This window comes from Xenopus laevis, chromosome 6S (genome assembly GCF_017654675.1).
Source record: "Xenopus laevis strain J_2021 chromosome 6S, Xenopus_laevis_v10.1, whole genome shotgun sequence".
NCBI lineage: Eukaryota > Metazoa > Chordata > Amphibia > Anura > Pipidae > Xenopus > Xenopus laevis.
The window spans coordinates 25965190-26253547 of NC_054382.1; the positions used below are offsets into that span (position 1 = coordinate 25965190).

The following is a 288358-nucleotide window of genomic DNA, read 5'->3' on the forward strand; positions in this document are numbered from 1 at the left end:
CTGGTCTTGGCTCGGCTTCACCAGTAGTGTGACCACCTTTGGGCTTCGGGAGGAGCCCTCTGCTTACTTGGGTGCCACCTGGACTTAACGAGGGGTGCAAGGCGAGATGTTCTGGCTGGCAAAGGGGCACGGCTGTTAGCAGAGTCTTTTGGGCCGAAGGTCACGGTACAAAAGGATTAGGCAGGCGGATGGTCAGACAGGCTGGGTCGAGGCAGCCGGATATCAGAATCGTAGTCAGGCAGGCAAGGGTCAAAACCAGGTTAATCAATTTAGAAGGGTTCAAGCAGGAGAGTGATCGAGATTCAGGCACAGGTCAGCATACAGAATGGAGAGTCGTCAGGAAACAGGCAGGGGTCAAACCGGATAATCAGAATACAGAATACAGGCAAACAGATAGCACAAGGCTTCAGGAACCACAAGGAGCAAGATCCTATCACGGGCACTGGCTGGGGGTCAGAATGGGCCTTAAATACTGTCCAAGTTCGCGCCAAAACGTGCGCATATTCACGCCAATGCACCTTTAAGAGGCGCGCGTCCTAAGAATCAATATGGCGCATAGGAAACACGCGCCAGGTGTCCCCGCCGGGTGTCCCCGCTGGTGGAGCGGCGGGTAACCCCGCTGCGCAGGTAATTTTATTACAAGAAGTTTACCTGTGTTACCAATATTTATTGAAATTGCTTATGAATTAGGGCCTCATGGGGCCCCTATACTTCCTGGGCCCCCCTGCAGCCGGAGGGTCTGCTTCCTCTGTAGTTACTCCCCTGGGCTGAAGGCTGACTGCTCATATAAATGTTGTGGAACACTAACATGGTTTCTAATAGCCTTTTACATTTTAATAATGAATTAACAGTGTGGGACTGGAGGGGCCTGGGCCCGCCGGGGCTGCCACCTTAGGGGCCCTCATGCCCCTGTTCCAGACCCCCTCCCTGCCAACTTCAGGACCGCCACCTGCAAATCACCCACCGCCCAATCGGCACATACCTGCTTCTTCTTTCGGTTGGGACAGGGAGAGGCAGCCTGGTGGAAGCAGATGGGGGCCGGACCAGGGCCCACCGGGGTTTTTTTCTAGTGTCTCGCTGGCCCAGTCCAACCCTGAGTGAATACATAATTCTTTATCATCTGTGTTAATGTATGGCATAATATTAGCAGGGAGGTACAAAAAATTACAACTTTCTTGCATACATATTTGAATCAGATACCCCCTTCAAAGTTTCGTTATTCCCCAGGAACAGGTCCTCACTCTTGTGCACAAATTCCAAAGCATCACAAAAAAAATAAATTCAAAATACAGCACTCCGTCGGTTATATATATATATATATATATATATTTTTTTAACATAAAAGATCATGTTACAGAAATAACAATTATTTTAGCCACTAGAACCCTATAATAAGACAATTTAGCAGTTTAAATCGTACAGTCCCCTTTTTGACCCAAGAGGACCACAAAAACAAATCAAAAACGTCTGACCAAACTAGAATCCACAATTGGACCTTATTTATTATTAAAAAATCATAACTTTATTGGATCAGGGACAAACATGAAAAAATCAAGCAAATATCCGAATTGTTTGATTTTTTTACTTTTTTTCCAAATCGCTTGATTTTTTTGGTTTTTTTTCCCAAAAAGCCATAATTTTTCAGATTTTTGCCTTATACAGTCCAAAATAGTTGGATTTTCAGGCTAATTCCAGTGCAGACCGCACAAACTAACAAATAGGATAGGGACCTCTCCTATTGACTTACTGTATATACAACCTCAGCAGGTCTGAGATGCTGGGTTTTCAGATTCTGACTTTTTCCTGCTCGGGGTATAATAAATCTTGAGAATTTCTCGATTTTTTTTTTCCACTACAAATTTGGATTTTATAGTTATAAAACTAAAATTTTTTGAGTTTTTGACATTCGGACTTTAAGAAATAACCCCGTTACTGCCCATGTGTGCGTGGAAATGTATGTCTGGTTGTTTGTGTGCGCTACTGTGAACATGCAACAGATTGAAAATATTTTTTGCCTGAGGGGAACCCATTCCCCTTATCCTGTTTGCACCTACCAGGCCCTGACTGGCAATCTGTGAATTCTGGCAAATGCCAGAGGGGCTGCTAAAAATATGCCATAGAAAGTCACTATTCATTGGGATGGAGGGGACTGTTTGGGCCTCTGCTTGCTTACAAATTTTGGAAAAAAGACCAAAAAATGCCAGGACCTATTTTGAATCTAAAACATAAGGCACATCAGTTTGACTCATATATTAAATAGCATTCGTCAACATAAATATTTTATTCAAAATCCATTAAAAATTAAATCACATTTATTAAAACTTCATTAGTCACTTTATTAAAGTATTGAAATTTTCAATATTCAAATCTGCTGCTCTGATTCAACATCCGGGAATATGTTCATGCGTTTGAACTTGGCTTCTCTCGTCAAGTGTGAATTTTCATGTTTAATTAATTTGCCGGTGGTTACTTGTAATTTGAAGTGCTGGGGTGGCATACTAGTACCAGAGGATCTTTCAGAGGGCCCCAATCAAAGCAAAATTCGAATTATCTCAATATTTTCTGAAATATACTCCAACCAAATCCGCATGGGTTATTTCCCCTTATTTATCAATATATTTTCCTGAAAATTTCCTGTACAGGAAAAAACTCGGAAAATTGTGAAAAATTCGGATCATATGAATTTTTCAGATTTTCCGCATGAAACCCAGCGCAGATCAGGATCTCTTCAGGACTTATCCTATTGACTTATATACAACCTCTGCAGGTCTGAGATGCTGGGTTTTCGCATTCTGACTTTTTCCATAAAATAATAATTTCTGAAAATGTTTTTGCATTCAGACTTTAATGAATAAGCCCCTATGTGTTATGTTTTCTGATGTGCCCAAAGAGGCTATGTCCAGCACTGTATGTTTCTGACAATTGTCCATGTTTTCCATGTGGTGACTACAAATGTGAAGTAGAAGACGCCATATGGGACCCTGGTCTACAAGTCTCCATCCTGAAAGGCAATAATAAAGGAAAGCGTATCAGCCTGTACAACTGATTCAGGGAGAGAATTCCACATATTCACAGCTCTCACTGTAAAAAAAAACCCTTCTGAATATTAAGATGGAACCTCCTCTACCTGGTTACCCTGGACTCAATATCTAGAGGAACGTAAACATTGAAATAGGGGTGTTTGACCCTGCCAAGCCATATCAAGCCATATCAGGGAACCTCCCTATAGTTAACTCACTCTAATGCTTAATTGAATGATGATACTTAACCACTTGTTGTCAACTTATTTGATCAAAATGTTACTTTTGTACCGTCTAAGCTCTCACGTTTTATGCCTGGAATCCCTTTCCTTTAACCCCACTTCCTTTTCCTTTCCACCCTAACTCTCTTCCAACCCAGCAGACGCATACTGCCTAGACATCAGACAAAGGACAGGACATTGAAGTTAGCTTTAAGATGGCATTGCAGTCAGAATTTAGATACTGTGTGGTATCAATGTGAATAACAGCAAAACAAAGCACAGATGACATATTTCTGAAAATGTATAGGTATTTGAATGTCCTTATGTGTAAAGAGATTAATAATGTTCTCCTGAATATGATGAATGTATACAGTGCTGGTTGGATTATCCCAGTTACATTTGAATAAAAATAAAAATTTAAAAAAAAAAATAAGATGGAACCTCCTTTCTTCTAATTGAAATGGGTGACCTTGTGTAGAAAGACCTACTGATAATTAAAGCATTAGAAAGATTTTTATATGACCTCCTTATATAGTCATAGATAAGATTTTTCATACCTTTTACCAGCTTAGTTGCCCTTCTCTGTACCCTCTCTAATTCAATAATGTCCTGTTTGAGCGCGGGAGACCAAAACCGGATCTTGCGGCCAGTTTCATATCCATGTGCAAGTGGCTTCATTAAGTCCAACAGACCTTAGTTTAGAAAACAGCTCCCCTGCTGTCCAGCATCTTAACTTACCTTATCATAAAAAGCTATCAAATTTATCTGACATGACCTATCCTTCCTAAAGCCATGCTGCTGCTCATAATGCCATTCACTAGGACAACATTTTGAATGTGATCCCTTAACAAGCCTTCAAATAATTTGCCCACCACAGATTTCAGACTTACTGGCCTATAATTGCCAGGCTGAGAAAAATATTGGAATGATGTCAGCTTTCCTCCAATCCATAGGTACCATACCAAATGAAAGAAAATCAGAAATAGAGGACAGTCTAAAACTGAACTAAGCTCTTTTATAACCCGGGGGTGTATGTCATCTGGCCCTGGCGTCTTGTTCAAATTAATTTTTATTAAAGTTTATGAACCGTATCCTGTGTCAGCCACTTACTAGCTTGAGCTGAACCAGCGCAGCTATGAAGTAAGCCTGGAAAATTTTCATGGGTTTTTTCATGGGTTTTACACTTAATAAATCTATTTTTTTTATTTTTAGGGATATAAAAAACACACATTTTGGAAATAAAATTCAATTTGTGAAAAAAATTGTAAATTAGTAAATAGGCCTGTGCGTGTGTTAAATGGGCTTTTGGTATTTGAATATCATGGTGCAGCAGACCCAGGGAATGCTGGGAGGCCAAGGAGTATAAAAAGCCCTCTGTGTATTAGGGGCTAAAGTCAATTTTGCTGAAGGGCCCAGGAACTTTGACTTGTGAGTGGGTGATCATTTGGCTATTTATAGAATTGGACTATGTATGGCTTTATTTTGTTTTGTCAGTCACTTAATAATAAAATACTCCATATAGTTACATAGTTACATAGTTACATAGTTAAATTGGGTTGAAAAAAGACAAAGTCCATCAAGTTCAACCCCTCCAAATGAAAACCCAGCATCCATACACACACCCCTCCCTACTTTTAATTAAATTCTATATACCCATATCTATACTAACTATAGAGCTTAGTATCACAATAGCCTTTGATATTATGTCTGTCTAAAAAATCATCCAAGCCATTCTTAAAGGCATTAACTGAATCAGCCATCACAACATCACCCGGCAGTGCATTCCACAACCTCACTGTCCTAACTGTGAAGAACCCCCTACGTTGCTTCAAATTAAAGTTCTTTTCTTCTAGTCTAAAGGGGTGACCTCTGGTACGGTGATCCACTTTATGGGTAAAATATAAAGGATTCCCTAGAGTACCATACACAATAAACAGGGGGTCACCAACATTTTTTACCCGTGAGCCACATTCAAATGTAAAAAGAGTCAGAGAGCAACAGAAGCATGAAATTCCAAGATTCCAAATTAGGGCTGTGATTGGCTATTTGTTAGCCCCTATGTGGACTGACAGTCTAAAGGAGACTCTGTTTGGCAGTACACCTGGTTTTATGCAACCTAAACTTGCCACCAAATAAGCACCTGCTTTGAGGCCACTGGGAGCGACATCCAAGGGGTTGGTGACCAACATATTGCTCACGAGCCACTGGTTGGAGAACTTTGCATTAAAGAGTAACTCACTTGTATATACGATGGTCCAGGTGCACTGCCCAGAGCCTAAATCATGATGTGCAGATGATCTGGAAATAATACTTGGCAGGCACCCTAAAGAACAAAATCCAATCCAGGCTTGTAAAACATAAATATTTCATTAACGAAAGACAGACATACGTGTTGCCTTGCATATTTCATACTACAGCTAGCACATATACATAGGCACATATAACAAAACATGATGTTTTTCAAGATTCTCTGGGACTGAATATGGGCAGAGCATGGAGGTGCATTCAGAGCTTATACACCCAGAGGGAGCCCTTGCGTAGATAATTGGAGATGTAAGTTTTCTGATGCAGAATAGGCATAGTGCTAATGTTTTATTAGGCAAGATGTTAGCAAACATCAAAGCAGACCAAATTGGACAAATTCAATTGTTGGCCTAGGGAGACCCGTCAGACAAGGAATGCATCAACTGACATCAAGTGACTGAAAACAGAAATACGGAATTTACTAAAGCTCAACTTTTCTCATTGTTTGGCAAAAAAAATTCAACCAAACTTCCAAACCCGAATCCCCTTTTTTTACTAATACAAGTTCTCGAAAAATTTGCTGCTAAAAAACACTGCAACAAAATCAAGCATCATCGTTATCGAATTGAAACCCCGAATTTATCAGATTATTGAAAGAAAACCAGCTCAAACAGCCTGAAACTCCTGAGAATCCACAAGGTAAAACACATGTTCCAAAGGGACTATCTGCCATTGACTTTAACGTGATTTCGACAGGCTGGAGCATTTTCGGATTAAAATTTTTAGCAGCTTCAGAGCGTAATAAATCTCTAAAAAAAAATTTGAATTTTTTCCTCTTTAAAATTTGACCAGGGATACTCAACTTTTAATAAATAGACCCGTTAAAGTTACCAGGAGAGGCTTTTGCCATCCCTGTTAACTTTCTTGGCGATGCCTTCCAAGGTGAGTTTTTCGACAGGCTTCATTGGTGCAGCACCCCTGATTGCCATTTGAAACAATATCTATCCCTTATTGTTCTCTGCGTTGCTGGTTCTGAACAATGTAGCAGAAGGCAACAGACCAGTGCAAGCATGAAGCCCATTGTTGAAAATGGAGCCTCGGAGCAGAGCTGAGTTTCGAGTATAAGGAGCACGGAAAAGTACAGGCATGCACTGCTTTCCAGAGGAATTGCATTTACAAAGAAAACTGCTTACAATTACATTTTCTTTCATAAGGCAAACATATTATTTTTGGACTGACAGCTCCTTTAAAGGTTTTCAATATTACTGGATTACTATTGGTTGCTTCATGTACCACTGATAAATAAATTTAAAAGTACTGCACCAAGTTCTAGTTCCAGCAGCTGGCCTAAATACATCTCTACATAGCATTTAGATGAGTCATAATTGTGGCTCATTTCACAGCTTAGCTCAGTATTAATTGATAAGAGGCAATTTAGAATTGAAATGAGCAATCCAGCAATTATTCTGTATATGGTCAATGAACAGCTGATATTTAGTGCAAGCGATACAGTATATAAGCCGAATTCTGCACAGGAAACAGAGCTGCATTTGTTTATTCATTTTTCACTAACGATTATTTTGTCAAGATTTAAAGAGGAATTATCATAGTATTTCTTATTTTACAGTTTCCCATAGAAGCAGGTTACTCTTCACTAGCAACTTGCAGGTTATGGGACCTGGTTATAAAGCTGTGTCAAAAAAATAAAATTGTAATCAAATCTAGGCAAGTCACTAACTGTGACTCTGGCACAAAGCCTGCAATATATAGAGACAGTATGCCGAGAGCGAAACAATCTTTTTTTCAGAAACAACTTTTAATAGATTTTATCTAGAATGTAATGTTCTTTATTGATGAAGCTTACTGTAGTTTATAGTTTGTTTTCATAAAAGCTCCCCATGAAGTGACTAGGCTGCCTGTGCTTACTGACACATTCTTTTGCAATACTCATTGTTCTCTGGACCAAGCAACAGATGTAGCTATAAAGTAAGCACCCAATTTTTTTGGGGGGGGGTTGAATTTTTAAAATAATTTTATTGAATTAAAAAAACATAGTAAACAGAGGTTTCCAAGATTGTAACACTGAGTTAATACACATCACATAACAGTGGCGTAACTAGATGTTACAGGGCTCAGTAGCAAATTAATTTCAGGGCACGCAACAGGATCTTGACAAACTGGCAATCTGGGCAGCTAAGTGGCAAATGAGATTCAATGTTGATAAATGTAAAGTCATGCACCTGGGATGTAAAAATATCCAAGCCACTTATACCCTTAATGGGACTGCACTAGGCAAATCCATTATGGAAAAGGACCTTGGAGTTCTTGTAGATGATAAACCTGGCTGTAGCAAGCAATGACAGTCAGCAGCATCATGGGCAAATAAAGTTGTGAGCTGAATTAAAAGGGGCATAGAGTCAAGGGAGAAGGGGGTCATTCTTCCACTGTATAGAGCACTTGTAAGGCCCCATCTAGAATATGCCGTACAGTTTTGGTCTCCATCACTCAAACAGGACACTATTGTATTAGAGAGGGTACAGAGAAGGGCAACTAAGCTGGTAAAAGGTATTGAAAATCTTAGCTATGAGGAAAGACTGGCCAAATTGGGGATGTTCACGCTGGAGAAGAGGCGCTTAAGGGGAGATATGATAACTATGTGTAAATATATAAGGGGATCATATAATAATCTCTCTAATGATTTATTTACCAGTAGGTCTTTCCAGCTGACGCAAGTTCACCCATTCCGATTAGAAGAAAAGAGGTTCCGCCTAAATATTCGGAAGGTGTTTGTTACAATGAGAGCTGTGAAGATGTGGAATTCTCTCCCTGAATCAGTTGTACAGGCTGATACATTAGATAGCTTTAAAGGAGAAGGAAAGCTATGGAGGCATTTTATTGCCAATAGATCAGCTGCAATAGTGCAAGCTAGAATGCTATATTTATTCTGTAGAATGTTTTACCATACCTGAGTAAAAAGCTCTAGAAACTCTCTGTTTGTTTAGAATAGGAGCTGCAGTATTAATGTGGTGTGACATCACTTCCTGCCTGAGTCTCTCCCTGCTCTGGGCTCAGATTACAGTAGAGAAGGGAGGGGGGGGAGAGGAACAAACTGAGCATGCTCTTGCCCAGGGCAATGAGGTTTAAGCTGAAGGCAGGAAGTCTGATACAGAAGCCCATGAGTACACAATAGAAGGAAAGAAATGCAGTATTTCTTTTGACAGGGGACTCAGAGCAACACTACTTTGGGGGTTTACTGGTATATTTAGATGGACCTTTCTGATAAGGCTTACTTAGTTTTAACCTTTCCTTCTTCTTTAAGAAGAGTTTGTATGGCTTTTTAGCAAGTGAGGGAATACAGGGTTATGGGAGATAGCTCATAGTACATAGTACAATCCAGGGACTAGTCCGATTGCCATTTTGGAGTCAGGAAGGAATTTTGAGATAAATTGGAGAGGCTTCAGATTGGTTTTTTGCCTTCCTCTGGATCAACTGGCAGTTAGGCAGGTTAAAAAAAAAACTAAAAGGTTGAACTTGATGGACGTGCGTCTTTTTTCAACCTTACTTACTATGTTACTATGTATATCCAAGGGTTGTCTTGTATTACTAATATGTGTTGAAACTGTTCATTAATTAGGGTTTCATTGGGCCCCCTTGCAGCCGCAGGGTCTGTTCCTCTGTAGTTCCACCCCTGGCACATAACAAGTGCATAGGCAGGGAAAAGACTATAATAATGTGCATTATCCTGAGAATGGTACAAAAAGAGGTATAGGGTGTTGTTACAAACCTGGATCCAGATATGATCAAATTTATCAGTTGGTGCCACTGACTTCTGAAGTAAACTTGTTATTGTTTGTTAAACAGTTTCTGGTATAAAATAGTAGGGATCTGTACCTGTTCTCTAAGTAATGAGTAGGAATAACATCTTCCAGAATGGGGGACTTTACCCCCATTCAGGATGATGCATATCTAAATCATTAACCAGAGTATGCATAATATTTTAACAATTCTGCAAAAGATGGCTATTAGTAGACAGGACCAAATCATGTGGAAAAAGTCTGCACTTTGTAACCCACAGCAAGAGCAGGAGTTGTCTGGTTTTCTTCCTATTATGAAGAGGCTGATGGGGGTGATACATTTCTTTTTTTTTTTAAAGAAGGTTTTTTTGCGTTTTAATTAAATAACAAATTAAATAATAAAGAAAGGGGGAGAAAGAGAAAAAGAAAGGAGATAGAGTTGGAGGGGTGATACATTTCTGGTTCAATATCTTGTTGAAATAGTCTGTCTCTAGCGGAGATCAGAAAGTTTTAACGATTATAACTTACTTGCAGGGATGAAACTGGGGGTAGGCAGAAGAGGCTCACATTTAGGGTGCATTGATGGGGGCGGGGGTGCTAGGCATGTACATTGCCTTTCTCCTGCCACTAATCCTTAACATGTCCCTTCCCCACCACAACTAGTTACCTTGCCTCCTAACCACTGCCATGTTTTCCAAACACACGCACGTGCTTGTTTGCACATGGTTGTGTGGGGTGAGGTGCAGGGTTAGATTGGCCAAACTTTAAATGTTATACAGGTATGGGACCTGTTATCCAGAATGCCTGGGACCTGGAGTATTTTGGATAATGGATCCATAATATGGATCTTTATACCTTAAGTCTACTAGAAAATCATGTAAACATTAAATAAACCCAATAGGCTGGTTTTGCTTCCAATAAGGAATAATTATATCTTAGTTTGGATCAAGTACAAGGTACTGTTTTATTATTACAGAAGAAAAAGTGAATCATTTTTTTTATAAAAATTGGATTATTTGGTTAAAATCGAGTCTATGTGAGACTGCCATCCCATAGTTACATAGTTACATAGTTAAATTGGGTTGAAAAAAGACAAAGTCCATCAAGTTCAACCCCTCCAAATGAAAACCCAGCATCCATACACATACCCCTCCCTACTTTTAATTAAATTCTATATAAATCAGAGCTTTCTGGATAACGGATCCAATACCTGTATAATCAGTCTCTTCTACTTGTAATATTTTTTTAATAGGTGTTGAAAAAGTAAAGGATTTTGAATTTGTGTTGTCCTGCAAACCACACAATCTTGCAGTTGTTGCATGACTCTAACTGAGATCAATTTGTAAGTGCAAGAAAATAACACTGCCCTTAACCTACAAATCTTCTCGTGCATGAATCAACGCTCCTGCTATTACACTGGCACTCGCATAACTGAGTTTTGTTTTCCACAAGGATAAAAGGGATAGCTTTAGAAGGATCACAAATAAAATACAATATTTAATATTCTGAAAGCTATAGAAATAGTAAAGACTGTCTCTGAAATACACCATTCTTATAACCTAATGATAGTTCCCATTAAATGCCCCTATAAAGGTTCTGCTGATACCCGAAAATAATAGAGATCCACACTTCACAGGCCTTATAAACAGTAGTGGGTCCAGTTGAAATGTTGATCTTTACAATAAAGCACCTTGTTTATAAGTCCTGTGAAGTGAGGATCTCTTGTCTTTTTGGGTACTTCTTGGGTATTGGTACTTTTTATGTACTACCGTGCGCAATCCTGGCCTCTTTGCCACCCCTGAGGCGGCTTGCTGCTTCTGCCCCCAGCCCCTTGCACTCACCTTTTTGACACCAGAGGGGGTCCAAGATGCTATGAAGAAAAGACAAATTTTCGGTTTGAAAATGGGAAATGTGGCTTTTAAAGGTACAAGGCTGCCCCTGGTAGCCTGTGGGGCACTGCCACCTAAGGAGAGTTTCTTAACTCACCTCATTGGCGCAGCACCCTGGGTGCACCCTGCGTGCTGCCAATCGTGCTACTGCGAAACAAAGTTGTGAATATCAAATTAAATAATAATACTTCTAGGAGAGATTAGCAAAGTGCATACAGTTCTAATAATACATTAAATAATACATTATAGTAGGGATGCACCGAATCCATTATTTTGGATTCAGCCGAACCCTTCGCAAAAGATTTGCTGAATACTGAACCAAATCCTAATTTGCATATATATATATATATATATATATATATATATATATATATATATATATATATATATATATATATATATATATATATATATATATATATATATATATATATATATATACGATTTAATAATAATAATAATAATAATAACAATAATAATAAAACAGGATCTTGTACTGGTCCTTATTTGAGGCTATTAAGTTTTCATTACTGATTCAATAGATTTAAGGTATATAGATACAAATTATACCTGTATATGATAATTTTAGTATTGGGAAACCAGCAGTGTTTGGCTGTTATTTCAACAGCAAGCAATTCACTGGGGATAATGAATGTTCTGAATGCTACTTGCCCTTTATAGAAAGACAGAGGGTAAGAAATATAGAAAATGAAAGATAAAGGCCACAATATAGAATCCTCCTTCATTCTGGTGTAGGCTTAAGATTTATCTAATCCGATGGCATTTCCCTTTAGGCTTTTACGGTATTGTTGCATCCAAGAAACTTTTGTAATAAGCCTGATGGTGTTTTTGATGATAATAGGTTTGGATGACTTATAATTAGAGAAAATGTCAGCGTTGTTGGCGCTCTGTTGGGTTGACATAATGCTGAAAAGAAAAGCACACCAGCCATGCCATTTTATACTTTCTTAGAGTCCACCGCATGTTTATTTACAAAGCAGGTGCCTGGCAAATATTTAATGTTAACATATGATGTTACATCACTAGTTTATATGAACTGGAAATAGAATAACAGCAATATTCTGCTACCCATATGTGGTAGTCATTAATCATGACAGGCATTACAGAGAAGTTACTATAGGAAGGTCCAATCCCTATTTAGAAGCATGCAATTAAACCATTGAACAAGCCTGACAGGATATAATCTACTGTTGTTGTGACTTAGTATTCATGTGGAAATCCAGTTCTGCTCATGGTAAAAATAACTCACCATCAGCAATATGTTTAAGCCTTATGGTCCAGAGAAGTCTTCTGTGCATTGTGATAAATGTGTCTCTGGGGAGCAGTCAAGAGGTTAATAAGCAAAGCAAATACTGTATATCCCCTCCAGAGGGGCAATAGAAATGCATCATTTTTGGTGGAGCCTGTAGCAAATGATTATAACAATCAGGCCAAAATCTTGGCCAGATAGCGATCCGGGAGATCCATCGGAAGCCTCCATATACTGGCAGGTAAACTGCAGTGCTCTATCAAAAGAACAATAAGAACCAAAATTCATAACTAATGATGAGCAGTGATGGGCGAATTTCTTCCGTTTCGCTTCGCTGAAAAATCCGCTAATTTCCTGGGAAACTACAAAAAAAAAATCCGGGAATTTTGACGCCGGCGACAATTCCCATGTGCGTTAAAGACAATGGGCGCCTATTAATTGTCACCGGCGTCAGAATTTAAAATTCAACCGGCAAATTTTTGCAAATTTATTCACCGGCGGCGAAACGTGGAAATTCCCCCTGAATTTGCACCTGGCGAATAAATTCGCCCATTGCTAGTGATGAGCGAAAAGGTGAAAAATTAGCAAAATGCATTGAAGTCAAAAGGCAATATTTTTACTCTCAATTGACAAGTCACATCATACAAATGGAATTATTTTGTATAGAACATGAATAATGTAAATATTTTTAAGGTATTTAAATTGGAGGTGCTATCTCTGCGAACACAGTGGTCCTAGCCAAACTCTGCTAACTGCAACCTCATCCAATAAGTCAACAGTGGCAAAAGTTTGCATTCCTGGGGTCCCCCTCAAATTGTTTTTCTGGGATCCCTGTGGGTGAGGCATGAAGAATTGTGGGTCACGTGCAAATTCACATGCCGTGGGTAGCATACGAAACTGGGGGTCTACTTCCTCTATACTTGTGCTACTGGAAGTCAGTATGGGATTGAATTTCATTCTCATTAAAACACACAAGGCCTATTTATTAAAGGTCACATTTTAGTTTTTGAAAGTATGATAAAACTGTATTCCTTTAAAATTACGAATGCCATGGAATTTATTAAAATGTATTAAAAGTTCAGATTATAGAAAAAAATGCTGAATGATGCGCTAAACAATGCGAATACCTTGAAAACCTTGAAAAATTTTAGTATTTCGGACAATTGTTACAAAAGCCTGAATTAATTAAAAATGGTCCAATAGGATCAGTGCAGTTCCCATTGACTTCTAAAGGACCTCAACAGATTTTACTTGGCGCAGTTGTGGTTTTTATACTTACTAAATCTAACATTTTTTATAGTTTTAAAGAAATACAGAAAAACACAAATTTTTAGAGATTTGTGGAAAAAAATAAATTTGATTTTTTGTGGCAGTAGGAGTAATGAGTAATGGGTAGTGAAAAATAAATGGCTAACCTGTCATTTTACAACCGTTATTTAAGACAATGGTGGGCTCAGTGAAAGGCTTCCATGGGTGGGCAACCCATAGGACTTTATTTTTGACACAAACACATCTTAATTTTGGCCGCAATATTACAGAAGGGAGATTGTGTGATGCTTCATATATCGCCTGGACCGTCACTTCTACTTACACAGGTTAAAAAAAAAAGGCTTTGAATTACTGAATTTGTCAATCACTTGCTCTCTTGAGTTATTATTTGATCACATTTTAACCCGAAGTAAGGATTATAAGACTCATTTTAGTGGTTTAAGAGGATTTTGAAACCATGACTCACAAACTCTAAAACCAGAATTGTCATTGAATTTATTAAGAGATCCAAATATAAAAAGTGCCAATGAAAAAAAGTGCTGAATGATGTGCTAAAAAAATATGAATACCTTGAAAACCTCGAAAAATTCAAAATTTTTGGACAATTCCTAGCGACCCCCCCCGAAAATCTCTAAAAGTCTGTATTGATTAAAAGCGGTCTGATGACATTAGAGCAGCTCACATTGACTTCTACCTGGTGAAGTTCAAATTTCGATTTAAAAAACGTTGAAATTATAATTCACAAAGACCAACCGAAATTAAGTCGAAGTTTTTTTTTGGTCGAATAGGTCAGTTTTTGATCAAATAGGTCCGTATTTGGCCAAATTCGAATCGTACGAATCGAAGGAATAGCGCATTTGATCTAATTCGATTCAAAGTTGTTCCCCAAAAAAGTCCACCAATTGAGTCCAAATGGGTTCTAGGATGTCCCCCATAGGCTAAAACAGCAATTCGGCAGTCGAATTTTTAAAGAGACAGTACATGATAAATTTCTATATTTGAATTTTTGAGCTCGCAAGTCGAATTTTTTCCATTCGAAAATTAACCTCGACCTTTGATAAATCTGCCCCTTAATAAATCTCAAATGTTTACAGTTTTTAAAAAATATAGGAAACCCACAAATTTTTCAAGTTTTGCAGAAAATGCATCAGCTGGCGGTTAAATGGTTAAATACATGAGTTGGGTATGAACAGTTCATTCTGTTTGTTTCCATCTTCATCCAGAATCCAATAATGATGGCTGCTGTAGCGACAGCTAGAGATGCACAGGCAGCAGAAACCTGAATTATATTAATATATTTATCCTGCTAGCAATAAAATAGTGGCAGTAGCAGACATTCCACTGATTTCTTTCTACCAGACAAAACCTAGCAAAGGTAGGGTTAGTTTCCATGGCGACTTCTGTTTGTATATTGACACAAGGTGGACGTCACAACCTGGTAATGACTGAGCATGGCGTCTGCCTTTCCCAAAATAAATGCGAAATAACTGAAATTTTTTGTGTTTTAGGGCTCTTACTGACGAGCAGTTGTAGCTGTGCTCCCCTGCGTTCCGTTTTTCTGCATTCAGCCGCAGGGGAGCGCAGGAATAGACGCATTTAGCTTTTTTCAATGGGGCTGTACTCAGGCGCGTGTAGGCGCTGAATGCAGGAAAAATGCAGCATGTTGCGTCTCAACCTGCGTTCAGCGCCTACACGCGCCTGTGTGAGTACAGCCCCATTGAAAAAAACTAAACGCGTCTATTCCTGCGCTCCCCTGCGGCTGAACGCAGAAAAACGGAATGCAGGGGAGCGCAGCTTCAACCGCTCATCTGTAAGAGCCCTTAGACAAGAGTTGGAAAGGGGCCAAGTACACTGTGGAGTTATTCAAATTAAGTCTTTTTTTCTGCAGTATTCATTCTATTTGTTTGTGAGAGGCTAAAGTCAACCTAAACAAACCGACTTATTAGAATCTAGGGATATAACAGTGCACCCGAGGGCGCTATTGCCAAACTGAGCGTATATGAGATATGGAACAAATTCTTCAAAATCTTTATCATTTTGAACTTTATGAATAAAGCATCATTTCTTAAGAAAACAGGTGAACAAATAAAAATTACTAAGAAAAAATACATTATTTGTACAGGGATGGAATCTGTTATCCAGAATGCTCGGGACCTGGGGTTTTCCAGATAACGGATCTTTCCGTAATTTATATCTTCATACCTCATGTCTATTAGAAAATAATTTAAACATTAAATAAACCCAATAGGCTGGTTTTGCTTCCAATAAGGATTAATTATATCTTAGTTGGGATAAAGTAAAAGCTACGGTTTAATTATTACAGAGAAAATGGTAATAATTAAAAAAAAAATGTATTATTTGGTTATAATGGAATCTATGGGAGACAGACTTTCCGTAATTCTGAGCTTTCTGGATAATGGGATTCTGGATTGTAGCATGCTTTTTTAACATAGGTTTCTGTTTTCCTTACTATATGCATCTGATTACAGGATTTATTGTATAAATAGTGTTCCTTTCAGCATAAATAATTAGCAGGCAATGACCTAATGCAGATATATAGGAAGAAATCCTTGCATGGCTTATGTATGCAGGGGTATCATGTTGCTGCTCAATACGGCTTCTGTGACCCCCTGCCCTTGAATTATCCTCTGCCCTGGGTGAGTCTCTGCTTTCCTGCTTTCTTAGCATCTTCTGCACAAACTCTCATCTCTGGGCTTTCAGTACCATTATACCATTATACCATGCCATAGGCGCTGGTTACAGCACTAACAATAACTCTTCCTTCAAAAGTACATTACTATGTCACTAGTTTCTCCAGGCTTTCAGCGACACTTTGCTAAGAAATGATGCAAAAAGGAGTATATTCAAATATTTTAAGCAAGTGCAATTATTTTTTAATGAGGAAAAGATAGTTGTCCCCAGGTTCTGATTTAGAAAATGTAGTTGTCATCACTTTCAGCTTTATAAAGGGCAACTATTTTCCTTTTATTTGAAAGTAGGTGTTTCAGATTATGTTGACATTTTAAAGCTGGATAGATAACATGCTGTGCACTGCTATGTTCTTGATTTGTGTGTTTGTCTTTATTAATTACTCCTCGTCGGCTGTGTGGCCTTTCTCCAGGTATTTTCACTATGTTTACTGGGTACTGGGTCAGCCTCATGTGGGTCATAGGCAGCCATATATTCAATCTGTTTAAACTCCATCCATTTCCAATGCATCCAGATGTCTTCCTTTTACTGAATATAACTGAAAATAACTATGAAATCAATATTTGATTTAAAATGCACTTTGGTCTCACCTTCCACCACCAGAGCTGTTTTAATTAATGGCCAAAAGGGGCATTTTCCCAGGGTGCACCAGGACAGACGGCCCACCACTGGATGTTCCATCTGGTACAACTTTTTACAGAAGCAACCCCAGAGATGACCTAATTTTAATCATCTACAAAATTTTCTTTTTTCACTTTAACATTTTGTTGCAGCACATGTTCCTTAGGGATCTTTATAATAAAAACTTGGTACCTTTAATGGAGACACATTTTTTCTTATTGTTTCCCCATTTTATTGTTATAGTTTATCTTCTCATAAGGCTGTTGTACAGGGTGGCAAAGCTGGGTCTCAGGGTACTGTATCAGTAAGTACAGACCTTATTATATTGAAGTTCACCTGCTTTAAGGTATTTCTATAACAGATTTCATTGGAAGGGGCCAAATGGTACATTAAGGGGGGGTTATTTATTGAATGCCAAAAACTCAAAACTCAAAAAAAAATTACTATAAAATCTGAATCTCAATTTTTTTGTGATTTATTATACCCCGAGTATGTAAAAACTCCAAATCCAAAAATCCGGCATCTCAGACCTGCCGAGGTAGTGTATTAGTCAATGGGTGAGGTCCCTATCCTATTTGGAAGTTTCTGTGGTCTGCACTGGAATTAGTCTGAATCAGTGGCGTAACTACCCAGGAGGTGCGATTGGACCAGGGCCCCCGGCAGCTCGCGTACAGAGGGGGCGGGGCCCGGCTGCACTCTAGTTACATTACTGGTCTAAATATCCAACTAATTCAGACTTTTTGCCACAAAAATCCAAAAAATGCGGACTTTTCTAGGAAAACTACAAAAAAAAATTGTACGATTCAGGTTTTCGCTCGATTTTAATCGAGTTTGTCTCCAACCCGATTAAATCGTGATTTTTTTAATAATAAATAATGTCCAATCATGGATTCTAGTTTGGTCGGATTTTTTTTATTTAAATTCTCAGAAAAATCCGTATTTTGATAGATAAGGCCCTAAAACTGCCCTGCGATAAAAAGTCCCCACTACAATAAACATTTTTCACTTTTTTGTCTGAGAGAATGTAGGGGTACTTTAGCCTAAATACAAGTGCAAGATCACTAAGGACACAAAAGCGCACCCCTCATTTAAAAAGCATCTGTGTAAGGGGTCTGGTTACCCCTTGTACCCAGCATATGATTAAAACCCATAGTTAGGTGCAGAGCAAAGCGATGGTCAGTCTTGTCCTTACTGTGATTCAGATGATAAACACGGTGCTCTGTATGGGCGAATTTATCCAGCTTCGCCGAAAAATTGCGAATTTCCTGCGAAATTTGCAAAATGGCAAAAAGTTTGCGAAACACGAAAATTGACAAATGCGTCACTTTTGGACGCACGTCAATGGGCATCAAATGCTAGCATGTCCAAAATTTTCTGATGGGAGTTTCGCAAATGTATTCACCGGCGGCGGAACACGGAAATTTGCACCAGCCAAATTTATTCGCCCATCGCTAGCACCCACTAATTAACTTGCCTGTTTGAATGGTTGAGACTGAGGGGGAAGGTGTACATATGTGAGAGTGTGTGAATAATGAATGTAAGAATGCACAAATAACAGATCTGAGTGCGTATGGCAGACTGAATTCGAGAGTTCGAGTGAGAATGAAAGAATATAAAAGTGTGAGAGTTTGAGTGAGTCTCAATATGAATGTGTTAAGACTTGTAATAAACCAATGTGGGATTACATATTTCATATATTCTTGGCCCAGGCACAGATTGAAGTAAAGAAATATTCCAGAACAAGAAAGAATTCCGTACTTGGGCAGGCACAGACCTATGCAGTTCATGAGGTTATAATTGCTCTGCATTACCGTGTAGTTTTCAATCATCAAATACAAAGATCCACCCACCCTTGAACTAACATGGTAATATTTTCTTTAGGTTTTCTATGCTAATAATTTCCAAAATAACTGCCCTGCCCTGGTATTACTTTTTTGGTAACCTTTGCTTTTTGGGCACTAGTCAGCGTGACGGTAATGCTACACCTGAAATAACGTAATGTTCCTTTGTAACTGAAACAACAGGGATAAGCACTGGATTTTTTTCATAGTCATAGTGAAAAACACCCTACTGGGCCTCTGATCTATTTTTGGGACATTTTTTTATGGTCTGTAAGATTTGTATTTGAGGTTTAATGTATAAAATACATCACCGTCTTGATTTCTACATTTTAAGCTGGCCAAAGACTCAAAGATATAGTCATAAGAAACCTTGTACCATCTATGGGCTCAGAATAATCGTCCCGACTTTCTTCATACCATGGCGAGAGATCATTAAGTCGATCATACATCCTATTAGGATGTATATGAGGAGCAGAAAAACACAATGCCCTGTAAATAGAATATAAATGAGGATCAAATAAGAATAAGGGATTACTTTACAAACTACAAAAAAATTAATGAAAAATGATTTCCAAGTAAAAAGTACTATTATTAAAACAGAGAAAAGGGACACTATAGAAACTGGCCTTCCTTTAGTATAGAGCTTTCTAGATAACCCTGATAAGGGATCCCACTCTTATTGCATACAAAATGATTGCCTTATTGCAAATAAATCCATATTTTACTATAACTGAAGAGAACATCCTCTATCCTCTCCTATACACTAGCTGAAACAAAAAAGAAATACATGCACGGTATCCGTTACACAAAAAGTTCCGAATTACGGAATGAATATGTCCAAAAGATTCTATTATTATTATCAAATAATCCAGATTTTTAAAAATGATTTCCTGTTTCTCTGTAATAATAAAACAGTAGCTTGTACTTGATCCAAACTAAGATATAATTAATCCTTATTGGAAGCAGCCTATTGGGTTTATTTAATGTTTAAATGCTTTTCTAGTAGACTAGATCCAAATTAGGGAAAGATCTGTTATCCAGAAAACCCCAGGTTCCAAACATTCTTGATAACCAGTCCCATCAGTGCAAGAGCTTTAGGATATCAGCAGCTGAATGTCACTGGCACAGGTAAAAAAATCATAATGACTCACTGAACAGCATGAAACCACCAGGGCTTGGAATTTACACTCCAAAGAGCTCATGCACACAGCTGCACTGAATTCTACGGACATGTAAACCCCCCAAGCTCGTCTCTGTATTTCACAGGATATTCTGAAACCCTTCACTGTAGTGGTAACTCATTGACAAAGGATTACATCTGGGAACCTCAGCCCCTTTAATCTTATGGCTAACTACATCCAACATAAATGTTTATTGTGTGTATATAGATAAATAGATTTACTGCACCCTCTTTGGAAGATATAAAGATATTAGAAGCTGATCTGCTTATATGTTATTTGCTATAGGTCACCATTGTGTTAATTCGTCTGTATGTGGTCGACAGCTCTTAACAGTCAAACACATTCATTTATTAAGGAGTCATTAAAATCTCATTCAGGGAGGAAGAATTGAAATTTCTAACACCTGAACAAGGTTTTACCAAGCTGTAACTACTATTACTGCTCAGCATAAATTACTGAGTAATGATAAATTAGCCCTGAAGTGTCAATGACTTCATTAAATAGTGTCATTAAACAGTTACCTTTCACTTGACTTGTTTGCTTCTGCTTACCATTGCTTCACTCTTATATTTTTCCTCAAAAATATAAAATGCCCTAAAAGAGACTGCTTGTTCCTTTCATAAAAAGAACCATTATCAAATCTGATTTATTGGAACATTTTCCTTGATTACAGGCAGAGGTAAGGTACATTTTGCAACCACAAATCTAGTAAATCAAGTCATGCATTGAAACTCAACTTTTTATCACTATATATATATATATATATATATATATATGTGTGTGTGTGTGTGTGTATGCATATATATATATATATATATATATATTATATATATATATATATATATATATATATATATATATATATATATATATATATATATATAAATTCTACCAACTCCCAAACCCGAATGCCCTCAATTTACCTATAAATCCAAATTTAAAAAAAAAGCATGTGCAGGAAAAAGTCATGACAAAATTGTGCGTCAAATCCAATCATGCAACTATTTCAAAACACAACTTTTTAGATTTGACGCCGGGGAAAAACTAGACTTTTTTCCGGATTATTGAATGAAAACCAGCCAGAAACCCCTCAAAGATCATGAAGGCAAAAAACATCTTCAAATTGCTTCAGTGCCATTGCCTTTTACATGATATTGACAGGTTTTAGCTGGAGCATTTTCAGATTTGGATTTTTAGCAGCTTTGGAGCATAATAAATCTCAAAAAATTTAAGTTCTTTTTCCTCTAAAAATTCTGGGGTTTCCACTTTAAAACCATCTGCCATTGCATTTTTTTGCAGGAGTAAGTATGCACTAAACTAGGACAAGAGGTGGACCGACCAACCCAGCTGGGAATGGCCGACCAGGCCAAGGCAAGTGAGCGGTTAACTGGGGGCACAGAGAGCTGATCTGACGGGGATACCGGTGTAGACAAGTCTGTGGGAGTACCATCTCCGTCTCTTGCAGAGAATGCAAGCATGCCCAACCCAGGAACAACGACTACTATAACTTTTTTACTAACTGGCCTCCCTAACTCCCATCTATCCTAACTACAGTCTGTATTAAATACTGCTGCCAGAATTCTCTTCCTCTCATCCAAGAGTGTACAGGCCCCTTCCCTGCTTAAGTCCTTATCATAACTTCCCATAAAACAAAGAATAACTTACAAACTCCTCCTGATAATCTTTAATACCCTTCAATTCTCTTGCACCTGCACACTTGTCTATCCAAATGTTCCTGGCCAACTTCTCCCCTCCTCTCAGAGCATCTGCTTGGCTGTACCACCCACTACTACTGCTGTTTCCAGCCTTAAACCCTTTTTAACCAATGTGTCTGTAACTTACCCTCCCATTTAGATTAGAAATTCTAGGGGCAGAGACCTCCATCATCTTATATTCATGACACTAAGCTCGTAATCTTTATTGTAATTTGTACTTATTTGTTTTTTAATGACCACCTGTTTGTTCTATACATTTATTGTTCTTTTGCACAGTACTGATTAATCAAGTAGCACTATATAATTAAAACTATACAATACAACATACAGCCCATAAGTTATTAGTATGTATTTAATACTAAATCCTGCCACGAGGTGGAGCATGCTGTGAAGCAGGAGAAAGCACTTTCTGCTAAAATCTTAAAGGCCATTGGTGCAGAGGCTCCAGGTATCACTGAGGCCAGCCCTCTCAACTTACTTGTCATACCCCTTGAGTACTGCCTCCATATACATAGTGTAGCCCTCCAGTTGCTGATTGGCCTATCTTTGTTCCATGGTCTGTTCTTCTGTTAGTCATTTTAATCAGCCCTTCTCACAATAGGGTTCTGGACGCATTTCATGCTTTCCTCAGCAAGTCCTAAGAAGTCTGACGATTTTTGTTTTTTAATTAGAATTTGTTTAGAAAAGTATGAAATGCTTCAGCATGAGTTTAAAGCGTAACTCTTAATAAATAACTTCATAATAAATAAATTATTTACTAGAATCCTAGTCCAGAGCAGCTCCTGTAGCTGAAGGCATAGGGTGGTGCATCTAGAGGTCTCCACTTTTCATAAGAGGGGGGGCTATCACAGCTTTCTCTTTCTTTGAATTAGAATTTCAGGGGCATATTTAATAAAGAGTAAACTCAATTTCACCCTTTGATTAATATTACCTTGAAATGTTATTATTGGAGGGGGGAGGGTAAGTATAAGTATAAACAATTGTCTGCCTGTCACTAATGTTGTTGGGACAGTGCAGAGAGGTCAGGGATCAGATGGCAGCTGGGCTGGAAGCAATTGCCTTAAGCTAAGCAAGTGAGGAAGAAACCAAGAACCATGAGTAACTCAATGTGTGCAACACACAAAGAATACAACCCAATGCTCTCACAGCAAACCCAAACATTGAAACTATTGAAAAGGAAAGAGCACCACAGTATGAGCAGCACACAGCCCTCATGTGACAATCACATGCCTTCCTACGTATGGAAGTAAATAGACAGTAGTCCACCAGCATCTGACAAACCCCCAATAATAACTACATATAAACCTGACAATGATCCCCTAAACCATTGGTTCCCCAACTGCGGGGCTGGGCTCCATGGTGGGATGTGGAACAGTGGTTAGGTGGGGCCCAACCTGTCTTTTGTTTTTTTATATGCCTCTGATATAAAGTGGGCTTAGGGCTTGTGTTTCTATATTTTGTTCTAACAATGGGTGGTCAGCTTAAGCAGCAATGGTTTCGTATACAGTAAAACCTCAATTTTAAGTACCCTGATTTTAAGTTTTCCCCCATTTTACATTTTTTTTATTTGTGGTCCCACCATTTTATAATGCATTTCAATGGGTGCATTTCCCTGATTTTAAGTAATGTTTTCCTGGATTTTACATCTAAATTGTGTCCTGATGTTCCCAAAAACTGCTTTTTTTCCTCTACGAATGTTATTATTTGTGAAATAGAGGTTTAAAATACTAACCAGATGTATATTTTGCCATGGTTCTGCCTGTAAATGGTCAATTCCAACGAGTCTCTGCCCCTTATACAGTCCTGCACCAATCACTTATTGCTTTAGGTTGTGTATGTGACTGACATAGGCCTTGCACATGTGTAATATTGCTTAACCCTTGTTATTAACACAGTAAATATCTCAAAGTAAAACCGACTCCTGTGCTTATATCCTTTCAACACATTTCCCTGATTTAAAATTTTTCTGGATTTTACATAATTTTTTCCTGGTAAAATAGGGTGCTACTGTGTACCATTTGGTGTTTGTGCAGCAGATGCTGATGGACCACTCTCTATTATATGTAGGGAAGCATGTGATTGTCACATACTGTGGTGGGCTTTCCTTTTCAATAATGCTGTAGTTGTGTTTGTGGAGATGTATTCATGGTCCTTCATTTCTTCCTCATCAAATGTTGCACCTGAATGGAAACATGTTGAAACCCAGATGAAGATATGTATCACATTAGGCCCCAGAAGGTACCACAAAATCAGGGGGGGAACCCTGGCATATAACATATCAACCTGACTAGGTGGTTGGGTTAACACATTGGCACCTCCTCACCCCATGGTTACAAGACACCACCCTGTCACAGGGTTGCCAGGTTGGCAGTTTTCCAGCCAAATTGGGCAACTAATTTAAAAGCCCAGGCGGATTTTGAAAGTACAAACTAGCCAAGGTACGGATTTGGGCTACTTTTAGGGCCTTTGGCTTGTTTTTTACTTTGGAAACCAGCCAAAGTTTTCTTGCCCTAAGGTGCCAAGCCTGTGTCTACCAATTGGGTAATGTAGTTTTTGTTTAAGAATTTGCCAACTGCTAAGTTTAATGTAAGACTACAATACACAGCATGCGATGGGACTGACATGTCTAGAAGTCAGGAGTTAGCAGATATTGGGCTCTGTACCCCAGTCTCCCGTCACTCTTAAGCATTCTCGCCCTATACCTCCTGGGGCCCCTGCTCTGTAGTTACGCCCCTGGTGAAGGGCGACTCTGTCCCATTTTGCTTCGTGGAAAAATATGTGAAACAGCGAAAATGTTAAAAAGGCATATTTTCACATATATTTGTTTATTTTTTAGACTTTTTTTTTCATATTGTGCTATTTTTGGGCTATTTTGAAGTGCCTCTTGGCTAGTTTTTTGGGCTGGTTTTGTAGCTGGCTGGTTTTGAAAATTAGACCTGACAACCCTGCCCTGTCAGTAGCGGCTGAAGGGAAGAGCCACCTCACAATGTGGAATGTGTAGACCCCAATGAGAGCAACATTGCGACCCTGTTCCAGTGAGCATGACCCACTTTACCTCTTGTTTTGCTCAGTATTATCAAGCTACGTGTATTTACCATCTTCTCATTGCCCTCTGACTGGCACAAGCAAAGCATCTGAGGTGCAGCTGAGCCCATGCCACGTGCCAATACACCTGCCTCAGCTCAGACGGAACAAAATTTCCCCCTGAAAGGTTTTGCTAAATAAATAGAGCACTGGCCTAAGATACTGACGCCTCCATTCCCCCAGCTGTGCCTCCCAAAAAGGAGCTGCAGTGCCTCCCGCCAGTGTGTGAGCCGCCTGCCTGACAGACAGGGAGAGACAGGGAAGTGGAGCTGCAGTAGCAGCAGCAGTGAGTCATGGGTGGGAGGAGGAGGAGGAGGAGTGGAAGAGGAGGGAGACAGATACACACACACATTATACACACACACATTATACACACACACGTCCCAGCTCCCCAGCAAAGCAACGTGCATCTCTGGGCAGAAGGCACAGGGTCGGCGTGTAGCCCGCTCCTCTATGAAGGTAAGTGGGACAATAGCTGAGGCGGCTGTGTGCATTGAGGGGGGCATTGGAGACAATGATTATGCCATCTCCCTGGCTGCGCGTGGGGATTAGTGTTTGCAATGAAAAGCTTTGGATTGCTCGCTTGTCAGGTTGGGATCTGCTGCTGTGTATGAGTGTGGCACGCCGGGGTGTATCTGGCAGATGATCCGGACTGGCATCTCCAACCTGCGGCATTTTACAGTGGATGGAACTAGCACCCCGGGGGCACGTGAGGAATTGCGCCATCGGATTGTCTCTCTTATGCTCGAGCCTCTGTTGCCAGGAAGGTGCAGCAATGCCCGGAGGACATGAGGGTGCGCAGTGCCAGGCGAGAACCGCATGGAGTTCTTAGAGAGCTTTGAAAACAAAAGGCAGCCTGTCATAGAACATAATGTCTGTCAGTGGAGAACACCCTGCTACATACATCTGCTCAGCCAATCGCCACTATTCTGCAGGGCTAAGCATTCCCAGTGACTGGCACAACAAGGCTAGTAGCAGGGCTACAGGCTGCAGGGCAATGAATTCTCTGAGTGCTGGGCAGAAGGAATGCAGGGACAAGGTGATTCGTTGCTGGGGATGGCCATGCTTGAATCCTACTGGCTCCCACTTTACATGTTTATCTTACAGCCACAACAACCGCTGGACCAATGCAGCTTAGCCTTGCAGGGGCCCGAGACTGGTGCTGTGTAATGTAGTGCTAACAAAATACCCTGTGTAGATTGAGCATCTTCCCCTAAAATACCCTGGGTAGATTGAGCATCTTCCTCTAAAATATTGGGGTAGATTGAGCATCTTCCCCTAAAATACCCTGGGTAGATTGAGCATCTTCCCCTAAAATACGCTGTGTAGATTGAGCATCTTCCCCTAAAATACGCTGTGTAGATTGAGCATCTTCCCCTAAAATACCCTGGGTAGATTGAGCATCTTCCCCTAAAATACCCTGGGTAGATTGAGCATCTTCCTCTAAAATATTGGGGTAGATTGAGCATCTTCCCCTAAAATACCCTGAGTAGATTGAGCAGCTTCCCCTAAATTACCCTGGGTAGAATCAGCATCTTCCTTTAAAATACTGGGGTAGATTGAGCATCTTCCCCTAAAATACCCTGGGTAGATTGAGATGCTGCCCTTAAAATAGCCTGGGTGGGTTAAGCAGTTTAATAACGCTTGTGTACAGCATGTAAATTGCTATGTGCTAAGCAGTGCACACTGGGAGTTATTGGGCCTTTAGCTTAGGGGGTATTCCATTTGTTCTGCCCTGATTGATCCCTAGACCCGTTTTTTCCCTTTCAATAAGCCTTGCAGCATGCCAACTTAAAACTGAATTCTACAGAAAATATGGCAATCTGCAGCAAATCAAATCAAATCCCAAAACCCATCACGACTCCTTAATAAATACACTCTCTGATTTTCTTTCTGTGTTGTGTTGCTTTTTTTGCCCTGTTACTGGCTTCTAAGAAACAGGCATATTTGATTTCACCATCCCATAGTCGTTGCACACAAACAATGAGAGCCATTAAGTTCACGTAGCACGCAAAAATAGATTTACAGTTCCCCAGTTTTTTTCCCCTCACCCGCGTTGTATTTCATTACAATGTAAAACCATTTCCGAATACCAGCCTATCTGCTATATTACCTTTTTGGCAATGAATTGCATGTTTGATCCATTCTCCTGCAGTGTGCTCGTGGTTTATGGTTACACCGGCAAACTAGAGGCCTATGGGACATATTACATTACATATCTCCCCATTGTTAAAAGTCCCTTGTCTCTGATTGCTGCTGCTTGAGGAAATGCAGAAAGGCCTGTCCTTTCAGAAATAAATATTTAATCTGCATTGTCCCAATGTTTCCTATGGAATCATTTCACTTGAAAATGCCACCTTGTAAGTAAGTAATTTCTTCTAAAATTGTCAAAAGACTCTTGGGGGCAAATTCCCCAACACTTCGCCAGACGTAAATTTGCTAGGACAACGCTAATTCACGAAAGTGCAAAGTTGCGTCCAGGGCGCTGAACGCTGGCGAATTTTCGCTAGCGTTACTTTGGCAATCAAAGCGAAGTTGCACTAGCGTTGCCTAATTTGCATACGGCTATGATAAAGTTACATGGACGTATATGTTGCAGCAAATACATTACACTACACAAGTCCAGGGAACCTTATTAAATAAAATAAAGTTGTTATAATGCCCTACACATGAGCCCACTGTATAGTTTATGTTCCATATGTTAGAAAATCGAGGGGGAACCCGATTATCCAAAAAAAAAAAAGGTACGGACCTTTGCAGGCTATCACTCAGAAAAAATGAAAAGACGCCAGCGTTTTTTGGGACGTAGAAAAATTTTGCACTAAAAATTGAGGAAGTCCTATGCACTCCATTGCACTTCACCTGGTCTGAGCTGGTGAAGACAAGCCTGGCGAATGAGGTAACGCTCAGTAAAATCCGCATCTTAGTGAATTTGCGGACTTACGTTCGTTTGCCAGAGTGAAAATTAGCCTGGCGTTAGAGTCCAAAGCAACGCTAGCGTCTATCTTCTTCGCTAGCGAAATGACGCCTGCGGCCGTTAGGAAATTGGCAAAGTTCCGAAATGAAGTCACTCTGGAGAATTTTCGCTAGCGTTAGTCACTTCGCCCTTTAGGGAATCTGCCCCTTGGCAATTCAGTTACTGCTAGAGCTTTCCACATGTGAATCGGGCAACCGGTACTTGATGAAGTGTTTCTGTATTGCCACCGTTTTACTATTGTAGCCAGGGAATTGGAACTAATGTGATAGCACCGTTTGTCAGCCCCTAGGGCATCTAAATTTGGATTTCCCAATCGGTGGAATTCAGGGCTGCATGGTTGTTTTAGAACTAAAGAGCATTGCAGCTTGGGCTCAGTCAAAGAATAAGTAAACCTTACAAATAAGTGAATGTGAAATTGATGAGGGGGGCTATTCTAAGCACGTCTGCAATGTACATTCATTATTTCTTTTATTTTAATTCCAAGATATTAAAGGATGTATGTACTGTTTATATGAATGAATTTGGTTACAGTGCCACCTGCTGGTCATTTTCCCACCAGTCTGACCACCAAGTAGTCAAAGGAAATTGTCAGGAGAAAGAAACAGACTGCACTGATGTTCTTCTGCTTAGGAAATATGTGAGAAAAGTTACCTGAGGTTTTTCATTTTTTTCCCAAGCAGAAGAACAGCCTCTTTCTTTCTCTTGACAACTTCCTTTGACTACTTGGTGGTCAGACTGGTATGAAAATGACCAGCAGGTGGCGATGTTGTAACAAAATTCATTCATATTAACAGTACATGCATCCTTTAATATCTTGGAATTAAAAGAAAGTAAATAATGAATGTACACTGCAGAAGTGCTTAGAATAGCCCCCTCATCAATTTTACATTGACTTATTTTAAAGGTTTACTTATCCTTTAACATTTCTGCACCAGTTATTAAAGAACATAAAGACAGTGTATATACACATATATAAACAGGTATTGGTCCTGTTGTGCATAATGTTTGGGATCTGGGAGTTTTCGGGTAAGATGTCTTTCTGTAATTTGGGTCTCCATACTTTAAGTTTACTAAAACATCTTTTAAACATTTAATAAACCCATTAACATTGTTTTGCATCCAATAAGGATTAATTGTATCTTAGTTAGGATTAAGTACAAGGTACTATTCTGTTATTACAGAGAAAATTGGTTTCTGTATAACAGATCCCATACACTAAACTGTGGCCTTGTTTATGTGCACGCCTGCTGCCCTAATAATAATTCTCAACTCTATATGGAAGCCAGTAGGATTTGCCAACTCTCACCCTCTTCCTGTAGAAAAATATATGATTCAAATTGGACAATAAGAACAGAGGATCAAATTATTTTTATTGGCATGATAAGTGGCACTTGTGTGTGTGTATATTGTAAAAGCCCTCAATGACTATTTGGTACTCTGTGTCTGAAACACCAGGGAGAGTGTTTTGTTAACACCAACTAAAGCCTGGATTCCAAACATTCCAGATAAAAGAGTGCATACTCTTTGAGTCTAGTGTGCACCACACAAAGTTTTCTGTGCACACACAGAAGTAATACATGGATACACAATGTTAAAAAAGTAGCACACAGACCACAAAAAAGATGGAACAGGATACATTTATTGCCCACAATGTGAATAGCTGGTAGATAGCTTTGTTTTAAAACTAGTATATCATTATACTTTTTTTCATCCACCTTTCTTCAACAGTGTTGACTGTTATATGGCAGATACAGTAATATCTTCAGCAAAGGATAGAATTCATGTTTAGCCAATGAAGCAATAAGAGGTTTATGGTACAGTATTAATACACACATTGTAATCTAGTATTAATCTAGGATCTGATTCAGTTGCCATAATGGAGTCATGAAAGGATTTTAACCTTCTGGGCTAAAGACGAGATTACTCCAGATTCCTGTGCTTTCACTGAATTATTTAACTGATGGGTTGAACTATACTGTATATCATCCACTATGTTGCCATATAATATCCTACTTTCTTGTCATGTTTGTTTTTGCCACAGCCTGCTTTGAAGACCTGCTTGAAATGTAATTTGGTGAGAAGCATGTAAGAACAACAGCATTTATGTTTAGAAACTCCGAATGATAGAAACACACTGAGATATATATTAGTCACCATGCACATTGTGTTGCAGTGCTGAAATAAACATGATGAAAACGGAAGCTCAAGAGAGATCAAACCTTCGGAGTGCTTCACCACACAGGAATGCTTACCGAACTGAGTTTCAGGCATTGAAAAGCACATTTGACAAACCAAAATCAGATGGAGAGGAAAAAGCAAAGAATGAGGGGGACCCTCCTCAAACCCAACAAACAAGGGGAAGGAGATATGGATCTAATGTCAACAGAATCAAAAACTTATTTATGCAGATGGGAATGGAGCCAAATGACAACAATGGAGTTCCTGCAAAACACAAACCCAAGGCTTCGCCTTCATCGCCTCAACGGAGGGCAAAGTCAAAGGCAATTGTAGAAAAGATAGACAACTCTGATGGAAAACTCAAGAGTACTGTGTCTGAAAGGATTAGCCGCTTTGACGCCATCGACGGCCCTTCTTATTCCAAGTTTACAGAAACCAGAAAGAAGTTTGAGCACAATTTACAGGAGACAGAGCATTCTAACCATTTGTCATCAAGGAAAGAGAGAAGGGGCTCAGAGGATCTTCTGGATGAAGGGCATGGAAGTAAATCTAATAGGGGTAGCAGTGATTCTTTGGACAGTCTCAGTTCAAGAACTGAGGCCTTATCACCAACTGTCAGTCAGCTAAGTGCTGTGTTCGAAAACAGTGATCCACACAGTCCAAATGTGGTGGAGAAAGCTGAAAACAGTGAAGATTACTCATTGACTGGTCATTATCCATTAAATATTACACCTTCCTCCGTTAGAGATTATGAAGGCTATGGCAATGCAAAAGATCCGAATTCATGGTCTCCCACAGGAGACAATGACACAGACTCCTTTGCTGAGATCAGTCATCAAAGAGCTTCTTCAAAAGAAGATTTAACATTTAATGTTTCTCCAGTGAAAAAAGAGGTAAAAAGAGAAAGTGTGGGCTGCAGTACATCTAATGATATGGTGTCTAGGAATGAATCTCAGGACAGAGGTCGTGATGAGAAAAAAGATGGACACAGTGCGGAACAAATTGTTCAAAAAGGGGAACATACAAAACAGCAAAACAATTTGTCCGAAGATTCTCTAAATGATTTTGATAGGACTAAGTTAGAAGAAACAAATTCTGAAAAGGGCCAGAATTTTCCAGCTGAAAGAACTTCTGGTGCCCCAACATCTCAAGATGTTGGTACAAGCATGAGCGATGGAGTTGGAGAAGTCAATAACTTGTCACCTGCACAGACATTTGAAACCTCTGACTATAATGTATATAGAGTCCGGTCAAGGTATAACACAGACTGGGAAGAAAATGAGCAAGACGAGGATGAGGACAGTGATGAAAATAAATCTTATGAGCCAGATATGGAGTTTATAGAAATTCCTGGGTTACCCGAGGAAGAAGAAGTGCCTCATCAAAGAAAGATACGATTTAGCAAATCTCTGATCAAAGTAAGTGTATTTTATCATTTTTTGTTATCCAGTGTTTATTTACGTTGCATTGAAAAATTCAAAATTTTGTGCTGTGTTATCGTTTTAAATTTTGTTCCATCTAAGTCATTCATTGGATGTAGAAAACTGTAGAAAATCAGGAATTGAAAGCAGAACTATAATTATGCCACAAAAATCTTGTATTAACTTCTTCCACCATATATATCACTGACATTTTATGGGCCTTTAAAAGTTTACACAAAATAGACTGCTTTCATGGTCTTGGTAGACAGGGGGTTTAATCTTTGGTTCACAATTCCGTTGTGATAAAAGCTAAATTTAGTTGCAGTAATCTTGTGTTTTCTTTGAATTATGCCTTTAGTGCATCTAGAAAAAATATCGTTTGCTTCCCTGTCTGATTTTTTAAAGTCCTACTTTATACACAACATTTTCATATGCCATTGGTTACTGCTACAGACCAATTGTGAGATGCTGTTGGCTTTGTTTTCTTGTTTTGCTGCGTGTATTAGCTAATGAAAATACTTGCATTCTTTTACATTTAAACATGTTCCTTCAGTACAAACGATACCTTTTGTGTGAATAGACATTTGTCACACTTCTAGCATCTACACATGTTTTCATACAAAGACTTAGGGCTCGGTTGTTTATGTTCTAAACCATTTATTGGAATAGTTTCTCTTAGTGGTGACAACATTGCTGAACATACGGTAAAAAATGTAGGACTGCTACCTTAATCCTGAGACTAGACTCTAGTATGGAATTATATAACACAGGAATATGTGCTGGAAAGGAATGCAGAGCAATGCGAAGAAATGTCAATTATTTAGGGGGTTATTTAAGAAACCGAAGGCAAAAATCCCGAAAAATGTGTTGTTATTTTTTTTTTTTTTTATAAAATCTGACTTTTAAAAAATCATGAATTTTTTGGAATTTATTAAACCCCAAGCACTGAAAAGTCAGTATCAGAAAATCCAGCATCTCATCCCTGTCGAGGTTGCATATAAGTCAATGGGAGAAGTCCCAATCATTTTTTGATGTGCGATGGGTTTTGTGCAATACCCCAAAGTTTTCGGGCAAAAAAGTACAAGACATCAGAGTTTTCGGGTGAAAAATCCGGAAAAATCGTGAAAAACTGTTTTTTTCAGGGAAAATGTAATATTATATAAGTGTAAAAAACCCGAGCGGATTTGATCAGCGTTTGTAACAGAAAATGTTGAGATAAGATCAGACTTTGATAAATAACCCTCTTAGTATGTCGATGATTCTAGTATAGCGAGAATAACACTGATGGTGGCAAACATGGTATACTTGGTATAAATATAATCTTTCCAAATATCTGCAAACAATTCTTCCACTGAAATTGTGAGATTTTTAAGGTATATGTCTTCCATGTATTTTGATTACAAATTTGGTGGCTTATAACACCATCAACCCTTGTGGCTGTTGAAGGGAAAATATTCCTCCGTTTTTGACTTGAGCTTATTCAGTTGGGTTTTCTACTGAATGTCCATATATAAAATATATATTTTATTTTTTAACACAGACATACCTGATTTTGCAGATTGAAATGCAAACTTTTTACTCTGACGAACCAATTCACAACATCCGTAGAGTATAATATAATATAAGTTTTATGTACACCTTACTGGAGAGATTCACATGTATCTTGTAGCTTTTTGAGAAACTAGGAAAAATTTTATATTTTTCTGTGAAACTTGATGCGCACTTGATGCACGGTGGTGCACTGGACACAGGACAAACAGGACAAAAACCACTCCCAACCAGGTTAAAAATGTCATTCATGTTGGTGACTCCTTTCAGCACTGGCTAATAAGGAATTATAGAGTAACCGTCCACAATCTGAATTTACAATTTGTTTGGGCTGTCGTCCCAGATGAACAGCTCAATGAAATGAGGCCAGACACAAGTAAGGACACTTGTATGGTATCATTGTCTGTTTATTGTGCACACAATCACATTGTTTATATGAATGTAGCTTTGCCGTGTTTATGGCCACTTCTGTAACATACCGTATGTATTAATTTCATTTAATTTCTGTTGTGCTGGCTCAGTGGCAACAATAACTTACTGTATAAACATTTAAGAACATATCATTTAGGTATATCCATAAATATAACCAGTATCAGCAGTGTTCTGCTGTGGTTCTTATCATGTTTTTGTCTTCTAGGTGTCCAAACTAACGTAAAAAGGACTCCCCATAAGCACAATCCAAACCTACACTGTCCAGATAAGACTACATTTGTGTCAGGTTACTTTAATTGCTGCTTTTCGTTTAAAATAGACATATATTCACACAGAAATTAAAGAGTGGTTCACCTTTAACTTTTAGTATGTTATAGAATGACCAGTTCTAAGCAACTTTTCAATTGGTCTTCATTATTTATTTTGTATGGTTTTTTAATTTCCCTTCTTCTTCTGATTCTTTCTAGCTTTCAAATGGGGGGTCACTGACCCCATCTAAAAAGTCTCTTATGACTGACCAGTTCTAAGCAACTTTTCAATTGGTCTTCATTATTTATTTTGTATGGTTTTGTAATTTCCCTTCTTCTTCTGATTCTTTCTAGCTTTCAAATGGGGGGTCACTGACCCCATCTAAAAAGTCTCTTATTCAAATCAGCGCATGTTTGCTAGGGGAATTTGGACCCTAGCAACCAGATTGCCAAACTGCAAACTGGAGAGCTGCGGAATAAAAAGCTTAATAACTCAAAAACCACAAATAATAAAAAAATTAAAACTAATTGCAAATTGTCCTAGACTATCCCTCTCTACGTCATAATAAAAGTTAACTTAAAGGTGAACAAACCCTTTAATACATCAACCAGTAGACATCACGTAAAGCAGATGAGGGAGAAAATTGGGTCCAAAAGAGGATTAGACAAATAAAAGTACAGCAAGAGGAGGCATGGGAGCAGGAGAATGCCTGATTAAAGGATTGTAGTTATAGAAATGCACATGTTACAGAGCTTTCCAAGAATTGATTTATGCAATTAATTTGTAAATCAACAAGGAGAGCTCTACAATACGATACCCTTTTAACATTCACATTGTATTAGGTGAGTAAGCCTATCCCATTGTTATCTGTAAGCTGTCGTTTGCATTACTTTCTGTATTTTATACAGTACAGAACAGTATTGCTGGAGCCTACTGTTTCATTATGGAAACTTAAATTGAGGCCTTGGTAGCATGGGCTGTTCATCCACTTCATTGAACCGTTTAATCCTTTTGGAGGCAGCCATTACTGATACAAGAAAGGATAAAGCACCATTGATCATCTTTTTTTTAGTAGTCCAGGTCTTATAATGGAGGAATCATTAGGTCAAAGTTTTCCATCTACATCATGTCCAACTAGCCCCTTATCCAGTCCCTTGTATATGCAACTACAGATGGAGCCACAGTGGCTTGCACTCTACTGTACTGTACATACTTTTCCACATCAGGTACTGAATATTAATTTTCTCAAATGCTGTATTGAGCTGTGTACCTGTGTGTTGTTGAATCCCAGAAACCCATCCCTGTAGCATGCTCATTGGCTCAGCAGTGAATTATTTGGCATTTTGTGGAATGTGATCCCATGGGTTGAATGCTGGGTACATATGGTAGAAACTCACATGTAGCCACTTGTACAGTAGAATTTTTTTTGTTGCAAGCCATTTCAAACCCAAATGGTAGTTGTGGATGCTGAATACAATTCTATACAATTAATTTGTTAAATCTCATACTTTGCATGAAGGGATCTTAATGGGCAAATTGTACAGCAGACTTATTGTAGCCAGTGAAATCTTGTGTATACCATAGAAATGGGCTCAAAACAGACCAAATAGTAATGGTATCCATCTGATATGATGTATCTATAGGTATATTTACAACGTTGTACATATTATATATTGATTTGGAGGGGAGCCCTTTGGGTTGATGTAACTGAATATAGAGTTGCCAAATGTCCAATTTGAGCAGTGTCTATTTCTGATTATGCACCAGGCCTTTTTTTTCTTGAAGTTTCCCTGTTTTTGAAACTTCATCAGATGCACCAAAGGATTTCTATGGTTCTACAGTTAGTAACAACCCAACTTGGAACAAATATTTTGTATGCCATCGATGTTCAATGTTGAGTGTGTGATGTCCTAGTAATACATGCTTTGTGTGGCCTAGTGAAAGTTTGTGCTTGAAAGTAAATTTTAAAATGTTTGCAACAATGTTAGATATGTTATGGAAAGTGAAGTTTAAGGCATGGTGTGCCAGAAAGGGTGATTGTGGTCCTCTTAAGATCTGAACCAAAGCATTATCTACTGTCTATAACTTCATATGTTTATCCAACTAAGTCCATATATCAATTAAGGCCCCCATACACGGGCAGGTTAAAAAATCTTGTCAGATTGCGGCCGCTTCTGTGTGTTTATGCGGTCCCACGATCCGCCCGCCTGTTTCGGATGCATTATGATCCAATTGTTGGGCCCTAGGGCCCATGATCAGACCAGCCCGTTATCGTTCAATTCAATGTCGGCATATCGGGGGGAGATCGGCTTGTTTGGCGACATCGCCAGAAGAGCGGATTTCTACGTCTATGGCCACCTTTAGACAGTTTTGAAAATCCCATAGTGGGCCCAACCTCTGGTCAAGGGCCTTAGGGATAATCATGTCTGCAGATGCAGTGGGCAGTGTGTGATTTTCCTCCCAGTGAGTTGCATCTAAAACTTGCTTCCAAATGCACCCGGTGCATTTTTGCCACTTGCATGCCGAACACCGGAAATGACACAAGACTTTTAAAATAATTGCCCAATTTCCAATGAAACATAAGCAAAATGTGTCTATTTTAAATCAGACACACTGCACCAGGCACATAGCACAAGGATCAAACGCAGTACAGTTGCGTCTGATTTATGTGGGAAAAAATGTTGCATTGTGAAATTGCACTTTGCTCACTGCATCAGGGTAAGTCAATGAGCCCGCTAGAAGTGACTGTTGTCGGAATAGGAATAAGACTAGGAATAGTTCTAGGAATAGATCCAGAGAGAGCAGATATGTAGAAAGAAGTAATTAAATAGGATAAGGAAAGAGTATGCTTGACCAAGAAGTGAGGGTATTGGAGAAGTGGGTCCAACACGTCTGACTATACGTCAAGATGTTGAGCAAGAAAGAGAGACAGAGAGTGGGATAAACAAGGAAAGGAGATGGACAATTTTAGTTATGTTAGATAGGCAGAAGGAAGGAAGGAAGGAAGGAAGGAAGAAGACCAAGGAGATCCTGATTTGAGATGCTGCTGGGTGTAAAATTGGTTCTGGCTTTAAGATGTACAACATTTGCATCTAATTAAAAAAAAATTCAAGTAAAAGTGGAAAATGCAACTCTGTAGAGATGACTTGGTATCTAACTGATGGTCAACATACTTGACTTGGGTCATTGCAGTTTTCCTAACACTCACAAAGTGTGAGCATTCCCATAAATAGATTGAGGGTGATCAGAATCCAAATAGACAGGCAACATGGGTTGCAGTCACCAGAAGCCAAGCATACAAGTAGCAAGTATACAAGACCAAAGCTGTAATTGTGCCATTATCAGGAGTTTTTAAATAATCAACAATTTCAAAAAGACTTTTCTGGCTCAGGACATTTTTACTTTGCAAATGAAAAGCAGCTACTCTGGGAATTCTGCAGAAGCTATTAACTTCTCTCTCTGGTACAAACAGACAGATGGGGCTTTGTTTCCTCTCATTAGATACAGAGTTCAGTACAATGATTGTTATTTTCTCCAGTGGTCATATGAAGGAGCTTAATATTTGCTGAAAAAAATGCTGTGCATCTAAACATTATAATCTGTGTGTAGTGCACAGGTCTCCTGGGTTAGAGTGGAGCAGATGCTGAAATATGGCTATTTTTGTGCAGGAAAATCAATATCCTTTATAAATTTCCCATGAGGTACAGTACTTATAAAGGAACTGGTGCACGGTGTTCAGATACGGATGGCTTGGGTACTCATTAAATTTACTAAAGAGTGCTATACTTGGCATTCCTTATGGATTATAGAAGAAATATCAGCGTTCAGCCTTTTGGTTGTTAAGAACTACAATTCCCAGAAACCTTAGCTCATACCTTTCACTATAACGGGTGGTTCCAAGGGGTGCAATGAAAACTATTTTAATTGTTTCTCCCTACATTGCCAAACTTACAACAGCTGCCATATAAAAATGGTCTAAATAAAATATCGGTAAACGTATACAATTGGGTTGTATGACTTTAAGCAAAATTTAATTTGTTCAGTAAACATTATATACTGGATCATTTTGTCTCAAAAAAGCATAGCTTTCCATATTGATCTGCATTGTTCTTCCATCAATAAATCATTACACGGCAGTAATCATATACCTAACTAATTAACTAATGTTCTAAGACACAAGGGCACATCGACATGAGAAAAATTGGAAACAATCAAATATGCCCAAATATTATAAAGCAGGGAAAGGCGTTCTGGCACATAGAGTATGCAGAAATTGTACATCAGATACAAGACTTTTGTCATTGTCTAAATTTCATAGTTGAATCAGTTGAATTGAAAATAATCATAAAAATGTTTCATATGTCCATAATCATCAGAGTTTAATTGGTCTGTATAAATTTACAGTGGTGCAGTGGTAAGTGATTCCACCTTCTATGTCTGGGGTCTTAGGTTCAATTCCGGCCATCTGCAAGGAGTGTGTATGTTCTTTCTTTGTCTTGCGGGTTTCCTCTTGGTGCTCTGGTTTCCTCCCATAAACATACAGACAGGTTAGTTGTCTCCTGATAAAATTCCATAGTGTGTGTATATCAGTGTAGGACTGGGACACCAGGGGCCCACCCAAAAATCTTGGACATAGCCCACCAATTAATCTTAGACCAGGGGCCCACTCTTTTTCCATCTATTTAGCCTCTTTGTTCTCATAGAAATAGAGAATGGCCATGAAATAAGCCAAATGTTTAGCAGCATGAGAGCCCACTTACACCTTGGCCCATCGGGACTTTTTCTAGTATCCTGGTGGGCCAGTCCGACACTGTGTGTGATAGAAACCTTAGATTCTAAATTCCATTATTACAGGGAATGATGCATAATCTGTGTTATGAGCTGCAGGTCTATGTAAACAATAATAATATTCACATTTGAAAGTCTAAACCTTTGATAATATTTTTGCTTGAAAGCATGTTGCAAGTAAACTACAGTTGCCACATGTCCAGTAGAAATTTGGTATGATGCCAGTACTATTAATCCGGAAGAAAAACATAGGAAGGGCGGTATTTTTTTTGGTAGCAAAGGTGCCAACCCCGATGGAAACTAACAGTGAAAAATGTATCTGTCTCAGTATAGGTTATAAATATAGACTGCAAAATAAAAATGACTCAACCAGTAATTATCAACCTCGTGCAGTAGCGGGTATTGTTCTCTCAGCAGCTATCTTGTGGCAGGTTCCTCGTTAGCTCTTGTCTTGGTATGTCTATATATCATATATACATACAATATTCACAAATATTGTCATTCTTGAGACATAAATTAGGCATAATGGACTTCATACTGTGGAACAGGAGAGTATTAGACATCTCCAAAGATTTCTGTGACCATATTAAAAAAAGCACTAACTTGTGCCTTTATTCATGTTTTCATGATTTTTTTGGACAGACATAATATCAAAGGCTATTGTGATACTAAACTCTATAGTTAGTATAGGTATGGGTATATAGAATTTATGTGAAAGTAGGGAGGGGTGTGTGTATGGATGCTGGGTTTTCGTTTGGAGGGGTTGAACTTGATGGTCTTTTTTCAACCGGATTTAACTATGTAACTATGTATGAACCCAAAGTGACTTTTATCTTTGGCCTTTGATACACCGTTGGCATGTTGGGATGTCTAAACTCCATCATCTCCCAGGAGCCAAACTCTTTTGAGGAAATTTATAAAAAGTTGCAAAGAGGAAAAACTATTTGCACAAATAAGAATAAAAACTCACTTTTTGAAATGTAATATTCTTCCTTAGACTCAAATGCATTGTAAATTCTAATTGCACATTGTACACTCTTTAAGGTCAGAGACACACGGTCAGGTTTGGGGAGATTAGTCGCCCGGCGACAAATCTCCTCTTCTTCGGGCGACTAATCTCCCTGAACTGCCTTCCTGCTAGCTAGAAAGAAAATCACCGGCGGGATGGCAGTCAGAGTGCTTCGTTTTCTGAAGTCGCCCGAAGTTTCCTCGTAAGGCAACTTCAGAAAACAAAGAGCTCTGAGTGCCATCCTACCGGCGATTTTCATTCTAGCTGGCGGGAAGACAGGGGCAGGCAGTGAATAAAGAAGATTTGTCTCCCCAAATCTGCCCGCATGTCTCTGCCTTAAGAAGTGCTTGAAGGTGTCTTAATCCTGTGGAGCAAACATAACTTTTTCAATAAAAAGTTTTATTACATTCACTGCGCACTATAAAATTCACAAACCTTCTTCCACTGTCAGAAGAGGTCTCTAAACAGTTTCCGGGTGTGCAAAAGCTATATTACATATTACATTTGCGTAAAGGAAGATATGTTCGGGTAAAGGCATAACTTTTCGCATTGTTAATATATTTCCATTACCGACCTTTATTACATTACCCCATATGCATGTAATATTGTTTTACCCACTTAATATTAATATATATGGACAAACAATCCCTGTTTTGTTTAAAGGGTAAGGCATTTTTCAGTAGCAGTATGCACAAAATGTCTCTGTCTTAAATATATTGATAATGGGTTGAGTGCAGAGGACTCTTGTATTTGTCTATATGTATTTTGTGGTCACAGCCTCATTGCACCCCCGCCTAATGGTTTTAAAAATTAGTGGTGAGCACAACTTTCCCTTGTTTGTTTTACCCGCTTAGTACATATCGCTGTTTCCGTCTAATATCATTGCGCTGCCAAAAAGCTGATTTATGTTTTGGTTGTTCATTCTACATTCATCTTCTTTGTGTACCAACCAATAAATCAATGTGCAGTTTTTTTTTAGTTCCAGTAACATGAAACATAGAATGACACAAAAATGTATGCAAGCAGATGGTGTATAGACTAAAACAAAGGCAAAAATGTATTAATTAGTGACAGATTGCTAGAGCACAGGAAAACAGAACACTAGACCATACACCACTAGTGCCCCCCTGGTGACTGTAAAGAAACATATATAATCCCAATGCACCTATATTTTAATTAACAAAACCTCATCTTTTGAAGTTACAGACTTCTAGTACATTGTTTCAAGAGTCACACCCAGAGAACAAAATGGGATAAACAAGTAACACTCTCAATTGAATTTACATTTTGCAATAAACTTTAAAACCATTAAAAATGTGGAAGGAATACATACCGGAAAGTTGCTGAAATATTCATATCGATTTAATTCTTCAGCTAGTGGCGTCTCTTATAATTCCAGGAGTGTCACTCTTTAAGCTTTCCCACCATGCAGAGATCTAAAAAGTGCTAATATATTGCTGTGAGTATGATGAGTACTCTATTTGTTCTTTCTTCCTGTTTCCTATCCTCTAAATCATGCTTTAACATTTAAAACATGTTATGGTTACAAATATAAAATGCTACTATTTTTACCCAGTACTATATATCTATATATCTATAAATCTATATATATACTGTATATATATATATATATATGGGATTGTTTTGGCACAGGGAGTCCTTGAACCAACCACAGAGTTTACAGTGATTCATAGCATGAAAAGGTTGTGATAGATAAAAGTGCCTTTCTCAAGGTCACAATAAATCACTTAACAATAGGAATTGAGATATATATATATATATATATATATATATATATATATTTACAGTGAATGTACTTGCATATCTATGCAACCTAAATTTTAGTACTGCTGTTCATATTTTATAGCACAGGGTTTGCCTCTACGTTTTTTTTTGCTATGCCCTATAGTATTTAGCAGTCCAATCTCAGTATTTCAATCACACTTAGTTACATTACATAATACAGTACCAGACAGAATTCTGCTACAGGCTAAAATCCTTGAAAGCAACTACCCTAATATGTTGCTTGCTGCTGTTGCCCTTTATACAAATTAGGCTAAACATTCATTTTAAAATAGTCCTTTCAAATTGTAATTAGAATAAAAAAAAAAGTATAATTATGTACTAGAACACTTTTATGACAGCAAACTCAATACCAGGGCATTTGAATAGATGGGCATTTCTCAAAAATCTGTATCCCATGAGCCAGGTCTGGACTGGGATTCAAATGCCCTGGCATTCCAAGTACATAGAGGCATCTTACAGCAGCCCCTCTGGCATTTGCCAGAACCCACAGATTGCCAGTCCGGGCCTGCTATGAACTAATTTTACTTTTCTTAATTTAGTGGAGCACAACAGATAGCCTGCTCAATTGTGAAGTGCCTACCTGTTTTTCCTCCTGTTAGAAGGCCCTCCAGGTCTGCTTGGCCCCTCTGTGCCCTGATTGGTGAATACTTCTGTCCCTCCCAGCCCTTTTTGCTTTCCTATTGGTAGAGTGGCAGCAGACACTTCCAGCCACCAATGCTTTCACCCCTTTGCTAGACTCATTTTCTCCAGTGACGGCATTCCTTATAAACCCATGGCAACCTGGCACAAGCCTACATTTTTTTGCACAGACTGACATTACTGATTCATAATTGAGAGAGGTCCACTAATTTCATGTATTTGCCTTCCATCTTCTGTTAAATCCTTTTATTAGTGAACTTTAGTCATGTTCTTAAACAGCAGCTCAAGTGTCCTGTCCAGGCAACTCTGAATAATGGACTGCAAAGGTGTTGCAGAGAGAAAGCAGGGGACAAACTCGTGGCATATTATTATGTATTATGTAGCATAGTGTTGGCCATTTTTTAGATCAATTTGGGTGTTAAAATGGTGTGCTATGTACAATACCTTATCATGCCTCCAGAATTGTGTGGTTGTAATAAATATGCACATAAGTCCTGGTGTAGCCTGATATGAATGGTGGCAGTTAAGGGCAGAAAAGTGCACAAAACAAGGTTGGCACTAAACATCATGATATGTCTGCCATGGGTGATCACAAGTCAATGGTGACTGTACACTTGTAATAAAAACTGTATATCTCTGCAATGGGCATTAGTGATATGCGGGGTGTCCCGTGGCTTAACCACCAGTTGGGCGGGTTGAGGTTAAAGATGCCAATGCGAATTAGGGTTGGGTGTAGGTCAGACTGGGGAAGTACAGTCCTATACTGCTCCTGAAGATTCCCTGTTTAGAACCAGAGTCACGCAAAGATGTAGCGTACAGAGCAGGAAGACGTGGTTATGGGTTTGGTGTAGGTCCTACAATGGCAACATTTTGTGGGTTAGTGTCAGGTGCAGGTTAGGGTTGGGTGACCCTCACATCACTAATGGGCACGAGGATGGCATTGAGCCAACATGACTGTTAACCCATCCATCCCATTGGGTACTACATGATGTGGCCCTTTATTAGATGCAGTTTAGAATATGTTGTTCATTATCCCATCACATTTCATTGGGATCTTTATTCTTTTTTATTAATAATAAAATAGCAAGTATTTTGGCCAGTATGTCTACTACCACCAATAAAACGGTGTGGTTTGTTGATGGTCTCAAGAGCTTGAGGGTCTCACATATGGTATTCAGGCCACATGATCTTCTCCAAAAAAAAGGTAACTCTAACCTATGGATATAGCAATCTGTCCAACCTCAGCTAAATGCAGCCAGTGACTCGTGGATTACAGTAGATTTGTTGCCACTACTACTTAACACAGAAATGTTAAACATGGCCCTTGAGTTGAAAATAAGAGTGCATGCTCCAGACAAGTTAGGAACAAAGCCTAGTTACATTTATGTAGAGCCTACTTAAATATTGCTTATCACAGATTCCTATATCAATACAAAACAGCCTACAGAGGTCAAATTGCTAGCAATAACTGGGGAGAAACAAGAGATAAAAGGGTTGTTTTTCTCCAGTTTTTCTTTGAGTACTTCTTGTGGGTTTCCGCTGAAAAACAGATTACCTATTACGCACTGGACTTATTGAGCTAAGTGCAGCAAAATTTGTCACTGTCAGGGTCATTTATATGTGAAAGATTGCAGTTGGGATTGTATAAGCTGACTCACAAATTTACTTTAAATCATTCCTCTGCGGCCGTTGTTTATGCCATTGTATCAGATTATTCACTGTGCCTAGGATTTGGTTATGCCTTTATACATCCATCACCTATATGACATTATTGTATGGAAAGAAAGATAGAATGCATTATAGAAATACCTTTGTACCAACATTTTGAAAGACAATATATCACATTTATTGTTGTGGGAAAATAAAGTTTTATTGGAATTGGTAGCTAATAGTATTGCAAAATGAACTTTTTGCTGAATTATGGATTTTGTTTAGAGCATTAAGTGGAAGTATATGAGCCCTCTTGCTTCTAACCATGTAGCCTATTTCTTCATTCCCTATTTCTTTAAATGAATAAAGATAATAATGGAAGAATATAGTAAGTAGATATAAAAGACTAGGAGATTTTCTGAAGGACCCTGGTATATGAGAGAAAGCATTTCTGTAAAAGAATAACCAAGCAAGTATGAATTATTTAAAAAGATAGAATGGTCTAACTTGCCTCCAAATTTCTTGAGTCAGCAGTATTTGGATCAAATTAATCAAAACTGCACCTGACTTTACTTGTGTCATGTGAACCTTTTACACTGTACATTTTGGGATATTGGCTGTGTTCTTTGTGACAGTTTTCAGTGGGACTTTCCTGGAGGTTTTATTATTATTATTATTATTATTATTATTATTATAGGTAATGGACCTAAAACCAAAGGATTATTATTATAGTTTATTTTAAGTTTTACAATTAGTTTAATCAGATTGTGTAGAGGTTATGGACCTGTTATCCAGAATGCTTGGGACCTGGGTGTTTCCTAATAAGGGACATCTCTATAATTTGGAACTCTATACGTTTAAAGTCTAATTAAAAATAATTTAATTGTTTAATAAAACCAATAGGATTGTTTTACCTCCAATTAGGATGAATTGTATTTTAGTTGGGGTGAAGTACAAAGTACTGTTTTCATATTACAAAGAAAAAGGAAAATTTTAATCAATTATAATTTAATTATAATGGAGTCTATGGGAAATGACCTTGCTGAAATTCGGAACTTTCTGGATAACGGGTTTCCACATAATGGATCCCATGTCTGTAATGTTATTATTATTTTTCTTTTACCTTTTTAAGTTCTGCAGCATTCTTGAATAATATTTTAATTGCTGTATGGTTGCTAAGTTCTCTGAACAGTAACAGCCAGGCAGCTCTGTAATTAAGATTTCTTAATAATTATATATTCTGGGGTTGGAGAAGAAAAAGAATGAGAAAGCAAAGTTGAAAGAACACAAAACAATAAAATAACGACAATGAAGAGTTGATTAGACAACTTCAGTTGACCAGGCAACCATCTACATTATGGTTGAACTTTTCTATTTATTGCAGTAGATGTACAGATTTCCACAACCACATGCTTGGTTATCTAATATTTTGGGGACTTTACTTGAACATAAAAAGTACATGACATTTTAGTTTCTCCTTCATACTGTAACTGCATATAATTTCCTATTACAGTCAATATCTTTGACGTAGTAGTCAGTTTATAATATATGAAGAAATTAGAAACTGTGATGGTTAATAATGTGTTTATGGATAGGAATGGATTATTTTAGATAGTTCATTAGCTTGAAAATGAGTACATAAAATAGAAAGGAAGGGTTTAACAAATGAAAATCTCTTAGCTTCCCCAACCCAAAGAATTTACAATAGGTAACAATAAATTGACTTCTTTTCCTACAAAAAATATTTGTAGATCTGCATTCCTGGCACTGGGAAACAGGGTTTAATAGGGACTTCACACTTAATATGAAAGCTTAAAAATAATATATTTCCTGGAACTTGCCAACCCTCTTGTCTGGGAAGAAGTGGTTTATTATGAAAGTGCTGTGTGTGCTAAAACTGGCAAAATATGATTAGTGTGCTCACAGACATAACCGAAACTAAAAATTACTTTGAAATAGAGAACAGGGCTGGACAGATTTTGTTAAAATTTGCAACTGACTAATAAATGGCTGAAATGTCCTTCACCTTTTTTCTTACTTTTTTTTCTTTTTGCTTTTTTAGTTCAGACATCTGATTGTCTGATCTTTGCTACACTAGGGGGCAGATTTATCAAGGGTCAAATTTTGAAGTGGAAAAAACTTTGAAATTTGAACATCGAATTGCATACTTCGATATTCGAAGTCGAATTCGAAGGATTTTTAACATCCTACCATCGTACAACGATCGTACTTCGAATCGTACGATTATACTTCGACTTCTAAAAACGTAGCCAAGGGGCACATTTACTAAGGGTCGACTATCGAGGGTTAATTAACCCTCCATATTCAACCTTTGAAGTTAAAACCCTTCGACTTCGAATATCGAAGTCGAAGGATTTACCGCAAATACTTCGATCAATGATCAAAAGAAAAATCGTTCGATCGATTGATTAAATCCTTCGACTTCGATATTCAAAGTTTTGATAGTCAAAGTTTTTTTAAAGAGACAGTACTTCAACTATCGAATGGTCGAATAGTCAAACGATTTTTTGTTCGAATCGTTCGGATCGAAGTCGTAGTCGAAGGTCGTAGTAGCCTATTCGATGGACGAAGTACCCAAAAAAAAACTTTGAAATGCTAAGTTTTTTTACTTTGAATCCTTCACTTGAGCTTAGTAAATGTGCCCCCAAATGTTGGCTATATGTTCTAGGAGGTCCCCATAGGCTAACATAGCAATTCGGCAGGTTTAAGGTGGCGAAGTGTCGAAGTCAAAGTTTTTTAAAGAGACAGACTTCGATTATCGAATGATCAAATAGTCGAAGCATTTTCACTTCGAATCATAGTCGAAGTCGAATTTAGGCCTATTCAATGGTCGAAGTACCCAAAAAATAGTTTGAAATTCGTAGTTTTTAACTTCAAAAATTAACTTCTACTCTTAGTAAATCTGCCCCTAAGATTTTAAAGTAGTTGGTGTTTCATTTTAATTCCTACTGTTTAAATATACCTTTATTTTAAGTTTTGGGAAGGAATTGAGGAATGGGAGTCCTAACTAGCAGCATCCTTGAATGATCTAAAATCACAATTATTAGCTGTATTCTATCTCTGTAAACTCATTTCATGCTATAATTTCCCCTGAAAAACGTTGGTAACCCTAAAGATGAAAACCTGACCAAGTCAGACTGGCCTACTCTGCATTTAGAACTCTTTTAGGGTGTATCCAAATTACCTTTGGAAAACAAATTTGTGTGTTTTAGAGTATTTGGTAAAAGCATTATTTTACATTTAGAAAAAAATGACCATTTATGCTCCAATCTTCAAAAGGTTAACAACTACATATGGCTGTTCTTTTCAATGTAAAGTTTTCAGTGTGAGCACTGAGATCCATACAAATATGAATCTAGTCTAATCTGATTCATAGATGGACAGAATGCATTAATTGATTGGCAGTAGCAAAGTTGCCCATACACTAGACTGAATGGTAACAGAATAACCATTTGTCCTTCAGGAAAATTGACCATCTATAAATGCAATTTGACTATGTAATTCCACAAAAGTGAGCTGATAAAAGATATGAATTCATAAAAACAGAACATTGATCAATTCTTTAAAGGAGAAGGAATGTCTGTTTGCACTTGGAGGTGCCAAATGTTAGGCACCCCCAAGTAATTGTAATTGCATTGATCCGGGGTTTTCCTACTGAGCACCCCGGAGAGATCTTCTTCTGGCTTCTTAGAACGAAATAGCGACTTTTTAGTTTAAATTCGGCTTTTCGTTCTACTGCGCATGTGCATGCGCAACCGCGCAAAGAAAGAGAAGGAAGGAAGAGGATCGCTCCGTGGTGCTCACTGGCATAACCCTGGGCCGGTGCAGTTTTCTGCCATTAGGAGCGCCGGCTTCAGTTAAGACAATACAATCACTTGGGGGTGCCTAACATTTGGCACTCCCAAGTGCAAGGGTGCAATGGGAACCCTGAGGTAAAAGCCTGGTTCCGATATGGTGGTAGCTCCAGGGTTTCCCTGCAACAAAAGTTGTAACTACATTTGAACAGGAGACCGAACTGACTATAGGCAAATATGCAGGACTGCAACTGCGCTAGTGGTGACCCCTAGTATATTCAGCACAGTGTGCTTGGACAACTGTTAATGGCTGAGTTGTCTCCCTGCATGATTCCTTTAACATTCAGCTCAAGGACAGATTATTTCCCTTTAGCTGAGGAAGAACTATAGATATAATGATTTTAATGACACATTGATATATTGGTTTTCCTACTTAAATGTATGGCAGTGTGAACTAAAACGAAAAAGACAAACTGTGCAGGTACTGTACCTACCACAGATTGTGAGCAGACTTTAAATTTTTATAAAAAAAATGCCCAAATGTCATTGCATCCTGTGGGGGCTCTTTTTTTCTTTTTTTTGTATTTCTTGTACCTGAAAGGGTAGTAGTAAGGCAGAACAACAACTTTAGAACAAAGAAATGTACAGGGCTTTTGCTAAATATTAGTTATGCCTTAGTTATATTTAATTGCTATGCAAAGAGTGAATTGAAAAGTAGTTTCACTTTTTATTTTCCTTTAGTTCTTCTTAGCAACTGTGGGAGGAGGAGAATATAGTGCCAAGTTCTAGTCCACAGATAATTTGTCTGGATAATGAGATCTTCCATATCTAAAAGCCTGATGCCGGCTGCAGCTTAAAGTTTAGCTTTATTTAACTTAACTACAGTAAACCCCTCATTTTATGGTATTCGGGGGGCCAAAAAAAAATGGTGTAAAACCAGGGTAATATATTAGGGGCAGATTTATGAAGGGTTGAATTTCAAAGTTGAAAATACTTTTTTTTACTTCGAATTGAATTACTTTGAATATCGAAGTCGAAGTTTTTTATCGAATGTGGCCATTTGCCGTCGAAGTAAAATCGTTCGATCGAACAATTAAATTCTTCGAATCCATTCGGTCCCCACAGGCTAACATAGCACATCGGCAGGATTAATTTGGCGAAGTATTGAAGTTTTTTCAAAGAGACAGTACTTCGATTATCGAATGGTCTTATCGAATGGTCGAATATTCAAACGATTCAGTCCAAGTCGAAGTATCCTATTCGATGGTCGAAGTATCCAAAAAATTACTCAGACTAAAAATCCGGGTATGTAAAAAATCCAGGTATGTAAATTGAGTTTTCAACGTTTTCTCATTACAGAAGAATGTGGGGAATACAAGTAAACCAAAAATATAGAACAGGACATATTTTTAGGCCCTATTTATTGAGGTTTGTTGAACACAAATATACACCAACATTGGAAGCCAGGTCCAAAAATTTGCATTAAGCTTTCAGTAGGGTAGTGGAATAAGATGTTAATATGTTGCTATGCTTCACATGTATTCCCTGGGCCCCAGGGTCCAATTTGTTTGGTTTATCTTTTAACATATCAAACCATCATACATGCTATATTGATTAATATAAAATGGGAACACCTGTCATTTCTGTCTCCTCTGCAAACCAGAAGCTTATTGAGGTAGCAAACAGGCTGCAAGGGTTTGGCGTAGGACTGACTCTCTGAAGTCCATCAAGCCGACACTTTCCATTATAGAAATTGATGATTTAGGAGCAGTTACAGATCTAATAACCTTCACTGTTTCTTTCTTCCCTTTATTTTACATCTTATTTGCCTTAGGGATCAACTGTTTGAATTGAAAGGGGAAGTCCAATGCCATATTTTGTATTTATTTTGCATTGCGGTGATGGTTATGTTGCTATATTCAGTTTCTTTAACCGAGAAAAGTTTAGAGGACGCTTCCAGCAATATATTTAAAGGCAAATATAGAAAAAAGAAAAAATGAAGGATGTGATTACTTATATAAAAAGAAGTCATTTATAAAATGTATAAAGATTTTCATTTATAAAATGTTAACGCTAAATCAGAAAATGCTGTTTTTCTTGATGCGAGAATTTTCTATTTTACAGCAGATTTCATGGAGACTTATCATACTACAGGTATAGAATGTTATTGTGCCCCGTTCATGAGAAAACTCCGAATTGCGACACAGTCTCCCAAAGTACAATCAAATAATTCAATGTTTTAAAAATGATTTCCTTTATCTCTGTAAAAATAAAACAGTAGCTTGTACTTGATATAATTAATCCTTTTTGGAGGCAAAATAATCTTATTGGGTTTATTTAATGCTTTAAGTAGGCTTAAAATATGCTGATCCAAATTACCGAAATATTTCAGGAAAACCTCCAAGCATTCTCTGCATAACAGGTCCCATACTTGAATCTACCACCATGCTACTGCAATATAATATGCAATACAGCCAAGTGTGTTTTATAAGGTGCACAAACCCATGTCTTCGAATTAAGGGGTGACTATTTCTTCTCTGACCAATCATTACCCCATAAAGAGTGTTTATAACTTTGATTTCACAATATTACCCTACCTCCTCCTGGAAGATTTGGGTCATATGGAGACATGGTACATTGTCTCCTGTTTTAAGGGCATATAAGACAATCCTCATTTATGTTAACCTGGCCAGCACAAAGGACATGATGGGCTCCTCAAGTGGGGTCGCCTACTCCTTGAATGGTGGCCCCTAGAGATGCCAGCACAATATATATATAGAGAGAGAGAGAGAGAGAGAGAGAGAGAGAGAGAGAGAGAGAGAGAGAAAGAGAGAGAGAGATGAGTTACAGTGAAAGAGCATGAATTACACAGGGTCTTGTGAAATTCTGCCAGTGTTTTATATTACCTTCAAACTCAAGCCGTAAAGGAAGGGATAGGGCCCCACATCAAATAGTTTTTTTTTAGTAAACAGAGCTCTTAATCACAGAGCTTGTAATCTTTATTTTACAGAATATCATGTTCTTTTAGGCTGCCTTTAAAATTGTACAGCTGTTTCCACCTGCTTCTTTATCAAAAGACATTTTCTAGCTTTTTTTTTTCACCTTAACTCAACTTTTCCCATCAGGATGTCGTTAAAATAAACCATTCATTCTTAAGTTGCACTTGAGTGAAGTAGCCCAAAAGCTATAATCATTCTTATCATAGAGAGAAATGAACAGTAAGAACATTTAGAGGCCGCAGGATTAAAAGGGTTGCATAGAGCTAAGGGAGGAAGACAAATACCTGAAACAACGAAGTTGCTCATGGGAGGCAGTGTCGGACTGGGACACCAGGGGCCACCCAAAAACCTTTGACCAGATGCCCACCAATTATTCTTAGACCAGGGTCCCACTCTCATTACTATTTTTTTTTCCTCTCCTCACTCAACCTCTATGCTCTTAGTCTCTTTTCGTCACATACTATACTCCATCTATTTAGCCTCTATGTTCTCATAGAAATAGAGAATGGCCATGAAATAGGTGAAATGTTTAGCAGCATGAGGGCCACTGACACCTGGGACCACCCAGACTTTTCCTGGTATCCCGATGGGTCAGTCCAACACTGATGGGAGGAAGTTTTTGGATAGAGGAAATTGGTGCTTCGTATGTACAACTCATGCTGGTTCTGATCCAGTAACTGTAGGAATTTTCAGAATCTCAAATTAGCTCTGTGGTTTTACAGGAGCGTTCCATTTATAACAGAGTTGCTGTGTTGGCATGCATTCCTAATTGAACAAAGGATGGCCGGCTTCCAGTAGAACTAATTGTGAAGGTCACATTCATATTAACATAAGAGGCCAAAAGAAAACATTGAGGAAGAAATTAGTGGTGAAGCATATGGTGATTTGTAAAACATGAATGTGGATCAGCAACCAATCAGTAGTGCAGCTAGTAAAGGAAACTAAGGTAAATTTATTTGAATGCATCATTATTAATCCCATTTAAATAGTTCTGCTTAATTTTGTATGAACTCCTAATGAGTCCTGGACAGGTCTCTTTTACAATATACCATTTCATAAGTATATGTTCTGGTTTCTTCTGTACGACTTAGGTTACTGTTTCAGTTATTGAATCCCGTAGTTCGGGACACACACATAAATAAAGGTCTCAGTACTGAGACTGTCCTATGGGCTGTTAGTTGGCCAATGAATATTATACATGTGCAAAACCAATGTGGATGGCAAATTGAATTGATATGAAGCTGAGGATCCCTTCAGTCCCGTGATAGCTGATTACCCCATACATTGGGCAAATTATACAGTTAATAGGCACAGCTACTACACACATTTCTCATAGTGTCCTTAAAATAAATGTTTGATTCATGTTTTGTACAATTAGGAACACAACAACCAAAATCTTTTCTAACAAGACGAGAAGTTTGTGTGACTTCATAAGAAATCTTCAGTAATGACCATGACTATTAGAAATTTTTAATCATAGTATAGGAATGGAATCTATTATCCAGAATGATGAGGGCCTGGGGTATTCCATATAAAGGGTTTTCTGTTATTTGGATTACCATATCTTAACTGTAATAAAAAAAAAATTAAAAGGGTTATTTACTAAATCTTGGGTTTTCTTCTCATATTTTACCAGAAACATACTCAACCTTAATGCCCACCCACAAATTTGTCTTTTTTACTAACATCTCAGTTCGGAAAATATTTAGATAAAAGTGACTTTCAGGTGCCACCAATAAACTGGTCAGATAAGAAATGGGATAGTGCAATTTGGTTGAGAAACAATGTTCAAAATTAAGAGAAAAATTATAGTAATGGCAAAATGACTTTTAGACAAAATGTATAACTCTCTTTAGGAGTCAAATTGGTGCAATAAAATAGATCTTCCTTTTAGAGTATGTGGGTTGAAATGTGGGCAGAAAACTTGGCAGAGAGGATAAAAGGATAAAGATGAAAAGATCTGAGATGTTCCTAGCCAGATTTTCAGCCTACACAAATAAGATTTTACTTTTATGTAAAAAAAAATGAGACTCCTTGCCATTATTACCTTGCATAAGCAGGCGTTACACTAAGGAGTCTTTGTACCAACATTAGGGGGCCGATTCACTAAATTCGAGTGAAGAATTCGAAGTAAAAAAACGTCGAATTTCGAAGTATTTTTTGGGCTACTTCGACCATCGAATGGGCTACTTCGACCTACGACTTCGACTTCGAATCGAAAGATTCGAACTAAAAATCGTTCGACTATTCGACGATTCGATAGTCGAAGTACTGTCTCTTTAAAAAAAACTTCGACCCCCTAGTTCGGCAGCTAAAAGCTACCGAAGTCAATGTTAGCCTATGGGGAAGGTCCCCATAGGCTTTCCTAAGTTTTTTTGATCGAAGGATATTCCTTCGATCGTTGGATTAAAATCCTTCGAATCGTTCGATTCGAAGGATTTAATCGTTCGATCGAAGGAATAATCCTTCGATCGTACGATCGCAGTATTTGCGCTAAGTCCTTCGACTTCGATATTCGAAGTCGAAGGATTTCAATCCCTTAATGAATCAGCCCCTAGAATTTCCTAGTTCCCTCTTTATGTACATTGTATTTCCCTTGATGTCAGTGTGTGAAAAGAGAACAAAATGCAAGAAAACTCCTATTTTAAGCCTGTTTTTCCCCCCTAAAATGTGAATTTTTGATAGTGTAGCAAAATTCTTCCCATTGTCAAAAAGGTAAATGTAATTATATATTAAATAACAAGGAAAACAAAATTTTCAATAAAGACATATTTTAAAAAAAAATTAACAAGGAAAACAGGAAAGGAAATAGTGTGAAAATGTAATTTTTAATAGGAATTTACACAAAATGTTCTAACATCAATAAAAAGAGCATTAAGTTTATATATATATATATAATATAATTTTTTAAGGCATAATTAATAAGTATACATACTTATATGAATATATATACTGTATATATAGACTGCATAAGAAGGATCTGCTGGAGAGCATTCAACTTAAAATGCATAAATAATTTCCTATCATGTTATTGCAAATAGCTGCAAATTAGCTCCAACATGCGCTGTTTAATATATGTATTTAGAATTATTCAAAAACATTTGGCACAGAGGTCAACATTAACACTGGGAACTTGGGCTTGAATTGAAGGAGGGCAATATCTTCAAGGATATTGAATATCTTCCCCCTGGGTGTTCTGGATTAGAGTCCAAAAACTCTGCTAGATTAACTGGTATCTGCTGAATCTGAGTTTGTTTGTACTGTACTAAGTGAATTATATTGTTTCCACTGGGGTTAGGACTGATAAGGGTGATTAAACATTTTTAAGGTCCAGAATTATATTTAAAAATAAAGATAATATGTCTTCTGAAACCAATAAGGGACATGGATCCCAGGGATTTTGACTGGAGAAGAAACCATTTTTATATACAAATATGTCTTCAATATAGAAATGCTAAAGCTGATTTTAGAAGTAAAGGGATGGAAATACATTTGCATCTTCAGTGTTGCCCAACCTGTTAATGTGTATGCTCCGTTTTCCACTTTCCACTTTCCACATATGCATATATTCTATGTAGCCCCTGCTTGATTAAAAAATATAGGCTAAATCCATCAGATTCTTTACAAATCACTGCCAAAAGATCCTGTTTTGATGATTGATGAAATAATGATGAAGTAGAGAACTTGTAGCAGAAGTCTAACTTGTATCATGAATGGCTCGTTTCTTTACAACGCTGCCGCAGAACATGACGTTGCTTGCCCAGCTGAAATGAATAGGGGCATAGAACTTTGTGACCTCTCCCTCTCTGAGATTCATAGGCAGTGAACTTGGTATAATGTCCTATTATAAAGCACATGCCCTTTTATAGTAAATGTCAAGTGCACACTCACATTGTCAGTAATACAGAACATTCATAATACTGAATGTTTTCATTAATACAGAACATGCTTCCTCCACCACTTACTGTAAAGCAAAGCTGTATTGAACATGTGGTTTCAAATGTGTTTGCAAGCAAAAATAATAGCCTGGAGTCAGTGTCGGACTGGGACACCAGGGGCCCACCCAAAAACTTTAGAACAAGGGCCTACCAAAAAAACTTAGACCAAGGGCCCACTCTCAGTACTATTATTCTTCCTCTCCTCACTCAACCTCTATTCTCCTAGTCTCTTTTCTTTACATATTATAGTTGATTATTCCATCTATTTAGCCTCTTTTTCTCACAGAAATAGGGAATGGCCATGAAATAGGCCAAATATTTAGCACCACAAGGGCCCACTGACACTTGGGCCCACCGGGACTTTTCCTGGTATCCCAGTGGGCCAGTCCGACACTGCCTGGAGTGAGGTGTCAGCAGCTTAATGTATAACTGGGACAGTTGTTTTTCTGAAAGATTAAAGATTTCCCATTTTTTTTAATCAATAACAGTGTCCTAATAGGCTGACCAATGTTTGTACTGACTTTTAGTGGCAGAGAATATTTGTGGGTGGTTGCAGTAAGTATTAAAACTTTAGATATAAAGTGCAGTTAAGTAGTGTTCTTCCAGATGCTTTACGCAAGGAGCTCTGCTTGAAAATTTTAAAAGGAGAACTAAATTCTAAAAGTGAATATGGCTAAAAATTCCATATTTTATATACTGAATTTATTACACCAGCCTAAAGTTTCAGCTTGTCAATAGCAGCAATGATCCAGGACTTCAAACTTGTCACAATAGGTCACCATCATGCTCAGTGGGCAGCTGTTAAGAAGCTAAGTTTAGGAGTCGTCACAAATTATCAAGCAGAAAATGAGGTTGGCCTGTAATATAAGCTGCTGCTACAGGGCTAATGATTCAATTCTGATGCTAATTGCACTGGTTTTTGTGCTGCCATGTAGTAATTATCTGTATTAATTACTAATCAGCCTTATATTGTGACATTTCTATTCTTTGTGTACTGTATATTGTGAGTGGGTCCCTAAGCTCAGTAAGTGACAGCAGCACAGAGCATGTGCAGTGAATCAGCAGAAAAGAAGATGGGGAGCTACTGGGGCATCTTTGGAGGCACATATCTTCCCTGCTAAAGGGCTGTGGTAGCCTGGGCTGGTACAGAATCCCACAACATTTCTAGCTACTTCTTTAGTTAGTTCTCCTTTAAGGTGCCTGACTCTGCTTCTAACTCTCTGAATACAATGTGCCTCAAAACCTCACCATCCTCGCTAATGATGTGTGGGTCAGGAAACACTCAACCACCATTGTTGCCATTGTAGGACCTGTGCCTAACCCATACCCACGCCTTCCCTCTCCACACAGTGTCACACTGGGCCGAGATATAAACCCAGCGACCCAGCCCAGTCGCACACTCGACCCGATAGGAGGAGTAAGTAAGCTGCATGCAGATAGGGAGGCTAGGTTGGACACTGTGTCTGGAAGAATGCCCTATGGTTGCAGTCTCAGTGGACCCCTGGGTGGCCCAGTTTGACCCTGTCTGCATATGCTACATCTACACATCTTGTCTCTGGGAAAGAGAGGGGATTTTCAGGATCAGAGGAGGAGTGTACTTTTCAGCCTGACCTATACCCAACCCAAACCTGCAATGGTTACCCAAATTTCTATCCAAACCTGCCCTACCTGCTGGTCCCATGGGTTTCAAGACAACCCACACATCATTATCAATCGCCATAATAGAACACTTTTTACAGAAGCCAGTGAGAATGAGCATCACGTCCTTTATTTTTAGAAGCACATACTACTCTTTTTAAAAGGTGCTTAGTGATGTAATCAGTTATAATCTGTTCTTACTCACTTGTGTAAAATTTGTGTAAAAAATAGTGTACCCCCCTGTTGTAAAATATGAGAATATTGTTTCTTGACTTGTACAGAGGCACTCATCCTTCAACCTTGTGCGTTAATGTGGTCATGGATCGTCTTGTTGCCTTATAATATCCTGATATTTTGCACCCCATCCTGGACGTAAATATTTTCTGCGAAGAACACAGAATTAAGCAGTAACTGTTCAAAAACATTTTTTTTCTTTTGTTCTTTTATGCAATGTGTTCTATCTGAACATATTGGTGTAGGTGGTCAGAAAAAGAAAATTCTATATAAAATGAGTATTTTCCCACCTTGTTTACATCAGGTGCAGCAACTGAGCATATGGCTTGCTGTGATTTGCTGTTGTGTTATATGCCATTGCCATTAAGGCTGCACCTTCTGCTCTATTGCCCTGCCCAAGGAATCAACAGTTACGGAACCAAGGCCTTAAAGGGGACCCGTCATCCCCAAAAAATATTCCCAATCCCATTTTATCACATTAGTCAAGCAAAATGAACTTTAATTATACTGTATAAATATTTGTTTCCTTCAGTCTGGGATGTCCTAATTATAACAAGCAGGCAGGAGCCATTTTGTAGACACTGTTATTAAGGCAATCCTTGTATCATCTCAGAATCTTGTTTGTGTGCCAGAATGGGGGACCTGGTGTCCATCCCCATGCACTGGCTACACAATTAAATGGTTAAGAAAATGTTGGGGAAGGTGGGGAGAGCAGTGACATCTAGTAAGTGCTGAATGGAAAGTGAAAGTGATTGCCTGCCCCGCCTCTATGCCTAAGGAATAGAGGAGGGGCAGGCAATATTTGATTGACAGCGGAGATTTTTAAACTAGTTTACAACATCTATGAATACTTTAATAGAAAATAAAATTTGGATTTCATGTTTAATTTGAAAAGGACTTTTATTATACATTTGTTTATGCCTGGGTGACAGGTCCACTTTAAGGCTAACTGAATATTGGGATTTTTCTGATTTAAAAAAAACCCAGGAGTTTGCTCATTTGCCATGCTTTTAGCAAACACAAGTAATAATCTCCCATCAGCAGGGAGAAAAAAGTAGTCGATGACCTTTTCTGTTCCCACGGGTGCAATGGTTAACAAAATGAACAATTTCTGGTTTCACCTCCAGATTATCGTTTGACTTTAACAGAGCTGATTCTGTTAGTAAATCCCTGGGTGCTGCAGTTTTGTTGGCACTGGACGGGTCAGTAGTTCATTCCAGTCCTTGTCATGAGAATGGAGCCTCAGAGAAAGCCGTGCATTGTTGGGTGCTGGGAGCATGCTTCTTGTGACTAAAATTAGCTTACTTTTAAAACAGCAAACATACATTTGACATTTGAAACAATATAAAGGGATTAGCTCCAGTGCTCCTGTGAAGCGGCTCATGTTCCAAAGGTGCATTTGAATGTAAAGGTGTAAGTGTTGCCTTCAGCCAGTTACCAGCAATGTTATTCCAATCTTTCACAGCAGCCACAGCTAGACAAGACACAACGCTTATCACTTATAAATCAATGATTATGCTTGACCTCAGTAATCATAGAGGGATTCTGGGAATCCTAATAGAGTAAGAAGAATTGTCATCCTGTTTCAGGGTGAAGCAGAGGCAGAAATTAGGTCAGGGCTCATGGAGTTTTGTTCAATGTGCCAAATAGCTAATATAGGGGCAGGGGTCTGACAACAGTAAACTGGCCTTTGATGTTGGCAAATTCCAAAGAGGGAAAGGATTGTAGCACTCTTATCTGGTCTTGTCATACTGTCACCCACACCCAAAAGAGCATGAGGGTCGGACACATGAATGGTATTTTGTGGCCTACTGAGTAAACTACCAACCAAGGCCACTTAATTTGCTTAACTCCACCTGGATCCTCTACCAGCTCCCTCTTATGGCCACAAACACAGTGTTGGACTGGGACACCAGGAGCCCACCCAAAAACCTTAGACCAGGGGTCCACTCTCAGTACTATTATTCATCCTCTCCTCACTCAACTAGGGATGCACTGAATCCACTATTTTGGATTCGGCCGAACCACCGAATCCTTCACGAAAGATTCGGCCGAATACCGAACTGAACCCTAATTTGGGTGGGAAGGGGAAAACATTTTTTACTTCCTTGTTTTCTGACAAAAAGTCACGCAATTGTCCTCCCCAACCCTAATTTGCATATGCAAATTAGGATTCGGTTTGGCTGGGCATAAGGATTCGACCGAATCCGAATCCTGCTGAAAAAGGCCGAATCCTGGCCGAATCCTGAACCGAATCCTGGATTCGGTGCATCCCTACACTCAACCTCTATTCTCACAGTTTCTTTTAGTTATACATACTGTAATCTATTATTCCATCTATTTAGCCTCTTTGATCTCATAGAAACAGGGAATGGCCATGGAATAGGCCAAATGTTTAGCAGCACAAGGGCCCACTGACCCCTGGTTTTCCTGGTATCCCAGTGGGCCAGTCCGACACTGCACAGACACCCACCATACTTAGCAAATTCCCTTGTGATTAGGCTAGTGATGTATTGCCTCCGCTTTTATGTTATGATTGCACAACCTACATCATGGACCCACCCCCTTATGGGACCCATCCCTGCCATGGCTGGTATTGTACATCCCAAAAGGTGGCAACACTATGTCAGTTAGGTCTCCTAGGGCTATTTTAATGTTCTTTTCTTTCTACTGCCTGGCATCAGTAAAGGATCCATTATGTGAAATGCCCAGAGCTGACTATGCCATCTGTCATTCAGTATAATGGAAAACTGCCTGACATTTCTAATACAGGTGGATTTTGGCCTCAAAAACATATCTGTCTCATCTCTCAACATTCAGAAGAGTTGTTATGATTAGAAAATTCTGGGATATGAAATAATTAAAGGTAACAAAGAAAGAGACGTTCAGTTGTTATTTAGGAGTTTTACAAAGAAAGATGGTTTTGGATAAAACAATATACGTTAAATTGAAATGTGAATGAGTCAAGCATGTTTTGTAATTGGATATTGAAAGTGGGGTTTACTAATGTGCAACAGTAAATTCAGGTATGGGATCTGTTCACCAGAATGCTCAAGACCTGGGGTTTACTGAATAGGTAGTTTTTTGTCATTTGGATTTCAATACCTTAAGTCTACTGAATAATCTTTTAAACATGAATTAAATGCAAAAGGATTATTTTGCCTCCAATAAGGATTAATTATATCTGAGTTGTGATCAATTACAAGGGACTGTTTTATTATTACAGAGAAAAATATAATGATTTTTAAAAATTCTAATTATTTGCTTATTAATACATAATTAGTCAATTAGAGCTTTCTGGATAAAAGGTTTCCGTGTAACATACCCCATACCTGTAGCTGGATTTTCTATATTTTCAACAATAGCGGCAGTTTATGATACTGATCCAGTTCGTGTGTTATATTTTCAGCTGCAGGAAAACGTAAGGTATTAAGAGGTTTAGCTAATTTAATTGGCCAAGCTAAGGGGCACATTTACTAAGCTCGAGTGAAGGATTCGAATGACAAAAACTTCGAATTTCGAATTTAATTTTGGGTACTTCGACCATCGAATAGGCTACTGCGACCTTTGACTTCGATTCGAACGATTCAAAGTAAAAATTGTTTGACTATTCGACCATTCAATAGTCGAAATACTGTCTCTTTAAAAAATACTTTGACTACATACTTTAAACCTACCGAGGTGCAATGTTAGCCTATGGGGAACTTCCCCTGCACTTTTCTACGTTTTTTTTGGTCGTTCGAATCGAAGGATTTTATCGTTCGATCGAACGATTTTTACTTCGATCGATCAATCGAACGGTTTGCACTAAATCCTTTGAATTTGATATTCGAAGGATTTAACTTCGAGAGTCTAATTTGAGGGTTTATTAACCCTCGATATTCGACCCTTAGTGAATCAGCCCCTAAGTGTCTCTGCAGAATTAACAAGGGATGCTAACTATATTGTTCTGCTATACGTGAGCTTGTCAATACAGATCTCTGCAGGCATGTCTTTTCCTTCTATACTGCTTCACAAACACAACACGCCACAAAATGTCACCTCCCTCCTACTTTTTGTTGTTGTTTTTGCATTATTAATAAAGTTGGTTGCTGCATTTTTAGAAGCTGTTTAAGAATTAATTGCGAGAGTGCACAGCTAACCGTTGTCTGAGAAGGAGAGAAAAGGTGCCGTCAAAGACAGAATCCCTAGTTTCTATTTTACTGGTTAAAATTGGCATGCGTTTTTGAAGATTACTTCAGGAAGGCCTTTGTTTGACTGATCAATCAGTTGAACGCTACTAGATGAAATAAATGTATATTTCAGGTCTCAGCCATTGTTAAAATCTATTTGTAGTGGTCACATTGGAAAAATTTGGCCTTTTAGAGTAGAACTGAAGTACATCTCACTTGTAGGAATACTTTATGAGGAAACACCAGTTTGGTATACGTGAGAGAAAACTTGATTGGTGCGGAAAAGCAGCGTTTTCGCATGAATGAGTTAGGCGAGACTAAGAGGGTTATTTATTAAGATGCGATTTTTTTCCGCCCAATCCGTTTTAATGACAAAAATCCGAAAAAGTTGTGGTAAGAAAACATTTAGTTCATGATTTACTAAAACCTGCCGAATTCATGTAAAAGTCAACGGCAGATGTTCCCTTAACCATTTGAAGATGTTTTAACTCTCACAAAAGGTTTTGAGTTTTCGGAGTTTGATGCTGGTCTTTTCCGGGGAAACTCAAATTTTTCTTGGTTTTTGAACGTCAAACATGAAAAATGTGGGTTTTTTCGCGCCACAATCTGAAAAAGTTGTGGTTTTCCCCGATTTGTTTGAGTTTTTTTATTGATAAATAAGGGCAAATCGTGGATTCTAGTTTCACATTTCAGTAAATGTTTTTTTAATGAATTTAACTAATTATAGTGTAATGTGCCAATGGTCTAATAGAATAAGTAATATATCCAGTGGATAAAGTACCCCCTATTATAAAATATAAGGATATTATAAGTTACTGAGGAGTTCCATGACCAAATAAAAGCCTGAGGTTGAAGGCCATGGAACTCCAAGGTGACTTCTAATATCCTCATATTTTGCAACTGGGGGCACTTTATTTATTATAATACAGTGACAGAAATGACATCAGAACTCACCATTTATAACTGATGACATCAGAACTCACCATTTATAAGGATATAATTTACAAGATATTCATGGCTTTTGTGTATTATATGAGTATATATAAGTACATATGCACTTACAGTGGAATTTACACAGAAGGAACTGAGGCTTGGTATGTTTCAGATCTCATGTACAATATTTACATTCCTGGAGATAAACAGAAATTGACCTGCCATACTGCTCTTTGCATGTTCCATTTTCCTTCATCACCTAATTTGCATGTTAGATCATAGCTTCATAACTAATTCTCCTGCTATGCAGTGCAATAAATATGGCACATTGAAATATAGAGGTCATGTATTGATATCTCAGAGAAAAGGCTGTGTGGTTAGCAGGGAACCTTAATAAGGAAAATAGAGTTGTTATAATGCCCTACACATGAGCCCACTCTATAGTTTATGTTCCATATGTTAGAAAATGTATGGGGGAAACCTGTTACCCAAAAAAAAATTTAAGGACTTTTGCAGGCTATCACTCTGAAAAAAGGAAAAGACGCCAGCGTTTTTTGGGACTTAGAAACTTTTTCCTCTGAAAATATGATGTAAGTAACAGAAGATCGAGGAAGATCTATGCACTCCAATGCACTTTGCCTGGTCTGAGCTGGCGAAGGCAGTAAAATTCAGTAAAATCCGCATCTTAGTGAATTTGTGGAGTAACCTTTATTCGCCAGAACGAAAATTCACCTGGCGATAGAGTGCGAATGATCGCTAACATCTGTCTCTTTCACTAAAAGTGAAGATTGATAACTTGGGTCTATAAAGTACTGTCCTCAAGGAACCAATGACATGAATAAGTCAAAATACCAAACACAGGTAAGTCATGCCCTTCTAATAGGAAATGCTGACAATACAAATGCAAGATGGCGTTCGCTTGCCTGAAAGACTGAAACGCTGTGTGTAAGAGGTTAACGCAGACAGTGGTGCATTTCCTCTCCTCTGCTCAGACCGAATCATTTCTAAATGAACCATCTGTTAGCATATAGCTTGTAATTTATCAAAACACAAGAAAGCGTATGCTACTGTATGTGCCATTTGGTGTATGGGAAGAAAACTCATATTTTAATAAAAAAAATATCTTTTATCTAATCTTCTCCAAATGTCCCTTGTACAGTATCAGTGAACTATTCACAAGGCAATTTTGGCTATAGCTGTGGTGTTTAAAGGGCTGTTCATATTCCAAACACTTTCTTTACTTCAGTTCTTTTCAGATTGTTTACCATAAACAAAGCCTTTTTTCAGTTGCTCTCCGTTTTTTGTTTTTTTTTACCGTTTTACCATATTGAAGTTTAAAGTTGAATGTTCCTGTCTGTGGTGTTTCAGTCTGGAAGCTCAGTGATCCAGGTGCAGACACTGAACTGTTACAATTCACTACATTTAGTTGATACAATTAGTTGATACATTTCGCAGCAGCATCTGTGGAATATTAGGAACTATTGTATAAGTTCTAACACCTAAGGAGGGCCGGGTAGGTGAGCGCCAGATCCCTTCAAAAAATCTTTTTTTGCACAGCCACCCGACACTCCATTTTTATGCCACGGCAACTGCTTTGAAAAAATGATTTAGTGATATAAGATGGTGCCCACCAACCCTGCTGCACTTCTCTGCCTTTTGGGAATAGTAGGAAAAAAGGGGCTGTATTTGGGGGTGTGGTTTTGGAGAGAGGAGACTTTTCCATGGAACTTTTGTTCTTGTTTAAATGATTGCTCAAGTTGTATACATCCAAATGCACTTGCTCAAATGCACTTTCGCACATTTTTTTTTTCCAAAGAATTTAAATTTATTACTGATAATTCTAAAATAAAGAGTACATAATAGAATTTTAAACAGATACAGAAGTAAAAATACAGTATCTAGTAGAATTAAGTCAAAGGACATTTAGGGGTATATTTATCAAAGAGTGAAGTAAGAGATCTCCACAGTCCACTCTCCACAGCCCACTAGAGATTCCGTCACTCTCAATTTTTAAAAGAGTATTTTTAAAAGAGTATTTATCAATGGGTGAAAGTGAAGATTCACCCTTTGGTAAATACGCCTTTCAAAATGCCGTAGAAATAAATGGAGAATGTCGGAATTTCACTGTAGCGGACTGTGGAGATCTCTAACTTCACTCTTTAATAAATTTACCCCTTAGAGTTTTTCTTTAGTGTTGAAACGTTTTCAAGAAAAACTCTAAGGGGCGGATTCACTAAGGGTCGAATATCGAGGGTTAATTAACCCTCGATATTCGACTAGGAATTAAAACCTTCGAATATTGAAGTCGAAGGATTTAGCGCAGATAGTTCGATCGAACGATCGAAGGATAATTCCTTCGATTGAACGATAAAATCCTTCGAATCGAAGGATTTTAATCCAACGATTGAAGGAATATCCTTCGATCAAAAAAAGTTAGCCAAGCCTATGGGAACCTTCCCCATAGGTTAACATTGACTTCGGTAGCTTTTAGCTGCTGAACTAGGGGGTCGAAGTTTTTTTTAAAGAGACAGTACTTCGACTATCGAATTGTCGAATAGTCGAACGATTTTTACTTCGAATCCTTCGATTCAAAGTCGTAGTCCAAGGTCGAAGTAGCCCCAAAAAAAACTTCGAAATTCGAAGTTTTTTACCTTCGAATCCTTCACTCGAAGTTAGTGAATCGGCCCCCAAGTGGTAAATTTATTAAAGAGTGAAGTCAGAGTTAACCACAGTCCGCTAGAGTGAAACACCGCCTCTCTCCATTAATATCTATGGGATTTTTAAAGGCGTATTTATGAAAGGGTGAAAGTGAATACATATGATAAATAAGCCTTTAAAAATCCCATAGAAATGAATGGAGAAAGGCGGTATTTCACTCTAGTGGACTCTAACTTCACTTTTTGATAAATATACCCCTAAGAGGCTCATTTATCAAAGTCCAAATTTATCTCATTATTTTCTGCAAACTACTCCGACCAAATCCGCACGTTTTTTCCCTCCTTATTTATCAATACTTTTCCCCAAAAATTTAATGTGCAGTAAAAAATATGAAAAATTTGTTTAAAAATCAGATCGTGCAAATTTTTCAGATTTTCCGCATGAAAAACCTTTTCAGATTTTCACCTAAAAACCACGAAATCTTCAAATTATTGCACGAAACACATTGCAGATCAAGATATCTCTGGGACTTCTCCCATTGACTTCTATGCAACCTCAGTGTCACAATCGGCACCCAAAATCCAGAACCAATGCTAGGCTCCCTGGTCTCGGCTCTTGCTTCTGCCTTTAACAGCCGCCTTTCACCTCGGGAGGAGCCCTTGGCTAATTGGATTCCGCCAGGTCTAATAAAGAGAGGAGGCACCATAGAGAGGAGACGAGCAGAGGGGCACAATTGTTAGCAAGGCCTTTCGGGCAGAAGGTCACAATAATAGGCCGGGTCAGTGCAGGCAGGATACAAGCGGAGTCAGAAAGGCACGGGTCAGAATACGGATTTTAGAAAAGTCGGTTACCAGGCAGGGGGTCAGGATCACAGAAGTCAGATTAGTCAGGCAGGCAGGGGTCAAAACAGGAATCAGATACAGAATCAACCAGAAGTAGCACCCAGGAACTCACTAAGACGAACCAAATAACGGGCAAAGAACACAGCACTGAAGTCCCTTTAAATCTAGTTTGCATTTGGCGCCATGCGCGCTCCTACGAAACCGGCAGCAGTGAGGAACAGTGTGGCGGGCGTCCCCGCCGAGGGTGCGACCCCCTCGAACCGCTAGACCACAAGGGTGAGTAGTTGTTACACTCAGCAGGTCTAATATGCCGGATTTTCAGATTTGGACTTTGCCATCCTTGGGGTATAATAAATCCTGAAAAATGCTATTTTTTTTTCCTACTAAAAAATTCAGATTTTATAGTTAAAAAAAACCCACAAATTTTTGGCTTTTTGGCATCAGACTTTAATAAATAACCCCCTAGAAATCCAGTTGCCTTTGACTTAATGCTACTAGATACTGTATATCATGACCTGGATAAACGAGAATCTTCAAAGACAAAAATAAAAATGTAACAATTACCCTTAATCAAACTTTAGTCTACTGAAAAAACATCAAATTTTTTTTTAAAGTACCACCCATCACATTCCATTCGGCTACTTTTGCATTCCACCCCATTGGAAATATTTTTCTGGGGGAGAACACTGCATTTATTTTAACATAGGATTGCACAGTGCATTTTTTATCATGAAGCTTTAAATAAACAGGGAAAGATAATTTCCTCCCTGCAAGATCCACTGCTTGCTTTGGAAAAACACAGTTATAGCCTACGATTGGGTCCCATAACCTGTGAATTTGCCTGTTTACTTTAAATGAGGTCTGCCATATGCACCTGTCAGTTAAAAAGTCCGCTTTTATGAGTTTCTGGTAACCTTCTAGAGATGTCGCGAACTGTTCGCCGGCGAACTTGTTCGCGCGAACATCGGGTGTTCGCGCTCGCCGGAAGTTCGCGAACGTCGCACGACGTTCGCCATTTTGGGTTCGCCATTGTTGGCGCTTTTTTTTGCCCTCTCACCCCAGACCAGCAGGTACATGGCAGCCAATCAGGAAGCTCTCCCCTGGACCACTCCCCTTCCCTATAAAAACCGAAGCCCTGCAGCGTTTTTTCACTCTGCCTGTGTGTGCTGAAGAGATAGTGTAGGGAGAGAGCTGCTGCCTGTTAGTGATTTCAGGGACAGTTGAAAGTTTGCTGGCTAGTAATCGTTTTGATACTGCTCTGTTATTGGAGGGACAGAAGTCTGCAGGGGTTTGAGGGACATTTTAGCTTAGGTAGCTTTGCTGGCTAGTAATCTACCTTCTACTGCAGTGCTCTGTATGTAGCTGCAGTGGGCAGCTGTCCTGCTTCTGATCTCATCTGCTGACTGCTGCAATAACAGTAGTCCTTGTAAGGACTGCTTTTATTTATTTTTTTGTTGTTTTACTACTACTACTACTACTACTACTATAAGAGCCCAGTGCTATTAGTCTAGCAGTGTTGGGGAGTGGGACTGGTGTGCTAATCTGCTGCTCCTAGTAGTTCAGCAGCACCAACTTTAATTTTTTTTTTTAATATTCATTTTTTTTTTATTTTACTTTTTTTTATTTTACTACCGCTGTAGTAGTGTATAAGTTGACCTTTTAGGCATTATTTGCCCTGTAGGCATTATTTGCACACTGTTTTCTTCAACCCGCCATCGAGCTGTGTGACCTTGTTCCCATTCTGTCTAAATATCCATAATATTACCGTCTCCAGAAAAAACACCGGAGTCACTTTTTTCAAGCAGCATTCATATATTTTACGTAATCCGTATCCACCGCTGTAGTAGTGTATACGTTGGCCTTGTAGGCATTATTTGCACACTGTTTTCTTCAACCCGCCATCGAGCTGTGTGACCTTGTTCCCATTCTGTCTAAATATCCATAATATTACCGTCTCCAGAAAAAACACCGGAGTCACTTTTTTCAAGCAGCATTCACATATTTTACGTAATCCGTATCCACCGCTGTAGTAGTGTATACGTTGGCCTTGTAGGCATTATTTGCACACTGTTTTCTTCAACCCGCCATCGAGCTGTGTGACCTTGTTCCCATTCTGTCTAAATATCCATAATATTACCGTCTCCAGAAAAAACACCGGAGTCACTTTTTTCAAGCAGCCATAATATATTTTACGTAATCCGTATCCACCGCTGTAGTAGTGTATACGTTGGCCTTGTAGGCATTATTTGCACACTGTTTTCTTCAACCCGCCATCGAGCTGTGTGACCTTGTTCCCATTCTGTCTAAATATCCATAATATTACCGTCTCCAGAAAAAACACCGGAGTCACTTTTTTCAAGCAGCCATAATATATTTTACGTAATCCGTATCCACCGCTGTAGTAGTGTATACGTTGGCCTTGTAGGCATTATTTGCACACTGTTTTCTTCAACCCGCCATCGAGCTGTGTGACCTTGTTCCCATTCTGTCTAAATATCCATAATATTACCGTCTCCAGAAAAAACACCGGAGTCACTTTTTTCAAGCAGCATTCATATATTTTACGTAATCCGTATCCACCGCTGTAGTAGTGTATACGTTGGCCTTGTAGGCATTATTTGCACACTGTTTTCTTCAACCCGCCATCGAGCTGTGTGACCTTGTTCCCATTCTGTCTAAATATCCATAATATTACCGTCTCCAGAAAAAACACCGGAGTCACTTTTTTCAAGCAGCATTCATATATTTTACGTAATCCGTATCCACCGCTGTAGTAGTGTATACGTTGGCCTTGTAGGCATTATTTGCACACTGTTTTCTTCAACCCGCCATCGAGCTGTGTGACCTTGTTCCCATTCTGTCTAAATATCCATAATATTACCGTCTCCAGAAAAAACACCGGAGTCACTTTTTTCAAGCAGCATTCATATATTTTACGTAATCCGTATCCACCGCTGTAGTAGTGTATACGTTGGCCTTGTAGGCATTATTTGCACACTGTTTTCTTCAACCCGCCATCGAGCTGTGTGACCTTGTTCCCATTCTGTCTAAATATCCATAATATTACCGTCTCCAGAAAAAACACCGGAGTCACTTTTTTCAAGCAGCATTCATATATTTTACGTAATCCGTATCCACCGCTGTAGTAGTGTATACGTTGGCCTTGTAGGCATTATTTGCACACTGTTTTCTTCAACCCGCCATCGAGCTGTGTGACCTTGTTCCCATTCTGTCTAAATATCCATAATATTACCGTCTCCAGAAAAAACACCGGAGTCACTTTTTTCAAGCAGCATTCATATATTTTACGTAATCCGTATCCACCGCTGTAGTAGTGTATACGTTGGCCTTGTAGGCATTATTTGCACACTGTTTTCTTCAACCCGCCATCGAGCTGTGTGACCTTGTTCCCATTCTGTCTAAATATCCATAATATTACCGTCTCCAGAAAAAACACCGGAGTCACTTTTTTCAAGCAGCATTCATATATTTTACGTAATCCGTATCCACCGCTGTAGTAGTGTATACGTTGGCCTTGTAGGCATTATTTGCACACTGTTTTCTTCAACCCGCCATCGAGCTGTGTGACCTTGTTCCCATTCTGTCTAAATATCCATAATATTACCGTCTCCAGAAAAAACACCGGAGTCACTTTTTTCAAGCAGCATTCATATATTTTACGTAATCCGTATCCACCGCTGTAGTAGTGTATACGTTGGCCTTGTAGGCATTATTTGCACACTGTTTTCTTCAACCCGCCATCGAGCTGTGTGAGCTTGTTCACATTTTGTCTAAATATTGATAATATTATCGTCTCTAGAAAAACCACTTGAGTTACTTTTTTTCAAGCAGCATTCATATATTTTACGTAATCCGTATCCACCGCTGTAGTAGTGTATACGTTGACCTTGTAGGCATTATTTGCACACTGTTTTCTTCAACCCGCCATCGAGCTGTGTGACCTTGTTCACATTTTGTCTAAATATTGATAATATTATCGTCTCTAGAAAAACCACTTGAGTTACTTTTTTTCAAGCAGCATTCATATATTTTACGTAATCCGTATCCACCGCTGTAGTAGTGTATACGTTGACCTTGTAGGCATTATTTGCACACTGTTTTCTTCAACCCGCCATCGAGCTGTGTGACCTTGTTCACATTTTGTCTAAATATTGATAATATTATCGTCTCTAGAAAAACCACTTGAGTTACTTTTTTTCAAGCAGCATTCATATATTTTACGTAATCCGTATCCACCGCTGTAGTAGTGTATACGTTGACTTTGTAGGCATTATTTGCACAGTGTTTTCTTCAACCCGCCATCTAGCTGTGTGTATTATCGTTTCCAGAAAAACCAACTGAGTTTTTGTTGTTGTTGTTGTTTTTTTAAAAATAATGCCAGGCAAAGGCAGGCCGCCACGCAGAGGCCGTGCTAGGGGCCGTGCTGCTATGCAATCCTGTGGCCCTAGCAAATTGCCCAGTTTTAAAAAGCCAATGACCCTGAACTCCCAAAATGCTGAAGAGGTAGTTGACTGGCTTACACAGCACACCCCATCCTCTACCGTTTCTAACTTTACCACAACATCCTCCTCATCCTCCACTGCTATGGCCACCCCACGTAACACTTCCTCCACCACCGGTGCCCCTTCTTCACTGGGGTCAGAGGAGTTATTTTCCAATGAGTTTCTTGAACTGAGTAATGCGCAACCATTATTGCCAGAAGAAGATGAAGGAGATGAGGACCTTACACCAGATTTAATTCTGGCAGAGAACACGATAGAGATGGACATAATGAGTGATGAGGAGGAGGTCCCCGCTGCTGCTTCCTTCTGTGATGTGTCAGAAGAAATTGATGCATCTGAGGAGAATGATGATGAGGAGATTGATGTTTTGTGGGTGCCTAGTAGAAGAGAGCAAGAGGAGGGTAGTTCAGATGGAGAGACGGAGAGTCAGAGAGGCAGTAGGAGAATAAGACTTAGAAGAAGCAGGGAGGACAGCCCGCAGGGATCAGTAGGGCAACAACATGTATCGGCACCTGTGTTCAGCCGGCCAACGCACCCGCCATTGCCGCCAATACCGCCAACTCCGCCAACTTCTACTGTTACCGCCAGATCGCACACTTCCAAAAAGTCAGCAGTGTGGGATTTTTTTAATGTGTGTGCCTCTGACAAAAGCATTGTAATTTGCAATGAGTGCAGTCAGAAACTGAGCCTTGGTAAGCCCAACAGCCACATAGGTACAACTTCTATGCGAAGGCACATGAGCGGCAAGCACAAAGCACTTTGGGAGCAACACCTCAAAGGCAACAGGCAAACTAAAAGCCACACTCCTTCTGGTCCAGCATCTTACTGCTCTACCTCTGCTCTCCTTGACCCGTCTGAACCACCCTCCACTCCGCCTTCCACCTTGACCACCTGTTCCCATTCCCAGTCATCTGCCACCAGCCAAGTTTCTGTGAAGGCCATGTTTGAGCGTAAGAAGCCAATGTCTGACTGTCACCCCCTTGCCCGGCGTCTGACAGCTGGCTTGTCTGCACTCTTAGCCCGCCAGCTTTTACCATACCAGCTGGTGGACTCTGAGGCCTTCCGCAAATTTGTAGCAATTGGGACACCGCAGTGGAAGGTACCCAGCCGCAATTTTTTTTCTAAAAAGGGAATACCACACCTGTACCAACATGTGCAGAGCCAAGTTACCGCATCTCTGTCACTTAGTGTTGGGCCAAAGGTCCATATGACTACTGACGCATGGTCCTCCAAGCATGGTCAGGGCAGGTATGTCACCTACACTGCCCACTGGGTGAACTTGGTAATGGCTGGGAAGCAGGGAATGGGTAGCTCAACAACAACAGTGGAGTTGGTGTCACCGCCACGGATTGCACGCGGTTCTGCCACCACCTCTACTCCTCCATCGCTCTCTACCTCGTCTTCTTCTTCTTCTTACTCTGCTGCTGGGTCCTCCTTCTCCTCCTCCACACCTGTGCACCCCAGCTCCCCCTAGGCTATTCGACGTGCCAGGTACGCCGTTGTCACGCTGTCTTGGGGATGACGTGCCTGGAAAGCAAAAACCATACCGGATCTGTACTCCTGTCATCTCTGCAGTCACAGGCCGATCGGTGGCTGACCCACACCAACTGCAGATCGGAAAAGTGGTGTGTGACAATGGAAGCAATCTGTTGGCAGCGTTGAGACTAGGCAATTTAACACATGTGCCCTGCATGGCACATGTGTTAAATTTAATAGTCCAACGTTTTGTCTCCAAGTACCCAGGATTCCAGGACGTTCTCACCCAGTCCAGAAAGGTGTCGGCCCATTTCAGACGTTCCTACACAGCCATGGCACGCCTTGCTGACATTCAGCAGCGCTACAACATGCCAGTCAGGCGTTTGATTTCTGACAGCCAGACTCGCTGGAATTCAACGCTCCTTATGTTGGAACGTCTGCTGCAACAACAAAGGGCCGTCAACGAGTACCTTTTTGAACTGGGTGGTAGGACTGGATCTGCACAGCTGGGGATTTTTTTCCCCCGTTACTGGGTGCTTATGCGCGATGCCTGCAGGCTCATGCGACCTTTTGAAGAGGTGACAAATATGGTCAGTCGCACCGAAGGCACCATCAGCGACCTAATACCCTTCGCTTTCTTCCTGGAGCGTGCCGTGCGACGAGTGACAGATGAGGCTGTAGACCAGCGTGACGAGGAGCTGGAAGCGCACGATTTCTGGTCGGAATCACCAGAACGAACCCAGGCACCTGCTGCAACGCAGGGAGAGGTGCCAGAAGTGGAGTCAGAGGAGGAAGGTGGCTTTGTGGAGGAGGAGGAGGAGGACCAACAGGAGCAGGCTTCCCAGGGGGCTAGTGGTGACCTTTTGGGGACCCCTGGTCTTGTACGTGGCTGGGGGGAGGAGACCGTGGATGATGCAGTCCTTGATAATGAGGAAGCGGAGATGGATAGCTCTGCATCCAACCTTGTGAGAATGGGGTCTTTCATGCTGTCATGCCTGTTGAAGGACCCCCGTATCAAGAGGCTTAAGGAGAAGGACCTGTACTGGGTCGCAACGCTACTAGACCCTCGGTACAAGCATAAAGTGTCAGAAATGTTACCAACATACCACAAGTCCGAAAAGATGCGGCATTTACAAACCAGCCTGCAAAACATGTTGTACAATGCTTTTAAGGGTGATGTCACTTCAGGAACTCATCAACATTCCAGGGGCAGAGGTGCCAGTAATCCTGCCACGAGCACACCTGCAAGGACAAAGCCCTTTGGCCAGTCTGTAACGTCAGACATGCAAATGTTTTTCTGTCCAAGGCAGCGCCACAACCCTTCTGGATCCACCCTCAAAGAACGCCTCGACCGGCAGGTAGCGGACTACCTGGCATTAACTGCAGATATCGACACTCTGAGGAGCGATGAACCCCTGGACTACTGGGTGCGCAGGCTTGATCTGTGGCCAGAGCTGTCACAATTTGCCATGAACCTCTTGTCTTGCCCAGCCTCAAGTGTGCTCTCAGAAAGGACCTTCAGTGCAGCAGGAGGGATTGTAACTGAGAAGAGAACTCGCCTAGGTCACAAAAGTGTCGATTACCTGACCTTTATTAAAATGAATGAGGGGTGGATCTCGGAGGGTTACTGCACGCCGGAAGACTTGTTCTGACTTCTATGCAGCTGTCCTTCTCTTCAAGCCTCATGACTCCACACACAGCTGTCCTTTAGCGTCCTCCTCCTCCCTCCGCCACCGTTACAAACTAGGGTGCAAACCCTACTGGTTTAATTTTTTCTGGCCTCTGTGCTTCAGTGGCTGCAACCAAAAAAATGCATATTTTCTGCATTTATATGGCATAATTTTTCTGGCCTCTGTGCTTCAGTGGCTGCAACCAAAAAAATTTATATTTTCAGCATTTATATGGCATAATTTTTCTGTCAACTGTGCTTCAGTGGCTGCGACCAAAAAAATGCATATTTTCTGCATTTATATGGCATAATTTTTCTGGCCTCTGTGCTTCAGTGGCTGCAACCAAAAAAATTTATATTTTCAGCATTTATATGGCATAATTTTTCTGGCAACTGTGCTTCAGTGGCTGCGACCAAAAAAATGACTATTTTCAGCATTTATATGGCATATTTTTTCTGGCCTCTGTGCTTCAGTGGCTGTGGCCAAAAAAACTGGGCAAACAATGCCTACAAGGTCAACGACGTTGACCTTGTAGGCATTGTTTGCCCAGTTTTTTTGGCCACAGCCACTGAAGCACAGAGGCCAGAAAAAATATGCCATATAAATGCTGAAAATAGTCATTTTTTGCCATACGTTGACTCAACGTATATGGCAAAAAATGACTATTTTCAGCATTTACGTGACATATTTTTTCTGGCAACTGTGCTTCAGTGGCTGCAACCAAAAAAACTGGGCAAACAATGTCTACAAGGTCAACGTATGGCGAAAAATTACTATTTTCAGCATTTATATGGCATATTTTTTCTGGCAACTGTGCTTCAGTGGCTGCGTCCAAAAAAACTGGGCAAACAATGTCTACAAGGTCAACGTATGGCGAAAAATGACTATTTTCAGCATTTATATGGCATATTTTTTCTGGCAACTGTGCTTCAGTGGCTGCGTCCAAAAAAACTGGGCAAACAATGCCTACAAGGTCAACGTATGGCAGTTGTTTAAAGAGAACAGTAGATTACTAGCCAGCAAAGCTACCTAAGCTAAAATGTCCCTCAAATCCCTGCAGACTTCTGTCCCTCCAATACAGAGCAGTATCAAGCAGATTACTAGCCAGCAAACTTACTATCATCTGTCCCTGAAATCACTAACAGCTCTCCCCCTACACTATCTCTTCCAAGCACACACAGGCAGATTTTTCAGATACATTTTTGCCCTTGATCCCCCTCTGGCATGCCACTGTCCAGGTCGTTGCACCCTTTAAACAACTTTAAAATCATTTTTCTGGCCAGAAATGTCTTTTCTAGATGTTAAAGTTCGCCTTCCCATTGAAGTCTATGGGGTTCGCGAACCGTTCGCGAACCGCTCGCATTTTTGCGCAAGTTCGCGAATATGTTCGCGAACTTTTTTTCCGACGTTCGCTACATCCCTATAACCTTCAGCTTCCTGCACTGTCTACTGTGCATCAGAATTGTTTGCACATAGTTTTTGGTGGGAAAAATGTATAGAAGGATGGAAAAATTTTGTAATGGCACACAAGGCTTACGTCATTATCTATAAATTATATATAGTTTTTTGTGTAAAAGCCACCCATTTGCAATGAGCAACAAAGCACTTTTTGTGAACTATTGTATAATTCACCATAACAATATTTCCGCTGACACCCGCACATTGTATTTTTATTTAAACTTAGCAGCAAGGAAACTGTTGTGCAAAGAAGTTTTTGTACAAGGCTTCACACGATGTAAATGTTAATATATCACTTGCTCCTGCTCAGATTTCTAATCTGTCCAACTGTTCTTGAACTGCCACTACCTGGGAGCTCTCATGGGTGCTGGTAGCACATCTGCCCTATTATACCTCTACTTCTTTGTAGGTGCTAAAGTCCTGCAACACTTGCATTTATATATCCATTTATTTTCCCCTTATCTATAGCTGGAGTTTTGCCTCAGCTGACACAAGGGTAGGAGGAAGGAGCAAGTTCCATTGGAGATTAGAGCTGCAGAATTGTTGCTCTTGTTGGAAATCTGTATATTCTTTCTAATGCCATTTAGGGGCCGATTCACTAACTTCGAGTGAAGGATTCGAAGTAAAAAAACTTCGAATTTCGAAATGTTTTTTGGGCTACTTCGACCATCGAATGGGCTACTACGACCTTCGACTACGACTTCGAATCGAACTATTCGAACTAAAAATCGTTTGACCATTCGATAGTCGAAGTACTGTCTCTTTAAGAAAAAACTTCGACCCCCTAGTTCGCCATCTAAAAGCTACCGAACTCAGTGTTAGCCTATGGGGAAGGTCCCCATAGGCTTGGCTAACTTTTTTTGATCGAAGGATATTCCTTTGATCGTTGGATTAAAATCCTTTGAATCGTTCGATTCGAAGGATTTTATCGTTCGATCGACGGATTATTCCTTTGATCGTTCGATCGCACTATTTGCGCTAAAATCCTTCGAGTTTGATATTCGAAGTCGAAGGATTTTAATTCCCAGTCGAATATCGAGGGTTAATTAATCCTCGATATTCGACCCTTTGTGAATCGGCCCCTTAATGTAGAGGTGCCTAGTTAACCTTGCCACACTTCATTATTAATTAATTGTATGTTATGCCTCACAGGGAACTAAAATAAGCAAGGATAATGTGCTTTCCTTCCATGATGAATCTGTAGCAACAGTTACAGTGCTATATGAAGGGTTTATTGCTTTAGTAGAGTCTGTTTGAGGACACATATACGTTTTTGGTGACTTTCACCCAAAGATTCACATGTTCAGAGTGGGACAATTCACATTCCTGAGACTGCATGACCATAGTGCTCATTTACCATTACCGCAAACACAAATGCCAGTGGCCCAAAATGTGCTCACCTTGAAATAAGGGGCATTGCCCTCCTGTTCCTCTGGTCCCTGGCGCTCCCTAACCTGTGTGTCACAATGATGCACAATTTATGGGCAGTCCAGGGAGTTGCTCATGTTCTGCCCAACTACACTTGCCCTTTTCTGAGGGTAAATAAACCATCACTTGTCATGACAAAGCAGAAGGATTTATATATATATTATAGAATATTTTAGCATACTTTTTCTGTTTTTGATGGATTTTTTACTTTCTGGCTGCTTTGAAACCAGAGCTCTCAGCATGTCTCCATCTCAATTAGGAAGAAGTAATGGAGAAGCAGCACAACTTTGAGTGAGAGCTTGAATATCATTAAAACTGCAGGAAAATAAGGGGCCGATTCACTAACTTCGAGTGAAGGATTCGAAGGTAAAAAACTTAGAATTTCGAAGTTTTTTTTGGGCTACTTCTACCATCGAATGGGCTACTTCGAACTTCGACTACGACTTCGAATCGAAGGATTCGAAGTAAAAATCGTTCGACTATTCGACCATTCGATAGTCGAAGTACTGTCTCTTTAAAAAAAACTTCGACCCCCTAGTTCGCCATCTAAAAGCTACTGAAGTCAATGTTAGCCTATGGGGAAGGTCCCCATAGGCTTGGCTAACTTTTTTTGATCGAAGGATATTCCTTCGATCGTTGGATTAAAATCTTTCGAATCGTTCGATTCGAAGGATTTTATCGTTAGTTCGAAGGAATTATCCATCGATCGTTCGATCAAACTATCTGCGCTAAATCCTTCGACTTCGATATTCGGAGTCGAAGGATTTTAATTCCTAGTCGAATATCGAGGGTTAATTAACCTTCGATATTCGACCCTTAGGGGCAGATTCACTAAGGGTCGAATTTCGAAGTTAAAAATACTTCGAAATTCGACCCTCGAATTGAAATCCTTTGACTTCGAATATCGAAGTCGAAGGATTTAGCGCTAAACGTTCGATCGAACGATCGAAGGATTTTTCGTTCGATCGAACGATTAAATCCTTCGAATCGAATGATTCGAAGGATTTTAATCAAACGATCGAATGAATATCCTTCGATCAAAAAAAGTTTAGCAAGCCTATGGGGACCTTCCCCATAGGCTAACATTGACTTCGGTAGGTTTTATCTGCCGAAGTAGGGGGTCGAAGTTTTTTTTAAAGGGAAAGTACTTCGACTATCGAATGGTCGAATAGTCGAACGATTTTTACTTCGAATCGTTCGATTTCGTTCGAATTCGAACGAATTTAACCAATTCGATGGTCGAAGTACCCAAAAAATACTTCGAAATTCGAATTTTTTTCATTCGAATCCTTCACTCGAAGTTAGTGAATCTGCCCCTTAGTGAATCGGCCCCTAAGTGTTTATATTTATACCATACTTTTTACATATATGTGACTGATTTGAACTAAGGGGAGCCCAATGAAATGTTGGACTGTAAAAGGTGGGGCTGAACTCAAAAAGTATTTGGAAATCTTAGTGTGTGGAGAACACTGTTATACTTCCTGTTCCATTCATTGCAAAATCAGCATATTGATTTACTTATGGCAGGCCAACTTCCTGCTTTCACTAACAAAAATTTACTCACCAAGATACAAAAAGTCAGCAGTAAATTGTGTGCAAACTGTTGTTTGTCTGTGCAGATTTATTTGTATGTGGAGTTCAGGGGTGCCCAACGTCTTTTACTTGTGAGCCACATTCAAATGTAAAAAGAGTTGGAGGGCAACACAAGCACGCAAAGAGTTCCTGGGGGTTCCAAATATGGGATGTGATTGGCTATTGATAGCCCCCATGTGGACTGGTAGCCTACAGGAGGCAGTACACCTGGTTTTTATGCATCCAAAACTTGCCTCCAAACTAGGGATTCAAAAATAAGTATCTGCTATGAGGCCACTGGGAGCAACATCCAAGAGGCCTGAGAGCAAGACGTTGCTCACGAGCCACTGGTTGGGGATCACTGGTGTAGTGCATGTGCATACCTCCCAACATTTTGGAAGTAAAAAGAGGGACAAAAACATTTTTTCCGCATGTAGCGCAGAAATTTTTTTACCACACCCCTTTCTGTGGCTGCACCCCCTAATTACCATGTTTGTTTTACAAAATTTGGCAGGTTATGAAAGTTTGAAAATATTTCTCCTTATCTAAACTGTGTTTTTGTGTCTCAAAATTGTTACAAAGTATCTTATTTGCACCTGTTAGCTGTTCTGTGCTCTCTGCTAAAAGCCAATTAAGTGAGAAACTTTGTTTCTTTTTCTGGCTGTTCAGTGCAGAGAAAAGAGGGACAAATCCAGTACAAATGAGGGACTGCGGGTTGAGCTGTCAAAAGAGGGACTGTCCCTCCAAAAAAGGGACAGTTGGGAGGTATGCATGTGGGCTTGGGGTAGCCATACAAAACTAGTGTTTGGCATTGGGTTTTAGCTTGCTTTAATGGAATAGATTAGGACAAGGGCCAAGAGGTGAGTGTGTTTGGATGTGAGGGGTTCAAGTAGAAGGATTACTCTTATTTCAGTAGTAGGAAGTATACTGTGTGTTGATGGGCCTAACCTGACATCTGTGTTCAGTAGGATTTAATGGTATTTAAAGGAAGTATTTTGTGTGAAAAACAAGATTGTGCCAGTGTATTATACTTTATAGAATATAGAGCAGATCTATAAGGAGCCCCAATAAAGGGGGCCTTTTAGAAGATATATTAATTTTTAGCACCAAGTAAAACTAGCACTATGGGGCAGATTTATCAAGGGTTGAAGTAAAGATTTACATTTTTTGAATTAGAAATTTTGATATCGAATTTGAGGTTTTTTTTTATGGGCAAAATTGTGAAATTCGACTAGGGCAATGTCAAAATTAATTTCGAGTTTTTTAAAAAATTAGATTTTTGAGATTTATCATACATAGGCCCTTTAAGAACTCTAATTCGACTATTCGCCACCTTTAACGCAACAAATTGCTGTTTTAGCCTACGGAAGAGTTGTTTGCAGCCTTCCTGACATTCAAGTTTTTTTCTGAGAAAAAACTCGCATTGAATTAGATTTTTTGAGTTTGTGGCTTTTTATTCAGCAGCTCTCCAGTTCGCAGTTTCAGCAGTCTGATCCAAATTACACTAGCAACCATGCATTGAATTGAATACGACTGTAATTGAATAGGAGGGGGCCTGAACAGAAATAAGAGTACCGTAATAAGTAGCAATAACATTACATTTGTAGTCTTATAGAGCAGTTGTTTTTTTGATGGGGTCAGAGACCCCCATTTGAAAGCTGGAAAGAGTCAGGAGGAAAAGGTAAATAATTATAAAACTTTAAAAAATAAATAGTGAACACCAATTTAAAAAGTATTTTATTTATTAAAGTGCACTAGGTTATGTCCTAGTGCACTTTAATAAATAAAATACTTTTAAATTGAAAAGTCTGCCTTGGAAGTGCCTGCTCAATTTCTCTATACGGTTATCTGCTCCCTCAGCTGAAGGTTTAGGGTGGTGCACCTGGACCCCTTCCCTAAACCGGTGAGTTTTTCATTTTGAGACCTGAAAGATTTACTGCATTTACCTACCAGTGTTCATGATCCTTATTTATTATAGTTTCCTCTCAGTATAAGAAATCATGTATGCCTGTGTTAAAAAATAAATATATGTTTTATGGCAGTTCAGGTTCAGTGTTTATGTATCTTTTTTACCTAAACCAAACTGAAGTTTGTCAGTATCATGATTTCTGGCACTTACTGCATTTGTAGGGGCCCATTTACTAAGGGTCGAAGTGAATTTTCGAATTCAAAAACTTCGAATTTCAAAATAATTTTTGGGTACTTCGACCATTGAATAGGCCAAAATTTGATTCGAATTGAAAAAACTTTGACTTCGAAAAACAAAGTACCGTCTATTTAAAAAACTTCGACTTCGACACTTCACCACCGTAAACCTGTCAAATTGCTGTTTAGCCTATGGGGGACCTCCTATAAACTTTGGCTAAGTTTTGAATAGTTGAAGTATTTTTTTGTAAAATCGTTCGGTTCAAACGATTTAATCGATTGATTGAACGATTTTTACTTCGATCAAAAATGGCCATTTTCGATCAAAAAAATACTGTACTATCGAAGTATCAAATTCGATGGTCGAATTTAGAAGTTTTTTAAGTTCGAAATTCGACCCTGAGGGGCCGATTTACTAAGGGTCGAATATCGAGGGTTAATTAACCCTCGATATTCGACTAGGAACTAAAATCCTTCGAATATCGAAGTCGAAAGGATTTAGCGCAGATAGTTCGATCGATAATTCCTTCGATCGAATGATTAAATCCTTCTAATCGAACGATTCGAAGGATTTTAATCCAACGATCGAAGGAATATCCTTCGATCAAAAAAAGTTAGCCAAGCCTATGGGGACCTTCCCCATAGGCTAACATTGACTTCGGTAGCCTTTAGATGGCGAACTAGGGGGTCGAAGTTTTTTTTAAAGAGACAGTACTTCGACTATCGAATGGTCGAATAGTCGAACGATTTTTACTTCGAATAGTTCGATTCGAAGTCGAAGGTCGAAGTAGCCCATTCGATGGTCGAAGTAGCCCGAAAAAAAATGTCGAAATTCGACGTTTTTTACCTTCGAATCCTTCACTCGAAGTTAGTGAATTAGGCCCCTAAGGGTCGAAGTGAATTTTCGAATTCAAAAACTTCGAATTTCAAAATAATTTTTGGGTACTTCGACCATTGAATAGGCCAAAATTCGATTCGAATTGAAAAAACATCGACTTTGAAAATCAAAGTACCGTCTATTTAAAAAAACTTCAACTTCGACACTTCACCACCTTAAACCTGTCAAATTGCTGTTTAGCCTATGGGGGACCTCCTATAAACTTTGGCTAAGTTTTGAATAGTTGAAGTATTTTTTTGTAAAATCGTTCGGTTCGAACGATTTAATCGATCGATTGAACGATTTTTACTTCGATCGAAAAAATACTTTGCTATAGAAGTAACACACACACACACACACAATAAAAAAAATTTTCTCACTGAAAGCATCAGCTGCTTAGAGAGTCATTGAATGGGGTACCTATAATAAAAGGAATCTCACTGGCAAAGCTGTTTATGGTGAATATCCACTTAAAAAATCTCTGCTGGTCTCAAAGCTCTTGAAATGCACAATTAACTTAAAGAGGTATGGGATGAGATGTCAGAGATGTTTTGTGTGTGTGTGTTTTTAAAATCTTGTTTAATGAAACAATGAAACAGTGGGGCCCTGTATCAGGGAGTATGAGCTATAACTTGCAGTGGGGATTCCTGGTCAGTAATACATTAACCAGTCTTGTCTGGGGCTTTATGACATCACCCCATATGGTAGGGGAGAGTTTAATTCCTCTTCTCATTAACAAATGCATGTCAATCCATACAAAACATTCTACCCCACGTAACATGGATAGGACATAATCTTATACTAATTCGACATTTTCATTTGCTTGTATTTGCCGTTAACCGTTTCAGAAAAGCTTAGCAATGGTTTATGCCAGTAAACTGTGAATACGTGCTCCTGTGCAATTTTACTGGCATTTTAGATCCTGTTTTCAGCTAAAGTGGCAAAAATGTTCCCTTAAACACAGCTGCCAGATGGAATACCCAAGAGAGACAACGCAAAGCCAAATTGTACTGCTGAATAGCTGTTTTAGTTCTCTTGCATGGCCTCATAGCACCATATGGGAGACTTGAAAAGGACTTTTTATGACTCCATTGATTATTTGAATGTTTAAATATGCATCAGTAACACAGGGTGAGTGCGTCTGTGTGGGTCGGCGCAGGGTAAAAGAATAAACCAGGCTGTGTTGCTTTGATTTGCAGTGCATGTTAATTTAAAATCAGCCTGTCACAAAAAGGCTGAGATAAAACAGGGGGGCACATGATTTATAGGGGGAACAGAAGGACGAGTGGACAGCGTCACGCAAGCACATGTTACAATTTACATTGAAGATGAGGATTGTGTGTTTGCTGCTCCATCCCTGGTAGTCAGATGCCACTCCACTGCCCCATGTGTGTGTATCCTATTATTCTGTATTGGTTGTCTGTGATTCAGAGCTGCTGAAAGGTTAACAAAATCTACAGCGAGAAGTGAAGCAGGGCAACTCAAATTGTCTTGTCTATAGATGTCAATACATGGACAAAATTCAGCCATAATGGCAGATTATCTGTGTTTGGGTTGATATGATTGAGGGCAAATACGATAACTATAGGTTACTATATTAAACAATATCCGATTGTTTAGCCCTCTGGCCAGTCATTGGGATAATACACTAGCCTTGGTCTCTATATGCTTGCCTTGGTATCTCTTCATCTGATTTGTGGGGTGATACACTAACATTGGCCTCTCTACAGTCACCTTATTAGTTACATAGTCATAATAGCAGGAATATAATTGAAGGGGGAAATTGCTACAGCGGACAACATTGGGAAGCATAGGACAGATAATTATCCACTAAAGGCCCCAGGCAGCACTTGGATTGGTGCTACACACCTGAGCTTCATAAAAGTTATTGACAGCACAGTTACTCGCTTAACGTGGCCATAGACATAACAATTGTGATCTTTCTTGGAAAAGATCTTTCCAAGAAAGTTTGTTTGCTTCAATACACACGTGTAGAGCTGAATCGTCAGATATACAGGTAGAAACAATAGAATTCTACCTGTATTTGACGATTCAGCATCTAACAATGGCAGAAGTTCAGGTGCCTTCAAAGACTCCCAATCAAAACTATCCGTCCAGCCCGATCGACCGATATCCAAGTCTTTTGCCGATATCGGGCAGCTCTTTTCCCACAATACGTGGGTCAATATGGTTAGTAGGCACTTTGCACTTTGAATGAGATAGAGGAGTGACAATTTAGTGCATAGACGCCAGCTTTATATGAGTTGCACTGTAGTTTATTGGGACATCACTGGAAGCAGATTTAAAAAAAATTGCAATAAATGGTGCTGAACTGAGAATAGAAAAAAATGGAAATGACCTTCCGACAAAGGTTGTACCGTGTTAATCCCATGTATAAAAAAGAATGGTTGTGGGTGCACACCTGAGGCCAATTTCAAAAAAGTCTTATTCCCTGTCTCAGTAATTCAAGTAAAAATGCTAGTGCATATAGTTTTGAAACAGGTTTGTTTAGTTACAAAGTTATGATCATAAAGTTGAAAAGCCACCATACCGTCATCGTCAAGGTAAACCCCATATGGTGGTCCCTAACTTGTTTACCTTTAATCATAGTAAAATAGGTATCTTTCCTCTCTTCTTAATAGCATTTATATGAAAAACTCCTGTGCCTTGGTTTCAAACTGTGAGCTAAATCCTCCCCCGCCAACTGCTATGCGGCTTTTAAGTGGGAGAGACTGCCTTCAGGCTAGATCCTCCAATGCCGCTAGCATGGGAGGATCTACTATGATTAAAGTTAAACAAGTTAGGGACCACCATGTGGGGTTTACCTTGACGCGGTATGGTGGCTTATCAATTTTATGATCATAACTTTGTAACTAAACAACCCTGTTTCAAAACTATATGCACTAGCATTTTTACTTGAATTACTGAGACAGGGAATTAGACTTTTTGAAATTGGCCTCAGGTGTGCACCCACAACCATTCTTTTTGTATGTGTTAATCCCATGCCCCTGTGCCTTCAAGACAACAGCACACAGTGAATTTTGTATGGCAGGTTAATCATTCTCTTTAGATCAAGAGATCAGTAACAGACATTTCTTGTGGAAGTATTATGTTTCAGTGGCTACAAACAAACACTGAGGATGACTTCCTGGTCACCTGGTATACTTTAACCATGAAATTCATATGGTTATTAATAAGAAACCGAAAAAGACTATGGGGCCGATTCATCAAGAGTCGAATATCGAGGGTTAATTAACCCTCGATATTCGACTGGGAACTAAAATCGTTCGACTTCGAATATCGAAGTCGAACGATTTTGCGCAAATCCTGCGATCGATCGATCGAAGGATTTTTCGTTCGATCGAACGATTAAATCCTTCGAATCGAACGATTCGAAGGATTTTAATCCAACGATCGAAGGAAAATCCTTCGATCAAAAAATCACAGGCAAGCCTATGGGGACCTTCCCCATAGGCTAACATTGACTTCGGTAGGTTTTATCTACCGAAGTAGGTGGTCGAAGTATTTTTTAAAGAGACAGTACTTCGACTATCGAATGGTCGAATAGTCGAACGATTTTTACTTCGAATCGTTCGAATCGTTCGAATTCGTTCGAATTTGATCGAATTTAACCAATTCGATGGTCGAAGTACCCAAAAAATACTTCGAAATTCGAAGTTTTTTTAATTCGAATCCTTCACTCGAGCTTCATGAATCGGCCCCTATATGTTATATGTGTATTTAATATAGCGCCCTAAATTTAAGTGTACTACAATGATGCTGGACAGAGGACTCACTATTAGCGCGCACAAAAAAACTGTGCACAATAAAAAAAAAAACGATATATTAAGTGACAGATCAGTAATAAGTAAGGATTAATTATACCTTAAGTTGGATCAAGTACTGCTTCATCAACACAGAGACAAGGGAAATCATTTTTAAAAATGTGATCTATTTGGATAAAGTCTATGGGAGAGGGCCTTCCTGTAATTCTGAGCTTTCTGAATAATGGGTTTCCAGATAACGGATCCCATACCTCTACTTGTACGTGTAGACAGAGGGGAGGGCTGAGAAGACAAGATCAGCAGTCTGCATTTATACACAGTTCTAGAAACAACCTAGTGTGATTTTTAGACCATCAACTGATTATTAAAAAGTGGCAAAACTCCACCTATTTTACTGGAAACCGGTTTGAACTCCTGCCCTTCCAGTGTTGACTGTGAGCTCAATATTGGGAAGGTGCTGTCTCTGTCGGTGGGATTACATATATAATATACATATACAAAATTACATTATACAATATACAAGGGTCATGAATATCCTGTAAAGGATATCCTTATAAATGGTGCTTAGTGATGTTATCAGTCAAGGACTTTTCTTTGTTATAGGATAGATGATTCCCAGAATGGCATACAACTGACCTGAAGAGATTGAGAATCATCCAGTTTGGCCATATACGTAGATGGACAAACAGCAATAATCCATTTATTCTGTTCTGTTATTCTGTTAAAATCTGGGATCTCAGGTGTGTGAACCACACATGTAGCACAAGCCAAGCAGTAAGAACAAGCTCAGTCTTTAAGTTTAGCTTCAATCTAACAGAATTTGCCATCTGGGAAAAGGATTGTGATGCTTTGCGCTGCAGCTCTCCAGTTTAGAATTTCAGCAGTTATATTGTTGCTAATAGTCCAATTTACATTTGCAACCAGGCAGTCATTTTTTTGAATGAAAGACTGGAAAATGAATAGGAGAGGGAGTAAAGGGCATGTAAAGGCAAAAAAATAAAATCCCATTTTTACTTTCTTTAATGAAAAAGTAATCTCCAACATACTTTGATTAAAAAATGTGTACCGTTTTATAAGAAACCTGACTGTATGCAGTGAAATTCCCCCTTCATTTACTGCTGTGGATAGGAATTGTCAGACGGTCCCTAACTGCTCTGCAGGGAAACAATCATACTTATGAACAGCAGGGGGAGCCCCCACCTTACTTCCCAGCCATGCAGAACTCAAGCAGCTTTGTTTTTTTCCCTGTAGAGCTGTCGGCGACTTTGTAGAGATTTGAATTGGATTTTATTTTTGCCTTTATATCCCCTTTACTGTTTCCAACTCCAGCTGCAGGGACAAAGACCATGGAGCCAGATTTAAACAGATAAACTAGGAATCTATTTGGAGGATTATTTAGCTGCAGCCACTGGTTCTGCAGAGTTGGAGAAAGTTTTTATTAAACTATACAAAAACTATAAATTTCACATTAGATTACATGACAACACAGGACCCAGTGCAGTCTACCTATTCTGATTATTAATCAGTCTTGCTGTATAAGATTCTGGCAGATATTATTTGATTTGTGCTGTTTTGATCATTTATGATGATCCCTAAGCAGCCCAGACCACACTGAGCATGTGCACAGTCTTGGTCTTGCAAAGATGTTTAAAAAAGTTACAAGATGGTGACCCCCTGTGACCAACTTTGAAAGCATACCGTATATACTCGAGTATAAGCCGTCCCGAGTATAAGCCGAGGTACCTAATTTTACCTCCAAAAACTGGGAAAGCTTATTGACTCAAGTATAAGCCGAGGGTGACAAATGTAGCAGCTTCTGGTAAGTTTCAATCAAAAAATTGAGGGTTTCTGCTCCCATTGGAAGCCGGCGACCATTCTTGGACGCCGGCGTATATTCTTGGAGACTATTCTTGGACACCTGTGACTATTCCTGGATGCTGGCGACTATTCTTAGGCGCCGGGGACTATTCTTAGACACCGGCGACCCGAGTATAAGCCGAGGTAGCGTTTTTCAGCATATTTTGGGGGCTGAAAAACTCGGCTTATACTCGAGTATATACGGTAAATCATTTGTTTGATTAGGTTTGTGGTGCAGTAAGTTCATGTTTATATTTAGTATACAAAATACAGCATTTCTAGCCCTACTCTATTTTAGACTTTAGTTGCCCTTTCAGTGGTAACAATAATAATAAATCTGTAGCCTCACAGAGTAGCCAGGGTCAGTGAAAGTTGCAGAGACTCAGATGAAAATGGCAAATAAATAACCTTAAAAAGTGATGACAAATGGAAATGTTGCCAAGAAGAGAACATTCCATAGAATACTAAAAGGTAACCTTAAGTTGAACCACCCACACAGGCAGAACTTGCTTGCATGTAAGCGTCTTCTGGATGAATTCCCATTGACCTGAATGGCAGGATTAACAGCCAAAAGCAAGAAGTTCTGTGTCAGCTGAGAATACGCTTTGTGGGCCATATTATTAGAGCAGAAATGTTCAGCCTGTCGCTTTCCTGATGCAGGTTTAGAAATATAAATGGGGGGTTGCTGCTATTTTTTGTCTTGATTAGCATCTTATTATTTTTATGGTACTATATGAGACTATAGAAACCTAAAGGGAAGTGTACGCATATAAAGGGTATCCATATTCCACGACACTGATTTTTCCTCTGTATCCAGACGGTAAAATCGATCAAAGGCCAAACACAGGGACATGGTGTGTCTTCAGCTTGTCTTCAGCAGGGAATAGCAGCTCCAGTTGTGACATGCACACAGGGCCTTGGAATGTAATGACAGATCAGTAATGTCATGAGAGCAGCCCTCTCCTCAGGCCATGCTGTTGTGCTGATGTGAACATCCCCCAGTCGCCCCGCTGGAATAAATAATCCTCTGTAGCTGCTGCCCAATGACATGCACTGAATTATTAGACAAGACATATTTCTAAGGAGACCGTTGCATTCCAGTGCACAGTATTTGCATAAAATACCAGCTGAGTGGATAGTCCTCATCTGTAAAATACTTGTATCATTGCCTTATTTTGTTGTCTAAAAAGTTTAAATTGCAGTCACTCGCGCACCATTTCCATTGGACTCTAGGGGCAGGTAATTAGGACTGGATAGTCATGCTGACTGCTATACCAGTACAGGTGTTGGACCTGTTATCCAGAATGCTCGGCCCTTGGGCTTTTACCGATCTTCATTCATCCACCTTAAGTCTACTAGAAAATCATGTAAACATTTTGACCTTAGCAACCAGATTGCTGAAATTGCAAACTGGGGAACTGCTGAATAAAAATCTAAATAACTCAAAAACCACAAATAATAACAAATGAAAACCAATTGCAAATTGTCTCTGAATATCACTCTATACATTATGCAGAAAGTTAATTTAAAGGTAAACAACCCCTTCAAGAACTCTGGCTATTGTTTATTGACCGCAGCTATCGCTATACTATATGTCTATAATATAGATAATGGATTTAGCTGTAGCATAGTTCCAACCTGCATCTATATACCAATGATAGGTATATACATTAGTAGTATTATAGGTGTGAGTAAAAGACGAACCCTTGGTAGTAAGGTAAGTTTATCTGTAAAAAGAACTATTCCAACCACAACAGTTATTAAATATTGAGCATGTTTTATCAGGGAGCCACAAAGGACCTAAACATGGCACATAATTGCTTCCAAAATAGTTGCCTAGCAACAAACACATCCATTCCACAGCAGAAACACACACAAATACACACACACACTTTATATAGGAAGTAGGGAAGTAATGTACCCCCCATTGCAAAGTATAAGGATATTATACGTTACCAAGGAGTTCCCTGACCATAGACACTTGGCACAAGACCAAAGGCTTTTGTACAGGTTATAAAATTCAAAGGTGACGTCTAATATCTTCATATTTTAGAATGTAAAGGGGGGGGGGATATGGGGACAATCCAGCAATCACATATTGGGGTTCTATAATTTGAATGGACATTTTCTCTTGTGGAGCAGTTGTGCTACATTGTAGTTCTGCACTGCTGGTGCAACAATGTATTGAGGAAACCCTTGCACTGGGCAGCAACTTCCTGTGTGGCTTCCACAATATGAATTCTCAGATACGGAACTGCAATGAATTGCATAATAAAATAAGATTATGTGACCAGAGGTCATTCTCTCTTTCTTTTTCCATCCAGATGCAAAATGCTTTCCTTAGAGGCATGCACACTGTTTAACAACCTTTACAGAGATACTTTGCTTTTAGTCTGGTGCACCATATGATGCTTGTACTGTGTAGCATTCCTTCCAAACACAAGATGCATGAGAAATATTCATCCTACATGGAGGTAATGAGCCCCACTCTGATTAACATATTCAGCTGTAGGAATAGGGCAGAGGATGATAAGAAGCTTAGCTCCTATTAAGCGCTGCATGGATAAACTAGCTGTACAAGGCCTGCCTGTCACCACAAGCATCTGCTCTCGGGAGAGCATTTGACGTCCTTTCCTGTAGGCAGAGGTGGTGATGAAGGGCATTTTGTATGCCACGCTTGTTCCTGAGAGTCAAAACACCACTGCCATGGCACAATTGAGCATTTTGCTACCTACATCAATTATTAGCTTAAGAGAACAATCCTTGTAATTGTCCCTCTTTCACTACTGTGGCAGTTGCCTGCATATGTTGGTGCAGTCAGTGGTTGCTATAAAACTGGTAAAAGCTTAATAAGGGCAGTAAATGCTCTGCCAGATCATGCACAATTTAGTAACTTGCTCACTTATTAAAGGAGAACTAAACCCTAAAAATGAATATGGCTAAAAATGCCATATTTTATATAATTACCTTATTGCACCAGCCTAAAGTTTCATCTTCTCAATAGCAGCAATGATCCAGGACTTCAAACCTGTCACAGGGGGGTCACCATCTTGGAAAGTGTCTGTGACACTCACATACTCAGTGGGCTCTGAGCAGCTGCTGAGAAGCTAAGCTTAGGGGTCGTCACTAATTATCCAGCAGAAAATGAGTTTGGTCTGTAATATAAGATGATGTTACGGGACTGATTATTAAATTCTAATGCTAATTGCACTGTATTAATCACTAATAAGCCTTATACTGTGACATTTCTATTCTATGTGTACTGTATATTGTGAGTGGGTCCCTAAGCTCAGTAAGTGAAAGCAGCACAGAGCATGTGCAGTGAATCAGCAGAAAAGAAGATGGGGAGCTACTGGGGCATCTTTGGAGACACAGATCTTTACTACTAAGGTTGTGGTTGCCTTGGGCTGGTACAGAAACCCAAAACATAATGTACAACATTTCTAGCCTACGTCTAGAGTTAAGCTTTAGTTATTCTTTGAAGGAAGCCCTCTAACCAATGCAGTGAAGCAGAACTTCTGTGGATGGAACACTGGCATCTTGATACTGTATATCTGATACCACCTAGAGCCATGTTTCATAACTGCAGCTTACTAGATGAGCCGTCAGCAGCACAAGGATCACAGTTATAGGGGCCACAGCTTTGTGGCATGCAGGGAACAATGGGCATCTTGTGCCAGGATAACAACCCCATCCCTAAGAACCCAATACCTATCAATTAGTCAGAGAAAGTCTCTTTGTAAATGTACGTGTGCCAATCCCTTTAACAGCCATAGCTTGGATTTGTGCGCCTATTCATTTGCCCTTTCTACTCAACATCAATGTTGATTCAAAATCTCCTCTGTGTTGGTTATTTGTAAGCCTGTGGTCAAAGAAGGAAGAAATGAAGCAAATATTATATTGTACACAAACATAAGGCGGATACACATTAAGCTGTGTAGGAGTTCTGTTCAGTGCTAGTAAATGGCGTATTGGCTTGAGCCTGGTGCAGTGGATTTATGACACTGATTTGAACAGTTTTATTTTATGTCCCCAGTGTCTATTTCTGTATTTTCAAAGTGCCATGTTTAGGCCCTTTGTGGCTCAATACTTCTAGTATAGTGTTGCCTATTTTTGTGCCCTATAATCCTTGCCATACTGATGGTAAGGACGGATATCTTGGTAAACACTCATATGGTTTAGTCTCACTATAGGTTTTAATCAATCAAAGATAACGCTGATCACAGTGAAAAGTGATTTGTCCACAGACTGGCCCGGATCTACCCAGGCTGCCCTGATGTTTGCCCCAAATGTAATCGTGATCAAGGTACTTATAAGCATGTATTCTGGGACTGTCCTGAAATACAGAGATTCTGGGGGGAGATAATGCAGTTTGCTGGCACTAAACTTGGACTTCCTAATGTGTGTTCGCCGGAACTTTGCTTACTGGGAATAACAGAAGGATTGGATCTGGGCTCCAGTGAACGAATATGCTTATTACAACTGGTACATTTTGCAAAAAAAGCCATCCTGATGAACTGGAAGGCGACCGCAGCTCCATCTCTACGCTTCTGGAAAAAACTGATCAATAATGTCCTCCCCAGCCAAAAGCTAACCTACCAAGCAAGAGGTTGCCCAGGTAAATTTGGGAAAATTTGGAACGCCTGGTTGGGTGCAGATCGGACACCTTGAATCACTTGCCTTTGCTTTACAGTAGGCATCATGGGACTATGCTTGCAGGGAGTGATGACCTTAGGCCTCTGAGTGTACAAGGATAAATGACGACCGCAGTGCTTACTATAATAAAGGATTGTTTATTTTGGATTGTTCACACAAACAGATCTGCTGAATATGAGACCCATCCCTTCTTTTCTCTTCCTTCACTCTCTTCTTCTCTTTTCTCTTTTTTCTCTCTTCGGTGACTTCCGAAGTCTGGTCTCTATTGGGACCTTTCCTCTTCTTTTCTCTGTTAATGGATGTTTAAATTCAATAAAGAAAATCTTTTAAAAAAAAAAGAAAAGTGATTTGTGAACACTGCACTTATATAATCTATTTACATCACAGCTATTGAATTTATATCCCTTCAGCTGATGCTTAGGTTGGTCTTAATCAAAGGGGTAAAAGACAACAGGGGCTCATTTAAAAGAGGGGTGAGGTTCAAAGTGCAAAAAACTGTCATTGGAACTATATTTTGTAGTAGGAACTAGATATGTGTTTATCATCATGCCCATAGAGCCCTGTACCTTAGTATTGGGTCCCCTGATGTTGGGATTAGAATGATAAGATTGCAGGTACTGTAGGTGGAACTGTACTGCCAAAAGTAAAAGCCATACTCCCACAAACCAGAATTTTTTTTTTCTGTGTTTAAATATTTGTATTTATCAGTAATAAAAGCTGACAGGAACACAGAGTTCTTTATGCTGACCTGTGACTCTCTGTTATGATTGATCCCTAGATGGAGAGGCTTTGTTTCATTTCATTTTTTATTAACTACGGTAACCACCAGTTCACTAACTAATTATTTGCCCTGCTCCTTTTAGTACAGATATAGTACAGGTATGGAACCTGTTATCCAGAATGCTCGGGACCTGGGGTTTTCTGGATAACAGATCTTTCTGTAATTCAGATCCTCATACCTTAAGTCTACTAGAAAATCATATAAACAAAAAATAACCCCTATAAGCTGTTTTTGCATCAAATAAGGATTCATTAGGGGGTAATGTAATAAACGTCGGTAATGGGAAAAATATTCGCAATGCGAATATAGCTTTTGTGAACCTGGAAACTGTTTAGCGACCACCTCTGACAGTGGAAGAAGGTTTGCGAAGTTTATAGTTAGCGCCAGTGTGCAGTGAATGTAATAAAGCTTCTTAATGAAAAAGTTGTTATGTTTGCTCCAAAAGATTAACGACACCTTCAAGCACTTCTTAAAAGTGGGCAATGCGCAATCAAAATTCACAAAGAGCAATCAAAATTCGCAATGTAATAACAGTTGATGGAAAAGTATTACATTGCGAAATGAGATTTTTTATTCTTATATGTGCTAATTGTTGTGCTCTTTGCGACTTTTATTACATTCCCCCCCAATTATATCTTCATTTGAATCAAGTACAAGGTACTGTTTTATTATTACATTAGAAAAGGAAATTATTTTTAAAAATTTGGATTATTTATTTGTTATTTGTTTGTCTATGGGGACAGCCTTTCTGTAATAAAGGATAAAGGGTTTCCAGATTTTGCATCCTATACCTGTACATGGAAAAAAACTACATGGAACCTAGGGATATATTTATCATAGAGTGAAGTTAGAGATCACCACTAGGGTTGGGCAAATTTTTTCACCCTGTTTCGCCACGGAAATTATGCCCATAGACTTCTATGGCGTCACGCGTCAGAAAAAAAAAGACTTTAATGGGCGTCAGCTACATTTTCGCCGGCGATTAATTTTTGGCGAAACGGATCAAATTCGCCCAAGCATAATCACCACAGTCCACTAGAGTGAAATTCCGCCACTCTCCATTCATTTATTTGGGATTTTTAAAAGAGTATTTATTAATGGGTGAAAGTGAAAGATCATCCTTTGATGAAGGATGAAACACTTGAATGTTATGAAGCTAGAAATAAAAATGTATTACATTAACACATTAAGAAATGGCCATTGTGGAATGATTTTAACTTAATGGAACTAAGGCCAGATGATATCGCTGCTAAATTTATGTATAGAAAACGGGAAGGAAGGAGAGAGGATGGAGAGGAAGGTGGGGAGAGGAGGAGAGGGGACGGGAAGAAAAAAAAAAGAAAAAAAGGAAAAGGTCATATGAAGACAGTGATTTTTTTTTCTTTTCTACTTTCCTTTTCTATGTATCTAATCGTGGCCATATTATGGCCTCAGATGTATTTTAATGTATATAATGTATGTATGTATTTTCCATGTAATTAAGGTGAATACTGTAATTACAATTTAAAATGTGGAATAAAAAAAAAAAGATAACCAGATCAACGCACAGGATTTGCCTCTCATAGCAGATATTTTGTTAAAACTCCAACTTGAATTTGATCATTTTAAGAGCTTAGATGCAGTGCATACAAAGGATAGAGGATGAGCAGGGGAGTGCACGGCTCAACATGTTTCCTTACTGTGCTAGTCACTTTATCAGAAGCCATCAGTGGCTTTTGATGAGTTTTAACAAAAACATCCGCTATGAGAGGCAAATCCTCAGCATTGATCTGGTGATCCAAAAGTGCGTCTTTCTTTCATAAATACGCTTTTCAACATTCCATAGAAATTAATGGAGAGTGGAGGAATTTCCCTCTAGCAGACTGTGGTGCTCTTTAACTTCACTCTTTGATAAATATACCCCTCGGTGTATAACAGATTACTGGTATTTCCATAAATATGGACTTGTGGGTCACGTCAGAAAATCTGCAACTCCACCCAGAAGTACAGAAGTGCACAGCCCTACTGGCTTTTGTATAAAGTGTGTATTTATGTATGTATGTATATGTATATGTATATATATATATATATATATATATATATATATATATATATTTTTTTTTTTTTTTACATTGTTGAATCTGCTTAAAAAAAGACAAAGTCCATCAAGTTCAACCCCTCCAAATAAAAACCCAGCATCCATACACACACCCCTCCCTACTTTCACATAAATTATATTTACCCATATCTATACTAAATACTAGAGCTTAGTATCACAATAGCCTTTGATATTATGTCTGTCAAAGAAATCATCCAAGTATTAACAGTATCAGCCATCACAACATCACCCGGCCGTGCATTCCACAACCTCAACAGTGCATTTCCCACCTATCATTTTTCTAGAGCATTCAAAGTAATCTTCAAAAGCTCTAAAAAAAATTGATGCAGAAATGCTGCACAATATTTTGGAAATCTGGTCTGGGCTCTGAATAAAACTATGAATATAAATGGTGTTTGTAAGATTTGCTTCTAAAAGTGAAGAAGCAGTTAAAAAAAATAATCAATAAAGCCAACTGGCAAAAAAAAAAAAAAAAAAAGTTCCATTGCAGTGAACCCCAGTCTGTGAGTTACATATTATTAAGAATGAAACAACTTAAATGCAGGAGACCATGGAAAGTCAAGCAGCTCAGATATCTGTCAGTAGATAGTAAGAGGTTCATCTGGAAAGCCTCACCTCAGATATTCCTACTGTAGGCTGATGTTTGCAGACGGACCCCTTTTGAGAACTGCTCAGCTAATCTGTGAGCATGTCTTGGGGATAACACATTGTTAGAATAATTAATTTCCAGTGACCCATTGCTTCTTAGATCTGATTTTATGGTTCCAACCCACTGCAGTACATGGAACTTGATGCACAGCAGGAGAACATCCATCCATGGCCATTCCTTTTTAAAGTGCTTCAAAATAGAGCAAACATAGTTCCCCTTTAACTGCAACAAAATATCTGAAAGTAGAAAAGCTCTTTTTATTAATAAAAAATGTGGCCTGTGTGGCTTTTTGCCTTTAGCCAAAAAAGACAGATGGCTGTTAACGGATAAGTAAACCTTAAAAATTACTGAATGTAAAATTGACGAGGGGGCTATTCTAAAATCTTTTGCAATGTACATTCATTATTTAATTTTTTCTAATTCCAAGATATTAAAGGATTCATGTACTGTTAACATCAATGTATTTTGTTAAAACAGCGCGACCTGCTGGTCAATTAAAGACCAGTCTGACCACCAAGTAGTCGAGGAAATAGTCAGGAGAAAGAAAGAGGCTGCTCTGTTGTTCTTCTGGTTAGGAAAAAAATAGAAACCTTTCTCAAATATTTCCTAACCAGAAAAAACATCAAACCAGCCCTCTTTCTTTCTCCTGACAACTTCCTTGACTACTTGGTGGTCAGACTGGTATGAAAATGACCAGCAGGTGGCGCTGTTGTAACAAAATCCATTGATGTTAACAGTACATGTAACCTTAAAGGAAAACTATAGCCCCCAAACATTATAGGTCTCTATAAAAAGATATTGCATAAAACAGCTCATCAGCACACAAACATACCAACAAACCATACTTGTTAGGTCACATGAGCCAATTAACAGACAGAGTTCTGTCTTTTGCTTCAACACTTCTTCCTGTTACAGTTAGAGCTGTAGTATTTCTGGTCATGTGATCCCTGAGGCAGCACAGAGACCATCACGGAATGGTGGCTCAAGGCAAGAAATGTAAAATGGCAAAATGTACTTAAATAAATATAAACCAGTTTGGTATGATTCTTTCATATGCCACTTAATATGATGTTAACTATCTGTTGCTTAAATGTTCATTTTGGGGGTATAGTTTTCCTTTAAATATCTTGGAATTAAAAAAATTAAAAAATGAATATACATTGCAAAAGTTCTTAAAATAGCACCCTCATCAATTTTACAGTCACTTATTTTTAAGGTTTACTTACCCTTTTAAAGCATCGATAGCATCTAAAAATTTGTTCTAATTGCATTGATAATCTGGAATGCTACAATATGGGGGAAATATTCTTACAGAACATTTGGACCAGAATGTGCCTTGGGGACAGAAAGCATATTTTACCAATAATAATGAATAAGTAAGAGTTTAATCTTTACGTAATGAGATCATGTATCTCATTCTCATACACTGAATTTCTCCCTAGCCTGGAAGAAGAGTGTTGCTGTTAAATACAGTATATATATATATATATATATATATATATATATATATATATATGGATATAGTCAGTGTATTGGCTGGTCTTTGTTATCCTCTATTTCTTAGAAACTGGTAACAGTAATCATGTGATCTGCTTGATAATCTTTGGTACAAATCTAGGTTACATCGACATTGCATTTTTTCACAGTTTGTTCCTTTTAATTAGACATTAATTATTAGCTCTGGCTATGAACAGGCCAACTTGAAATGTAGGGCTCCCCTTGACATTTGCTTGGTTTCTGTATAACAGGTAACAGGTGCCTCTGTCTTGGTGTTGTGTCTAAAGCTGGCCATACACGGGCCTATAAAAGCTGCAGACAGACCGAGTCGGCAGCTTAATCGGGCTGTGCGTTGGGCCCTCCCATGGGCTTCCTCGATCGATATGTGGCCGAAAGTCAGGCAGATGCCGATCTGGCAGGGTTAAATATTCCGCTGGATCGAGCCCGCATCTATTTGTTGATGCGGTCCCTCAATCCGACACCGGTGTTTGCAACATTGTGATCTGATCGTTGGACCCTAGGATAGGGCCCACAATTGGATCAGCCCGATATCGCCCACCTCAATGTGGGAACATCAAGGAGAGATGTGCTTGTTTGACAAAATCGCCAAACGAGCGAATCTCTGCGTGTATGGCCACCTTAAGTGGCAACACAAGGACTGCATGCTGGGCACTACACAATGCCAAGAGGCCCTTTTAGCGAGCCCTGCATGTTCCTTATTTATTTTTTCAAGATGTTAAAGTTGCCCAAGGTGAATGTGGCTGATGCAGGCTAGGAAGAGATATTACTGGTGTAATAATTAATGGAATAATTAAGATTTGCAATGCAATTATTTAAGCATAGGTGTAACTTGTAAAGACCCCAAAAAGAATCTATACTGCCTATCTGTACATCATTTAACTCCTGTTTTTTTAAAATGTAGTACTAAAAGGACCTTGAAGCTTTGAGGAACCTTGGAATTAATGGGACAATATTGCATATTTTTTTCTCTTTAAATGTAATCGACATGTTTGCCTTGTAAAAATTATGGAGGCACTGAATCCTGGATTCGGTTTAGGGTTCAGATGAATTCAGTTACCTGGCTGAACAATATATAAATTAAAATAGAGGGCTATCTGTAGAGTTTCTGTTTTGTCTTCCAAACGGTTACCTGGTTTCTAGGGTGTTTAATTCTTAGCAACAAGATAGTAGTTCAAATTCCAAGAGTGTGTTGAGAGTCACCAGAAAAAAAGAAAATATTTCAGCCTGTGCAAAAAAATAAGAAATAAAGACTAATTGAAAACTGCCTTAACATCTGCCATTTGCATCACACTTAAAAGTTATACTCGGAGTTAGTGATTAATGAGAGAAGTAATGTTCTGGCTATTGTTAGCCAACCAGTCACTCCAGACTTTATATTACATTTTTGGCTAACATTTTTTTTATTTTGCACAGCCTATCTTTTTGCCTAGTTTTTATTTTTATACTGAACAATTCCTTTAATAATGGCAAAAAATACCACATTTTTAATTTTAGTTTGATTGTAAGCTCCTCTGGGCCAGGAATGGATGTGAATGGTGAACAACTTGTATAAAGTGCAATGTAAATGTGAAGGTGGCATAAAGGTAAAGGTTAATAAATAATACATTTCCTTGCTGTTCTTATCAGTAGATGCTTGTGTACAAATGCACAGATACATACAGTGTATGAGTATTTGTTAATGAGCGAATGTTGGAGGGAGCTGCAGTCACATTGCATTTGGTCTCTGTTTATAACCTACGAATTATGATCATTTCCTCAAAACCTATTCATTAGCTTTCTCGTGCCATTTCAGTTTCTTTGCAGCTTTCCTTTGCATCGTATCACACATCATGGGATGGGAAACAATTTAACTGATCATGGTAACTGGCATATATATGCATGGGATTTACATGGGGGGAAACTGTATTTAGGTCAATGCAAAAAGTCCAAGTACAAGGCTTTCTCTAGTGATAGTAATGTCACATTTATTATGTCACTTTTAATTTGTCTTATGGGAATCTGGTGCCTGGCCATACTGTGTAACCCTGTGTCTGCTTTCTGCTGTAATGTGCATCTGTTTCTGCGCCTGACTAGCCAGTCTGTGTGGCTGTGTATTTATATTTATGCTGTGCCTAAAGTCCTAAGAGATGGGAATCTATGTATGTAGAAATGGCTGTCACGTGTAGCATTTTAATTATCATTTCTCCTGTCTCAGTGAATCATAAAAAGGCTGCTGATTGCTGAATTCTAAAAAGAAATTAAGAATGCGAGATAGATCGGTTTTCTGATTTTACAGCTTTCTCTCCATGGTATACTGCCATTGTGCCTGCTAGGAAACATGCACCCTATCCGTAATGAAATGCTTTTGGTGCAGGTCCCTTATGTACAGTAAGATTTATATTTATAGATAGTGTGAAAAACAGTGCGGAAATATAATTACCTGCTTTGCTTTTTACCTCTTCAAATGGCATCTAAAAGCCAACAGATAGGTAAAGACGTGCTCAGGTGGCACACGCAAACGTAGCTTGTAAAAATGTGTAGGTGATTCAGTTTCATGATATTCGCTGGAGACTGGTACCAAAGGTTTAATTTTTTTTCCGTTCACTGAAGTGGATTTGATCAGCATCTTACTAACATTTTGTAGAAGTATTTGAAATGTGGTCAAGGTCCTTTATAGGCTTTACTTTTCCTTTAAGGAACAAACAAATAATTACCCCATGCAGGACTGATTTTCTGCCAATAAAGGCTTCCATATCACTTTACATTGGAGTGCTAATCAATGTTGGAAAGTCTACATGCATGGCAAATGGCATGACCAGCCTAAAACTCTGTGAATATGAGCAGATCTGGATATTAAACAATGCAAAACCATGTGCTCAGAGGTTAGCGAGTCTGGGGTTTAGCCATTGTGTGTACCCAGAAATCTAATTACCAGAGACCCTTTAGTTCTGCACATAAAACTAGGCAAGGCACAGTGTAAGCTAATGATATTTATAAACAAAAAGACAGGTTGTTCATATGTGTGACTTTTGAGTTTTAAGATGTATTATTTAGGCATGGGACTGGATTATTCCGGCACTTCTATTCAAAGGACCTTGCCCATGGGCTTTGGAAACATGTAGCAGATGGATGGTTCTTGGCTGGTTTATGTGGTTCTGAGCAGGATGCATTTTTAAAAGGAGGAAACAATCATGGAAAATAATATTAAATTAGGTAAATTTAGGTGTTTCCCTTTGTGCAGCTTATTGCAGGAAGTTTATAGGCAAATGGTTACTTATAAGGTTTTTGTTAAGTTCCTGAGAAGTAACAAACCAGAATGTTATATTGCACAAGAAATTGCATTGTTTCAAAAGGGAAACTGATTTTTGTAGATCAGTGTCTGCTCAGTTGTGAGATGTATATGTATTTTATAGGGATTCATCGAATCCAGGATTCAGTTCGGGATTTGGCTTTTTTCAGCAGGATTTAGATTTGGATGAATCCTTAAAGGAGAATTCAACCCTTTAAGAAATAAACCCGTAGACCCCCCCTCCCTCCTCCCCCCAGCCTAACTGCCCCCTGGGAAATGCCCCATATTTTATACTTACCCCTCTGCGCAGATTCTGGCATCTAAGTTCCACACAGCCATCTTCCGGGTCTTCGGTAAGCTGAGTGGGAGATCGGCATGTCGTCGCATGCACAATTGGAGAAATTTTCCGGTTTGCGACAACTGTGCGTGCGCCGAAACTCACGAAAATTGCCAAAGCACTGGAAGAAGACTGTGAACTCGGACGCCAGAAACGTTTGTCACACAAACGCAAAACTGCATATTCATATTTAGGGTTCAGATTTGGTTCTGTATTTGGTCGAATCTTTCACGAAAGATCCAAGATTCGCCAAAATCTCAAAATAGTGGATTTTGCTGCATCCCTATTTTATAATGCCAGCAGGCTGCAATGAGGGTTAAATGTGTCCTTAGGACAGATCTTATTAACAACATTGAGATTCCAAATCAGCACTAAGAGCCCCCTTGATTGCTTTAGCTCCGATATTCTTTGTTTTAGGCAAGATAAATTAGAGGAGCCATACGCTTCATCAGTTATCAGTGGCTATCAAATAGCCAATCACAGCACTTATTTTGCATCACCCAGGAACAATTTTGTGTTTGTTTGTGTTGCTCCCCAACTCTTTTTAAATCAGAATTTTGCTCATGGGTAAAAAAAGATTGGTAACCTGTGTGCTACATGTTCAATCGCATGTCCGCTAAATCCACCCTAGCCACCCATAATGTTCATGCCCCACCCCAATCCCTTGTGCTAAGCCAATAATCTCCACCCTCTTTCATGTCCACAAATTCTAAATAAATGTTGAATAAATCTGCTGATAGACTGTAATAATGACCAATACTTGTCTAGATCCACTGTTTAATAGGTTTTTTTTGTTGTTTGTACAGGTGTTCAACACATACTCAAATGAAGACTATGACAGAAGGAATGATGAAGTCGACCCAGTAGCCGCTTCTGCAGAGTATGAACTAGAAAAACGTGTGGAGAAACTAGATTTGTTCCCAGTGGATTTAGAGAAAGGTATGTGCTGCTCAGATGAACTGAATATATCACAAGGTCATTGTACAACACGTTGTTCTAATGTGAGTCTCTGCTACACTTCCCTGACTCACATACAAACGTCTGCAGCACAAGAGCTAATTAAGCCTTCCGTCTTGAGACACATGGCACATTCTCTTGCCTACTGAATTTTAAAGTGGATCAAACATTAATGACTTTACAAATAGGAATGTGGCTATTGTGTCTTGTTACTGAAGCCCTAATGGAATATATTAGTTATTCAGTACTAATAGATTTAAAGTCACCCTGGTAGCCAAGACCATTTCTACAATGAGTCGAGGTAAGAACCTTACCTTGGGTGATAGTTTACCAGGGGCACAAAAAGTTACTCTTAGTAACATTAAAATATACATTTCCTTTTCTTCTTTAAAAATGAAACAGTTTTAATGTAGATAGTGGTGCAATTGTACCTGCAGACATGAGCATATGTTAAATTGCTTGCAGAATGGTGACTAATATAAGGGAATACCTTGAGTTTTGTAATGTAATGTGTATAAAGGCTGACCAAGGCAAAGTGATGTTAGGCTTCAGCAAGGTCCAGACTGGGATTCAAAATAGACTTTGGCATTTCAAGTACACAGAGGCCCAAACAGCCCCCCTCGGCCCAATAAACAGTGACTGTTCTGGCATCTTACTACAACTGGCATTTGGCAGAATCCACAGATTGCTCGTAAGTTGTAGAACATAGTCTTCCTGTAATGGGTAAACACAACTTTTGGTAAAGTTTCTTTTTATGTTTCTATAAACTACTGGGCAATAGAGAATCATGTAAGGGCAGATCCCCTGGATATTTGAGCAGTCAGGCTGAAAGATGAGATATTCTATAGTTTAGCCATAGAAAGTAATTGCCAAAAGGTAATGCTAGTCTTTCTCATCAGCCTGTTGGCCATTGATAACTAAATGAACGTGCGGTCCTGATCCCATACACCTGACGATAGTGGTGAATACTTACAGTCTTCGAGCCAATCAACTGTGGTGGCAGTTAAATCAACTTTACCCATGTTAAAGGAAAACTATACCCCCCAAACAATGTAGGTCTCTATAAAAAGATATTGCATAAAACAGCTCATAAAATCCGTCTTCATGTAAATAAACCATTTTCATAATAATATACTTTTCTAGTAGTATGTGCCATTGGGTAATCATAAATAGAAAATTGCCATTTTAAAAAATAAGGGCCGCCCCCTGGGATCATAGGATTCACTGTACTCACAACCAAACCAACAAACCATACATGTTAGGTCACATGAGCCAATTAACAGACAGAGTTGTGTCTTTTGCTTCCACACTTCTTCCTGTTACAGTTAGAGAAGAAGTATTTCTGGTCAGGTGATCTCTGAGGCAGCACACAGACCATCACAAAATGGTGGCTCAAGGCCAAGAGATGTAAAAGTGCAATATTTACTTAAATATATATTCCAGTTTGGTAAGATTCTTTAATATGCCACTTAATATGATATGAACTATCTGTTGCTTAAGTGTTCATTTTGGGGGTATAGTTTTCCTTTAACATTATTCTAATCAAGTGAGCTTGCTTCTTTTAAAAAGTAGCCTCTTTCAATTTTTGTACCACTAAAGGGTGACTCTGTTGCCATGTTTCAGTCTAGTTTATAACTCCCCAAATTTTCTTCCAGGTATGACCACCTTTACTTAATGGGAAGGATATATACCATAGGTAGAGTGGTCCAATTATGTAGGATAACATTTTCTATGGTATTTTAAAATATAAATCCAAGGAGAGACTTGGTAAAGAGAGGCATATGCACTGACAAACTGGCCAATAGTAAATATAAAATCATTTTGTATTCCCGTAAAATCGATATATGTTATGTTAAAGTAGACCTGTCACCTACACATAAAAAGCTGCATAATGAAAGTCCTTTGCAAATTAAACATGGAACACAAATGATTTTTTTCATTAAAACATCCATACCTGTTATAAAGGTGTTTGAATATCTGAGCTGTCAATCAGATATCATCTGCCCTGCCTCTATGCCTGAGGCATAGAGGGGGGGCAGTCAATTACTTTCACTTTCTATTCAGCACTTCCCAGATATCGCTGTTCTCCTCACATTCCCACTTCCCTCCTCACACTCTATAATTGTGTAGGGCACTGTGCATGGGCATTAGGTCCATCATTCTGGTGCATACACAAGATTTTGGGGTGATACATAATGTGTCTAAATAGCAGTGTCCACAAAATGGCTCCTGCCTGCTTGCTGTGATTGTATAATACCCAGACTAAAGGAAACAAAATTTAAATAACAAATATAGTGTAAGTAAAGTTTATTTTGCTCAGCTAGCATGATAGAAAAGAGTTTGCAATTATTTCTTAGGGTGACAGGTCCCCTTTAAGAATTCATGCACAAGACCTCAATATTATCATGTTTGTATACACTGTGTTTGTTCCTGTAGCTATAGTACATGTATATTTGAAGACAATGTAGAAAAATATTTTCTTGTTTTAAGCTTTACGCTGACCTCTTAATCATAACTTGTTTGAATTGTAGATGAAGAAGGTCTTGGGGTCAGCATTATTGGCATGGGAGTTGGAGCAGACACTGGCTTGGAAAAACTCGGCATATTTGTCAAAACAGTTACTGAAGGAGGGGCTGCGCAAAGGAATGGAAGGTATACGCATGCATTAAGTGTCTTTACACCAGTAGACAAAGTCCAAAGTCCCATTCTCATTCCATAAGATTTAACTACTGTGGATCAATCCAGCTTCATGTTTTTCAACTACAGGGGCAGAAGAGCTAAACTTTGTAATCTACAGGTAGTTGTGTTATAACATGTTGTGACATTTCTTATTATTTATTCTCCATATGGCCTGAGTTTTTGTGAGTTATTGAATTGAATGTATTAACATCCCGTGAAAGTTTCATTTTAAACATTGCCACCAAATGACTATTCTGCGTAGCTCAGCTGCAATTTCCAGGCTTACATAAAGAACATTGGGGTCAGGTTCTCTTTCTGTACAGGTCCTTTGGGAGCACCCAGAGATTGCCCCAAGCAAGGAGTACTAAATTGCTAGGTCTGTTACCATAGTAGTGGACCTATGAACTTGAGAGCTCAGTTGAAATAATTTTTTTGGATGCTTTTTTATTGGTTTTTGTATTTTGCGCTGATTGTTTATGTCTGGCGGAAGTATCTATGGCATTAGTTCAAGACACTTTTTTTCTGCTACGCTCTATCGAACAGTATTTTTAAGGTGATTATCAGACACTAGGGCTTTGAAATGAATTTAGCAAGAATCTGATCAGGAAGGAAGGAGAACCATAGAGGCCTTTTGTAAGGCAAGCTGTCAGTAACACCCTCTAAAATTAATTTTGAGTATGGTGTAGCCAACAGGATTCTAAGACATTTCTTGTACGGGCTGCCTTAAGCTTAAAGGGATACTGTCATGAGAAAAAAAATTTTTTCAAAATGCATCACTAAATAGTGCTGCTCCAGCAGAATTCTGCACTTTAATATGTTTCTAAAAAGAGCAAATAGATTTTTTTATATTTAATTTTGAAATCTAGCCATATTGTCAGTTTCCCAGCTGCCCCAAGTCATGTGACTTGTTCTCTGATAAACTTCAGTCACTTGTTACTGCTTTACTGCAAGTTGGAGTGATATCACCCCCTCCCTCTCCCCCCAGCAACCTAACAACAGAACAATGGGAAGTTAACAAGATAGCAGCTCCCTAACACAAGATAACAGTTGCCTGGTAGATCTAAGAACAGCACTCAATAGTAAAATCCTGGTCCCACTGCGTCACATTCAGTTACATTGAGTAGGAGAAACAGCCTGCCAGAAAGCAGTTCCATCCTAAAGTGCTGGCTCTTTCTGAAAGCACATGACCAGGCAATGATCTGAGATGGCTGCCTACACAGCAATATTACAAATAAAAAAATACACCTGCTGGTTCATGAATGAAATTTTATATTGTAGAGTGAATTATTTGCAGTGTAAACAGTGTAATTTAGAAATACAAAATACATCATAAAAATCATGACAGAATCCCGTAAAAGTTCGATGAAATCCCTCTAACCTTACCCCTATAATTGGATTGTTTATATCACGTAACTACAATCAGCAATTGGGACTGCGCAGAAAAAAAGACATTCCTGATCTAAGAAACATCCCTTCTTTATTATTTTGTCATGTTCTTCCTGTAACCTAAATGCTCAACTAATACGTAAAATTGTTGAAGAACACCGTGTTGGCATTCACATTATCGGGTAACGCTTTGAAATGTCAGATAAAACAGATCTGCAGCTTTCCAATCTCTAGATTTCCGAGTAAAGGTCCTGTTTACTTTCTGTAGCTAGGTAACAAAGTGATGAAAGGGATTCCTGCGATTGGAGTTTTCACTTATTAAAACTGCACAGGAATTGCAAGTTTACCTTATAATGCAGATACAGGCATTGTTTTTAGCTTCCGTTATTGTGAATCAAATCCAACTTAAAGAATCAGTAACATCAAAAAATAAGTGTTTTAAAGTGATATAATGCAGTGTTGCTTCCGCTACATAGTTAGAGCTGCAGTATTTCTGGTCAGGTGATCTCTGAGGCAGCACGTAGAATATCATGAAATGGGGGCTCAAGGGTAAAGATGTAAAAGGGCAATATGTAATGATATCTACTGTATATTCCAGTTTGGTAAGATACTTTACTATGCCACTTAATCTGATATAAATGATGCTTACGGTAAGTATTCATTTTTTTGGGGGGGATATATTTTTCCTTAAAGAATGGCAACAGATGGACAAGGAAGGACGCTCTGTCCACTGCTGACCACCTCTGTTGTTTCAGTAGTATCTCTTCTAGCTAGAGTAGACAAAAGCGCCAGCTAGAGTAGAGCCAGGTATATAACCTGTTTTCCAGAATGCTCAGGACCTGGGACCTATGGATAGGGGGTCTTTCTGTAGTTTGGATCACCATGCTTTGTCTACTAAATAATCATTTAAAGATTATGGGGTTTATTTATTAATCTCCGAATACCTGAAATCAGAAAAATTTGGATTTTTCGGACCTTAAAAAAAAACAACGTAATTTTCGGGAATTATTAAAAGTCCGATGGTATGAAAACTCAGAATCTGAAAACCCGGCATCTCAAAGCTCTTGGGGTCCTGTATTAGTCAATGGGGAAGGTACCAGTGTCTACGTTGCTGTCAGTACCATTATCAGATGATTTCCGAATACCTGAAATCTGAAAAATTCAGATTTTTCAGACCTTAAAAGTCCTAAAACTCCAAAAGTCCGAAGTTTGGCCAAACCTATTTTTTTGAATGATAAATAAGGTCCATTCGGGAATTTGGAATTGCGCGGATTTTTATTTTAGGAATACTGAGATAAATTCTGAGCTTGATAAATAACCCCCTAAATAAACCCAGTAGGATTAATTTGGCACCAATATGAATTCATATTCATATATTTGCAAGTAAATGGTTCTGTTTTATTATTAAAAAGAAATCATGTTTATAAAAAGAAAACTATTTGCTTAAAATGGAGTCAATGGGAGTATACTAGAGTCCTGTAATGCTGAGCTTTCTGGATAAAGGGTTTCCAGATAATGGATCTCTTACCTGTCTATCATTTAAATTATATGTTTCTGGGACTGTCATGCAGGATGTGTCTTAAATTTGCAAGCTGAATGTAATACTTTTAGGGTAAAATGGGATACCCAGTATTTTTTGCCTGTGGGGAACATGTACTAACATTGGTTAAATCTATGTGAGTGCAGTAACCAGTAGCAACTGTTTTCTTAGTGCTGTAAGCTGATCAAAGCAAATTTTTTAGTGATTTCTCTGCATTCTAGTACAAATCAGTTCTAGTAAATGGAAAATAGAAAATCCAGTTAATGTATAAGTTATATCATTTATACAAGGCAATGGAGGTATTAAAAGTCTCTCCACCAAGTGACAACATTAATAGAAAACACTAGACCCACCTTGACCACCAATCTCCTAGGTGACTCTTAACATCGTTTCTGTATGCGGCCCTTGATTCATTTATTACATCCATTTAATTATGAGCAGTTCTGCATTCTACCAGATATCTTGTGCCTTTCCCATCAAGTGTATAGTGAGTATAGTACAGAATGTGACTGCCCATAAAGACAAGGCAGTCTAAAAATAACTTTAATATTGCTGGTAATGATGATAAACCCCTGATTGGGTAAATGCAGGCAGGATGGATGCAATAAGCCATAGAGAATGTGAACAATGCTTTTCATCTACCATCTGATTGTACTTCGTGCTAGAGCAGATCAATGTACACCATGTCCTTTCCAAAGACAAAATCTTCCCTTTTGCTGCAAAAATTTGTGCCGGACAAGTATTTCCATTTTGTTCTCTTTAACCATTTTGTTGGTATTTGTTTATTTATTGTTATTTATAGCAGTCGGTCTTTTTGCCAGGTGTGTTTATTGCTCTCATTATATTAAAGGCCTTTCGTCTCGCTTATGAAAAAGATAATCTGCTTTACTGGGACTAATGCACAGCCTTATTCTGTCACTTACGATGAGCGATTTACCATTATTTTGGTACCATTTAGTTCACATATCTGCTTTGTGCAGCTGGAGAGAGAGGATTTCTGAATCAAATCTGCTACTTGGGGAGGGAGTTTTCCTGAGGAAATATCACCTGGATATTGATGGGATGAAAGAAACCGATAGGGGTCATTTACATTACAGAATTCAGCGTGTAAAGTGCAGAAGGCTGCACAATGGGGTATATTTAGCAAAGAGTGAAGTTAGAGATCACAACAGTCTGCTAGCGTGAAATACCGCCTCTCTCCATTCATTTCTATGGGATTTTTAAAGGCATATTTACCAAATGGTGAACTTTCATTTTCGCCCTTTGATAAATACGCCTTTACTGAATGGAGAGAGGCGTTAGTGGACTGTGGTGATTTTAACTTTTACTTTAACTTCACTCTTTGATAAATATACCCCAATGTCTTCTTGTGTATTCGAAGAGTCACAGGTCTCCTTTTTACAATGTAGGAACCTGGGGGAGCCTCACAAATATAATGTCAATCCCATGATGGATGGGAAGGGGGGAAGCATGTAGGCGTTTAGATGCACACTTTAGGGAGCAGCAGGAGACACAGTCCACAGTGGGACCCTGTCCTTATAGCAGGTAGCTTCCTGGCTTGTGCCTCCTGATGCCTTTTTAATCTGGTGCAAGGAGCAGAATGCAGCATTTCCTGGGGTGCAAGTACTTGTTAAATGAACATTATAAAAGGCACTTTGTTTGCCAGGTGGAGTAACCCGTAGCAACCAATAAGCAGGTAGTCTTTACTGGTCAAGGATGTGAAGAAGAAGCAGGGCCGACCGGCACTGAAACTCTGAGAGCCCATGACTAAGTGCCCTAAGTGGGTGTCAAACGAGTAGGGCGGGTAGAGATGCAAATATACATTTTTTAACTTTGTATAAATAAAAATTTTCTGGTTGGCCCTGCTTCTTCTTCACATCCTTTGCCGTTCCGCTCCCTAAAGCTGAGGGGCCCGGGGCTGGTGCATCCGGACCACATTCACTATGGTGAGTCATTTACAATTTATTCTGGAGCACTGTGTCCCTCCCAATTATTGAAAAGCCTTTACTGGTCGCCTATTATCTTATTGGTTGTTATGGGTTACTGCTCCTGGGCAAACTTTGTGTCTTTTATTGTATATGGGAGTTAGAGCTTTAGAACGTGTGTCCCAAAAAGAAGTGAATGGCCCCTTGTATCTGAGCAGTCATGGTAACTCATTCCAACTTGTTGGACCTGATACTGAAACAAGCGATATGAGGGTAATCTGGTCAAAGATGGAGGGCCACAGTGGCCCCAACAGACTGCTTGCCTGTAACCACATACACTGCTCTCTGAGATTATCACTAGATCAGACCATCCAAAAAAAACCCTATGCCATATGGATATAATTTCTTGTACTTTAGTGTTTGACCCAATTGCTACATTATTAGAAGGGCATCAAGTCCTAATAAAACATTAAAAAAGGCAGTTTTCAAGCGTTCAAGGTTTCAAGTATTTAAAATATTTTTCTCCTTCAATATTTCAAGGTTTTATACCGTGCCCCTGTAACAAGTAGATAGCACAGACTGTTTTCAATAGCAACTGCATTTACAAATAATATGTAAATGTTTAAATTATGTATATTGTAAAGTGGCTTAGATTTAAGTTTTTAAACCTTAAAATGTTTAGTAAAACGTTATATTTTGGTTTACAACCATTTAATTATCCCAGCTTAGTTTCTTATTCAAAAATATATCAATTATTGTTAAAAATTTGCTTGATATTAATAATATTTGCATTATAACTACTTCCTTCCAATGTGCTTTTCAGTTGTTTATAGAGTAGAATATCTTAGATCTAGTTCCCTTACAGGTCCTTTAATAAGCTGTTTGCACCCATTCGTCATCATATTCTTTCTCCATTAACACTCCTAAGAAAATACAAGATCGTGAGCTCTTGGAAGGACTGGCTCATTCCTGTTATAGAGATGCTGAACCTTTAGGCTGGTGAATTAAGTATTTTTAGCCATATTCATTCTTTTAGTTCCCCTTTAATTACGGACTTCTGTTGGACAGGTGCTGGAGTTACTGGAGAAATACAAGTTGCAGATCCTTGGTTTAGAGCAGGGCCAGGGACCCCCAAAGTTTTTTACCCATGGGCCACATGGTAGCAGAGCAACACAAGCATGAAAAAAGTTCCTGGAGATGCCAAATATGGGCTGTGATTGACTATCAGTAGCCCCTACGTGGACTGACAGCCTACAGGCTGTTTTTTATGCAATTAAATATTGTCTCCAAGCCAGGAATTCTAAAACAAGCACCTGCTTTGAGGCCACTGGAAGCAGCTTCCAACGGGTTGGTAAACTGGTTGGGGACCACTGTGTACAGTGGCATAACTAGAAGTTACTGGGCCCACAGCAAATTAATTTTAAGGCCACCAACATATCCAAAGGTTGACCTGTTTTACCTATATATGTTGAAATTGCTCTTTATTTGGGCCTCACAGAATCCCTATACTTTCTGGGCCCCCCTGCTGCCACAGGGTTTGCTTCCCCTGTAGTTTTCAGCTTAAACCTCCAGGGGATGGCTTGAGCATGCTCAGTTTGTTGCTCTCTTCCCCTCCCTGCTGTAATCTGCGCCCAGAGCTATGAGTGAGCAGGGAGAGACTCAGGCAGGAAGTGATGTCACAACAAGCTAATATGGCAGCTTCTATCCTAAACAAACAGAGAGAATTTCTAGAGATGTTTACTCAGGTATGGTAAAGCATTCTACAGATAAATATAGCATTCTAGCTTGCACTATTGTGGCTAATCAATTGGCAATAATCTTCCTCTCTAGCTTTCCTTTTTCTTTAAGGGATGCCTGGACCTACACAGGAAAAATGATGGAGCACAGTAGCCTGATCTAGAAAATATATAAAAGGGAAGATTAGGGGCAAAATTGCCTCCATTGGGTTGCTTTATCGAGGAAGCATTATATTGGCCTGTGCTATAAAATTGACAACTGCTGTTTATTTAATCATTGTGTGTCTGTGTGGCAGCATGCATGCCGTCATACTATTTCAGTGCAGTCATACATTAATTCCACAGAAAGTTTTTGCAGTTAGGAAAAAAGACTCTCTTATACTCTCATACCACAGTCAATATGTATAAACAATGACGCAGAAGGAAGCTCAATCGTACTGCACCACTGCTCGGCTGCCAGCCATGATCCTTAATGGTCCTTATTTGATTGGCAGTTTCTTGGAACACATATGGAAAACCTCTTACCTATAGAGTCACTGTACCTATGTTTCTATGTAAAAGATGCTCAATAAAATATTTACAAAAACACTGGGGCAGCAAGCCCCAATCATGCACGATTGCTACAACACAGATTTGAAAATAGAAGGATATCTTTTAGAACAAGGCAAACATAACTGTAATCCAAACGGTTACTTACAAGTGTGTACAAGCAGCCAAAATACAAGATATTCCTGTTTCCAGTTAACAAACATTTATAATCTCTGTCCCATGTTTTGGAAATTCCTCCCACAAACCTGTCTGACTTGGTCTCAAAGGGGATTCATGTTAAATATTAAGGATAATATCATTCTTTCAGACAAATTTGTTTTGCTGGTAAAAGCCTAATGGGATTAAAGGCAGTTTCCCAGTATTTGCAAAATGGGATCTATTTAATCGAATCATTTTAGGGAACGCCTCCCTAAAAACGCCTCCCCAGTATTTAGTAGTATTTAGAGAAATCTTATTCTTTTCATGCAAATGACATTCCCTACTGATTTACATCATTGCGTTCTATAATTTAAACACAGTTTTAAGACATAATTTAACTATGTAAGACAAATGTAACTGTGTTTGTATAGATTTGCAAAATATGCCTAATACGACAATAAACTGACCAATCATTTCCCATCACCAGTCCGCTTGGGGGAAATTTAGACTTCAGAACTTCAGAATAGGATGCTAGCACTGTGTGCTGTTGGATTTGTTGTCTGCATACAGGGGATACTCTTGTTACATTTATCTGATCAACCTAGTACACCACAAATGCCCTAAAAAAACCTATTTTTAGTGATCCTTTCCTGGCAAAGTTGTTTCCTACTCATTGTTCTAGATGCAATGAAAAAAACGAATGCTCATTTATGCACACACTTGCGTGTAACATTGGGGATAATGTGTACGATATAATAATTTCATAGTTCAGTAGCCAGGAGAGGAAGGAATTGTACACTGCATTTTATTCTAGCGAAAAGTAATATTTGAGAAGTCATGTTAACTATGTGTTTGTGTTTTTCTACAGAATTGAAGTTAATGACCAAATCATAGAAGTGGACGGGATAAGCCTGGTTGGGGTTACCCAAAACTTTGCTGCCACTGTTCTCAGGAACACCAAAGGGAAAGTCAGGTAATTCAAAAAAAAAGTTTTGGATTCTCTTGGAATTTTATTTTTGGTGAAGTATGTTTGTGATGAGTTAGTGGGACATTCAGATTTGAATTCCAGCATTATGGAAAACAACATTCTCTTTATAAAGGAAATCTAAACTAAAATAGATGATTTCATTCAGGTTACTGATGCCATAACGATTTTTCCCAAAGAAATGCCATCTTGTAAAATCAAGGCAAGAAACCTGTCCTCTGCCTTTTTGTTTATGAGGGACATTTTGGGTGAATGTAATTCCTGATTAATGGAATCTTATAATGGTCTTAATTGGCAAGATTAAAGATGCTGGTCCGGCCCCTTCAAACTGATTCAGCAGTTTATCTGCCTATATAGTGGCCCTCTCTGACCGATTTTTGGCATGTTTAAAAATCCTGTGGATCTTATTGAGTAGGACAAGCTTTATATTTACATTATAAGGTTCCAGCATCCCATTCCTTTTGTAAATACATAAACCCCATGCTATGAGACCTACATAATTCTGTAACATTTGAAATTTAACATTTGAGACCTTTTTTTCCGCATACAATTCAGTTTTACTCAGAATTCCAACATTTATGGGGTTACTTATCTGAATTTATCTCAATATGTTCTGAAAAAAACTCTGACCAAATCTGCATGTTTTTTTTCGGCTAACTTGTTAATACACTTTGCTGAAAATTTTGTTTGTGGGAAAAAATCGCGAAAAATCGGATTTTCGAGATTTTTTGGGATTTTTCATCAAACTTCGAGGTATAGCATGAAACCCAGCGCACATCAAAAAATCATTGGGACTTTTCCCATTGACTTATATGCAACCTCGACAGATCTGAGATGCCGGATTTTCTGATTCTGACTTTTCCATTGTCAGGGTTTAATGAATTCCGAAAATTTTGTCCGATTTTGTACAAAAAAATCACAAATTTTTCGTGATTTTTGCATTCGAAGTTTAGTAAATAACCTCCTTAAAGACTTGCCAGCAGAATGATATGCCCTACAATTTACCAGCAGATGCAAATTTGTGCCAGGGCTGTATAATCTCCTGCTGGTTATTTTAAGGTACATAAGGAAGTTTCTTAACCCATGCAGATGCCCACAGAGATGGCATTAGTGTGCAGTTCACCAGTTGCAAGGAAAAGATGGAAGTAACACCTTTTCAGGGCAGGTGTTAATTTCAGGGCTCAATAGCATCCATGTACCCTGTACTTTGTGTGCAACTGCATGCGATTTATTAAATCAAGCTGACTGTAGGTGCAAGTCGCAGAGAGTGTTTATAGGCAGAAGTGCAAATTGCAAGGAATGTGTATAGGTGCAAGTTGCAAGGAGTGAGTATAGGCATAGGTTCAAGTTGCAAAGATTGTGTATAGGCATAGATGCAAGTTGCAAGGACTGTGTGTATAGGTGCAAGTTGCAAGAAGTGTGTATAAGTGCAAGTTGCAAGGAGTGTGTATAGGTATAAGTATAGGTGAAAGTTGCAAAGAGTGTATATAGGTATAAGTAGACAGAGTGTGTATAGGCCCTATTAGCTTTGCGTATAGCATAATATATTAGTATAATATTATAAGAATAACCCAACCTGTTACATACGTACTGTATAACATATATGACTTTTTTTAGGAAGAGCAAAATAATTCTGATTACCTTGTGCTGGTATTGCACATGGATAGGTAAATATGCACATTAGGCTGGAATTAGTTCCCTAACTTATTAACCTGATTTCCGCAGATTGATTGAAGAGCAGTTTAGGCATAATGAAATGTATCTTTCCAGTCTTAATGGAAGGATTTGGCTCTTACTATATTTGACCTCCCTGCTGCTGTTGAATGATTTTTATTTTATAGCGTGGGTAATAATTCTTGCTAGCAAGTGTGCTTGCTGAATGCCAATTGTCCTAATTAGCTAGACAGACACTGTGAGTGCTCCTTGCGTTATGACCCGTAGATTAATGGGATTTCATTTGAAAGCCGTGTGCATAAGTGTTTCCTTTCTTATTAATAGTTGAAAAACCCTCATTTGATTTTCTAAGTGTAAAACTGTATTTACTGAGCCTTCAATGGGATTGTAAAATTAGATATAAAAAGGTTCCTGTGGACTGAAATATCTTCCAAAATATAATATAATGGCATTAAAAATGATACAGTATGTATTGTATGTATATATAGATATATATATATATATATATATGTCACAGCCTCTTATATTGGTTAACACGATTATTTGCTGTGTAGTAAGTGCTGCCCTGCTGCACATTTGTTAAGATGATGCTTATAGGTGATGGGAGATTTTCTAGAGTTCAGTGATAACCTACCTAATTGGTGATGGTTGGCAGCTTTGCTTCACCTTTCACTCTTTTGTGTACCTGTACTGTATGTAGTCCTTCCATCTACCAACCCATCGTATGCCCCATAAACATACTCCCACTTGACTACACATTAAGGGCAATGTAGCTACACTGGGCAGGTTTGTGTAAATTGAATTCAACCCTTACAATAATGACGCAGAACAGTAATCTGCTATGAGTACTGGCCCTCTACTTTGAAGCCTGTCCTGATATTTCAGATGTATTTATAACAGAGAACAGAGATTTCAATGATATTTTGACTAAAATCTGACAAATGATTCAGATAAAGGCACTTCTCATTTTAGGTTTGAATTTCTTTGCAGATTTATTATAGGACGGGAAAAACCTGGACAAATGAGTGAGGTTGCCCAGCTGATCAGCCAGACTCTCGAACAGGAACGACGCCAGAGGGAAATGCTGGAACAACATTATGCACAATATGATGCCGATGACGACGAGGTAATGCTGCAAATATGGTAATAGAGAGTTAAGTTATTAAACGGGATATCTGCCTTCATTTTGTAATAGAAGAAAATGTGATCTAAAATTTGTGTTTTATCTTTTCACCCCCTCTTGTGATGGGTGAATTTATTCGCCAGGCACGAATTCATAGCGAATTTCTGCGTTTCGCCTCCGGTGAATAAATTCACGAATTTGCTGCAAAAATTTGCCAGCAAATATTCGCTGGCGTCAAAATATGTTTGACGCCGGTGACAATTCTGACGTCGGCGACTTTAATGTCCTTTAGAATTGTCTCCAGCGTCAGGATTGTCGGTGGTGTCAAATATATTTTGACGCCGGTGTTAAAATTCACGTTGCGCAAATTTATTAGCCGTTTTGCAAATTTTGCTAGAAATTCGCAAATTTTCCGGTGAAGCAAAACGTGAGAAATTCGCCCATCACTAATCCCCTCCTTTGCTAGTTTAGGTTACACCAATCATTGAAGCATGAGTAGTAGTCAGTTCTCCTCCAGCTATTGGTGGACTCTAATAGTTCTAATAATACCTTGCATAAGAAGGAGACGCAGTAGTGCAAGGCATTTTGGAGAAGATAGACACGGTCAAAAAAGTGCCAGAACATACACTTTAGAATTAGAAAAAAATTAACTAGGGTCTGTTCCTGCCAGGGCCCCCATCAGAAATCGCAGGGCCCCATACGACAAAATTTCCTGGGCCCCCTGGGCTGCGCCCACTGCAAGCCCCACCTACAGGTCCGCCCTCCCCACCCCACAGGTCCGCCCAATATTGGTGGCTAGGGTTCCCACATGTTAATAAAAAATAAAAAGTTATTGCTGGTCAGGGCCCTGGGCCCCCATAAAAAAACATTTGTGGCCAGGGCCCCCCGTTAAAAAATATTGGTGGCTAGGACCCCACATGAGAAAAAAAGATTGGTAGCTAAAATTGGTGGCCAGGGCCCCCCCCCCCGCACATTATGAGAAAATTGGTGGCCAGGGCCCCTTAAACGTCCATGCCTTCCTAAAGTCAGCAGCTCTCAGAAAGATGGGGGGGCCGGCTAATCAAGTAAGTGTGGCGTGGCCGGGCCCCCCTTACCCTCGGGCCCCATACAACTCTCTCCCCTGTCCCCCCCCGATGGCTGCCCTGGTTCCTGCCATCTCATCATTTGCCTTTAATTGGTAGAACTTGTTTGCTAGTTGGCTGTACATATTGACTGCAATAAAACAAATGCAGAAAAAAAAATCCCTTGCATGGCGTGAAGAGACAGGATTTTCTTAACTGGGACAAATGAATGCCGACAATATGGTAGTTAATCCTGTGGTGCAATTAAAATCAGTCTGTTTTGTTACATGTGGATGTTCTAATTCTGTCTTTGGCAATTACATGGAACCTATCCACCAATTAGATATATAGGTTTGTACTGTGGTCGCTAGGGATGCCCCAGGAGCTTCTCTCATTCTTTTACTGAGTCGTTTTTCTAAAGTTTCTTGTGAAGCTGGTGCTGTCCTTATGCGTCTTCGAAAACAGAAGCGAAAACAGGCACCCATGTGTTAAATAATCAAACAGTATTAATGTAATTATAAGAGAATTGTGTAATCACTAAGATTTCAAGAGCGGCAGTAATTGAAAAAACGGAACAGACGGATTAACATGTATCTGTTTATTGGAAATGCAATTACTGTGCACTTTTGGGTTGGCAACGGAATGGAGACCAGGACCAGACTGAGATTTAAAATAGGCCCTGACATTTCAAGTGCACAGTCCCATCTCCCCACAGGGCCAATAAATAGTGAATATCGATGGCATCTTCCAGCAGTCCCTCTGGCATATGTTAGAAAGCACAGATTGACAGTCCAGGCCTAACATTGTAATGGTAAATGGCTTGTTTCTTTTTTTATTCTGTTGTGGCTTGGTTCTTAAAGGGATTCTGTCATGATTTTTATGATGTCGTTTTTATTTCTACATTTCACTGTTTACACTGCAAATAATTCACTCTACAATAGAAAATGTTACTCCTGAACCAGCAAGTGTATTTTTTTAGTTGTAATACTGGTGTGTAGGCAGCCATCTCAGGTCATTTTGCCTGGTCATGTGCTTTCAGAAAGAGCTAGCGCTTTAGGATGGAACTGCTTTCTGACAGGCTGTTGTTTCTCCTACTCAATGTAACTGAATGTGTCTCAGTGGGACCTGGATTTTACTATTGAGTGCTGTTATCTGGTTACCTTCCCATTGTTCTGCTGTTAGGCTGCTGGGAGGGAGAGAGGGGGTGATATCACTCCAACTTGCAGTACAGCAGTAAATATTGACCGAAGTTTATAAGAGCACAAGTCACATGACTGAGGGAAGCTGGGAAACTGACAATATGTCTAGCTCCATGTCAGATTTTAAAATTAATTATAAAAACATCTGTTTGCTCTTTTGAGAAATGGATTTCAGTGCAGAATTCTGCTGGAGCAGCACTATCAACTGATGTGTTTTTTAAAAAAAAGATTTTTCCCATGACAGTATCCTTTTAACTGTGGACTAATAGGGATATTTGTTTTGGGTTTTTTTTTCCATTCAGGCCTCCTTCGAAGTCTAGTGCTCCCCTGCCTTGTTTTATCAGCCATTGAGCAGTAGTTAGACAACTAAAACAGCTAATGAACACTCAGGGGCAGATTTACATTGGGTTGAATATCGAGGGTTAATTAACCCTCGATATTCAACTGCCAAATGTAAATCCTTCGACTTCGAATATCTAAGTCGAAGGATTTACCGCAAATAGTTTGATCGAACGAAAAATTGTTCAAAAAAACTGATTAAATCCTTTGAATCGTCCGATTCGAAGGATTTTAATCCATCGATCGAACGATTTTTCTTCGACCTAAAAATTTATAGAAAGCCTATGGGGACCTTCCCCATAGGCTAACATGGCACCTCGGTAGGTTTTAGGTGGCGAAGTAGGGGGTCGAAGTGTTTTTTTTAAAGAGACAGTACTTCTACAATCGAATAGTCGAACGATTTTTAGTTTGAATCGTTCGATTCGTAGTCGAAGGTCGAAGTAGCCAATTCGATGGTCGAAATAGCAAAAAAAATCATTCGAAATTCGAAGTTTTTTTAATCCATTCCTTCACTCGAGCTAAGTAAATGGGCCCCTCACTGTTAATCTCATTCTAAATTTAAGTAAATCTTTAGGAATATTTATGGGGAGTGCAAATTGTCTGGAAGTGCAATTATTAAAAGTTATATACACTGTATGCCTGTGCTTGCACTGCACTCCTGGCTCTGACTCCTAAACAGTAACGGAACTTGGTCGGCGCGGGCCCTGGTGCGGGCCGTGCAGCTGGGCCCGCCCCCACCCTCGCCTGCGTGATTTTTCTCTGACGCTGCAGCCGACTCCAGCCGGCTGCAGCGCGCGCGATCTACCGGGGGGCCCTGCGGGGGTGCGGGCCCTGGCCCAGTTGCACCCCCTGCTCCCCCGGTAGTTACGCCCCTGCTCCTAAAACAGTGTAGCTGAAGCAGCTGAGTAACAGAACTGGCAGCTGCTAGAACCAGAAAACAGAGAGGGAGAAACAGATGCTTCTTTCAAGAGCAATTGAATTTACAAATAAACTTAAAACCATTGACATATATAATTAATGTGGATTGGAAAGTTGCTTACAATTATATTTTCTTCCATTGTGCATAAAATAGTTTTTTGGGTGGCCATCCTTTAGCTTAACTTAGAAAACTGTAGATTTATTTACATTAAACTACATTAGAATTGCAGAAAAATGGTAAAGGGGTTGATCACATTCCAAACACTTTTTTTCCGTTGGGTTGTTTTTAGATTGTTCACCAGAAATAAAGACTTATTCATTTGCTTTCCATCTTTTATTTTTTTATTTTTTAACCAGGGGAAGGTTCTAAACTGTTACAATTTGCTACATTTAGTTGATACATTTTTTCAGCGGCATCTATGTCATGTTAGCAACTTTTGTATTAAACCTTGCCTTTAATGAAACTCAGGGATTCTGCTCAGCAGGGACAAAGATAAAAAATTTATCAACTAAATGTATCAATTTAGAAGACTTAAGAGTCGGCGAACCCCCCCCCCCCGAGCTGCTTTAGAAGGTGAAAAATGAAACTTTACACTTTAATATTAGAAAACGGTCACAAATAGAAAATAGAGAGTAACTGGAAAAATACTTTATTTCTGGTGAACAATCTGAATCCAACTGAACTGAAAAAAGTTTTGAAGGTGAACAACCCCTTTAAGTACAGTATGAGCAATAAATATTACGGGCAGTTGCACCACAAGTCACTGGATTCAGGTTTATAGAGTTAGGGATGTCACCAGCTGAAGATGAGAAAATAAATCTTGCTGCTGCAAGCCAGATGGATACCAACAACCTGCTGTTTAGAATCAGTGGGGTTCTGCTGGTACTGATACTAGGAGGTGCAGGAATGCAGGACAGAAGCTCAAACTGGCTGAAACTGCCAAAAGCAGTGCTGTCCTGTTGAATTTTGGACAGTTGAGCATTGAGTATATTGTTAGAAATTATAGTTGTGGCAGTTTCCTATACACTTGCCTATTCTATAGTGGTGGTAGTTTTCTATACACTCCCCCATTCTCTAGTTGTGGCAGTTTTCTATGCACTTCCCCTTTCTCTAGTGGTTGCAGTTTTGCATACACTCCCCCACTCTCTAGTGGTGGCAATTTTCGATCTAAATTTCCCCATTCTCTAGTGGTGGCAGTTTCCCATTCAGTTTCTCATTCACTCCCCCATTCTCTAGTGGTGGCAGTTTTCTATGCACTTCCCCTTTCTCTAGTGGTGGCAGTTTTGCATACACTCCCCCACTCTCTAGTGGTGGCAGTTTTCGATCTACATTTCCCCATTCTCTAGTGGTGGCAGTTTTTTATACACTTCCCCATTCTCTCGTGGTGGCAGTTTCACATCCATTTCCCCATTCTTTAGTGGTGGCAGTTTCCCTCTATGTTTCCCCTTTCTCTAGTGGTGGCAGTTTCCTATATATTTGCCCATTCTATAGTGGGGTCTGTTTTTCATGAAGTTTCCCATTCACTTCCCCACTTTCTAGTGGTGGCAGTTTTATATACACTTCCCCATTCTCTAGTAGTGGCAGTTTTCTATGCACTTGCCCATTCTATAGTGGTGTCAGTTTCCCATTCAGTTTCCCAATCACTTCCCCATTTTCTAGTGGTGGCAGTTTTATATACACTTGCCCATTCTCTAGTGGTGGCAGTTTCCCTCTACATTTCCCCATTCTCTAGTGGTGGCAGTTTTCTATTCACTCCCCCATTCTCTAGTGGTGGCAGTTTCCCTCTACATTTCCCCATTCTCTAGTGGTGGCAGTTTCCCATATACTTTCCCATTCTCTAGTGATGGCAGTTTTCTATACACTCCCCCATTCTCTAGTGGTGGCAGTTTCCCTCTACATTTCCCCATTCTCTAGTGGTGGCAGTTTCCCTCTACATTTCCCCATTCTCTAGTGGTGGCAGTTGCTGATGTATTTATTAATAAAGTGTATCTATGAATAAACTAGACTTACCTCATCCCATATTAATCTCCTCAGACTGGGAGTCTCTGCTGCTTTGGCTTTTACAGAAGGTGTTATTAAATCTTCCATTAATTTTACTTAACATAAATGCTAGTGATAAATATTTCCCAAAGAATGTAATCAAATTAGCTAGCAGTGTTGCAGTGAATCCCAAGTAGGCAGGTGCTCATACTAAGCACTCCAATCTGCTGCTTGTTGCCTGTGAAATACTAAATAAGTTGCAGTCTGTTTCCCTTGGCTTTCTCATGGTTTTGATGATTTGTTTGTGCTACTCTCTCAGCACAGAATGTTACAATAAACTCTGTATGAAATTGTTTTGTCTTTTTGTAAATATTCTCAGCATTTAGGGGTAGATTTTATTATTGATCCTAATTGAATGATTCAGTGCAATCAATCAGCAACTATCAAGCTATTACTGCAGCGACTGATTCTTTAAAAATGGGATTGATTCATTATGTAATGATTGCATTTTAATGAATATCTCCAACCCAGTCGTGCTTCTGGTAGAAGGAATTTAATTAAAATCTGCTCCTTATTGATATTTATAGATTCCCTTGGAAAAATAATAAACACATTTAACTTTGAGACTATTATGGGATCATATTCCTGAGACAAATCAATCTTTTGTGGATGTTCAGCATAAATATCTGGATGCAGTAAATGCCCATCTTCACCAACCTAATCAGTATTTAAACAAAAAACTATCAGATATTAACAAAAACAGTTAATAATATACATTGACCAATAGTCTGCTGGTTTGGGGGTATTAGGTTTTATATATACAAGTGTAGGATCTGTTATCCAGAATTTGGATCTTCATACCTTACGTCTACTGAAATTCATTTAAACATTAAATTAAACCTATAGGATTAGTTTGCCTTCAATAAGAAAAAAAAGAATTAGGGGCAATTTTAGGTGAATTTTTGAATGAAAAAAATTCGAATTTCGAGCTATATTTTGTGTACTTCGACTAGGGACTAGTCCAAATTCGATTTGAATTTGAAAAAAATTCTAATATCGAAACTTATTATGTACTGTCTCTTTAAAAATTTGACTTTAACCATTTGCCATCTAAAACCTGCCAAATTGCTGTCAAAGTTGAAAAATCTAAGTTTTATTTGGGAAAAACTCTGAATAGAATTCAATTGAATGTGCTGCTATTCCTTCGATTCGTACCATATGGACCTATTCAATCGAAAACTGACCAATTCGACCAAAAAAAAAAACTTAATTTCGGTTGGTCTTTGTGAATTAGAATTTCGAAGTTTTTTCAATTCGAAATTCGACCCTTGATAAATATACCCCTTAATGTACAACCTGTCGTATGTCAGATAAATATCATATAAAAGTGCATACTCCATTTAAATATCCTATATTTATTTATTCAACATGAAGTCAATGTTTTGGTGTTTTTCTTACAATTTCTAAATATATATTGCCAGTCCCCTTTTGAAAATCCCTTAAAAAAAAAATCCTGATTAAAATAAAAGCATAACTGCATTTCATTTATTCTATTCATTATACGGCCTTTATTATGCATATATGGGTGCATGGCATAAGTACCAGATTAGTGGCCTTTTTATAAAAGCTTCATCACCCCCTCTAGTGGTAACACCTGTAACTATTATCCTATTCTGATGTTCCTTTAAAGCAGGGAGATTGGCATTCCTTAACAATCATTACCATTATACTTTATTTATAAAGTGCCAACACATTTATGCAGCTCTTCACAGAGATAAAACATGATTCACATTAGTCCCTGCCCCAGTAGATTTGTCAATCTAAGTTTCTATTACTTTCACACACACAGTAGGGTCAGTTTTACCAGAAATCTATAAACCTTTCCTGTATGTTTTTTGTAATAATATACGTTCCTCTAATTCAGGGGCGCTTCGCCAATGAGGTGAGTTGAGACTGTCGCCTCAGGTGGCAGCGCCCCACTAGATACCAGGGGCAGCAAAAATGCTGCTTCTGGTACTTTAAGAGCCAAATTTTCAGTTTTCAAATCAGAAATTCAGATACCAATACCAATACCGCGGCACTCCACAATTGGCAAAAAAAGATGGGGGGGGGCACACACCAGGTTAATACGACACAGAAAATCTAAAATAGAGTGTAAAAGGAAGCGCACACTTAGGGGGTTATTTACTAAGTTCCGGATACACGAAATTCCCCGAAATCCGATAATTTAGTGATTTTTTGTGTTATAATAGGCTTAAAATCACAAATTTTTTCGGAATTTATTAAGCCCCAAGGGCTAAAAAGCCAGAATATAAAAACACGGCATCTCAAACCTGTTGAGGTTGCATAAAAGTCAATGGGAACAGTCCCATTGATTTTTGTTGTGTCGGGGGTTTCGGCCAATTTCACAATGTTTTCAGAGCTTTCGGATGAAAACTCTGAAAAATTCGGAGTTTTCGGGGAAAATTCACAAAAAAATTGTGAAAATCTGAGCTTTTCCCCGCAAAGGTAATTTTCGGGAAAATGTAATAATAAATACGTGTAAAATACCCAAGCAGGTTAGATCGGAGTTTGTAGCAGCCGATATTGAGATAAATTCGGACCTTGTTAAATAACCCCCATAGAGTAGTATTGTCTTTAATTAAGATAAAACCAGGGCCGGAACTAGGGGTAGGCAGAGTAGGCACGTGCCTAGGGCGCAAAGCTTGAGGGGCGCCAGGCACATACCTCTCACTGCTACCTGCCCCTAGTCCGGCTGAGTAAGTGCCGCTACAGTCCATGCGCCTATTTGTGCGCATGCGCGTACATTAGGGGGAGAGCGTACCTGGAGAGGAGAGGTTGACGCAGCCGGTTAGTGCGCGTGCCTCCCTATGTGATCGTTCAGTGCGCGCGTGCGCATGCGCGCAGACGTCCTATGTGCACGTCAGTGCGCATGTGGAGCGGATGGGGCGTCACGGCGGGCCGGGTTGCCTGGGGCGCCCAGCCAGCATGGCCCAGCCCTGGATAAAACATTTAAGTACAAAGAGCCACAGAGTGTTTAAAATGGTGCCTGGAGAGCTTTATTGCAGAAGATCCACCACGGTGATATTCTTCAAGATTCCCCCTTTCGGGTATAAGATTGGATTTTAGATGCATATAACAATGTTGGTCCTTCGCCTTATAAGCTCAAGCCAGATAGCCAGATCATAAAGCACAGAAATAAAAGTCCGAACTTCTCTGGGACCAGGAGGGCTTCTCCTGCTGAGTCTGTGATCAGTGAATAAATCAAACTGCTCCAATATCCAACGAGTTTCACAGTCTCCCTTGACCATGCTTTACGTGCTTTATGATCCGGCTATCCTTGAACTTATAAGGTGAAGAACCAACGTTATTATATGCATCTAAAATGCAAGAAATCTTGTGAGTATATACCCGAAAGGGGCAATCTTGAAGAATATCACCGTGGTGGATCTTCTGCAATATAGCTCTCCAGGCACCATTTTAAACACTCTGTGGCTCTATGTGCTTCAATTTTTTATCTTAATTAAGACAATACTACTCTATGGGGCAGATTTATCAAGGGTCGAGTTTCGAGGGTTAAAAAACCCTCGAATTCGACCCTCACAGTAAAATCCTTCGAATTTGAATATTGAATTTGAAGGATTTTATCGCAAAAGGTTCAATCGAACGATCAAGCGATTTTAAGTGATCGATCGAATGATTTTTATTTGAACATAAAAAGTGCCCAAAATCTACAATGTCCCCATAGGTTAACATTCAATTCGATATATTTTATTTGGCGAAGTATTGAGTCGAAGGATTTTTTAAAGAGACAGTACTTCGATTGTCGAATGCTCGAATGCTCGAACGATTTTTACTTCGAATCGTTCTAATCATTCGATTCGATCGAATTCAATCGAATTTGACCAATTCGATAGTCGAAGTACCCAAAAAATTACTTCGAAATTCAAATAATTTTGGGTTCAAACTATTCACTCAAGCTCAGTAAATCTGCCCCTATGTGTGCGCTTCCTTTTGCATAATATTTTACTTAAGTTGCAAATAAAACAAGAAGGATGTATGTGGATTCATTTCCTTTTTTCCCAAAGCTGATTTACATTGTGGCCTGACCCCATGAATTGTATAGTAGAGGTTCATATTTTGTTTATTTTTTTACAGTTACTGGATTTAGGTTCCCTTGTTCTGTTTTAATGCTACGTCTTGTTTGGCCTAAATATCATTTCCCACAGGGAGATTTCATTGCATATAACAATATTGGGGTTTTTGGAGGTCAGAAAAGGAGGAATGGTTAAAATTGTTATTAGTTCTCACACATTACTGAATGTCCATGTCTTTCCAGAGGTTTTTGGAACCAATCTGAACCCTAACAACCTAAAGAGACAGCTCTGTTGGACTTTCGTGGGTTTTTTTTTAATCTAAATTTCTGGTTTGGGGGTTTTTCCAAAACTTAAATGTGACAGATTGCACACACTTTCAATATCATGACTATGCATTGGTTTACCATGCGGGACAAGAAACCCTTGATCAGATGATTGTAAATGTCTAATAACAAAAGACTAAACACAAGTCCATCAGGCCAGAAGTATTTAACTCTCAGCCCTTTTTTCCTTGCTCTGTTACAGTTCACCGGTATATATTTAGATATAGTAAAGCAACAAGGAACCCTATTTTTAGCTGTTGAACAAGTAACCAGTGGAGAAAGAAATGCTTGATCTCACCTGGTGTGTAATTGAAGCCATTTCCACGGCATAGAGAAATACTGCATTGTGCTAGTCATGCTTATTTATTTATGCTTCGCATGTAAAATAAAACCTCAGATTACAGGGATTTTCCTTTCCTGTATTTTAAAATAAGTTTCGATACAACATTTCAGCTCTTATTTGTGTAGTGGTCTTTTCTCCATAATGCCCAAGACCTGGATCAACGAGAATGTTGACTCCATATATATTCAAACAGAGCTCACATCTCTCTAATTGCAAAGTCTTCCCTCTAATAGCGATTGAGAGGGGAATATCCATCTACCCAGAGTTTCTCCTGTTTCCTCTGGGTACACTTATTATGGGATACCCATGGAGATCTATCCCAGTCCCTATTGCCCTGTCTCTGGCTCCCTAACTAGGCAACAATGCCCTTGGGATCTAGTCCCTTCTATGACTCCTCAATGGAGCCCAAAGCTGCTCAATATAGGTAGCCCTGATCTGTCTGTCTCTTCTGGAGAGACAATTCCAGGATCTAGCTACCCCTTACTAGTCCTGACTAATGATAGTTTCTTGGGAGGCTCAACTCCATTTAGGAGAGGTTCAGGTAACAACCAAGACCAAAGCCTCTGGCAGAATCCCCTCTAGCCACATGGCTCAGGCATTATATATTATAGCACACTGCCATCTAGTGGGATAGCTATAAGGCCTACCATGACCCAGGAAGTGGGGAATTACTCCCTTCCTTAGACCAAGGGTCCCCTTTGATTACAATCTTTGGGGGAAGGCAGAGTATATGGGGATACATTTACCAGTCCTCTACACAAATATATTTACTAAGGGTATGAGATCCATTATCCCCAAACCTGTTATCCACAAAGCTCCAAATTACTGAAAAGCCGTCTCCCATAGACCCAATTTTATCCAAATACTCCACATTTTTATAAATGATTTCCTTTTTCTCTGTAATAATAAAACAGTACCTTGTACTTGACCCAAACTAATTGATCCTTATCGGATGCAAAAACAACCTTTTGGGGTTATTTAATGTTTACATGATTTTATAGTAATCTCAAAGTATTAAGATCCAAATTACAGAAAGGTCTTTTATCTGGAAAATCTTGGGTCCCATACCTATATAAAACAAGTTATGTAATATATGTGTTAAGTGTATGATAGATGTACTCTGTACCAATAAAGTTGGCAGTTTACAAATGAATGCCAGTTAGCATGTGTCCCAGGTCCTATTATTAGGGCTTGTTGTGACATTAAGGGGCCCATTTACTAAGGGTCGAAGTGAATTTTCGAATTTAAAAACTTCAAGTTTCTAAGTAATTTTTTGGGTTTTTCGACCATCGAATAAGCCAAAATTCGAATTGAAAAAACTTCGACTTCGAAAATCGAAGTACTGTCTCTTTAAAAAACTTCGACACGTTACCACCTTATACCTGGCGAATTGCTGTTTAGCCTATGGGGGACCTCCTATAACCTTTCTGAATGTTTGGCTAAGTTTTGAGTAGTCAAAGTATTTTTTTTGTAAAATCGATCAAACGATTTTTACTTCGATTGAAAACGCACGTTTTCAATCAGAAAAATACTTCAACTTCGAAATTCGACCCTTAGTAGATGTGCCCCTAAGGGTTAACAAAACACTATATTCTTGGGGGCACATTTACTTAGATCGAGTGAAGGAATAGAATAAAAAATACTTCCAAATTCGAAGTCTTTTTTTGGCTACTTCAACCTTCGACTTCAAATCGAACGATTCGAACTAAAATTCGTTAGACTATTCGACCATTCGATAGCCGAAGTACTGTCTCTTTAAAAAAAACTTCAACCACCTACTTCGCCACCTAAAACCTACCGAGCATCAATGTTAGCCTATGGGGAAGGTCCCCATAGGCTTTTCTAGCTTTTTTTGATCGAAGGAAAATCGTTTGATCAATGGATTAAAATCCTTCGAATCTTTAATCGTTCGATCGAACGCGGTAAATCCTTCGACTTCGATATTCAAAGTTGAAGGATTTTACTTAGACTGTCGAATATCGAGGTTTAATTAACCCTCGATATTCGACCCTAAGTAAATGTGCCCCTTGATGTATTTTTGGTCCTTTTGTCAATCCTGTCTTTTGCCCCAGAAGTAATGGTTCCACATTGAAACACACAAGTCTGTGTTGTCTCCATGCTTGTTGTGTTTGTTTCTGGGGACAAAAAAATAATGTATCCAAGGTTTTGGCTGACTGTATTGGAGGAGCCTAAAATAAAACTAATGTCCTGTTATTTTAAGTGTACTCTGGATACACTTAGAGGTTTTAGAAACCACAAACAAACTCACAAACTCTAAAACCACAAATGCCATGTAATTTATTAAGATCCAAGTATAACATTTTTTGTATTTTTTAAACTTAATAAATCTCAACTTTTTGAGAAATTTAAAAAAGATTTTCGTGAAAAAAAAATAGAAATTCAAATGCTAGTAAATAGGCCCCTAAGTGTACCGTGGTCAGAGCCCCCCGTTCCTCATAAGCTTAGGAGGGTTATGAAATGATTCATGTCACCAATAACCCCTGCTTTAAAGAGGTGGTTCATCTTTACCTTATCTTTTAGTATGTTATAGAATGGATCAGTATTCTCTATCAAAATTCGACCATCGAATTTGATACTTCGATAGTCGAAGTATTTTTTCGATCGAAAACGGCCGTTTTTGATCGAAGTAAAAATCGTTCGGTCAATTAAATCGTTCGAATCGAACGATTCAAACGATTTTACAAAAAAATATTTAGACTACTCAAAACTTAGCCAAACACTTAGAAAGGTTATAGGAGGTCCCCCATAGGCTAAACAGCAATTTGTCAGGTTTAAGGTGGCGAAGTGTCGAAGTCGAAGTTTTTTAAAGAGACAGTACTTTGATTTTCCAAGTCGAAGTTTTTTCAGAATATACATTTTTTTTCAATTCTAACAATTCATTTTGACGACAAGAGGCGTTTATATCTGATCAGGAGAATATGAGTAAGAGCTATAAGGAGTATGCATCTTGCAAAGTGCATTTCCAAAGGCAATCACCATGTTTTTTTACCCACAATGCAGCATTTTCCTCCGAAATTCAGGATTGTTGCAGTTACCAGGGCAAGTGGCACCTGACACAGGTGCAGCCGATACAGCAAAATTGACTAAGTTGCATGTGCACTTTATTGTTGATGTTATTTCTGCCATTTGATGTGACGTATACACCCAGTTATTTTAACGCATCTGAACCACACCTATTGATGTAGGCACTGTGTTTGTTGGGCATTTACAGGTATTCTCCGGTGGCAGAATGGCTTAGCCTGACGTGTTTCCAATTAAACAGGCCCATTAATTATATACCCAAGGTCACCAGTCATAACAGTTAAGGTGGCCATACACATAACAATTACAGTCTTTCCTGTGTCAGTTGCAGGATAGATTGTTCATTTCATAACAAATGTTATAAGAGCTGAATCTTCAGATATGCAGGTGTAAACCAAAGAATTTCTACCTCTATCTGACAATTATACCTTTGGCTGTATTCAAGTGCCTTTAATAGTGCCCAATAAAAATTTTCCATCTTGGCCAGTCAACAAGATGACCAATATCCAAAGCTTTTGCCGGTATCTCCCACCATACACACACCAAATATCATACCAAACCTCGCTTTAGATGATCTATATCTATATCAAAGTAAATTTGATCTATATCTATATCACAGTAAATTTGCGTTTATCTTTGCCTTTTTTCAGTTTTTTGTAATTATTATTATTATTATTTCAGCAGCTTTTACAAAAATCAACAGGTAGTAAAATATCTATGAATTCTGTTATTTTACTAAATTGAAGTTCTTCTTTGGAATTAACAGGAGGTCTGAGTTGGCAAAACAACAGCAGATACATTATTATTATTATTATATATAGCTGCAGATATATTTTTGGATGTTGAAGCCCATTATAAATTGGTAGAAGTAAGAAAAACACTTGGAATCAAATCTTTTCTTAGCTGGAATCAAGTCTTGTTGGAATCAAATCTTTTCTTTAAAGTCGAAGTCTTAGAAACCAAGGAAGATGGAAAAAAAACATCAGTACTTAATAAATATTTAGGACAAATGTCAGAATTACATTGTGGTACCATTAGATATTCTTTTCTTTGTGTGAATTATATGTAACTGTAGTTTTTTTTATGAATGCATCGTTTTGGTGACTGGGGTTTGGAAGGGATAGAATGTACAGGTTTTTATGTAATTATATTATATGCATGATTACTTCATGCAGTGATTTCTATTACAAATTGTAAGGGCAAATTGTATTTTTGTGTCCTGCATGTTCTGCAGTGAACCCCTTCTCACCACTTGAAGATAGATCCCATTCCTATTTCAGGCATTTTGTAATAATCAAAATTCAAGCAGGTTGTCAGCTTATTTAGTGCTACTTATCTGGCATAAACATAAAAGGAGATTGTTCAATGCACTTTTCCTGGCCCCACGTTTTACAAGTAACTTATTCTCTGCAAGTGTTGGAATTTTTCAACACAGTGGTTATTTATCACAAATTGTGTCCTGGTCTCAGCGATGGTCCTACAGGCTTTGGTCCTATATACTTCTGCAGGTTCAAGTGATACTTGCTTAATGTCACGGCACTACTGTGGATGCTGTAAAAAAAAGCTTCATATACACAGCTTGTTGTAATCCAGAATGGAATAGCAAAGGTGCAACTTGTAGTTAATTATATTACTGGGGTTACATTTAAGAACCTCAGGTCATATTTCATTATTTTCTACTTATGGACAAAGAATTACAGGGCCTTATATCCCATCCCATCTGTGAGCTTCCAGTAGCGAAACCCAAGGCCTCGGCACAGATTTCAGCACAGAAAATGGAGACTGATCACCTTAAAGAGTTCAAATGCTGCTTTGCTGTCTTTTTTATTTGCACAAAACAACAAATCTTCAGGCCACTGGCTTCACATCGGGGATCACATTCACACATAACATAAGCAGGAACAGTCCCAATTCACACCTTCACTGGTGTTCACTTTACTCACGCTTTTAGCCCTCACTGTCCTCCAGTGGACACAAATCCCAGAATCCTCTCTGGGCCACACTTAAGACAGTCTTGTCTCCTGGGAGGGTTTCTCTCGTCCTCTCCAGTCCTTTGGAGCTTTCTCCAACTCAGGGGAATCACACTCTTGTTCCCAGGTGCTCACCAGTACTCCTTGTTCCCTCCACTCAAGGAAGTTCACATATGGCCCTTCACCCTCCTCCACTCAAAGAGGTCTCTAGGGGGAAGCCCTGAGGTGTTGCTCCACACCTCCTTTTAACTACAAATTAATTAGCAAACTGCCTCTAATTAGCCAGCTGCAAAACCTTACTTAGTGCAAGGAATGGAAGCCCACCCTGGTCTCTTCCATTCACTCCAGGGATCCTTAATTCAGCTTTTACTAAGCCGGTAAACAACTTACACAGCTTTACTAGCTGCAACAATACACTTTTCCCTGGAGCCTAATGCTGGTGAAATACACACAATATTGTGCCCTTGTTGCACACATATCTTACGCATCCCAATACCCCACCATTTTCCATGCAATTGTTTTCTAAGAGTCTGAGTAATTGGCAGCAGAGGCATATGTCTTGGGCACATTATTGCTGGACACAAAATTGCTAAAAGTTTACAGGTACAACATCTCCATCACACCAGAGCACACAACAAAGACATTACATAATTGTATTTTTATTGCTTTGGGCAACAATGCTTTTCAATATTTCAATGACATTTTTTTTTTCATTTTAAGACAGGAGAATATGCAACAGATGAGGAAGAGGATGATGTGGGCCCTGTTGTTCCTGGAAGAGAAATGGCAATTGAAGTGTTTGAGCTTCCAGAGAATGAGGACATGTTCGCTTCAGACCTTGACGCAACAAAAATTGCACATAAATTTAAAGAGGTAAGAATTGTCTTATTTTACCAGATTGAAGTTCTTCTTTGGAATTAACGGGATATCTGAGCTGGCAAAAAAACTGCAGATACATTGTGTTGTATAGCTGCAGGTATAATCCATTATAAGTTGGTACACGTAAGAAAAATAGTTGAAGTTCTATTGCAATCAAATATTCTATGATTTTTTTTAAATTAGTGATTCTTTTTTATTCATGATGAAAATAATGTTATTGTAAGAATGACTGGGAAGGATTGTGAGATGGTTGGAATAAAATGTGAATATGGCATTAGGTGGGTAGAATTAATTGTATAGAATGATTAGAATGATCAGGGTAGAATGGTGATATGTGAATAGATCGATAAAAAACATGTGGGAATGAGTATAGATTAACAGAGACAAAATATGTGGGTGGAAATTGCAAAATAAGAATTCTGAATAGGCAGGTTATAATATGTGAATGCATTGCAACAATGCATGTGATACGGTGGCTGGATTGCACATGGTAGAATGTTTAGGCAGACTGGCAAGGATATGAAGCCAATTAGCTGGGGTACATGGAACAGATTGGGTAGAATGTGTGCAACAGAATAGTACAAACGATTAGAATAGTTTAGTTAGAAACTGCAAGATAAAAAGGTAGAATGACAGAATGATGCTGTCTTGCTAGAATATTGCATGCACTGCTACTTGCTGTTCACTAGATTAGAAAATGTTTTTCTTGCTGGTATAAATGTCTTTGCTATACAGTGACTTGATATAGTATACCATTTTATATATCAGAATATTAGAGGCAATCTTCTAGTGCCATGTACCATGTCCTAATACTACACACATGTGATGAATAAAACATAGCGGAAATCCTTCTGCCGTTATTTATTTAACAAGAGCAAGCCAACATTAAGAAACCGATTCACAAAGGGTCGAATATCGAGGGGTTAATTAACCCTCGATATTCGACTGGGAATTAAAATCCTTCGACTTCGAATATCGAAGTCGAAGGATTTTAGCGCAAATAGTGAGATCGAACGATCGAAGGATTATTCCTTCGATCGAACGATAAAATGCTTCGAATCGAACGATTCAAAGGATTTTAATCCAACGATCGAAGGACTATCCTTCGACCAAAAAAACTTAGCCAAGCCTATGGGGACCTTCCCCATAGGCTAACATTGAGTTCGGTAGCTTTTAGATGGCGAACTAGGGGGTCGAAGTTTTTTCTTAAAGAGACAGTACTTCGACTATTGAATGGTCGAATGGTTGAACGATTTTTAGTTCGTATAGTTCGATTCAAAGTCGTAGTCGAAGGTCGTAGTAGCCCATTCGATGGTCGAAGTAGCCCAAAAAACACTTCGAAATTCGAAGTTTTTTTACTTCGAATCCTTCACTCGAAGTTAGTGAATCGGCCCCCAAGAGTTTGTAGATGGTTGTATCTTATTTAGCAACAATAACTTGAGTTTATTGTGTTTTGTCGGAATTTCTTAGTCTCAGATACGATGCTGAATTAATTCCGGATCACCCATCCTTGCAGCACTGCTGTAGCAGGTCATTGGTTTTTGAGGGCATTTATGTATTTGTATACCTCCTCATGTTCTGCCACGGAGAGTGAGGCCCAAACTTGGACTTGGCTACTGGCCATTGCGAAACCTTGATTGTTTCATTACCTTTTTTAAAATTCATTAGATTTTCTGGCATGCCTAATATTATTGGTAATAATGCATGAACCAGTTTTGACCAAGCTTTTCTAGTCTGACCTTGTATTGTCCTGTAGATATAGAGAGTGGTTCAACCCTGTATAAACACTACTACACTAATGTACTTGATGTTTGGCTTCAAGTTACTTTTCTGTGGTGTAACATTGTGTTTGGTTTTGGCAAAACACATCATTGTAGGTTAAAGCTAAACAACTTCACTTTGGTGTTGTCTCTCCAGAGGACATATTAGTCATGTGGCAACCATTGCTTTTATGCTATCATTGAAGGCTCGTTGGGATTGTGTTAACAAAAGCCTGAATCCTGCAGACTGAACTGGCAAAGGTCCTTCTTTAATATTGAGGTGGTAGCACTTCTTTATAATTACTAATCAAGTGCATTCAGTGATCAGCACTTGGCTATTATTGCCTTCTAAACTAGCAGGAAAAAGGATATATTTTTTCACATGTGGCTTCTTTATGTTGGCTTATTATGTTGTAAATAATAAAGTAAGATCTTTTCTCTGGTCTTTTTGGAACACAAGATTTTAAATATCTATTTAATTAAATCACGGGTGTGATTTATTAAAATACAATTTTTTTTCTAAAATCTATGATTTGACCTTATTTATTATTTAAAAAGCACAATTTAATCAGATCGGGGACAACTTGATAAAAATGAGCGAAAACCTGGAGCTTTTTCACGAATTGTATGTATGTAGAAAAGACAAATTTCTCAGGCTAATTCTAGTGCAGACCACAGAAACTGTTTTAACAGAGGCAATTCTCAGTATTGTCTACAGCAGGGTATTTTCTGGCGTATTGTAGCCATGACAAGTAGCTGCTACAAGTAGCTCTGTGTATCTGATACCCTGCCGTAGACAATACTGAGAATTACCTCTGTTAAAACATCCATAGATACAGTTATCAGTAAATTATCAGCATTGTCTGTTTTCGTAGCCATGACAAGTAGCTGCTACTAGTAGCTCCATCTGTCTTCACCCCTAGGGCAGAGACACACACTCACGAGGAAACTTCGGGCGACTTCGGAAAACAAAGTGCTTTGAGTGCTATCCCGCCGGCAATTTTCATTCTAGCTGGTGGGAAGGCAGGGGAGGCATTTCGGGGAGATTAGTTGCCCCAAAGAATAGGAGATTTGTCGCCGGGCGACTAATCTCCCCGAATTGCAATGCGTGTCTCTCTCTTACCCTACACAAACATCACACTAGGCAACAATAAAGTAATATAAATTAGCCTTTCAGACAAAGAATTATTAATACTGCTTTGTGTTTTAAGAGACATTTAGAGCAAATGAGTACAGACAGCTTTTCCAGAAATAAATATATCTGAAATAATGCTATTTGCCATGATATTACACATTGTTTTCAGGAATAAGTAACCATTTTTATTGAAGGACGCTGCTTCTTTAGTTGGTCACATTATATCCCATTCAACTGAAGCTCCAGTTTTTACAGGGGGGAAAACGCTGCGTGTGTAAGTCTGGAATGGCTCGCCATGCCTGAGACTGTAAATCACAAGGGAAAGTATCTGCTGTTGCACAGAATGATCACAGCTAAAGAGATGTTCGTTATTTATACTTCTCAGTATTAAAATGCTACTGTTAGGCAGTGGCCTCATTTGTAATTGAGTCAGGCACTTTTCAGAGACATTTTAATTCACAGCCTACTGCACTGCAGCATTTCCCAGGCCTAATGCTGTTCAAAAGAAAAAATACAGTGTACGAGCAGCCTCGGCGTGGTTCGAAAACACAGAGGCTTCTCACTGTCGTCTGTTGCTCATTTTCTTTTACTATTCTTTTCTCCAGTTACAGATAAAACATGCAGTCACTGAAGCCGAGATTCAGAAACTGAAAACAAAGGTAAGAGAGGCTGCATTTTTATGTCTTGGCAGCACAGATACCTGATGTTTATTATTAATGGAACTTACGACGTAACAGAAAATAGCACACAATCGGATTCACCTTTTCTTTATATAAGGCCTCTGGGAAGCCCTCTGGGAAGCCTGTATGAAACGGTTGCTTTTCAGCAGGGGATAATGGGAATTAAAACATCCTTATCCTGGATTAGCATTGCAGCTCTCATCTCATTCCCTGTGTTGTGTTTAGGCTCAGCAGCGTGCTAGCCATTCACTGCTGACAGCCGGATGACTAGACAGGATTTCAGAGGTTGTTTAGACCAGAATGGACACTACATCTAATGGCACAGAAGTGTTGTTAGTCACCGCTTGTAGAAATTAGACAAACACCCTGTATTTTTCCTGTTTGTGTAGGAAAATATATGATGATTGGGCCTGATTTTCATGCATGCGATGCGGACACTGGCACAAGCCAATGCAAAAGATAACAAGATAATGACCTGATCAGGGGCTTCCATTTCAAGAGGTCTTGCTGCTAATGTTTATTATCTCCGTTTAGGGGAAATTGCTAATTGATTTTTACTTGAAATGTGTAAAAGACTATTCATCCATAAACAGCATTGCTTGCTTTCTTAAGGTGGCCATACACTGGCAGATTTTTTTCTGCGAAACGACCAATTTTAAGACGATCCAATAAGATTGTCTTATAAGTTTTAACCTTTTTTCAATTTTAACTGTTACAACAACAGAATACAACAAACAGAAGTGCAGTGTGTATGTGTTGGCCTACTTTGAAATAAATTAAACACCGAATAGCCCTATTAAATGCTAATGTTCTCATCTGTGTAATGTAAATTCTGTTTCTGAAGTTCATTGCTGATCTTCCCTCTATTGTTTTGAGTTTGTGACTGAGGTAAGGACCATGATGAATCATCTTGCTGCGGCTCAGTCTTGCCTGTCACTCCTGGGACGTCTATACAGCCCTCGCATGTGCTGGCGGCTTTCTGAGTGTGCGACTGCGGTTAGCTAACCGTTAACTTACCCTGGTCACACACTCAAGCAGCCGCCATCAGGTGAGAGGGCTGTATAGCCGACCTGATAGGCAAAGCTGCAAGACCAAGCCACAGCAAGCGGGATGAAAAGCCGCATGAGGCTCCGGAGCCTCAGGTTGCCTACCCCTGGTCTATGTATTGTTACCTTGATCGGGTGCAAAATTTACAGTCGCTGCACCCACATTCGATCTGGGCAGGTTTAAAAGTAGTGAAATGGGGCAATCAGATAATCACTGTACATGGCTTTATTTTGAAGAGTTGGGCTACATCCTAAAGTAAACAAAAAAAAAACAGATAATCATTGGGTTTTAATATGTGTATGATCTTGCTGCCAACACAACAAAGCTACAACAAAAGTCTCCACTGATGGATGAATCATTTGCAGGGTGGTGACAAAATCTTCCTGTGTACGGCCATCTTTACCTTCTCTGATTGAAAAGTGGCATTTGTAAACATTCTTCATACTAAGATGATAGATAGCCATAATGACTTGTGCCAGAAAAAACACCAGAAGAAATGCCAGTGCTGGGTTTGCTAAAATGCAAACACATGTGTCATTGCGGATTTTCTAGCGCTCATATATATGTATAATCACTCATATAAGCTTTAATGCGAAAGTAGCAACAGGACCCTCTTGCATTGACCACTACCAAAAGTAGGCAGCTCTTGATCAAAGGAGCATGCCACGTGTCTCCTTTTCAGAGCACTGAGACCTGTGGCTACTTACACAATGCAGGGTACAGTGTAATTGTAAAACCTTTTTAGTATACAGTCTTAGAGTTCTTCTCCTCTTGCGCCTTTCTTGAGCAGTCATGCCATAGAGGGGAGTTGAGAGTCCAACACCTACATATTAGTAGTTTTGCCAATAGTAGTGTTTATGGGATTCATTTGGAATTCCATTCTCTCCATTTTCTCTGTACTGCTATTAAAATATATGGCAAGGATACCTCAGAATATTCGTTTTGTCTCCCACAAATTAGCTGCAGGCTGCAGAGAATGAGAAAGTAAGGTGGGAGCTTGAGAAGACGCAACTACAACAAAATATCGAAGAGAACAAAGAAAGAATGATGAAGCTGGAAAGCTACTGGATCGAAGCTCAGACCCTGTGCCATACTGTCAATGAGCACCTTAAGGAGACCCAAAGTCAGTACCAGGCACTCGAGAAGAAGTACAACAAGGCCAAAAAGCTAATCAAGGATTTCCAACAAAAGTAAGGGCCCCCTTTTGCTTCTTATACTTGATATTTACACTCTGCTCGGTCCAGTTGTGGTAAAATGTGTTACTCTCCTTTTGCAATGATCTAAACCAGGGGTAATGCTTTCCTTTTGGAATTCCTACTGGTTGAGTGATGTCTAAATACTGTAAAAAATAACTTGTTTATTCTACATGAAATGCTAGTTTCAGTGCCCCCATTAGGATAGATATACTAATCAATAAATACAGCAGTTGGGCATCCCATTAAACCAAGTCCATAGTTCCATGACTGCTTTTCCTCCCGTAGTACTGCCATATTGCCAATGAAAACTATTAAAACTGGTATTTGGTACAAATTACTGTAATTACAATAATCCATTGAGAAAAGATGAATTCACAATTTGTACCCAGATCTTTATCTGTAGAATTCTGGTCTATGTCCAGAACGGGGTATTGACTAATTATAACAATGCATAGTATAATATCTACTTCCCCCTTCAATGATATTTTATGAGAACTAATTTTTTAAGGAGTTTTTTGTCTTGCGCTACTATGTTGTTTGTTCTTTGCTAGGGAGCTAGATTTTATGAAACGTCAAGAAGCTGAAAAGAAGAAAATTGAGGACATTGAGAAAGTTCACCTTGCTGAAGTTCAAACCCTGCAATGCCGTGTGAGTTGTACACCATGAACTACAATAAATCCACCAGAATGTGTGGTTATAATGTGCTGTACAGAGTGTTCTAAAGACCTATTTCCATTCTTTCTAGATCAAGGACCTGGAGGCTGAAGTGTTTAGGCTCCTCAAGCAGAATGGAAGTCAAGTTAACAATAACAACAACATATTTGAAAGCAGGACATGTCTTGAAGAGGATACCAATGCTGTTTCTGCTGAAAACCTGGAAGATAAGCAAGAACCCTGTCTGGAAGGTTTGTTAAAACATTGAAAATCTTCTGTACACAAATGGCACTTTTGAAAATATGCATAATGCATGTCATGGGCACTGTGGTTCGGCCAACACTAAGTAACCCTTCACTGAAGTTAAAACACAGTGTAAAGCACTGGAGTAACTGGCACGGTTACACACAGGCTTCATTTCTGTCCATGTTATAAGGTAACCGAGTTATCATGGAAATTATTACTGGGTAAATAAAATTAATATGTGTGTGTTTTGTCTTCTGTTGTAAAACTAATACACAGAACATGCAAGTAACTGATGCAGTATTTTTAAACTTCTGAGTGTTATTAATTTGCCAAGACTGTCCCTAAGATGGATGTAGGGGAAAAAAAACAGGACAGATGATGGTTATTTGTTATCCATTGCAGTCTTCAACCCTAACAGCATATTTATTAAATATCCTTCAATCAACTCACATTTTATTTTTTAAATCAGAATTGTAGCTGTGTTATTTTCAGCTCATTGATCTCCTGGTTCCAAGAATATTTTTGCCACCTGCGGATGAAAAAAAATGGTTAACTGCTTATGGCTGTGTCTGAAGAGGAATACACGTCATTTGGATGTCTTGTGGTTTCCATTGGCTGACCTCCTACTGGTTTGAATAACACCTTTTCTTACTTGCTGTTAACTATGATGGTTTTCCAATTCATATGTATATATGGAAAGCAAAATATAAACAAAAACCCCACAGGGAGTGGAAGTCATAAAGTGACTGTGCTAATGTAATGTTTCCTTTTTTGCACAATACCAAATATGCCGCAGGCACAGGCCTATCAGTCAGTACTGAAAAGACAACAGAGTTGCAATATAGACATTTCTACCAGTTCGAATCCAACTGACTGACTGAATAATTATGAAGTTTGCTGTAACTGTTTATTAAGGTATTGTAAAATAAACACTACATGCCATACATGCGGACCAACTAGCGATCCATACGTAAGGACCAATTAGAGATGCATAGAACGTGATGTTAGTTGCATGCTTTGTTTGTCAGATTGCTGTGTAAATAGGATCATCTTTCCTTGCAGTTCCATTCGTTTGGGGGATATACTAAGGTTTTCCACGCAAAAGCCCTCCATTGGTGATTAGGGTTACTACTTGGCTGATAATTTACCAGCCTGGCCAATCAAAATGATGCTTAATGCCAATGTTATTTATAGGTCAGAATTTCTTTCAAGAAAAGGTGGCAAACTTTGACTAGTCTAGTAATAACCAATCAGCGGTTAGCTTTTGCTGTCCTAGTGCAGATATAATTGTTTAAGAAAGCATTGATTGGCTGCTGTGGATTACTGGGGAGGGGAACTCAGTACCTGTTATTTAGCAAAACCAGCTTTGTATCTGCTAATGTTGTGGCTTCTTTTCTTTGTCTTTTATCATAGGTTTCAAGCTTTTCTTTCTTCCACAAATTGGAATTTGATGAAAAAAGCTTATCTCACATATCAATTTCAGATTTTTCTATAGAGCCCGATGCAATTCAATGAGAAAAAAAGTATCTCACTGTTTATCACATGATGGGTCAGATTCAATTCAGTGAGGAAAAAGTTATCTCATGATTTATCACGTGAAAATTCAGTTCCCATTTTTTCCCATAGAATTCAATAGAGTTTTCACATGAGTAACCATGAGATTAATTTTACTGAATTGAATTGCATCTCAAATTGAATCCCATCCACGATTCAATATTTTCACAAAATAAACCATCCCACTGAATTAAATCTGGCCCTATAATAATAAACAGTGACATAAATCTCATGGTTTATCACGTGCAGGGTCGGACTGGGCCAGTGGGACATAGGGAAAAAACCTGGTGGGCCCCCAGCTCTAGTGGGCCGTGCCGGGACAGATCCGCACCCCAGTTTTCTTCCTGGCGCGACCGAAAGGTCGCGGCAAAAAAGCAGTGCAAATGCGCTCTTGGTGCTTGCTGGAGTCTTTGATTAAAACTGGAACTGAATTAGGAGAAAAGTTTTTTTTAATCTCACTGTTTATCACATGAAAACTCTACTGAAGTCTAGGAATAAAACTGAAACTAAATTAGGAGATTTTTTTTTTCTTAAATTCAATCTCGCATAATTAACTCTAAAATTAATTTTATAGCTTTTGAATCTTGCCCGTTATGTAAAAATATGTTACCGTGTATTAAAGGGTTTGTTCACCTTTGAGTTAACCTTTAGTATGATACGGAGAGTGATTTTCTGCGACAATTTGCAATTGGTTTTCATTTTCTATCATTTGTGGTTTTTGAGTTATCTGGCTTTTTATTCAGCAGCTCTCCAGTTTGCAATTTCAGCAATGTGGTTGCTGGGGCCCAAATTACCCTAGCAACCACGCATTAGTTCAAATAAGAGACTAAAATATGAATAGGAGAGGGCCCGTACAGAAAGTTTAGTAATAAAAAGTAGCAATAAAAATATATTTGTAGCATTACAGAGCATTTGTTTTTAGATGGGGTCAGAAGAGTCAGTAGAAGAAGGCAAATAATTTAAAAACTATAAAAAAAAATAATGAAAACCGATTGAAAAGTTACTTAGATTTAGCCATTCTATAACATACTAAAAGTTAACTTAAAGGTGCACCACCCCTTTAATGATCACACTCTATGAAATATGTAGGAAAAAAAAGGGAGGCTTCAAAGTAAATGTGGGTGTATAAACATTAATACAGCACTAGAATTATTAATGACACAATTATTAGTTGTTAGAACAATAAACAAAGTATCATAAGGGTAGCAATAATTAAGTGTAACTTACGTTTTCTAGGCCCCTGTAAGATTTTGATAAAAACACATTAAGGGGCTGATTTATCAAAAATTGAGTGCATGAAAAAAAAAACGCGGACCTAGAAAAAAAAGTGCAACAAAATATTCCCACACATGGTTTTTTACAAACAAATGTTGCATGCCAGCAAGATTCTCCCATTCATTTTCAATGGGGCTGAAAATCTCGAATGTTTTCATAAACTGGGAAAATAAAAGAATTTAGGAAGTTGTAAGAGAACATTCCCATTGACTTCTATGCAACCTCTGCAGCTTTTACTTGGGTGAGTTTTTTCTAGTGACTCCTTGAATAAATTCCGATTTTTTTTTGAGGTTCCGGAAAATACTATTTTTCCTCGTTCTTCTCAAATAGAAAAAAACCACATGATTTTTGATAAATCAGCCCCTAAAGGTCTGTATATACAAAATTGGGGTGTTATGTTTTGGGAAGCCGAGGATGAGTAGAGTATAACAGTGCTTTATTAGCAGGCTCTCATGCAGGCATTACATAACAGTAAGCTTTCACTTTTAAGCTACCAAGAAGTATGCACAGTATGTCTGAACATAGTGACATCTACAGGCCATTTGTATAAACACCACACCCCTATAGTAGGAAAGCATTTGGACAAATGTAATAAACAACAACAATGCATCTTAAAGCAATAATATACATTATTCACATCACATAGTCCTGGGTCCATGCAGGTAGTTTTCTGATTTTCTCAGTACGCCTTATAGGTTCACTTTCTACAGGCCTCTTGCAGTTGATATCAGGAGTAGGAAAATGTCCTTCATCAAATGGAGCTTCTCCAAAGTTATATGTAACAGGAGCAAGATAACTTGCATTCCATATGCGTCCATCAGACAGTTCATATGTGTATGTTCCTCCCTGGCGTCTCACTTCAAGTGGTGTAGTAAATTTAGATTGTCCTTGTTTCAGTATTCCTGGTTTCTTAATTCTGACTAAAGATCCAGGTTGAAAGCGTACTTCTCTTGCACCACGTTTTCTGTCAGTATAAGCCTTGCATTTGGCTTGTTGACGTTTCACAATGTCAGCAGTAGATGATTTTGTAGGCACAGTATTTTGTGGAAGTTTGATGTCTGCAACATGTAACTTAGTGCGCATCTGTCTGCCATGTAATAATTCAGCAGGAGATGATTGGGTTGTTGCATGGTGCGTTTCTCTGTAGTTATGTAGGACCTCTGTTGTAAATACTTTCTAAGATTTCCCAGTAAGATTTGCTGTTTGTAGTGCTTCTTTCAGACTTCTGTTGAATCGCTCAATTTCTCCATTTGCTTGTGGGTAATACACTGAAGATTTCCTATGCACAATATTCCTCTCCCTCTGAAAGGATTCAAACTTGTATGAGACAAACTGTTCTTACCTTCTCTGCTGAAGACTGTAGGCAGAAATGTTATTACTGTAGTTGATGTTATATGAGAAACAAATGCAATTTCTGTCCATTTACTGTGATAGTCCATCAAGGTTATAGCAAATCTACAGTCTATAGGAGCATCTGTAAAAGGACCGACAATATCAATAGCAAGTTTTTCCCATGCTGAATCAGGGAATGGTACTGGTTTTACATCTGGTCTCAACTTCACTTTGTGTACAAAGTTCTTTGCACAACCCAGTGAAGTGTTGCTTTGTGGTGAAATTTTAGACACTGGCTGTGTGGCAGGCACTGGTGCTGTAGTAATGAGACCATCAACTAATTGTAGGTTTAATGCAGCAAAGAGATCCCTTCCAAGTATAGCAGTACCCTTATTCACAATGTAAAAGTCCGATTTTGCAGTATTTGATTTAAATTGTACAGTCGCTGGCAAGCAACCAAGCACAGGGATTGGATCCTATAAGTAACTGACCAGTTTCAGGGCAGGTGCAACAAGCAGATCTTTTGCAAAGTATTTCAAGAAAATATCCTTTGGTAGTATAGAAACAGTTGAACCTGTATCAAGCATCAGGTTAATGGAGTGTCCCTTGTCAGCAGAAGCAGTACTGACACTGACAGTGCATATAAACTTGTCTGGAATAAATGTACCAGCTTTATCCACACTTAATACTGTGACATTTGTAGTAGTGACATCATGAATATCGTTAGCAGAACTACGGCAGATCTTAGCAAAATGTCCTACTTTTGTGCAGTTGCGTCACCGTACAGCCTTTGCAGGACATGTAACATAATTTGCAGTGTGTTGTGTTGAACCACAGCGAAAGCAGTATTTTCTATTTGTATTTGCTGCACGGTTTTGCAGTGTAGGTGAATTCCTTTCCTTAGCACTGTATTTTGCCTGTGACTGTGCATTATTAGGCCACAGTGCTGAATTCACAATCTGTACATTCCCAGCAGTTCCCTGACTGAGAGATTTAACCTCTGCCACTGCTGTTTCAATTTGGCTAGCAACTGTAATAGCCTTTGCAATGGTTAAATCCTACTCTAGGAGCAGTCTCTCTCTAATGCGAGGTGATTTTGTTTTTTTCCACTATTTGGCCTCTTAGCATTTCATCTGTTAGATTCCCAAACTCACAGGTAACAACCAGCTCTCTCAAAGCTGCTACAAATTGTTCTGTGGATTCGCCATTACATTGTCCACGTTGGCAGAATTTATTTTTCAAACATACGGATCCAAGTAGTAAAATGTATGGTAGGCTCACCAGGGTTTGGAAGAAAAAGTGCCGGCTGCTGCAGAGGTAGAAGAGCCATCCTTGTCCGCATTTGTTTGGGTAGCCGAGGATGAGTACAATATAACAGTGCTTTATTAGCAGGCTCATGCAGGCATTACACAGTAACAGTAAGCTTTAACTTTCACTTTTAGGGCTAGTCCACACGGGGAGATAGCCCTGCGTTTGCGGTCGCGGCGACAAAGCGCCGCGCCAGTCGCCGCGACCGGCGCAGGCGACAGTTTTGTATGGGCGCCTATGTAAAAACGCCTGTGCTAACCACACGAGGCGATGCGCTTTTCAACAGTCGCCTGAAAAAGCCTGGCGAGGCATTTTCAGGCGACTGTTGAAAAGCGCATCGCCTCGTGTGGTTAGCACAGGCGTTTTTACATAGGCGCCCATACAAAACTGTCGCCTGCGCCGGTCGCGGCGACTGGCGCGGCGCTTTGTCGCCGCGACCGCAAACGCAAGGCTATCTCCCCGTGTGGAATAGCCCTTAAGCTACCAGGAAGTATGCACAGTATGTCTGAACACAGTGACATCTACAGGCTATTTGTATAAACACCACATGAGGAATACTTTGAATTCTTTTTAAAAAATAGTACGTGATCAAATTGAGTGGTTTTTCCTTTCAATATTTTTTATTAGCATTTCACAAAACAGATACACAGGCAGCCATATGCAATCAGAGAAAAAACAGTACAAAGATGTAAAGGTCACATGTGCAAAAACAGGTTCAGGAGTAGGAGATCATGTACCTGCAACAAGTATAGTCAGATATAGGAAAAACATAAATTGGAGACAGTCGGAACTGTTATCTGTCACATCCCAAGCTATGACCAATCCTGCGTAATGTATATCAAATGTTAAAACAGATGAAACATTATAATCAAAAAAAACAAAAAACAAATATAAAATAAATAAAAAGACAACCCAAACTCTGGCAATTGAGTGGTTTTTCACAAACAAAAGTCGCATGCCAGTGCAGTCAGTCTTACATTCTCATCCCAATGATTCATAGAACTGTAGTCAAGATCTAAAGAAGCATGTGCTGCACATTCATGGTTTAAGCTCTCCTATGGAAAGATGGTACGGTTTTATCCCTCCATTACCTTTTATTGCAGGTACAGGTATGGGACCTGTTATCCAGGCTGATAGGGACCTGGGGCTTTCCATAATTTGGATCTTCATACATTAAAGGGATTGCCACCTTTTCTGGAAAAAAAAATACCGGCCTTCCTATATATTTATTTTTTTCCCTATTAATAACATTGGGATCAACCATAATTTTTACCGGGCAGGTGGCAACCCTACTGTCATGGGAAAACATGTTTTTTTCAAAACACACCAGTTAATAGTGCTGCTCTAGCAGAATTCTGCCCTGAAATCCATTTTTCAAAAGAGCCAACAGATTTTTTTATATTCAGTTTTGAAATCTGACATGGGGCTAGACATATTGTAAGTTTCCCAGCTGCCCCCAGTCATGTGACTTGTGCTCTGATAAGCTTAAGTCACTCTTTACTGCTGTACTGCAAGTTGGAGTGATATCACCCCCTCTTTTCTTCCCCTCCAGCAGCCTTACAACAGAACAGTGGGACGGTAACCAGATATCAGCTCCCTAACACAAGATAACAGCTGCCTGGTAGATCTAAAAACAACACTCAATAGCAAAAGCCAAGTCCCACTGAGACTGATTCAGTTACATTAAGTAGGAGAAATAACAGCCTTCCAGAAAGTAGTTCCATCCTAAAGTGCAGGCACAAGTCACAGGACTGGGGCAGCTGGGAAACTCACAATATGTCTAGTCCCATGTCAGATTTCAAAATTGAATGAAATTGCTCTTTTGAGCATTGGATTTCAGTGCAGAAGCCTGCTGGAGCAGCACTATTAACTGATGCGTTTTGAAAAAAAACATGTATTCCCATGACAGTATCCCTTTAAGTCTACTAGAAAATCATATAAACATTCAATAAACCCAAAAGGCTGGTTTTGCTTCCAATAATGGTTAATTACATCTTAGTTTGGATCATATACAAGCTACTGTTGATTATTACAGAGAAAAAGGAAATATTTAAAAAAAAATGTTATTTGGATAAAATGGAGTCTATGGGAAATGGCCTTTCTGTAATTCGGAGCTTTCTGGATAATAGGTTTCCGGATAACAAATCCTATACCTGTGCTGCTGAATCAAAACTATCTGCATTAGCTTAGTGCCTCATAGACAATTACATCAAAACATAAATTTAATTGAACCACTTTTGTGAACCCCAACTTACTGCTCGCTTGGCCTGCAGAGAAAGTTAAGGGAGAATAAGTCAAGAAAGAAAGGAAAAAAAAATTATGCAAAAAATGATTTCTTTGTGTGAACAATCTATCCTTTTTGTGAATTTAATGTAGCCTTTGTAATCATGAAAAGTATTTAGCAACCTCAAATCCAGTGGAAGAGAGAGTATGCATCTTATAGTTTGCACCAGTGTGCAATAGGTGTGTTAAAACCGGTTCTTATCGAAAAAGTCAGCTATAAGCAACTTTAAAAACTTTAAAAATGCGCTATGTACAATTAAAATATGTAATGTTTAATAAAGAATATTCCATTGCGAAAATGAACTTTTATTGTTTTGTAAACAATTTATTTTTCTGTTTATGACGTGTGTTACATTTCCCCCATAGAGCTGTAGGTAAGAATAGTAATGGTCTGGTCGACATCAATTTCTAATGCAAAATAGGGAGCAGGGCCCGCATTACCCCCGTATATATTAGTATTTGTGGGTAATTGTATATCTGTTGTATACACCCTTCTGTTGAACAGTGTTACTAATCAATGCAATTGGCTTAAAGGGACACTGTCATGGGAAAAAAAATGTTTCAAAATGAATCAGTTAATAGTGCTACTCCAGCAGAATTCTGCACTGAAATCCATTTCTCAAAAGAGCAAACAGATTTTTTTATATTCAATTTTGAAATCATATTTCATAGACATATTGTCAATTTCCCAGCTGCCCCAAGTCATGTGACTTGCGCTCTGATAAACTTCAGTCACTCTTTACTGCTGTACTACAAGTTGGAGTGATATCACCCCCTCCCTCCCCCCCCCAGCAGCCAAACAAAAGAACAATGGGAAGGTAACCAGATAGCAGCTCCCTAACACAAGATAACAGCTGCCTGGTAGATCTAAGAACAACACTCAATAGTAAAAACCCATGTCCCACTGAGACACATTCAGTAACATTGAGAAGGAAAAACAGCAGCCTGCCACAAAGCATTTCTCTCCTAAAGTGCAGGCACAAGTCACATGACCAGGGGCAGCTGGGAAATTGACAAAATGTCTAGCCCCATGTCAGATTTCAAAATTTAATATAAAAAAATCTGTTTACTCTTTTGAGAAATGGATTTCAGTGCAGAATCTGGAGCAGCACTATTAACTGATTCATTTTTAAAAAAAATGTTTTTCCCCATCACAGTATCCCTTTAAGTATAAGAATTGTTAAGAAAAAACACCAAAATCCATTTCACATGTCCCCGTGTAAGGAATTGAGAACTGCTGAGTTCATTATTAAATTCATCTCCCTAAAATCCCTGCAATTTTACTGAGATGTGTCATCTAACATTCCAGTTCTAATGAGTTTTAAAGGCCTACAATTGAGGCCTTTCAAAAATGATTTTTGTTTGAGACCTTTTAATTGCAGCCTAGGAGTATTGGCCTGGTATTTACAGCTGTTGTTTCCTTCTGGTATGAGAAATAACTAAGGGCACATCTGTAATTCGCTGTCAAACCTTCTGTTGTGTTCTCCTGTCCTGGTTCTGTAATGTATTGGGTATATATATATATATATATATATATATATATATATATATATATATATAACGTACAAGCAAGATCCGCACTCACAGGTCTTAAAAATGAATAAAAGTTTTATCTTGCTTGTACGTTGGAAATTTCGTTTTTCATACTGCACCCAGGCAACTGTAACCTGCTGTCGAGAGTGCCGGCTTTGGGATTGACTATATATATATATATATATATATATATATATATATATATATATATATATATATATATATATATATTTATGGACTTCAAGTTGGCTAAATAAAGAAATGGGAATTATTTTATATATATATACCAGAAACCCATTTTTACGCTGGGACCCCCACAACCTGCACCCAGTTTTATACCGAACAATACTAATACTGAGTGGGCTTCAGCTCTGCCCTGTATACTTGTACTTTCTGTACTGCATGGTGGTTACCCTGTGTAGGACATACAAATATTAATTGGCAAGAAAATAGTTCTGGGCAAATTATTAGGCATATGTTTTATTATTAGGTGAGTGCAGAGTATTCTGTATAGCACTAGATCCCTTTTATTGTAGATACTTTTTGTCTTCTGGCCAGAGCCTTCACTGTTTTTTTAGTGCCATTAGTACTGAATAACCTTTTCTTGTCTGAACTTTGGTTAATCCAACAACTAAATGCATTTAATGTTGACATACACTGAGGCTGACAGCACCACTAGCTGGATACCAGTGGAGACTTACAGTACATCCAATGTAGCTTTATATTTAAGCTTTCATAAAAGAGTAATGCAAGTGGGATAAACAGACATGGGATTTTGTACATATGAAATAAATACAAGCAATACCTGACCTTAATAAGTGCTGTATGAAGGAAAACCCCATCATCTGTGACTCTGCTAGCGGTTTTCTACTGTCTGAACCCATACATACAATATACTGCATAGCTGTAAGATAAAACTCAAATGTTGTGCATACTTGTAATATACCAATAAGCTGCCGTTTTGCTCATTTACTGTGTGGCATACTTTACTGAACATACTCTGGAATCATATTGTCCTGAGATGGTCGTCAACTGAATAAAGATTGTTGCAAACAAAACAGAGGAGCGTTTCCTTGGCTCTTTGATTCCACATTGGATCAGTCAGTCATTCCCATTCCAGACTGCATATGAAAGAGCGATGATGAATGGATCCATTGTCATAATAACAGGGTGCAGTCATTTTTGCTTTTGAACATCATTTTATATATTTTGTGACTTTTTGCCATGAATATATTTTTGTTGATCTGTTTTTTTTTTAATTGTACAGAGCCGTTGGGTTCTGTTTGTCATTGCACCTTGCAGTCATTTTCTTGCTTTTTATGCCTTTGATGTATTTCTCATGTGAAACTGTGTCCTCTATGTAGCAGGTAAGCTCTGCAGCAGCCCTTGGTCAGATTTCTTCTTATGGGTAATGGCACACATAGCGAGCTACCCATTTATATCCCTGGAGTCACTCCCCATTGATTGATCAACAATCACCTTGAATCGTGGCTGTTGTGTCATTCAAATCAATATGGAGCAATTCTCAGCTTGTTGGTGCATCTCATGGAGCTATTAATCACCCAGGTGACAAAATGCCTGATTTGATGTAAAGACATTCACTGGCTGAACTATAAACAAGAATTACATCTGTAAACCAAAAAATAAATATATTTTTGCTCCATAATATGCACTAATGCCCCGCCAAAAGAAAATGAATCATCTAATACATTTTGGTGGATTACCCTTAATTTTCCTCTTAATTAGAAATGTGTTTGTAGGTTATTATTTGTTCAGTACAGTTTTGATTGGCATGTCCTAGAAAGAGAATGCTACAGTATGTGCAGGCTGTGATTTCTTTCTCTGGCCAATAGTGATGAGCGAATTTGGGCCGTTTCGCTGAAAAATTTGCGAATTTGCGAATTTCCCACGAAAAATTCGGGAAACGGCACCAGCATCCCGTTCCGCAAATTTGCCCATCACTACTGGCCAACATATAAAGAAACAGGGCAGTACTACATTGCATAGCCTTTCTTCATCATCCAATGAGCATGAAATGTATGGGGGCATCACAACAACGTTTTAATGCTTTCAACAAAATATTCAGTGAAATATCTGGGATGTTATTTCTATGTAGGGTACATAGAACCTTTTCATATATAGGAATATAGCACTGCACTCAAGAGGAACTGTCCATTTCAACAAAAAATTATTTAAATCCCAACGTTTCGGTCACTACCTGGGACCTATCTCAAGGGAAACAAACAGAAAGTGAGGAAGTGACTCTGTTTTTCTGGAGAAAGTTCACAGGTAGTGACTAAACAGTTGGAATTTAAATACATGTGTTCATTTTTCAAGACCTGTTGTGTGCGGTTCCTCTTTTCTAATGCTCTACAGGTCCTAGGTATGGGACTTGTTATCTAGACCTTGTGTGTTCCGGATAAGAAATCTATCATCTAAACATCAAATTAACTCCATTAAGGATTAATTATATTTTAGTTTGGAACAAGTACAAGTTACTGGTTTATTATTATTATTATTGTTATTATTATTATTATTATTATTAAGAGAAAAAGGAAATCATTTAAAAAAAAATGTATTTGTTATTATGGCCTTTCATAATTTGGCACTTTCTGGATAATGGGTTTCCAGATAACAGATCCCATACCTGTATTACAGAACTGGTCAGTACAGTTGGCAGTCTATACATAGCGACTGTCTTACAATTACTACTGTGTAATTCCCCCTTGTATAATTATAGTTATGTGGTGCTAATATCCCACCATTCTTGTGGTATCAGTGTTGAACTCAATGACCATAGGTTTGTGTGTTCCTTGTACATTTGCTATTGTGTCTATATACAATGCCCTCTCCTACAATATGCCAGCTCCAAGGAAAGTTATCTCCTTTCACATCATCCTCTTCAGGTCCCAGCTTGACAACTGCCAAGGATTATTATCATACTATTTGAAGGAGTTCTTTGGTCAAAACCAACTTGTAGACACAACCTTCTCATTGATTGGTATAAGGGATGATGGGCTTGTTCATGATAGGATGGAGGCACAGCTCTCTATCACATCAACTGTATGGCCCATGCACTGAATGTCAGCACAGTTGGCCCATATTATAAAGCAAGGGTCCTCAACCTTTTTTTTATCCTTGAGCAACATTAACATTTAAAAAGCTGGAGAGCCACACAATCATAAAGAATGTTCCTGGGGGTCCCAAGTAAGGGCTGTTATTGAATATTTTGTAGCCCCTTTGTGAACTGGCAGCCTACAGGAGACTTTGGCAGTAAATCTATCTGGTTTTTATGCAACCAAAACTCACCTTCAAGCCAATTATTCAAAAATAAGTGCCTTCTTTGAGGCCAACATGCAAGGGGTTGGTGAGTAACATGTTGTTCGTAAGCCATTGGTTGGGGATCACTAGTATATAGCATAAATGATCATCTATCTATTTGTGCTTACCATTGGTCTGATTGGCTTCCCATCTTGGTGATCTAGACCATGATATAGATTCATTCACTGGCTGAACTATACAGAAGAATTACAACTTGAGCAGTATCATGCCACTAATTAAAACAAGAACATGTAGAGTAAGTACTTTCATTTTTTGTCTTTATTGAATTGATTACAGGATGCAAACATAGATCATAATACTATACTATCCCCTATGAAGTGCCCTAAAAGCATGTATTTGTTAAAAATCTAAACCAGCCAATAAAATATCTCACTTACTCTACATATTCCAGTGCAGTTTTCCTGATGTGTATGCGTAGCCAGATATCACCAAAATGAGATCCGGATATTGTAGATGGAGACCCACGTGGCACAGCTTATTTTGCTTAAAGAACTCTTTTACTCAATAACTGCTGTGTATAATTGGAATCACCCAAGCATCTCATAGTTATTCTATTAAGTATGGGACTTAAAATGTGTTGAGGATATTTTTTATTATTAGAAGTAGTGCCTTGGTAAAAAGTCATTTTCAAGGACAATGGTTGCCCATGCATATCACTTCTTGTAGCCTCCTATAGAAATATAATGTACATGATACAGTTACTGATGATGTGAAGTACAGAGGCTGAGGCTCGGAGCAGCTGGGAGGCTAAAGGCACCCTATGTGACTCTGTCTGATATAGCTTCTTGCAGTTTTCCAATCCCATTTGTGCTTGCTGGCTGCAGCCTGAGGTGTTGGCAGGTGGGAGTTGCAATCTCTGTGAGTTTCTTCCTTTGATATCAGTTGTCCCTGCAGTGGGAGCTTAATTCACTCATATATTTTGCATTGTAATATTTGGCATGTATTGCTTCCAACCGAATCAGCCATTTGCCGTCTGTCGCCCTCCAGCTATTGTTTAACTCTTGTCCGTTTCTACATGGGAACTGCAGTTCAGCAACAGTGAGAGGGCTCAGACTATTCATCCCTGCATTATATGTACAGAGAGACCATTGCAAGTCGATGTATCATTTATCTTGGGTTTATAATTTATATTGACTAATCGCTGTTCCGTTGCAACCCTAACTTGATAATGTGTTGGCCGCAGAACCCACTCATTCATTTTCATTGCTCTGCATGCTGGAAGTTGTATTGTTTGAATATTTAGTGTATTGCATAGCCTGGCTCATTCAAACGTTAAAGGATAAGTAAACCTTTAAAATAAGTGAATGCCAAATTGATGAGGGTGCAATTCTAAGCACTTCTGCAGTGTACATTCCTTATTTATTTTCTTTTAATTCCAAGATATTAAAGGATACATGTACTGTTAATATGAATCAAAGTCTATGAGTAAATCTTGAATTGAATTAGGAGGAGATATGTTTTTCCCTTATTATAGGATGTAGGCCAAAGTCAGCTACGTCTTGAGGACTAAAAGCTGCTCTAACACTGAATCCGGTGCAGACATGCCACTGTATAACAACATCTTTTTTTATGATTATTATTTATATAGAGCATTTTATATATAGCTTTATATGATCATATTAGATATAATTTGTCCAAAACTACCACTCACTTGTATGATATAACCCTACTTGTATGATCTCACTTTTACGTTCCATGATCTATTTAAAGATGGAGGACCTGTAGCATAAGTGCCATGTTCCGTAGGCCTTAAATTATACTTGGATAAATATTCTTTCCAATGTTCTAAACTGAAAAGTTATATGGGGTAATGTAATTAAAGGCACTAAGTTTGCCCTGGGGCAGTAACCTATAGCAACCAATCAGCAGGTAGAATTTCCTGGTCACATGTTTAAAAGCAAACATCTTATTGGTTGCTAATGGTTACTGCTCCTGGGCAAACTTAGTGCATTTTATTACACAACTTTCGATTGAGAAAATAAAAGTATGTCAATGTATTGTCACAAAGCTAACATAATTATCAGAAAGAAAGTGGCTGCTCTGCTTAGGAAAAAAATTATAAACCTAAGATAACTTTTCTCGCATCTTCCCTAAGCAGAAGAACATCAGAGCAGCCTCTTTCTTTCTCCTGACAACTTCCTTGACTTCTTGGTGGTCAGATTGGTGGGAAAATGACCAGCAGGTGGCGCTGTTGTAATAAAATTCATTCAGATTAAGAGCACAGGTATCCTTTAATATCTTGGAGTTAAAAGAAAATAAATAATGAATGTACATTGCAGAAGGGCTTAGAATAGCCCCCTCATCAATTTTATATTCACTTATTTTTAAGGTTTACTTATCCTTTAAGGTTTCATTCACACTGTAGACCTTTGTATGAATACCATCCACGTTTCAAAACTGAACTGAAATGCCACAGACTGGTGAGAGTCAGTAATGCTCTTTGAGCTTCAAGTTCAGACCTGAAACCAGGATTTCATGCAAGTCAGTGTAGTAGTGTGAGTGAGGCCTTGTCACCGCTGAGGATATATATTTGGCTCAGGATTAAAAGGTTGCTTTAGAATAATGATCATGCGTACCTCCCCTTTGTTTGGAGGCATAATGGAAAGCTCCTCAGGTAGCTTCTCCAATCAGGATTGGATGTGTCAGTTGGCCAATCTTACATTTTAGGGATAAATGCATAGCGAGGAGATTGATAATCATAACGATGTTATGTTAGAATTGTGACATTATCCATGAATATTATACTCCCAGCTATCTGTATAGGGAAAATAAATCCAACCTGTAACCCTACAGCTGTGGTTCTTCTCATCCTCTCACACACAAAATGGATTTAGTTCAATGAGAAAAACCTATCCTATGGTTTATCAAGTGGAAACCTTAACAAAGTCTATGGGGCACATTTACTAAGGGTCGAAGTGAATTCGAAGTGAATATTCGATTTGAAAAACTTCGAATTTCGAAGTAATTTTTGGGTACTTCGACCATCGAATAAGCCAAATTCGACTTTGATTCGAAGTGAAAAGTGAAAATGCTTCAACCATTCAATAATCGAAGTACTGTGTTTTTAAAAAACTTCGACTTCGACACGTCGCCACCTTAAACCTGCCGAATTGCTATGTTAGCCTGTGGGGACCTCCTAGAACATATAGCCAACATTTGGCTAAGTTTTTAGAAGTCGAAGTGAAATCGTACGATCGTACGATTAAAACGTTCGAATCATTCGAATCGAAGTACGATCGTAGTACAATGTTAAATATCCTACGAATTTGACTTCGAATGTCGAACTAGCCTATTCGATGGTTGATTTTCGAAGTTTTTTGCACATTCGACCCTTGATAAATCTGCCCCCAAGAGTAAATTAGGAGGAAATATGTTTTTCTCATAGAATAGGATGTAGGCCAAAGTCAGCTATGTCTTGAGGACTACAAGATGCTCCACCACTGAACCCTGTGCAGACATGCCGCTGTATAACGACATCTTTTTTATGATTATTATTTATATAGAGCATTTTATATATAGCTTTATATGATCATATTAGATATAATTTGTCCAAAACTACCACTCACTTGTATGATATAACCCTACTTGTATGATCTCACTTTTACGTTCCATGATCTATTTAAAGATGGAGGACTTGTAGCATAATTTAAAGTGCAATTTTCCATAGCCCATAGATTATCCTTGAATACATACAGTATTCTTTCCAATGTTCTAAACGGAACAGTATAAAACATTTACATTTGAAAAGGAACAGGAAATTATAACAACTTCGATTAAGAAAATAAAAGTATCTGAATGTGTTGTCACAAAGCTAACATAATAATCAGAATGTATTATCAGTCTACTTCACACACTTTTTATTTTTTCTATGTAATAGTTGACAGAATTAATGTGTTGTTAACCTGCAATGTCTACTAATCCCTGTAACTACTCATTTTGTACCCATTTTCAGAAGGAGCAGCGAAGTGGGAAGATCCCGGTGATGTATTTGGTAAGTTAACATGGCATTTATAAAGTCACCTTTACGTGATATAGTTAGCAGTGGCGTAACTAGCGGGGGAGCAGGGGGTGCGATTGGGCCAGGGCTCGCACCCCCTCAGGGCCCCCCGGCAGCTCGCGCCACTGTTCTAATGCGGCCGTTTCTGGCCGTAAGGAGGGGGCGGGGCCCGGCTGCGCGACCCGCGCCAGGGCCCGTCCCCCTCTAGTTACAGCTCTGATAGTTAGATTTATATATGTATGGGTATGGAACCTGTTAGCCAGAATATTTGGGTCCTGCGGTTTTCTGGATAAGGGATCTTTCTCTAATTTGGATCATCATACATTGTCTACTAAAAATCATTTAAACATGAATTAAACCCAATAGGATTGTTCTGCCTCCAGTTAGGATTCTATTGGGGGAATGTAATAAAAGTCGGTAACAGAAAAACTATTCGCAATGCGAAACGTTATGCCTTTGCGAAAACAAATTTTGCTTTGCACAAATTTAATACAGCTTTTGCAAACCCGGAAACTGTTTAGCGACCACTTCCGACAGTGGAAGACCGTTTGCGAATTTTATACTGTAGTTTGCGCCAATGCGCAGTAAATGTGGTAAAACGTCTTAGTGAAAAAGTTATCTTTGCTCCAAAAGATTACGACACCTTCAAGCACTTCCTAAAAGTGCGCAATTAGAATTCGCAATGTAATAACAGTTTAAGGAAGAATTTTACATTGCGAGATATGAATTTTAGTTCTTATTGGTGCAAATTGTTTTTCTCCTTGCAACTTTTATTACATTTCCCACATTATATCTTAGTTACCATAAAGTACATATATAAATAAATGATGATGATGATGATAAAGTACAATGTACTGTTTTATTGTTACAGAAAAAAAGGAATCATTTTTAAAATTTTGGATTATTTGGATAAAATGAAGTGTATGGTAGATGGCCTTACTGAACTTTGGAGCTTTATGGATAACGGGTTTCCCGGGTAACGGATCCCATACTTGTATTTCTCTTTTAGATTATAGAAAACAAACCGGTGTTGCATAAAGTTGCTCTTTCAGTGTTGATGAATGATACTGCGTGGGGGTTATTTATTAAATTCCAAATGCCAAAAATGTTAGTTTTTTTTACTATAAAATTTGGATTTTTAGTGAAAAAAAAAAACAAATTTTTGTGATTTATTATACCATGAGGATGAAAAAAGTCTGATTCCAAAAATCCGGCATCTCAGACTTGCCAAGGTTATATATAAGTCAATGGGAAAAGTCCTGAAGATATCCTGATCCAAGTTTTCGGCCGGAAAATCTGAAAAATTCATATGATTCTTATTTTCGTACAATTTTCACGTGTTTTTTCCCACACTTTAATTTTTTGGAAAAATGTATTGATAAATATGGGGAAATATCTAGTGATGGGCGAATTTATTCGCCAGGCGCGAATTCGCGGCGAATTTGCTTGTTTCGCCGCCAGCGAATAAATTCGCGAAACGCCCGCGAAAATTCGCGGCAAAAATTCGCCGGCGTCCAAAAAAAAATTTTGGAAAAAACGGACGGTTTCGCGAATTTTGCGCGAAATTCGCGAATTTTTCGGCGAAACGGCGCAAATTCGCCCATCACTAGAAATATCCCTTGTTAATCCATTTCATTGGCTAATACACTTGTTGGCACTGCCCGACCATGTCTCCTCCAGCTTCCTTCAAGAAGGAGTGTTCTCAGTCAACAAATTAGGTGTGATGAGGGCAGGTCACGTCCTGCATTATAGTCAATGGCTTTGGTTGTCAAACTTTTTCAACTTAGGTGGCAGTTAAAGGTTCAGCCTTTGGCCAGAGCCCTCCTTGAAGGTTCTGCCCTTCAGAGTTCCCCTTAGCTCATAAACTGAGTACAGATATTGGAAATTATTGGTGTATCAATCATAAAACCATTGTTTTACAAATATCTAGTGCATCAAATACATATTCATCCTCAATCTCAGGCTAACAAGATGGACTTTCAGGTGTATCTAGGAGAGCAAATAGCCATTCTGCCCAGTTCTTACCATAACTGACCTTCAAGCTGATTCTCCCTGAGAGGTGGGCATGCCCCACGGTTGCTCTGTTGGGAAGGGGGCAAGTGGAAGCATGGTTGGGTTAGGCATGCGGCATTGTTACAGCTTGTGAAGAGACGTCTGAGACGTCTTAGTATATGTCACAGTATAGAATTAAACAGCCTTCATGTTTTGATGGAAAACTTATTTTCCTTCAATAGCTTTTCTTTGGAAATGAAATCACCCATGCCTTAATTCATTTGTCTGCACATCTCTGACATTTCCTAGCCGTGCCCTTTCCTTTAAGTTGCATTCAAAGCAATTATTTTTTATAGTTCCCTGCACAAATATTCAATCCTTTGACCAGTTCTCTCATTTTACCAACTAACAAACCCTACACCGAATTTGTTATAGAAATTCTTTTTGATTGTTCAGTAAATGAGTATATTTGTATTTCTTGACCCAGTTCTTTCATAATGAAAATTCATGTCTGTTGGCAATTTCCCTTTTAGATTTCAATGACGCCATTCCAGAAACAGAAAGACTGGATTCCAAAGCACTGAAAACACGTGCTCATCTCACTGTAAACAGTAAACGGCAGAAGCCGTCGAGAACACGACTGTGTGACAGTGTCAGCTCTACTGATGGAGAAGACAGCATTGAGAGAAAGGTCAGTATATTCCATATTACTGATGTGCTGGCCGACCTGATACCCGCGGGACCGACCTCGCACGCTCCTTTCCGGGTCGCGGGCGAGTGTGGGTTGAGCTCTTCTTACTGCTCTCCCCGCCTGCGTCCTTCCAAAAGGCAGCTTCTGACTTTCGGGTTCAATTTTTATAGATGTGCATCTTGCCCCGCCCGTTTTATGACGTCATTGGCGGGGCGGGTCTGCATGGGTTTATAAAAGAGACCCGGAAATCGGGCTCGAGCAGGTGCGGGTGGTGGGAGGTTGGTTGGGTGCGGGTCAGGAAAGCCTGACCCACACATTACTATTCCATATATAATTCTTACATTTTGCTTCATATTGGTAGGGGCGTTCCACCAATGAGGCGAGTTGATCCACTCGCCTCAGGCAGGAGCAAAAATGCCGCTCCTGGTAACTAAGAGCCGAATTTCCAGTTTTCAACCCGGAAATTCGGCTCTTCTAGTGCAGAGAGCGCAATTGCGCTCTCTGCACTAGCGTCGTGCAGCGCCCCGACCCCCTCCTGCGCAGAAAATGAGAGTGCCGTGAGGAGGGGTCGGGGCGGCAATGGAAGGCCGCCTCAGGCGGCATAAAGGCGCGGATCGGTGCTGCATATGGGCTCAACATGGGCTCAATTACTCTAGTGGGGAGAAGACATTCACTAACACAAGTGCAGATTTGTACCAATGCAATAAGTTAAAGCTATTAGTTTAGTGCCCATTTACCTTAATGCCTAAGAATCTGGGGGTGTATACCAGGTGCACCCGGGATTTCAGGTTTTCTATAATTGTAAAATCCATGTTATTCCCCAAAAGCCCATTCTTCGCCATGTGCACAATCATAGAAAGGACACTCTATACATGATCAGTAGTGGTATGAAATATGCCCAGGTACAGGTTTATTCTTCAGTGCACCATTACCTATTTAAAGGTGTTGTTGACAAATAACTGATTGGGTGGATAGGTTGAAAACTGCTAAAATGACTAATTGTACCACTCCATGCCCATCCCCCTTCAATTAGAGAACAGAAAGACAGGTTAGATAATCCCTTAAATGCACACATTTTTTCAAGCAGCAAGAAACACATAAAATTATAAAAAAAAATAAAACAAATTTTTATCTTATGTTGGGTGTTGATGCTAAAGAAATATAAATAGATTTGTTAGGCTTGCCTGGTATTTTACTGGCCAGACCATCCTCTTAGGATTTTTTAGTACAAGAATTAACCTTATCCACCATCCACTGTATGGCTACAATTATTTCTAACCTCAATCTGTCTGTACTTTACGTTTCAACTAATTTCTTGTAGGTCACAAGTGCAGAACTAATAATATGTGAGCACTTTTATATATGTATATCAATTTCTCACAATTTGTGGCTTGCATTGGTGGCATATCTTGTGTGTGTGTGTGTGTATAAGCACATAGTTTAGAGCAGTGATCCCCCACCAGTGGCTCATAAGCAACATGTTGCTCACCAAGACCTTGGATGTTGCTCCCAGTGGCCCCAAAGCAGCTTCTTATTTTTTAACTACTGGTTTGGGGGAAGTTTTGATTGTATAAAAACTAGATGTATGGCCAAACAGAGCCTCCTATAGGCTGCCAGTCCTCATAGGGCCTAACAATAATCAATAACAGCCCATAATTTGCACCCCAGGAACTTTTTGCATTCCCATACCAAATTTTTGAAGGCTAGATAGTAACATTTGTAGCACATATTCTTTTAGCCCAAGACTCTATGTTCCAGCTCTATTTAAAATGTGGTTTATCACTCACCTGGGTGCATGAGTGGCCTCTCAGAAACAGTTCTGCTTTGCAGAATACTTTAAACAGGTCTATTGTAAACTATGTGCATTAGTTACCATCTAACTGGGGCTTCAGACTGACCTGTTAAAGGAGAACTAAACCCTAAATATGAATGAGGCTAAAAATGCCATGTTTTATATACTGCACTTATTGCACCAGCCTAATGTTTCAGCTTGTCAATAGCAGCAATGACCCAGGACTTCAAACTTGTCACAGGGGGTCACCATCTTGGAAAGTGTCTGTGACACTCACATGCTCAGTGGGCTCTGAGCAGCTGTTGAGAAGCTAAGCTTAGGGGTCATCACGAATTATCAAGCAGAAAATGAGGTTGGTCTGTAATATAAGATGATGCTACAAGGCTGATTATTAAATTCTGATGCTAATTGCACTGGTTTCTGTGCTGCCATGTAGTAATTATCTGTATTAATTACTAATCAGCCTTATATTATGACATTACTATTCTATATGTACTGTATATTGTGAGTGGGTCTCTAAGCTCAGTAAGTGACAGCAGCACAGAGTATGTGCAGTGAATCAGCAGAAAAGAAGATGGGGAGCTACTGGGGCATCTTTGGAGACACAGATCTTTACTGCTAAAGGGCTGGGGTTGCCTTGGGCTGGTACAGAAACACAAAACATAATGTATAACATTTCTAACCTACTTCTTTAGTTTTAGTTTCCTTGCCCTTTAAGGAGGCACGGTTTTCTTGCTAAGTAAAACAACTTCCATATGAAAGGATTTGAATTGCCAGAGAAACCTTTATGTCTGCTCCTACTCATGTTATAATTAAAATACATTTGAATTTCACTAAAGGGAGAATTTTCACCAGCGAAGGTTCCGCTACACTTCGCACCACTTCGTTACCACTACACTAATTCGCAAAAATACAAAGTTGCGTCTCTGTAACTAAACGCTGGCAAAGTTCCACTAGCGTTAATTTGCTAGTGCGAGCTTACGCTAACGTTAAATTCTGCCTAGCGAAACTTCGTTGGTAAACTTAAGTTTAGGTCAGTTTGAATAGGGGGGTACATATAAGTCTTATAGACGTCTTTATTAGAGATGTTGGTGCAAATGCTTGAAGTGGCCACTTATTCTTACACATGTCCAAGGAAGCAAAATAAAGACAAAAGAGATTCTCTAATGTCCTACACATGAGCCCAACCTAAAACAAATGTGGCATGCCTCTCAAATGGTTGGGAAAAAAATCTTTAATTGTTAGAACTTTTGAAGGAAATCAGACTTTAAAATATGAGAAAACGCCAGTGATTTTTTTAGAACTTTTATGACTTTTCGGCATACAGGATATGATGTCACTGACATAAGACTGAGGAGGACGTAGCTTCATCTTATCAGTTCCCCACTCCCCAGGTCTAAGCTGGCGAATGAAACTCTGGCGAAAGAGGTAACGTTCTGTAAAATTCGCACTTTAGTGAATTTGCAGAGTAATGATTGTTCACCTGAGTGAAAATTCGCCTGGCAATAGGGTGCGAAACTTCGCTATTGCTGGTCTCTTTCGCTAGCGAATTGTCCTCTATGCCTGTTAGTAAATTGGCGATGTCCCTGCGGATGGGATTTCTGGTGAATTTTCGCTAGTGACTTCGCCCTTAAGTAAATCTGCCCCATACAGTCTGCTCCCTAGGCAGAATCATCTTATCTCAATTATGTAGCTACGATTGGGTATAAATTCCCAATCATTCTTACATGCAGCCTTTTCAGTTCAGTAGATACAAGTGATGATTACTATTGACAAGTTGTTCTACAGTGTGCATGGCATTTCCCAGCTGCATGGAAGTACTAACCTCCTCATGTCTTTCACTGCTAGAAACTATATTCCTCCTCTAACTCATTCCATCTCTGTGCTTTTCTCTAACAGCATTTCATTGTGTGGCCACCGGCAAACTGCTTTTCATTTCACTTGGTACAGTATTTAATATACAATATTTAATATAACTCAAGTACACAGGTATGGGATCCGATGTCCGGAAACCTGTTATCCAGAAAGCTCTGAATTACGGGAAGGCCTTCTCCCTTAGACTCCATTTTATCCAAACAATTCAAAGTTTTAAAATTCATTTCCTTTTTCTCTGTAAAAATAAAACAGTACCTTGTACTTGATCCAAACTAAGAAATAATTAATCCTTATTGGAAGCAAAACCAGCCTATTGGGTTTATTTAATGTTTAAATGATTGTTTATTAGACTTTAGGTATGAAGGTCCAAATTATGTAAAGGTCCCTTATCCGGGTAACCCCAGGTGCGAGCATTCTGGATAACAGGTCCGATACCTGTATATACAGTATGTGTAGTCATGCTATATTAGAGGGAAATAGTGGAAGCACTCAAGGCTAAATCAAAATATATTTAAATATAATGGAAGTGCTACTTACAATGCACTTCCCTGGGCCCCTGTCTCATAAGTAATTCAGTATAAATGCAAGTGCATGTTTACAAAACAGGGGTTTTTAGTTACCAAAGTTATGATCATAAAATTGAAAAGCCACCATACCACGTCAAGGTAAACCCCATATGGCGGTCCCTAACTTACTTATTAAAAAGAAATGTTTCTCTGCATAATAGCATTACCTGTGTTCAGTGTATGTTGAGCATTGGTTTCAATTTGAAGGCTGAATCCTCCCCCGCCAGTAAAGGCTTTTAAGAGAGAGTGATTGCCCAAACCAACGCCCACATTTAAAAGCGTAGGACCACCATTAGTTTTAAGGGGTGGGTATGGGGTGCTATTGAAAAACCACATGAAGCTAGGCCACAGCTTCAGGCCAATATACTATATTAGAGGGAAATAGTGGAAGCACTCAAGGCTAAATCAAAATATATTTAAATATAATGGAAGTGCTACTTACAATGCACTTCCCTGGGCCCCTGTCTCATAAGTAATTCAGTATAAATGCAAGTGCATGTAGTCATGCTTGCATGTAGAGCGCCTAAGTTTTTAGCTGGGAACATGTCTGTACTCCTGTAAGTCTGGGGGCAGGGGCGCTTCGCCAAATGAGGTGACTTGAGGTTGTTGCCTCAGGCGGCAGTGCCCCACTAGGTACCAGGGGCGGCAAAAATGCCGCTCCTGGTACTTTAAATGCCAAATTTCTGGTTTTCAAACCAGAAATTCGGCTCTTCTAGCGCAGAGAGCACAGTTAGGCTCTCTGTGCTAGCACACTGGTCCTCTCTGCCGCCCTCATGGACCCCCCCTGGACCCCCTCAGGCGCAAAAAGGTAAGCGCACGGGGAGGGGGGGCTGCAGCAACTGCTGCTGCCTTAGGCGGCGGAGGGGCCAGGATCTCCACTGTCTGGGGCCATAGACATCCCACCAAGAGGGCTAACACACTTCTTAAATATAAAGTAAAAAAAATGATAAGTTGTCTAACAATCCTAGAGTAAAATTTAATTAAGGTCAGCTAGTCCTTTAATGGTGATAAATGGTGCAGTTGATATAAATGTATGGGAAAGTCTGTCTCTTTGAATTCTCCCAGCCAAACCATTAAATTCTAGGGATGCACCGAATCCAGGATTCGGTTCGGGATTCAGCTTTTCAGCAGGATTTGGAATTTGGCTGAATCCTTGTGTCCGGCTGAAACTAATCCGGATCCTAATTTGAATATGCAAATTAGGGGTGGGAGGGAACACACGAAAACAAGGAAGTAAAAATTAGGATTTGGATTCGGTTCAGTATTCGGCCAAATTTCTTTCACAGTGGATTCGGTGCATCCCTGCTAAATTCTTTCACCGTAGTTGCTTTAGAGGTTTTTATATATACATAAACACATGTAGGCTGCTAATTCAGTGTAATTGAATCATTAATTGAGGCTTCTTCCAAATAATAACAGTGTTCAAAATAATAATAGCTTCTTCCAAATAATAGAAGTGTGGAGTTCAATTAGTGAGGTCATTCATTCTGTGAAAAAACAGGAGTCGTTTACAGCCCTTATTTAAGGAAGGAAGGAGCAAATGTTGTGCGTGTTGTTTATAGTGTATTTCTCTCTAAAATAGGAGTAAAATGGGTCACTCCAGACATTGTTCAGAAGAACAGAGTACTTTGATTAAAAAGTTAATGGGAGAGGGAGAAACATATAAAATGATTGGCTTCTACCAATTGAAATGGATAGAAGAATAAGTATTATATAATAATATTGATTATAAGTTGAGTGCAGAGGACCTTTTGTATTTTTTGTGTATAAATTTATTTATTAGGGGACCGTGCGTGATTCTTTTTATTGCTCCCACTTGGGATACCTGGTCCTTTTGTTGTTACCGCAGCCATGTTCAACTGTTTGTTACAAGACAAATATATTGACAGGTATTGAAATAGATGCCAGTCTGTCATTTTTTTGGGTTTCTAAACATCGCATCAGTCCCATGAAGTTCTCATTCAAAAAACATGTAGTATTGATTTGCTTCCGGCTGAAGTGCTTTCCATTTAATGGAGTAGAAGAATCATTAAATACCTTCTGTCTAAAGAAGAATGTGGAGGTAATTTATCAACACTGGGCAAATTTGCCCATGGGCAGTAACCCATGGCAACCAATCAAATTCACTGCATTCATTGTTCTACTTGCAGCTGGCTTCAAAAAGCTAATCACTGATTGGTTGCTATAGGTAACTGCCCATGGGCAAATTTGCCCAGTGTTGCTAAATGAGCCCCTGTGATTGTATTTTACATTAGAGAGTTGGTGACATTTTGTTATATTATGTCATGAGTAATAGTACTTGCAATATACTGTGGCATGTTTGCTGATCCTTTCTTAGACTGTTTCTCTGCTGCTGAGACAAACATTCTATTGTGTCTGTAGAACCAAACATTAAGTGATGAGTTCAGCCCAAGCAGCGCAAGTTCAGCCGAGCTGAGTGGCCTTGTTGCAGACATGAAGAAAGCGGAGCGTTCCCACTCTCTTGCCCTATCATCTGATGAGGTGGGTGCTGTCTTTTATTTCTCTCTGTTGTCCGATTACTAAAGCTTGTAAAAATTGTTTACAAACCATCGCCCTTATCACTGCAAATATTCTGGCTTCCATATTTAAAAATCATATTTTTAGTCTTTAAAGAGGAAGACACAACCTATTATATTTGTGTCTACCCGTAACATGTTCTAGGTGAGCAGTTGTAGAATGAACCAACACATGGCATCAATGGAACAATATTTTGGGCCCCTATTTAATATAAAATATCGGTGCAATTTAATATTGCCTTGTATGTAAGTGGGCCCAAAAAATACTTACTTATAAGCTGGCCATAAACGCAAAGATCCGATTGTTCGAATCCTCGACCGATCAGACTTCCCCATCTCCTGACCCGCCACTAACCATTCCGATCAAATAAAGTAGTAAAAGAACAGATCAGCCGATGTTCTGCCCCTGACAGCAATCGTACGAAAGTTATGTCCGACAAAAGCTGGTGACACTTTCCCACTGAAAATCGTCAGATCGGCAATACATGCAGAGATATTATCGGCAGCCGACAGAAATCTTTAAACCTGTCCAATCAACCAAACCACAGAAAATCCGAAATGTCGGGACTCTCCACACATGGTCCAAAAATAATACGATTCGTACGATCGGATCTTTGCGTCTATGGCCAGCTTTAGACTAAAGAATTAAGTAGAATGGAATGGCCGTCTTTATTTAACAGATGGGGATACAAACACAGGAGCATTTTAGCAGGTTTTATAGATGGCCAGTATGGTCAGAAGTGACCCAGTTGGTTGAACTTAATTTTGTAATGTCCTTACTAATGATGGCATGAGAGGAGGAGACGTTGTATTAAATGCTTTCATTTACATTTAATTCTCAAAGGTTCTTGTAATATGACATGCCCTTGCAATTTGCTTCTTGTGCCGGTTTTCTGGTTTTGCCTACTTTGGTGAATTGCACAAGGGCTTATGGATGCACGCGAGCTTGAAAATAACTACTTGCCTTAAGGAGCAGTTACTTTCACAGTTCCCTCTGTGTGCGGCACCTACACATGCAGCTGACTTGCACCAATAAATAACATAGCAATGCAGCCACACACATTGGTGCTCAAGGACGCCATTAACTAAGAAACAAATGCATGATTTAAAGGAGAAGGAAAGTCGTTTCACACTTTGGGTGCCAAATGTTAGGCACCCCCAAGTGATTGTATTTACTTACCTGAAACCCCAGGCTGGTTCTCCTATCAGCAGAAAACTGCACCGGCCCGGGGTTATTCCAGCGAGCACCACCGAGCGATCCTCTTCCGTCTTCCTCTTTATTCTCGCGGTTGTGCATGCACAGTAGAGCGAACTTTAACTAAAAAATCGGCTATTTCGTTCTACTGCGCATGTGTCTGCCCCGGGAAATTTGAAGAAAGAAGAAACCGGAAGAGGATCGCTCCTAATAAGCTAAACCGTATGAAAGTTGCGATGCTGCTGATAATTTGCATTGTGGGTAAAAAAATCATCCTGCACATATTGTTCTTTATGAGCCTTCCGAATACTGAAATTATTGTTAGCAATTGTTTCTTTCATCTAACATATTTCATCTTTGCCTTTTAGAGCCTGGATATGATAGATGATGAGGTGAGTTTGTGGGGGTGAATTCACTATGTGCACAGAACAAGAAAGGTAATTTATAGGGATGCACCAAATCCAGGATTTGGTTCGGGATTCAGCAGGATTCAGCTGAATCTTTGTGCCTGGCCGAACCAAATCCGAATCCTAATTTGCATATTCAAAATAGGGGCAGGAAGGTAAATCACGTGACTTTTCATCACAAAACAAGGTAGTAAATTTTTTTTCCACTTTTTTCTAATTTGTATATGCAAATTACGATTCGGGTTCAGTTCGGTATTCGGCTGAATCTTTCCCAAAGGATTCGGAGATTCTTCTGAATCCAAAATAGTCGATTTGGTGCATCCCTAGTGATTTACAAATAAGGTGCAGTGCTCAAGCCCTGTATCACACTGTGTGGCTCCAAGAGAATTCCTTCTGGGGTCCAAAAAAATACAAATTGTAGGATAACATGGGATAGTATTGACTTGTAAGTGTTAAGGTGGCCATACACGGAGAGATCCGCTCGTTTGGCGATGTCGCCAAATGTGCGGATCTCTCCTCGATATGCCCACCTTGAGGTGGGCAATATCAGGCTGATCCGATTGTGGGCCCTAGGGCCAGATCTCGATCGGGGAAGCCTGTCGGGGGGCCCCATACATGGGCCAATAACTTGCCGACTCGGTCTGTCGGCACCTTTTATCGGCCCGTGTATGGCCACCTTTAGTCGATTTTCAGCTGCTGGTTATTGCTGTTGTTCCTCCAATCTCCCCCCTTTATTGTTTCCCTTCATACATCTCTTCTGCTTACCCTGCCTCTGTGTAAGATCTGTGTTTCTTTTCTTACTTCTTTCCCTATTACTAAAATACAGATTTTGTCTCTTATTTATAAAACAGTTAGGGCAGATTTATTAAGGGTCGAAGTGAAAATTCTAATTTTCTTTTCTTTTTTTTTGTCAAAACTCTCAAATTCGAATCGTGAATTATGCAAACTCAATTCAAGTTTTAATTAGAATTTTCAAATGTATGATACTCTGGCCCTTTAAGAACTCGAATTAGACTATTCGCCACCTAAAACCTGCCTAATTACTGTATAAGTCAGTGGGAGAGGTCCAGGGATCAATTTGGTGATGTTTGTAGCCTTCCTGACATTCAAGTTTTTTTCGGAGAAAAAACTTGAATCGAGTTTTTTAAATTCGAATCGAGCTTTTCTAATTCGAATCAAATTCGATTCGAGTTTTCAGGTCGATTCAATTCATCCGAGCAGAGAAAATGGGATTTTATTAATACATTTCGATTGGTCTAATTTTGAATTTATGGGAGTTCATTTTTAAAAAAACTCACATGAATTCAAATTTGACCCTTGATAAATGTGCCTCTTAATGTAGATAGTTTTGATTTAGAAGTAATATTACACTGCTGAATCTGAACCCCCCCCCCATTATTTTCTTGCAGATACTTGATGATGGTCAGTCCCCCAAACACAGCCATCTGCAAAGCCGCTTAGTCCTGGACTGGAGCACACAGCAAGTCACCCAGTGGTTAAAGAGTCTGCACATGGTCCAATATGTTTCAGCATTTGCTGCCCACAATGTTAATGGTGAGCAGCTTCTACAGATGGATAGCTGGAAACTTAAGGTATGACAGATGCATGTGTCTGTGTAAGTACAATTAGCAGATGCTTTAAATGAACACATTGCTGCGATCGGCTTCCTATATCTATGCCAGTGTAAAACAGGGAACAGTATAGGAAAGAATGGATATAACTAGTATAAACAAAGCAATGATTTATTGTAGTGAAAATAAAGAGAATTCTATTATAAGTGTGGCTGCATGCAAAGCTGGTGTATCTTTCTGCCTTCTCTGCTTCCAGTGATTACACCTACAAGTGGCTACCATGCAAAGGGCCATTTTTCTGGGACCCCAGACAAAGTGTTGCCGACTCCTGATACACCAAGTATATAGGGAAATAGGGGCATACAGGACCAAAACAGAAAGAAAATAGGGGCTAACAGGGAAGAGAAAGAGGGAGGAAACAGGGGCACATGCTGCACAAAAGATTTGGAGCAAATAGGGCCCAAAGGAATAGGAAAGAGGGAGCAAATAGGGGCACACAGGGACAGGAGAGAGATGGAGAAAATAGGGGCACATATGGTAAGAGAGAAAGAGGGAGAAAATAGGAACATATAGGGCAAGAGTGAGATGGGAAATAAGGGGACACAGGGTAAGAGAGAGAGAGAAAAAGGAAGAAATAGGGGCACACGAAAAAAGAGAGAGGAGGGAGGAAATAGTAGCATGAGAGAGAGAGAGAGAGAGAGAGAGAGAGAGAGAGAGAGGGAGGAAGGAAATAGGAGAGGGGACTGGGCCAATCGGGTTTGGGGCAGGTTGAAGCGATTCAGGTTGGGGGCGGGCTGGGCCTATCAGAATTGGGGGTGGACTGGACCTACGAAGTTGGGGGTGGGCTGGGCAGTGTTCGGGGGGAATTCTTGTCCATGCTCCCCCCTGGTGCAGGGCCCCCAGAGGAGCAGGGCCCTATTGGACCCAATTGGTCCAAAAGGCCTAAGGCCGGCCCTGACCACGCAAGTTCAGCTAAAGACCAGTCTGATTGCATCCAGACATAGAGTTCTGTTCAGATTGAAGGTGCTGCAAATCTATCATTAGGGCACAGGCGTTGCAGTCTGTCCAGGGAACATCTGTTGCACAGCTAATGATATTGTCAATCTGTTTAATGGATGTGTAATTGCTGGTATGCAGGGGAACAAAATGGTGCATAGGGTCTCTTGTATAATTGGTATCATTGTAAGAACTGAGGCTGCCAATTCCTCAGCTGATGGATGTTCTAAGGTATTTGGTGCAACTGTGGCCTTGTAGCTATACTATGGGGCAGATTTATTAAAGGTCCAATTGAAAATTTTAATTTTTGATTTTTTTTTTATGGTCAAAACTCTCCAATTCAAATTGTGAATAATCCAAATTCGATTCGAACTTCAATTCAAATTTGAATTTCGAGATTTATCAAACCTTGCCCCTTTCAAAATTTGAATTTGGCTATTCGCCACCTAAAACCTGCTGAGTTCATGCAGAAGTCAATGGGAGAGGTCCAGTGACCGATTTGAAGATGTTACTAGCCTTCCTAACATTCGAATTTTTTTCGGAGAGAAAACTCGATGCGAGTTTAATCGAATTTGGTTCGAGTTTTCGGGCCGGTAACCTTCGTTCGAGTTTTAGATATTCAATTTTTTTTGTCAAATAACCCCCCAATTCGAATTTATTAGAATTAAAAAAAATTCACATGAATTCAGAATTCGACCTTTGATAAATGTGCCTCTAAGTGCTGCCAAAACAATCCTATTGAGACACTTCTTTTGTCGCATGATTTCTAAATACATTTTTTTAAAGCTATTATGTCCGAATCTCCGCACTAATCAAACGGTTTGGCTTTCAGGCCCTAGGTGTGAATTCTCAAGATAAAGTCATCATTAAAAAGAAACTGAAAGAGATGAAAATGGCAATGGAGAAATTTCAGAAAGCCCAAGAAAAAATGCAGAAACAAAGGGGAAGAGTTCGAGAAAAGGAACAGAAAATAATAAGAGAGCAGCCATCTGCTGGGGAACAAGGGGGCAATAAGGAACAGTGACGGACACATCAGCTGAATATGAAGAACACGACACTGAGAGACGATGAATTGTGTATTGACTCCCGGGCACTGCATGTGATTCTTACAAAACTGCCAGGAATGAAACAGGGAAGCTTGATAAAGTGATATCCATTTTCTTTGCCAAAATGTTCATTTTATTTAATAACCTCTGTGAGCCATTTTGCTATGTCCTGCTAATGTGCATAAGTAGCGATGAGCGAATCTATATAAAGTCATGGATTCATGGTGAAATTCCGAATTTTGGCACGTGCGAATTTTTCCCCAAAACTGCGGCGAAGAATTCGCCATGGAAATTACACTGCAAAAAAACGCCTATAAGAAAAAACACCCGTTGACTTTAATGCATTTGAAGAAAAAAAGTCGGCATAAGAAAAAACATCCATTGACTTTATTGCATTAGGGCAAGAAAAGTCGCCATAAGAAAAACGCCTGTTGAAGGGTCAGGGCACACAGGCAGATTCAGGGAGATTAGTCGCCCGGTGACAAATCTCTTCTTCTTCAGGGCGACTAATCTCCCCGAACTGCCTCTTCTGCCTTCCCGCCGGCTAAAATGTAAATCGCTGGTGGGATTCGTTTTCTGAAGTCTTCTGAAGTTGCCTCACGAGGAAACTTCAGGTGAGTTCGGAAAATGAAGCACTTCGAGTGCCATCCCGCCAGGGATCTTGCCGGCGGGAAGGCAGTTCGGGGAGATAAATCGTCCCGAAGAAGAAGAGATTTGTTGCCGGGCGACTAATCTCCCACAATCTGCCTGTGTGCTCTGACCCTAATGCATTTGGAGTGAGAAGAATTGGCGTGTGCGTAAAAATTTGTCCTGAGTAAAAACACCCACTGACTTTTTTGTTTTGAAGTTTCGCAAATTATTCAACATAGCAAAACGGTACAAATTTGCTTATCACTGTGCATTAGACATGACATGATACCAGCAGCTTTATCACCTACTTGGGAGCACATACCACCTTTCTTATTTCCACCATATGTCATTAAGCATTACCTACATCTGCTTGTTAGAGCCGGCCCTTGATAATATGAAATGTTTGCAACAAATGGGGCTCCATCGAGCAAATGTGCTAATAAATTTCACACTTCATTGAGATCCGTGCACGTTTTGGCATATCCTACCCCTTTCTCAAGTGTTCTCGATACCTGTTTAAAAGAAGGCCCTAGAGAGGCCAGTCTGACAGTGCTGGAAAGCTAAACGAGAAATGGGACTGATTTGTTTCACACTTTTATTTCCTTATTTTCTGCCAGCTCCAGTATATATTCTGTAAACAAATGATTCAATTCGTCAAATTTCATACATATCTCAGGTTAAATGACATTCCAGATACCTTGCGTGGGTAAGCAACTTCCCAGTCCACAGATAAACGCTTGGTATCGGTTTCTCCTTATCTCAAAGCCTGACAAGGGCTGCAGCTTTATTTTAAGACTGTGAAATGGATGTGCTTGTATTTCTTGCAGGTATAGATCCAAAATTGTAGGGAAAATTTGAACGAAATGTTACATGTTATCTTGCAGAGCGAGCTGTATTGTAGGTAGTTATAGAACGGGAGTCCACAACCTTTTCGACCCAAGAGCCAAATTCAAATGTAAAGAGTTGGGCAGCAACACACGCATGAAAAAAGTCCCTGGGGGTGCCAAATAAGGGCTGTGATTGGCTATTTGGTAGCCCCAGGAGACTCTGTTTGGCAGTACACCTGACTTTTATGCAACCAAAATGTGTCTCCAATTCAGGAATTCAAAAATAAGCACCTGCTTAGAGGTTCATGGGAGAAACATCCAACATGTTGCTCAAAAGCCACTGTTTTGAGGATCACTGGTATAGAGTAGGCAACGTCAGCCCTTTGGCATACTAGGATTTTACTATGTGAGCACCAGTGGATTAGTCTGTGCCTCATTGTTTGTGGCACAAGGAACTGGTAAAAGATACAGTAGACTCAGCTGTACTTTGGGGTGGATGGTGGAAAGAGATAGTGCCGGGTCCCTGAGCAGAAGAACATATATAAATTAATGTTTCTTATAATTCCCTGTATGCTATGAACACTTTGATGTTTGGTTATGAAGAACAAGTGAGTTGTGTTTGTGACTGTGTTTAACCACAAAATGAAGATCAGATGCCGGAGACTGAGTCTGTTTAAAAAAAGTAATAGGCCTCTATTGTGGCAACCTGCTAGCAGCTTGAAGCCCAGAGTCCCAGTATGGCTACCATTGTATTCTGACACAAAACACCTTGTACACACTACACATTATACTTAGTGAGTCCCTATGTCTGGACAGAGGAACACTGTCTAATCCAGCAGGAGCCATGTGTGATGTTACAATGAATGCCTCTTACTGGCAGTGACTCTCACAAGCTTTTGCTTCACTAGTTCACTCTGCACCCCCCAATGTATTTGCTGTTTTAATATGAAATATAATGGGCTGGATAAATCTATTTTTGTCTTGTTAATGACATTTGGCACAAACATGTCTTTACTGTAGAACAATCTGCAGCTTATAGTACGGCCAGTGTTTGTGTTAGTTCTAAGATAACAATCCCTTCTCACCCGCTCACACTGTGATATGGAGCCTCTGGCCATTCTGTTTATTATTCAAATCATTGTGTTTTCAGGGGTTTCTGTAGGGACAAAGGTGAGGTTTTTCCGTAGAGCACATACATGTGAGATATTGTAGGGAAATATTGTTATGTTAAATTCATGTGTCTCTGCAATATGAACTTGTGGAATACAGAGTCGTATGATCCCCAGCAGATCCACTATCACTACTCAATGGCAGAGAGGTTTCAGATAGAGGGTTTATTCTGCATAGTTTATAGAACTAATGGCTTCTGCACCCTTGTTCATCTATTCCCTTTGCAGTGGGGCACAGGTTACTTCTACTCCAATTTCTTCATTATTATTTTATTTTTATTCTAAATAGGAGCTATGGATTTATCACGCAGACCCTTATGTATAAATGTAGTAATAGATTTCTGCCACTGGGTGGAGTACACAAGCATAACTGGCATAATTGCAGAATGGAAGAGCTGCAGCAACTGCAGACGTGATTGAAAACCAACATTTTAATCAAATCTCAAAACTGGACTATGGGGGCGCCCCAAAATGAAATGACACGTCCACGTAATGCCTACTTCAGTCATGTTTCCGAAAATGTTTGCAGCTACTGGATTAGAGCAAGTACAAAAGCAACTTCAGGTTGCTCTTATCTTTATTGGTCGTTCACAAAACATAACTTCTCTTTCAATGGAAACTGAGCTGGAAACTGAGTGAGAAGATGGGCAGTTCTAGTTACATCCATACAGGCCATAAAGGCAACAGAAGCCATGATGAATGAAATATACTGCATCCTTCTATATATATTCCTTATGTTGACAAGTGTATTTTCATTTTAGTGCAAAGTAGGTGCAGTAATTTCTGTTTATTATATGACATAACCATAGGCCTCATGGTCCATAGAGCCCATGACTGAAACATTTCCCAAGTAATAATGTTTAGCAACGTCTCTTTAATTATAACTGGACACAGGCCCATCAGGGTCTAAAAAGACTCTGCGGCTCATGTTCTTAATGAGAATAAGAGCACTTAATAGCTCAGGGATAAGGTTTCTGAGAGCTGCAGTTCAGCAAAACCTCCTGGGCCACAACTGGACTATGTTAATTCCTGCTGAAGACAGTGAAGCGTTTACCATGTATAACTGTGAGTAAAAGTGCAGAATCTCTGTCCCACAGAACTGTGTAATATTTGTACAGTCTTTCCTTTCAGGTTTGGTGGGATGGTGTTTTGTTATATAATATATGTGTAATATATATATATATGTGTGTGTCAGGTGGATTTTAGATCTATCACAGTGCTTAGATATGCATTTGTTCCATGTTCAGATGAGTTTATTTTGTAATTGTGATGTTATTTATTGTAGCATGACTCCATGCCTGGCACCTCTTGGGTTGCTTAGCATTTGACCTCCAGCCATGTGCTGTGAACAGACTGCTCTACATACTGTATGCCTGATATCAGATATCAAATGCCATTTGTTACTGTAAATAAGCCTCTTGCCAATAAGTATTATTGTCAGAAAATGAATGCAATAAAAAGGCTCTAAATTTAAATCCGGTGTATTGATTCCACTATTTCTACTATGAGTTTCTGCTGGTCCGTCTCCATTCTTTTTTTTTTGTTACTTAAAATTTTTATTATTTTTCACACAAAAGTACAAAGCATGACATATCCACGAATCATTCATTTATGTAAACAGAACAATGCTCTATGAAGTATCCAGATACAGAAATGAAGAAGCATATCAAATGAATCATGCATTAAAATCAACAGTAGAAAAAAAAAAAAAAATTAGAAAAAATAAAATAAAATGAAATAAAATAAAAAAAAGACTGTGACATTGAAGCGATTACTGAAAAGTAAGAACCCGCTATATGTGGATAAGGGGAGAGAGATCCAACCATACTGCCAAAAAATAAAAGATAAAAGAAACAGTATAGAGGCCAGTTGACTGTCGAGGCCTATGATAGCAGATCCCAAGCAGCCCAAGTTTCCGTAAACCGAGCCATTTGGTTGTTTAATGCCGCTATGCCAGCCTCAAAAGCTTTATTGCTATTTACTCTATTTTTTATTTCTGTCAGGGAAGGTATATCCTGTGACTTCCACTTAGCGGCTATGCTCATGCGAGTAGCCGTAAAAATTTGGTTGAGAAGAGACTGAGTTTGTTTATGAGTATCTGGGAGAGGCTTGCCCATCAGAAAGATTTGAATATCCGCTTGCACTGGTTTGCGAAGTAGCCTACTTATGAATATTGCTATTTCAGTCCACAGTGGTTGGATCATAGGACAAGTCCAAAAAATGTGAGGTACATCACCAATTCCCCCACAGCCTCTCCAACACAGTGGTGAATGGTCCGGAAAGAAAGAGTGCAACTTGGCTGGCGTATGGTACCAATGTAAGAGAATTTTGTAAATGTGTTCCCTTTGTCGAGAGCAAAGCACCATTTTCTTCGCATTGGACCATATATTTAACCAATCTTCGTCTGTAATTGGTTGAGGTGAAATAGCATCCCATTTCTCCATATATGAGCATCTTGGGAGAGTGTCTGATTGAGGGTCATTAAGTATTTTATAAATCCTCGAGATAAGACCCCTTTGTGGTAGCCCTGATCGAGCTAAGCGTTCAAAAGAGGTAGGCGGCATATTCTTGAGTCTAGAACAGTAAGGTGTAAGGAAATGCCGAAGCTGTAAGTATTCAAAGAATCGGCATGTCCCTTGTGGCACCGTCGCTGAGAGACCATTAAAGGACATCATTTCTTTAGTGAGTGGGTCGATCAGATCGTATATCGTCTGGTACTGAGTACAACCCCATCTGGCAACAAAATGCCGACAGGTTCCAGGTAATAAGTTGGGATTATTCAGGAACGTCAAATTTACAGACTTCACGGAAGATAGGCTGTCCCTATGCCTTCTCCAGAGAGATAACATATTCCGCGTAGAGGATAACAGCATAGAGAAGTCTGCTGTGTGTGTAGGTCGAGACCATATAAGATGATTTACGTGACCCCCTGGCGAGAAAGCATTTTGTATAAAACTCCAGTTGTTACATGAGGTCCACCTGGACCATGCCAAAAGTTGTTTGAGCTGAGCGGCCGCGTAATATTTCTGAAAAGCTGGAACTCCGAGACCTCCAAACTCAGTCGAGGTTGTCAATAGTTTCCCTGCTATTCTGTGTCTGCTGTTACTCCAAATGAACTTATGGCAGCATGATTGGATATCCCTCAGTACATATAAAGGAACAGTAATAGGTAATGTTTGAAATAAATACAAAAACTTAGGTAGAATACTCATTTTTACTGCTGATATCTTGCCAAACCATGAGATTGGATAAGTAGCCCATTTTTGCAACAAATGTTTCATATGTAGGATTAAAGGGAGAAAGTTCTGCTTAAAAAGGTCGGAGTAGTGTGACGTAATTTGGGTTCCCAGATAAGAAATCGACGTTGTCTTCCATTTATAGTGGAAAGCCGATTGTAAAGCCGTCAGACTATTCCGAGGGATATTAAGCGGGAGTGCCTCCGTTTTACCGACATTAGCTTTATAATTAGAAAGTTTGCTGTATATGTCTAGGACCCTATGTAGATTAGGTAAAGAAACCTGTGGGTTTGTCAACGTGAGCAGTACATCGTCTGCGAATAATGCGATTTTGAACTGTGTCCCATTAACATTCACCCCCGTTATGTCGGCCGAGTTCCTAATAGTGGCAGCTAGGGGCTCTATACTTAGTGCGTATAGAAGTGGAGATAAAGGGCACCCCTGCCTTGTGCCGTTCCTGATGTTTATGATTGAAGCTGCTTGACCCGGTAGTTTTAGCTGTGTAGTCGGGAGGCTATATAAGCCTTGAAGAGCTATCAAAAAGGGACCAGAGAAATTTAGGTATTTGAGAAGGGAAAATAAGTAGGGCCAGCTTAAGCGATCGAACGCCTTTTCAGCGTCGAGGCTCAAAAGTAGAGCTGGTGTGTATTTCCTATGTAACACTTCTATTAGGTCAATAGTCCGTCTCGTGTTGTCGCCTGCTTGGCGACCCTGAATAAAGCCGACCTGGTCGCCATTGATTAACCGAGGGAGAAGGGGAGCTAATCTATTGGCCAGAATTTTAGAGAAAAGCTTTAGGTCCGAATTCAATAACGCTATCGGTCTATAATTAGTGCAATTGGTGTGATCTTTATTTTCTTTAGGGATTAGGGAAAGATAAGACTTTAAATTTGAAGGTGGGATTGGGCTGCCTCTTAAAAAGTCATTAAATAACTGTACCATGTAGGGGTTCAAAATATGTGCAAATGTTTTATAATATTTATAGGGCAGGCCATCAGGACCAGGGTTTTTTCCTGAGGGTAAATTCTTTAGAGTGGTAGTCAACTCCTCAAGCGTAATTTCCTCATTTAAGATTTGGACCTCATCATCAGTTAGTTTAGGGAGTCCTGCCTCTGTGAGAAAGTTAGATAGTAAATCTGGGTCTACTTGTTGAGCTGCAGGTATGTTGTATAGATGGTAATAGAAATCATGGAATATTTTCCCTATCTGGATCTGGTCGTAGGTGAGTTGGCCTGTAGATGTTTGTATGGAGGTAATGCGGGACTGTGTTTGTTGGTCTTTTAATTTTCTTGCCAGTAACGTGTGTTGTTTGTCTCCTTTCTCGTAATACCGTTGCCTGGTCCATATAACTGCTTTTTGTGCTGCTATATAGTCAAGCGTAGCTAATTCCTTCCTAACGTTCAATATTTGTGTTAAAAGTGGGCTAGAATGATTTTTGTTGTAGAGGTTTTCAAGGGTCGACAGTTGAGCAGTAAGAGCAGTGTATTTAAGCAAGGATTGTTTTTTCTTCTGAGTCGTAAGAGCTATAATGTGCCCTCTCATGGTGGCCTTATGGGCCTCCCATAATGTAGATAAAGAATTAACTGACCCTACAATAAGTCGAAAATATTCTTGTAGCAATTCCTCCATTCGTTGGAGTGTCTCTGGGTCATGTAAAAACGACTCATGCATCCTCCAGTGAGGTTCCCGAGGAGGAAGTCTTGAGAGTTCTAAACATAAAGTTATGGGTGAGTGATCTGACCATGTAATCGGGAGAATCGATGTAGAGCAGGGGTCCCCAACCTTTTTTACCCGTGAGCCACATTCAAATGTAAAAAGAGTTGGGGAGCAACACAAGTCCCTTGGGGTGCCAAATAAGGTCTACTATTGGCTATTTGGTAGCCTCTATGTGAACTGGCCTACAGGAGACTCTATTTGGCACTATACTTAGTTTTTATGCAATTAAAACTTGCTTCCAATCCTGGAATTTAAAAATAAGCACCTGCTTTGAGGACACTGGGAGCAACATTCAAGTGGTTGGAGAGCAACATGTTGCTCACAAGCTACTGGTTGGGGATCACTGATGTAGAGGATGGCAATTGTAAGCATGGATGTGTTACTAAGAAACAGTCTATGCGGGAATGTACTTTATGCACTGGGGAGTAGTATGTATGTTGGCGGTCTAGTGGGTGATTAATCCTCCAGCAATCAAAAAATGAAAACCGTCTAACCAATTTTCTAAACTCCCTTGAGAGGCTATGAGCCGAATGATCAGGAGAGGGTTGGGTTCTATCTTTAATTTGCGAGAAAACGACATTTAAATCTCCCCCTATAATCTGATAAGGTATGTTAAAACCAGAACACTTCATAAAGACCTGTCTCAAGAACCTAATTTGGTTTCTGTTTGGAGCATATGCATTTACAATAAGAACTGGTATGTCCATGTACTTGCCCCGCAAAATAATGTAACGGCCATTTGGGTCGCAAAGAGTCTGGTCTACTGTCAGAGGGCAATCCTTATGTATAAGGATAGCTACTCCAGCTTTTTTCTGTACATGTGAGGCAAAATAGCCGTTGGGGTAAAATTTAGACCTAAGTCGATAAGGGGGTCCGTCTCCATTCTTGTATGAGAACACAGACAGCTCATGTACCCGTCAATCCCGTTATAGTATAAAGGTGTTGTGAACACTACATACGATATGAGTCAGTGCAGAATAGCTCAGGAAAAAGAAGCACAATACAAAAATAGGGTATTAGGGTGTAGTATTTTTCATAGCTGTATACTAAATTACTCAGTTCCCAATATCAACACAAAGGGGGTTATTTATTAAAGTCTGAATGCCAAAACCCCGAAAAATTTGTGGTTTTTTTTACTATAAAATCCAAATTTTTTGTGGAAAAAATGTTTCAGTATTTCTTATACCCCGAGGATGGAAAAAGAAAATCCAGCATCTCAGACCTGCCAAGGTTGCATAAAAGTCAATGGGAGAAGTCCCGAAGATATCTTGATCTGCGCTGGGTTTCATGCAATAATCAATCATAATAAAAGATTTTGTGGTTTTCGGGTGGAAAATCCGTACGATTCGTTTTTCTCATGTTTTTTTCCCTGCACAGGACATTTTTGGGAAAATGTATTAATAAATAAGGGCAAAAAAACAGTGCGGATTTGGTCGGAGTATTTTTTCAGAAAATAATGAGATAAATTCTGACTTTGATAATTTGCCCCCGAGGGGTCAGTAGTGATGGGCGAATTTCTTCTGTTTCCCCGTTTCGTGAATCTCCCGCTAAATTAGTGAAAAAGTCGCACGCGTCAATACTGACGCTGGCGTTAAAGTCAATGGGTTAACAAGTGGTCCAAAATTTTTTGTCGGCTAATTTTTGCGGGATTTTTCGCAAATGTATTCGCCAGCGGCAAAGATTGGAAATTTGCCGCAAATTCGCACCAGGCAAATTTATTCGCCCATCACTAGTGGTCAGGCAAAAGGCGCCCAACGTCTTCCCTAAACACCCCGAGGAACATATGAGGTGGAGGAGATAACACTGGATTCATCAACAAAATTCATTCATATTAACAGTACATGTATCCCTTAATATCTTGGAATCAAAACAAAATAAATAATTAATGTAAATGGCAAAAGTGCTTAGAATAGCCCCCTCATCCGTTTTACATTCACTTATTTTAACGGTTTACTTATCCTATAAAAGACAATGCCCCAACTGTATGTTCTAGATATTCTGTGCTATTCCTACATCATAAAGTTTCCCTTGACTTATTAGTAGTGTACTGCTGGTGGTCAAAAAGAACAAAGCTCTCTGGCTATAAATATATATTATTATAATATAGAGTATCACTCTCTACAACATACCAAAAGTTAATTTAAAGGTGAACAACCCTTTTAATGCAATTTCAGTCTAAAGAACTGATGTAGAGATCAGCTATTGAGTATAGCAGCTCAGTATCGTACCCAACCTTTGTATTGTATTATGATTATTTATATCAGGGGACTGTCTGTGCACCGTATTGCCGTCTTTGATATATTTAAAACCAACTCTTTTAGGACAGCTACTGATTATGACTTTAAATACACAAAGACAAGAGTTCCTCTGCACATACCTGTAATCAGTATCAACAAAGTGAAGACATTTTGTGCACTATGCTACCAGAAAATGCTCTCCCCATGGCCTTAGTCAGTCTTGGGCAGAGACTCGGGAGACTCGATATGCTATTTTTCACATCACAATTGTGAGTGTAATTTTAAATAAATTTTATGTGATTTGTGTGATGTTTATTATTGTAAGTCAATATTTTTGTTGATTTTGCTCTTACTGTTTATTTTGAAATACCATTAAAAATTATTGGAAAAGAAAAGTTTTTTTTACACTATCTGCACTTTATATTTCACATCCCATAAAAGCAATGAGCTGCCTTTTTGGCAAGAAAACTAAATTTGTTTGTGCGTACCCACCTGAGAGATAAAGCGTGGTGAACTTAAGTAAAAATTATATGGTGTGTCCCTAGAACACTAATTCATTTATAGATCCCAGGAGACCACTTGGGGTTGGTATTAGGAACTGAGTAATTTAGGACACAGCTACGTATAATACCCCATTTTGTATTGTGCTTCTTTTCCCTGAGCTTTTCAGCGCTGACTCATATCCTATAAAAGAATATGGCATTTTTACTCGGTGGAGAACGGGTTTTAAGAGTCAGATTTCAACAAGAATTCCAAGGACATTGGTAAATCTATCATAAAAGACAAATACATTACTTACAGGTAGTATCTGATGGCTTTGGTTCTGTAGAACATTCTCCGCTAAGAATCAGTAACTACAGTATATACTTGTTTCTTTGTTCTTCACTTTGGCAAGAAGTGATCTTTTGTGGGGTTCAGAGATAAGTGGGGTATCTTTAAAGAAAAAAGGAACTTATCCAGGGAGGAAATAGTTGCTAACATAGAATATTATACTCCTTTGAGGCTGAGGTGACCCAGTGACATGTTTTATATCTACAGATGCTAGAAAGTGACCTGTTTGTTTGTCTTAACTCATTACTGCTGAGTCTAAAGCCATACGGGGACAAATACAGACTAATTCCCACATTAAAGTGGGAAGATAAATTTAAGCATTAGGGAATGTTTTATAACATAATGTACAGTATATGATAATAGAGTTAAGTCTCAGTAGAGTGGAAGTCAAAGAAACAATGACAGATACAACAAAAACACAATATATAAAATTGGCCAAGGAAATGCAGTGCATTTTCAAAACAACCAATCGCAGCGCATTTCCAGTTTTGCCAATCAAGTATTGTCCAATCAGACTAGAAGCTCATCTGCTCAGTTGATCAAGAAGGCTACCCTATTAAATTACACTGATGGTTGGGCTGTTAAGCTAAATGCCATATATTTTCGTGTATGGAGACCTGAACATCACAATTCAGCTTAAAAAGAGTAAGATTACTGGCATTTTGTGTCACAATACTTCATGGATGCCTACAAGCTGGGTTCGGCCCTTAAACTCTGTTACAGCCCCCAGAATTCCACTGACCTGTTTGGATAACATAATTTTATTATAAGCCAGCCTATGATAATGTTCTACGAGGAATAACTGGCTCATTGTATGTCAACTGTTTCACTACACTGGTTTACATGATATAAATTCCAAAGTAAATTGTCTCTCTCAACCTCTGACCCACAGTCACAACACTGTATTTCATAAACAGATCTACTGAATCATTTTAACTCTCTCAAAATAAAGTGCCTTACCAAAAAGCTCTGCTCACATGGACACGGAGAAGTGATGTACGGGTCAACAAGAAGAACCTAACCTGCCTGTTTCTTAAGAGCACCCACCATAACTCGCTGAGCCTCAAATTGCGACTCTATAAATAGCCACATCTGGAGGCAAAATCATTGGTTCATATAAGATGAGTGGATGCTGAGCTAAACCCACCTGACCCACGGGACATGTGAGTTTCGGGCAAGCCTGCATATCACACAAGATTTAGAGGGTGCTTTGTGCATTCATTTTTTAAACTTTCTCTGTTGCCCATTTTTTTGTAAAAGGAGGCCATTGTCTACAATCAGCATCACACCAATATTAAAGGGGGCAGTATACACTTTTTCATGAACAATATAAATTAAAAGAGAAGGAAAGTTACCAAGGCAGTTTATTGCCAATAAATCAGTCAAAATAATGCAAGCTAGAACACCATTTTTATTCTTTAGTGTTTTTCCATACCTGTGTTAACAGCTTAAGACACTGCCTCTGTTTGTTTAGGATAGCAGCTGCCATATTAGCTTGTTGTGACATAACTTTTTGCCTGTGTCTCACTGCTCACTCATAACTCTGAGCTCAAATTACAGCAGGGAGGGGAGGAGGGAGGGGAGATGAGCAAACTGAGCATGCTCAAGCCCAAGCACTAGAGGTTTATGCGGGAAACAGGAAGTCTGATACAGAAGCCCATGTGTATACACAATAGAAGGAAAGAAATGCAGTGTTTCTTTTGACAGAGGACTCAGAGCAGCATTACTTTGAGGGTTTACTGGTGTATTTATATAGACCTTTCTTAGTTTTAACATTTCCTTCTCCTTTAACTTATGCTGAAAATGTATTCTGCCATTTTTAAAAAAAAAAAAAAATCCATATTTTCAGATTTTTTTATTATAAAGAGCAGGACATTTACTATAAAGAGCAGGTCATACTGATAGGCAACAGGTGCACTGTTAATGTGATAAACCGCATTCTCCCACAATTGCTCCAAGAAACAGGAAATTAGAAACTGAAAGAAGTTCCATTTTCAATGTTTAGTTGAAGAAATACCAAAAATCACTTACCTAATAAAAACACTAGGGCTAAAATATAATTCCTATTTGTTGACCACAGGGGTATACATCCTCTGTAAAATGAGAGTGCTGCAGTGTGGGAAGATGATTTGTAAAATGGATGTGAATCATCGAAAATCAATCTGAATTCTGTTGATTAATTTGAAATTTTCATTCCCAGACACTGTGCATTGACTAACGGCGATGTACAGAACACGATAGACTGACTGCATGTTATTAAGGATCAAGTCATAAAAACTGAATTTATTTGCTTTTGCATAAGGATTTGGATGATGTAGAAATTATTAGTTATAATGTCTGTTGTTCTATTTATCACCTTGAAGGGGAACTATTGCAAAAATGTAATGTAAGCATCATCATACTGAAATAAGAAACTTTCAAAATACAATCAATTGAAACCTCTGTACCGTTTCTGAAATAATCAAGCTTATGTTCACCATTCCTCTCTCAGCATCTGTTTCTCCTCATTCTGTCTTCACTCAGGATGAATGATCCAATATATCTTATAGGGGGGCTCCTTTTGCCTAGAAGATGTATTAGAGCTCACTCTATTTAAGTCACCAGAAATCCTGTCTCTCTACATGCAGAATGTGTGTAAAAGGCAGTTATTTTGTTAGATTTTGTTTGTACTGGAATCAGTTATTTGAATGAGCTCCAATACATCTGCTAGGAAAGGACGCTCCCCTATAAGATATATTGGATCTAACTGTCAATGAATATCTGACACCCAACTCCTGAATGAAGACAGAATGAAGAGAAACAGATGCTGAGAGAGGAATAGTGAATATAAACTTGATTATTTCAGAAACAAGTCAGAATTTTTATTGATTGTATTTAGAAAGTTTCTTACTTCAGTATGCACTATAGTTCCCCTTTAACCAGTATTATTTCAATTTTCAAGGTAATCCATCCGATAGGAAGTGTTGCCCAGTGGTTTATTCTGCCTTGTTACAAACTTTACACAATTTGAATAATTAAGTTATTTTCACAGATAGAAATCCATTGGATTGTTTAGTTGCTTGTGCTGCTGCTCCTCCAGTTGGTAAGAACAGGGCTGCTGCTTTCTCAGGCGTCACGGAGCAGCCAGTTACCAGAGGCGGCAAAAAGCCGCCTCTGGTAACTTTTAAGAGCTGAATTTCTGTTTTTAAAAATGGAAATTCGGTTCTGCTAGAGCAACAAGTGCAATAGCGGTCGTTGCACTAACGATGCAGCCCCCGTTCCGACGCTAGAAGTTAGAAGCGCGGAGCGGGAGGGGGTGGCAGGCAGCAGCAGCCCCTGAAATGCCCCTGGGTAAGAAGCTAACTAAGCTTACAGCACAAAGCTTTGTGGAACACTGTGCCGATCAGCAGTTTTCCCTCGTAGACTCCAGCAGAGGATGAGGCCTGGATTACAGAACCATTGTTCACATAGACTTGAGTCACTATAGGATTATCCGAATGAATATTCTGTACACGGATAACCTGCAACAGAGAAGCATTTTGTTATATTGCGCTGAAATTAATCAGAAGGGTATCACATCATAATAGTATCAGATTATCATCTTACTACATGGATAGAGATGGCCGTGGCTGCTTTCTTTTTTAAAGGCTACTGTATCTCTGTTAGAAAATGGCAAATTGAACAAAAAAACAAAACAAGCACCTAATCAATAACTGTAGTTGTCTTTATAAGGTAGTGGGGATCTTATTTCTGGCACTGATCACTGAACAAGAGCTACTGTTCCAGGCTTCCAGTGCCTGTGCCGCTGATGGTGATCAGTCCCAGAGAAGCTAGGAGAGGACACAGCTTAAAGGAGTGGTTCACCACTAAATACATTTTTAAGGGCAGATTTGAAAATTTGAATTCAAATTTTTGAATTTCTTATGGTCAAAACTGTAAAATTCGACTAGGGAGTTATTCAATTTCGTTTTTGAAAAAATTTAAATTCAATTTTCGAGATTTATCATACTCTGGCCCTTTAAGAACTCAAATACGACTATTCGCCACCTTAACCCGGATGAATTTCTGTATCGATGGGAGATGTCCAGGGATCAATTTGGAGTTGTTTGCAGCCTTCCTGTCATTCAAGTTTTTTTCAGAGTTTTTTACATTCAAACCGAATTTGATTTGGGTTTTAGGGTTGATTTAATTCATCCGAGTTTGAAAAATTTGTTTTTTTGTAATGCATTTCGATCGGTCGAATTTATTGGAGTTCGGGGGAGGTTTTAAAAACTCACATGAATTCGAAATTCGACCTTTGATAAATGTACCTCTCAATGTGTTAAAGAATGGCAAATTCTAAGCAACTTTTCAATTTGTTTTCATAATTTATTTTTTTATAATTTGTAAATGATTTGCCTTTGTTCGTCTGACTCTTTCCAGCTTTCACTGACCCCATCTAAAAACAAATGCTACAGACTTATAGCTAGTGCTACTTTTTATTACTCATCTTTCTATTCAGGCCTCTCCTATTCATTTTCCAGTCTCTTATTCAAATTAATGCATGGTTGATAGGGGAATTTGGACCCTAACAAGCAAATTGCTGAATAAAACGCTAAAACCAAGTGCAAATTGTCTCCGAATGTTGCTCACTACATCGTACTAAAAGTTGATTGAAAGGTGAACAACCGCTTTAACATATATAGAATATTGATCGAAGTCCACAAATAAAATCTTGGGGATAATAGGAAGCACTCATTTACTAGTGCATGGGTATTCAGACATGTATCGGTTCTCTTTATATCATGGGAGTCCTTCAGTGAGTCAAGGATATCATCATATGAGAATATATTGATAAATTTAGCCAATCCAACAAAAAAGACCAAGAAGGTACCTACAGTAGTTCTATTAGGCACTGCCTGTTGGTGGATTGTACATACAGACGTGTAGTTCACCAATATATAAAGGCTGTATAAACTGCTGGCGGCAGCAAGTGACACGCCACATTACATAAAACTGTGTATAGGGTAAGGCTTTGTTTCTATAGGGAACACACTGAAATATGTTGACATGTTTTCATCCTCATTCTTTATGGTCATGTTGTCACAGAAATACAGATAAGACACAAAAGAAATGTTTGCGCTATGGAAGTACAGTATATCGACACCACAATAGTCTTGCAGCTCTGTTTTCTGAAGCAAACAAAATTATTACAGCTCAGTATGGATCAGATTTCATGATACCACAAAGTCTTGAGTAGAATGTGAATGTCACCATCCAACTGATCTAGTGTCAATGTGCTCCCAGCACTCACAGTCGGACTAAAGGTGGCCATAGACGCACCGATAATATTGTACAAAACTAATTTTCCTACGATATTCAGTGCAAGTATGGCAGGAGATGAGCTGACCAATATTGGCAGAAAACTTGGATATCGGTCGGCTCGTTGATCGGCCCAGGCAGAAAATTTTGATTGGGTGCATTTGAAGGCACCTGAACATCGGCCATTCTTAGTGCTGAATCGTCAGATATAGGTAGAATTCTATTGTTTCTATCTGTATATCTGATGATTCAACTCTACATGTGTGTATTGAAACTAACAATCTTTCTTGGAAAGATCTTTTCCCAAGAAAGATCGTAATTATAACATCTATGTTTGAGTCCTGCAGTGGGTCTGGTACCTGCGGGTTACCCACAAAAAAAGCAGGTACACTGTGGAATGAAGGTAGGCTTTTCAGGTGCAGGTATATATGCGGGGTCGCGGATCTGCGGGAAGTGGATCGAGTTGCAGGTCTCTTCCTGCTGTAGCTCTCTCCCTGCAGCTTTCCCTCCACTCATCTGACCTTCCCATCTGATTTCTGGCACAGCTCTCTTACATCACACGGCGCGCTTCTGTCCCTCTCCCTCTCGATTACGGGCCATGTTAGATGATGTCACTTCCGGTTTGCAGCAACATCACTTCCTGTTTGACAGTGGTCGTCAGGTTGCGGTTCAAATTGGGTTAATATGCAGGTCGCGGTTCGGGTCTTAGAAATTGGTTCCGCGCAGGACTCTAATCTATGGCCACCTTTACAGACACAGCTGCCATAGACTCGGTGGGTGCAACTGTGACTAGTCAGGCTTAATCTACGTAATGTCCTTGTGATGACCTGACATTGTACCTTTGTAACCTTTGATTAGGGAAAATTTAGAAAAATTCTATAATGTATATACAGTAAGCAACTTTAGCCCTTATGTAGTAAAAGATTTGTTGCTCCAAGTTACTGCTCCTGAACAAACATAGTGCCTTTTATAACATAACTAATTCTAAATATGGGTCCATATACTGACTTCTGGTTTGGTGAAATAATGACAACAACATTAGAATTCTTTTTTTAATTATTCACACATCAGTAATGGCCATTATTAGCATCATTGGCACATTGTTGTTATTTATCTACTAACCTCAGATCCAGGAAGATCATCAGAATTATAAGAAAACAACTTCCAGCCATTTGGGTGGCCTCCGGTCCAAATATCTCCTGTATTTGGGTCTACGAACAGGTTGTCCAAAAGCGTATCTAATTGCAGGACCTAGTGTTATTAAAACCATTTGACGTATATTAGTATGGCACAATATCATAACACAAGTGGACTCTTTTTTTTACTGTACCTATAGGAAGCAGTTCCACAGTCAGAAAACGTATGAACCATTTGTTTGTGATGAAACGATGCAATAGGTCTGGATTGTTTATGGTAAATACATTTCCTACAAATCAAACAATCTAAATTGATGGATATCCAAAAGACACCTAATCAACGATTGTTTCCCTCACTGGAGGTGATTGCTAATAGAGCCTGCACTTTGGTTGGGAGGGAACAATAGTTGTTAAATTTCTTTTAAAATGCTTCAACCCATACAAATGCAAGGCCACCAACATCGGGAGGAAGCTCATTGGGTTCTTGCTTGTTACATGCACCTGTGTGAAGTCACATGCATGTGCATGATCACACTGGGAAAAGCACTCATTATGTGCACCCTTAAAAAATGGCCACCTGCACTGGGAGCTCCCTCTCGGAGTGGGAAACGTAGCGCTCGCAGGGGGCAATTAAAAAGACATACCCAACTGGAGTGCAAGCTCTATTAGCCTGCACCTCCAGTGGGGGGGGGCAATTTTTGGGTGCCCTTTAAAGGGGACTTGTCATCTACACATGAAAATCTGTATAATAGAAGTCCTTTTAAAATTAATCCTGAAACCCAAATTTTTTTTTATTAAAACAACCTTACAGGTTATAAACTGGTTTAAAACTTTCAGCTGTCAATCAAATGTTGCCTCCCCCGTCTCTATGTCTAGGCATAGAGGCAGGGCAGTCAGTTATTTTCACTTTCCATTCTGCAATTCCTAGATGTCACTGCACTCCTTACATTCCACCTTTTGGCATGATTTTATCTTGCCTTAATAACAGTGTCCACAAAATGGCTGCTGCCTGCTTGATGTGATTGTGATTTACAAGACTAAAAGAAAGAAAATTGAAATCATGTGTATAGTGTAAGTGAACTGTATTTTGCTTGACTAACATCATAAAACAGGAATTGGGATTATTTTAAGGGTGACAAGTCCCCTTTAAGATAGCCATAAAGGCCCACATTTGGTATGGTAGTTTGGCTAATTTACAACATAATAATCACCTGGGCATGCCTGACAAGTCGGGGGTCTGTTTCAACAAATCCCAGGTACCTAGTAGCAATGAAATATTTCACCATCACTGCACAGAAGTGTAGAACATCCCTCACCTTTACTGGACTCAATGACCAATCTGCTTGCTTTTCCATCATGGTAATTGTGTGGCCCATTACATCCGCAACATAGATATACCTACAGAAAGTCACAAATATACATGATCACTACATGAGATCAATTGTATTGGTATAATGCAGGTATCTAGTATCCTGAACACTCAGCACCTGACGTTTAAGTCTGATAAAAACATTTCAATATGAAATAAACCCAATAGGATTGTTTTCCCACCAATATGGATGCATGCATATGCTTAGTATTTAGAACGGTTAAAGAGTCGGCCACCCCCCTCCCCGAGCTGCTTTAGAAAGTGAAAAATGAAAGTTTACACGTCAATATTAGAAAAATGGTCACAAATAGAAAATAGAAAGTATTTGGAAAAAGTCTTCATTTCTGGTGAACTGTCTGAAACCAACTGAACTGAAAAAAGGGTTTGAAGGTGAACAACCCCTTCTAAAAAAAGCTTAGGGACCCACTCACAATATACTGTATATACAGAATAGAAATGGCACAATATAATTACGATTATATAATTATGATTATTAATTAATACAGATAAGTACTACATAGCAGCACAGAAACCAGTGCAATTAGCATTAGAATCGAATAAATCAGATTATATTAAAGACCAACCTCATTTTCTGCTTAATAATTAGTGACGACCCCTAAGTTTAGCTTCTCAACAGCTGCTCAGAGCCCACTGAGCATGTGAATGTCGCAGACACTTTCCAAGATAGTGACCCCCTGTGACAAGTTTGAAGTCCTGGATCATTGAGATGCTGAAACTTTAGGCTGGTGCGATAAGTTTCAGTATATAAAATATGGCATTTTTAACCATATTAATTTTTAGGGTTTAGTTCTCCTTTAAAGCGTCACAAGAAGTTGCCATTGAGATCCATACTAGATACCCTAGCCCCACTCCAGGCTATGTAAATAATGGCTAATAGACAACAAGCATTTAATCTCTTTGCCAACACTTCTTTTTAGCAGTAATAAGTGTACAGTCGTACGTATATAGTAGCATATACTATAATACGGTAGTCTGGGATCAGGGACATTTTAAAGGACCAGTACCATAAAAAAAAGTTTAAAAAAAAAATTGTTTTTTACTTAAAGGAAAACTATACCACCAAAAGGAATACTTGAGCAACAGACCTAACAAGTATAGTTTGTTTGGTTTGTTTGTGTGCACAGTGAATCCTACTATCCCAGGGGATGGCCCTTATTATTTAAAATGGCAGTTTTCTATTTATGATTACCCAATGGCACATACTACTAATAAAGTATAATATTATGAAAATGGTTTAGTTACATGAAGCAGGGTTTTACACATGAGCTGTTTTATGTGATATATTTTTATACAGCCCTACATTATTTGTGGGGTATAGTTTTCCTTTAACGAAAAAAAACACCAAGACACTTTTAACTTTAAATTCGTCAAAGTCTTTATTAAGAAATAACTTACCGATTCTCCGCTTACTCTCCTCTTCAGAAACAGCGACAGGGTGACCATCGTGCGGCACTTGATTTCTCCTCCCTGGCTATCTCCTATACAATAATAATATTTAGTTGGGAGTCCACACCTGATTTCTATGTATCCCAAGCCTAAGGGACTTGCCCCAGTTCACAGGCAATCAGCATAAACACAGTTATATCCAAAGATATGTGTCCCCAGGCTTTTTCATTGGTAAAAAAATATAATTTTATTTAAAGTTGCATAAAAAGTTTGGATACATACTGACCCCCAAACTTTAAATAAAATTATATTTTTTTACTAATGAAAAAGCCTGGGGACACATATCTTTGGATATAACTGTGTTTATCTCCTATACAAGGCAGGGAGTACCGTACGATGGATCGTCGCCCTGTCGCCGTTTCTAAAGAGGAGAGCAAGATGAGAATCAGTAAGTTACTTCTTAATAAAGACTTTGCAAATTTAAAGTTAAAAGTGTCTTGGTGCTTTTTTTTTTCCGTTAAGTAGAAACAAATTTTTTTTATGTTAATGGTCCTTTAAGAAAACATTTCATAGACCATTGTAAGAAAAAAAGTGAGGAAGCCATTTAGTACTTATTATCTGTTGACATTGCTATTCCATTGGCGCAGTGATATCCTGATGACACTTGTTTCACTTCACCGGGACTGTAATAGACGACATTTGACCAAGCAATTCCCAGAAACATCTCCAGATGTTTCATGGTGAAGTCTGTGAAGTATAAATCGTTGGTGGCATAAAAGCTTTCGGGTCCAACAGCAACAATATCATTTGCACTGCAAGAAGGTCGGTATGAGTTAGTAGGCACAAGTTATGTACATAAAGTTATGTACAGCAGTATGAGCAACACACATACGTTACTTCATACACTTGAGGGGAAATAAACTATTTTGAAACACCAACTTCTACCATTTTTTAAAATTTGTAAACAGACATACTACTCTATGGTGTTCATAGGGGTAACTCCACACAAGGAGACTGTTTCTTCCAAAAAAAGTCACATCAACAAAACAGGAAAAACAGTTGTAGATCAGGAATCTCTAGTGCATTTGATACATGGGCCCCATTAGCTCCTGTTATCGAGGACGAGATTGCTATAACAGTGCCTATGTTGTGGCATACTTGATGCCCAACTTAAGGCTAAAACTTAAATATTTAAAGATGCATGCGATTTCTGCAACCCCATTGGCAAAAAGTAAAAGAGAATGGCATGATTTGCAAATCCCTATATTCAAGTGCAAATAGTACAAAGACACAATTTTGAACATTATTTTTTTCTGACAGCAACACATTTAAAAAAAAAATAGCACGGCTATATCGGGGGGTAATCTGATTGTTCGGCCGTATGGCCTGAACAATCCTATTACGATGTGCCTTGGGCTCCGGCAAGATCGGTCGGGTCAAAATCAAACCTGAACGATCGACCAAACGACCGATCTCCGCCAGTCGAAAAATGTCGGCACACGCCACACACAATCCGAAAATCATACGAATCCTCGATTCGTACGATAGGATCTGTGTGTCTATGGCCACCTTTAGTCAATGGGCGTTTTTTCTTATGGCGACTCTTTTGTCATATTGCATTAAAGGGGTTGTTCCCCTTTGAGATAACTTTTAGTATGATCTAGAGAGGGATATTCTGAGACAATTTGCAATTGTTTTTTTTATTTTTTATTTGTGGTTTTTGAGTTATTTAGCTTTTTATTCAGCAGCTCTTCAATTTACATCTTAAGAATTTGGTAACTAGGGTCCAAATTACCCAAGCAACCATGAATTGATTTGAATAAGAAGGATCAGTAATAAAAAGTAGGGATGCACTGAATCCAGGATTTGGTTCGGGATTCAGCCAGGACTTTTTCAGCAGGATTCCCCAAATCCTTCTTACCAGCCGAACCAAATCCTAATTTGCAGATGCAAATTAGGGGCAGGGAGTGAAATCGCATGACTTTTTGTCACAAAACAAGGAAGTAAAAAATTATTTCCCCTTCCCACCCCTAATTCACATATGCAAATTAGGATTTGATTCGATATTCGTCTGAATCTTTCACAAAGGATTCCAGGGTTCGGCCGAATCCAAAGTAGTGGATTCAGTGCATCCCTAATAAAAAGTAATAATAACAATACATTTTTAGCCTTACAGAGCATTTGTTTTTTAGAAGGGAGTCAGCGACGCCCATTTGAAAGCTGCAAAGAGTCAGAAGAAAAAGGCAAATAACTATAAAACTATAAAAAAATAAATAATGAAAACCAATTGAAAGGTTGCTTAGAATTGTCCGTTCTATAACATAATAAAAGTTACCTTAAAGGTGAACCACCCCTTTAAAGTCAATGAGCGTTTTTTTCTTATGGCAACTTTTTTTGTCCTAATTCATTAAAGTCAATGAGAGTTTTTTTCTTATGGTGACTTTTTTGTCCTAATGCATTAAAGTCAATAGGCTTTTTTCTTATGGCGACTTCTTGGTCCTAATGCATTAGGGCTTTAGCACACCGATTTAGTCGGCTGGCGACTAATCGCCTCTTCTTCGGGGCGACAATCTCCCTGAACTGCCTTCCGCCTGCTAAAATTAAAAATCCCCTGCGGCAATGCACTCGCGGTGCATCGATTTCCGAAGTCCCCCGAAGTTTCCTTGTGAGGAGACTTCTGCTAAAGCACTTAAAGTCAATGGCGTTTTTTCTTATGGCGACTTTTTTTTGTCCTAATGCATTAAAGTCAATGGTGACTTTACTCCAAATGTATTAAAGTCAATAGCCATTTTTTCGTGCCAAGTTTTTCCGCAGTGAATTTTTGACGCACATGGAGAAATTCGGAATTTCGCCACAAATTCATGGCTGGGCGAATAACTTCCGTGCAATACCATAATGTTTTCGTGAAAATCTATTTTTTTTCCCGCAAAGTAACTTTTCGGGAAAATGTAATAATAAATAAGCGTAAAAAACCAGAGCGGATTTGATTAGTTTGTAGCAGAAAATATTGAGATAAATTCGGACTTTGATAAATAACTCCATTAGCATACCTCCATTTTGGAAATAGAAAGCGGGACAAAAAGTTTTGCTGTGTGTTGCCACACCCATGTTTGTGGCCACACCCCCTAATTACCATGTTCATTCTAGAAAATTTGGCAGGTTATGAAAATTTGAAAACATTTCTGTGGTTTTTATGTGTTATTACAGTTTTGCTAATGAAACTGTGACTTGCCCTTGAAGCTGCAAGTCACAGTTTCCCCAAGAGACCTGCTTTTCTTAAATTGTTACAATTACTTATTTGCTTATATTAAGTTGTTACAAATGTATCAAAGTGCACCTGGGGCTATGCTCTCTACCAAAAGCCAATTAAGTTAGCAACTTTGTATTCTTTTCTGGCTGTTCAGTGCAGGACACCTGTTATATGATTCTGTCCACTTATCTGCAGAGGCAGCTATTTTAACATTTACTCATTTTGATAATAAATATATGTAGTTAAATTCTTCAAGATATAGAACAGCCTTTTTGTACTTTTAGAAGATTACTTGATCTAGTTGCCTTACTGTGGTTTCACAATGAGCATACATTGTTAAAATTTTAACACTGGCTTTTGTTTACCTCCACAGTAAATCATGTTTAATGGTTTTCAAGTGCAAAAGAACATTTTCCTCTTCTTCAAACTTAAACAGCTCAATAGTGGTTTTATAGTGAGGATGATTCACCACAAACAGATAAACAGTATCATCTAAAAAAAAGACAATAAAGACACATTACACAACCATTAATTGTGATCTTGTAATGAAATTAAAGGGCATGCAAAGTCTAAAATAGAATAATGCTAGAAATGCTGTATTTTGTATACTAAATATAAACATGAACTTACTGCACCACAAGCCTAATCAAACACATAATTTATGCTTTCAAAGTTGGCTACCGGGGGTCAACATCTTGTAACTTTGTTAAACATCTTTGCAAGACTAAGACTGTGCACATGCTCAGTGTGGTCTGGGCTGCTTAGGGATCGTCATAAACAAAGCTGCTTGAGTTCTGCATGGCTGGGAAGTAAGGCGGGGGCTCCCCCTGCTGTTCATAAGTATGATTGTTTCCCTGCTCAGCAGTTAGGGACCATCTGACAATTCCTATCCACAGCAGTAAATGAAGGGAAAATGTTACTGCATACAGTCAGGTTTCTCATAAAAACGGTACACATTTTTTAATTAAAGGGATCCTGTCATCGGAAAACATGTTTTTTTCAAAACGCATCAGTTAATAGTGCTACTCCAGCAGAATTCTGCACTGAAATCCATTTCTCAAAAGAGCAAACTGATTTTTTTATATTCAATTTTGAAATCTGACATGGGGCTAGACATTTTGTCAATTTCCCAGCTGCCCCTGGCCATGTGACTTGTGCCTGCACTTTAGGAGAGAAATGCTTTCTGGCAGGCTGCTGTTTTTCCTTCTCAGCTGTTATCTTGTTTTAGGGAGATGATATCTGGTTACCTTCCCATTGTTCTTTTGTTTGGCTGCTGGGGGGAAAAAGGGAGGGGGTGACATCACTCCAACTTGCAGTACAGCAGTAAAGAGTGATTGAAGTTTATCAGAGCACAAGTCACATGACTTGGGGCAGCTGGGAAGTACCTTTATGTGAGAGTATCAATGTCAGGTCTTCAAATTTATTGGCTTAGTCTATGATTCTACTTAGATTGATAGGAACCCATTCATGAGTCCTCTTCCATATTTTTTGGAACTTTTCTGGGCAGTTATATGTTAATTTGAATAGGGGTGATGTTTTCCTCACTAGGTCTAGCCAATATTGGACTGTTGAGCCAGAAGTGTCATTCCATTTGAGAGCTATAGCCTTTTTGTCATACATTAGTAGAATAGATAGAAGAGTACACTCAGCTCTTCTGATGGACACCTCCTCAACACTATTCAGTAAAACTATAACAGGATCCATAGGAATTTTAAAATTCGTTCTCCCTTGGATGGTTTGCATCACCTGTTGCCAGAAAAATTGTGCCACAGGACACTGGTGTCATCTTTACTATGAGGAATTCCATTTCTACAGTTATGAATCTTAAAAATGCCACATTAAAGAACTCGAATTTGAGTATTCGCCACCTAAATTCTGCCAAATTGCTGTTTAAGTCAATGGGAAACATCCAGGGATCAATTTGGTGACGTTTGCAGCCTTCCTTCGAGATTCCCCGAATTGAGTTTGGTCAAATCTGATCAGAGTTTTCGAGTTGGTAAAATTGTCCGAGTTTAAAATATTACATTTTTTTCTTAAATAACCCCCAGTCGAATTTCAAGCATATTCGAATTTAAGGGAGTTTAAAAAAACTCGCATGAATTCGAAATTCGACCCATGACAAATGTGCCTCTATGTGTTATTTGTGATTTGTATTCATTAGAAATATGCATGAATAAAATCCAGCATTAACTCCTAAACATCTGTCAGGGACATACAGGGATAACAGCAACAAGGCTTTGTTCAAACATGTAAGCTACATAAAGATGAGGTGAAGTCAAGCAGAGAAGGAATTTATGAGGAATGCAAAGGTTGGGGAGACTGACTTTTTGAGAAGTCACAAAAATACAGAAGTAGTAGGCGTAGCTTTCAGTATTTTGAAACATTCTAACACTGCATTGTTAAGGGATCACATTCAACATTTTGCCCTGGTGAATGGAATTATGAGCAGTAATCAGCATGGCTTCATAAAGAATAGAAGAATGAGTTATACACCAGCACACATGGCAATTCAAGCAGGGCAAGCCCTTGCAATTTATTTGTGAATGTGCTCAAATAAAGTTCACCAATAAATAGCAAGGGCTTGACTTACTTGAATTGCTGTGTGTGCCGGTGTATCACTCATTCTAGTATTGCCTGTGGGGGTGCCGATCCCCTAACATTGTGTACTAGGCAGAAGTGGTTACCGGAAGGCCAGGGAGTGCGGGAGGTCTTCTATGGCACAGGTAGCATTCATGATTGCTTTTTATGATGAAGTAAGTTAAGATACTGGACAGCGGGGGTGCAGTAGATATGATCTGTTTGGATTTTGCCAAAGAACTTTATACAGTGCCCCACAAACGACTGCTTTCAAAACTAAGGGATGTTGGGCGTCACAAATTCATTTGCACATGGATAAGAAACTGGCTAGGGGATCAGGTAGAGGGAGGTTGTTAATGGTACATTCTCTACTTGGAGTAAGGTTCTTAGTGGGGTCCCCCAGGGCTCAGTGTTGGGTCCACTTTTATTTAACTTGTTCATTATTGACTTAGGGGAGGGTGTTGTAAGTAATGTATCAGTGTTTGCAGATGACACAAAATTATCCAGCCCATTTAATTCCATCCAGGATGTGGCATCCTTGCAACACGATCTTGACAAACTGGCAATCTGGGCAGCTAAGTGGCAAATGAGATTCAATGTTGATAAATGTAAAGTCATGCACCTGGGATGTAAAAATATCCAAGCCACTTATACCCTTAATGGGACTGCACTAGGCAAATTCATTATGGAAAAGAACCTTGGAGTCCTTGTAGATAATAAACCTGGCTGTAAGCAAGCAATGCCAGTCAGTAGCTGCAAGGGAAAACAAGGGGCATGTGGAATTCTCTCCCTGAATCAGACGTGCTGGCAGATACATTAGATAGCTTCAAGAAGGGGTTGGATGGCTTTTTAGCAAGTGAGGGAATACAGGGTTATGGTACAAGTTGATCCAGGGGCTAGTCCGATTTCCATCTTGGAGTCAGGAATAAATGTTTCCCCACCTTAAGGCAAATTGGAGAGTCTTTGCTTGGGTTTGTTGCCTTCCTCTGGATCAACAAGCAGGCAGGTTATAAATAAATAAAAGGTTGAACTTGATGAACATGTGTCTTTTTTCAACCTAACTTACTATGTTACTATATTATCGTTTGTAGAAAGAAATAGTACTTTACAAATGTGGCTCCGAAACAACACAGGAAACCAATTTGGGTTCCTACTTAAAGGAGTGGTTCCCCTTTAAGTAGGAACCTAAATTGGTTTCCTGAAATTGCAAACTGGACAGCTGCTGAATAAAAAGCTAAATAACGCAAAAACCTTAAATAATAAAAAATGAAAAGCAATTGGAAATTGTCTCAGATTATCACTCTCTACATTATAATAAAAGTTATATCAAAGATGAAAACCCCTTTAATAAGGAATGATGTATCTATGCGTGTGTATCACAATTCACAACTAAAGTTATAGAGGAGAGGTGACTAACCTTTTGGATCTATGTAGATGCTCATTCCATGAGGGTTAAACGTGGAATAGTCAAATCCTCTACTGAAACGCAATGAAACCGGCTGTAGCTTTTCATCATTCAGATCCAACAGAAAGATTTCTCCCGGTTTGTCAGGCTGAAAGCTAATGACGCCAGGATATTTCAAACCCTAAAAATATATATAAACAAAGTGAGAACCAAAAAATATGATACAAATAAAGTTGAAATGATTTTGACCTGCATTATAAAATATACAGTGAACACCCTAGGCATTTGCAACAATTCCAGATTACTTACCTGTACTTTCATTTTATTGTATTTACCCCAATTTCAGGAAGCTGAACCTTTTTGGTTAACAAGGCAGTGACGTGAATGTAATTCTGCATCAGTTCAAGGTAAAACTACTCAGTAAACTAGTAACGTACTGTTTACTAGTCAGTAAACACTACATTATTCCATACACATGGATACATGTATGGAATGTTCACTGGATGTTCTTGCAAAAAGCTTTAACAAACCAATGGTTCTTTATTAAATAGAAAAGCAGCATAAAACATATATATTGTTATGTCTCAGCATGCACTTACAGAGCTAATAAATGCCAGCCCATTTGGAAGGATCTCAATATCTTCAGATCCAAATTCTGTAAAAAATAAAAAATGTAAACATTTATGAAATCTTTAATGCAATGGCCTTTAGAATAACATGGTAGTAACTGCTTCTACGATCCTTTGGCTAACAAAAATGTTTTGGTAGAAGAACAAATTGCTTGGTAAGACTGTCTAATCTGGTAGATTTATATAGCTTTTATCAAGGATATCTAGCATGTAGCCCTGCACCTTTTCTTGAACTACCAATGCTGAAAAATCTTTATAGGCGGATTTCACCTGCAGCATAGTGCCCCCCCTTAAATTGTTAGTGCTGTGTCAAGACTTCCATGGTTACATTTTACCATGTCCTTGAGTTCAGAACTACAATGTTACATTCTGGAATCAGTTTTTCCACAAGCTTGTCTTTGTGTGCTATAAACATGTAAAGTCTATAAAAACTCTAGGATTCCTTTGTTTGGGATTCGGAATCTCAGTGAATTCAGAATCTGCAGAGCTTATGGACACTACTATACCCAGCACCCCACCAAATTCATGTCAGGATGCACATATTGCATTAATGACCCTTCTTATAGAAAACATATATTTCTGCTGTCCAAAAAATTGTGCTACACTTGTATATTTGTGCAAGGAGTGCCCATCGGCGCCCCTTCCTTCTTCAGTGCCGCTGGCGAGATGGCGGCGCCCAGGCGACACACATGGCACTCCGGGACATTCTGATGCCAATGTGTCAAAACGTGCACGCCGTCATGATGCCTGCGCGTCAAAACGCACATCAGCGCGTGACGTCCTAATGATTGTTTTGGCGCAAAAAATGCCCTTTAAAAGACACCAGAGCCCTACAGACTTTGCCTGATTATAGGTTCAACTTAGTGTGTTCCTGGGTGCGTTATTACTGATTCTGACCTTGATTCCTGATCTTGACCTCTGCCTGGACTTGACTTTGCTACTTCTTAACCCCTAGGATACCGTGAACTGTGTTTGGTGCCTGCCGCTTCCTCCGAGGTCTGCAAAATCCTAAGCGGAGCCTTCGGGCCCTGACAATTTGTAGAATATTTCATATTTGTGACTGACCGGTGGATCTTTTTTGCTTGCAAAAAACCCTTGTGCTCTAAAGAGAGGCAACTTGCGAGCCTGTAACAGAGAACCTGGTAGTGGAAAAATCATGAAGGCCTTTCTACAACAGAAATTTACAGAAACTTTGCTGCTTTTATAAGGCCTTGCAGGTTTTCACTGGATAATAAATGGGCTGTGGGTTCCTCACAGTGATCCTCACACAGGAAGTGATCTGACTCCATTTCCTGTATTTCGATGAAGTGACACAAGCACCTCAGTCTGTGAGGCACAACAGCAGCTATACTACATTCATGGTTGCCCCTAGCTAAGCCAGCTTGGGAAATCACTAGCGCACACTTAATAAAATGATTTGCCAATAACAAATTGCAACAAGTTACAGAATGATTGCATATCTAATGGGTAAATATTGACGCAATGATATTGAAGGTCAGCTTCTGAATAGAGTAACAAAGCTGCAGTTCACTGTATCATTCGACTGTAGTCATCAGCAATCACATGTCTATTCATGTACAAGATACAGAACTGTGTAATGTTTTGTCTCCATTGTTAGGAAACAGGAGTCTGCAACCTTTCTTTTTGTGCTTTCATTTGAAATGGCTTCTTTGCTTATTTACACTATATATGCAGTGTATGTGGAGGATATGTGATAAATGTTGAAGTATGGCCATACATGGATGGTTAAACTGCACTGTTGCACCCAGATGGCCCATACTTGGTCACTGTGGCCCCATGTAGTATCAGGACATACATGAATGAATGGTCATCATCACCCATGTCTGATTCATCCTTGCATCTAATCAACAGTGATGCAGCAGCAGCACTGAGGCCTCACACAACGGTACTGCTTGAAATTGGCTGAACTAGATGAACAGGTCTTGGGCATGGTATTTTTACACACAGTATGTTTCTCCAAGTTAAGAGGGGTCATTTACTATGGACTGGTTGTGGTCTGCAACTCCCACTAGAAAAATAATCTGGACACAGCACAACACCAGAGAGCACAGGCTTGCCCTGTCTCGTAAATTACCCAAAGAGGACAGGGTTGCACTACCTGCCCTTCTTGAATAGAGTGCTGCTGAACGCAAGCAGTGTTGTAGTCGAGGGGATAGCCATATGACTCTTGAGTCTGTATTTTCTGCACTTTGCACACTGCCTTAAAGGAATTGTTTAGTGTAAAAATAAAAACTGGGTAAATAGTTAGACTGTGCAAAATAAAAAAATGTTTCTAATATAGTTAGTTAGCCAAAAATGTAATGTATAAAAGCTGGAGTTACTGGATGTCTCACATAATAGCCAGAACACTACTTCCTGCTTTTCAGCTCTCTTGGTTTCCACTGATTGGTTACCAGGCAGTAACCAATCAGAGACTTGAGGGGGGGGCACATGGGTCATTTCTGTTGCTTTTGAATCTGAGCTGAATGCTGAGGATCAATTGCAAACTCACTGAACAGATATGTCCCATGTGGCCCCCGTTCAAGTCGCTGACTGACTCAGAGTTAGAGAGCTGAAAAGTAGGAAGTTGTGTTCTGGCTATTTATGTTACACATCCAGTTACTCCAGCCTTTATAAATTAAATTTTTGGCTAACTAACTATATTAGAAATATTCTTTATTTTGCACAGCCTATCTATTTACCCAGTTTGTTTTTTCACACTAAACTGTTCCTTTAAATGGGTGGTTCACCTTTACGGTAACTTTTATTATGTTATAGAATGGAATGGCCAATTCTAAGCAACTTTTCAATTGGTTTTCATTATTTATTTTTTTATAGTTTTATAGTTATTTGCCTTTTTGTTCTGACTCATTGCAGCTTTCAAATGGGTGTTGCTGACTCCATTCTAAAAAACAAATGCTCTGTAAGGCTACAAATGTATTGTTATTGCTACTTTTATTACTGATCCTGCTATTCAGGCCTCTCCTATTCATATTCCAGTCTCTTATTCAAATCAATGCATGGTTGCTAGGGTAATTTGGACCCACTTACAAGATTGGTTACGATGCAAATTGAAGAGCTGCTGATTAAACAGCTAATTAACTCAAAAACCACAAAAAATAAAAAATGAAAACCAATTGCAAATTATCTCAGAATATCACTGTCTATACCATACTAAAAGTTATTTTAAAGGTGAACAACCCCTTTAAATTAATTCTGAGATGTTAAAATCTCTTGGCATTAATATATTGTCTCCTGAAAATCTACCCTTCCACTAGGGCCATAATCTCAAAAAAAAACAAAAAAAAAATTTCTGAAACAAAAATCCACGTGACTTTACTCTTAGGTCACACGTCGACAAGCCATCCTGTGAGCGAAGTGACCTGTCCACGTGAACATGAAGCAATTTTCAGCCAGAAAATGCGAAGACGTGAGGTGGATATAAGGCGCCAAAATATCTGCACACAATAACTATGTTTCATAAATTGTCATATGTGTCCCTTCACAACTTAGGGGCCCATTTACTAAGGGTCGAAGTGAATTTTTGAATTAAAAAACTTTCGAAGTAATTTTTGGGTACTTCGACCATCAAATAGGCCAAATTCAACTTCGACTCAAATTGAAAATACTTCACAAATTCGACCATTCGAAAATCGAAGTACTGTCTCGACTTCGACACTTCGCCACCTTAAACCTGGCGAATTGCTATGTTAGCCTAAGAACGAATTGAAGTACGATCGAAGTATGACAATAGTACGATCGTAAGATCTTAAAAATCCTTCGACTTCGAATGTCGGACTACCCTATTCGATAGTCGGATTTCGAAGTTTTTTTCACTTCGAAATTCGACCCTTGATAAATCTGCCCCTTAAAGTTGATATGTTTGGATAGTTGCCCATTAATTACACACTATTGCATATAATACATTTCTACAATATAGCATTTTTATTACAATTTTTTGTGAGAAATCCCCAAAACATAGTTCCAAATACATACCAATTCCTTTTAAAAGCTGACAATTAGGAAGATCTACTGGATCTACTTTTCTAAAGATGTTTGCTCGATGGCTAAAAAACAAAATACATAATCAAGATAGCAGCAATGTATTAATACCACAGACCCTACATCATGTCACTGAAGTACTTTCTCCTCTTCACTGGGTTATGCTAAGCAGGCAGGGAGTTGTATTGTGTATTACTAATGAAGAATGTTAAAGGACAAGGAAAGTCTAAAATAGAATAAGGCTAGAAATGCTGTATTTTGTATACTAAACATAACCATGAACTTACTGCACCACAAAGCCTAATCAAACAAATGATTTATGATTTCACAGTTGGCCACAGGGGGCTGTCATCTTGTAACTTTGATAAACATTTTTGCAAGACTAAGACTAACTGCACATGCTCAGTGTGGTCTGGGCTGCTTAGGGATCGTCATAAACAAAGCTGCTTGAATTCTGCATGGCTGGGAAGTAAGGCGGGGGCTCCCCCTGCTGTTCATAAGTATGCTTGTTTCCCTGCTCAGCAGTTAGGGACCGTCTGACAATTCCTATCCACAGCAGTAAATGAAGGGAGAATTTCACTGCATACAGTCAGGTTTCTTATAAAAACGGTACATATTTTTTAATTAAAGTATATTGGAGATAGGTTTCTTTTTCATTAAAGAAAGTAAAAATGGGATTGTATTTTTTTACCTTTCCTTGTCCTTTAAGTCAGACACGCTGGAGAAAAGAGAATTGCATCCTAATTCAACCACAGAGCACTAACTAAGAGAAAGCCCATGTTAAAGGGTACAATGAGGGACTTGCTCATTTAAAGTGGAGTTAAAATTATTTCTTAATGTAATTGCTATTGAAAGAAGCATATCTCTGGCTGTTTATGCACTGCTGATTGTGACAACTGAAGCCAGCAGAAGCTAGTTGATCAACAGGCCTGGAGAACTGACATCTGCTAGACTGCTTCAAAAAGACAAACCAGAAAATCAGAGAAAGGATATACAAATACTGCTTTCAACTGCAAATTACATTTTCAAATAATGTTAAATAAGTTGAAAATATTCAGTGAATGTATATTAAGGCTAGGCGCTTTACAAATGAATCATAATAACTACATATCAATCACATCTATCAATTCAGATTATCTCGTCTACATTTGGAACAACTGGTTAACCCCAAAGTTACAGGGCCACAGGTTTAAACCAAACACTTCTTATACTTACCAATTCCGTATTGGCTTTGATGATGCCATTTTCTTCTTGTTTACCAAGTAAATAAAACTCAGAGAAAAAGGCGACACCTGCAAGCTAATCTGCCCCGGAACAGGAGAATAGTGCTGGGTGCTATGAATATTTATGCTAATGAAGAAACTACTTTAATAGATATTGTATAATATCAAATGAACAAGATTAACCTGTACATCCATGAGCAAAGTGCACTGCAGGATCATCAGGCCGTATATTAGCATAATAACAAACAAATAGACATCTGCTATGTTGTTCTCTCCGAAAATCTGTTGCCCTTCAATCATTACATAAACTTTTATGTATTTTTACCAGCTACGCCAGGTTGCAACATTAGTGAGATTTGAACTCCTCACTCAATTCCTGTAATATTAAAAACCATTCCTCCTGACACTTTGGAGAACAGAGTGAGTTTCTAAACTGCAACTGAACTGGATGTCTAAGTACTCACTGTGAAACAAATGTATTATGCATTAAAAGCTGGAAAACGTATTTAGCCAGGTAACCTAGATGCATCCGGGATGCCCATGCAAGTGAAGGAGGAACACTGGGAAAGTGGTCAATACCACAGTTTTAAGCAAGCAATGTCTCTTGATTAGTGTCAAGTGTAATGTTCTAGGAGCAAGCCCCTTTGTTCCCAAAACACTGCACTAGGAAAGGTTTTACCTCCTTGCACTTGTCCTTTGTGCTGGTGATTTTTTTTAGTACTTTTGGCAGTTAGGGCTGCCTATCGCTCCTTATTTGAGAACACTGGTTTGGAAAGGAAAAGGTGTGCTGGTGTTTTTCATTAATAAATTCAAGCAAGGGTGGGAAGCTTATTGTGCCATGCTGGCTTTACTTTAAAGGAACAGTAACACCAAAAATGAAAGCGTTTTAAAGTAATGAAAATATCATGTCCTGTTGCCCTGCACTGGTAAAATTGATGCTATTTGCTTCAGAAACACTACTATAGTTCATATAAACAAGGTGCTGTGTAGCAAATGGTGGATATTGAGAAAAGCTATATGGCACAGGTTAAATAGTGGATAACAGATAACACCACTATGTTCTACAGAGCTTATTTGCTGTCTGCTGTGTAACCTAAGCTTATACCTCTTTTGAATGTCTACCCCATTGCTACACAGCAGCTTATTTATATAAACAGTAGTAATGTTTCTAAAGCAAACACAGCAGTTTTACCAGTGCAGGGCAACAGTACATTATATTTGTATTACTATAAAACAATTTGATTTTTTGACGTTACTGTCCCTTTAACACATGCTCACAGCAGTGGGTGTCTTTTATTTTTAGCGTGTATAATGTAGGTGTGAGCCTTGGCCACACTGGGAAGGATGAATTTTCATGTAACATTTATATTGCAGAGAAGATTCATCCAAAGGGATTCAGGGACAGCTGCAATTTCACTTACAATTTTGTACCTTTATTAACTTCAAAATTAACTTCAAAATTGTGAAAACTGTGATGTGACTATCCTGGCATTAGATTTTGGCAAGTTCCACTGGAGTGAACAACATTCATTCCACTACAACAGAACAAAGGAACAGGGCACAGGAGTGAATAACTGAACATTAAAATATTGACTATAGGTGAGGGCATGCGTAATATACCTGTGTATAATACACAAAAGCCATGAATATCTTGTAAATGATATCCTTATAAACGGTGAGTAGTGATGTCATCAGTTATAAACGTGAGTAGTGATGTCACATAAAACTTGTGTATCATAATAAATAAAGTACCCTTTGTTGGAAAATATTAGAAGTAACATCAGTTACATGACCTGTATAAAAGAACTCATCCTTCGGCCTGGAAATCCTCGTTGACTTATAATATTCTTATATTTTACAATAGGGGGTACTTTATTCACTATGTAAAAAAGTTCATACATTTCACCTTTGTCAGGAATGCTTTACCTACAGAAATAACCCTTCCACTTACAGAAATATTTGCAGTTATTGCTGTATATCCTCCTTCCATTTCCTTTTCTCTTATATGTACACTGTGGTTTGCAAATCTACAGCAGTTTTTTTTTTTTTTGCAGAAGCAGTTCTGCTTTATGCCCCAGCATATGTTTTATGTGACATCACTACTCACGTTTATAACTGATGATCTACACTGAAAAGTGTATCTTCAGCCCGAAAATGAATCCGCAGGCTGAGAGCAGTGAATCCAACTATACTTAACTATATAAGTAATGCACTTATTTACTGAGATTACCAGCTCTGTATATATGGGACAGCACCCTTGGCAAAGAAATACCTTTTTAACGGGCACTTTTGCAAATGTATATAGAGATTTTAAATTATAATCCTTCATTACAGCAACAGTAATTACTTAATTTATTATGCTAAATATATAAAAGCTCTCTATGTGAACATCGTAAAAGTTGACAACAAAGAAAATATAAGTTGAAGGATATCTTTCTACTGGCCACATTTGCAGAGTTCTATTTAAAGGGTCTTTTTTTGCCATGGTTGTCCCATAGGTTATTAGTGCCACTCCTTAGGAAGTTTGAGTGTAATAATAGAAACAAGTTCTCTCAACCTTATTTATATATCTATGTATAACATATTGATGCTCCATCCCTGTTACTTATGTTATGGATAGCAGTTGACCCATTACCATGCCCTAGATAACACACCCACATGCCTGGAGCAGCAGACTTGCTCCAACCATTAGCTGCCAATGGCGATGCCCTGCTCTTGGCTCTGCCCCGGGCATACAGGATGACCACTTCCCAGAAGGGAATTCGGGGAAGTTCAGAATTCAGAAAGGCACAACGAGAACTGAAAAATACACCCATCCTTGTTCAGCTATGATTTATCAGACAACAAGCAACAAGTTAATGTGACTTGCACACAGAGTAAATACCAAGAAAATGACATAATCTGATTTTCCACTGATGTAAAATAACCTGTGTATGATAAAACGGAGCTATACATTTAAATGGTAATACATTGCTTTGTTACCAGGGCCCAGTTCTCTGAACTGTAATTCCCAAGAGCTCTATGTTCCACTGGAACTCTGTAAAGTGGAGGGGCAAAATGCCAGGGGACAGGAAAATCCTGTTCCTTGGTATAACTGCTCCCCGTGCCTCTATTCCATTCTTTGACCCAGTGCCGACTGCCAAGCCACAATATGAATGTTGCCCACATATTGCCTTATTGTCTCAATCATGTGTATGGGGCGGATTTTCCACCAATAAATTTACACAATGACTACAAATAACAGTGCCAGCTCTCAGCCCTTAGTAGCCATTGCTATACTCCCCATTCTCAGCTACTCCTTGTTACTACACACATCCTAATCCCACTGATGTAAGTGGATCCCTGCCTGAGGCAACCCTTGGCACTGCTTTATTTGCCCATTTATTTATACTGGATCTTTCTTCCTGTATAAGAGTATTAACTCTCTATACAGGAAGAAAGATCCAGTATAAATAAATGGGCAAATAAAGCAGTGCCAAGGGCTGCCCCAGGCAGGGATCCACTTACATCAGTATAGAAAGATCCAGTATAAATAAATGCTCTGTAATGCTGAACTACAACATGCCCAATTTCCAACAGCTGCTCTGACTGTGAGTGAGTTGCAGTTCATAAGAAGCAGTTGCAGGGGACAGCTCCTGCCTGACCCTTTACAAAGCAACGCAGCGCTATTGCTGTTCCCAATTCCAAAGGTCGGCGAAGATAGGGGCGCAGTTATCAGCATCACACGAGTCAATAACCTGCAGCCATACACTATAATTCTCTGAAAAGTGCCAAATAGAAAACGTACCAAAACTGCACGATCCTCTCCCCTACAAAGGCCAGCAGGATGCCAACGAGCGTCACTTTCAGCAGTTTCCCCATTGCTGCACCGTCGCGCAATCAGCACTTCACTTAGTAAAAGTAAAACAAGGGCAGGGAATGGGGGCGGAGCTGTTCAGACAGAGGGCGGGGCTGTTGTGACAAAGGCAGAGGCACTTCGCTCAGTCCCAGTGGAACTTGGGCACTGGGCAGGGAATGGGGGCGGGGCTGTTCAGACAGAGGGCGGGGCTGTTCTGACAAAGGCAGAGGCACTTCGCTCAGTCCGAGTGGAACTAGAGGGCAGGGAATAGGGGCGGGGCTGTTGTGACAGAGACAGCGGCACTTCGCTCAGTCCCAGTGGAACTTGGGCACTGGGCAGGGAATGGGGGCGGGGCTGTTCAGACAGAGGGCGGGGCTGTTCTGACAAAGGCAGAGGGACCTCGCTCACTGGGGCAAATTCAGTGTCGGACTGGGACGCCAGGGGCCCACCCAAAAACCTTAGACCAGGGGCCGACTCTTAGTACTAATATTCTTCATCTCCACAATCAACCTCTATTCTCCTAGTCTCTTTTCTTTACATACTTTAATCTATTATTCCATCTATTTAGCCTCTTTGTTCTCATATAATAGGGAATGGTCATAAAATAGGCCAAAAGTTTAGCAGCATGAGGGCCCACTGATACTTTGGCCCACCGGGAGTTTTCCTGGTATCCCTGTGGGCCAGTCCGACACTGGGCAAATTTACTAAAGGGCAAAGTGGCTAACGCTAGCGTCAGGGGAGATCCTGGCCCCTCCGCCGCCTGCCCTCCCTCCCCCGGAAATTCGCTCTTAAAGTACCAGGAGCAGCATTTTTGCTGCCCCTGGTACCTAGTGGGGTGCTGCCGCCTGAGGCAACAGCCTCAACTCGCCTCATTGGCGAAGCACCCCTGGCTAGCGTGACGTCATTTTGCCACTTCGCCGGGTGCTGGCGAATATTCACTAGCGAAGTGGACCTACTCTAGCGCTACTTGGCACTCTTACATCAGGCGAAGTTGCGATCTGGCGAAGGGACGTAACTATGCAAAGTTGCGGATTTTCGTGAACATTACCTCTTGCGCCAGACTTCAGACCAGGCAAAGTGCAATAGAGTAGATAGGACTTGCTTCAAAAAAAGTTGAGATTTTTTCTAAGTCCCAAAAAACGCTGGCGTCTTTTAATTTTTTAAGGGTGATAGGCTGAAAAAGATTGTAAATTTTTTTTGGGGTACCCTCCTTCCCCCCTACATTTCCTAACATATAGAACATAAACTATACACGGGGCACATGTATTGGGCAAAATAACAACCCGAAGTTTCCTCGTGAGGCAATTACGGGCAACTTCGAAAAACAAAGCATTGCGTGTGCCTGCCCCCAGGCGATTTACATTTTAGCCAGGGAAGGCAGATCCGGGAGATTAGTCACCGTGAAGAAAAGGAGATTTGTCGCCTGGCGACTAATCTCCCCGAATCTGCCCGTGTGACCAGACCCTTAGAGCGATTTATCAGAAATAGCATGGTTATTCAGAAATAGTGAAAATCTGCTCTAGCAAAACACACAAGGAGATTAGTAGCCGCAATATGCAAATTCTTGTGTGCTCGGCATGTAGGGTTGCCACCTGGCCAGTATTTTACCGGCCTGGCTGGTAAAAATGATGGTTGATCCTAATGTTATGAATAGAGAAAAATTATAAATATATAGGAAGGCCAGTATTTTTTTCCAGAAAAAAAGGGGGCAACCCTATTGGCATGTAGTAAGTACATAAGAACGTAGGGACGTAATTTCTAGGGCGAGAATTTTGCATTCTTTGTTCCAGCGACCATATGCTCACTCATCATTCAATACAATACATACAATACTTGTGCGACAATAAATGCCTTTTTAAAAGCATTTCTTTGACACAGACAGGCTCATTGATCTTGTTAAAAAACATCTAGCCCGTGCGGGGGGAAAAAGCATCATGGTGCACTATAGGATGCCAATCGCTTAGGGCAGGGGCACATGGGCAGATTCGTGGAGATTTAGTCGCTTGCGACTAATCGGCTCTTCTTCGGGGGGACAATCTCCCCGAACTGCCTTCCACCTGCTAAAATGAAAAATCGCCTGTGGCAATGCACTCGCGGAGCTTCGATTTCCGAAGTCGCCCGACGTTTCCTCGTGAGGCAACTTCGGAAATCATTATAACAGGGGGAAGGCAGTTTGGGGAGATTGTCCCCCCGAAGAAAAGGCAATTAGTCGCCAGGCGACTAAATCTCCCCCAATCTGCCCTTGTGCCCCTTCCGTTAGAAGCTGAAGTTGCCTGAAATCTTTGCTGGCAAAAAGATGATTGCCTTGTTTCCGAAACTAGCTTTTTACCAGGGCCAGAACTAGGGATAGGCAGATTAAGCGCCAGCCTTGGGTGCCATCATGGGTGGGGCACACATTTAAGGGTAATTTTTGTTCCTTTTTTTAAACCCTGGTTTTCTTGGCCTTTAATCGTTTTTCAATTTTATAAACTGCCTGTTCCAACCCCCTCTTGCCGGTGATTCGTACTGCGGGCAGAAGCACTCCCCACCTCCCTCTTGACAGCTGCTGTCACAGGTACATATTTGTGGGCAATATCTTTGCTACTGCTGGCACAGGTAAACAGATGATTAGGGGCATTATAATGGATGTTTGGCTGCTGGTGGCACAGACACATATTTGGGGGCAATTTGTTGGATTTTTGGCTGCTGCTGGTACAGGTACAGATTGGGGCAATATGAGGGATTGGCTGCGGCGCTTAGATTTATAAAGTCGTCCAAAGTTTCCTCACGAGCAAACTTCGGGCGACTCCGGAAATCGAAGCACCGCAAGTGCATTGGCGCAGATGTTTTTTCATTGAAGCAGACGGAAGACACAGGGAAGCAGTTCGGGGAGATTAGTCTCCCCAAAGAAGAGGCAATTAGTCGCCGGGCGACTAAATCTCCCCGAATCTCCAGGTGTAACCTTACCCTACGCACATCAGACGATTTAAGAAAACACCCGTGTAAGAGCCCTTATTTATTCTACGGCATAAATCCTTTCTCCTGATAGGTTGCTTATTAATTAATGAAGCAGATTTCAAATACTTGGTTACATATTGCACATTATTTTCACTTCAGATTGATTTATGTGATAATGCAGTTAAATCTAAAATTAGTTCCTCCAAGTCTTAGAATACCTAAGTATAAATAGACACGATCTCCAGCACTTGGTGATAATGTTACCCATTTGCTCCTCTGTGTCTGTAAGTGCAGATCCAGAAGGTCACGTTACTGTAAGAACATGTTCTTGCCACTCTCAGAGGCACAAACATGGACAAGGGCAAGGAAACAAGATGCACCCGCTCTGCTGCTAACCAGAATCTTAAAGACAGATTTCTGTGTGCTCTGCAAACCAACGACTTTGTCACCGTGGAAGATCTGTTAAATGGTGGGAAAATTGACGTGGATACTGTGTTTGAAGTAGAAGATGAGAATTTAATTCTGGCTGCCTATAAACCGGGTAGGAAACTGCACAGCAATAAGCATGCCATTAACCATGCCTTGCAGAAGTGTCCATTCCCCCTGTGCAGCTCTCATTTTTCTGAAATACAAGTCCGAGATTATATTATTTTTAGATTTTATTTCAAAGCACTGAAACTCAGGTTTAGTTGCAGCTTTATGTTAGGGGGAAACTCAGATAAAAAAAACCTCAAATATGCTATGTGCAGAAGTATTCAGTTCTCACGTTGTAATGTTTTTAGAACCTCCTTTTTCAGCAACAAAAGCTTTTGCGGTTTTAGGCTAATGTCACATAGAGCAGAAACACTGCCTACTAGAAAAACACAGGCTGAGAATCAGCCCCTATGCTGGAATTAGTCCCTTACCTTGCCTGCATCCAGATCCATTGCTTCAGTCCATGTGCAGGTATTCGAGAAAGTTTGCATTTCTGTGCCAAAATCTGCCTTGTGTGCCTGCACCCCAGCCAATGGCCCTACACAATGGTACAGGCAAGGCACAGATGGTAGCATTTTGCTATTAGACTGTAAGATCTGGGGATCTTGTGAAACATGGAAGAGCTCTGTATAACATTAGTTTGCATGGGGGGCATATCACATAAAAAAGCCATAACTCAAAAATAAAGCATAGTGCTGTGAAAGCATAGTTTGCCAATAACCGAGCTACAATGTGGGAAAAGGGTTATTGGTTAGATGAGATCAAGATAAAATTTTTATAAATAGGGATGCACCGAATCCACTTTTTCAGATCCGGCCGAACGTCCGAATCCTTTGTAAAAGATTTGGCTGAATACCGAACTGAATCCGAACCTTAATTTGTATATGCAAATCAGTGAGGGGGAGGGAAAAAGAAAACTGCGCACAAAGTGCACAGCAAAAAAAAATTTTTCTTCCTTGTTTTGTGACAAAAAGTCACATGATTTTAAGGATTTGGATTCGGTTCGGTTCAAATCCGAATCACGCTGAAAATGGCCGAATCCTGGCCGACTACCGAACCGAATCCTGGATTTAGTGCAAAAAACCTTTCGTTATCTTAAGATCAAGTTCATCCTGAAATGATCATTTAAATGCTCGATTTGTCCATCAACTAAAAAGATAATTTCAAGCGATGTTGTCTAGTTGAAACCAGGAGGGCTGCGGGTAGCTCCCTGCTTGGCCATTGGACAATGGATAAATTCCAATGTGCAAAACAAATGTTATCTTCGGCACACCACTTACTTGTTATCATAGGGTGCATTCAATCCCAGGCTGCTTCCAAGCCCAACAAGATGATTCCTTTAGAAAAAGGAAATGAAGCAGACCATACATGTGGCACATTTCTGCTGCAATAAATGTTTTAAAAGGCAGGAGCCTTTATTTCCCTTTTCTAAATTCCACTGTGAACAATGAAAATTTTCTAACCTGACCAATCAGGGTCGAACTAGACCTGCTCCCCCCGGCTGCCCCATAAAGTGCTTAACCTATGCTGTGGGGCTCGCACATGTGCGTGGCGAAACCTGTTTGCACATGCACGCGCCGAGCCTCGGAATTCGAGGTTGGGAGAGGAGCACAGTGACTGCCAGGAGGGCCATTTTTTGCAGCCCAGGTCAGACCCTGTGACCTATAAATTTCCAGACGGATGTCGGATGAAAAATCATCAGATGCACGATCGTTCGGTGCCTACTAACCTCATAATTTGACAGATTTGTCAGATCGCACTAAAAATTGGTCATTAGAGAAAAATCTTAATGTCTATGGCCACCTTTACACTGACCACAACTGGAGTATCATGCTGTAATGCTCCTTTTCATCAGCAGTAACTGAAGGAAGAATGGACATTGCACTATACAGGGAAATGTTGCCTTACTGAAGCATGGGGGAAAGTTCAGGTTTCAGTTGGACAATGATCCAAACACAAGGCCAATGTAAATGGAATTGCTCAAGCGCCATAAGGTTATTGCTCTGCAATGACCAAGTTAATGCTCGGATTTCTGTCCAATTTGAAATTAGGAAACTAATGCCCACAAAGTTCATCTTACTAACTTTTATTGCTGTGAAAGTTGGCTCTACAAAATACCCCAATGTGCTCATTAATTACTTGTGCGAGTTTTATTCAGTTATATTTTTCTCACAATGGCAAATTAAAAACATAATTTTTGAATGTTAGTGTCCTTAAAAATATTTGCTATGCCTTTGCACAAACAAATTATCCTTTGTGCAAATTTAATATAGCTTTTGTGAACCCGGAAACTGTTTAGTGACCTCTTCCGACAGTGGAAGAAGGTTTGCAAATGTTATAGTTTACACCAGCGCACAGTGAATGTAATAAAACTTCTTACTGAAAAAGTTGTGTTTGCTCCAAAAGCATATCTTCTTAAAAGTGGGCAATGCGCAATTGAAAGTCAAATGCGATAACAGTTTAAGGAAGAATATTACACTGCAAAAAACAAATTTTGGTCTTATTTATGCAATTTTTTTATTACATTCCTCCATTAGTGTGGAGTATAAAGGGAACGTGCCTTACAGCAATAGTGTTACCTGGGGTAGGAACTGGGAATTCTGGTAGTGGCCTCAAGGGATGAGTTGGAATAAGAGCTTGGGAAGAGAAACATTGAAGAACAAGAAGAAGCAGGAAGCCAGTGAAGTTAGACCCTTAGAACAGGAGGCACTAGTGAAACAGGATTAGTTAGTGCTACAACTACATCTACATACCTCCAAACTGTCCCGTTTTCGCGGGAAAGACACAAATTTGACAGCTCAACCCGCAGTCCCAGATTGTTACTGAAATGTCCCGACTTTCTCTTTGATCTCCTGCACTGAACAGTCAGAAAAAGATACAAAGTTTCTAAAACTTAATTAGCTTTTGGCAGAGAGTCCAAAATACATTGCAGGTGCACTTAGATACATTTCTTACAATTTAAGATAAGCAGAGAAACAATTGTTACTATTTAAGATAAACAGGTCTCTTGGGGAAACTTTGACTTGCAGCGACAATTTACCTTCATTAGCAAAATGTAATAATACATAAAACCTGACCCTAAAAACCCCTAGAAATGTGTTCAAACTTTCCATAAACTGACCACTTTTGTAAAATGGACATGGCCGCGGCAAAACTTTTGGTCCCTCTTTCTATTTTCAACATGTTGGGAGGTATGCTTCTATGACAGGTCTTTGGTCAGCTGTTTGCAATGTGTCTGTATGGGATTGCACACAATTCCAAGCAGAGTTCATATTTTGCAAATCCATTTTCAATTATTTAAAATTTAGTGGATGGACTGCTATGATGGATACTGGTAGAAGATGATGTTATACCGCATGCCTGATATAATGACACACGTTAGTTATCAATGGTATACCAGTTGGACAAAGCTTGATATGGACAATATTTGCCTGCATGCTTAATTTCTAAGGATTTTGTTGTATTCCTTCAGGTTACTGGCTTCCAAATTACAAGTTGACATCATCATGGGCAACTGGGCTGCATATTACAGTTATGCTGGGACATGTGGAGACTCTTTTGGTGTTGCTTCAGCACCGTGCCTCTGTCAACAGTCAACCCAATGGAAAGAGCCCCTTGCATGTAGCCTGTGAAGTTGCAGATTTGGATTTTGTGAAAATACTCATAAAACACCGAGCAAAACTCAACTCTTTTTCAGTTAGTGGACTGGCACCATTGCACTATTGCACAACCAAAGAATCCATCAAATGTGCCAAAGAACTGGTTTGGAATGGTAAGCTGTCTAAAAAGGTATAGATATAAAGTCTTGTTAAATGGGAATGTGCACCAGCAGAGCTACTGAAGTGTTAGCAGTGATGTCACAATCTGTGCTTGTAGCAGCCTTTTGCTGCCCGTTACAGATTAAACATTGGGATTTTGTGCCAAATAAATGTATGTTGGGCAGGACTACCAAGTGCCTGTGTAAGATTTGGTCAAGGGCTGTTGCTCTATTTTATCTGTTTCATTAAACCCACAACACAGCCTGCAAATGGTCTTTGATTCATCCCAGAATATCACAGCCATTAGATTTAAAGTCTTTGGGGATTAAGTTTATAGAGCTTTCCTTGTTACCAATCCTTTAAATTATACACAGATGTGATAACAGGTATGCATCTGTTTTCAAATGCACATGTGAATGTTTCCCCTTTCTTATACATATAAAGTGCTCTACATTTAATTGCAGCTATAAAGTTACTTACCCATTGTGACATTAACTAAAGAGGCATCTGTAATCTTGCCTTGTATAGGCCATGTATCACATGTGTGGCATATGTCAGCATTAGAGTAAGGGCCAGATACATAAGTAAATAATTATATTGGCTATTTTTTATCTGTAATGCACTCTGGAACAGATTATGATTTATAACTTGTTATGACATCTACAGGCCATTTGCATGAACACCATCAGGGCCGGACTGAGAATTAAAATAGGCCCTGGCATTTCAGGTACACAGAGGCCCAATCAGCCCACATAGAGGCCAAACAGCCCACCACCAGCCCACTAAATACTGACTTTCTATGGGACCTTATAGCAGCCCCTCTGGCATCTGCCAGAACCCACAGATTGCCAGTCCGGGCCTGAACACCATATTACTACTTTTATGATATTGTCCATTCAAATATTACAACATTAGTTAGAAAGAACTAAATATGCTATATAAACAAAATAGAACCAATGGCCTTCTTTTGTTTAAGGGGCAGACATAAACCTACAAAGCAACAGTGATCTAGAAGAAACCCCCCTGCACACTGCTTGCCGTATTGGAATACCTGAACTTGTGGCCTTCTACGTTAATCATGGAGCTGTTGTCGACAGTATCAATGCCTATTTAGAAACTCCTCTAGCGACTGCTGCCTACTGGGCCCTTAATATGAAGGAACAGAAGTACAGCCCCAAGCATCACCTCATCTGCAGAATGCTGCTTGATTACAATGCTGATGTCCATTCACGGGATGAGGATTTCAAGTCTCCTCTCCACAAGGCTGCCTGGAACTGTGACCATGTGCTCATACATATGATGCTAGAAGCAGGAGCTGAGGCCAACTGCATGGATGTCAATGGATGCGCTCCTCAGCAATATGTGCTGAAAGTAACTTCAGTACGAGCAGCTGGCTGTCCAGAAATCTGCTACCAGTTACTGCTGAATCACGGTGCAGCCAGGATATATCCTCCTCAGTTTCACAAGGTAAAGTATTTCCACGTAGACTCAAAGTACTGGTACCAGCAGTGCCAGCATTCATTTAAATGTCTTAAAGGAACAGTTCAATGTAAAAATAAAAACTGGATAAATAGGTTGTGCAAAATAAAAAATGTTTCTCATATAGTTAGTTAGCCAAAACTCTAATGTATAAAGGCTGGAATGACTGGATGTCTAACATAATAGCCAGAACACTACTTCCTGCTTTTCAGCTCTCTAACTCTGAGTTAGTGAGCAACTTTAAGGGGGGCCATATGGGACATAACTGTTTGCAATTGGTCCTTAGCATTCAGCTCAGATTCAAAAGCAACAAGTCACTGATTGGTTATTGCCTGGTAACCAATCAGTGGAAACCAAGAGAGCTGAAAAGCACAAAGTGGTGTTCTGGCTATTATGATAGACATCCAGTCACTCCAGCCTTTATACAAAAACATTTTGGCTAACTAACTATATTAGAAACATTTTTTATTTTGCACTGTCTATTTATTTCAAACACAAAACGATATCCCAGAAACTCTGTAATGTAAGTTAAAAAGCTAGTTTTTATTTAACATTGAGTCAAAAGAATAGGCATGCAGACCAACTGGTATTCCACTTTATGCATTTCATACCCCCCTGCCTATGAATAAGTACCAGAGGGTATGAAACACGTAAGGCGGAATACCAGTTGGTCTGTATGCCTATTCTTTTAACTCAATTTTAAATAAAAACAAGCTTTTTAACTTAAATAACAGCGTTTTTGGGATATCCTTTTGTGTTTGATATATGTGCCTAAAGGAATTTTGGGCTATATCCCAGTAACGATGGCCCCTTTGACAGGCCCTCTAGTCTGCAGCATTTAATTGCTTTTTTCTTTCTGCCTATTTATTTACCCAGTTCCTTTAAAATATGTAGATAGCAATACCCTCTCATGGCATGTAACAGTAGTCTTCCCATCCTTCCCACCAGCCCATCCCCACCCTAACTAAAGTTGGAGCATGCCACGGTGTTGCAGTCATTAGTTTAGGTGCAAACTTTGCCTTATCAGTAATAGAAGTTTCCACAAGGCTCATATACATGTAGGGTCTAAAGAGGAAAAGTAGGAGATGCAGAATAAGTTGGTTCACATTGACCCTGGATAGGTGTTTGTCTTTGCATGTCATGAGCTTCACTAAGTCAGAAGTCCCCAACTTTTTTCACCCGTGAGCCACATTCAAATGTAAGAAGGTTTGGGGAACAATATAAGAATGAAAATAGTTCCTGAGGATGCCAACAAAGGGCTGTGATTGACTATTTGGTAGCCCCTATGTTAACTGGCAGCCCACAGAAAGTTAATTGTTATTTGGCAATACAACTGTTTTTTATGCAACCAAAAGTTTCCTCCAAGCCTGGAATTCAGAAATAATCACCTGCTTTGAAGCCACTGGGATCAACATCCAAGGGGATGGGGAGCAACATGCTGCTTGCGAGCTACTGGTTGGTGATCACTAAGTCATAGGAGTGGTGGGTTGTCTGTTTCAAACTGGCTTTATCCTGGTTATCTGTACATGTTCCAAGATGACTATAGTCCCTCACTGGCTATTAACTAATTAGCAACTTGTGGATTACTTGAATGGGAATTCCCTGGGAGACCCAAGCTTTCCATTTTAGCTGCACAAGAAAAAGAATTTCTGTTTCTGAGCAGAATATTTGCCCATAATCTTCATGAATTTGCAACAATATAAAATGCACCAAACCCTAACCTTGCAAAATACAGGTATGAGACCCTTTATGCAAAATGCTTGGGACCTGGGATTTTTTGGATCTCCATAAACATTAATTAAACCCAAAGTTCTGCTTCCAGTAAGGATTAATTACATCTTTGGGATCAAGTACAATGTACTGTTTTATTACGTATTATTTTATTTATTATTTTTTCTATAATTGCCCGCCAACTTGAACCAATTGTGGTGCCAGTTACAAAAGCTGTGTCATGCACAGCAAGCACTGTGTCTTAAAACCAGCTGGAGCTACAGAGTGCAGTGCTCCCTGCTTGTGAAACTGGAGAGGGACGCCTATGCACCACCACCTGCCTACCCCTCATGAACACAGCACTGCTGAACACTTGCACAAATGTTTTTATGGAGGAATCACAGCAGGTCTATGTGCTCCATAAAAGAGCCCTAGGTTCCAAATGATGGTCAGGGTGCAGAAGTGCAAAAAAACATAGTGATCATAGTGATCTTCACAGAAGCTATGGAAAAACATAGCATGAAATTAAAGCATTTGACTATTAGACAGGTACAAAGTGAAATTAAAGAAATGGATATCTATGATATAGATGTCATGAAACTTTGAAACAGTGACAATATCTTAATTTAAAAGAACACACAAAGTCAGGTGCATGTAATTTTTTAATGAGGTTCACAGGGGCGTTCCTGGAAATAAAGTCGCCTGAGGCAGCATTCGCGATGATGCCCCCGCACTTACCTTTACATCGTCATTGGGGGTCCAGGAGGACTGCAACGCTAGTGCAAATAGCAAAATTTCGCTCTCTGCGCTAGAAAAGTCGATTTTAATAACCGGAAATTCGGCTGTAACTGGGGAACTACCGACTCACCTTGCCTTATGGCAGAAACGCCAGTTTGCTCATAATAATTAATGCTTATTAGCACATTTGCCCTGTAAAAAACCATCAACATGAGTCTTGGTCATGTGTTAGGACCATTCCTCCCAAATATGCACTCTTTCCCTGAAAGCACTGTAGCAAACTAAAAGTGGCTGTACATGCACCAATATTATCATGTGAGATTAGGTTTTGCACAACATACATTGTGTGTGTATAGCGGGAGACGAGGAAAGCGATATTGGAAAAAGCCTTGAATATCTAATTATCTAGGTAGCATCAGAAGTGTGTGCAAGCAAAAAAGATGAAGTAGGCAAATGTTAGCTGTGATCCTTAGGGACGCAACTACAGAGGAAGAAGACCCTGCGGGGGCCCAGGAGGTATAGCGGGCCCTATGAGGCCCTACTTAATGAGCAATTTCAATATATATGGGTAAAAGAGACAGGACAATCTCTGTATATTTTGGGGGCCCTAAAATACATTTTCCTTGGGGCCGAGTAACATCAATTTACGCCACTTGTGGCCTCATATCAATTTGAGTTTACCCCTGTAGACCGATGCAACAAAAGTAAGGGGTTTTCAACAGAATAAATGTAGTGTTTGGCAAGGGGCCCTGGTAGACTTGTTTGCCCAAATTCCTTGTTTTTTACAAAAATAAAGAGAAATTTGTACAAAAACCCTTTGTACTGATACATTTTAATTTTAACCCTGGGAAAACATTTGAGAGACTAGAAGGTTGGTAAAAGGAAGCAGAAATAATGAAGAAAATTAAGAGAGAATGAGAAGGGAGAGTAGATAAATGAGGCAGGCATTTAATACATTCGAGTTTATAAAGGTCCTTGATAAAGATTGACCATTTCTATTATCCATGCATGTAACATTTAACCCCTTAATTAATAATGTCTCCTTGTCTGCTGGCTTTTGCCTTAGTGTGTTTTTCTACTGTCCAGATTTAATCTGGCTCAGTTAACCAGTCAGTTGGGATGTGTCCTGTATCCTATTGGAGTAGGGTTCATTTTGTAATATCCACAAGGTCCAGATAGTGAGGGATTTAGAGGGGCATCCTCTCGCAAAATAAACTTGTTCAAGTAACAGAAGTGCTTGTTCCACCAAAGTTATCCCGAAGGCAATCGTGGGTGGATGTTCCTCTTTCCATTCAATAGCAACAGCTTTCTTATTATAGAAAAGCAAGATGGTAAGTAGTTATTTCTCTGAGCGGTTTCCTTGTTCTTTCATTTATTAAATTTATTTTGCAGGTGCTACAAGAGTGTCATTCATATCCAAGTGCAGTGGAAGTGATGGCTAATGCTTATGAACATATTAAGTCAACATCAAAATGGAGAAACGCAATCCCTGATCATATGCTTCAGGTAACTATCTGTGGGAACTGTGCATCATAAAGTATAGGTTAAATGTTGCTACTGGGATATATATATATATATATATATATATATACAGGGCAGCCATCAGGGGGGGACAGGGGAGAGAGTTGTAGGGGGCCCGAAGGGGGCTGCTGACTTAGGGAAGGCAGGGCGGGAGAACAAGGGGAGGTATCTTCTGTCCATTCCTTTCCCTTATTGGTCACTGAGTTTAATTCCCGGTTGAGCTGCTCAGGGATTGGATAGCTGAGGTTTAAACTTCTCCTCCAGCTCATCCAATCACCATGCAGCTTTACCAGGACTTGAAATTCTGTGACCAATAAGGTAAGAAAATGCTGTCACTGAAAGAAGATGCAGCCACCTGTGCTCCCCTCCTCCCTTCTGTAGTTAGCAACTCACGTTTAGGGGGGCCCTGCCATGTAACATGGTAGGGCCCCCCTAAAGGTAACCCTTTGTGGTCCCTGTTGTGTGGTAGGGCCCTGGGCACTTCTGGGGGGGGGCAAGTTTTTTTACATGGACTTTTAAGGGGGGCCCTGACCACCAATTTTCTTACAAGTGTGTGTGTGGGGGGGGGGGCTGGCCACCAATTGTTTTTCCCCATGTGGGGTCCTAGCCACCAATATTTTTTAATGGGGGGGCCCTGACCACCAATATTTTTTTTATTTTTTTATTAACATAAATGCCAAACCCCTCTCTACAGGTATAGTAGATAACAACAAAATAAATTGCCAGCAAAATCTATTTAGGCCCATCCTTTTTGTCTTTACTAGAGATTATTAATACTAAGAAACTGTTCAATTCAGTAGTATAATGACCATTTAGAACCTAACCCCTCAGTACTGTGCCTTAAAAGACAGCAGCCGGCAGCTGAATTTCACAAATGAATCAGCACAGAAACCAATGAATGTAAAGCCCTATAATAACACAAGAAAGGTAAACACTACACACCCATGAAATATTTGAACTAATCTTAAATGATCGCTATCGCCTTGCATTTAAATAAAAGAGATACAGGCTGTTCTTACAGACACAATAGCAAATCTCACTAGGGTTCAGCTCACGACACATATACAAGACAGCAATGCAGCATAATCATAACACATTTTGCTCCAGTTTTAGGGTTTTGCAACAAATCAGATGTTAGTTTTTAAACCAAAGACCATTAAATGCTACATGTTTATTGGTTACTATGGTTAAAGAGACCCAAGAGAGTTATGCATCTATTTTCGCAATTCGCCCATCTACCTATTTTTTTATAATCTATTCATTCTAAGGTTTTATAAATAAGATTATATACAGGTGAGATTATATACATGGGACCTATTATCTAGAATACTATTACACTTGTAAAAGATTATAATTTTCTTTTGTATGTTTCAGACACACTGGGACTTCTATCAATCTCTGTTTGAGGTTTGCAGTAACACTCCTAGATCTTTAATGCACTTGGCTAGATGTGCGATCCGTACGGCTTTGTGGAAGAATTGTCACAAAGCCATTCCCCAGCTTCCATTACCGACTATGTTAAAGAAGTACATTTTGCTGGAGCCACAAGGGAAACTCTACTGAGCTTGCAGGATCAACAGAACTTTACTATTTCTCTGAGGGGGTGAAATCATTTCCAAAGCAGAATTATCTGATCTTCTGTCACATCAGCTGAAGATGAAGCTTGGATAATCAGGGCTTATGCATCTGATAGGTTTGTTTATTAAAGGTTATCAAGACATATGCATAACCAGATAGGATTAAAAAATAATGTGGACACTTAAGTATTTATGAGGCATATATATCAAAGCATGCAGTACTGACTTTATTGCTTTTATGTCTTTTCATCATATTTTAGCTGCTGATGTGGCAACTGACCAGATCAGTAGCTTATTGGACAATGTAGATGGGCAGATATCTTATGGAGAGGTTTAAAAATCTTGTTAGGGTCATGCCACACAGGGTGCTTTGGGGAGATTTGGTCGCCTGGGACTAATCGCCTTGTTTTTGTGGCGACCAATCTCCCCAAACGCCTCCCACACTCGCTGATTTGTTTTCTGAAGTCGCCTGAAGTTTCCTCACTTCGGGTGACTTTGGAAAACGCATCGCCATGTGTAATTAGCGCCGGCGTATTTTCATTTTAACCCGCGCAGAGTCAGGGAAGGCGTTTGGGGAGATTGGTCTCCACAAAGACGAGGCGATTAGTCGCCAGGTGACCAAATCTCCCCAAAACGCCCAGTGTGGCCTTACCCGTAGGTCTGCATTGGTTCGTTAATGCAGCCCTCTACTAATGGATCTGCAATGGCCCCTGTTATGATCCAATCATTGGCCTGGGAGGCAAACAATCAGATCAGCCCAATTGGCCTACTCTCTGAGTGGCCATATTGGGCACAGATGCCATGAACATTGCTGGTAGCATGTGGTAGCTGCTAAGAATAATTGTGGGATACATACACCATGCAGCAAATATTTATTTGTAGGTTTACCAACTTCAATGGACAAATGGGACGTATGTTTATGTTCAATATACGTTTTTGTGAAGGCATGCAGCACTTTACTCAGTTTGTGGTCAGTATTGTAACCTACATATACCATTAGCTGATCTGCTTTGTATATACTTGTTAGGAAACAACACAGACCATATTGTCACTGTGGCTTTTACTCGACTGAATATGCATAGATTTCCTTTCTCCCCACAGCAGTAAAAGTAGGGAGTTGGTACATGATGATTCTCTTTGTCGTTCAGATGAGTCATTTCTTCTAATTTCTTCCCCCACAGGGCCAGAGTTTGGGCTGACAACTTGGGAAAAGCGTTTGTAAAACATTATTTGCTAGTCCCTCTGACCAGCCTTAAGATGGCCATAGACATGTAGATTTACCTTCGTATCCGACGAATGATCGTTCGGTGCCATCTCCCGACCTGCCACTAACCATTCAGATCAAATAAAGTAGTAAAAGAACAGATCAGACGATGTTCTGCCCCTGACAGCAATTGAGTGAAAGTGATGTCCAACAAAAGCTGGTGACAGTCTCCCATTGATATCTTCAGATCGGCAATACATGTAGAGATATTATCGGTAGCCGACAGAAATCTTCTAACCTGTCTGATCGACCGATCGACATCGCATGAAAAATGTTGGGACACTCCACACACAGCCCGAAAATCGTATGAAACGGAGATTCATACGATCAAATCTTTGCGTCTATGGCCAGCTTATACCATCTCTGCCAGATGCTGTTTAACCTGCCTCTGTGGTTGAAAGAGAAACTTGGAGTGTCTAAATCAAACAAATAAACTTTCTGCCCTCATTGATTTGTAGTTAAACTGTAGTCACTGTTGGGTACAGGTATGGGATCTATTATACGGAAACTCGTTATCCAGAAAGACTGAATGTCTTCCATATACAACATTATAATCAAATAATCCAGATTTTTCTCTTTAATAATAAAACTGTATATGGTATTTGATCACACCTAAGATATAATGAATCCTTATTGGAAGCAATACCAGCCTATTGGGTTTATTTAATGCTTACATGATTTTCTAGTATACTGAAGGTATGAAGATCCAAATTACGGAAAGATCCGTTATCCGGAAAACCCCAGGCCCTGAGCATTCTGAATACAGGTCCCATACCTGTACTAGTAACCTCCACACCCCCATTCACTCTGAATGCAATATATTAGAGGCAAGCACACCCATCTCCAAGAGGGCATCACACCCACTTCCTTTGAAATCTTTATTGTGAGATACCAAATTGGTTACGTTGACATCAATTGACATTTTAGTCCTAATATTCATTATTATGCCCCTAATATTATCTGATTGTGTTAGTGAATGGAAAATTCCCAAATGTCATCCAGTAGCCTAAAGCTGTCCTATGTACCCCAGTATACATCCCATTTCAACATGAGCTGAATGCATAGGGCTTGTTCCGAACATTATTTTTGCTTATTTAACAAATATGGATGGTTTCTGTTATATTTGCCACTAAACAAGAATATGAAGGCAATTTCCCTTTAGCACTTTCTTGTCACTTCTGATCCCAAAGAACATCAACAGAGCTGATAAAACAAATTACCAGTCCACTGAGAAGCCCCTAATGCCGAGTTACTCAAAGGCTGCGCCTTAAATAGGGGTATGCTTGTTTTTTTGGTATATAGGATGCTCTGAACAAATTGCCCTGTTTATAAAGAAAGGAAACAAGGTCATTGAACATGGCCCAATTTACTAATTGGTGCTTTATCATGGCAAAAAATAGGAATATATATGCAGTTGCACCTGCTGCTCCTCTCGTAGTTATGTCACTGGTCCTATTTAATGTGCTCATTTCTATAAAAGGTGTTTTTAGGTACTGTATATACTGTCCCTTTAAAAGTAATCCATAGGGTAACACTTGTTCTGACATGTAAGTCCCCTCTTAACCCCCTTAGGTTCAAGTATTTAATGCCACACAATTGTGTGAGTTTTAAACAATGTGTGTAACATTTTGTCAGTGCGTTTTATTTCCATAGCTGACATATTATGATATATTACTGTACTTTTTTATGTTTGCTGAAATCTGTTTGTTTACAGTATTTGGCAGAAGAATATACATGTTTCAGTTATAAGGCTAGTCACATATTTCTTCACTGAACCTGCCTTTAGTAAATATGCAATACAGACAGTTTTATAACTCAGTATCACCTTGGCATTGACTTGAGCTCCTGTGTTAATAATGTGTACCTTAAATTGATTTTTTTCAGAATTGTGGCAAACAGACTATATTCCAAGCCTGTTTCTAAATTATACTGGAAAAACTAAGATTTTTGGGAGTGACTGGTTGCCCTGTTATAAACATTGTATATTTATATAATATTCTCTGGCTTTTGTTTTCCACAGTGTACTATAGGGCTCATTGAGGATGGTTGTGTGCTAGTGATGTGAGGTTTGGTCTCAACCCATGGGTAAGGCAGGTTGGTGCCAATATCTACACATGCATTGTGGGTCACGGGGGAGTTTGGGCCAAACTTTTCCTTCTGCCCACCCCTCCTACCACCTTACAGTGTCCTACTTTCACCTACAGCAGCCTATAATTATAGGTGTATGCCTGCTCCTCCCCACCCCTTTTGTGACTCCAGCAATGGATGGGTCCATATAGAACACTTGCCCTCGATGGAAGCAATTACAATGGTGCAACCTTAAAGGGGTTGTTCACCTTTGAGATAACTTATGATATGTATGATGGAGAGAGTTTTTTGACTTATTTAGCTTTTTATTCAGCAACTCTTCAATTTGCATCTTAACCTTAATCTGATAACTAGGGTCCAAATTCCCCTAGCAACCATGCAATGATTTGAATAAGAGACTGGAATATGAATAGGAGAGGGCCTGAATAGAAGAGCATTTGTTTTTTAGAAGGGAGTCGGCGACGCCCATTTGAAAGCTGCAAAGAGTCAGAAGAAAAAGGCAAATAACTCTAAAACTATAAAAAATAAATAATGAAAACCAATAGACAACTTGCTTTGAATTGGCCGTTCTATAACATAATAAAAGTTACATTAAAGGTGAACCACCCCTGATCTGCAGCTGATGGATCTCTCTTTGAAACTCTCTCAATATACATATATCAAGCTTACAAGTCGTAGTGACAATATTTTTTTGCAGACATTGTACTAATTTTTGGTGGAACTTTTAGTTCAATATAGTAATATATTGTGATAACATTATTACTTTGTAATTCAATTGCTTGTGCCACAAAAGGGAGGGGCCCCGCATGTTACAGGAGTCTTAGGGTTTTTAATATGGTTTTTTTCAAGATTTCATTTTGCACGTTTTTTTAAAATTAACAAACAGTTGAGATAGTACTAAAGGAGAGAGAAAGGACAGTAAATGAAGGAAAGAAAAAATCTATACAAAGTGAGGCAAAAGCACCAAACTAGAAAATTCAAAAAAGGAGATGTTAGGTAAGTCAAAATTTTTAATGTGTTCTTAATATGTACAGTTTGTGTTGACATGGTCGACTAATAAATATCACCATTTTAGCTATACTCAATATTATCGATTAAGTATCTTATTATGTGACTTTCTGGCAGGGTCGGACTGGACATGCACAAACTTCTTGGCACATGCTCGAACGGCTGGGTGCATGCCGGCGTGTGTGCGAAACGCTGGTGCACATGCGCAAACACCGTCGCGCATTCCCTACCAGCGCATTGATTAATTTTTATTTGGGGGCCTGGAGATCGGGGGAGTGGCCCACCGAGTTTTTTTCTGGCATCCTGCCGGCCCAGTCCGACGCTGCTTTCTGTTATGAAGTCCTATTGTGTTTCATGTTCTACATTATGTCAATTTAAGTAATGACACCCTCGATTATAGCCAATTACATCTTATTTATCATTGCTCAATAATTTTTGTTTGTTTAGCAAAATAGTTGAGAAGCAACACAAGCATGAAAAAAAGTCCCTGAGATGCCAAGTACTTGCTGTGATTGGTTATTTAGTAGCCCCAATGTGGACTGGCAGCCTACAGAAGCCTCTGTTTTTTTATGCAACCAAAACTTGCCTCAAAACCAGGAATTCCAAAATTAGCTCCTGCTTTGAGGCCACTGAGAGCAAAATCCAAGGGGTTGGTGAGTAACGTGTTGCTCGCAAGCCACTGTTTGTGATCCCTGATCTAGAGGCTTGCACTCTTTGTTGCTGACCTGTCTCAGGGTAATTTGCACTATACTGCTGGTTAATATTTTTATGAATGATTAACCTTTCTGATGCAAAATACCTTTGTACTACATTGCTTACGGGTCCTAAGGAGTTAATGTAAAATTGCAGAATCTGGCCTGTTACATACATCATTGATAGACGTGGTGCTCATAATGCATTTAAAAAATTAAAAGGAAATGCTGGATCGCTTGCTATGGTTACTGAACTGCAAAACCCATTAACACCAAATCACAATGTTTCACTGAAAGTATTTGAATAGCTGAAGTCCAGAAGCCCATTAGCAGCAGAGAGTGGAGCCAGGAGGTTTAGGAAAGCAAATTCTGGTCAAATCCCTGCACAATTCAAACAAGGTTAAAACAAGCAAACAAAAAAAAAAACAATGGTCATTAAGCCCCATAAAAATCAACCAGTGTGTTTGTCTCTTCTGTTTCTATGTTTTATTACAGGGCAGGAGACATACTGTCATACTGACATACTGTACACATGAGATATTCTCACAGGTATCAAATGACACTGAGCTATTATTCAGGTCTTAGTGTTTCTTGTCTCTTTTGAAAGGAGAGTTTTCTCTTAAAGGGGATCTATTGCCAAAATAAAAATGCTATATAAGCTTCATGTAAGCGTGAGACACGAGGTATGGAAGACTTTCTCATAAACAGTTCCAGTTTATTGCTGTGACATTGTCATAACAGGTATTTCCTGTTCCCGTTTTCTTTATTCACTTTTCAGTGAACTTTATACTTCACAGTTCAACTTAGGACACACTGCCACCTAGTGACCATACGTTAACTATTTAACAATTTACTTTTGCCTCCTTACATTCATCTCACGGAAATAGGAAACTTTCTAAATATAAACAATTAAATATTCTGTACTTTTTATGAAATCACCAAGTTACTCTTCCCTGTCCCACACTCAGCAACGTGTCTCTATTTCTTTAGTCTTCATGCAATAGGTGGAGTCAGTGTTTGATTGAAAGTTGGGTCTAATACATCTTTTGGGGGGTTGCCTAGAACAGGGCTCCCCAAACACCTGACTGCGGACTGTGGGCTGTGCTGAACTGGGCCTCCTCTAGTCCTGGCTGCAGTCTACAATAGATGCAGAAACAATTAAAAAGGCCCAAATTACCTGCATTCTCAGCTCCCTGGTGCACCATCGCCATGACAACGTCTGTGCAAAGCCCACGGAACCTTCTACTGATCCCGACAAGGACCAAAATACTGTTTGGACAGTATTTTTGGTAAGCCTGAAATGCACCCATGCATCAGCCCCCACCCCGTCCTCTGAATAAAATTGTCTTGCTTTAAACTGGTCTGTGGTGCAAAAAAGGTTGTGGACCGCTGGCCTAAAAGATGTATTAAAGCTTTAAAATAACCAGCTCTGATGGAAATCTTGTTTTCCTGCATGCAAAGTGTGTGCCTGAGTCAGTTATTTTGTTTATTTTGTTAGCTTTTGTTTGTGCTCCAGTTGGCTACTTGAGTTAGCTGTAATGCACCTGCTAGGAGAGGGAGCCCCCCTAAAAGACATATTAGACCTTCCTATCAATCAAAGTCTGAGCCAATAAATAAAACACATTTCTTTACTGCATAATTCAGCCAATGGTGGGTGGTACTGCAAAAGACTCTTCCTATACCTGCAAGAGAGGGAATAGGAAACCATTACTAATCAGCCTAAATGAATCAACTTATTGAAGATAAATGAAGCATGACAGGCTACTTGTGAAAACATGAATCATTTAAACAGTGTGATATCCTTCCTTAATTCTACAATGCTACCTTTGCAGATGCTCATCTTACTAAATAGACTTAAGTTGCTAAATGTACTATTTATATTTACCCTGCTCGCTAGTGAAAGCTAGGCATGCTTATAAGTTGGCTTTATTGATGTGCTTATGATTCTGATTCTTTACTGGTGTAAAGTAACTGTGGCACTGTGATATTAAAGGGACTAGTGCTAGTTAGCTAGAAAAAAACCCTACAAATTAGCAAAACATGAAAAAAACGCATTGAAGTCAATAGGCGTCAAAATCATTTTGAAGCAAGCAACAATTTTTATACCGCGACTATTTTGTCCAAAGGCATTAAAGTCAATGGGTGTCTGAATAATTTGGACGCGCGACAATTTTTATGCTCGCAACAATTTTGACATGCAACAATTTTTTTTTTGTTGCTGCAATCTTCTCCTGCGAATTTTCATCAAAGTTTTACGAAAAATTTGCGGGTGACTGATAGTGGAAATTCACTGCATATCCATGCCTGGTGAATAAATCCATCCATCACTATTAGCGAGATCTGTCCCACATTACAGGACTGTAGGAATATTTTTTTTAAAATTTTAATTATTTGCTTAAAATAGAGTTTTTGGCAGATAGTCTTTGTGTAATGGGTTTCTGGATAACAAATCCCATACCTGTATTTTACTTTGCTGATGGAAAAGCTGTATCCCTCAGTGCCCACTAGGTGGAGGCTCATCACCTATAAAATCCCAGTTACCCAGTCCCCTGACAAAGCCAGGTCTGCCAGATTGCCACAGTTAATGCACCAGGGGTAAATTGAGTGTGAATCTATTCTACAGAAGTGTGCCAAGAAAGGCTTATAACATACAGTTTGTTTTAAAGAAAGGCCCATCATTTTGTCGAGATGGAAAAACACAGCAAATTGCATTCACATTTGCACTTTGCACACTGTACTTGGATTTGGAACTATGACTCTAATAATGCAGTATCCTTTGAGTGTATTATTAATAATAATATTAATAATAATAATAATAATTATCATAATAATAGTAATTAATAAAAATAATAATAATGTATTCATCTCACCTGGCCACCTGGTGTTCTTGGTCACACAGTGTAGTAAGGGAAGAATCCAGACACCCTAGGTGACCCGGACGGCCACCACGCTCCCCCCCTGTGCATGCGCGACCCCAACTGCAAATCACACGTGCATGTGATGTAGGCGAGGGACAGACAGAGTAGGGAAAGGGAGCGATGGAGGGGAGGGAAGGAGGGAGATCGACCGAGGGAGGGAATCAAACATGGACTAGGAGTATGCAGCAGAAGACAGATTAACAGGTACCTGCCTAGCCCCCCGTATCATTACACCCTGTGCAGGTGCCTCTATGCCAACCCCTAGTTCCAGTCCTGGTAGAATTTCACTGTTATTGTTCTGTCAATTAACCCTTGTGGTCCATATACTTAGTGCTGTGCATCTCTAATACAGTCAAGATGTCACTGCACTGACCAGCTCTCCAGTGTATTTATACGCTACTTAATATTGGAGGTGTTCAACCCATAACCACTGTGTGAGGAGGAGATCAAAATACCGTATATACTTTCTGCTGTGACTTTCTGCCTTACATTGTACAGGAATGGCCTGGGCCTATCTGATAATGATGTGATCCAAATCCAATAACACTGGAAATCTGCCCCCAGAATACTGATGTCTCTGCATACCTATGCTGGGCTGAAATTGTTTTACTAACATGGTATAAAGATTTATCTCTAATTGACTGGCCCGCCACTCTCCTACTCACAACTGCCCCAATTATCTGTTCCCTTGTACTGTGTGTAGAAGTGCAGCACTGTTAGTGTTTGCCATCTTGTGCTGTGTCACTTCTGTTCCCTGTTTTGGTCACTGCTTGGGCCTCCAGCCTCAATACTCCTACTCACCAATTGCCAAAATCCCAACAGGCAATGGAAGTGAAAGCACTGAACATGTTACAGTATAAAAGTATTAAGTGTTAGTTGTGCAAAATGATAAAAAAGATTTGGTGCATAGGCTTTACTTCCCCTTTAAGCTGTGCAAAGAGAATGATTCTTACAGGAAAAGAGTGATGAGTCAGGCACATTATTTTATTCTTATTATTAGTTTGAACTATATCATTATAGTTTTTTAAAGGTAGAGAAGCTTAAAAGATAAGTAAACCTTTAAGTGAACGTAAGGTTGATGAGAGTGCTTCCATGATATTAAGGGATACATGTACTGTTGAGATGAATTAATTTTGTGGCATTGTTATAACTAGTGATGGGTGAATTTGTCCCTGAAAAATTAGCAAAGCAAAAATTTTGACACCCGTGTCAATATTGACGCCCGCGTCAATTCTGACGCCAGTGTTAAAGTCAATGGGTGTCTGAATAATGACGCGTGAAAGTTTTGATGAAAGCAACTTTTATGATGCGCGTCCAAAAATTTTTAACGTCGACGAATTTTCAATGCGATAAGTTATTCCTTTGTGCGAACACTTTTTCCTTTTCGCGAATTTAATATAGCTTTTGCGAACCCGGAAACTGTTTAGCGACTTCTTCCAACAGTGGAAGACGGTTTGCGAATTTTCTAGTTTGCGCCAGTGCACAGTGAAGGTAATAAAACTTCTTACCTTTGCTCCAAACTATTGATGGGTGAATTTCTCCCGTTCACAAAACTCGAATTTTGACGCCGAGTCAATTTGCGTCAATTTTGAGGCCGGCGTTAAAGTCAATGGGCGTCCGGATAGCGTTGACTTTTCCGACTCCAAAAGATTATGACATTTAATGAAGATTAAAATGCTCAATGCAATAACAGGAAGAATATTACACTGCGAAATGGAAATTTTTATTCTTATTTGTGCAAACTGTTTTTCTCTTTGTGACTTTTTTTTATTGTATTCCTCCATAATACCTGAACATAAGAGATTGGTAGGCATCGCACCAAGGTGTATTTATAGTAAAAATAAATACTACACTATATCATATTATTGCTTTGGCAGGGATTGGAAAATTACATACACAGGGACTTTATTTTTATTGATGTTTTTCAGGAGCATCATGTTATTTTTTTGAGTGGCCACTAGAGGGTGCTGTAACCTTGCTAGATTGTGCAGAATGAGAGTGCGTTCATAGGTCAGTTCAGCAGCTGCACAGTGCAGGGCTATTTGGGAACTAGTTCTTTCTGGTTATGTGCAGCAGTTGTTATGCTGAGTTGTTTGCGTGTGCCCCTGCCCCCATTACTTGAGCTTCATTCCATGTTTTTTCATGGTCCATTTGATGTCCCATTTTAGTGCATCATTAATCCTTCATAAATCTGTGTGTTTTTATGTTTCAAGAGGTCGATGCAATGTAGAAAAGCTGGGGTTTGCACTGGGGTGTTGGGGCATAAGGTTTGATTTCCTTTATGTTCATATAAAATATGATTACTCATTTTGAAATAGCAATTGCTATTCCTTATAATTTTGACCTTATAAATTATATATGTTCCTCAGATTCTGGGAACCTAAATCTAATTCTCTTCTCTCTCTTCCTAAAATCAAACCTACTGTCTCCACTCCTATTTCTTATACAGGTATTGGACCTATTATCCGGAATCATCGGGACCTGGGGCTTTCCGGATAACAGGTCTTTCCGTAATTTGGATCTTCACACCTTAAGACTACTAGAAAATCATATAAACATTAAATACACCCAATAGGCTGGTTTTGCTTCCAATAAGGATTAATTATATCTTAGTTACGATCAAGTACAAGCAACTGTTTTATTATTACAGAGAAAAAGGAAATCTTTTTTAAAATCTTGGATTATTTGATTATAATGGAGTCTGTGGGAGACGGCCTTTCCGTAATTCGGAACTTTCCGGATAACGGGTTTCCGGATAACGGATCCCATACCTGTATTGTGCTTAGTCTGCCTTGTGCTTGTAGTGTAAGGCGCAGGCCTGGACTGGGAGTCAAAATAGGCCCTGCCATTCCAAGTACACAGAGGCCCAAACAGCCCCCTACCAACCCAAACAGCCTCCTACCAGCCCACTATATGGTAACTTTCTATGGAACCATACAGCAGCCCCTGTGGCATTTGCCAGAATCCACAGATTGCCAGTCCGGGCCTGTAAGGGCACTCAAGGAGATTGGTCATGTGCGTTTAAATTTGCACCAACGTGGACGACAAATATCCCTGAAATGTTTTTCCGTTGGCAATCAAGTAAATCAGCGTTGGGCACATGTGCAGAGCTTTGTTTTCTGAAGATGCTTCCCGAGGAGGAGGTTTGGCTCCTGTGGTAGTGACAATTCTCCACAGATAAAGTTTTTTTAGCTTGCAAGAATGAAGTACTTGACAAAGCAGAGAGACATTTATTTACTTCTGGTATTGTTCGAACTGCAACTCCCACCGATTTTTCGGCCGACATCTGTCAGGAAATTGTTCGGCCAGGTTAAAAAATCTTTATCGGTCCCAGTGCAATCTATCTATGTTTGCAGGGACAAGCAGGCAGCTCCCCTTTGTTTTCCTGGCAAATTGGTCTTTTTACTTGATGGTAAATTTGTACGATCGTTCCGAGATAATCGTGGTCTCACGATGACGATCGGATCTTTTAAAAATCTCAACATCTATGGCCAGCTTTACACACACTGTATGAGAATAAATGAGACCATTACATAACTTGAATAGCACTAAAGGATAGTTAGTCTTTGACAAAGTGGCAGGAGCCACAAACTGTGCCATAAATAATGGCCTGTTTGTGATTGTGATATTGGAATATTTCTATGGAAATAGGGGCTGAAGAAAGTAAAAATAATGGACAATGAGGATATTCATGATGGTATCACAACTGTGCTGTTAAGATATATGGCAAGCCTTGACGTGTGCTCTGTTTCTTGGCACTGACAAATGGAACTTCCAGGGATCTGCTGTTCCTCTCCAGTATCAGTATATGACCTAACTGTCAGCAACATGCCTGCTATTCCTTTTAGCACCAGATCCCTATCCAATGGTTCTAAGTAAATACATAGCAGTGAACTCTGTTTCAAGGGAATGATGGCACCAAGAGATCAGCCAAACCTTCATTCATGCATATCTCTGTGAAAGTACAACTTTATATGGCTACTTATTGTCAGCTGGCTAGTTCCGCGGCTCTGTATAAAGGTATCACAAGCCAGTGCTCTGGACTTACATAAAACTGAATGTGATGCAAAGCTGGTTGGATTTAATGAAGTTTTTCATTCCCTTCCTACATATCTTTAAAAGTAATTATTATTAATAATAAATGATACATAACTTCTTTCCATCACTCAGTGTATCAGTTCTTTATCATACCTTTGGAAGTGTTCATCAAGCAAGACAAGGGGTCGGCATTTAGTCAGTTTCATTAGCCAGACAGGGTTAACTGGCACACTCATAGTTAATCCATAGTTTGCTAGGGAGTTTTGAAATCTATACTGCCCTACAGGAGGGAATTTTCATGCATTTTCTTTTACTCATTGATCTGTTATAAGCTAAAGTGATATAAACAGTACTTTTATGAAATATTTCATACTGGCCCACAGGTTGGGGGAGAGTTGAAAGCCCTAAAAAAAATGTATATCAATCTCAAAAGGCACCAGTAGGAACGATGTTACCCCAAGCATTTAGACAGAAGAAATTAAATTACAACAAATCACTTTCTTGAAGAACATATTTCCTATAGTTATTGTTGTAACTGTAGAGGAAAAAGACTCCACTTGCAAGGGGTGGCTGAAAGTGGTATGTCTCCTCTATACTTCTCTCTACTCTGTTCTCAAACTTCTCAGGCCCGGATTTGTGTAAAGGCCACAAAGGCCTAGGATGACAGAATATTAGGGGGGCAGCATGCCACCCAACCACACCCGCATTGGTTCGGAAGCACTGGGGATTTGCAGGGGATACAATACTTTTAAAAATTTCCAGTGCACCAATCTCCAAGTTCTCCAGACTCCAAAGATAGTTTTGGCCAAGGAGGGGTACAGCGCAATTTTGTTGCACTTCTGCGTATAGTAGTGGCCTGACTGAATCAAGTAGAGTCAGATCAAGTTTATGGCAGAACCCTGCTTAAAGGTGGCCATACACGTGCCTATTAAAAGAGGCTGTTCACCTTTAAGTTAACCAAGTATAACGTAGTGGAGAGATATTCTGAGACAATTTGCAGTTGGTTTAATTGTTTTTTATTGTTTGTGGTTTATGAGTTATTTAGCATTTTATTCAGCAGCTCTCCACTCCATTGCAATTTCAGCAATCTGGTTGTTAGAGTCCAAATTACTCCAGCAGCCATGCACTGATTTAAATAAAAGACTGGGACTTACAACCAATTACAATATGTGTAGCCTTACAGAGCATTTGTTTTTAGATGGGGTCAGTGACCTCTATTTCAAAGCTGGAAAGAGTCAGAAAAAGAAAACTATAAAAAAAGAAACATTTAAAAATTACAGGCCAACTTAAAATTAGCCATTCTATAGCGCACTAAAAGTTAACTTTAAGGTGAACTATTCCTTTAAAGCTGTCAACTGTCCTTCAGTTGGAGTTTTTTTAGCCTGTGAACGGGGCACCCCAAGATAGATATCTGTCCAAAAAGTAGTCAGATATTGGTTGGACAGGTTTGATTTTCTTATTGGGGTGAGGACTGCATCTGCACATTGTCCGAAGGTCAAACCATCATCAAATCAGCCCAATATCACCCATCTCAATGTGGTTGTATTGGAGAATGATCTGCTTATTTGGTGAACTGCAATGCTGCACAAATGATTGAAACGAATAAGTGTGGTCCATTGTAATGCTGTGTCCATTGGACAATTGGTCAATCAGAGAGTGCATATTTTTTTTTTTATTTTATCAAAATAAATAACACATTTGGTCTGATTTGTTCAATTCAGAATAGTTAAATTCAACCAATATTGATCTACCAATATTGACCGAATCAACGGAATCAACAAAATCATTTCACACAGTGACAAATTAAGTAGAGAATCTTGTTAGAATCTGGGTATTAGTGAACTCTGCAACTTTACACTGGAGCAGGATTTATTCTTATTATTAAATCCAAACAGCTGCCTAATTACAGACTTGCTTGTTGGTTACAAAAAATGAAAGTCATTAAAAAAATGTCTATAGGATAATAGTAATTATGGTGTTGTATCCTGCATAAATCATGCACACAATAGAGAGCTGGCAGTAGCATCATTTAAGTTAGACCTCCATATTGCTTTCTGCTGGATGACTGACACAACGCACCATTGTTTTTCTCTGCACAACATATCCAAGTATTGTAGCGCTCTGAGCTTAAGGGTCGAACTACACAGACGATTTCCGTGAGCTTCTGTCGACAAAACGCCCGCATCAAGTCGGATGCGACGGGAAACAAGGTAAGTAATACAAAAGTCGGCTGGTGTTACATAGTTCGTCCAACGCGACACGACTTCGGATGCAAATGCTGCGCACTGTGTCTGCATCTGGCAGTCGTGTCGCGTCGGACATATGCTGCGACACCATCCGACTTTTGTATCTTATCTTGTTTCCCGACCTTTGTATCTTACCTTGTTTCCTAAGGGTAGAACTACACAGACAGTTTCCGTGCTTCTGTTGTATCCGACACTGGGCGACAAAACGCCTGCGTCAAGTCAGATGCGACGGGAAACAAGGTAAGATACAAAAGTCGGATGTTGCAGCGTTCGTCTGACACAACACGACTGTCGGATGCAGACGCAGCATGTATCCGACAGTTGTGTCACGTCGGACGAACGCTGCAACACCATCCGATTTTTGTATTTCTTGCCTTGTTTCCCATCGCATCCAACTTGACACAGGCGTTTAGTCGCCCAGCGTCGGATCCGACAGAAGCGCACGGAAATTGTCTGTGTAGTTGTACCCTTACTCAGTTATCCCCAACCAGTAGCTCGTGAGCAACATGTTGCTCTCCACCCCCTTGGATGTTGCTCTCAGGGTCCTCAAAGCAGGTGCTTATCTTTGAATTCCAAGCTTGAAAGCAAGTTTTAATTGAATAAAAACTAAGTATAGTGCCAAGTAGGCTTGGCGGTCCACATAGGAGCTACCAAATATCCAATCACAGCCCTTATTTGACACCCCAAGGGACCTTTTCATGCTTGTGTTGCTCCCCAACTCTTTTTACATTTGAATGTGGCTCACAGTTAAAAAAGGTTGGGGACCCCTGCCGCTAAATTGAATATGTTCATTTGTGAATCCTTAAATTGTTATATCCTGCCGGCATCTACCTGTGTGCCTGTGATTTTCGTTCTTCCAAGTGCACCTTTACAGCAATGTGAAAGGTGGAGGCAAGCAAGCGTTTCGTACAACAGGGGTAATTGGCTTGACTAATAGTGGAGGTGATTGCATTAGGTGTATCTATACACAGCAGCTGTTGTTGTCATTAGCTATTTCAGGCCATTATTATAATTAGTATCATGGAGGTAAACTCATGCTTTAATGGCGTGTTCAGGAAATATCATATCTAGAGTGTGTCGGTCCTACCCTGCCACTGTGCTAATCACTTGCTGATGTCAGCTGGACTGGAACAGCACTTGAACGGTTCCTTAATAAAGGAACAAGATAATTCATCTAATATCCAGCTAAACACAGACACAAACAACATGGCATTCGAATGACCAACATATTTTTCATTCTAAAAGGTCCAGCTGTTTCCCTATGTATTGCTCATATGGACATATCAAAAGTATGTCAATATGAGCAGAAATTAACATGTTTTGCCCCTACCAGACTTTCAAGTTATATTATATGATAGCAAACCTAAAGTAATAAAAGCATTTGTTATCCCACCTGGTACAAATAGCCAGAAACATATGAACAACTAGGGGTGACATCAGGGGTAATGGGAGGGACTGTTGTCCAGTAGTGATGGGCGAATTTGGGGCATTTCGCTTCATCGAAAAATTCGCAAATTTCCCGCGAAATTTGCGAAACATCGTAAAATTTGTGAAAAGGCGCCGGCGTCTTGTTTTTGATACCAGCATCCCTTTTTGACGCTGGTGTCCATTTTATTTTTTACACCAGTGTCCGTTTTTTTACTCCAGCACAAATTCGCTGGCAAAAATGCGCCGGTGTCCAAAAAACAAATTAATTCCCTGGTGGCGAATCGCGGGAATTCTCCGTGAATTTGCGCCTGGCGAATAAATTCGCCCATCACTATTGTCCAGGGCTCTGTCAAATTTTGACCTAAAGGGGAGTCTGGACTTCCCATAGTTACAAAACGTATGGACCCGTGGCTTCAAAATACATCAGTCTACGTCACTATCCCCTCTCAGATTTACATATGTCGAAAAAAGTTACAACTTAGGGCACCATATTGAAGGTGTCAGAGTAATGGAATTTTGCAGCTTTTATGTATTTTCCATTTCTGAAGCTTCAACTTTGAGAGAATTGTTAATGTTAATAGTCAATATTAATATTAATGTAATAGTCAATATTATATTTCAGGGTCCTGGGAAAAAAAATATCCTTTTACCCTGTGTCCTCATGATAGCTGCCCAGATTATGAGTATTATGTCTTTAAAGGAGAAACAAACCCCTTATTAAAAAAACCCTACCCCCCCACCCCACATAGACCCCCCTCCCTCCTCCTCCCAGTGTAGCTGTTACCTCAGGCAAATGCCCCTAACTTTTTACTTACCCCTTGGTGCAGATTCGGGGATAGGAGTTCACGGCAGCAATCTTCCAGGTCTTTGATAATGAGAATGAGACCGGCGGTTGGAGCAATTTCCTAGTTTGCGACAGCTTGAGTATGCGCAGGGGCGATCCTGGCCCCTCCGCCGCCTGAGGCGAGAGGGGCCAGAAATTTGCTCTTAAAGTACCAGGAGCAGCATTTTTGCTGCTCCTGGTACCTAGTGGGGCGATGCCGCCTGAGGCGACAGCCTCAACTCGCCTCATTGGCGAAGCACCCCTGCGTATGCGCGAAATGGACGAAAATTGCTGAAGCGCCAGAAGAAGACAAGAAGACCCAGCTGCCGTTAACTCCAATTCCTAAATCTGCACCGAGGGGTAAGTAAAAAGTTAGGGGCACTTGCCCAGGGTAACAGCTAGGCTGGGGGTGAGGAAGGAGGGGGGTCTATGTGGGGAAGGGTGTATGGGTTTTTTTAATAAGGGGTTTGTTTCTCTTTTAAACCTATGGTTTAAGCCAGGCACGGACTGGCAATCTGTGGGTTCTGGCAGATGCCAGAGGGGCTGCTATAAGGTGCCATACAAAGTCAGTATTTAGTGGGCTGGTGGGGGCTGTTTTGGCCTCTGTGTGGGCTGATTGGGCCTCTGTGTACCTGAAATGTCAGGGCCTATTTTAATTCTCAGTCCAGACCTGGTTTAAGCCAACCATGGTGGTCAGGATTCTAGTTCTAAGAATATGTAGAACAGCAAATGCTGGCATATCTTGGAATCTGGAATTCTCAGTAACTCACTTTTAGACTGACGCTCGCTACCACTGCACTGCTTTAAACTCTTCCCTGGTAACTCCTGTGTGCCCTGCTGGATCCAGTTTAAGGTTGCTAGGTGGCAGATGAATGCAGTCATTAACATTGGCTCGATAACATCATTACAAGTAGATACTCATCATAAAGCAAAGGTTCGGATCTTATGGCCCTGCCTGATCATTAGTTATAAAGCCTCATTAAACAATCATTGTTACCTTCAGTTGTTCCCAATACATTTATCTTTCTGTCACAGCTCATTGTTCTTGTGGGTTCTTGGTAGAGGTTTATTGGTAACATTTATATATGTAATGCTTTACCCTGCTGCAACTTAGACTTTGCTTGATGAACAATGCCAGAATCAGAGATTTGTTTTATTCATTCACTTTTTATTCATGTTACTCACTGAAGATCTATCCAGCATCAACACCCACCACTCTATATATGTTTGGGTGCTTGCAGTGGTCAGATTACTGATATGTGAGGTCCTCGCTACATTTTCCATTCCAATGTACCCATACGCATCTCCTAGTTCTAGGTGCTCCTGGACCCTGCTCAAGTAAAAATGAATATTGAAAGTTTTTTTAAGAATTGTAAAAATAGGTCTGATCACACTGAACCCCTAGAGCAGTGATCCCCAACCAGTGGCTCGTGAGTAACATGTTGCTCTCTAACCCCATGGATGTTGCTCTCAGTGGCCTCAAAGCAGGTGCTTATTTTTGAATTCCAGGCTTGGAGCCAAGTTTGGTTGTATAAAAACAAGGTGTAAACTGCCAAACAGAACCTCCTGTAGGTTTCCAGTCCACATAGGGCCTACAAAATATCCAATCAGAACCCTTATTTGGCTTCTGTGGGACATTTTTCATGCTAATGTTGCTCCTCAGCGCTTTTTATATTTGAATTTGACTCATGCATAAAAAAGATTGGAAACCTCTACCCTAGACTATAGTCTAAGTAAACCTGTGCATTTATCCACCCGAATGCTTAATCAATTTAATTCCTCTCCTTCAGAACAACGTCAGATTCATGGATAAGGTCATCGCATGATGCACTTCCTCCTTGCTTGGCGCCCGGACTGCATGACATCATTTCCGGCAAGGTCTTTTGCTCCGCAACACAACGGGAGCTCGTCACAGGAGACTCCACACACCGGTTTACTCTCTGCTTGTCATCCTTAACAGCACTGCTGGGACCTCCAGATAAATACTGAGGTTATACCTCGCCATATTGGACACAAGCAGCAGACTACCAGTCAGACATAGGGACCTATAAGGGGAGGGGAAGCAAGGCATCCCTACAGGAGACAGGCCCAGGGCAGAAGGGGGGACGAATTGTCCCATTAAGGAACCTCAAAAAAAACAACAACTTTTCTTTCACTGGCATTATGGCTGAGGGCCATTCAGATGGTCTGTTCTCCAGGTCAAAGCAAACCTTATCTGTATCATTTAGCAGGCAATGGCCCCCTTTATAGTTTAACACCTTTTTTATTAATAAGGTTATGCCTGGCAGGCAGCTCTACAGCCTTCCGTTACTAAAACTATTTCCCAAGGAATATATTCTTTGTCCCAATATCCAAAAGCAACTGCAAAACAGGTTCTTGTTTCCTTTTTAAACAGACTTAGTGATGGGCAAATGTGACCTGTTTTGCTTCACCAAAAATTCTAGAAACAGCAAAAACTATACATTTTTTTTTTACGCAAATTATTCCTCGCTAGCAGCGCCGGCCATTCAACGGAGGGAACCAGCTCAACATTTATTTATTTATTTTTACTAACTATTATAGCCTATGAACATTTTTTCTAGGCAATATATTTTGCTCATCTGTACGGACTATTAATATGATATGAATCATCCAATTGCTGCTAAAGCAGACTCTTCTAGGAGGGCTTACCTTTAGTAGTTGGAGCATTGCTGGTGGGATTAGCTTCCATTCAGCCACAAGAGCATGAGGGCTCTTACAAACAGGCGTTTATTCCTGCATTCCCTTGCAACTGAGCTTTTATGTGTGCAGCACAGGAGTAAATGCGGCACCTGCTTTTCAGTTTTGTTGTACTCATTGCGGTGCAGGAAAATACAGGTACATGTGTTAGAGTCCTGCGCGGAACCACTTTAAGACCCGGACCCTGAGCCGCATATTTAGCTACTTTGATCTGCTACCCGACCGAGACCCGCAACTGCCTTATTCACAACCCACCGACCAGCAGTGGTGTCATCAAAAGTGGGCGGGACAGAAACAAGTTTTGTAAAACTTTAAAAGGTGTAAAATTGAATGTTTAATATTAGATAAGACATTTAGAGGAAACCCGCAACCCGACCGCAGGTATAACCGCACCTGAAAATACTCCCGATTCCGCAGGGTGCCCGATTGTTTGCGGGTAAATACCCAACACGCTGCAGGACTCTAACCTGTGTTCCCCTGCACTGGAACGCATGAAATATCAGCCCTACATGCGTTGGGCACTGATGATGGGCCTCAGGCTTGAAGTCAGCATAAAAATTCCTCCCACAGATGTGTAGCTGGGTTAAGGTGTATCACACCTTACAACATACAGTAATATTGTGATCATGTCTTAAAGTAATACAGATTTCCCCATCCCAAATCATCAGTGCTGAAAGAATCTCTAACTTGGATTCTGATGATATTTAACTAGAAGTAGAAATAATGACACAGTGACGCTTATATGTGAAGCAAAGAAATGTAATGCCTAATAATATCATAATGCCTTAAAGTAAATTCCAACAATGGAGACAAACACATGCAAAAAGCAAAACGGAGGCATTTCAGCAAATTGCAATAAATAACATTTTAAGGCAATCTGCTGCCATAAAAAAAAAAGAATGCGAGAGAAATTATTAATGGAAGAATGATTAAGAACATATGGAACTTCGTAAAAGGCCACATGATTAAGGAATAAAAATATAATAAATATTAATGGCATATTAGTATAAGGTAAAATAATGCATAGACATTTAAATTCGACTTTTTGAATGTGCCTAGTTATTGGAGGTACTTGTGTATTGCAGTTTCATACTGTATCTATTAGAGCAGCATCCTTTAATAATATTAAAATGTGTGCTTAGGGGAGGAGACAAAATGGCTTCAGGTCTACACATGGCGCTGCACTGCTAAGTATTGCAAGACTTCCATGTGCTCTAGTTAGGAACATTTATATTATCCCCCTATACCTACAACACCATAAGACAAGGCTGAGGTACAAGCAACTCTATGGTTGTTATCCTAGACGGCATCATGGGAACTGTAGTTTAACAACAGAAGGGCTGCAGAGAGCACAAATCTGCCATAGAACATTAAGAAACTACACAGCCCTTCAGTAGTGAATAATGCAGTACTACTAGTTATTTGGCACAATGCATTCTAATGCTTGCAACCAGTGAGATAAAAATGGCATGAGCATGAGCACCAGCAAGGAAACAGAACATCAGGCCAAACTCTGAAGGGCGGAAATATTCAACCTGAACATATAACAGGCAGTATACGTTTCTAGCTGAATTACAGACATTAGGCCTACGCTCCTGATCTGGCTCCCACTTTAAAGCAAAGCCAGTGTTAAATGTATTTTAGAAATACTTTAAATGGTCATTTAGATGTAAATCTATTAATCTGCATGACAGTATTAAAAATAAAATACTGTAAATTCTGCAAATTCCTCTTTCCAGTGCAGAAGCAGGAATACAGTACAGAATGGTGCCCAACTGTGGGCAGAGATTGGTTTGTTTCACATTATGCTTCAAGTTATGAAACAAAACAGCTACCTTCTGGCTCTTTTCGGCAATATGGTATTCACATACGATTTGGTTACCGTACAAAGGTAAAGGAACATTGGTTATGGTCTGGCTTTTTTTATAGTTGCAGAGGTGGGTAATGTACTTTTTAACCTGAGCTTGGTAACAATATGGGCGGAAAAAAAATAAGCAGACCTAGAATTATATCCTAGATTGGATTCTGGATTCGCAGTGATCTTTATCTCATCACTTATCTTTATACACATTGTTATAATTAATGAACAGAACAAATTAAATATTTCCTAGGGAAAAGAAGCACCCCAAGTGCTTTATATTGAATGAATCAGCCAAAAGTGCAACACTACGATCTAAAGATCCTGCATCTTCTGGTGGTGGTGGTGGTGGTTGTTGACTTGCTCTCCTTGTTGCTTCATGGGCCAGCTCAAGCACAGTACACTTGGCCTATTTATTGCAACAGAACACTTGCAGGTAGTGGTCCTGGGAGACAGGTGTGTGATCCCTTTTCCAGCTCACAGGAAAAGTCTTCTGAGAAGCTTTCTACCTTGCCAGGTTCTTTGGTTCGCTACTTGGAATGCACCAATCATCTGCTTCAGTGCTGAATTTATAATGTTTCCAGGCAGACTTGTTGAAGACAGGTAACCTTTCTACAGACTCTGATGATAATGCCTGAAATCCGTAAGTAAAGATAGTTAGTCTTAAAAGTCTGGTCACATTTATTATACCATGACTGTATACAAGTCAAAATACATAACATTCTTATTCATATGAACTTCAGTGGCCCATTTCCTAAACCAGTGACCAGTGTGTATATACAGTAGAACCCCTATTTTACGGTTTTTTTTAAGGGGACCAGGAAAAATGGTGTAAAATCCAGGAAAATTTAAAAATCAGGGAAATGCATAATGCATAATATATAGGTGGGACGACAAAACAACAAATGTAAAACGAGGGAAATCTTAAAATCAGGGGATGTAAAATGAAAGTTCCACTGTATATATTACATAGCTAAATAAACAATTACATTAAACATGGGTTCTTTATTTTTCTTTTAAAGAAAGCGTACAGCACTTTGGTTTATCTTTAGCTCTAACTGGCGGCCGTAAATATTTCTAGGAAGACATTCCAGGCATAGAGAATGTTCCACAACTGAAAGGTTTCAGGATCCTGCTACACATCTGCTTCTTATCCTTTTTATCTGGCAGGCAAACGTATAAACCAGATGAAACAGGATTCTGTTTACACTTTCCTTTCCTCAAGCTCTCAGGAGTTTGTCCTTCTAGTTTATCATTATTTCCCCAATACTAGCAAATGAAGCCGTGAACTTCACTTATCACTGACAGGGCAGGAAAACAGAGTTAAAAGTTCAATCAGATTTCTGGGTTTAAAAATATCCTTTAACTCCTAGGGCTGTGGCACCAAGTGTGTTGCTACAGAGTAAGGGCTTTAGTACACGGGCAGATTGTGGGAGATTTAGTCGCCTGGCGACTAATCGCCTTTTCTTTTGGGCGACAATCTCCCCGAACTGCCTTCCCCCCTTGCTAAAATGAAAAATCAACTGCGCCAATGCACTCACAGTGCTTCGATTTCCGAAACCGCCCGAAGTTGCCTCAGGAGGAAACTTCGGAATATGAAGCGATGTGAGTGCATTGTTAGGTAGGGAAATCCTCTCCAGGCTGTAAAATCTCATATGCACATTGTTTTCCTTGCTATTACGTTGTAATACTCCTTATTATATTTTAGTATGTGATACATTGTAATTACATATAGCAAGTAAACAAGATAGTACAACACTGCATTAAAGGTAAAGAAATACATTACTGGGGTCAGAAATTATTCTTACCTTTAAATAGATAACGGCATCTGTTCCGAAGCCCTCCATTGAATGCAGCATTAAGTCTCCCTGGAAGTACCTGGCATAAAGTCGAGAGATGGGCAAGCCATACCCAAAACCAGCCTTAAATAACAATAAAACTAGATTTAGTCACATCTTATATACACAAAGAGCTCTGAAACATCATTTTGTAATGGAGTCTCTATTCTAGGACATTTGTCTCATCATATATATTTGTATGTGTGCCAAGATCTTTTAGGAGGCCTTTGAATTTTGTCTTAAAGGGATTCTGCCTGGTCATGTGCTTTCTGAAAGAGCCAGCACTTTAGGATGGAACTGCTTTCTGGCAGGCTGTTATTTCTCCTACTCAATGTAACTGAATGTGTCGCAGTGGGACCTGGATTTTACTATGCTGTTCCCAGATCTACCAGGGAACTGTTGGGTTAAGCTCCCCATAGTTGCATTTTCTTGCCAAACGATCAATTTTACAGAAGTCCGACCAATCCTTCGAAATTATCGTGTGGTTAGCGGAATTCAAACGATCGAACATCTTATGATTTTTCGCCGGACATCTGTTGATCGGCCAGGTTAGAAAATATTTATCGGTCCCAGTGCAGTATATCTATGTTTGCAGGGCCAAGCAGGCAGCTACTCTTTGTTTTCCAGCAGAGCAATGACTCCCTGCGTCTAAATTCTATTGTACATATGCAGACATGCCTTATCTACAGCCATGGACATTTTGTTTTATTTAAAATTATGATCTAGTCACTGGTATTCGTGGGTAATCATGCAATATGAAGTCACAATACATTTCTTACCAAAGGAGCATTCCGTGAATTATCCATCAGAGGCCTGGGTGCTGTGGAATACATATAACTGAACAGTCGTTCAATCTTCCTCAAGGGAACGCCTCCTCCGTTGTCCGATATCTGTTGAATTTAATTTTATACCATTTTCAATGTAAGTGTCTCAACAGTCAAGGCCAGCAGTATACAAATAAAAAGTTGCAAGTGTATGTGTCACTTTCTTGGTAATGTAACTATGTGGAAAAATCAGGATCACTAGTCTGATAAGCAGGTGGATAGGATGTGGGGATTGCACAATTAATTCTTAGAAATGAAGTGTAATCATATTAACCCTGCTGACCGTGTATAAATTAGGGATGCACCGAATCCCGGTTTCGCCCCAGGATTCAGCCTTTCAGCAGGATTCGGCCAAATCCTTGTGCCTGTTCGAATTGAATGCTAATTTGCAAATGCAAATAAGCTGGAAGGGAAATCAAGTGACTTTTCGTGACAAAACAAGGAGTTAAAAAATGGTTTTCCCTCCCCTAATTTGCATATACAAATTAGGATTCGGTTGAATCTTTTATAAAGGATTCGCCTAATCCCAAATAGTGGATTCGGTGCATAAAGTCACACTAAAAAAAGAAGGCCTGCAAGTTAAAATGAGGATGCAAGTAATGTTGCAAGCAAGAGAGCCCATGGTATAATGTAAAGTATATCATGGTTGTACACATTGTACACAGAAGTTTGCGGAGCAGACTGAGAGGATTGGTTGTTCCCTTTTATCATTAGGCTAATCACCTTGGCAAGCTAACACTTCACTAATGGGAAGGCAAACAGAAGATGTGTCAACAAATTGCAGCTATAGACAATCATTTACCTTAATAGTTACATCTTCATTTCCTAGGACAACATTCACTTTGATAGGAGGTAGACGAGGACTAGTTTCATGACTTTCAACCGTTGCCCGCATGGCATTCTGTGAATAATAAAAAAAAAAAAAAAAAAGTACATTTAGAGAGAGCCAGTGGTGAAGATCAGCATTCGGCTAAAAGGCTTACAGTCCTACTTTGCTCTTTACATTTTACCATGTATCAAGTGAAAATATTTATGAATTATAGTGCTCATCTAGGATAAGGAAAATTTGATAATTCACAGACACCCAGGGGCCCATTCATTAAGTTCAAGTGAAGGAATAGAAGAAAAAATACTTCGAATTTCGAAATGTTTTTTTGGCTACTTTGACCATCAAATGGGCTACTTCGACCTTCGACTCGAACTAAAAATCGTTCGACTATTCGCTAGTCGAAGTACTGTCTCTTTAAGAAAAAACTTCGACCCCCTAGTTCGCCACCTAAAAGCTACCGAAGTCAATGTTAGCTATCTTTTTTTGGTCGAAGGATAATCCTTAGATCGATGGATTAAAATCCTTCGAAATGTTTGATTTGAAGGATTTAATCGTTCGATCGAACGATTATTCCTTCAATCGTTCAATTGAACTATTTGGGCAAAATCCTTCGACTTCGATATTCGAAGTCGGAGGATTTCAATTCCCCAGTCGAATATCGAGGGTTAATTAACCCTCGATATTCGACCCTTAATACATCTGCCCCCCAATGTGTGGTCCTTCAGCCACTGCTGAAGATGAACTCCCATATCCATCGGATAGCTAAATAAGAATAAAATGTACAACAATTGATAACCCGGTGCTACTGTAATTTATCAGGGATGGAAAAACCAATTTGTACAAGAGATAAAACAGCCAGTTCACACGCATAAAGCATGACACCCACTATTGACTGTGTTGGTGATCCATTCCTGGAAAAATCAGTAAAAGAATATTTATAGCGCAATGCCCCAGGACCTGTGTTGGCTGCTGAATATATAAAGTTCAGCTACATCTAGCACAATCAGAGTTTACAAATGTACTTTTGGAATTTAGGTGCTACATCCTGGCATCAAATCCTGGCACTGCCCCTAGAATCACCCACTAATCCCTGGCTGCCCTCCATTTAGCCGTTGCCCTTTATACTCCTTTGTGCTCCCTTTTATAGTTTGCTGCTTATTTCCATGCACTTAATGGTGTAACGGCCTGAAGTTGGCCAGCAGCAGATTTTTATTTTTACCAAGGGTGATTAAGGATTCAGTGCACCAAGCCTTTAATCTGGGGGGGTTTGATAATTTTACAGTTACTGCCATCAATAAGAATTTATCATTACCTTAAAAAGCTCAAAGAGCATGTGATAGAGATGCGATGGAACATAAACTATATGAATCGGCTGGGAAGGATCATTTCCTGAAAATAAAAACAATATGCAATTATTACACATCATACATGATCATAATTAAACCTTAATAAAAATTAAGCTAAACAATATTTAATTATTTAGGTTAAATGAAGACATTCACCAAATGGCTATTCTTTTAGGGTGAAGACACATTGAGCTACCAGTAGCAGCTACTTGTTGTGGCTACAAAATGCCAAAAAAATACCAAGTGTAAATGCTTACTTACCATTCGCCTGCTTTATTCTCAATTCAGGAGAAGCTAAATAGTACTGTTCACAAAGCATCTTGGCAGTGTCAAAAGCATCTACAATAGATCAAACAGAAGTGTGCATGTTACACAAAGCAAGAGGTTTGTTCAAGTCTGTTTTAAAGGAATGTCACTTAGGATAAGCAGCCCCTACTGCAATGATTCTCTGGACCTAAACTTTTACACAGCTCTTTTAAGTATCAGTGGTTTTAAAATACAAACAGTGCAAGGCTGGTAGTACTGCATCATATTACACAGAGGAATAGGAATAATATTAGAAAATCTAATTTTAATTGAAAAAGGCTCTCCAATACTAGCAAGCCTGGGACTTTCTAGAGGCAGGAAAATGAAAAGTCAATTTAATAGCAAAAAGCAGTTATATTAGTGATAATAGCAATGATACACCTTTGGGGGATTCTGGGAGAGGGACTTAATGAAATCTGCAGATGCCAAATATATCTTCTAAAATAGTGAGAGAAGTACACCTACCATGCACTACCTCAACCACATCACAGTTTGGATCGATGCTTCCGATGTGTTTTGGGTGGGCTGGGTTGGTTCCACCATCAAAAAGAAGAGCTAAAAAAAATGAATTAAAAATAAATTAAGTGATGAAGGAATATATATATATATATATATATATATATATATATATATATATATATATATATATATATATATATATATATATATATATATATATATACATATACATATATATACATATATATACATATACATATATACACATATACATATATACATATACATACACAGTTGCTCTGTAATATTTAGTAATATTGACAATTTATTATGAAACAATGGATGCCGGTAAAGTCTTATACTGAGCTACCTCACAGCACTGTAAGTAGGAAATTGGACATTTTCAGACTACGGAGTCATAAAACCATTAGAGCAGAAGGGCGTATTAGCAATATGTGGCTTGGATCCATCGTGTACAATTGTGCCATATCAGCATTATCAGAGTCCTCCCCTGGAAACAGCAGTTTAATTTTGGCTCTAGTTAATTAGTGGTATTAAATATTTGCGGAGTACTTATTAATCTATGTGGGTGGCTAAATCAAGCTGAAGCAGGTTTGCACCCACACCAGTCCTATGATAAACACACCAGCAGTTCAAAGATGAACTATATTCAAATTTTGTATTTTTTTTTTTTTTTTTAGCCAACTACAGGGTTTACTGTATTGTTACTTTTTGAAGTACTTCTGTGTATGGGCGTTTTTATATACACAGATACGACAAACTGTTATATAGAACATGCTTCTAAATGTATAATCAATAAACGACCTGTATAAACTTACTGTGCTGGTTTATAAGCATCCTTATGGAAATGCGGCTCATATAAAAGCGATCAAGAAAATACTGAACGTTTTGATTGGTGACAGGATCCACTCCAAATGCCTCCTTGTATTCAATAACTCCCTGAGCCATCGTAGGGACAACATTGTTGTGTCTGTTCCGGATTGTCACAAGGGCTTCTGTGAAACTAAAGGCCAAGAAGAATTATATAGGGCTCCTTATAATAAAGATGCGAATACATATAGAATATATCAAAAAGTGTCAACAATCAAGTTCAAGTTACTATACCTATAACAAATGTTATTATATGTTGTTCTATTAAGAAAGTACATATGGGGACTGAAATCTCAGATCCTCTACGTACATTTGCTTCTATTCTATTCCTTCCTCACCCTATACAATAATATGCAGAAAGTAGCACTTACTCGGACAGCACTCTTTGCTCTTCTGGATCTTTTTCAACGAATTCTATTAGCTCCATCAAGCTCTGTATGTACCTAGATGTAAAAAAATATGACAACTTTATTATCAATGTGTACAACATGCTGAATACTTTTGAACAGTTATACAAAAATAAAAATAGGAACGAATTAAATGAATTGAAAGACTGACACACATAATTTACTCCCTAATTAGCAACCCCTGCTTTACCCTTAGTAAACAAACCACAACTGGAAAAAAAAAAATAGCGTAAGGATCTGCTTTATATCATAACACCATTCACCACAAAACCCTTCTATAAATTACAAGATTAAAAATTCTTTGTCAGATAGCCAACATATCAAGAGGGACACTATCCCCTTGTTTGTGACATGCTGAGCCATTTAGAACTAAAAGCATTTGCCGTTTACATGGAGCGGTGCACTGTACTTGCCCAACTCTTTCTGCAAAACATTACAAAAAAATACAGTTATTACATTACTTTTTCACTTACTGATTACAAGTTTAAGTTAATTATTTAAAAAAGGCAGAAAGGTGTGCAAATAGGCTGAATTACACAAGTATTCTATATCTTTTACTTGTATAGCATTGACAGAAGTGTACAGGACTGTCCATTGTTCAGTGCTGCACAATATGTTGGAGCTATATAAATCCATGTTCATAATAATAATTATTCATATCTACACTAGGGTCAGTTTCATCAGTAGCTAACTAAGCTGCCTGTAGGTTTTTGGATTGTGGGAGGAAAGAGGGGCACCTAGGTCAAATTAGGCTGACCTGATCAGCTGGCCCATGACCCAACAATTGGATCATAAAAGGGCCTACGATAATCCACTGTGGAAGGACTGCATGAACGGGGCAATGTCCACTAAGAGTAGCTTAAGAATTCTGTAGTATTTTAGTACCATGTAAATTGGATAGTTACCAGCTCTGGACAAGCTGCACTGACGGAGTCCCCAGCAACTGGTCAGGAAGTATATAGAGCTCCCTCATGATGTTGGCCAGTCTTACAGGAAGCTCTTGTCGGAGGAATGCGAAGGATATCTTCTCACAGCCATTAGCAGATCCTGGTGAAATGCAAATAAAGAGGGATCAAAGCAAAACCTAAGCAAGGTCTGTCCAATGTGCCAAACACTAATTAAATAGATATGATGCTTCAACAAACAGTCACTTTCATCAGGACACAGTGTTATATACAATTATAATATACAATGTAGCTACTTAAGTCTAATCTGACATGAGTAATAATTAGAGGATAATGACCCGTCGCTCACTCTGCTGAACGAATGGCACTTACATAAATTAAACGAGCTGCAAACTTTGTGCCAGGCTGAAACCTCGGTACACAGCCATCTGCTTAACATCAGTAAGAAACACTGGGCATTCTAGTCAGGGATTCTGATCTAATTTTGAAATTAGTCTCGGCTGCTCTTCATAAATACAGTGCCAAATACAGGCAACACTGCAGTTTTCGGGGGGAAATACAGCTCCCTGTGCTCAGTGCAGGGCACAAAAGTGCAGAAAACATGTCCTTGTTGTTTGCACTCTTGTACTGTACGTGATAAATTATCCCTTTAGTGTTTAACCATTCCAGTGCAATTGATGAAAGGTCGATCGTTCAGTTAACTAGAGCGGGGAAACTGGCCAAACTTCGAGCCCCATCTGTTGTGTTTCAGAATGGTATGTTTCTCAGAAAACTTGGAAAAATATTGGCACAGCTTCAATGAATTCCTGTTATGGCTGAAGCTTGAGGGAGAATATGGATTTCTAGGAAATAAAGTAATCTGAGAACCAAAACAAGTTCTGAACCAATATACAGAGGCAGCATGACATCATTTTAATAATACATTTAATAATAATCATGAAAAATCAACAATATCAACAGGGTGCACTGTACACAGCTAAACAAGTAAAACAACTTAACCCATGCAATAGTGCTAAATAAGTCCAAATCAATGGCCCCACTACCGGCACCGCAACCCAATTTGAGGTCAAAACATATTCACTGTCCTTGATATTTTTGGCTCAGTGATTGAATGATACACTGATATTTTCCTACAAATGTTAAAGGAGAAGGAAATAAAACTAAGTAAGCTTTATCAGAAAGGTCTATATAAATACACAAGTAAACTCTCAAAGTAATGCTGCTCTGAGTCCTCTGTCAAAATAAACACTGCATTTATTTCCTTCTATTGTGTATACATGGGCTTCTTTATCAGACTTCCTTTTTTGGGTTAAACCTCCAGGGCTTGGGCTTGAGCATGCTCAGCTTGCTCCTCTCTCCCTCCTCCGCAGAAAGTGATGTCATGCCAAGCCTGACCAAAAAATGGACATCCAATGGGAAAACCAATGATCTGACCTGTTACTTTTCTGCAGAGCCTTACAGGGCTGTCAATACATCCCAAATGGAGTCCAACAGCTAAATAACCAGTGTTTCTAAATCCTTTTTATATTTTCCTGGTATACTTAAACTCATACTCATTCCTATCAGTGGTGTCAGTATCACTTTACAATGTGCACTTGTTTACTCAATCAGGAGTGAAATAAAACCTGAAAGTGGAGGGTTTCGCTGGGAAAGCTAAAAACACTTACTCCAGAGATAAAACATGCTGAGACAACTGCACATTCCCACCTTTGCTCTGCAGCACCGAATCTTACATGAAAACACAGAGATAAGCTCTGCGGAGTCATAAACCATTTTGCACAGATAATGCTACTTGCAAAAATAGTAAGTGAATGAGAATATTTAGTAAACATGAAGAGGCTTTTGTGAAAACGGACAAATGTCAATCATAATTTAGTATTTCTAGTACAGGTATGGGATACGTTATCCAGAAACTTGTTATCCAGAAAGCTCCAAACTACGGAAAGGCTGTCTCCCATAGATTCCATTTTATCCAAAGAATCCAATTTTTTAAAAAGGATTTCCTTTTCTCTGTAATAATAAAACAGTACCTTGTACTTGATCCTTGATATAATTCATCCTTATTGGAAGCAAAACCAGCCTATTGGGTTAAATTATTGTTTAAATGATTTTCAAGTAGACTTAAGGTATCCAGAAACCCTCGGGTCCCGAGGATTCTGGATAACAGGTCCCATACCTGTATAGCCTAGTTCAAATAACTTGAGTAAACCATAAATTGTTTTTTACAGGTTAGAGTATCTTATCCCCCCCACCCCCTGAGATAAGAAAAATCAAGCTTGAGTTGCCACCGTTTTAGTTGGACTGTGGGCCCTTAAGAAAATTAAATATACCTTTTATTTTATAGGTATAAGCTCCCTTTTCTTCTTATAAACATACCCAATGATCTTTACAGTACATGTTAGTGCTAAACACAAGGAAGCATAGCCATGTTGATGCCAAATGATTCCAAAGTAGCTGATGGGCTTTGGAGCAAGTTCTCAAATTAAAGAGCTTGGGGACATTCAATACTATAATGAATCATGGGCAAAGCTATTGCCTTGGAATATGAAGAATGCCATGTGTGAAGGACACTGCTGGCCACGTAGATAACTTCAAACTGTAGTGCTATTAATATACAAGTTCAGCAATTTCAGACATGAATGAAAGGGATCTAAATATAAATCTGATCTGGCTGCGAGCTTTCTAGGTTGTGGCACTTTACTGCTTCAAGAATATGATCCACTCAAGAATATTTGGACTTTGAATCAAGACACCTTAATAGTAGAAAAACATAGCCAAGGTGTCCCATTTCTTTCAATGATTATACAGAACCCAATAGCTAATGTCATGTAGAATGCATGTTAGGAACATGGAAAGCTTCCCAAGAAAGTTTTTTTTTCCCCCACCAAATTTCCATTAATGGAACAGACTGAATAGAATACCCAATCCCTGAAACTCTATATTTCCTTACCAAAGTCTATGAACTGCTTCATGGAGAGTGGGGAAGGGGAGAAGCGGCTGAATCTCTCAATCTGTTTGGGTGCATTTGCCAAGGCTGCGTTCTTCAGCAGGAACCTCGCAAACTTCATGTTGGCAAGGAGGTCACTTCAACTGTAAGGGAAAGCAAATCAGAATTCTCTAAATACACCAGGAAAGTAAGAGGTGGTACAGAGGATCAATCTGAGCTCAGGGGGGTATGAAATAAAGGTCCTAGTAATGGAGTGGACACTGCTCTATCAGCCAGGGACAGTGCTGTGGTAAAAAAAATGAAAATAAAATAATGAAAATATGTCCAGTTGCATTGCACTGGTACAACTGTTTTTCGCTTCAGAAACTCTACTAAAGTTTATATAAACAAGCTGCTGTGTAGGCATGGGGCAGCCATTCAAAGCTGAAAAGGAGATAACAGATAAGCTCTGTAGTATACAATGGGATTTTTCAGAACTTATCTGATATCTACTGAGTATCCTGTGCTTGAATGGCTGACCCCATGGCTACACAGCAGCTTGATTATATAAACTATAGTTGTGTTTCTGAAGCCAACACACCTGTTTTACCAGTGCAGGGCAACAGTACATTATATTATCAATCGTTTAAAAAACTTTTATGGTGTTACTGTTCCTTTAAGCTCTCAGAGTTAGTGTGTTATGTGAAATCTAGCAAACAGGGTACCCTCTTAGGCCCAACTGCACACAGCAGGACATTCTATAAGGTACAGTGCCATAAACCAGGGCAGTCTGTAGATGATACTGTACAGAAGACCTCTCTAGGCCAATACTATCCACTTGGAAACCAACCATGTGAGATTTTTATGCCCCCCCACAAACCTCTCCAAGAACTCTACTGTTATTATATTATCTTGCCCAAAATGCAGTTTAGAAGCATATTGGCAGCAGTGCTTTAAGCCATTGTGCTGTACTGCAGGACAACCTCTAGGGTGCAGTGTTGTGCAGCAGGGCATACTCTCTAGAGCACTTCTCAGCAGGGCAGTCAGTGGGGCACAGTGCTGTCCAGTAAAACAAACTTTGGGGTGCAGTGTTGTAGGGAAACCTTTGGGGTGCGTGCTGTAAGGAAAGCTTTGGGGTGCAGTGCTGTACAGTAGGGAAACCTTTGGGGTGCGTGCTGTAAGGAAAGCTTTGGGGTGCAGTGCTGTGCATTGGGGAAACCTTTGGGGTGCGTACTGTAAGGAAGGCTTTGGGGTGCAGTGCTGTACAGTAGGGAAACCTTTGTTGTGCAGGGCTGTGCAGTAGGGAAGCCTTTGGATTGCAGTGCTGTAAGGAAAGCTTTGGGGTGCGTGCTGTAAGGAAAGCTTTGGGGTGCGTGCTGTGCAGTAGGGAAACCTTTGGGGCGCAGGGCTGTAGGGAAACCTTTGTTGTGCAGGGCTGTAGGGAAACCTTTGGGGCGCAGGGCTGTGCAGTAGGGAAACCTTTGGATTGCAGTGCTGTAAGGAAAGCTTTGGGGTGCGTGCTGTAAGGAAAGCTTTGGGGTGCGTGCTGTGCAGTAGGGAAAGCTTTGGGGCGCAGTGCTGTAAGGAAAGCCTTTGGGGTGCTAGCTGTGCAGTAGGGAAACCTTTGGATTGCAGTGCTGTAAGGAAAGCTTTGGGGTGCGTGCTGTAAGGAAAGCTTTGGGGTGCGTGCTGTGCAGTAGGGAAAGCTTTGGGGCGCAGTGCTGTAAGGAAAGCCTTTGGGGTGCTAGCTGTGCAGTAGGGAAACCTTTGGGTGCTGTGCTGTAAGGAAAGCTTTTGTTACTACTAATTTATGGTTTTGCTGTACAGTGCTTTGCCCTCAAGAGGCGCTATACAAATAAAAACATACATACATACATACACACATACATACATACATACAGTGAGGTGAATAACAAAGGCTGCTAATATAAAAGCTAGGAGCAGTGTGTCTGGGAGGAAAGTATAATACACACATGATATATACATATACATGATACACACATGTACATACAAACATATATACATATATACATACACGGTCCGTACCTTGTGAGGCGGGTGGGGGGTCAGGCTGTTTACAGGTCGGCCAGTACTTTGTGCACCTCCTGTTATTTGGAGTAAATGTAGGTCGGGAATCAACAAGATTCAATGGGGCTGGAGTTTTTCTTTCTGGGGTTCAGTCAAATACAAATCCCCTGCTGCTACTGTTACACACGCTGTCTGTCTCCAGGCCGGGTTGGGTTGGTGGCACAATGAAATGTCCGATTCCTCTCCTTATCCTGTGAGCATCCCTTCTCATTCACCAGCTGTTTACCTCTCTGCTGCGGCCGGGCTTCTTAATTATGTTTCATGTAAAGGGGCGGAAACAGGGCGAGCAAACTCTGCCTCTCATTGCAGGGATGTGTGTGACTGGCGTCCCTCTCCACCAATGATAATCCAGCAGGCAGTAGAGGGGGCGGGGTGAGGGCGCGTTGCGGTGTCAGGCTGCTGGTGGAAGGAACAAACAAGTACTGATGTTGGGGTGGGGGAGGAGTTGTTGTCAGGCACATTTTGGGCAGGGAGAAGGGGATTGGGTCCCTTGTGAACTTTCACACGTACACTGCAGCAGCAGCAGGGCAGCTAGTGGGGATGAGCACAGAGTGGGCGTGTGGTTTGTTAGGCAAGTGTGTAATGAGGGAACACATTCCCCTGACATAATGGACTGTATGGGGGATGCTGGGGTGGGTGTATTTAACATGCAATTTATTTGTATCCAGTTGTTGTTCTAGTGCAGTGGTCCCCAACCAGTAGCTCGCGAGCAACATGTTGCTCTCCAGCCCCTTGGATGTTGCTCCCAGTGGCCTCAAAGCAGGAGCTTATTTTTGAATTCCTGGCTTAGAGGCAAGTTTTGGTTGTATAAAAACCACGTGTACTGCCAAACAGAGTCTCCTGTATTCTGCCAGTCCATATAGGGGCTACCAAACAGCCAATCAAAGGCCTTATTTGACATCCCGCTGGACTTTCTCATGCTAGTGTTGCTCTCCAACTCTTTTTACATTTAAATGTGGCTCACGAGTAAAAAAGGTTGGGGACCCCTGTTCTAGTGCAACTGTAGCCTGGGCTAGGGAGGGATGCTGCACCTTGTAGTTCTACTTTTTTTTTTTTTTTTTTGTAAAAGCCGGAGTACGTGCTTTCAGAGCCCCTTTGTGCCCAGTGCTCAAGTGCAGAGTGCAAGGTGCTCCCCGGGAGTCCTACCCAAAGGCATGGGCTCCCATACCCAAGTGTCCCAGGCCAGGCCCAGAGACGACGAGGATCGTTGGGCTCACCTTCGCCAGAGCTAGGGTGAGCCCCGTCTTCCCCAGCTCCTACGGCCAAAAGGCACCGACGAGGAGCTTAGGGTCTTTAGACTCCCCTTCACCTTACGGCTAGGGGGAGTCCCTTTACCCTGGGTTCCGCCGAAGCTTCCCCCAGGGCACCAATACCTGGCCAGGGGTTGAGTCCAAAAGGACTATTAACACCCAAAGCCCGTGTAAGAATACATGCAAACAAAAAAAAGGACACACAAACACAAAAAATAAGTGCAAAGTGTAATAAGTGCTTGTGCCATATGTGCCAATGAAGGCTCCGGCTGGCGGCCTTGTACTACTACTCTTCAACTCATTCTCCCCCAGAAAAGAAAGCTTTCTGTTGAGGCTCTGTTATCTGGAAACAAAAGCTACTCATTGATTTTCATGGAGAGACAAAAAAAAGAAATAATAGGACTCTATAGGAAATCAGAACTTTCTTGGATAGTGGGATAATGCTACTGTCCTTTCAATAGGCTGCAGTGTGTAACTGACAAAGCAATCCCCAAACAACACAGGTGGCCCTTTAAATGCAGATGTCGGCCGCTAGCATTGCTGGGAGTTGCACTTACCATAAGCCCCTGTAGAGCAATAATAATGTTAATTTGAAGCACAACAGGGCACAGAAACAAGCCTAGGCAACACCTCTCTGCTTATCTCAGCTCTGGGCTCTCTTTTATTCCCCAACATACAATGGCTTACTTAGTCCAAGAAAACACATTACAATTTTAAATGCTCTGTTTGGGTCGGAAGTCATTCCTGTTAACTACAATCAGGTCACACTTACCTATAACATACCCACGCCTGAAAATTCTGCAAGTGTGCCTGGTATAAACTGCCATACTGCAAACTACCGTTGAAATCAGTAGGATGAAATGCAAAGTACAAAAAAGGCCTCCTGATGCTGCTCAGTACACCAAGTGACAGATTTTTGACCCATGTGTGCCATTAGCCTAAAGCTAGTGTTGGAAAAGTGCAGGCTGAGAATCAGCCCCTATGCTACAATCTACACTCACCTTGCTTGCTGCCAGAACCATTGCATCGGCCCAGGTGCAGGCAGACTGTTCCAAATGCAGACAGAAGCGTTTCAGCATTGAAATCTGATGTGTCTGCTTGCAACTGGGCTGATGCAATGGTTCTTGGTGCAGGCAAGGTAACTTAAGTGCAGAACTTAGTGACTGTAAGGGCTGATACTGCTTTTTTCTGCAGCCCCATTTAAAGCTAGCTTTAGAGGAAATGCATCAATTACATTTTTTTATATGTCCTCCAGTATCCAAATAATAGAGTAGCCCCAGGTGAAGAAAACAACAACAAAGTCTGCAGCTTTAGAAAATCATATAACAGGTCACCTGAATTTCAATTGTGGAAACATTAGGGTGTCTGATAAGGGCAGATGGCTGGAACAGCCACATCTTCCTCCCCCACCTTGTTCATTCACTATTGTTCTTGCCATCACCACCGACAGATGACAAGTCCTTGGTTTCAGGAGTGATTATGAGATACTGGGACACAACAAGGTTCAAATTCCCATCAATGACAACTTCCCTCAACCATTACTGTACATGTTTTGTTTCACAAACGTCTAGTGCCAAAGGGGAGCTGAAATCAGCCTGCTGAAATATGCAGGACAGGTTTAGACCCTATGCGGGCAGTAGCCTCCTTTCCTTTCCGTATCTGGAAATGTATTGGCTCTGGTGCATACACACAGCACTTTTGGCAAAGAAATGTGAGATTTTGCATTTGTGCCAAATTCCGCAGAGAGATTCCACTGCCATACAAATACATTGCCTCGGCTCAGGTGCATGCAGATGCGATGGATTTTGGCAAAAATGCTAAATCTCTGCACCCAAGCAGAAGCAAAGTTTCCAGGTCCTGGCACAGTTGAGAGTCTGTCCCTAACCTTACTGTTTTATAAGACTAATGTCACACTAGGTATTTTCTCCACCAATGGAAAAACACTGTCAGTGAAAACACCAATACCACCTGACGCTGCCCTGTCTTATTAGTAAATTACATCTATGGCATCCACCACCATCCCCTCTGCTGGTTGTTTTGTATTTATAATCCCAGTCACTGTCCGTAATCCTATTATCACAACCAACCTTTCTTTAGACCATATGTCACACGGTACACAGTTTTGCTGCTGCTTTGTGAAATGGTATTTGTTGTTTATGCTGATCTACTTTTGCTGGGGTGCTTTATTCAGTTTACCTAACTGATCATGCGTCTATTGTAGTGCAAAAGTTGCTTTCATTAAAAATTAGGCAGAGGTTGCATGGCTGTCAATGTGGATGCAATGAGCATGCAGTATTATGAACGGTGCTAATGCATGATGAAAAAAGAAAAGAATCACATATGGATGGGCAATTCTGCACCCATTTAGGTGCCAAGGGTGCTGTGCCTTGTGATAATTGAGGATTTTACACTCTGGGGACAGCAGATCAGGCTAAAGATGGCCATAAACGGGTCGATAAAAGCTGCCGACAGACCAAGTTGGCAGCTTATTGGCCTGTGTATGGGGCCCTCCAACGGGCTTCCCTGATCGATATCTGGCCGAAAGTCGGGCAGATCTCGATCGGGCAGGGCTAAAAATCCTGTCGGATCACGGACCACATCTTGAGTCCCAAGATCCAACTGTCTGTATTCCTGCATTATGATTTGATAGTTGGGCCCTAGGGCCCATGATCAGATCAGTCCGATATCGCCCACCTCAAGGTGGGCATATCCATGACAGATCCACTTGTTTGGCCACCTCTCTCTGTGTATGGCCACCTTTAGATAGCAGAATGCTTCAATAGTCCCTTACAGAGAAGTGAGATAATGAGACTAAAGGCAGATCTAAATGAATATGCACTGTGCAACAAAGGAGCACAAGCAAAACACCTTTATCGTGTTTTCTGCTCTGATTCCAAATCATCAACAGACAACAAAAAGAGACAAGAGTAAATGAAACAATGGCAGGTTCACTGGAGTGCAAATCCTTCCAGAAACTAAGATTGCAAGTGAGCAAATAGTTTGGCCTACATGGTGTACACCCTAGAATTGTAAGGGAACTTGTTAATGTGCTAGCTGTACTCTTGTACTGTAGCTTGAGTCAGTGTCCCGATCAGGAGGGCCCTGATGCAATAGCACCTAAGCATGTCAGCGAGGAAGGAAACTGGAGATCTGTGAGGCTGTCAGCAGTCGAGCAATGAATAATTAGGTTGTTAAAGAAGAAAATACTTATAATATGTAAAATAATATAATACAGTGTGCTAGGATAGCATTGGTTTACAGAAGGATGGGCATGTCAACCAAATGCATTATTTTTTCAGACTCTAAAGTAGTAAATAATGATGGATCAGGGTTTTTTCTGGATTTGCTTCACATAAAGACTCATGGTAATAGGGATTCAGACTGAATTTTTGACTAATACAGGGACTATGTTTTTGTCTGAAGGCTATGTTGATCAATAGATTTAGCTTTATTGGAGGGCAGGTAATGTGGAATACCTAAGGGGCTTATGCTGTCTCATGTATTTATTATTAATGTAACAGATGGTCTGAATGGGAGCAGTTGCTGAGTTGACAATGAAATAGGAGTTGATTTGAAGTGTAAAATATAATTTTTAAATTAATCCCAGTACAAAGCTATTTTTAGGTGCTTGATCTCCCTTGAGCAAAGGTGCCCTGTGTTCCATCACCCTAAAAGGCAGTATATTCCCTTATATTCCAATATGGGTTCAATGAATAGTGCTTGTGCTGAACAAACTCTTTGCCTGATGTTTTCATTAGAAAATAATATATGTTTTTGTTATTTCTTGCTCTAAGCATAGCAAAATATGGAATTGAAAGCAAAGTCATATTCTACTTTCTGTCTGTACAAGAAAAAACAAACAAATCCACAGTCCTCTGAATAACAAAGCCCCTCCCCCAAGGTAAATGAATGGCTTAGAATGCAGATTGCTTTTCAGTGGGCTATTCATTTGTTTTGAATGTGCTCATAACAACCTGAAGTAGTATGTGACTTTACTTTAGATTCATGTTTTGCCCTATTCAATGCAAGAAGTAAAAAAAAAACATACATATTTCCATTCATATTCAAACATTAAAAATAATGTTGAAAAACTGGGTATACTGCTCCTTAAATGGTTGGATGGTTGGACAGAGATTTGTACTTTCATTATCCTAGTGCTGCTGGATACACAATGAACATGTCTAGCAATGTAAAAATACTTTTATCATACTTTTATCATACTTTTATTGTACTTTTGTCGTTCTGGCGACTGTTTTACCATACGATATGCCATCCACGGAGAATGATTATATGAACAGATATAATCGTATCGTTTGCTGAAAGAAACGAGAGATTATACATCAACGTACGATACGATATAAACTTGTGGCGGAAGTAGGGTTGCCACCTTTTCAGGAAAAAAATACCGGCCTTCCTACGTATTTATCATTTTTCCCTATTAATAACATTGGGATCAACCATCATTTTACTGGCCAGGTGGAAACCCTAGGCGGAAGCAGGATATACAGCATACAGGAAGTGATGTAAAACATTAGTCATTGGTGGATGGTTTGTGGCCAAAAGATCCTTCGTGTACGGACAAACGTTGTTCAACAACCGATCTACCGGTGTACAACAAATGATCTGTGGAATGGCTTCTTTTATGGATTCAAAGCAAAGATTAAAGTTGCAACTGCATTTTTAACACTCAGACACAGACTGTATACCCTGCACTTTCACACTTGTAGCAGTGTTTTCACCTCATCAGACAGTAGGAGTGGTGCCCGCATTGTGTTACTGTCTGTATTATATTGTTAGTTTCTCCTTCCCTGCTCCATGCAGACATATGGATTTATGCTATGCCATAATAAACTTCTTTCACATATGAGGTGATAGAGTGATATTCCTGCAGTTAGCACCAATTTATCTCTTTACATAGTTCATATGGTTACAAATGAAGCTTTCAGCAAAGAACGTTCGGGTCCTTCCATATATGTTTGTTGGCTTGTGCTACAATCTTGACGCACTCAAAGACCGATCGTTCTATGACAAATTTCTGTAACTCACCCCCACTGACCGATTTTATCCCTGAACGACCAAAAGCCGATTAATTTTGTGAACGATAATGTCGAGCCGATCGTTGTCCGACGATCGTTCGTACACCATCAACCATCCGATAAGTTACCGACATCAGAAAGTTCTTGAGTCGCTTGAAAGTAAAAAATCTGCCCGTGTATGGCCACCTTTAGACAATGAGAGGAGCAGAGCAGTCCCCAATGAGTTCCTAGTCAGTCAAGGAAGCACAGGGAAACAATTTTAGGAAGGAAATTATGTAATACAGGCATGGGATCCGTTACCTGGAAACCCATTATACAGAAAGTTCTGAATTACAGAAAGGCCGTCTCCCATTGACTCCATTACAATCAAATAATCCACATCTTAAAAAATGATTTCCTTTTTCTCTGTAATAATAAAACAGTACCTTGTACTTGATCCCAACTAAGATATAATCAATTCTCATTGGAAGCAAAACCAGCCTATTGGGTTTATTTAATGTTTACATGATTTTCTAGTAGACTTAAATCCAAAATTCTAGAAAGATCCGTTATCCGGGAACCCCCAACAGCTCCCATGGATAACAGCTCCCATACCTGTACAGCGATTTCCAGTCTGCCATCTTGTTGTTGTACTACAGTACTCAACCCCAATTCCATAGACTTGCAGTGGGTATTAAAGTCCAGTTGTGCTGCCTAGAAGACCAGGTCAGACTGGTCCTCTCGTTGGGTCTCTGGTATTTAGAAAAAATGCATTGATGGAGACTTCCATGTGTCAGGTGTGAAGAGCAGTCCCTTGCACAGAATGCTGAGGGCAATATGCAGTAAAATTAAAATGATGATGTCATATAGTGAATTCTATGGAGCCTGAGGGAAGTTGAAAACATAAAAAATATTTGCAGGGCCACCACTGGCCCACAGGCCTCCAGTTGGACAGCCCTGCATTAGATCATGCATCCTAAAAAAAAAATCACTTAGTTTTCCTGTGACTTGAGTCTGTGTCTGAGAGGTGTTCTGTTTATGGGTGACTGCTTGATAATTCTATGCAAGTGTTTCTGCCTTAATAATACTGGAACTGCGCTTAATGTTTCATCAAACAAACAAAAAATCTGTGGTGTGTGTGGTGTGCTTATAAACCTAAGTGCAGCGTACTTCTAATTATGGCACACAGTATATTGAATTCTACATGGCATGATGTCAGAAAGAAAGAATTTAAAACTATGAATTTGGTACCATTTTGAGTGGGCAGCCTTTTAAATATCTGTCCATAAATGTGGCTGAATTGTTGCTGTAAAATTGTGCATCTACAGCGCATGCCCGTATGATAACCATTGAGAGCCAGTTGACAAGTGCCCTTTCGTTGGCCTGGACATGGTACAATGAACCACAATCTTGCATAACTTTAGCTGTCTTAATAAAAATATATCACAGTGATCAATGTTTTTGAAACCTGCATCAACAGCAGTAAAAAACTGACAGGACATTGCTGACGTAAAACCATGCACTTATTCATGAGCATGCCAATTATGCCTAATTAAAATACATACAGGTCAGAACATGGCATCTGTGGGGAGATGAGCTATTGGCAGTAAGAAGAATAGTAAAAGGAATAACATCATTTCTGTAATAGAATTGTTGGCATACAGGAGTCAATTTGCACTTTAAATGGTATTCACACACATAGGTGGTTATTTATTAAAGTCGAATGCTATAAACTCGAAAAATTTTAGTTTGTTTTACTTTAAAATCTGAATTTTTAGGAATTTATTAAAGCCTGGTGATGAAAAAATTCGGAATATGAAAATTCAGCATCTCAGATCTGCAGAGGTTGTATATAAGTCAATGGGAGAGGTCCCTATCCTATTTAGAAGTTTCTCAAGTCTGCGCTGGAATTAGCCCAAAAATCTGAATATTTCGGACTTTTCGGGCAAAAATCGTTTTTGTCCCGATTCAATGAAATCGTGCTTTTTTAATAATAAATAAGTCCAATTGTGGATTCTAGTTTGGTCAGACTTTTTTTATTTAAATAGTCAGAAAGATTCAGATTTTGATAAATAATCCCCTAAACTGGAGGCGGGTTGTTCATATGAACAAGTGGATATATGGATTTATCATAAGCAAATATTAGTGATCCTTAGGTAACACTTAGGGGGTTATTTACTAAACTCTGAATGCAAAAATCACAAAAAAATCACAAATTTTTCGGAATTTATTAAACCCCGAGGATGGTAAAATCCGAATCTGAAAATCTGGCATCTTATACCTGTCGAGGTTGCAATGGGAGAAGTCCCAATGATTTTTTGATGTCCGCTGGGTTTTTGGCAATACCCTGAAGTTTTTGGAGTTTTCGGGCAAAATTCTAAATAATCTTGAAAATCGGATGAAAAATCCGAAAAAATCGTGAAGATCGGATTTTTCACGATTTTTTCCGGATTTTTTCGGGAAAGTAAATGAATAAATAAGCCCAAAAAACCCGTGCACATTTTTTTCAGAAAATATTGAGATAAATTCGGACAAATAACCCCCTTACTGTATGAGATAGTGGTGGTTCTGTGTGACTAAATGCAATTATTAATACATACATGTTACATACTATGATGGACATTCTAACATAATGTGCCTTTACAGTGTGCTATTGGGAAAACCCCTTATCTTTTTTATTGTTGGTACTTTATACATATAGAGCATATACTGTACATGTGGGCAGGGTGTGCATCTCTGTTAGTGGCTGTAACCAAAACCTTTGCACCTGTTTGTGCTCATTTCTTTTAACCTTGGCCTTCCACGTTTTGAGCTAATGCTGTTAGCTTTATCACTCTAGTGTTCCTGGTATCATAAAGGGGAAAAAACTGACTTTCTGCCTATTGCAGTTTGCAGTTTTTTGCTACAAAATCCAAGTTGGAATTGTCTGCTAGCCTTAAAAACATTTAGAAATCCAGCATACTAGTAGAAACAGGAAATTCTTCCTCCAATTATCCTTGGAACTATAGTTACCCCTCACTAGTAAATTTCAGTTATATTTTTTCATCATTAGGTATATTGTTATAAAACCCACTGAATGTTAATTACATTTTTAATCAAATTAATTTTAATTTAATTAATTGATGACGGTTGTCTGTATAAAGGTGGCCATAGATTTTTAAAAGTTCTTTCCGTTATAGTAAGACCAAGCTTATCCTGAAACGATCATTTAAATTTACGATTTGTCCACTAAGGCTAAGGCCACACTAGGCTATAGTGCCGCGATTTGACTCGCGGCGACTTTTCGCCGCGACTTTTAAGCCGCAATCGCTGGGGAAACTTTTGCGCTGGCGTCTATGGGGAATCGCGAAAAATCGCCAGCGTAAAAACACACGCGGCGATCTTTTTTCTATTGTCGCTCGAAATCGCCTAGCGATCGCCGCGTGTGTTTTTACGCTGGCGATTTTTCGCGATTCCCCATAGACGCCAGCGCAAAAGTTTCCCCAGCGATTGCGGCTTAAAAGTCGCGGCGAAAAGTCGCCGCGAGTCAAATCGCGGCGCTATCGCCTAGTGTGGCCTTAGCCTTAAATTACTATTTCAAACTATATTGTCTAGTTGAAGCCAGTAAAACTGTGGGTAGCTGCCTGCGTGACCCTGCAAACTATTGGACAATGGATACATTTCACTGTGAACGATGAAAATCTTCTAACCTGCCCAATTGATTTTCTGCCCAATGTCAGACGCAAAATTGTTATACATACAATCGTTCGGTGCCCATTAACCTCATGATCATTTGATGGATTGGTCGGATCGAAGTGAAATCGGTTGTTAAAGGAGAACTCAAAATGTCCCTAAAATATTTATCACCTATCAGTGCAGAGTAAGAGCAGCAGAGCTTGTGGGCGAAATATTTTAGGGACATTTTCAGGGCTATTCAAGTATGTGGGGGAGCAGGGAGGTCAGTAGGTAGGGGTTTTCTTAATTGGGGGGGTTGAGTTATCCTTTAAGGAGAGAAACATCTTAACATCTATGGTGAGCTCTAGTCCTGTGGAAATAACAGTGAATATGTATTCTTATCAAGTCTGGACTGATATTTTAAATACAGTAAAACCCTGCTTTTACACACCTGTAAATTATGATTTCCCAGAGTCATTGCTAATAATTTGTGCTATGGTACATTTAAGCATTGTTTGTTTCTTCACGCATTTTACATCTTCTCTAGAATATAGTGATAGTCTATGTGGCATCTCATAGCAGCAAAAATTTATTGTGAGTCCAGGCCTTGCTTTAGCTGATCTGTAGAACCAGGCACAGTTGATGAGACTGTGCATTTCATGAAAGCAGTTTCCTTTTGTGAATATGAGTATTTGCAGGGCCGCCATTAGAAATCACGGGGCCCCGAACAAAAAAATGTTTGGCGTCTGGGCCCCCCTTACAAGTTAAAAAAAACATTGGGGCCCGAGAGAATATTTAAAAAAACAAATTGGTGGCAGGGACCTGTAAAGTATTAAAAAATAATACATGGGTGGCTAGGGCTTTAAAAAAATAAAAAAACACACATTGGTGTTTAGTAGAACTGAACTCATGGCTTCAGGACTTCAAGTTCAGCTCTTTTCGTGACTTCAGATATTTTTGCGGCTTCAGGACTTCTTTTCGTCACTTCGGGTCTTTTCGTGGCTTCGGGACGTCAAGTTCGGCTATTTTCGTCATTTCAGGTCTTTTCGCGGCTTCAGGACGTTAAGATCAGCTCATTTAGTCACTTGGGGTCTTTTTGTGGCTTCGGGAAGTCAAGTTCAGCTCTTTTCATCACTTCGGGTCTTTTCGAGGCTTGGGGACTTCGGCAGATCGACTCTTTTTGTCCCTTCGTCAGTTCGGGACTTTGTCTTTTCGGAAGGGGGCTTACGAAAAGGCAGCACGGCTTCGGCGCTGCCAAGGGGACCCAGCTATTTGAAAAAATGCAGCACAGCTGGGCCCCCTTCAGGCCGCGGCCCGGTACAGTTGTACCCCCTATGCCCCCTGATATTGGCCATGAGTATTTGCATGACTTAGTGCCTTGTTTTTCTAAACCCTGCCTGCTCCACCAAACTAAGTGTCTATTACATCTGACTGGCTGCTTCTACCTTAGCCTCTGATCACATTACCCATATTTTCTGTCACTTCTCTGCTGAGACAGGAGAATATGTTCTCTAATTCACTGACCCAGCAACATTGTCAGCTTTGCTCCTAAACTTTACAGTGGAATCTGTGTGTGTTTCCACCCATTTCCAAGTGAAGTCATGTGCTAAATTTACTCAGCACATATCATTAATTTTCTTTAGAAACTGCCAGCGGACTCTGCACACACACAAGGTTACAGTTGCACCATCCAGACAAATGTTGATGCATCCAGCATGGACTCAGATAACATATACAGTATTCTGATTTTGATGGTGGGCTTCATTCACCTACTAGAAACATTGGGGGTACTTTATACTATGGTGGTATCCCATATTCTACTAGGTGTTTAGGTGTTCTAGTTGATTTCAGGGTTATTTCAGGATATTAGTTCCTTCCATAGTTGCAAGCATTGCACAATTTATAACCACATTCCTAGCCAAACCTTCTAGTTACATGAATACAATGAAGGCTGAACAATTCATAAGAGTACTTCAGCTGACAATCAAAAACAATCACTAATAATGGTTATAGGTGAAAATGATAATTCTCAATGGTGAGGTGAAAATCTTTCCATGAAGACAATGGGGTTCTTTCCCATGTTAATCAATCTCATGTTAATCAATCACATTTTTAATTTCATTGCACTACCTGCAGCTGACTGAAAATACTACTGATAAATATGTAAGGTCAATCAAGAAAGGTAATTACGCTCTCTTTTTAGTAAAGCACAAAAGAACTGATAAATGGGCCAGATCCATTAAGGATACTGTGAAAGTATTTGGTCTTTAACTTTTTGAATGCATTCATGGAATAATGTTTGGGGTTTTAGAAATGAATATTATAAAGCAAAATATAAATATGTATGGGAAAACATATACAGGTATGGGGACCTGTTATCCAGAATGCGTGGAACCTGGGGTTTTCCAGATAAGGAATCGCAACTTCGGGCGACTTCAGAAATTGAAGCTCCGCGAGGGCAGTGGTGCTTTCTCATTATAGCAGGCGGAAGGCAGCGGGAAGGCATTTTTGGGGAGATGGTCGCCCCACAGAAGAGGCGATTAGTCGCCAGGCGACTAAATCTCCCCGAATCTGCCCGTGTGCCCCTGCCCTAAGTCTACTAGAAGATTATGCAAGCATTAAATAAACCCAAAAGGCTAGGTTTGCTTTCAATAAGGATTAATTATATCTTAGTTTAGATCAAATACAAGGTACTGTTTTATTATTACAGAGAAAAGGAAATATTTTTTTTTTAAATTTGGCTTATTTGGATAAAATGGAGTCTATGCGAGATGGCCTTTCTGTAATTCAGAACTTTCTGGATAACGGGTTTCCAGATACCAGATCCCATGCCTGTATACTATTTATTATTCATCATTTGCTACACAGTGGTATTGATAGTTACCTCTTTACAAAATAATATGGATGATCTGAGATTTAACCATCTCTTTTGTGATCTTGAACAGTTTAATTCAGAGAATAAAAGATAGTGTCAGATTCATAGCCCAGTCAATCATTTAAAAACTATAAAAAATAAACAATGACCAATTGAAAAATTGCTTATAACTGCCCATTCTATATCATACTAAAAGTTTACTGAAAGGTGAACCACCCCTTTAATAAAGCGTTCCTAACTTTCCCAAGTTCTATGAGTGTATATTATAATTTCAGTATCATTTTTAACATTTACTACAGTGTATGCATATTTATAGCATTACGTTCCCCTTGAAGAAGAAGGACAGGTATGAACTAGTTGGACTTACATGAGCCAACCTGGCTGACTTGCTTTCAGTGGAGTAATATTTTATGGCTGCAATATGTCCTTTGGGGAAGATGTGTTATTTGAACAATACGATTTAGAATCACATTTTCTGAAAAACTTAAGTATGCCACAAATAAGACTTGCCTGCTCAAACAAGTTCCTTTAAAGGAGAACTAAAGCCTAGCTAAAGAAGTAGGCTAGAAATGTTATACATTATGTTTTGGGGCTTCTGTACCAGTCTGAAGAAACCACAGCTCTTTAGCAGGGAAGATCTGTGCCAGTGAAGATACACCAGTAGCTCCCCATCTTTTTCTCTGCTGATTCACTGCACATGCTCTGTGCTGCTGTCACTTACCTGAACTTAGGGGCCAACCCATAATATACTGCATATACAGAATATAAATGTCACAATATAAGGCTGATTAGTTCCTAATACCGATTATTGGCACATGTCAGCTCAGAAACCTGTGCAACTAGAATTCAAATGTAATAATCAGGCTTGTAGTATCAGTTTATATTACAGACAAATCTCATTTTCTGCAAGAGTGCATGGAAGCATACCAATTGCAGATGGATGTGTGACTGGAAATTAAAAAAAAAAATATATATATATAGTGGGATTTGTAAGAGATGGGAAGGTGATACATCATGAAGAACATGGTAGAGTATTCACAAAAAACAAGAGTACAGGGTGTTTTAAAGAAGAAATATAAGATATAGGAAAAGTTTGAGGGTAAATTGACTAGGTTCCAGGTTAGCGATTCACTTCACTGGGGTATCATTTTAAACAAAACTTCACTTGCCTTCTTGCAATACTATTTTAGGTATTCTTTTAAGTGGACAGTGACATGTGTTTACTTCAGTGTAATACATATGTGGCCTTTCAGTATGTGCTAGTGTAAATTATTTATACTTTTGTTGTTTCTAATGGGGAGACATTTTGTTCTGTATTTTGAGTGGTGCACATGCCAGAGACATGTGCATGTTATGTTCTGTGTATGATATATAGCTGTGTTGAGTAGAAAACACCGCACAAACAAGATGTGAATGATCACTATGCAGCCGATTTACGCCAGGAGGCTAAGCAGGATCACTCGCTCCACCCTTGAACAACCCTCCCCTCTTCATCCAAAGGAATTTCCAGGAACTCAAGTAGACATTTGCACAGACTCTCCAGGGTAACTAGTAAACAGGGCAGAGAAGAACCACCCGACATCTTCTCTTTTAAGTCATAAAATATGGCAAAGCCAGAGTGAATTTCTGGTGCATAGTAAGTGCAGTAAACAAGTTGTTAAACCCACCACGTTCATCTTATTAGAATGAATAACACGTGTATCTTCAGGGAGAGAGAACTGAAGGGAAATGAGGGAAGAAGCATATCCAGGCATGGGACACTGCTTCTCGTTATTTACCTTTTAGGGAGCTTTTACTGTCATCAAAATAAAAGAGCTTGATAGTCTCTGAGGTGCGGTGACGAGTTGTTACTGATATCCTTAGGACTTTGCCAGTTAGGTCACTTGATATGGAAAAAGTAGGACAAAGGTTAGCCTTTATCTACAATATTAATAGCAAAAACAGGAGGTTCCCCAGGCTTGGAACTTTCATAATAGCTCTGTTTATATCAGAGGCAGATAAGCTGTTAGCTCTAAAATTGCTTTCAAGAAATAGGTCTGCATCTAGATATTAATATGCTTTCTGCAAATCCTAAGTCAAATATTATCTCCCATGAGAGTAAATTATTGACTTCCTTTTTTCTAGCTGCTTCTAGGAAAGCTTTATTTAATTTCTGGTTACAAAAGGAACCCCCCTCATTATCGGACATCATCTCTTATATGAATCAGCTTAGTTGGCAAGAAGCCTTAATAACTAAAACTAAAGGTAGTATTTCCAAAGATTCTTTTAGGCTGGTTTGGTCTCCTTATTTTGAAATCTGTAACTCCAATACTGGCGATCAAATAATGCGCTTTCTTCAATAGTTAGATGACCTATCTGACACTCCAGATGATAAATGGGCTTTTTCTTTCTTTTATTACTTGTGCATCCACTGGCTTAGTTAATTTTTAGTTCGTTTTTTGTTATTTTTCATGAATGATATAGTTTTGATACTATCATGCCATTGTCTCCTTTGCAACATATTTTCTTCATCTGCATAACATTTGTTGTCATTTTGATTTCATTTATTTAATATGAAAATCAAATAAAATATTTTAAACACAAGAAATAGGTTATTCACTTTAATCAGCTGAAACTCAGATTTTTCCTACACAATATGAATGTTTTCTTGTTTTGGAAAACAAGGGTAAAGTTCGACATGACTTAAGGTGGCCATACACTATAAGATCCTCTTGTTTGGATCTTTACCTAATATGCCCACCAATGGCAGGGCAATATCGGGTTAACCTGTCCTTAGGGCCAAACTATCAGATTATAACAATGGCAACAGGCGCCGATGGCTTGTAGGACTGCATTAATTAGCTGATGCATTCGTCAATATCAGGGAAATGCAAACCTGCCCTGGTCGATTTTGGTCAGATATCAATTAGGGAGACCAATCAGAAGCCCCCACACACGGACAAAGGACTGATATCGGCAGCTTTAATCTGCCTGTGTATGGCCACCTTTATACATGGCCCAGTATTGGCTCTCTAATTTGAAATAAAATGTGTTAAACTATCTGTTTGATGATATGGCTACAGCTAACTATTAGATAAGAACAATAATAAAACATGTAAGCTTATGCTTACACGCATAGTTCAACGCCAGCCTGTCCTTCCAGATTGTCCTTTCCTCCCTACTGTTCTCTCACAGACAATTCCCAAGGGACCGAGTCTGTAGAGAGATCCCCCAGTCCCCCAGCTATGATCACAATGGTTACCCACTTTAGGGGTTACCCTATGATCACAGCACCATGCCTGGTAAACTGACAAGAAACCACACCAACAAATCTGTGACTGAATGGGAGAAGAATAAACTAACTGCTTTTAAAAACCTGTCCTAAACTAAATTACATGTAAACTATTCTACCACAGCCCTTAATGTCACATAAGTGACAACTAACAACAACAAAGCAAACTAAAAGAACTATCTGCCTCCCCCAAACAAGTGGGGGACAATACTGACAATGGTGAGTGGAATGACCTACTGTGCTACCTCAATTTAAAGCCCACCCACCCCTTATACTTTAATCTCTTTAGAATAAATTAAATTAACCTGTCCATGTCATACAGGCCCTACTTGTGGGCTGTGCCAATATCTTGGCCTTACTGTTCCATAAAAGTTCCAGGCCCTACACTCTTCCTATCCACAGTGTTTGTATCAGATATGACTGGCTCCAATCTCAGCCGTCTTATGGTCCTGAGCTGAGGTGTAATTGTGTAATGCATTTTTTCAAGGAAATTGTTCCCTATGTACCAGACACATGGGTGTATACAACAGGCGGATCTGGAAACACACTGACCCCATACAACAAAGTTACCCTGTCCTGATCAAATAGGAAGGCTATGTTCTAGTCACACAAGGCTGGGGCACGCAAGCCATATGCCATCATTAAGCACCAGAATGTGTACAGGAGATAACCCTGACTGGTTTTCACCACATGCATAGCAATAAGCAAAGCCATGGAAGAAACATGACCTCACATATTTCAATAGTGTAGCCCCTATATTTAAATAAAGCAGAACAGTGTAACTTGCTGCCTCTTGGTTGTTGTTATTAGTGATGGCGAATAATTTGCCTGGCACGAATTCGCAGCAAATTTCCGTGTTTCGCCACCAGCGAATAAATTCGTGAATCTCCCATGAAAATTCGGCGGCTTCAATTTCCGATTTTCACAATTTTTTCGTGAAAATGTCTGATTTTCATGATTTTTAAGTGTAAACCTTCAAATTTCATGATTTTTGAGTGAAATCCTTCAAATTTCACGATTTTTGTGTGAAAACCTTCAAATGTCACGATTTTTGAGTGAAACGTCCGATTTTCATGATTTTTTAGTGAAAACCTTCAAACTTCACGATTTTTGAGTGAAATCCTTCAAATTTCATGTTTTTTGTGTGAAAACCTTCAAATTTCACGATTTTTGAGTGAAACGTCAGATTTTTAAGATTTTTTTGTGAAAACCTTCAAATTTCACGATTTTTGAGTGAAATCCTTCAAATTTCAAGATTTTTGAGTGGAATCCTTCTAATTTCTATTTTTTTGCGCGAAAACGTCCGATTTGCACGATTTTTCCGTGAAAACGTGCAAATCTCACGATTTTTCCGGGAACTTTCCGATTTCACTATTTTTCGTGAATTTTTTCGCTGTTTCGCAAATTTTGCGGGAAATTCGCACATTTTTCAGCGAGGCAAAATGGGAGAAATTCGCCCATCACTAGTTGTTATTACAATCTCTAGTGTGTCAATCTCTAGTGTGTATCTTGGTGTATGCTGGTAGTTGTACTTCAATAACAGATAATGGCCCCAGGCTAATGCCTGACATTTGTGCTGTACAGCAGATATTCACTGTTTCCGGTTTTCATCCTAGGTTTAAGTGTGCCTGCTGGGCATCTGCTTGTGTTTGGTATTCTATGTAAGTGTGTATGTGCACATATTCATGTAGTTAAATTCCTAATCACAGAATGTGCAAGTGAGATTTGTAATGCCCTTTGCTGCAGCGTGCACAAATTAATACACTGAATTCTGATATATTGTCTTTGCAAATGAAAGTAGTTATTTCACTATATGGAGGGCTAAGTGATAATATGAGAAATATTTGCCCTTGGCATCATCCTGACTGCACTAGACCAGTAGGTGCTAACCACCTATTTGTACAGCCCTGTGGTAAGCTTATTTACTGAACAGTGTTACCTAGAGGGACCTGACAATAGAACAGCTCATGCAATAATTATAATACAGCACTAAAAGCCCTCTTATTTCTGCAACTGTGATAACAGGTATTCTTTCTATAGAAAATGTATGTATATATCTAATACACAAGCTGTTCTTAATTATATATGACTTTTCTGACACATACTGTATAAACCTGTGTTAAAAAAGGAAGAACATCTATAATAATATAGTAATTTTGAATTTAAGATTAAATAAAGATTCAACCTATTGCTCATATAATTCCTGCTTAACTTCTACCTCATGCAGACAAAGCTGAAAATAAAAAATCTTAAAGGACAAGGAAATTATTCACTGGGAGTTAGTAAATTGCAATACACTGAGAATGCACCCATACTGGACAGCCACAAGGGATCACTGGGAAAGCAGATTTCAGTGTCCTTTAAAGCTTCCCTTAAATTCTCTATCATGGAGGTTATGGCTTAAAATCTGCTTGCCACTGGTAGTTTGGTTGTGTAAAAGAATAGCATCAGCCGCATGCTCCTTTCTCTAATCCAGATAGTATTTGGTCTTACAAGGAGTTGATCTGTGCTTTGTGGCAGAGACAGTTAGGAACGGCAGCCAAGTGTGTGAGAGGTCACAGAACACAGTCTGTTTATCAAAAGACACAATGGGAAAAGAACAGTGTGTGAAGACATTCCCTGTTCCTGACCAATGCTACACCAAGGAAAACAAAATGCCTTTGTGACACCTGTGTGTGTGAATAGTTTAGGGTTAGATAATATTACTTTTGAACAATTTCCAAATCTGCCTGCTGGGGAAAGGTTAAATATCACATGCCAGCTATTTCTCCTTCAGTTGCCATTACACCTTGTGGTTCTTTTTCCCCCCAACTATTAATGATTACTCATTAATCCCAGGAAACCAGTTATAGAACAGAACAATTTAAAAGGGCACAGGAGTCTCTGGGTGAGGTTATTTAAGTCAACAAGGCTTCTTCTCAGTTAAGACATGCAGATACAGCGAAACCTCTTTTACATACCCTAATTTTACATCCCTGGATTTTACAAAAATATTCCCAAAAATTGCAATTTAGGGTAGTGGCACACGGGAAGTTTTGTTTTTTGTAGAAGCGTCAAATCTCCCAGAAATGGCTCTCCATTGCCGGTAATTGAAATGGCTGGCGTTATGCTCAACTGTTCGATAATTTGTTTATAGATGCCTCCAGAGGAAGTCGCTGGCGACAAATCTTCCCATGTGTCACTGCGCTTACCCTCTGTGAATATTATTATTAGTGAAATAAAGAGATTTAAACTATTAACCAGATGCATATTTTGCGATGTTCTGTCTGTAAATAGACAATTCCAATTAGTCTGCACCTCATGCAGTCATAGTCAAACCACTTATTGCAGTAGCTTGTGCATATGCCCCCCCCATAGTGTAACATTAATGCTGCAATGTTTAACCCTAGTAATTAACACAGTAACTATTGTATTTCAAAGTAAAATTGACTCCTGTGCTTATATCCTTTGAGTAATATAGTAAGTTATGTTGAAAAAAGACACACGTCCATCAAGTTCAACCTTTTAACTTTTTTAACCTGCCTAACTGCCAGTTGATCCAGAGGAAGGCAAAAAAAAAACATCTGAAGCCTCTCCAATTTTCCACAGAGGGGGAAAAATCCTTCCTGACTCCAAAAAGGCAATCAGACTAGTCCCTGGATCAACTTGTACTATGCGCTATCTTCCATAACCCTGTATTCCCTCACTTGCTAAACACCATCCAACCCCTTCTTAAAGCTATCTAATGTATCAGCCTGTACCACTGATTCAGGGAGAGAATTCCACATCTTCACAGCTCTCACTGTAAAAAACCCCTTCCGAATATTTAGGCGGAACCTCTTTTCTTCTAATCGGAATGGGTGACCTCTTGTCAGCTGGAAAGACCTACTGGTAAATAAAGCATTAGAGAGATTATTATATGATCCCCTTATATATGTATACATAGTTAGCATATAATTTGCATATCATTTTATCCTGGTCCCCTGAAAAACTTAAAATGGGGGTTCTACTATAATCGGTTCCTCTTGCACAATAACCTTTGCCATCAACTTTTATTCAAAATGAGAGCAAATGTAAAGCCAGCTTTATACAAGGTATATATTGCCTTTTTTTACTTACGGTGATTAGACTAATGCAACTCTGATAGACTTTATTAATTGGGTTTCTGCCACTACCTGCTCCTCTGAGTTTTGGGAATTCAAGTTCAATACTACAGTCAATCCATCAGAGCATATCTTGTCTTCTTCTTCTTCTACCTCCTATTTTCTCCACCTTCATTAATTTATGTGGCCAAAGAAGCTGAACTTTAGTTTTACCATCAGTGTTTCTTGTAACAATTATGTACCTTTCTCATAGTCCAACTTTTACTGCCATATGTTACCACAGGGAAGACTACAGACCTAAATGTCAGATGGCCCCATTAGGAAAGCGAGAGCCTTGGTAGGAAGCTCAGACTAAATCCCAGTTTAGAGAAATTTTAAAATAATGCATATTTTCTTCCTTACATATATAGATATAACTAGATGCCCAGATTGAAGAGATTTGGTGGTGAACACTTATTTGTTGTCCTAGATATTCTTCGAACTAAAGCTGGCCATTCACGAATAGATCCCCCAACCTCGCCATACAAGCAGATATTTGCCCAATTTGGGTACCCATATGAATTGCCAAATCAAGTTTATTTTTGTCTTGGGTGCCAGTGTTCCGATCCTAATATATCTGTCAGACAGAGCAGAATTAATGCAACACAAATTGGGGTCAATTTAATTAAAAGCCAGTTAAAGTGGATGAAAAGTCATCCCACTAAATTTAGGTTTCAGTTAGCATCCCGCTAAAGAAGCTATTTTGCTATATGCATTCATTGTGTTTTTCTACAGTTCCAGAGGTTTAGCCTGCAGCCCTTCACTACTGGCTGGAGTAGTGGGGTAGTAGATGCTGGTTGGCTTTACAATCTCCTTCATAACATTCAATATAACTGAGATAAGTGCAAGCTTCGAATATTTTCTACAAAAATTTTTTTTTTTGCAAAGAGTTTTGCCGTTGTCAGTTATCATAAACCCCAGTGAGAAAAGGGAACAAATGCCCAACGTGTGTGTGAGTTGCTTTGTTGACCCCTTGGCAGGAAGTTGTTAGTGACAAATTGTGGTTGCATATTCCCCTCCCTACTGAGTCGGAACAGTGTGTGGGACAAGGAGGAGGCTAAGTAGGTGAAAGTTTACGCTGTTCCAGCTCAGTGTTTACTTGTAGTCATATGAGTTCATTGTGCAAAGCCCCCTTCTGGCTTATTCTTGAAATTCAAGATGAAAACATCTCAATAACATTCCACAGCCTCACTATAAACAGCCATTTGTAGTCAGGAACACCCAACCCCTTTGCTAAAGCTGCATTGTGTAACCACCAGCATGTCCAGCTACTAATAATAACTATACATCCACAGCACCACGTCATATAGGCACCCATTGTACTGCATAAAAAGTCCGACCAGGATAAAATGAAGGTAAATCCATACCCTGTTTATATTGTGCACATAACATGTGACATCTGGCTATGTCAAGCCTGGGCATAAGGAAACCTAATAGAAATAAATAGGGATGAAACCCCCACAGCCCTTTCTTAAAATAGCCCCTCCTGCTCAAAGGGTCCCCTTCCACCTTCCTTACTGCATCTAATGGTCATCCTTGCTTGGTCTTCCTATATATTTATAATTTTTCCCTATTCATAACATTGGGATGAACCGGTAAAATACTGGCCAGGTGGCAACCCTATCCTTGCCTCATTCCTGGCCCAACAAAGCAGTAACACAATGACAATGGAGGCTGCCACTCCACATCTGTGTGAAGGCTCCCTGCCATTGATTTCCAACCAGAAGCACACTCACTAGAAACCTGAAGTCAACTGGGTACAGTTGGGTATTGGATGTGGCCAGAGATGGTGCTGCTAACATTGCTCGGCTACCATGTAAGGGACAAGAGAGGATTAGATGTGGTTGGGCCGAGGGCTCTTTGCATGCATGGTAGCATGTGCCCAGGCCAGAGGGGCCCAACAGGTTTTCTCATGGTGCCCTGGAGAGCTAGTCCACTATGCACATCAAACACTGGAAATTAAGAATTTAATTGGTGCTGGAAAGCTGATATTTTTGTATGTGTGCTATAGATGATGTGATTGGTGACATAGAAAGGGTTAAGTACCCCCATTAATCAAGCTGTGGCGATGCATCATTTTCTGCAAATGCAGTCCCTTCAGTGTTTACTTGGAGTGTTTCAGGCCAGCCTGATCTAGCGTATTCAATCACTAATTTAACCTGACATTGTGCTGATCTAACAAATGAAATGCACAAACAAATCCACTGCTCGACTGATCAAAATAACATCTGTTCTAGCATGCTCTGGGTCCATGCTCCCTTATTTAAACACAAGCATGATGGGACTTTAGCTTAACAGCTGCCAGACGACACCCACGCCTTTAGATTCCTGCTCAACAGCTTCTTTTAGGTTCACTTTTTGCCTTTCAAGCAAAATAGAAAATTATATATATTTTAATTTTAATCCAGATATTTACTATCCTATTTAATTTGAAATGAAATGTCCATGTATTATTTAAACTGCTTTTCCATTAACATGTGTCTGCTGCCTGGCACCTGTTCTGGAAACTTGGTTTATTGTAGTGTATTGTAAGAAGGTCATGCATAGGGGTGTTTCAGGGTTGTGCCCAAGGCAAGGGGGCATTTCCTCTGCTGCTGCTCTTCATGTTTAAATTGTATGTGCGAGGGGGCCAAAATTCTAATTTAAAAATTAGACTTTGACTAGTAGGGTCAGACTGGACTAGCGGGACAATGAGAAAAAACCCGGTGGGCCTCAGCCCTTGTGAGCTGACCCAGACCTGCTGGTATAAGTTATGATTTGGAAGGGGGGATGAGGCTGGGGCAGGGGGCCCCCGGGGGAATGGGTAGTACGACGCTGATACCAGAGTGGCTTTTTGCTATTTTGATACAATCATTGTGTAAATGAACTCCATTCATTAAAGTTACTTGCATCCAAAACTGCTTCTTGCACTCTTGTATGCTTTGGCGGCAGGCACCATTGCAGCTAGGGTTGCCAACTTTTCTGGAAAAAATACCGGCCTTCCTTTTTTCCCTATTAATAAGGTTGGGATCAACAATCCTTTTTACTCGCCAGAGTGGTAAAATACCGCCTAGGTGGCAACCCTAATTGCAGCCCAGTAATCTGTTTGGGTGAATTGATGCGCAACTGTGCAAACGTACACTTGGGAACCCTGGAGTATTCCCACTATGCCCTACATCAAACACTCAGCACTCTACATCATACTTAAAGTTCATTTAAAGCGGAACTACCCCTTTTAAAAGCTTGTGGAATGTAGCCTACTGGAATAGGCATAATATGCATCAGCTATATTAAGGGTACATAGAGAACTGCTGCACGTGTTTTTACTAAATGCCACATAACGCAACAATTTCTCGGTAAAGAGATCCTTATAAAAGAAACTCACGGGCTGCACTTGACATAACAGCATATATTTGTGTTTCTCTGCTTGTGTATTTAAGCTTATAGATAAATACCCAATACAACTCTGTATCTTCTGTTATTGACATGAATGGAAACAGCCTGCTTGTGGGCAATTTTGGGTCCTTTGGTGCTGAGCTCTGCACCTAGTGCCGCATTTCCATAATAAACAGACTCCTAATTGTACAAAGAAGCTGATGTAAAGGGCTTGTCTGTACTGAGATTCTAAGAATTCTCTTTTTTTCCCAGTACAGTGAAAACAACAGGTGTTAGTTGTTGCCAGCTGGAGACATCTAGTGGAAGCTCATATATTCACATAGGGCGAGTATTGTTAGACAAGGAAATTTTGTTTTTAGGGAACATTGTGTTCTGAGGCAGAAGATTTGCTTCCTTCGGTACATATGTCATTACTGACCACTTTTTTTTGTTTCTTCTATTATTAGATTCTAGAATGCAAGTATCGTGCATATGGCACAGTGACAAAGCACATTCTCTAAATAGATTAAAGGGGACCCTCACCCAAAAACAGTTTTAAACAAAATTGTCTATTCTTAGCAGCTTTTTAAAACCTATTAACATATATATTCCAGAAATCTCTACATGACTTAATATGCCTATCAAAGGGAAACTGAATAATAAATTACACTGTGGTTCATCTCATTGATAATATATACAGTAGTACAAATATAAGTAGAATTTATATATATATATATATATATATATATATATATATATATATATATATATATAAATCTTTTTGCACTCTGTGTCAAAATTATGCCTTTGCTAATATAATGATGCCCCCCCTCACATCAATAGGCATACTGCACTTAACTCAGAAAAGGAGTTGAGACAGTGCAACAAAGTGCAACTATACAGAAGGGCAAGGAGCACCTTTAATGAATAGGATTTTTTCATGGAACTGACTGCATCAACTGCACTTATTGGTTGTAGATGATTTATGCATTAAAATCCCTTTTATTAGGCAGTAATTCAGAAAATCCAGGTGTTTACAAACTTTTGGTAAAGACATAACTCCTGCCATCAATTCAATTCATGTGTGCTTCAAGAGTAGAGAAGGCTCTTTGTAGCCCCAGGTGCACGCTGTCAGGGCAAATAGATGCAGATCAACAAAAGAAGCAGCACTCCGGTAATTTGAAAAAAGTGAATATTTACTTAAAGGGGACCGTCACCCCAAAATATTATTCAAAATCCTATTTTATCACATTAGTCAAGCAAAATGAACTGTAATTACACTATATAAATTATTTGAATCTTGTTTCCTATGGTCTGGGAATTCATAATTACAGCAAGCAGGCAGAAGCCATTTTGTGGAAACTGTTATTAAGTCTTGCATCATCTCAGAATCTTGTTTGTGCACCAGATGGGGGACCTGATGTCCATCCCCATGCCCTGGTTACACAATTAAATGGTTAATAGAACAGGGGGAATGTGGGGAGAGCAGTGACATCTAGGAAGTGCTGAATGGAAAGTGAAAATAATTGCCTGCCCAGCCTCTATGCCTAAGGCATAGAGGAGAGGCAGACGATATTTGATTGACAGCTGAGATTTTTAAATGAGCTTACAAAAGCTATGAATGCTTTAATAAAAACGAGGAAATTGGATTTCATGTTTGATTTGAAAACGACTTTTATTATACAGATTTTTGTGTCTGTTGTCTTTAAAGTGCCTTGAGGCAACATTTCTGGCTACTATGGCCCTTTTTCAAGCCTTTCAAGGTCAAGGCTTGGCAAAGGGCCATAGTAGCCAAAACATTGCCTTGAGGCACTTTGAGTAAAGATTCACTTTTTTCAAATTACCGGAGTGCTGCTGCTTTTTTTGATCGACATAACTCCTGCCATTCCTTCATAGCTGTATTATATTTCTAGATTGTAAGCCCTTTAGGGCAGAGTCCATTTAGCCTCTTGAATTGGTGATTGTTTTTGTTGTTGTTGCATGTATTTATGTACGTTTAATGTATACTTCCATTTATTGTACAACTTGTCATGATAAAAATTACCATGCTACCCCCTTTTTTTTGCATCTACTACTGTAGAGCACAAAGATTAGTTTACACCTGACAGAGAATGGCTACCACATAAAGGGTGACTCAGAGACTGACCATAGGCATCCATACACATGAAAGTGCAAGATGAAGTGACTGTCGGCACAAGGCGAGTTGGAATCATTGTTCTTACCACGTGCTTAAAGGAGAAGGAAAGCTACTGAGGCATTTTATTGCCAATAGATTAGCCACAATAGTGCAAGCTAGAATGCTATATTTATTCTGTAGAATGTTTTACCATACCGGAGTAAAAAGCTCTAGAAACTCTCTGTTTGTTTAGGATAGGAGCTGCAGTATTAACGTGGTGTGACATCACTTCCTGCCTGAGTCTCTCCCTGCTCTGGGCTCAGATTACAGTAGAGAAGGGAGGGGGGTGGGGGAAGAGGAGCAAACTGAGCATGCTCTTGCCCAGGGCAATGAGGTTTAAGCTGAAGGCAGGAATTCTGATACAGAAGCCCATGTGTACACAATAAAAGGAAAGAAATACAGTGTTTCTTTTGACAGGGGACTCACAGGGAGCAGCACTACTTGGGGAGTTTACTGGTATATTTAGATGGACCTTTCTGATAAGGCTTACTTAGTTTTAACCTTTCCTTCTCCTTTAACTAATATAAATATTCACCTGATGCATTAGAGTAAATGAACAAAAATGGGTGCATAGTTTTACCCATTTCACCACATGTTGTGGTGCAACACGCAATACATGGCAGCAAAAGTAAGGCCTGTAACTAACACCTGACCTGCCTTGGCAGTAAGGACAAAACCCTCCTTGCATGTTGTGCTTTTAGGGCTTGATGTTGTGTCGGATGCATCACACAAAATTGAGGAGCATATAAGTAAATGCCAATGTCATACCTGCATTTTGCCCTTTACTTGTACATAGAAGTTGCATCAGTTAACATGCAATAAACTAACTGGAACATTTACTCTGGATTTCTAATGAAAGAATCCTGCAATTTGAGTTAGAACCACAGGAAACCGAATAAAACATCCATATAGTGTCACTTATTAATAGAGAAGAAAGATGGGAAGGCCAGTAATATTTCTAGGAAAGGTGGCAAAACTAGAAGTGACACTGGAACAAATAATCCACCAAGTAACATTAATGCTAAAGCAGATTTACATTTAGTTTTTAGTATAACTTGTAAATAAGCTGTTATACTTGGTGATTGGTACCAAACTTGCAGAGCATGCACTACTGTAACCAGGCTGCTAGAGGGTGCTGGAAGCCCAAGACCTCTACATTTCTCTCTCTGTACAAAATAGTCATATGTTGCCATCTAGTGTTTGACAGACAAACCACATCTAACATCACTTGATTGTAATGGTTTTAGGAAGAGACTTCTGGATCCCATATAGAGTAGGGGAGGTATATTGCTAGTGCAGAGAGCGCTATTGTACTCTTGGCACTAGCAGAGGTGAATTTCCATTTTAAAAAATGAAAAATAGGCTCTTAAAATTACCACCCCTTGTAACTGGTTCTTACCTTGCCACCTGGCAGGAGCAGCCCTGAAAGTATGTCCCATGTTCTATACTTATGACGCATTTCCAGATTTAAAAAACAATCAAAAATCTGAAATTCTGCTCCTAAATTTGCCGGAGGTGGTTTTTGTTGAAGGCAGGGTCATAACTACAGAGGAAGAGGACACTGTGATTGTCCTGGGCCTAGGAGGTGTATGGGGTCCAGCGGGACACTAACCAATAAGTATTCAGTGTAAGTTAAGGTTTGAAAATTTTTTTGCTGTAAGACCCTGCAACTTCTACACCTACACCAACAGCCCAAGGCAAGATTTTCACCTAATGATAGAAGCAAGAGAAATTACAAAGGGAATAAGGTGTAACAAAACTAGTTTGAACTCTTATCTATCTTTCTTAAACTTTGGGGCCCCATTGTTTGTGAACAAGCAAGGTGGGCCTGTTCTGCAACTTAACTTTATTTCTCTACTACAAGTAACTCCACCATGCTGTTTGAAGTAGTGCATTGCAAATTGTTGACTTATGATGGAATCAAACAATTAGATCAGGTAAAATCTGATACATGTATGTTGAGTGTTAAATGTTAGGATGAGGAACTTACTAATAAATTGTTAAACATAAAGCATTGACTACAGTCTAGTGCATTCTTAATGGCTGCGGTTCCCCTTAAAAATAAGAGAAACTCTCATCTCTTAGCTCTTTATGAAACAAGTTAGAACATTCATTAATGTGGTCATTTTAGTGCTGTGCCTCCAACTAAAGTGGTCCAGGGGAGCCTATCTTTAGGTGGCTTCACTATCACAATAATACTGTCCATAGATACGGTATTAGCAGTTAAACAGTAAACTTTCCATTTCAGAGATGTAGACATGGCAATAAACAAATATATAAAGCAGGTTATCCAGATATCAACTGATAGTTTGAACCTCCTGTAACTGAAAGAAAGGAATATAGGAATGTGTAACACCCCTATGTGCAATAAGAATGCACATAGGGCTGTTACCCCTGGGGACAGTTACTAGTTGGTACCCCTCTGGATGCGAGCTGGTACTGTAGCGACTGAGCTTCCATCCAGAGTCTGAATAGGAGGAGGAACAGAGGGATGGTCTGATGCTAATAAACCTGAGCCAAGGCCAGCATGAGACAGCAAATTCACTGGCAGGATCATGCAGTTCTCAATGTGAACATTCATCCTGCTATAACAAGGACTTAAATCTCATCTTTTGCCTTTGTCTGCATCCCCACCCTACCCATTCCAACTTCTGGAGCATCCTATATAAGAGGAGGAAGGTAAATATTTGCATGAAAAAGAGCATGTTGTATATTGAGAGTCTGCAGCAAACCAGTCCTGCTTTATTTCTGTGCATGAATATAATGGTATTTAGCATTTGCCTGGCACGACAACAGGCATACACATGCTGCATGCAATTCTGTAAATCACTGCGAGATCTTGGATGCTTCATGGAAAGGGATACTCCCTAGTAACACATTGGAAATACGTACATATATAGCACTAAAGTTGACTCATCACCGCTCAAATTCTCTGTAGGCTGCACATTTTAGTACTGACTGGAGGGCTCTGCAAGATAAAATTTAGTATATCAGGCTTTTTGCACTGCATCAAATACAGTCTGGTGATGAGTTGGCTTTTTAATCATTCTATTTATCCCATGAAATAATATAAAATACTCACATGTAGATGCATTTCCATAGGACCTGTTCTCTTCTTGCCCGGTTTCACCAGTGCTGGAAATAACTAGAACTTGCTCAGCATTACTTTATACAGCATACTTTGTTCTGTAAAATACAAATGCGCACACAATATCACAGAAATGAAATTGTCAGTGAAATATATTCTTCTGTTCATCACTGTCTGATATCCAGTAGGCCTGTCCACAGAATGTTCATACTTTCTGTATTTGCATGGAGCCTGCACTAATGATTCCCTTGGCTTTATAATCCTCTAAAAAGATGGGAATTTCAGCAAACTAAAGTCATGTTGCTGCTTCAGATCTCAACAGATCCTGGCAATATATTAGCTAGAAAAGATATGCAAATATCCTAAACTATAAATATTCCATGCACACAATTTATTTTACATATGCTTTTCATATATTTTTTTCACATTAATTTATTGAGGATAGATGATTATCTTTTTCTACATTGGTTATTTCATCCAACTGTGAGCAGCAGTCTTTGAATAACAATAGGCAGTATTTGCATTGTAATATTGATTACTACCCAGAGACGAGGCAATCATAACATTTTCTTTGCTTCAGTAAAGCTGATTAAAGATTGGCAAACACATGAAATGATTCTAATTGGTGTTTGAGAAATGAGCATTTCCTTACAACTGTTGATCTGCTGGGCAATTTGCTGTAATTGTTTCGAAAATTACAATGTACAAATAAAAGCATTCGAAATTTGAAAACAAACAGACTTGCAAATTGTTTTTTCTTATGAACCCAGATTCAACTGACAACAGCAAAGATTTGAAAACAAATATAATATGTATAAACTATTCAAAAAGCTGTGCAGAAGCCCAACTTTGTGTAGATTGATGCTGCTTAAAGGCGGGGCAGACAATTACTTTCACTTTTCATTCAGCATTTCCTAGATTTCACTGCTCTCCACACATTCCCCCGTCCTCTTTACCATTTAATTGCTTATCCAGGACATGGGGATGGACATCGGGTCCCCCATTCTGGTGCACAAACAAGATTCTGAGATGATGTAAGGCTTGTCTTAATAACAGTGTCTACAAAATGGCTCCTGCCTGCTTGCTATAATAAGGACATCCCAGACTGAAGGAAGCAAGATTGAAATAATTTATATAGTGTAATTTAAGTTCATTTTGCTTGACTAATGTGATTTTGAATATTTTTTTTGGGTGACGGGTCCCCTTTAATACTGAATTTTAACCTGAGATGAGAATGAAATTTACTTTGTTTGCTCAGGTTGCATAATAAAACCTTATATATTGCTCTAGTGTGTACATAACACTGCTGCCCTGATCTGGTATAGGTTCCAGAAAGAAATGTTCCTGAACTCTTGGTCATGTAATCAGATGAGCCAGTTAGAATTTGTCTAGACAGCAGAAAAATTAACTCTAAGAGTTAAAGGAAAACTATACCCCCAAAATGAATACTTAAGCAACAGATAGTTTATATCAAATTGAATGACATATTAAAGAATCTTACCAAACTGGAATATATATTTACATAAATATTGCCCTTTTACATCTCTTGCCTTGAACCCCCATTTCGTGACTCTATCTGTGCTGTCTCAGAGATCACCTGACCAGAAATACTACAACACTAACTGTAACAGGAAGAAGTGAGGAAGCAAAAGGCAGATCTCTGTCTGTTAATTGGCTCATGTGACCTTACATGTGGTTTGTATGTGTGCACAGTGAATCTTACGATCTCAGGGGACGGCCCTTATTTTTTAAAATGGCAATTTTCTATTTATGATTACCCAATGGCACATACTACTAAAATAGTATAGTATTATGATAATGGTTCATTTACATGAAGCAGGGTTTTACACATGAGCTGTTTTACTCAGTATCTTTTAATAGAGACCTACATTGTTTGGGGGGTATAGTTTTCCTTTAAGAGTGCAAAACATATATAATTAATGGATTGTTCAACATGCAACTTTCCCATCGACAGCTGAAAGCTGAAGAGCCAGTGAAAGGTAATTGGGGGGGGGGTATCCCTGCTGATATTTTTTATGCCACAAACAGTATATATATATATATATATATATATATATATATATATATATATATATATATATATATCTATATATATATATATAAATTATTTATTATTATTATTCCAATATGCAAGAACCAACATGGAATTTCAAACACAGCAGATCTGTTGGGTTATATTAAGGTATCTCACAGTAATCAGAATTAAATAGCTGTCTTTGATTGTTTACATATAGTGGATATTAGGCTGTGTGTCATTGGGAAAAAACAGATATATTGCTTTCAAATATGCCCTTTTATACCCCTTTTATATACAGGACTTTGCAGTGATATGTCCATTATTGAGCTATGCTCATTAATTCACACAAATATAAGAAAGATGTGGTCTGCGACATAACAGATCAGAGCCACCCGAGGCCCGCGGGTCGGGCGGGTTCGGGCCGACTCCTGGATAAAGTGCGCGGGTCGCTTAGTACTGCCGGCTTCTGGCGCCAGAATTTAAAGACTTCTGCCTGCCCCTTTTGTGACGTCACTGCGGGCGCAGGTCTATAAATAAAGGGGAGCAGCGGCCCGGGTCGGGTGCGGGTAGGGAGCGGGAGTGTTAGGGTCGGGTGCGGGTCGAGAAATTCTCGACCTGCACATCACTAATAGCATGCATCAGCAATATTGCATTTGCAATACAAATACCTGGAAAAGAGTTGCGCTCTTTTTGGGGAAAAATATTTTGAAAGAAGAAAAAATATAAAAATAAATAATTTCTCATCTCTTTTACATAGGCTGAACTGCAGCACAAAGCTGAACCTATTGCAGAAGATGCAATTCGAATCCGAAAATTCTAAAACCTGCCGAAGTCATGTAAAAAGTCAGTGGCAAATGGTCCCTTTAATAATTGGAACATGTTTTTAACTTTCATGATTGTCAAGAGTTCTGGGCTTTTTGATACTGTTTTTTATTTGATAACCCGATAAATTCGAGTTTTTCGGGCTACAGTTCAAAAGAGTTGCACAATTCGATTTGTCTAGACTTTTCCAACACATACAGTTTTCAATCAAAATTTTTTTTTTTTACTAAATTAAGCCAACTTGTGGACTAAACATATTATCCCACTGTGTGTTTGAATAAATATTACATTTTTACCTGCTTCTCTTCATTATTTCTTTTCACACTTATTTCCTCATTTTCTTTACAATTTTTGTCCATCTGTTCCTTTTTTTCTTTCTTCATTTACTGGTATTTGGTTGGCTCCCTCCCAGTGAAGCCATTTTTAAATTGGATACCTGTTATTTTCATAATTTAGTCCCAACCCCTATGTCTCCCTCTTGTAAATCACTGGAAAACACCCCCAGCGAGGCTGGCAGTCAGGACTTTGTAGATGGCACCCTAATGGGACGGTCAGATAAGCTTTGCAAGATCAAACCTTGCATGAAATCCTACATACAATGCATGTTAAACAATAAATATTGCTTTAGAAAAAAAACAGCTAACTTTGGTATCTACCCCAACTATCCTTGACTGATACTGATGAATGTGATCATTGTAGTTCAAAATAGATAGAGGGAAACTTGTTTGATCTCCTTGTTCTAGAGCAGGGATTTTAAGATATATCAATGAAGTCTCATTGCACTCTCATGCACTAGAAAAGCTAAATTTTCAGGTTAAAAACCAGAAAGCTGCATTTTGCTGCCCCTGGTAATGTGCTTGGCGCTGCTTCATTAGACAAGATTTTCAACTCGCCTCATTGCCACAGTTTCCCTGCTCTCCCTAACTGACCTTCATATTTGGATTACAGGACAATCATTTCCCCCCAAATCTTACATTAAGGGACTTATTTACTTTTTTTATGATTCTCTAAAACGTGTGGTTTTTCTATATTTGCGATAGCATTGGTGACAGTCAGAACCCAATTTGAGATCTGTAGCTTATCTTGACCTAAGCAAAGTGCTCCAGCCTGGGGGTCCCTGTTTATGTTCTGGATGCATAGTTGGCCACAGGGACATAAAGGAGTGATTTGCACGTCTCCCCCCATAATGCCTTATGTGAAAGTTAAAATATAATTTTTGGCATAAAGGCAGAGCTATATGTGTAGCATGAAGCATGTAAATACCTTCTATTTTCAGAAGACGTTACACTGCATCTCTTGCACATGAAGGGCTCTTAGCCCATCTCACCCTAACCAAGTCGGTTTCGATTCTTACTTTTTATATTCAATCAATAAATAATGTTCATGGTATTTGTAGTTTTAGAGAAATAAAGTTTAATCATGGTTTCAAAAATCTCTAAAACCAATAACATTTGACCTTTAATAAATAGGCCTCCACCTCTACTTCAAACTGGGACACTGTCCTCTCTTCTGAGCCACATAATAATGTTTTGGAGCCAATGTTTTAAAGGTTCCTTACAGCCCATTCAAGTCACCCAGTAGGATCCTCTATAAAGAAAAATGTTTTCCAGATGTAATTTTATACTGCCTATGATTTGCTTCACCATAACCACCTATCTCATCATTATAGTCATTCTGTGTGTGTGTAAACAACTGGTCATCCAGTCTCATACATCTGTTATATAATACGTCTATACTAATCTACTAATAGTCATTTTGTGCTTGTAGACAGCCAGTCATCCAGCGCCATATATCTATCTTACTACTGCCAGATTTTCATGACAAATAATGCATTGCGGTGTGCAGTGTCGAAACCATTATCTTGTCTCAATGGCAAGAGATCCTTTCATCGTATGATTTATCTGTACATGCACATACAAGGGCAGTAACCAAAGAACCTGATTTAATACAATCAGTTTGATCGTAGCTCATTTGAGAAAATACTTGACACGTAATAATGAGATATGATGCTTATTGAAAATTTAATAGTGTTATTTTAGTTTGCCTTTATTTAAAATGACATTCCTATTTCCCATTCTCAGGAATATGCAGAGTGGCCTACTTGGGTAAGAAAGAGTTTGTGTGTTGTGCAGAAGTTTGATAGAAAAGTAAAAAGGCGTTGTTATGTTGGAATAGTCATAGCTATAATATTTACCCAGATTCTAAACTGTGTGTCATAAATACAACATAGGCTTAATTATAGTGCATGAGATGTGAAATTGCTTATTAATGAGCTCAACCCAGTGTTCTCTTTTCCTTATATACCTAAATCTAACATATTAAAGCTAGGCACTTTATATAACTCAAAAGGGTAACTGGATTCTTCAGTTCCTCAAGTCACAGGAGGAACTTGCACAATTTATAACAGAGGCACATTAGGTTTAAGGATGAGGGTTAACTGTGATACTTCTATATCTGACAAAGAAGACACATATATTGACGCACCCCATCAAGGCAGTGCCCTTGCCTCAGTTCTAAGTAAAACAAGAGCAGTATCCTTTGGGGTGGGGAGAGCCTTTGCTTAGACCTTTTCCAATAAAATGATGGGCTTTTTAGGTACCTTCTAAATTGCAAACATATATCCAATGACAAATCCTTTAGTTAAGGGTAGTGGCACATGTAGTGTTCCGGGGGGAGTATAGTCGACAAATCTCCTATTCTTCGGGCGACTAATCTCCCTGAAATGGCTTCCTGCCCAAAGTTGCCTCGTGAGGAAACTTCGGGCGACTTCGGAAAACCGAAGTGATCCAAATGGCATCCCGCTGGCGATTCACATATTAGCCGGCAGGAAGGCATTTCGGGGAGATTAGTTGCCCGAAGAAGAGGAGGTTTGTAGCTGGGCGACAAATCTCCCTGGAACGCAACATATGCCACCATCCTAAGAAATAATTTCATATTCTTTTCTATTATGTTATCTGAGCAAAATAAACTTTACTCATACTATATTTATTATTTCAATTTAGTTTCCTTCAGTCTTGGAATTACACATTTGTTATAAAGACAAATTGTGCGTGTGGAAAGTGAAAGTAATTGACTGCCTCATCTCTATGCCTCAGGCATAGAGACGGGAGAGATAATATTTGATTTACATCTCAGATGTTTAAACATCTTTATAACAGGTATGGATGTTTTAATGAAAGAAAAATTTGGTTTCCATGTTAAATTTGCAAAGGACTTTCATTATAATGTTTTTTTATGTGAAGTGATGGGTCCCTTTAATATAACACCCCCTGCAATTTCCTTGTAGAATACAGTTAACACTATGTGGCAAAATCTGTTTTCCTATATCTTATTGCTTATTGGTCTAGGACTGAGTAAGGTGTTTGCAACAGGAAAAAACGTTAGGTTGAAGAAGTTCACTAGTAAACCAGTTAATATCTAAAAAACCAAGGCTACTTGCAAAACTGTTTTTTTAACAACCACTTTGGGATTGTTTTTTATTGCAGGTTGTCAGACAAGGCGGATATATTAGCCATTAGTCCCATGTATGTGCTATAATATGATATGCACTATATGAGCACCTAAAGTGATCCAGATCCAGTCATGTACCCAATTGCTGATCAGATTCCTCCACACTGTATAAAGGTTAGGAAACCTTTGTATATAATCATATATTGTAGCTGCATTAGATATTGGGATACTATGTTAGGGAGTTACAGCTGCACAAATGGAACCAGCTGACATCTATATGTAGTTCATGCTTAATCACACGCCATATAAACTCCCCTTGCTGTTAAACCATGCTATAGGGCTGAACTTCATGGACGATTTTCGTCACATCGTCTTGCGGCAACAAACCGGATGTAGTCACAGGAGTCAAAATGTAATGGGACTGAACAAAAAGTTGCAGGGAAAAACTACACAGTCTGACAGTTGTGTTGGTTAGATGGAATGTAGTTTTTTACCTGCGACTTTTCGTTCAGTCCCATTATGTTTTGACGCCTGTGACTACATCCCATTTGTCGCCTGTGTTTTTTTGACGATCCGAGGAAAATCGCCCGTGGCGTTTAGCCAATGCTTTGCATTAGGAGAGAACGTTGCATATTTAAAAACTATCTTTATT

General features: G+C 39.3%; 4 protein-coding genes across 6 annotated transcripts; 2 read left to right on the forward strand and 2 right to left on the reverse strand.

Moving 5' to 3' along the window:
- The first annotated feature begins 25193 nt into the window (after positions 1-25193).
- Positions 25194-168123, forward strand: ppp1r9a.S (1 S homeolog). 2 transcript variants are annotated; one of them, XM_018269190.2, is made up of 18 exons: positions 25194-25317; positions 29877-31431; positions 99689-99821; positions 102371-102491; positions 110661-110765; positions 113442-113577; positions 129568-129720; positions 133227-133280; positions 135309-135538; positions 136096-136192; positions 136290-136449; positions 153024-153062; positions 155594-155751; positions 159443-159487; positions 162367-162486; positions 164085-164108; positions 165533-165715; positions 167523-168123. In XM_018269190.2, the coding sequence occupies exons 2-18, from the start codon at positions 30022-30024 to the stop codon at positions 167712-167714; spliced, it is 3360 nt and encodes a 1119-aa protein (XP_018124679.1). In that variant the 5' UTR covers positions 25194-25317; positions 29877-30021; the 3' UTR covers positions 167715-168123. The 2 variants fall into 2 exon arrangements, with proteins under 2 accessions (XP_018124679.1, XP_018124680.1); XM_018269191.2 differs by lacking the exon at positions 159443-159487.
- Positions 168124-180222: 12099 nt separating this feature from the next.
- pon2.S (paraoxonase 2 S homeolog) lies at positions 180223-204544 on the reverse strand. Its single transcript, NM_001091510.1, is given in 9 exon segments — positions 180223-181882; positions 184785-184913; positions 186115-186196; positions 188186-188386; positions 191190-191316; positions 194819-194987; positions 195406-195461; positions 199432-199502; positions 204448-204544. Coding segments are annotated over 9 exon segments (1071 nt in total). The 5' UTR covers positions 204522-204544; the 3' UTR covers positions 180223-181720.
- Positions 204545-207729: 3185 nt separating this feature from the next.
- On the forward strand, positions 207730-219137 carry asb4.S (ankyrin repeat and SOCS box containing 4 S homeolog). Its single transcript, XM_018269192.2, has 5 exons — positions 207730-207976; positions 211382-211681; positions 212644-213134; positions 216987-217100; positions 218490-219137. Exons 1-5 carry the CDS (start codon positions 207787-207789, stop codon positions 218676-218678), a joined length of 1284 nt encoding a protein of 427 aa, XP_018124681.1. The 5' UTR covers positions 207730-207786; the 3' UTR covers positions 218679-219137.
- A 19521-nt stretch (positions 219138-238658) lies between these two features.
- Positions 238659-252847, reverse strand: pdk4.S (pyruvate dehydrogenase kinase 4 S homeolog). 2 transcript variants are annotated; one of them, XM_018268636.1, is made up of 12 exons: positions 252540-252847; positions 250529-250668; positions 247579-247720; positions 246638-246709; positions 246215-246399; positions 245382-245471; positions 244872-244949; positions 244577-244653; positions 243238-243336; positions 242391-242501; positions 241582-241695; positions 238659-240407 (listed from the first exon to the last, which is right to left on the reverse strand). In XM_018268636.1, exons 2-12 carry the CDS (start codon positions 250644-250646, stop codon positions 240279-240281), a joined length of 1215 nt encoding a protein of 404 aa, XP_018124125.1. In that variant the 5' UTR covers positions 250647-250668; positions 252540-252847; the 3' UTR covers positions 238659-240278.
- Positions 252848-288358: the final 35511 nt, after the last annotated feature.

What these genes read in the sequence shown, in the direction of transcription:
- pdk4.S (XM_018268636.1), bottom strand. Translation starts at nt 250,646, where the DNA reads ATGAAGTTTGCGAGGTTCCTGCTGAAGAACGCAGCCTTGGCAAATGCA. An exon ending in GATGCTTATAAACCAGCACA is followed by an intron (nt 245,472 to 246,214) that starts GTAAGTTTATAC and finishes CATTTTTTTTAG; the next exon opens with CTCTTCTTTTTGATGGTGGA. An exon ending in TGTGGTTGAGGTAGTGCATG is followed by an intron (nt 244,950 to 245,381) that starts GTAGGTGTACTT and finishes GATCTATTGTAG; the next exon opens with ATGCTTTTGACACTGCCAAG.
- asb4.S (XM_018269192.2), top strand. Translation starts at nt 207,787, where the DNA reads ATGGACAAGGGCAAGGAAACAAGATGCACCCGCTCTGCTGCTAACCAG. An exon ending in CAAAGAACTGGTTTGGAATG is followed by an intron (nt 211,682 to 212,643) that starts GTAAGCTGTCTA and finishes CTTTTGTTTAAG; the next exon opens with GGGCAGACATAAACCTACAA. An exon ending in TCCCTGATCATATGCTTCAG is followed by an intron (nt 217,101 to 218,489) that starts GTAACTATCTGT and finishes TGTATGTTTCAG; the next exon opens with ACACACTGGGACTTCTATCA.
- ppp1r9a.S (XM_018269190.2), top strand. Translation starts at nt 30,022, where the DNA reads ATGATGAAAACGGAAGCTCAAGAGAGATCAAACCTTCGGAGTGCTTCA. An exon ending in ATGATGCCGATGACGACGAG is followed by an intron (nt 113,578 to 129,567) that starts GTAATGCTGCAA and finishes TTTCATTTTAAG; the next exon opens with ACAGGAGAATATGCAACAGA. An exon ending in TTGCACATAAATTTAAAGAG is followed by an intron (nt 129,721 to 133,226) that starts GTAAGAATTGTC and finishes TCTTTTCTCCAG; the next exon opens with TTACAGATAAAACATGCAGT.